This window comes from Vipera ursinii, assembly GCF_947247035.1.
Source record: "Vipera ursinii genome assembly, chromosome: 13".
Lineage (NCBI taxonomy): Eukaryota > Metazoa > Chordata > Lepidosauria > Squamata > Viperidae > Vipera > Vipera ursinii.
This window is the reverse complement of record NC_139526.1, coordinates 1,970,948-2,241,067: the sequence shown is the minus strand read 5'-3', so window position 1 is coordinate 2,241,067 and position 270,120 is coordinate 1,970,948. Positions and strand designations below refer to the sequence as shown.

The 270,120-nt window shown below is 46.4% G+C and overlaps 2 protein-coding genes across 3 annotated transcripts in view; both read right to left on the bottom strand.

Annotated features, from left to right (window-relative positions):
* Positions 1-14,681, bottom strand: part of CACNG3 (calcium voltage-gated channel auxiliary subunit gamma 3) — a gene marked incomplete at its 5' end in the record, with an annotated part of 76,366 nt that extends 61,685 nt beyond the window's left edge. The window contains one exon of the mRNA XM_083372477.1: positions 14,471-14,681. Coding sequence (XP_083228603.1) covers positions 14,471-14,681 — 211 coding nt within the window. The remainder of the gene's footprint in view (positions 1-14,470) is intronic.
* A 29,880-nt stretch (positions 14,682-44,561) lies between these two features.
* Positions 44,562-238,567, bottom strand: PRKCB (protein kinase C beta; the record flags this gene model as incomplete). 2 transcript variants are annotated; one of them, XM_083373128.1, is made up of 17 exons in its annotated part: positions 238,343-238,567; positions 236,828-236,859; positions 179,367-179,449; positions 157,213-157,324; positions 152,948-153,076; positions 127,382-127,538; positions 125,374-125,508; positions 114,046-114,142; positions 103,350-103,496; positions 88,988-89,161; positions 82,938-83,029; positions 82,739-82,801; positions 80,789-80,927; positions 71,962-72,042; positions 71,744-71,851; positions 60,393-60,533; positions 44,562-44,714 (listed from the first exon to the last, which is right to left on the bottom strand). In XM_083373128.1, exons 1-17 carry the CDS (start codon positions 238,549-238,551, stop codon positions 44,562-44,564), a joined length of 2,052 nt encoding a protein of 683 aa, XP_083229254.1. In that variant the 5' UTR covers positions 238,552-238,567. The 2 variants fall into 2 exon arrangements, with proteins under 2 accessions (XP_083229254.1, XP_083229253.1); XM_083373127.1 differs by lacking the exon at positions 44,562-44,714 and adding an exon at positions 48,291-50,388.
* Positions 238,568-270,120: the final 31,553 nt, after the last annotated feature.

Below are 270,120 nucleotides of genomic sequence, written 5' to 3'. Positions count from 1 at the left end.
GAATGACAGGTGATAAAGACCAGAGAAGCTTGGCACTGGAATCCAAGGCCAGGCACCCTGAGAAAGAATACTGATTACCCCAAAACATCTTGGTGAGTTGCAATCGGCTGAAGATGGACTGGTCACAAGGGGAGGGCTGGGATGAAGGGAGACCTTTCTGTATCTTTTGAGCCCGGGAAAACCATAGCTAGCTTGAACTTACTACAGCCAACATCTTTTTAGTAAAAGAACCTTTTGCTTCAACCTAATGGAGTCCAGGGTGTTTCTTTCCTAAGGGATCACATTGGGGCAGGTCTGACATGTATTATCCGTTGACTTCAATATGAGTATGAAATGAGGTGGGTAACAAATCCTGAACATTTTGAAGATTGTAGGATCTCCTACAAGTTTTCAAACAAAATGTTGCAGGGTATTCTTCCCAGGCCTTAAGGCTGGCCTGAATCTGAAGCTTTGCAATGCCCCCTTGATTGTAAATGAATCCACCTCACGCACAAAATGATTAACACTTCAACCTCTGAGTCTGCAATTAACGGGAGTAATGCTGATAGTGATCACAGTTAATGAAATGCGCAATTGTGGCTGTCCTTATTGAAATATCAATCTTGGTGAGTTTCCTGGTCCTTGTTCACAAGAATGCAATCGGTTCAAGGATCTGAACTCAAATGGCCAAGGAGTCCTTTGCTCTTCAGGTAAGAGCAATTCATTTCCCAGTTTGTGGCTTGCCATTATGTCTGAATTTCAGATGGTATAATGAGAGCTTAGATGCTATGTTTGCTTATAATCACAGACCGCTGATTATTGAGCCATTGCTGAGTTCTGCCAATACATACGAAGAGACGAATTAGGAAAGACCCCAGTTAGCAGGCAGGACTTTATGCTTAGCCCAGCATGATGCTGCTTGGTCAGAAGGTTCCGTCCAGCTTCCTGCTGGTCCCTCACATCTCTTCCCCGCCCTGCCCCCCTTCCCCTCCCCTCCCGAAAGCTAAGATCCGTATCAGGCTGTGACTAATTCTAATCAAGCAATGCTTGATAACGGGGATTTTCTAGCATAGTAGAGCCAGAGAGTAGATGGTGCCTGACTCTAAGAGGTAGATGTGACATTTTCCTGTATATTTTATAAAGTTAAAACTCAAATTAATATTTCAGGATCCTTAGCCCCCAGGAGGGGCAACTACGGAACCAGGAGGAAAGAAGAGAAGGCTCAAGTATAAGGTCTCCTTGCAACATCCTTCTCCTGTAGCTGCTGCGTCCTTCCAGAGACTTGATCTTCAGGAGTCCCTTCATGTGTGCAGGCAACAACCAACAGTGCTGGAGAGGCCTATGCACAACAGTCCAAGACAACATTCAGGAACAGTTTCCTGCAGCATAATGATATTGTAATAATAATAATAATAAGTAAGTTGGAAGGGACCTTGGAGGTCATCTAGTCCAACCCCCTGCTCAGGCAGGAAACCCTATACCATTCCAGGCAAATGGCTGTCCAGTCTCTTCTTAAAAACCTCCAGTGTTGGAGCATTCACAGCTTCTGGAGGCAGGTTGTTCCACTGGTTAATTGTCCTAACTGTCAGGAAGTTTCTCCGTAGTTCCAGGTTGCTTCTCTCCTTGACTAGTTTCCATCCGTTGCTTCTTGTCCTGCTTTCAGGTGCTTTGGAGAATAGCTTGACTCCCTCTTCTTTGGGGCAGCCCCTGAGATATTGGAACACTGCTATCATGTCACCCCTCACCCTTCTCTTCATTAAACTACACACACCCAATTCCAGCAACCGTTACTGCTTCTAAATGTTGGCTTGGGGTTTCTACCAACTGCCTTCTCTTTGTGGGCTGTTGCAGCCATGGCAGCATTTTCAATACCTGGGCATGGCTACTGGGGCTCTTGGAGTTTTGTGCCCATACTGTGCACTACCAATGTTGGATGATTCCACCACAGTCTTTTCCCCCCAGAATTGCACCAAATATGGGGTTGGATCTGGGGCAGTTTCTCCCTACTGTTGTCAAGGGTGAGATGCAATGGATGTAGTTTCTTCCTGTGGGCTGCAATCCTGGCACTGAAAGTGAATAGAGCCCCCCCCCCAAATCTGCCTTCCCAGAAAAGAGGAAGGCAGAATCTGAAAAGTTGGGCAAAGAAGATGGTCTTCTAAGAGGACAATTCATTCCACAACCAATGTGGAAGTTCTACTTGACCTGAGGGGAGCTTTATATAGGATTGAATTGGGTCGCTGTTTGGAAAAATCTCCGGTATCCTTCACATTAAGAACAAAAAAGAAACAAAACAGCTTCCTGCACATGACTATCAATTCTAGCGCATCCATTTCCACATGTGCTAGATTTCTACATGCAAGGTAGTTACTTTTTTAGCCTAAAGGGGATTTAACATTCAGTCTCCTGTAAGATTAAGCTAATGGTGATCACAACGTCCCCATCAGGAATCTCTCCACATATTTAGTTAATTGGGGGCAGAGACAGCGAAGAGTCTGTGCTTGGAAAGGAATCTCAGTAAGATGAGCAAAGGCTTGGCCCACCGCGGACAGAATAAATCGGCTTTCTTAGTCAGAGACAGCCTCCCACATCCCTGAGCTTCCTTCCCAGGCGCTTCATTCAAGCAAATTGTCTGATTTAATCTCTAGCAGCGCCTTGCAGCAGAAGCATCCTCCTCAAGGACTCAAAGGGCACGTTGCTTGTAGAATTTTCCCAAACTACTGGACCTCTTGTGCAATCTCACTCGTTGTCATCTGCACTTTCTGACCTGTGATTTGTTATGCACAGGTAATCCTCAACTTACAACAGTTCACTCAGCGACCATTCAAAGTTACAGCGGCACTGGGAAAAGTGACTTATAGCTGTTTTTCACATTTACGACCGCTGCAGCCTCCCCGTGATCACGTGATAAAAATTCCAATGCTTGGTAACTGACTCACACTTATGACGGCTGCAGTGCCCCAGGATCATGTGATCACCTTTTGCGACCTTCTGACAAGCAGACTCGATGGGGAAGCCAGATGCACTGAACAACTGTGTTAATTGCTGAACAACTGCAGTGATTCGCTTAACAAGCAAGGTCACAATTTCACAAAAGGGCAAAATTCACTTAACAAATGTTTCGAACAGCCACAGAAATGTTGGGCTTGATTGTGGTCGTAAGTGGAGGACGACCTGTATATATCCTCATGTCTTAAAACAGGGTCTCCAACCTAGGGACTTCTGGGAGTTGAACTCCACCAGTCTTAAAGTTGCCAAGGTTGGAGATCCCTCTTCTTAAAGTCTACACCAGGAGGATTTTTTTTTTAAAAAAAAAATATTATAGAGAACTGAATTACACCTTCAACTTACAACTGAGGCTAGAATTTCCTTCACCAAGTAAGCTGGTTGTTAAGGGAGTTGTGCCCAATTTCATTGCCTTTTTTGCTACCGTTGTTAAGCAAATCACCACCGTCGTTCAGTGTATCAGTTTGTGGTTAGCCAAATCTGGCTTCACCCATTAGCGTGGCTTGTTGGAAACCTGCTAGTAAGACTGCAGATGGGGAGGACGCGACTCTGGCATGCTGCAACATATCGGTTGCCGAGTGTCTGAATTTTGATCATGTGACTCTGGGGATGCTATAATAGTCGTAAGGGTGAGGACTGATTGCAAGTCAGCTTTTTCAGTGCTGTTTTAACTTTGAATGGTTGTAAGTGCAATGGAGTACCGGCATTGAAGACGAATCCTGAGTCTTTCTGGCTGAGAAAGAAATCCACTGTACATTCATTTAGGTATATTCACATACATATACACAAACATGCACTTTCTTTTTATTTTATTTTAATTTGTTTTGTATTTTTTCACACTATCTGAAGGAACACGTCCCAAACTTCATATCAGTCTATTAGGTCAATAACAGGAATATAAAATGTTGAGTAAAATGTGCCCTGGGGCTAGGAGACTCTCATCTCGGAGGAATGGAATCAGCAATTTGTAGACAATCTACCAAGGGAGGCATGCTGTCTCCAAGGAGCAAAGATCAAAGATGCGACTGAGGCTTACTAAAAAACTTAAGCCCACAGATTATTATCCCTTTCTCCTCATTCATGTGGGGACAAACAGTACAACAAAGAACCTGAAAACAATATCAAGAGACAGCAGCTAGGCATGAAAGCCAAAGAGACTGGGGTACAGATGGTGTTTTCATCTGTACTTCCAATGAAAGGTCAACATCCAATGAAGAGAATGGAGGATTTTAGAAGTAAACCACTGGCTTAAAGGGTGAAACCATCAAGAGATATTTAGACTTCTAGACCACGATCTACATTACCCCCATGAAGGACTTCTGGTAGCAGATGGGCTACACCTCATAAGAACTGGAAAGAATATGTTTGGGAAACAACTGGCTTTAAACTAACATTGGAAGGGGAGGGAGAGAATCTTTAGGACTGAATTCCATGCATAAACTTCAAGACAACCAATCAACTGGTGAGAAGGAAGCGGAACTCAGATACAAAACAGGGATGTGGGGTGCAAACACAGGATCAATCAAAAAGGATTCAGATGCCAATTCACTAATGCTCAAAGTAAGAGGAACAAACAAGGCAAACTTGAGGTCCCAGTATAGGAAGGCAAGTATGATATTGTTGCCATTACTGAAACTTGGTGGGATGGAATCCTTGACTGTAACATACTGATATAAGGATTTAAATTGTTCAAAAGAAACAGACCTAACAAAAGAGGAGGTGGAGTAACACTATATGTAAGAAACAACTATTTCTACAGAAATACATAAAACTAAGGACGAAAACTTTTAAAGAAGAGACTGAACAGTCACTTGTCTGAGATGGTATAGGTTCTCCTGCTTCAGTGGGGGGCTGGACTAGGTGACCTCCAAGGTCCTTTCCAGCTCTATTCTATTCCATGAAAAAAACCTTCTTGAGTGCCTATAGGTCAGGGGTCAGCAACCTGAAACAGTGAAAGAGCCACTCAGAACCGGTTCCCTCACAAAAGGAAAAACTGGGAGCCGCAAAAAAATGTGTGTGCATGCGCGTACATGTGCGCATGTGCAGAACAGGGTTTGACTGAAGAGTGGAGCCAAGGCAAGATATGCACCTACCCTGCATATTTGAATTGATTGGTTGAACTTTTTTAGTCCCACTTTTTTTTTGGACTGCACATGGCAGAAGACTGGGAGCCGCAGGAGACGGCTGAAAGAGCCACATGTGGCTCCGGAGCCGCGGGTTGCAGACCTCTGGTATAGGTTAATATAAAAGGAAACTGGAACGACCTTGCCGTACTACAGGCCACCCAACCAAACAGAGGAAACAGATGAACTGTTTGCTAATCAGTTAGTTAAGGTGTGTAGGAAGGATGCTACAGTAGTCGTGGGGGACTTTATCCTGACATCAACTGGGAGACAAATTCCACACAGAACGGGAGCTTAAACAGGTTCCTGATAAACCTGCCATCCCAAAGATAGAGGAGGGAACCAGAGGATCAGCTATACTGGACTTAAATCAGGGAGAAAGTGGAACTGCTTAATTCATTCTTTGCAAAAAGAAAATATAGTCCAACCTATCAAAAGCAATGCTGCAGAAGACAGAATAGAAATACATGTCAAAATAGGAAAGAAAATGGAAAGAGAACACCTATCCACTCTAGATGAGTTCAAATCACCAGGACAAGAGGGATTGCAGCCCGGGCTTCTGGAGGAACTGGCAAACATGGTCATAGAACCACGGAAAAAAAATCTTTCAAAGATCCTGGAGCATTAGGGAACTACCAGAGGACTGGAAAAAAGTTGATGTGGTTCCAATCTACAAAAAAAGAAAAAAAAGTGTATCCAGGAAACTACAGACCAATCAGCTTGACATCAATGCCTGGGTAGATCCTGGAAAAGATAATCAAGCAAAACATTTGTGAGCACCCAGAAACGAAAAAGGCAAGTAATAGAAGTAGCACGTGCTTGTCAAAAACAGATCATGCCAGACAAACCTTACTGCCATATTTGACAAAGTGACTAAATTAGTGGAGCAGCAAAATGCAGTGGACATAGTATGCTTGGACTTCACTAAGGCATTTGACAAAGTAGATCACAGCCTATTTCTTGGTAAGATAGAACAGTGTGGAATAGATGGCATCACCATCAGATCAATTTGCAGTTGCCTGACCAACTACAGTCATTGTGTGATCCCCGATGGAGTTACATCTACATAGAGGGGACATGCAATGGGGTACTTCAGGTCTTGGGGCATGTACTCTTCAACATCGTCATAAGTGATCTAGATGAGGGCATTGAAGGAGTGCAGACAACACTAAGCAAGGGAGAATTGCCAACACTTTGGAAGATAGATTCAAGATTCAGAAAGATCTTGACAGATTTGAACACTGGGCCTATCCAACAAAATGCAATTTCTACAGTTAGGCAGGAAAAACCAAGTGCATAGGTATATAGGAGGTACCTGGCTCAACAGTAACAATTGTGAGAGGGATCTAGAGTCCTGTTGGACAACCATGTAAGTATGAGCCAGTAGTGTGCTACAGCTGCCAAAAAAGCCAACGTAGTCCTAGGCTGCATGAACAGAGGAATAGCATAAAGATCACAGGAAGTGACAGGGCTGCTTTATACTGCACTGGTGAGACCACACTTGGAATACTGCATCCAGTTCTGGTCACCAGATTCAAAAAGATGCTGAGGCCCTACAAAGAGTTCCGAGAACAACAAAAACGATAAGGGCTCTGGAGGCTAAATCACGAACGCTTAAGGGAACCAGGTACGTTTAGCCTAAGGAAGAGAAGGCTTAGGGGTGACCTGATGGCTGTCTTCCAACACCTGAAGGGCATCGATTTATTCTCCATAGCACCTGAGGGCAGGACAAGAAGTAATGGGTGGAAGCTTGTTAAAGAGAGACCCTACCTGGAGCTAAGGAGAAATTTCCTGACAGTGAGAACAGTTAATGAGTGGAGGTTTTAAAGAAAAGACTGGATAGTCATTTGTCTGGGATGGAATAGGGTCTCCTGCTTGAGCAGGGGGTTTGACTAGTTAGAGACCTCCAAGTTCACTTTCAGTCTTAGGGTTCTATGATTCTGAGACAGAGAGGTAAGATATATGAGAGACAGAGGGAGGCAGGGATGGAACAGCTTGCCTCCAGATGTTGTGAGTGCACCATCACTGGAGGCTTTCAAGAAACATTTGGACAATCAATTGTCTGGAGTGATATAGGGTCTCCTGCTTGTGCAGGGGGTTGGACTAGAAGACCACCATGGTCCCTTCCAACTCTGTTATTCTGCCTCCTGCCCCCTCTCCACAATAACCTAAATGATTGTTAGCTCCACCTGCAGCTATGTGTGTGTGTGTGTGTGTGTGTGTGTGTGTGTGTGTGTGTCTTTTTCCAGGACCTGGGCCCTAATTGCTTCCCCCTGGGAACCAGTTCTCTTTCTGGAATTGCCTGTTTCCTTTTGGCTCCCCGAGGTCTTGTGCAAATCTATACGGCTGCGTGGTCCTTGAGATGTGAGGAGTGGAGTGAAGTGGTACTTTTAATAAAAATGCCATCAGTTTGACAAAGTTATGTTTTATTTCTTTGTTGATCACCTGTAGTAGGCCTACTTTTTCAAGCCCTGTATGGGGTGGAAATACACTGTGACCATATGTTGAGATTCAATTTTTTTAAAAGACAAAAGTCTAAGCCATAGTTTTATTTCCCTATGTAGAGAATATACATAGTTTAAGTGAAGCTTTAGAATCTATTTTTCTGCACAGGCTAATTTATAAAACCTAAATCTGCTTTCAATTTCCCAGTAAACTTTATGGAAAAAGCCCACCTCTTTTTGGTCAAGTCTTCTATCTTTATTTTCTATATTCTTTTGTGTTTTGTTAAATTGCAAATAGATGCTGATACTCTCTCAGTTGAATGTATTATAAAACTGATTTGAATAATAATAGAACCAATGCAACCAGCATGTAGAACCAGCAAATACTACTGAAGTTAATTACAAAGTGCATCTATTTTGGAAGGACCTAAAGACAATGCCACGGAAGGACACAGAACTGAGAAGCAGCCAAATGAAGTCTTCTGAACTCTGATTTTGGCAGAATCTCTTGTCTGCCTAGTCCAAAGTAGTCCCACTTGAGTTCCACACTTTACCTTTTCAAGATCACGCTGGCTCTTTTCTCAGCCAGGCGATTTGCAATGAAACTTCATTGCCTCGCGCTACTCAGGCTACTGACAGCCCTGAGTTTACACAACACGCTTTGCTCGTCCACTGAACCGGTTTGTTTCCTGGATTGCACAATATCATGAATCATAACCTAACAAGCTGTCTGGATTTGCCATTCTCCTAAGCAGAAGAAAAGGCAAGAATTAAAGTGACATCCTCCTATGTGAATGCAGCTGGCAAAACAGGTGGTCTGAACCAGACTGTGCAAGAGGGTTTATTTCAAGGTTGACTCGCAAGGTGCTTCTGTCCACTCGACAAAGAAGCGGAGGGAGGGGGGCGTGGGGGTGTGATTGGAAGGTGTGGGGAGCTGGGAGGGAGAAAAGGAATTTAGGTGAGCCGTTTGCAGGCTGGGAATGTCTTACAACCCCAAGGTCAGACCCTGAAGACTTTTGAAAGGTGCAGACTGTTTTCCCCGAAATAAAATACTCAACCTGGATTGGTGGACCGAGGAGAGCGGGAGGAGAAGGAAAAGGGGTTTTTGCTATGCTGCATTTCACACCAGAAACTTAGAACGATCTTTGCTTCTTCTGTGCCTGTATGGGTTTCTCAGTAAAGTTTTACTCTTGGTAAAGAAAAATGCCCAGGAGTTTCTTTTGCTGTGCATGCCGGTGGGATGGTTGACATGTTCATTGGACAGAACAGATTCGAAGAAATTCAGAAGGAATTCAGCTCAAATACTATTTCTCAAATAATGGTCTTGAGAACAGAACATTACTTTAGAGACAGCTTGTTGTAATAGTGAGCTAGATACTGGGAGATGGTGACTCCAGCCTTAGACATGAAAGCTCTCTGGGTGATTTTGGGCCAGTCCTCTCTCCCCCCCCATCTTCTGTCATGGGGAAAAGTGGAAGAAGGAGTATTAGGTACTGTATGTTAACCACCTTGAGTCATTTATAAAACTAATAAGGAAATTAATAAATAAAACAAATAGGTTGCTTTTCCATCCACAGGGAGCCACAGTCTTCATATGGCTCCATGGAACAGCTAGAGTCTATCCTGGGAACGCCATTCTTTATGGCAGGGGTGGGGAACAATGGCCCTTTCACGATGTGGACTTCAACTCCCAGAATTCCTCAGCTGGAAGGAATTCTGGGAGTTGAAGTCCACAAGTCTTAAAGTTGCCAAGTTTGGAGACCCTGCTCTATAGAGACAGCAGCAACAGGGCGCAAGGCTTAGGGATACCACATAAGCATCTCTACCTGGGCAGAAGGACCGCTGAAAAGGGAAGTGTCCAGCATGTACTGGACCCTGTGACATAATATTCCCAGGTATGCCCATCTTGTTTAAGGAGGCTATTCCTGGCTCTCACAGCCAGCAATTGTTCATAGATCTCTGCAGAACAGCAGTGGTACTTGATGAAACCTCATTGGGGAAACACCTGTGGCAAAGCCCCTTCCTCTGGCCCATCTTAGGAATGAGCAGGGACAAATGCCAGCTGCAGAGAGCTACACCTCCACCTGCCTGCCTGCCTGCCTGCCTGCTGGGGAGGCTCTGGGTCCCAGCACCATCCCGACTTGTTTATGGAAGCTCAGGTGAGCCGTGCAAAATCCTGGCCAGCTCCCAGCTCCCCCTTGCTCTCTCTCCTCCTTCCAGCAGTACCGCTGCCCTGCTTTCTTCATTTTGCTGGAGGCAAACATGGCTTTCCAAGGAATGGCTCAGTGAACAGGCCACAAAACAAGCTGGTTTCTGAGGCAGAGAACAAGGGGAGGGGGTGCTGCATCTTGCGACAGACCACTGCCCTGTTGGCAACTGGCCTTTGCACGTCCTCACCTGCCCTTTCCAGCTGTCTGCTTGGCAAACGTCATTCTTCAGAGCACAGCTGCAGAGGCTACCTCAAAAGTTGGCAGCCCTGTTACAGCCTACAATAGAAGAAGCACCACCCAGCTTGCCCAATGCTGGACCGATATCCTTGTCTGCAGAACAAGCTCCTGAGCCTGGCCGGGCCGCCAGCTGCCTGCAGAGGCTGCAGTGCCCGCCTTGGGTCGGCTGCCCGGTCCCTGGCAGAGACCCCTGGCAGGCCAACCTGGCCGAGAAATCACGTCGTGGGATTGGTGGTGATTACCTGCCCTGCGCTTCTCTTTCAGGCCTTCGGGCCGGTCATTGGGAAGGCTGGGGCAGAGTCCGGTTTAGGGCTCCATTCAGGGAGAGCCGAAGACCTGAGATGGAAGTGTTGGGCACTGCTCTGGGGAACCTCTGAAAGGGGTTCTTAAATGTCAGGACTGAACAGACGAGGTAAATGTGGGAACACAAGAGACGAATCCCCTTTTATTATATTTACTTTTAATTAAGAACCTGTACAAAACATTCTTTTTAGTCTCCACCCAACCTTTGGGCAAGCGGAAGGGAGACAAGTAAGAGAACTGGTTTGGTCTCGTGGTGAAGCTGCTGGCCTTGAATGCAGGAAGTGTTGAGTTCTAATCCTGCCTCAGGCATGCAAGCCAACTTTGGGCCGGTTACTCTCTTTCAGGTGAACCCACTTCACAGGATTGTTTTTGTTGGGGGGGGGAAATAAGAGGAGTGTTAGGTATGTTCACCACCTTCTAAAGCGATAAAGGATAAAAATCTAATCAATCCATCAGAGCCAAAGCTGCCCTGGGTTAAGGCACTGATCGGACTTCCTCTGGATGCTCCTACGTGCTTCCCCTGGACAGCCTCCTACACACCAGGCTGCAAAATGGCAGCCTTTCCCTAGTCAGCAGCACAGTTGGGTTTTCCTGTCTCTCCTGCCCGGTATTTACTAGGGGCTCAGATTTCTGCCCCTCCCTCCAATCTGGTAGCCCTTGTTCCACTGTTCCTTGTTCTCCTCTGAGTAGCTCTAACCCCTGAACCTCCTCTGTTGGCACCTTGCCTTCTCAGGGCTGGGCTCTTTGGAAACAGTCTAGGCATAATTGCACAGAGCGCCATTCACAGCCTGGAAACAGAATTCCCAGCTCAGAGAGCTCTTCAGCGCCCACGATCCCCCCCCCAGCTCCTGCTCCCACCCATTTCACCAGGAAGGCCCTTAGATTCCTCCACAAAGTCGCCCTTTCCAGTCTTCTGACAATCCTTCTGACAGACCAGCCCTGTCTCTAGCACAAGCCCCTTGTGAGAAAAGATTTGTTCCCAGCCATAAGCAAGTACCTACTTTGCCGATCAACAGCTGGCTTCCCAAATGACACGGTCTCTGAGCATATCTGCAGTGCTGTCCATAAAGTTATTCCAGCCACATGCACAAACAAGGCTGCGTTCCCACATTCCCATTCGTAGCTCAATTTGGCTGGCTTTTTTCAGCTCCGTCTCCCCTCCCTTGCAAGCAGACGAGCCTTTCTCTGGAACAGGATTATTCCCCATTACAAAGTGCACAACATGGAGACTAGTGAAACAGCCAGGAGCCCCTCGCAGCCAAGACAGAGGCAGACTGTGCTTGGTGGCCCCAAGAAATAGCCGTTGGAAGCAGACAAAAGTTCCCGTCCAACTGCCTGGCCCGTCTCAGCCGGTGCTCAGCAAGAAGGCCTTTGCCTTGGATTCAGGCAACAGAGATGCCTCCCTCCTCCCTCTGGCCTCTTGCCAAATGAGACCCAGGACTGTGTTATAGCTGGTGCAGCAGGTGTGATGCAAAGCCGCTTAGCTAGACAGAGATGTACTGGTGATCTCACGATGACTGTGGTGCAGGGAGGTTTAGGGCTTGCAGTAATACATGTTGTTTGTAAGCAGGTATGAAAAACGCAGCTGTGCCCAAGGGATCAGTAAAGATCCACTTCAATCCCAAAGCATGAAAAGGAAGCACACTTACCTCCCATTCTAGTAATATAATGCTCAAGATTTTGCAACTCAAACTTCAGCAATGTACAGGATGAAAATTGCCTGATGTTTAAGCCTTGTACAGAAGGGGCAGGGGTACCTGAAGCCCCATGGCTACGATTCCCTTGCCAAGGGGATGGCGAGGGAATCATAGCCCAGGAAGCAACAGTTAGAATGAAATGCAGAATAACTAAACTGCCCGAAGTTGCAAAAAGGATGTGTCTAGGTTGCACATAAAGATAAGCAGAATGAAGCATGAGAAATGCTGGGCTGGAAGCAATTGAAGTTGATTTTGGTTGTGAGAAACCACAATCAGAGATAAGCTGATGACTAGTGGAGAGGAAGAGGTGTTGTTGTTTTTTTTTGCAGATGAAGAGAGTGCAAAAGCCAGACTTTCCTGCTCAACATTAATGGGGCTGCGGGGTGGGGGTGGGGAAAAAGCATCATGCCAATTCAAAAAGGCAGAATGATCACACATTTTATCTTTCCAGGCAGAAAAATGTACTGTGATGCTGACTGTAGCACCGATAAAGAGACATCTGCTATTTGTGAGAAAAACTACGATAGATCTAGATCAAATATGGAACAGTGGAGATATCACACTGTCAATATATCGTCAGGGCTGCAGTTTCCCCTGTTGTAACATATGGATCTGTAGCTGGATCATGAGAAAAGCCAAACAAAGAAAACCGATCCTTTGAACTGTGGTTCTGGAGAAATAGTCGGGAACATGTTGGATCACCAGAAGAACAAGCAAGTCAATACCAGATGGCGAAGTAAAATCTCACTGCTTACCAGAAGAAGGAATAATGACACTAAAGCTGAAATATTTGGACATATCGTCTGAAGGCGAGAATCACAAAAGACTCTGATGCTTAGAAAAATGGAAGAGGCCAAGTGAAGACCAGGTGGCTGATATTATGACCGATGGTGGGAGCTTTCAAGAACTCTAAGAAGTAGTTATGGATGAACAATCTTGAGGAAACGATGCTTTGGGTCACAAAGACTTGGAAGCAATTGAAGGACTGAACTACCCAAATCCTCCCCCCCCCTCAGGTGGGGCAGATGGTGGGGAGAAGCAGCTGAACACAATGTGAGGCCCAGGTGAGTAGACAGATTCTATTTAAAGACTCTGTTAAGAAAGAAAGTGACAAGTGGAATTATCTCTAACTCAATGGGAGCCATTCTCATCTTCACTCACTCTCTGGATGTGCTGAAGGATCTGATGCACCTCTACAGAAGGTTTGATATTCAACTGGTTCTCTACAGCTGCCCATCGACTTCCATGCTTTGGCCAGGCATGAGGGACTGCCAGCCTCCGTGTCTCCCCAGCTAGCCTCCTATTGTGCTCTCCTTGGCTGTCTTTGGGCTGAGTGCCTCCCTCTGCCCAAACATTCCTCTCTTGGAACAAGAGCCGCTTGTAAAAGATGGTTGGAAGGTTCTGTTTCACTGGAAACAGAGCCCAGTGGCCTCTGAGCCATGTGGTGGTGGTCCATGGGGAGGGGGCTGCCTCCATAAGAGCCTGTGGGAAGAAGCAGACCTCTTCTCCCAGCCTGATTCCTACTGAAGTTCCCCAGGTGTGGGTCTGGAAGATGAATCACCTCCTCTGTCTGGAGGGTTTGGAAGACCAGTGGGCAGAGGCAGGACTGCTTCCCAGAGGGGGACGTACACACACAGGAACGCACACACATATTGTACACACACACCTGCACAAGCATGTTTCAAGGCTCAGCTTTGGGGACGTTGAGGCTGTCTAGCTCACAGCAGCCTTCCTTCCAAGGAAGCCTAAAACAAAAGACTGCAACCTGCTTTGCCAGGGGCTTCACAGGGAGGCACCAAACTGCCACGAGGGGCTTGCTTCAGACCTGCAAACCTGCTGCTCCACCTCTTCACGCACTCTGCCTGTTGTCTGGCTGTGTGGTGCCTGTTTGTGTGTAGCTGTTTGCACTGTGAGAATCCAAGCAGGTAACATACAGATAAAGGAATCCCTGCTTTTCCCTCAGATAGGAGACGCCTACGGGGAGGACTGGGGGAAGAAAGGAAGGAAGGAAGGAAGGAAGGAAGGAAGGAAGGAAGGAAGGAAGGAAGGAAGGAAGGAAGGAAGGATCTCTGTCTCACTGCATTAGCCCCTTTGTAACTCCCTCCCGCAGCAGACTGGCACGAAGGGGGAGCTGCCCAGGAGCCAGGAGAGAGGCTAAGCGCGTCCGCTGCCCTCCCTTCCCGCGGCTGCAGAGGCTGAGTGCCCCCCCCCCCACACACCATACAGCAAGCCTTGTCCGCACTCCGACAGGCAGCCTCTGTCTCGGGGCTTCGAGCTGGTTTCGGCCGGACACGCGCGCGGGGGCAACAGGTGCAGCGCGGCCAGGAGCGCCCTCTCCGCTCCTGGCTCCGCGGCGGATGGCGCCCGGGAGCGCCACGCCAGGCGCCCGGAGGAGGCCAGGAGGCGGCGGCCTGTCCCGCCCGGCGCCCGGCGCCCGGCTCCCCTCGCCCGAGCCGCGCCGCCCGCATGCCTACCTTCCAGGCAGCAGGTCCGCCACAAGCCCGAGTGCGTCAGGACTTCCTCGTTCTTCCGGCTGGTGTCGTTGTCGCCGCTGGACTTGGTCCTGCAGACGCCGCGGGAGTAGAGCCAGTAGTCGGTGCCCACCGCGATGGTCATGAGGCTGAAGGCGGCGAAGGCGCCCAGGGTGGTGATCAGCATCTGGACGCCGCGCTCACACATCCTCATCGCCGCGCATGGCCCCGCGGGCGGGCGGGCGGGCAGCGGCCAGCCGGCCGGCCGAGCCAGGCTGCGCTCAGCCCCGAGCAGGCGCCGCGCCGGCCGGCCGCGGCCCCGCTGCGCACTCCCTGCCCGCCCGGCCCCGCTGGGACGGGGCGCGCGGCTGAGGAGCAGCCCGGCGCCGGAGCCCCATCCCCGGGCGGGCTCGGCGGCGGCGGGAGGGAAGGCGAGGAGGGCTCCGGCGAGCGCGGCGCGCGGTCTGCGTGTGCCGGAGCCAGCGCCAGCCCGCCCGAGCAGCAGGCGGCGAGGGGAGGCGGCGGCGGCGGCGGCGCGGCCGGCGGGAGGAGGGAGGCAGGAAGCCCGTCACGGCAGCCCCTCCCGCGCCAGCAGCCGGCCGGCCCCGGGAGTCCTGCGCAGGCGGCGGGCGAGCGGCGCTCCCGGCCGCGGGTGCTGAAACGGACAGCTCCCGCCCGGCCCCGGCCTGGAGACGCCGCCCCTGCCGCCCCTCCCGCCCCTCCGCCTGCCCGGCTCGGCTTTCTGGCTGCCCGGCCTGGCTGCGAGGGAAACGGGCAGGGGAAGAGCCGGCGGCGCAGAAGGAGCGAGGCCGCTAAGCCCGCGGGACTCCCCCGCCAGGAGTCCAGCCCACGGCCCCCCTTCCCCGCAGCGGGTTCCCCGCAGCCGGCTGCCGCCCATTCAGACTGGGGCTGCCGGCTGCCATCTGCCCGAGTCCGAACAGCCCCTGCGCGGCTCCGGTGGTCGGCAGGGGCGGGTCAGGGGCCTCCCGCAAGGCTTAACCAACAGGTAAAGGTCCGGCGGCGCCTCGGGCAGAGACGCCCACGGACCGGAAAAGCGAAGGGCAGCCCTGGGCAGAGAGGACTCAGCCAAGGCTGCTACTGCAGCGAGGAGAAGTCCCCAAGCTGAGACTGGGCAGGATGCAGTGCAGAAGCTGCTCCGGGGGCTCCTTGTCCCGCCTGTGTCCCGAGGAAGATCCTCGAATGGTGGGAAAGCAGCCCGGGGTGTGGCGGCAGAGCCACAGTGTTCCCAGCCGGCCCCTCCTTTCCCTGGGTCAAGATTTGCGTGGCTGCTGATACATGGAGGTGAAGGAAGGGACTGGCACGTGTCTAGCAACAGCACCACAACTGCGTATTGTTTCCCAGTTCCCCCGGTGGCTTCTACCCTGCCAAGCCGTGAGCAAACCAGTTGCCCAACACAGCAAGGGCCAGGGCCAGGTCTGCCTTTAAGAGTCCAGGATTCTGGAGCCAGGAAGAGCCTGGAAGAGCCGGGCGTGCAGAGCAGGAGCTGAGGTCCTGAGGCCGATGGCTTCCCCACTAAAGAGGAATCGAACAACAGGCGCAAATGGTGAGACAAAACGTCTTGTACATCTATAGGAGAAAAAAAGGAGGTTTCAGCTGAGGAAAGGGATCCTTGAGGCCTCACAGGGCTTTTCAGTGAGCGGCAGCAAGAGGAGGACAAAGGGGTCCCAACCCCAGTAGTCAACTTCTGCTATGGAGAATCATTTTAGGCTTGGCTTCATGGAGCACATTTCATCTTTGGATTTTGTCTTAGCGCTAGATGCACCCCAAGACTCTGGCAGTAAAATTCATATCACCAAGGACATACTAGCAGCTGAAATCAGAGGGCTGGAGACTAAAACATACAAAAAACAATTATGGGAATTGGGTATGTCTATAATGAACCTAGCAGTTCAAAAGCACGTAAAAATGCAAGTAGAAAAATAGGGACCACTGCGGTGGGAAGGGAACAGCGTTCTGTGCACCTTTGGCATCTAGTCATGCCGGCCACATGACCACGGAGACGTCCTCGGATGAGCGCTGGCTCTTCGGCTTTGAAACGGAGATGAGCACCGGCCCCTAGAGTCGGAAACGACTAGCACGCATGTGCGGGGGAACCTTTACCTTTACCTTTATAATGAAATGAAGGACCAGGGTTGACATGATAGCAGTGTTCCAGCATTTGAGGGGCTGCCACAAAGAAGAGGGGGGTCAAGCTATTCTCCAAAGCACCTGAAGGGAAGATAAGGAGCAACGGATGGAAACTAACCAAAGAGAGAAGCAACCTAGAACTAAGGAGAAATTTCCTGACAGGGAGAACAATTAGCCAGTGGAACAACTTGCCTCCAGAAGTTGTGGGTGCTCCCACCACAGGAGGCTTTTAAGAAAAGACTTGACAGCCATGTGTCTGAAATGGTATGGGGCAGGGGTGTCAAACTGCGGGCCCACAGGCCGGATGCGTCACACCAAAACCGTGCCCACCCCATTGCCGGCAATGGGGAAAAAGCCACGATACATCACGACATGTCATGTGAGCGAGTTTTTCACCCCTGGCATAGGGTCTCCTGCTTGAGCAGAGGGTCGGACTAGAAGCCCTTCAAGGCCCCTTCCAACTCTGTTATTTTATGTTTCATGAGAGTATCTTGCTGACCTTGGCTGCTCTCAAAAAGCAAATCCAGCAGCAGGCTTAGATAGAATTGGGTGAAGCTCCCCAGAATCCCCTGAACTGTAAGCAAAACTTGGAAGTTGGAGAACAACCAGAAAGAAACCACGTCACATTGTGGCCAAGGAAATCACATGGACGTCTTTAGGAGCTGACTTTGCCTCAAGGCTGCATTTGCCCTTAGCAGATTCCTGCAAGGGAGGAAGCGGTATTTTCATGTTATCACAAGTCACCGAAGCTTATACAGAATGCTCCCAAATCCAGAGTATTCCAGAGTTTTCCGATTCAAGGAACAAACAGCAAATTTCATGTCCCTCTCGTGAGTTCCTCAGAGGCACTTAAAAAGTCTGTTGGGCCCTAAGAAAAAATATCCCCAAGCATGTGCAGATTTATTAATCATAATGTCAGAAAAGAGTGGGGGAGCGTTCAAGTCACCCCAAATCCCTAAATACCTTTCGTCAGTGTTTCTCAACCTCGGCAACTTTAAGTCATGTGGACTTCAATTCCCAGAATTCCCCAGCCAGTTTTAAAATGGGAAATTGCAACCAGTTTTGAAGATGTAAAATTGAAAGTGACCCAGAGTTGTTTGATTGGACTCTGGCCTGTTCCTTTTCTCTAGAAAACAAAGCGAAGCCAGCCTGGGACTCTTGAAAGGGTTCTGCTAGGTTGGACTCTGGGCTCTGCTTTGCTTGAAGAGTGCCGTTTTCAGGGCCAAGCAGGCATTCCAGCTGTCATCTGCTAACCTCCCTGATGCTTCCGGCAATAACTGCCTTTCTAGCTGTGACAGGTGGAGGCTGAACGGGTGAGGAAGGAGAGCTTAGGAAATTAATGCCTCCTCACACTCATAGTTCCCTCAGCTCACACAAATGAAAGGCCTCTAGGCCCCGAAGCACAACCACTCAGCCCGATTCTCCAGAATGCCTGAAGAAACACTACAACTAGCCCTCGACCTACAAGAGTTCATTTAGTGACCATTCAAAGCTACAACGGCATTTGTATTTAATAACGGCAGCAAGACTTTTGGTCGTGCAATATTGGAAGAAGAAGGATTTGCCTACTATAGAAGAACGGACTTTAAAAGTTTTGAACCTGGCAGAAATGGCAAAAATTTCAGCATATTGGAAAGACCATTCGCAACAAAGATATATCTTGGAATGGAGAAGATGGATTGATTTTATTCAGAATAAATATGGGGCCAAAAAGTTTCATTTAGCATTTGAATAAGTAGTAGATTTATAAGATTTATTACTATTTAGTTATTTTTAAGGAGAGTTAAAGTTCGATAGGATTTAAAGTGTTATTATGGTTAGTTAGCATATTATAGTTTAAGATTGTTAGGGTTAATACCCTGTATTGCACTCTGGGAAGTCAGGGGGGGAGGGGGAGGGAGGGGAAATTGGGTGGGGGAGGGGTGGGTCTTATGTTTATAATGTATTTGTAAAACTTTTGTAATTAAAAAAAAAAAGCTACAACGGCATTGAAAAAAGTGACTTAAGACCATTTTTCAACCTACGACCGTTGCGGCATCCCCTCATGGTCACGTGCTTTGGCAACCGACTCATATTTATGATAGTCGCAGCGTTCCAGGGTTACATGCTCCCCTTTCGTGACTTGCTGACAAGCAAAGTCAATGGGGGAAGCCAGGTTCACTTAACAACCGTGTAACTAATTTAACAGCCGCAGAGATTCCATCAACAACTGTGGGAAGGAAGGTCATAAAATGGAGCAAAACTCATTTAACAACCATCTTGTGAACCACAGGACTGTTGGGTTCAATTGTGGTCATAAGCCAAGGACTACCTGCACTGTCTAAAAGAGCCATCCTTCGTTAGGAGATGGTTGATTAACTAGCGAGACTGTTTGGTTTGGTGCCCTCCATCAAAGCCAACGGTGAATAGAATAGAGCTGGAAGGGACCTTGGAGGTCTTCTAGTCCAGCCCCCTGCTCGAGCAGGAGAACCTATACCATCTCAGACAGGTGTCTGTTCAGTCTCTTCTTAAAAACCTCCAGTGATGGAGCACCCACGATTTCTGGTGGCAAGCTGTTCGTTAATTGTCCTCACTGTTAGGACGTTTCTCCTTAATTCCAGGTTGCTTCTCTCCTTGATTAGTTTCCATCTGTTGTTTCTTGTCTTGCCCTTCGGTGCTTTTGAAATTAAGTTGACCCTCTCTTCTTTGTGGCAGCTCCTCAAATACTGGAATATTGCTATTCTGTCTCCCCTATTTCTTCTTTACTTTAGACTAGCCAAACCCAAGTCCTGCAGCCGTTCTTCATATGTTTTCGTCTCCAGGCCTTTGATCATTTTAGTTGCTCTTCTCTGAATTTTTTCCAAACTCTCAACATCTTTTTTCTAGTAGACCAAAATTGGTTGCAGTATTCCAGGAATGAGGAAATGATCTTCTGGTGTCTCTCTGAGCTTGCAGAGAAATTGGACTTTGGTCTCCCTGAACAAACATGGACTATAGAAATCCTACCAATTAATACCCACCGGAGCTTGGGAAGGAGTAGACGTCGCCCTCCAAGAAGAGGCTCTGGCGTGTTTTGGAGTGGAAAGGTACAGTAGGAGCCCTGAGAGATATGATGGTGGCAGGGCATTGCAACTGTTGTAAACAACCTGGCATACCCAGATGTGATTAACTACAACGCACATACTTTTGCTTCAGCTTTGAAAATGTCAGCCTTACTAGGTAGGCCAGATGGGAAACACAACCAATGCTCTGCCCCCCCCCCAAAGTCATTCCCACACACTCTTCCATGTTGGAGAGCATGGAAGATGACTGTGGATGGAGGATGTTGGGAGAGCATTGCCCCAAACATCTGGGGTGGGAGTGAGGGGCACATTCCTGGTATCTGACAGGGTGAACCTGTGGATACGCCACCCTTTCTACTAATATCTACCCTGCTGAACCATGCATGTCATTCTTCTAACAATAAAAGCACTGTCAGAATCATAGCCCAACAGGACCCGGGGAAATCAGCGGGCCGGGGAAATATTAGTATATGTAAAAAATATCTTCCCCATCTCTCACCCTGGAGGGGCAAAACCATCCCGACTGGCTCTTCTGCACAGCCGTGGAACGTTTCCCCCAGAGGACGGCTTCAGCATCCCTTCCCTGCTGATTGGCTTGGATTATGACTCACCTAACCTTTTGAAACGCGCTTCTGCCAAAATCACTTTAGAAGATTTATTTAAAGCCTCTCTCTGTGTGTGCATTATGGAAACAAATTATTTGCTGGGATATGGTCTATGCGCTATGTAAAGGACATGCAGACACCAGCGCGGCACTATTGTTGCTCGGCGTCTGGTGGACTATCTGGCTTGGACCTTTGGGTTCAGAGCTGCCTTTGCCTTTAGTGAGGAGGGTGGGCAGGGAGTCACTCCACCAGAGAGCCTTTCAGAAAGGGTTAGGGTCTCTTCCCCAGCCCCAAATTCCAGCTTTCCAGCCCTTGGTTCCCAGGGCCAGGCAGGGCTGGGTGGGGGCTGCAGCAGATCTAAACTTGGACACCTTTTCAGTGGAAGTCACTCTCCCTTCCCACTCTCCCCACCAAAGGGAGAAAGAGAATAATGGTCAGGACTGTCCGGACTTGGACACTTAGGAAAGAAAGACCCTCAACTCCATTTCTTTGAAGTGAAAGGTTCTCTTACTAAAATCAAGCGGCTACAGCGAACGTAAAGCTGGATCTGAGTATTCTGCACAAACGTTACAATTTTCCCTTCCCCTAACCTCCCCCCCCCCGCTTGACCTGTTCATCAGTGTCCAATAGCATTGGTGTTTGATGTTTTGGGAACGTTTTAGGCTTGGTGCCTCTCTATGTAATTTCGCATTCCACTGGCGACTGGTTTCTTCCGGATAAACACCTCTGGTTCCTGTCAGTTTATCAGCTGGTCTCCCCCCTCCTTTTCTCAACCATTCCCATTCCCTCCCCGATTACCCCCTCCCTCCCTTGCACTTTGTGGCAGGATGCCAGCCAAGGGAAGAAGCTGAAGATGGCAGCCCTGACAATAATAGAGTAACAGAGTTGGAAGGGACCTTGGAGGTCTTCTAGTCCAACCCCTGCTGAAGCAGGAGACCCTATACCCTTCCAGACAATTGATTGTCCAAACGTTTCTTGAAAGCCTCCAGTGGTGAGGCTCCCACAGCTTCTGGAGACAAGCCATTTCAATGGTTAACTGTTCTCACTGTCAGGAAATTTCTCCTTAGCTCCAGGTAGGGGCTCTCTTGAACAAGCTTCCACCCATTGCTTCTTGTCCTGCCCTCAGGTGCTATGGGGAATAAATCGATGCCCTTCAGGTGTTGGAAGACAGCCATCATGCCTCCCCTAAGCCTTCTCTTCCTTAGGCTAAACGTACCTAGTTCCCTTAAGCCAGCGTTTTCCAACCTTAGGAACTTGAAGATGCGTGGACTTCAACTCCCAGAATTCCCCAGCCAGCATAGCTGGTTGGGGAATTCTGGGAGTTGAAGTCCACGCATCTTCAAGTTCCTAAGGTTGGGAAACGCTGCCTTAAGCGTTCATGATTTAGCCTCCAGAGCCCTTATCGTTTTTGTTGTTCTCGGAACTCTTTGTAGGGCCTCAGCATCTTTTTGAATCTGGTGACCAGAACTGGATGCAGTATTCCAAGTGTGGTCTCACCCTGTCACTTCCAGTGATCTTTATGCTACTCCTCTGTTGATGCAGCCTAGGACTTTTGGCAGCTGCACAAGACCATTCTCACTCACCTCTCACTGTCAGGAAACGTCTCCATAATTACATGTTGCTTCTCTCCTTGATTAGATTCCCTACCAGAAGGTCTTGCCTTCTGGTGCTTTGGAAAATAAGTTGACTCCCCTCTTCTTTGTGACGGCCCCTCCAATATTGGAACACTGCTGTCATGTCACCCCCAGTCCTTCTTTTCCCCAGACTAGCCACACCCAGTTCCTACGACCATCCTTCATATGTTTTATCCTCCGCCCCCGCCCTGATCATCTTTGTTACTCTTCTCTGCACTCTTTCCAGAGTCCCAATATCTTTTTTTATATCACGGTGGCCAAAATTGGATGCAGTATTCCAGGTGTGGTCTTACCAAGGCCTTATAAAGTGGCAGTAACAGGGAAGGGAAGAGTCAGCGTTATCAGCAAGAAATACAGAGAAGCATTCTGGGGAGAAGAGAGGAGATTAAATAGAGAGAGAGAGAGAAAGAAGATCTCGGTCAGTGGAAGAAGCTGCCTCACAGGGTGGTGAGTCCTCTGCAAGAGGTCTCAGGAGAGGCTGGGTGATCCTCAGGGAGAGACGTTCTAGTGGATTCTGCTCTGAGCAGCAACTGGAATAATATGATCTCTTTGGTCCTCTCTAACTCCACAATTCACAGATTTGGTTTCACGGATTTGCAAGGAAATTTCTCTTGAAAACTTTCCCAGGTGGAAGAGTGCACAGTTCTGGTGCTCCTGCCTTGGATTATAGGAGGAGCCCCAGGTTGATCGTCTATTTCCCTGGAGGTAGAAAACATCTGCTTTTTTCCTGGGAAAAGATCTCCACTTTACAGCCATCCACGTTCCTTCCCTTCCCTTCGCTTCCCCCTCCTGCTCCTTCCATTGTCTAGCTGTTCTTACTGTGTAAAAGCATGAGGGCAGCACCTCTCTCGGTTAATTGAACGGACCCAATTTGAGAGAAAGTAATCATCTGAGATATGAGATAAAAATACTATAACTAGCAAAAAAAATCAGCTTCTTCAGCAGCTGTGCCATATTGATGACTCACAGAATTTGAGAATGACAGAATCCCACCCAACTCATGTTTATCCCAAGCAATTCTTCCGCTATTAATTTTTGAATGGTATCATTCTAATTTCAGAGCTTCCCATCGATTTCTAGTGAATTTTACCATGTTTACCACATTCCAGCTCCAAAGACCCTTTCAGATTTTGATCCTGTCTTTTATGGAATTGCTGGTTCATGACTTGCTTCTGGGAGGAAGCATAACCGGTGTTGAGTATTTGAGTAGCTGCAGATGTTCTGTTCGTGTGGATTTCTAGGAACAGAGGCAGCTTCACTTTGCTATGGACTTCCTGAAGTCCAGAGAAGGCATGGGAGATATTCCGTGGCTGCAATGGGTGTATGCGGTGTATCCTTTCATTCCCACAATGAAAGGAAATTGGTAGAAAGAAGTGATATTTTTTCCCTTTTAAAACATCCCTTTTTAAAACCACACAGCCAATAGGATTGCTCGGCTGCTTTCCTATCTTCTGATGCCTCAACCTATTTTTCAAAGCAGTTCCAACATGAGATGCAAAGAGTGCATGAAGGGAGAAAGAAATAACATTTGTGAGATCCTGAAAATGTGAGATGGAGAATCATTTCAGATCTTTTCAACATCAATGGCATGGTAGATTATGCTTAGTATCTCTGCCTATCTACTTTCTACCTGTTGTCTAGAGTTGGTTAAATTTGCTCAAGTCAGCCAAAAGCAGCCATAGGGCAGAACAAGCCACTTAGGAAAAGGAATTAAATTAAGCAAAAATGTTAACACCAATCAGATATAATCTTTGTTACAAAGATGTTGTATGTTACAGATGTTACAGGATTTTTTTTATTCAGGGTGGATGAAATATTACAAGGAAGGAAAGAAGGAAGGAATGAGAAGGAGGGAGGCAGGGAAGGAGGGAGGAAGGGAAGCAGGAAGGAAGGAAGGACAGCTTAAATTTTGATTCTCTAAGTACCTCCTAAAGAGATGATGATGATGATGATGATAACCACTTGAACACCATTGGCATTGACAAATTTGCCATTAGTCAATTGCAAAAGGCGGCCTTACTAGGAACTGCTTCCATCCCACGACGATATGTGTAATACCATCAAACATCCTGCCTATCCCAGGTCCTTGGTAAGGACTCGATAGGCAGACAAAAATGCCAAATCCAGTCTGAACATCTGGCTGACTGTGCGATGATGATGATCATCATCATCATCATCATCAACAACAACAACAATAAAAAGTTGGAAGGGACCTTGGAGGTCATCTAGTCCAACCCCCTGCTCAGGCAGACAACCCTTATAAAGTATGCTTATAAAGTATAAAGCAGAGCACCTTATAAAGTACAGAGAGGCGCATAGTGAAGTTCCAGAAACACAAGAAATTTCAAATTTAAAAAGAAAAACTTATTTTTTCTACTAACCCGAGCTCTCTGGTCACTTTGGGTTACCCTGTTTCAGGCTGGGGTTCAATATGGAATCAGCACTGGTTGTGCTTACTAAAGCCTCTTGGGTGGGGACGATGTGTCCATCCTAGTGCTTTTTAATTTCTTAGCAGCTTTTGATACAATTGACCACTTTATTCTTTTAGACATCTCTGGGTCCTCTTGTGGGACCCTACAGCAATGCATCTCTGTTGCAAGGCCTGCCCTCTGGAGTGACATTTCCTGAAAAGCTCTCACCCTAATGACATTTAGGGGATCACAAAAAACCTGGTTGTTTTCCCAGGCTTTGTGAGGGTGGATGTAGAGTCTCCATCATCTAAGCTGGGTGCATTGCTGCATTGTTCTTCTGGTGGGCAATGATTTCCTTATATATAATATTTTCTTCTGATTTTAAGCCACCCACGGTTTTGCTCAGGAGTTAGGCAGCTTCAAAACTGTATAAAGAAACAAACAACTGCATCCTGCTGTGCTTTGAACAGCCCCTGACTTAATCTGAAAGGTCAGGTTAAGTTTATTACTTGGAGTCAGCCAAATCTAATGCAAATCCTTTCGGCCTACCATCTCTGAGTTTACCGTTGTGTTCCTTACCTTAGGATAGGTTCTCCTAGGTTTATCATAATTCCCTTAGTGAAAAAGAACTTCAGGCCAGGGAAAGTTGAGTAGTTGGTTTTGTTGATCTTTTGCTGCAAAAAGAGAGGCATAACTAGTGCTGCGTCCTCTTATTAACTTGCATGAAACATATTTAGTCTTTTATCTTCTAGTGGCTCCTAACAGACCTAAAGAAGCTCTCTTTATTCTTTGAAACATCTCTTTTAGGTGGATTTCCCGGTGGAGAAAAACGGTAGATTGAAGCATCTCCAAACAGTGAAGATGCTGCCAAGATGGAGATTACTGACCGGGTGCTCAGAAACCGTGAGATTCCGCCACTTGTGCTCCAGAAGGCTGATCCTTGTGAAGAGACTTGCAGGATGTAGAGGCACCCTGTAGGTGACCCATGAGTAGAGCGCCAGGAACCACAGAAAGAATATCAAGCTCACAGCCTCTGTGGAGCCTGCCAGAGGCACTGGTTTTGCCCAGATCTTGCTTTCTAATGCACATTTGGTTTCCAAGAATTTTAAAAGTTAAAGAGCTCTAGCATCAGAGCAGTTAAACCCTCTGGTGAGTTAACCTTCAACCCGGGTTACAGTTGAAAGTAAAAAATAAAAACAAAAACGACAAGGCTTAAAAATAATCAAAAGCAAAAAGCATGCCAAGAGTTTGAATTAAGAAGATTTAAAATAAACTAAGAGACAGTTGATAAGGGACGCGGTGGCTCAGTGGGTTAGGATGCTGAGCTTGTCGATCAGAAGATCGGCAGTTTGGTGGGTCAAATCCTGAGTGCCGCGTAACAGAGTGAGCGCCTGTTACTCGTCCCAGCTTCTGCCAACCTAGCAGTTCAAAAGCATGCAAAAATGCAAGTAGAAAAATAGGGACCACTACGGTGGGAAGGTAACGGCGTTCCGTGCGCCTTTGGTGTCTAGTCATGCCGGCCACATGACCACGGAGACGTCTTCGGACAAGCGCTGGCACTTCGGCTTTGAAACGGAGATGAGCACCAGCCCCTAGAGTTGGAAACGACTAGCATGTATGTGCGGGGGAACCTTTACCTTTACCTAAGAGACAGTTGACTTTATTATTATTATTATTATTATATTATTATTTATAATAATATAATAATATTTATTTATATCCCGCCCTTCTCCGAAGACTCAGGGCAGCTTACAATTTAAAGCACAAATCAATGTGCTTCATTCTATGTATATGCCTACTTATTAGGGCTTTCGCCCCCCCCCAGCGGCATTATTACAAAGTCAGCTTAATTGCCCCCAACAATCTGGGTCCTCATTTTACCTACCTGGGAAGGATGGAAGGCTGAGTCAACCTTGAGCCTGGTGGGACGCGAACCTGCACTAATTGCAGGCAGCTGGTGTTACTTAAGGAGGCATTAGCGCACTTGCTCCACCAAGACTTTGGAAAGTATTAACTTTGAAGTACCTTTGAATTAATTAAACAAACAAACAAACAAATAAACAAACAAATTTAATTTAATTTAATTTAATTTATTAATATTTCTATACCGCCCTTCTCCCGAAGGACTCAGGGCAGTGTACAGGGCAAGAATAAAACACAGTTACAAAAATTAAAAGGTAATTAAATACATGCCCATAAAAACAGTTGATACATTAATAAAAACCCCAATAAAATGATAGTAAAAACCCCACCAATCCCCCCTCAGGCCAGGCCGGCTTGTTCGAACAGGTATGTTTTCAGATCGCGGCGAAAGGAGCGAAGATCGGGCGCTGTCCGGAGCTCAACCGGTAACTGGTTCCATAGCTCCGGGGCGCCCACAGAGAAAGATCTCCCCCTGGGGGCCACCAATCGACATTCTCTGACCGGAGGCACCCTGAGGAGGCCCTCTCTGTGGGAACGCACAGGGTGGAGGGAAGTTGACGCCGGCAGCAGGTGTTCCCTAAGGTACTCCGGACCCCTGCCATGTAGGGCTTTAAACACCATTACTAGTATCTTGAATCTCACCCGGAAGACAACTGGCAACCAATGCAGCTCACGGAGCAGAGGTGTGACATGGGAGTATCGGGAAACTCCCAACACAACTCTCGCGGCTGCATTCTGTACCAGTTGGAGCTTCCGGGTGGTCCTCAAGGGCAGCCCCATGTAGAGAGCGTTGCAGTAGTCTAGTCGAGAGGTCACGAGCGTGTGAGTGACCGTGCAAAGATCATCCCGGCTTAGATAGGGCTGCAACTGGCACACCAGGCGAACCTGGGAGAAAGCCCCCCTAGTCACAGCTCCTATGTGGTCTTCCAGGGTGAGCCGTGAATCTAGGAGGACTCCCAAGTTGCGAGCCCTATCTACGGGGGGTAATAATTCGCCCCCCATAGCGAGAGGTGGAATGTCCGAATAAACCTGGGATGAAGGTATGCAAAGCCACTCGGTCTTGTCGGGGTTGAGTTGAAGTCTGTTCCTCCCCATCCAGACCTGAACCGCCTCCAGGCAACGGGACATCACGGTGAGGGCATCACTGGGGTGGTTTGGGGTCGAAAGGAAAAGCTGGGTATCATCAGCATGGGTATCATCAGCATACTGATGATACCCAACTCCAAAACCACGAATGATCTCACCCAGCGGTTTCATATAGATGTTGAACAGGAGAGGCGAGAGGACCGACCCCTGAGGAACTCCACAAATGAGAGACCTCGCGGTCGACCTCTGCCCTCCTGCCAACACCGACTGCGAGCGTCCCTGGAGATAGGAGGAGAACCACTGTAAGACCGTGCCTCCCACTCCCAATCCCCTGAGACGCCGCAGCAGGATACCATGGTCGATGGTATCGAAAGCCGCTGAGAGGTCTAATAGGACCAGAACAGAGGAATGCCCCCTGTCCCGAGCCCTCCAGAGATCATTCACCAGCGCGACCAATGACGTCTCCGTGCTGTACCCGGGCCTGAAACCCGATTGGTACGGGTCTAAATAAATAAATAAAGTACACCTGAGGAATGAGGATAATTTAGATTCATTATAAAGGACAAATACTCAGTTTTGCTAAACAGAGAGTTAAAGGAAAATTGGAAAAGACCATTTGACTATTAAACTATGAAGTGTCAAATGGGACTATTAGAGTTAAGGGTACAGAGAAAGAAGGGAGAAGCCTCCAGAAATGACTGCCACCAGGAAGGCCAGAAAACATGCAGTAGGAAAGAGAAGATTGTTAAAAAGATGACAGAAAAAGGGTTTGTGCCAGAGATTTTGGAAATGATGCTTGAAGAATTTAGAAAGATGTTTCGGTGTCACTAGGAGCATCTGCTAAGAGAGATCCAGCTACACTTGAAAGGAGAATAGAGGAAAGATGTGTGAATATGGAAGAAAAGATAGATGAAAAATTTGAAGAATCAGTAATACAAATGAGTGGAGAGATTAAACAAATTAAAGACAAAAAGGAAATTCTGGAAATGGATATTTAAATCAAAAGATTTAAATAACATTTAGATAATGTGGCACTACTGGACTTAAGAATTTAATATTTTTGGAATGGGATGAAGAAGATATGGGTGGAGAAATGGACAAAATGTACAGATATGCAAAGTGTCAAGAAAAATATGGTATTGTCAGGGAGAAGACAAGAGACCAGGTTCTGCACCAACATTTTAGTACCAAGCTGAGGATCAACAATTCTATCAGAATATCTGTCAGAATATTGTGTAAGAGAAAAGAATATATTTTTGATTGATGAACTAAGACAAAAAAAAGATGTTATTTGTTGGGATAACTGGAAGGGGTGATTTTAACTTTTAAGTGTTAGAGATTCTGACTTCTCTGCTCAAAAGCTACTTTTTGAAAGGTTTAAAGAGGGATGAGATGTGAGTAAATCCTGAAGAAGGAGTAATAGAGCAAGGACAAGAGATGGAAGAAGAAACAACAACTACGTTGAATGCTCCAGGCAGAGATTTTTCTAAGTTTATAGCAATGTCTAATAGGGAATATAAGTGAGGCAAATACTCCCCCTAAAAGAAAAAAGTTATTTCATTATCTGAAAAAAATTGTCTACAAGAAATGCATAAAGAAAGAATGACAAAAATATTTGATTCAGAACTAAAGAAACATCTTGGATGAAAAGCCATTTTTTCCCAGGGAAAAAAATCCAAGGAAGTCCAGTTGCCTTTTAGAAAACATCTTTGGGACAACCATGACCTGGATGATGGAGAATCTCCATAGACATTAGATTCATTTAAAAAGTGGGCTTCCATTTTTTCTTAAGTTGTTCCCCCTGAAGGGAAAATGGAATTGTTTTGTATATAAACCCACAATAACAACCAAAATTGATATAGACTGATGAACATAGCAGATATGTAGGGGCTGAAATTAATTGGAATGACCCCAAGTTCTTGGAATTGGGTACATATGCTCCAAATGAAAATAAAGCTATATTCTACAAAGGATTTATGGAAAAATTAATAGCGTCGTATGAAAATTGATGTTTAGTGGGAGAATCAGTGGATTAATTTGCCCATAAAAAGACAGTACTTCTGCAAAAGGAATTAACCCAAAGTAAGTAATTGAAAATATTTTTGAAGTGATGGACAGCTTTGAACTTTGCATACATAAGACATAAAAATGATTTCCAAAGTATGTATTGTACATATTTTTCTGAAAGTCACAGATCTTTTTCAAGAATAGAGAAAGTTTTGGACTTTTAAAAAGCTTGCTACTTAAATTGGTAAAGTGGAAATATTGCCAAAGACTTTTTCAGATCATAATGTAGTAACTCTAACATACAAGAAGACAATTAGAACATAAAAATGAAATGACTGGGAAAATAAATTGAAAGAAAAATTTGACAATAATTTTGATAAGGACAGCCTGGGTTGGTAGGATAGTCTTTATAAGAGGACAATTTATGCAGCAAAACAATAAACTGAAAAGCCAAAGAGAAGAGAAGATGCAAACAATTTTAATGGAGATAAAGCTGAAAGAGGAAGGATTAAGAAGGAAAAATGTCTGATAGCAAACTGAACTTTTATATTGCCCACTTTCTATGTTAATGATAAGATAAAAAGAAATAAAATTGAACTTTATTAAAAAAAAGGAATTTTGAATTTTCAAACAAACCAGGGAAAGAGTTGGCATATAAATTAAGAAAAGAAACTGAGAAGAAAATATTTAAATTATAAAATGGAAAAACTACAGTAACAGACAATGCAAGTATGCAAAGAATATTCTACCAGCACTATACAAAATTGTATAAAGGAGAAGAGATTTCCTGGCAAAAGTGGGTGAATGTTTAAAGAAACATTCCCCCCCCCAAAGATAATGGATAAACAAAAGTAGATGATGAATGGAGATATAAAAAAAGCCTCCTAGCTCTTGTCTGCTCACTGTGCATCCATTTTGGAGCAAGAAATTCAAGAGGACATCAGACATTCTCAACTGGTTACAGTTATCTGAATTGATTTCAATCATGCCCTCCAGTTATGTTGATGACAATCAGGTTATCTTGATTAGAGAGATGACATAACCAACAGTAGCTCTGAATGGCCTAATGGCCTACTTCTGGTGGTGGCAGTAGCTTCTCCCTCTCTGGAGGGGCTTTTTTTCTCATAGAACGCTCAGAACGGAGTTCCGGCACCTTTTTTGGATGGAACCTTGTAGGGTAGGCAAGGTGGTTTGTATGACATGTGTGAGTTCTGGCACCTTTTTCTTTTACAAAAAAAAGCACTGCCTAGAACCCTTCTGATATATTCTCACACCCCTTACAAAAGTTCAAAATAATGGCAACAAATTATGCATATACACTATAATTTTGAAAATCCAAGTTTTTGCACCCCCTGGAATACGGTCTCGCATCTCCAGGGGGTGCGAGCATCCCCGGTTGGGAACCCCTGAACTAGATGATCTTGGTGGTCCCTTCCAACTCTACAGCTCTATGAGTCTATGACAGTGTCCATCTTTCTTGCCTGTGTGACTACACAACAGTTTAACTAGGGATTATGAGAACTGCAGACCATCATATCTCATTCTCCTTTCTCACTCAGCTTTAGAACAAGAATGTTTTGAGGGAACGAAACGAGAACACGGTCTTAACCATTCTTCTGAATTACTTAGAAGCTTTGAACAGCATCAAGAGTTCTGGACTTACTTTTAGATTTTACACTGTGTTTGGTTGTTGTTTTTCCCTGTCAGGTAAGCCTGTTTGGAAAATCCAGCCCTCCTTGCACAAATTTCTGTAGAACTCCAGGATGATGACTTCTGTCAAAATGGATTGCAATATCTGTCCACCATCACCCACCTGCTTCACAAACTTTTCTTCTGAGGAAATGGCTCTGGATACCTTTTACTTCTCTGGAACTGACCTTCTGCAGTACCTGCTATGGGAGGGGCTATTTAGGAGCCACAGAGCATCAAGCTTCATCAGTCACCGAACTCCCACTGGGGCTCTCCCATTGGCCATTCACTTGATTCCCTAAAGTTTGATTGAAAAACAGTAAATTCACCCAGTGAGACACTTCATGGCTGGGTAGGTCTTGAAGCCAGTCTTGGCTCCAGGACAGCAGCGCTTCTTCCATTGCCTCAAGCATCCCGGTGGATGTTCTCTGAAGGAAGCAGTTTGTCCCGTAGATGAGCTGAAGGAATGGCAGCCGTCTGAGCAGAAAGGCAAGCAGATCCTCCTGGCTCTACCCCACAGCAGCCTAAGCTGGTCTTTCTTCCCCTCCCTGCCTGGTCCTAGCCAAACAGATGCCTCCTGCTTAGAGAAAGTCACTAGGAAAGAGCTTCAGGCTTCATTACTTGTTACCTTTGAAAAAGCTGAATCATATATTTTCAATTGCAATCATTAAAGAGTGTCACAAAAGCCAAATGTATCATTTGTGACTAAAATGGTGACAGCTGTCCTTCTCCTAAGGCCTTTTGGAAGCAAGCCATCCATACTTCAATAGCTGATGGTTCACCCCACCCCTCTCTGCCATTGCTCTTCAGGCCCAGTTCTGGAGCAAGTTAATGCCAGGAGCTTCTGAGTGATGGTGATAAAGGAAAGCTGGTGATTCTGTTTTTACGCTCCATTCCACAAAACGCCAGAGCACTGGAAAAGTTGTCACCATTTTCAAAGGATTTCCCCCTTCCAGAGAGAAACGTTGCAAATTGAATTGCCATGTCCTGCTCTACCTCCTCATCAGCTGACCCCCACCAATCTTCCATTCCCCCCTCCATCCCCCCAGCTAAACTGCAAAATCTTTGGTGCAGACGAGGCAGAGACGAGAAAAAAAGGGCCAGACAGAAAAAACAGCTCCCTTGGAATACTTCGTGTGGTTCCTGTATATCGCTGCATTTCTTTATTATGGCTTTTTTTTTTTTGCAAACTTCTGTGTTTTCTTCTACAAATACAGTAAAGCAGCTAGCAATGGTAAAGGTGACAAGTAAAATAATTCTCAGAACCCAGTTGTTCTGGGAGGGGGGGGGTAATTTCTTTATTCTATGTTCCTGCTGGTTCTGCCATACTCCTGGGGGGGAGGGGGAAGCTATGGGCGCTACAATGTATCCTCTCCGCTTTCCTCTACCTGCTTGCTCTTTGATCAGTTTCCCTTGCGGTCAACCTGGGCTGAGAAAGGAATGCATCTCTGGCCATCGGCCTTGTCTCTAGCTGCAGAAGAAGAGGCGGGAAGACCTAACAGCTAACAACCTTGGGTCTTATCAACCCCTGGAGATTGGCTTGTTTGAACTGACCAGATGGACTGTTGGGGTGGGGTTTGCCAGTTACTCTGTTAACCTATTGATTCGCGGGGAAAACTCTCGGATCCTGCCTTCTATGCCTGCTGTCTACTCTCCTAATAAAAGTTCCTTTTGGAATGAAGCTGTTCCAAGAGTTCTGCTTTCTTGGGAAGAGGGATTGAGGCAGGTCCTTACAATGATTGCAACATTTCGGTAAAACAATGCTCTAAACAGTGTTTCTCAGCCTTGGCAACTTGAAGATGTGTGAACTTCAACTCCCAGAATTCCTCAGCCAGCCAAGCTATATGAGAGGGGTGCTGATATATATGAATAATAGACATAGACGCGCAGTGGAAACTAGAAGGAAAGAATTGGAGAATGAAATAAAGGAAAAAGAAAAGGTTTTGATTTTGAACCCAGAGGATGTGAAGATCAAGGAGGCTATTAGATTGCTAAGAGGACAATTTGATAAACTAATGGCTGATCAAGTGGCGACCAATCTGCGGTTTGCTAGGCATAATACTTTTTGCAACGCTAATAAACCAGGCAGATGGTTAGCTTATAGACTGAGGAAAAAACGAAGGGCCTCTAATATAGATAAGATTGAGTATAAAGGAAGGGTTGTGTTTCAACAGAATCTTATTAAGGATGCTTTTGTGGATTTTTATTCGAAATTATATACTAAAGAGGAAATTAGCGCAAAAGATATTGATATATATTTGGAGAATGCTAGCATCCCGGCTCTTACGCAAACACAAAAAGAGGGGATTAATCAACTGATTACAGAAGAAGAAATTTTTACAGCAATTAAGGAATTGAAGCTGGATAAAGCACCAGGCACGGATGGCTTGACTGCGGCCTATTATAAAAATTTACAATTAGAGATGATAAAACCGTTAAAGGAGTTGTTCCAGACAATCCAGAGGGGGGGAAAGGTGCCACCGTCTTGGAGGACGGCTTTTATTTCTTTGATTCCGAAGGAAGATCAGGATGCTAAGTTAAAAATTATAGACCGATATCGCTTTTAAATACAGATTATAAGATATTTGCTAAGGTTTTGGCTAATAGACTGATGAGGGTTCTGCAACAGGTGATTCATGGGGATCAAACGGGGTTTATTAGTGGTAGGCAAATGAAAAATAATGTGAGACATATAGTTGATGTGTTAGAGTTTTTGGAAAGGAACAACCAGATCTCTGCAGCTCTAATCTTTTTAGATGCTGAAAAGGCTTTTGATCAATTGAATTGGCAATTTTTGTTGAAAGTTTTAGATAAAATGGATTTTGGGGAAATTTTTTTACAACCGATTAGGGCATTATATCAAAAACAAACTGCCCGAATTATAGTTAACAATAGCCTGACAGCAGTATGTAATATTGAGAAGGGCACAAGGCAAGGGTGTCCGTTATCGCCCTTGCTATTTGTGTTAACTTTAGAGATATTATTGGTTAAAATTCGGAATTCGGAAAAAATTAAGGGGATAAAAGTTGGAGATCAGGACTATAGATTGAGAGCATTTGCAGATGATCTGGTTGTTACAGTGACCCAGCCAGAGAACTCTGTTGTGGACCTGATGGAGATAATAACACAATATGGGAAGGTTTCTGGATTTAAAGTAAATATACAGAAAACCAAAATTTTGGCTAGAAATATGACGGTTTCACAGAAGGTTCTTTTAGAAGGATTAACTGGATTTGAGATTGTTAAAAGGGTTAAATATTTTGGGGTGATTTTATCACCCTCTAATACAAAGTTATATAAAAATAATTATGAAAAATTATGGGGGAAAATTCGAAAAGAATTGGAGAGTTGGGAAAAATTGCAATTGTCCTTGTTGGGACGGATTGCAGCAGTGAAAATGAATGTCCTGCCCAAATTTTTATTTTTATTTCAAATGATACCGATCTTTAAGAAAGATTCTAACTTGGAGGAATGGCAGCGTGGTATCAATAAATTTGTGTGGGCAGGGAAAAAGCCACGAGTTAAACTTAAGATTATGCAGGATACTCGTGAGAGAGGTGGCCTTAAATTGCCTAATTTTAAATTATATTATGAAGCTGCTGCATTAGTAGGAATAAGTGATTGGATTAATTTGACGCAACCGAGGTTATTAAATCTTGAGGGCCATGATTTGTTGTTTGGCTGGCATGCTTATTTGTTGTATGACAAGAAGGTAGACAACGTGTTTAGGGTGCATATTTTAAGACAGGCATTGTTGAGAGTTTGGAAGAAGTATAGACATAAGTTAAGTTGTAAGATACCATTGTGGGCAATTCCAAAACACGCAATAGAAAATATACATGCTGGCTTCAAACATGATGTGACTACCTACAAGGAGATTCTTAGTTTGGAAAGAAATGCTTGGTGTTTGAAATCATATAGCCTCTTGCGAGAAGAGAAGGTTGTCCAAAACTGGTTTCAATATACTCAGTTACGGGCCAGGTGGAAAGAGGACCAGAAAAATGGATTTGCAATGACTGATGAAAATTTGATAAAGCAAATTAGAAATCAGGGATCAGCACATATCAAACGGATATATCTTGCATTGATAGAGATTGATTCAGAAACAGAGCTTGTTAAGGATTGTATGATAAAATGGGCCCAAAATATTCAGGAAGTTATTACAATGGATACTTGGGAAAAGATTTGGGTCAGGAACGTAAAATTTACTCAAGCTCAAAATTTAAGAGAGAACTTTTATAAAATGTTTTATAGATGGCATTTGGATCCTAAAAAGCTTGCAAGTATGTATCCGAAGTATCAGCCTAAATGTTGGAGGTGTGGTGATGAAGATGCAACTTATTTTCACATATGGTGGACATGTAAGAAGGTTAAAGCCTTTTGGATAAAAGTGTGGTGGAATATGCAGAAGATTTTTAAACAGAGGATAAAGTTTTGTCCGCAACTTTTCTTGTTGGGAATAATTGCAGATGCTACAGTTGTGGACACTAAGTTGATGTTGAACTTAATTACAGCGGCAAGACTTTTGATAGGCCAATATTGGAAGAAAGAGGAACTGCCGACCATAGAAGAGTGGATTTTGAAGGTTTCCGACCTGGCAGAGATGGCGAAGATTTCGGCCTATTTGAAAGATCACTCGCAAGAACGCTATATTATGGAATGGAGAAAATGGATAGAGTATATCCAGAACAAGTATAGGGTTAAAAAGTTTTATGTAGCATTCGAATAAGTCTTCTTTCGTTTTCTTTTTTTTCTTTTTCTATTTTAGTTTTTTTATATATATTTTATATTGCTAAGGTTTGTCTTATCCTATATAAGTGAGAGAGTGATGGATTTTAGAATTTATAGTTGTTAGTGTATGATTGTTTATGATTGCTTTTTATATATATACCTTGTATTTAGCTCTGGGAAGTCGGGGGGGAGGGGGGGAGGGGGGGAGGTAGGGGGGGAGGAGGGAGGGGGGGAGGAGGAGAGGTAGGGGGGGAGGGGGGAGGGGGAAGGGGGGCTTTTTAAAGGAAAATTGTATTTTAAAACTTTTTAATAAAAAAAAAAAGAAGTTCACACATCTCCAACTGTACGGAGTTGGAAGTCCACACATCTTCGGGTTGCCAAGGTTGAGAAACACTGTTCTAGAAGCAGCACCTCAAATGCCTCCAGGAAAATGGTTTTCAGGCGTAAGGGCATGGAGCCCTCCCTCGGCATAGCTTCTCTTGCCTCTGGTCAGCCACCAAATGTCCATCAGCATGAGGGACACAGATGGGCTTCAGCAGTCCTTAGCAATGGACCTCCTGCTTGGCCCGTCCATTCAGGGCCTCTGGAAGACACGGAGATAGGCAGGGCCAATAGGTCGTTTGGGTGTCTCCTTTTCTTGGGTTGGACAATTATTTGTCCAGGATGGTACAAGGACTCCTGTTTTGGGCAGGGGATTGGACCTGAAGACCTCCAAGGTCCTTTCTAGTCTTAGGACTTGATGATTCTGATTCTTACTGTGTCACATCATACCAAAGTAATTCTCCTCATAGTTATTTGTCCATCTAAGTGGCACAGTAAAAAGTGGGGGAGCCCCAAGTACCAAAACCTGGGACTTTAACTGATAAGCTTTACTGCCCCCGAAGAGGTCCCTGGCCTCTGGGTTATGGGAAAATGACATTTCATTTATTCTCAATTGTACTAATTATAATCACATGTTGTTAACATGTGTGCAAAGTTCACAGAGCCTCCCAAGAAACAATGGGAGATCCTGCTTTGCTGGACCACAAAATCCCAACCGTTCTGGGATGGCTTGATTTGTGGCCGAGGAGAAAAACAGAATAGTCTGATATTCCCCAAAATATTATTATTATTATTATTATTATTATTATTATTATTATTATTATTATTATTATTATTATTATTATTATTATTATTAATATACCGCCCTTCTCCCGTAGGACCCAGGGCGGTTCACAAGGCAATTAAAACAATATAACAATACAAAAGTTAAAAACAAATTAAAATAAATTAAATTATCCTTAATTAAAATCTAAAACCCTTAACTCTATTTAAAAACCCAATTGCAATAGGTTAAAAATTAAAAGTTCTCAGTCCTGGCCGGAAAGCTCAAAGAGCCAGGTCTTCAGGTCCCGGCGGAATGAACAAAAATCAGGGGCAGTCCTGAGCTCTATGGGTAACTGGTTCCAGAGGGCAGGCGCGCCCACAGAGAAGCCCTCCCCCTGGCTGTCGCCCGCCGGCAATCCTTTGCCGGCAGCACCCTGAGAAGGCCCTCCCTGTGGGAGCGCACAGGATGAAGGGAGCTTGATGCCGGCAGCAGGTGTTCCCTCAGATATCCTGGACCCAGGCCATTTAGGGCTTTATAGGTCATCACCAGCACCTTGAATCTCACCCGGAGGGCAACCGGAAGCCAATGCAGCTCGCGGAGAAGAGGTGTTACATGGGAGTATCGGGAAACCCCCATCACAACCCGCGCGGCTGCCTTCTGCACCACTGAAGCCTCCGAGTGGTCCTCAAGGGCAGCCCCATGTAGAGAGCATTACAGTAGTCTAACTGGGAGGTCACGAGCACATGAGTGACTGTGCGGAAGGCATCCCGGTCCAGATAGGGCCGCAACTGGCGCACAAGGCGAACCTGGGCAAAAGCCCCCCTGGTCACGGCTCCTATATGATCTTCCAAACTGAGCCGTGAATCCAGGAGGACACCCAAGTTGCGAGCCCTATCGACGGGGGTAACACCTCACCCCCCCCATCATTAAAGGTGGAATAGGATGATTCACTCGAGATGCCTGTATGCACAGCCACTCAGTCTTGGCAGGATTGAGTCGGAGCCTGTTCCTCCCCATCCAAACCCGAACCGCCTCCAGGCAATGGGACATCACGTCGAGGGCATCACTGAGCTGGTTTGGGGTGGAAAGAAAAAGTTGGGTATCATCGGCGTACTGATGATACCCCACCCCAAAACCACGAATGATCTCACCCAGCGGCTTCATGTAGATGTTGAACAGGAGGGGAGAGAGGACCGACCCCTGAGGAACTCCACAAATGAGAGGCCTCGGGGCGGACCTCTGCCCTCCCGTCAACACCGACTGCGAGCGGCCCAGGAGGTAGGAGGAGAACCACCGCAAAACAGTGCCCCCCACTCCCAACCCCCTGAGACGCCGCAGTAGAATACCATGGTCGATGGTATCAAAAGCCGCTGAGAGATCTAAAAGGACTAGGACAGAGGAGCAACCCCTGTCCCGAGCCCGCCAGAGATCATTCACCAGCGCGACCAATGCCGTCTCCGTGCTGTGCCCGGGCCTGAAACCCGATTGGTACGGGTCAAGATAATCACAGAAGAGTAAACTTTGCACATTCTTAGTGCATGCTTTTGTCATTTTCTCCTTTAATGACTCAATTAGAAAATTACAATTTTGGAGAATTCCAGGGATGATATCCTAGGGTTTGGGGGGTCCTATTCAGGTTGGAGAGGTCCCCATGTTGTGAAATTATATTCCAAGCTGACACCAAATTAGGTGTTTACAAAATGCGCTCAGTGCCCGCTATTGGAGAGTTGATTCAGATATGAGTGAACTACTAGCTTCTCTTTAGGAAATACAGCTTGGCATCCCTCTTTGCAGCCATTTACAAGTTTGCTTTCAGGGTCTCTGATGCTGTCACATCACAGCCTCCTTAAATCTCCTAAATTTTTAGCCCAGCAGGAGAAAACAGTTTTAAATTTGATAGGACCGTGTAATACCTGAAGTTCTGGAAGGTTTGGTAAAATGGAGAGCCTTGGTGGAGCAGTGGGCTAATGCCTCCTTAAGTAACACCAGCTGCCTGCAATTAGTGCAGGTTCGCATCCCACCAGGCTCAAGGTTGACTCAGCCTTCCATCCTTCCGAGGTAGGTAAAATGAGGACCCAGATTGTTGGGGGCAATTAAGCTGACTTTGTAATAATGCCGCTTGTGTGTGTGTGTGTGAAAGCCCTAATAAGCAGGCATATACATAGAATGAAGGCTACTGCTAAGCTTGTAAGCCGCCCTGAGTCTTCGGAGAAGGGCGGGATATAAATGGAATTAAAAAAATAAAAAAATAACCCAATTGGCAGACCGAAAGTGGGCTCCCTCTTGTTTAGTGCAGGGGCAGCTTCTACTGTGTTTCCCCAAAAATAAAACCCAGTCTTACTTTTTTTTTGCCTCCAAAAGAGGCACTAGGTATAACAACAACAATAACAACAACAACAATGTTGGAAGGGACCTTGGAGGTCATCTAGTCCAACCCCCTGCTCAGGCAGGAAACCCTATACAATTTCAGGCAAATGGCTGTCCAGTCTCCTCTTAAAAACTTCCAGTGTTGGAGCATTCACCACCTCTGGAGGCAGGTTGTTCCACTGGTTCATTGTTCTCACTGTCAGGAAGTTTCTCCTTAGTTCTAGGTTGCTGCTCTCTTTTCATTCTTTTTTTTATTCTTTTTCTTTATTTTCGGAGGTTGTCTTACCCGCTTACCTCAGGACTGCCACAGCCAGTTCTCTCATGCCCCGACCCGACACCTGTCTCACCGCCATCCAACTTCTTCTGCAGCCGCTCACAGCAGGAGGCCACCTGGCGCATCACGCTGGTGCCACCACTTGTAGCAGGATGCCATGTGGCAAGCTGTGCCACGGTGCATGTGAGCGGAGGCACCGGTGTGATGTGCCACGTAGCCTCCTGCCACAAGTGGCTGCAGAAGTCAGGCAGTGGCATGACAGGTGTTGGGATGTGGGAGGTGTGGTTGCAACAATCCTAAGGTAAGCAGGTGCAGTGTATGTGGGGCAATTCCACCTCCAGTTTGATTTTTATGGGTGTGCCTCGCCCCACCTCGTACAACCAGACATTGGGATGGGCAGGGTCTTAACTAGGGCTTATTTTGGGGGTAGGGCTTATATTAGGTGCAAATGTATAAATCAAGCTAGGACTTATTTTGGGGGTGGGGCTTATGTTGGGGAAAACAAGGTAGGATATCCAATTAACCTCCCCCAAAATGCTGCTGTCTGGAGAGAGAGAGAGAGGGATGGAAGTAAAGAAACAGTCCAGGAACTCTCACCCCTCCATGCTTGCAGGTCAATGTTCAGTTTGCTTCACATCCCATTAATTCCCTAGGCCAGGGCTAGGCAACCTCGGCTCTTTGATGACTCGTGGACTTCAACTCCCAGAATTCCTGAGCCAGCTATGCTGAGGGGAAAGGGAGAGGTTTCCAAGCTGAGCCATGCTGGCTCAGGAATTCTGGGAGTTGAAGTCCACGAGTCATCAAAGAGCCCAGGTTGCCTACCCCTGCCCTAGGAGGAAGAGGCAACTGGCAGGTGGGTCAAAGCATCCGCATTGCAGTCAGGTGGTGCCCGAGAGTCTTTCAAGATTTCCGAGAGGCGGGTTGTTGTAAGTACTCACAATCTGTGGAGGATGCGATGAGATCAGCCTTTGGCCCCTGAAAGATGCTCTACAAGGATTAATGTACCACCCCACACATCAAAGGCCTCTAGGCCTCTCTCACGCTTGCGTGCCTGGACATGTGTGATCATGATCCTTGCCCAATTCCCCCACCCTTACCTGATCCAAAATGTCCTTTTTTGGCAGAGAATTATGCCTAATGGCGTAACAGTTAGTAACAGCAGCCGTGAAGAGAGAGGTTTGGGCTAACATAAACAGTTCAATTAAGTTACTGAGTGTGCACCTGCCTTAAAAAAAAGCATGATAAGAAATAGCACGGAAAACAGAGATGCTGGTATCCTAATGCCCTTACCTGAATCTCTGGTGAGACTGCAGCTGGGTTATCGTGGGCGCTGCTCCGCCTCAAAAGGAGATAGTGGAGCTGGAGAAGGCTCAGAGGAGGTCAACTCAGAGGGTCAAGGGGCTGCAGCAGTTTCTTTATGAGGAAAGATGCTATCCATTGGGGCTCTTGGGTAAGACAGGAATGATTGCGCCATACAAAATTGTGCACGGTGTGGATACGGTGGACAAGGGAATTTAGTGTCCCCTTCCCAAATGCTCAACCAGAGACCACCCAATGACATTGAAATCCTGGAGTTGAGAGGCAGGGGCCCAATCCAGCACGGCACTCCTTATCCTCTTATGTGTATGAAACCACCTCTTATTTCAGCCCTGTCTCTCTTCATTACCCAGAATCTCTAGATAGTCTTGATAGCAGCCCAAAGCTCAATTCACATTTTTGTGAAGGAGTAGGGATTCCTGGCCTACCTCTGGTCCCCCCCCTGCTTCTGGCAAGGCAGCTCCTTTGGAGCAAAGGCCGGCCTTTGGGAAGAACCACAGGGATCCATTAATGTTATTTCAAGTCGCACGAATGTGTAATTACAGAGTTGTTCACGAGCAGAGAAGCTGCCTGGGCCTGCTGCCCATTCCACAACTGTACCCACTGAAGAAGTGAGGACAGAGACAGCTCCTGGCATGTCCAGCATAACATTGGCACTGAGGAGCTCATGCAGAGAGGCCACAGAGCCCCTGGGTCTTGCGACGTGTGTCTCCCAAATGACAGTTTTCTCTGGGGCATCACCCTGCTTATTCTATCTTGACTTTTGAGATGTAGCAGCTTCTGCAATTCTATCTGACCCTTTAAAGCACGGGTGTCAAACTTGTGATGTCACAACTTTGTTCCCATTGCCGGCAATGGGACGGGTGCGATTTTGGCGGGATGCATCCGGCCTGCAAGCCAGCAGTTTGACACCGCTGGTTTAAAGCATTTCTCAACCTGGGCAACTTGAAGATATGCAGATTTTAGCTCCCAGAATTCTGTGGCCAGCGGGTTGTCTTGATTAAACTGAAGCCTCTCCTTGAGATTGGGAGAGCCGTGGAAGGGCAGCCGAGAGCTGACAAGATGGGCCTGCAGGGGAGCTGAGGGTCTCATTCTGCAAACACACATCTGAGGGGAAAAGTGTGTCACTGGGCTTTTAGCTTCCCAACCTTTTTGTCTGTTCCCTTCCACCCCAAGGCTCTGGTCCAAAGCCGTCTCCTCGGAAGGAAGGCCCACGGAGCACCCAGGAAGGAACCCACTGTCTTTGGTGCTGCCAAACACATTCCCATTTGAAGGCCTTGCCTGAGTTTCAAAACACAGTCTGCTGACGTTTTAAAGTTAGAAAGAATGGAAACAAGATGGAGCCCACATCCACCAAAGTGTTTAACTCCACAGTAATATATTTGAAAATATGATACATGCTCCCCAAATTAAGAATATCTACATAGAAGAATTCAAGGTGGCTTCAGGCAAAATATGGAAGTTGTGAAAAATTAGGTACTCTGACACTGAGGTGGCTGCAGAGCATGGCCAACCCTGACCAGTTTCCTGGAACCCTTGGCTGCTGGTTTCTCTCTTCTCCCAAGAGCAAATCTCAAGGGCCCGTGGAGACAGGAGGCCGGAGCTACTCCCCTCCTCGCCTGGCACGGTCCCCTCTTTTGTTAACAGCAGGAAGCTGGACTCTGCCTGCCAAGGACTGGCATTGCCTCCCTTTGGGCTGTCCTTTTCACTCATCTCTGTGCCCCCAATTCTGAGATCTTCTTACAGGTATTCAAGTGAATTAAGCCATACTCTCTTCAATGGATTATTGCCAAAGGGTGGTGGTGCTGGGGAGATGGGCTCACGGTTTGGTCTCCGAGGGCAACTGGTTGTAAAAGGAGAGTCCCAAGTCCGAAGCTGCCATCCCTGTCCAATTTTCTGCAGCCTCCAGACTTTTGTCCAGGCCAACGTGCCATCCTCCTGTGAGGCAGAAGTCCTCCTCAACTTCCATGGGATCAGGTTGTCTGACTTCAGAAGTTCTCTGTTGCCCTGCCCTTCGCTGAGGTGGCGAAGAACTTTTTGTTTCTCCATAGCTTTAGTAAAAGGAGGCAGAGCAGAATAATCTTCCCAGAATATTTACAAGAAATCTATTTCTGACACACACAGAACATTAAGCCTTTGCATCAGGAGAGAACTCAATATCAGTCAAACAAACAAACAAAACAAGAAGGCACTCCAGGAAAAACAGCCTGCAATTTGTCATTTGGACACAACACGAATAAAGATATATTTTTTTCCAGAGACACCTGCCTTCCTCTTTGGGCACGTTGGCATTTTTCAGCCGTTAAGAATGTTGGTACCAAGTAATACAAATACTGGCAAGATTCTAAAGACAGCACTTGGAGAGAACACATAAGGTTTGGTGGGACCAGTTGTGGAAATAGCAGACCTTGGAAAGAGTTTGTGTAGTTTCAGATGCCTGGAGAAATTAGTCAGCGCCGGAATCCAGGTTATATCAGATAAAATCAGCTCAAATGTGTTGTCCTCTCCTGTGAACACACACTCCACCATATGCTCAAGTCACCAAAGAAGGAGTGGGGGGGGGAATTTTGCTAATTCTTCCAGAATGATTAACAGCCACCATTTCACTCTTGTGGAATGGGATCCTTCCAGTGGTGGGATTCAGCCAGTTTGCACCACTTCAGCAGAAGCGGTAGCTAATTTTTTGTTGACCAAGCCCAGAATGGACTTCCGGAAGTGGCATCCACACAAAGAATCAGGTGTTCACATATTTGAATCCCACCACTGGATCCTTCCCCCCACCCACCCACCCATTCTCTGGAATTGCTGCAAATTGTTAAAGAGCTGGTGGGCTAGAATGGTGGCTGAGCCCTGAGTGGGGCAGCCTCCAAATTGAAACCAATAAATAATAACATAAGCAAGTTTGTTTTTCAAAGCCAGATTTAACCAAAGACTGCAAATTGCCCTAGTGACGTTTAAATGCTGTCTTATTATTTATTTTCTTCTTTTTGGCTTCTTTCCTCAAAGCAGCAGAGCCCTCAGCTACACTACAAGTAAACCCTCCAACTGTATGAATTTGGGGTTGGAAAGGAAATTTGGTTCTAAAGGTGTGTTCACAGCCACTAAAGAAGGAGATGTTCATTTTGGAAACAACTGGAGGACACAAAGTTCCCCACACCGACAGAAGATTTGGTTCTGGCCTGAACAACAGGTTGTTTGGGGTGTGTGTGTGCGTGTGTATCAATAATGGTGCATAATATAAAAGGGGGTGGGGCCACCATGTTGACTTTTTGGATTCTTGGACATCTTGGAACAACAACCCAAAAATAATATGGGGTCACAGCTGCAGCCGTATGTGGGGAGGGTATAAAGCATGCTTAGCATTCCCAGACAGAAAAAGAATCAGTGTTTCAGTTTCAGAGAAATTGCAAAACACAAAAACAGAAGTAAGTCTGGTACTTTGAGACCATAGTCTTGAAATCAGACAGAAACATCCTGGCTGGAGATTCTGAGAATGCCGGCCACTCTTTACCTAGAACAAGCGGGAGTCCCTCCATGGATTGGGGTCTCTCTACCATTTGTGCATACAGAGGGAGACAGAAAACAGCCAGCCACCCCTGCTCCTACCTGGGATCATGGGCACCATCAACCCCGGAAGACTTAAGACTGTGAGAGCATGGGTGGGTTCAGGTGTACACTCCCCCCCACACACACAGACACACACACACACACACGCACAGAGCATCCTGGGGTTCAGCCCTATGAATACAACAGTAGGAATATTTGCCAGGCGGCCTAAACGTGAATAACAAACTCAGGATTAGTGTAGGAGAAGCCTGCAAACTCATTCTGGTCCAAATTCATGATGAAGAGTTTGTCGGTGGGCGTGAGTTCCACGGGCTGCCTCGTGAACTCCTTATCGAAGTTGGAAGTGTCGTGTTTGTCTTTCTGTTGGATGAAAAAGCAAAATAATTAAAAGCGGTGCGGAGGAAGACACAAGGAGGAGCCCCAGCAAAAGGGGCCACATCACCCAAGCGCTGGGAAAGGGTGAGGAGGTCCCACTGCCATCGCCTGGCTAGGGGCACCTCTCCAGATCAGTACTTACACAGAGGCTCTGCCGGTGCCGGACGAAGCCACCGCAAGGCTTCCAGAACAGCCAGGGGCCCAGCATGGATGGAGCGGCGGCAGCAGCGGAATGGAGGAAGGGTCTCCATTTGCTGAGTAGCTCCACCCTGCAGTGGGGCCCTCAGATTGACTCCCCTGCAACCAAACTGAGAACTGCCCCGAGTTTGGGGGCAGCGTGGGGAGCCACAGGGAGCACCGGTGGAGAAAGACAAAACGGGAGCTTGACTGACCATGAGGCTGAGTCTGTATCTGGGCCTGCACTCTGGTGATCAGGAAGTTGACTCCCTTACTGCATTGGCAGCCAGGGACTTTGTTTCGGGGAGAAACTTGAAGTATACCCTGTAGAGCCCTCCATGGCTTGGGCCCTGGTATCCCAACCGGATTCAGCCTGGTTGTTAGGACACGGAGGGAGCGGCTTCTCATTGTCCCACCTTCCTGGGTTGCCCAGGCAGCTAGAAAACACTCCTACGGGATGGGTTTCCCAAGGTGATCGAGCTGCCCTCCCAGGAATTTTAAGAAAATATGAAGAATAGAGATTTTTTTGAACATCACCGGTGCCTCTTCTTGTTCTTAATACTTCTGCTCCTAGGTGGGTTTCACTTTCATGATTTGGATTTTAAGTTGCTTAAATTCTGTCGTTATTTTCATTGTGATGTAAGGTTTTACACAATACAGTGACATTGTAGTTGCCAAGAGTCGAGAGATTGTGATGGGATAAAAAAAAATCAAGCAAACAAAACAATATACAAACACAGGATTAGCAGATACAGACGGCCAATCAAATTCTGCTTTTTTGTTGTCTGGTCAGCGACATCCTGACCTAGAAATGGGAGGTTTTAACACCAATTTTTGATGAATGGATTTCTGTCTCATGGCTGTGTTCAGGCAGCGCTCTTAATCGGCTAGTTATATAGTCGTTCTGTTTTGTGTGCAGCTGAGAATGCTTTTTAGGGTTATCATCAAGTGGTCAAAAAAATAGCAGGCCAATCAGTAACACATTGAAGAGGGTACAAGGAAATCCACTGTATTAATAGAGTAACCACAACGTAATACTGGTAGTTCCAAAGGAAAGAAAAAGAATGCAACTCTGAGGTGGTGTTAATGAAAGGGCCACCTTAGCTGTGAGGTGGCACTTTTCAGATGCATTTCAGAACAACAAATGAATTCATTTGGAATTAATGCCAAAATAACTAGGATTGTTCTCCTTGTCTGGTCCTGATCAAACCATCTTAAATACTACAGTCCTGCTATTTTGAGAGGTGACACAGGGGCTACATGCTGTGCAAGGAATGGGACAACTCATCACAGCCAACTCGCTGTGGCCAACTCACCACGGCCAACTCACCATGGGACAACTGAATAATTTAATTTAATTATTTAAAATGAATTTTAAAATATTTTAATTTTTGTCATTCACATTTTATTTTGTCCCTCCTTCTGCATCTTTTCTTTGATGATTCTATTCTGCCATTTCTTTCATATTAGTGTAACTCTTGTCCCGTGGCGAGTTTGCTGTGCCGAGGTGGCTGCAGTGAGCAACACAGATCCCCCATTTTGCTTTGAACATTTGTGTGGAAACAAGCACAGAGCTGCAGGAAAGGCAAAATTCCCCTTCAGCTCAACTATGCAAGCTCCCCTAGCTTTCTACCTCACCGTTGCTCCACCTAGGAGAATCCCCCACAATCTGGTGCTAATCTGGTGTTGGACAGAATCCCACCATGACAAGGGCCAGGGGAGTTCAGTCCAAGGCCCGAGACTGGGCAAGGCTGCTCTAGGCCAAAGAAAAACCCAGCAGGACAGCAGCCCTCCTTATCCTAGCTGGTTGTGTCTGTTATTACTGAAGGGTAAAGACAATTATTGATCGTGTGGACATGAAGAAGCCGGAGGGAGAATGTTATGTCCTGAAAACTGTGTCTCATCGGTTTCCTTAAGAAGGCTTACGAGGAATGTGTGACTTCCCCTGGGTCACCTTCCCCGTGTTTGTCTCATAGTCACTCAGTGGGAAGTGCGGAGGGGCGCAATTTATTTTTTGGGTCTCTCTCCTGCTTTCTCTCCTTTGTGAACTCTGCTAATTGCCCGAAAGGACAACCGTCTCCGAACAAAGCGGCGGGCCGATGGCGAGTCACGGGATGACCACATGCTGCCTGATGTGACAGAGAAGCTTTTGGGGAGGTGTGGGACCTTAGCCAAAGCATCCCTCAGAAAACATTGCTCTTTGAAAGAGCCAGTAAAGGAAGGGTGGCGTTGTTTGTAAGCATCAGAGAAAACGGAGGCACCTTCATCATTTGGACCAAGAAAAGAACAGCCCTTTCGGTTTCCTTAGGCACCGTCTGAATATTTGGGAAGACGTCAAGCTCATGCCATCTCCAAGCAACAATGCCACGTAACCATCAAGTGTTGCCACTGGCTTTGATGGTGCAATTTTCAATTGCTTAAGCTCCCGAATCCTCAGTTGACTGAGGACTCCGTGTCCTTGGACCGAGCAATGGGAAGGAGAAGAGCATGAGTGCTTCAGAGGCTACCCATTGCTGAGGAGTTGGAGTGTTAAGCAATGGGCTCTTATCCCCACGTTCTCCAGGTAAGTGCCACATGTATTGCTCCAGAGTTGCATTCTCTCTGAAACCATCATCTCAAGGGTGCTGGATTTTAAATTTTGAGTTAGAGGGTATCTTTTAGGGAATGGAGTCCTATTCCTGCTCAATGCAAGAACCCTAAAGAATCATAGAAAGATTCTGGGGTTTTCTATTCAGAATTTTTAACACTCTTGATGCAGACCACCCAATATTTTTTTAGAGTTGAAGCTAAAAACACCCACATCAGAAATTTCAATCTCTTACACAGGGCTTTCTTCTTGACTTTTTTTTAAAATTGAGGTTAACATATATTTCTAAAGAAGTATCCTAAAATCTTGCTAAAAGTTCATTTTGAAGATCATGATTAGATTTCACATGTCAAGTTCAACAGTTTTGGCCCTGATGGTTTCTAAAAAGTAATAAATGTAATGTAACTGTTACTGCTGTCAGATTTGAACATCTGAGCAGAGATTTTGCTTTCAAATTGTTCCCCTCTCATTGAAGACCTGTTTTAGAATAAATTGAGGTTTCCTCAAAATAATATTTACTTTTTATTTTATAACTTTCTGGGGGGGAAAAGTTGGCATAACATAAACAACTCAAAAGCAAACTGCTAGTTGCATACCCCACAAGCATGACATGGGAAAGAACAAAAGAGAAATAATAATCCAAACTGCAAAGGAATCTTTCTTTCTTTCTTTCTTTCTTTCTTTCTTTCTTTCTTTCTTTCTTTCTTTCTTTCTTTCTTTCTTTCTTTCTTTCTTTCTTTCTTTCTTTCTTTCTTTCTTTCCTCTTCCTCTTTCTCAAAAACACAGACAACTTCAAATTCCAGCAGAAAATATTTCTTATTCTCAGAAGAATATTAGCCAAAACAAAAATATTTTACAGCTTCAGTCAAGTTACACACAAACCTTTTGGGTTTTAAATATCAGCTTAATTTTAGTAAAATACTAAATTTTTGACACAGATCAAGCACGGTGGGACATATGGAGTTTGTTAATTTGGCAGCTGGACAAACGGCACCCCCCCCTCGCCCCCTCCCCCCAAACACTTGCAAAGGTGCCACACAGGGTTGATATGAATTAAACGTAAAAACTGTAACATGGAATGGTAGATACGAGGTTGACCATTGACTCCGAGAGGTTCAGAGGGAATTCGGGTGGCCAGGCTGGGGTCTCCTGAGACTAAGTGGTGACATTTTGCTGAAATGTGCCTGCTTATCAGGGCAGGGCAACCTGGGCTAAAAAACAAACAAAACCCAGAAGTGGCTCCATAAACTCAACGCCAGCAGTGTCCAGGCTCAGCGATTCCCAGGGTCAATCACCCCCCTCCCCGTGGGAACCCTTCTCCTTCTCTTCTCTTCTAGTACTGAAAGCAAATCAGGGCTCTCAATACTGACCGCCTCTGGAGGAGCTTCCTGGCGCATTGCCTTTCCCTCCCCTGCAGCCACGTCCCCCCCACAAAGCCTGGGGTTCCCCCTTCTCCACTCTCCAGAAACACTGAACCCCGTCTTCCACTGGGCCAGGTCACAGGGTCCAACACCGGCAGCGGTTTTCCATCCTCCCAACTGCCTGTTCTTCACTGAACTGGGCAAGCCAGGAAGCTTCCTTCTTCCTCAAAATGAGGCTCTTCTCTTCCATCTGAGACCTTTAGGATCCGCTCTCCTTCATGCTAGCACCATCCAGAGATTCCCCCCAGGAAACCTTCCCTGCTATCTGCAACGATGTCCTCAGCATTGCTGGGTGAGAGCAGACAGTGTTTGTCTCTGTGTCCTGCTTATGATTTTCAGTTAGCCTCGGGAAGGCCAGATCCAGTTCCGGGACTTCTCTTATGTGTGAATTTACTAATGCGAATAAATGGAATAGTTAAGGGGAACATGAGAAATGGTGATGGCACAACTGAAGGTGGATGTTATGGAATTCCTATGGGGGGGTGTAAGCAACTTCAAACCCGGTCCACATGGGGACAGAAGCTGCCTCCTTCTGCCTCCCTCACATCATCTAAACTGGCATGACTTCCTTCAAAGGGTCTGGAGACCATCCCAGTCCCTCATCTCAATTCCCTAGGATTCCTGGGAATAAGAATAATAAACATCCTGGAGTATGAACATCTACAGAAAGGCTTCGTGGATTCACTGAGGTTTGGGGACTAAATACAGGCCGTACCCAAAGGCCTCTGGCAGCCAGTTCCGAGTCATTGTGACTTTTGCAGGTGCCATGGAAATAACAAGAGAGTTGTCTCTCTGTACAGATGGGTTTCACATCAACGTCGCCAGAAGGCAAGGAGGCAGTGATGCTGCAAGGGACAAAGAAGCTGAGGCAAGTTCCATCTTGCAGAGCCAGACCAGGTCCACTCCTTTTGCAAACTGCTTCCTCGGGAAGAAGCCCAGTGGGGAGAAGAGGAGAGCACCACTGAACGATGCTCAAGATCCAGAGGCGTTTCCCTAACTTCAAAGGAAACGGGTTTCTCAACTCTTGCCTCCTGCCCAGAGTGGTTCAACCTCCAAGGTAACCTGGTCTTTAGACTCACAGCCATAACGCCTGAGTCGCTCTTTCTCCCGCCTGTGCCACCGATGCAACAACACTCAGTTGCAGCTCAAGTCTTTGAAGGATGGTCATTCCAGTATCACCACAAAAGGAAAAAAAAAAGAATCCAAAGCATGACAGCTAATGGTTGCAACAGAGGGTGCCACCACACAGCAGCCGGGACCAAATGGAAACGGTCATGGGTGTGCAAGGGGTGGGGGGAGGGGGAGGATGGTCTACTTAGCTCTTGACTTCTGGCTTAAAAAACACAGAGTTAAGAAAAGAAAAGCCTTCAAATTCTGATTGGTCAATGTTCCTGATGACTTCCTGGTCAGGTGGAGTTAAGACAGGTGGATGGCGAGTGAAAAACCGGTCGAAGTTTTCAGCATTGCGTCCGCACTATGAAAGGGGAAGAAAAGAACTCATGGCAGGTGGCAAAAAAAGGAAAAAGAAAAGAAAACCTGAATGCAAAAGTTGGATGCAGCTTGTTATGTCCCTCTTGCAGCCTCGCCACCCCCACCCCCACCGCCCTGCAATCCGGGCTGCAGAAGCAAGTCATTCCTCGTGAGCAAAATGAGAGAACCAAACAGAATCGATGCAAAATCCTTATGGCCCCAGTGACAGCAGGCAGCAACCCGGAATCACTTAAGTCATGGATATGCTGGGGAGCTGGAGACTCTCAGCAGGCCTCAGCAAGTAACTGCAGGAGGAGAATGGATGGCGAGGCAATTACTTGCAGGGCTCTGCCGGACACATGCAAGGCTGTACATGCAGGGCTTCTCTGGCTGGTCAAAAAACAAATAAAGGCTGCCTTGTACTTCTATCCCACTCTGGTGCCCAGTTCGCCAGGGCTTGCCATGCACAAGACCCCCAGAGAGTTTCAGCCAGGGCTGCAGCCGCTTCACACAGGATGCCGGGCATTGAGCACCAGGTGTGTTTTTTCTCTTTTACCTGCATGCACGCTGGCCACTCCACGGTGAACAGCGAGGGCCTTTCGACATTGAAAAAGCATAAAGAAACTGAGCGGACAATTTTTCTGAAATGAAAAATTCTCCAGCCGTTTCTTCAGAGAAAGGCAGCATTGCAACTGTATTGAATTGGGTGCCTCGGTGGGAGAAGGGGCCACCCTGATGTGTTTCTTGGGGATTTAACGGAGTTAAGGCATCAGGCTAGAAACTGGGAGAGTGGGAGTTCTAGTTCCACCTTGGGCGCAAAGCCAGTGGAGTGACCTTGGGTCAGTCACTTTCTCTCGGCCATAGGGAGGAGGCTACGGCAAAGCAATTCTGAAAAACCTTGCCAAGAAAACTGCAGGGACTTGTCCAGGCAGCCTCCGAAAACCAGACACAATTGAAGGGAAGAAAAAATATTAGAGGCTAGTCTGTTAGGAAATGATTGCACGTAGACGGTGAGCATGTTTACACCCATCTCTTCTCCCTCTTGTCATTAGTAAGAGCAAGATACCACTCAATCCATCAGAATTTCTCTACCCTCCCCCTTTTGCTTTGAAAGACATTTCAACTCAAATTTGCCTTTATAAATTGAATAGCAACTTGTAGGAAAACGCAGGAGAACTTTTTTGCCTGGCAACTGAAGGCAAGCAGTGGGAATCCCATTTGACCAGACCCATTTGAAATGACCAAGCTGTAAACACTGGTTGTCAGTCACGAAACCCTGGAGAATGCTGCAGATGCACCAAACAAGAGCCCTGGGTCCAGAAAATAAGATGAAAGAAGGAAGGAAATACTTCTCTGGCAAACTGGTGCAGTGTTGTCTGCAGGTAAAGAACTCCCTGATCCAGAAAATCAGACATAATGTGAACTGGATTCCGTCTGAAACTTTTCCAGCTGAACAAGCTGCTAAAAACCTCCCAGTGACTCTGCAAGAGGGCTTTAGATTTTCATGACCAGGCAAGGACTGCATGCTAGTCCATGATTCAAACTCAACATTATACTGCAAGTGTGTTTTTCTTTGAGTGCAGTCCCCTTTTGGGGGTCCTTTACAACCTTCCGGCAAGACAATAAAAGTCAGAGCAGCAGCAGATTCACCTGGCAGCTTTTTAAAAGGATGGAGGAAATTTCCACATAGGGTGATGCCTGCTTTGAACCCAGAACCCTTCTAGAAGGATTCAAGCGCCATCAGCCAAATACAATGAGAAGATCAGCTCAAGCAGCCATGATACCACCTGGCAGCATAAGAAGTGAGCCACCCCCAACTCTTACTTGCTGGAGAAGAATCTGAAGCTTTTGATTTGGTTACCCGCAGCTGGGATTCTTCATCCACAATTCCAGCAGTTGGACTGTCCAGCCTCCAGATCTTACCTTGGAAGCCGAGACGAGAAGCTACCAATGGAAGAGACAGAGCAGCCTTCGAATGGTTGAGCTGATTAAAGGCTTGCCAGTCCCGTTGGCCTCGCAGTGACGGGCTCTTCTTTCACGGCTGCTTTGATCAAAGCAACGGCAGAGCTTCCCTTGCTTGGCGTGAGGCTTCCAAGGTGAAAGTGGAGCTTCAAAGCTTCCCTCTTCCCTGCTCGTGTACACAGCTTGAAAGCTCATTCCGCCCCGTTGGTGGCTCTTCGCTGACACTTTTCAAGCCCCCTTTATGGCTTTTAGCCACCGTTCACTGAGACAAATGGATTTGCATCATCCGTAAACTGAAAGGTAGGAACTGAAATCATTCGAGGCTGATCCAAAGGTGCTTTTTCCAAAAGGCGACTGGACTTTCTTGGTTTTGTCGCTGAAAACATTTTGCTTCTCGTCCAAGGAGCTTCTTCAGTTCTTGAAGAGAGAAGCGAAACGTTTCCAAAGACAAAACCAAGAAAGTCCAGTCGCTTTTTGGAAAAAGCACCCGTGGGACAGCCGTGAGACCTGGATGACGGAGAGTCTCCGTAGACATTCAAGGCTAACCTTTGCACACCTCTTCAGCCTCTCACAGTTGCTGACTGGAGAAAGGTGATGTTGCCCTGAGCTTTTGGGCCATAGCCACTGCACAAAACTTCACCCACACACCAGATTCCAAGAAGAGGCCAATCACATGAGAGCAACACCCTGAAACACGGTCCCTGCCTCCTCACCAGTCAGCCTGCAATCTCCCAGCCAGCCCAGCCAGCCGCCATTCAGAATTTCCTTCCTGGGAAGCAGCTCCAAGCACAGCCAGGGCTCTGGTCAACAAGAAGGCCAACAAGGGGGCATGGAAGTGGGGGGGGGAGCGGTGGAAGCACAACCAAGAAACACAACACACACCCCCCACCAATATTATGGTGATTCCTTACCACCATTTTCTGGACAATCTAATTTCCTTACCTCCTTTCCCTCCTCTTCTCTCTCCAGAAACAGAACATCTTCAGTAGAGAGTAGCAGATAATCTAAGACATCATCCCTCTACGAGGCCCATATGTCCAAATTCAAACACAGCATTTTTAGTGCACATGATGATAAGCAGAGTCGGGTTCCAGAAATGCTTCCTTCTCTTTCTTCAAGACACAGGGTGGCAATTTCAGTACCAACAGAAGGGAATGTTTGTGGTTCAGGAACTGTGGGGTCCAGGGTGTTCTCTGAGCTGGGTGGTTTGCTTCCAGACGTTTCATTATCCATCTAAGTAACACCATCCGTGCTAGACGGGAATGGGTTTCCTCTATGTTTATTCACAACTGACTTGTCCTGTTGGTGTTGGTACTAGAGTGTTCTTGGTGGTTGCTTGATTAGGCTGTTGTTTACTGTTCAATTTTATTTTGTCTGAGTTGGTTGTTATAAAAGAGAGTAAACATCACTCTCCAGTAGCAGTGATGATGTTACCTAGTTGGGTAATGAAATGTCTGCAAGAAAACTGAGAGCACCAAGGACTCAAAGTTCCCTTGGCTTCCTTCTCGCAAGGGGTTTTGGCTTTTCCCTGGCCCTGTTTTTAGCAGAAAAGCCTGGGAGAGGAACATCTGCACGCGCACACACACCCGCCCTTCTGTGCAACAGGAAGGCCTGGCATATTTGGATTGTCTGACCGAGAACACAGAGGCCAGATGGCACTGAGGCAAAGCTGCACGCTAAGGCATCCTTCCAACCACTACATTCTTCCTGTTGGCCTCCTCAGGGTGGGGTGACAAAAGAAGATGGTTGTCAGAATTGCCAACGTAATGCAAGGAAAATATTTTGCACATTCTTTGGTCTTTCATCGTGCTCAGTGTTGCAGTGACCCAAAGGCCGCTGGGAAGCGGCTACATCTGGAAAGGTGGAATCTCTTCACCTCCCCAGGTGCAGGAGCCCAGCATCAAACCTGTCCCACTTTTTGCACCGAAAGGCTCTGTTGAATTGAGCGTACGTGTCTTCTGAAGAAAAATGCATTAAAAAGTCTTTAATTACTGACTGTGTAAAATAATTTACATTATAATATAGCTATATGTATCTCCTTATCTTGTTATTTTTAAATTGTTCTTCTTCTAGCATGGTCTTTTGAAAAAGCTGCTCTTCTATATTAAACAAAAGACAGCCACGCTCAAAATGTCTTTCAACAGGACTTGAGTCCCAGAAAACACGAATCTCTCCTATCCTAGCCAGAGAGAAGGACACGTGGGAATTGGCACCTCGGTCTCTAGGAGGCCGGTAGTCTAACCAGCCCAGATGTGATTTTTAAGCCCATCAGTAAGGCTGATAAGGGGATCACTGCTTGCCCTCCTTTCTGTTGGAGATTTGTCTGACAAAAATTCAACACCCAGCCACCCTCCAAGTCATCCTTAGCTCCTGGATGGCCCTGCCAGTCACCAGAGCCTGAGAAAGATGGGGGTGTATGTCAAAAGCCACCAGCCATGGAAACCAACCAAGTCAGGGAAGAAGCCAGAATGATTCTATTTTAAGTGCACAGGAAGCTGAATTAAACCTCTCCCCTCTCCTGATGTGCATTTTGAGAAATGCAGGGATAATTACATCAAGTTCATTTGCATTAGAGATTGGAGGCAATCAGAAAGCCTGGAATTCAAGGTTCCCTTCTTTCGCAACATGTGAGGGGTGCTCAGATTTCAGCGGTCCAGTCTTGGAATGGATTCAACAGTCTGACCTGCTGCTTTGATCTCCAAGGCAACCAGGAAGCTGTGATGCTACATGAGGGCAACGGTGCACAGATGCAGATATACATCCGTGTCTTTTAAAGAATGTCCCCCCCAGCTTCAGAAGAGGGGCAAAGGACATCCCCCTTTGCCACCCTAATCCTCATCTCCCTCAAACAGGTCAGGAGAGGCCCTTGGAAGAGGGCACGAAGGAAGGACAGGATGGCAGAAGATCTCTCTAAGCTAAGGGCTCGGTCTGCTGTTGGTGGCTCTGCCTGTTTTGATGGGGGAAAAACGTTTCGGAAACCGAGTTCCCACAACCAGTAAAAAAGGTCACGCCTCCCTTGGGTCAAACCTGATGTCACGAATATGGGCTTGCTATTGTTTTGGGGGCAACGCAGATGCGGTTTGCTGCTGTTTCTCCCACTGTGATGCTGTCAGTTTTAGCCTACAGCCCTGAGATCTGTTGGTGCCTTGTCATCTAAGGGCTACCCAAATCCAAAGCAGATTAGCTTTCACAGAGGCGGCCAGTTTAGTTCCAAGTCCAATTCGAGGTGGTGCTGCCCTTGATCTTTGAAGCCCTGCATGGGACGGGAGCGGTTCCCTGAGGAACTGCCTCTTGCTGGTCATGTCTACCCGTCCCATCAGGTCTGGCAGGAAGGGCCCGTGGTGGGTCCCGTCTGTGAGGGAGGTCCATCTGACGGGATTTGGGGGAGGGTCCTTTTCTGCTCTTGGAACATCCTCCCTCGTAAGGTGAGGTTGGCCTCCCTCTGCAGGGGAGGTTGTTACCTTCCGGACAGCTCTTAAAACCTGGGAAAAACAATGTTGGTTTTTTAACCAGAAAAAGCAAGGTGATATTTAGGGAAGATGCACAGTGACTTTAGGCTGCTTCTTTTCCAAACTGACCTCTCTTTAAGGGGCAAAATTACCACCTTTTCAAGCAGAAGCAAAGATTTCTGTCCCCTATAAACATCACAATTAGCAGAAAGGCCTGGAAATGAAACTGCCACGCTCAGTGCCACGTTAATGTCCACGCCAAGCTCCAGAATAATCCCCATAGGAGGAGGAGATTTATTTTATACGGCTCACTAAAGAATCACCTCCAGTATTTATAGCTAGGGGAAAATTGACTTGCATTTATTTACAGCTGCTGATATAGAGCTCAGAAAATCGTCTTTTTTATTTCACCAGGTCAGAATTTGCTTTCAGTGCCAAAGTTGTGCTTAAAAACCTGAAAAACCAAAAAGTCACATACCCCCACTATTTATTTTCACCAGGGGTTGAAAAACATCACCAGGCCAAGAGCAAACTGTCTGGAGCATAACCCAGCTGTCCTTCCTGACAGCTGGCAGTCCTTGCCTCTTCAAAACTAGGATCCACCAGTAGAGCAAACCCCTTCTTTTCATCCTTTTCTCCTTAACACCCAAACTGCAAACTAGCCTAGTCTGGTTGGCATAAACTGTTGGTAGTTAAGCATATTGAGACGGTTAAGGAACACGGAAGGGCAAAGCAAAAGAGTAATGGAATCCAAAGTAGAAATAGACACGGCAGACAGATGTGGAAAAGTCAAAGGGGGGAGTAAAGAATGGAGAAGGTTGCAGAGCAACAGGATGTGAGAACTTTGGAAGAAGATAGCGGTCTTGCAACTTCCCTTTGGTAGAACATATCAGACCATAAAGACCATAAAGAACAGACCTGGCTAGAATTCAGAAAAGCTTCTTGGGCGTTTACGTTTTGCTTGAAAGAATTTTTAATTCTACCAATCAGAGTATCCTTCTAGACCACCTTTCTGGAGTCCTGATGTAGTCTCACCTACCTGGAAGATCCATCTTAGAAAGTGCTGAAGGGACAGTCCTCTTACTTCTCATGGTCACTGATTTATGGGATGTTACAGAGTTCTCTCTTGCTCACAGTACGCTTTATGTGAACTACTGGGCTACTCACTTGCGTAGCTTAGGTGGTCATTTCATCAGTGCATGGACAATACTCTGCTCAACTCTTAATTTCTATCTAGAGTTTCCAGGGAAGCTGAAAGACTTTTAGGTTGATATATGAAGATTGTTTGGACTGAACAAACTAAAAATTAAATTCAAAATGAAGGTAATATAGACATGTTTCAATAGGGTAAAGTTCACAGTTGGATTTAGACAAGGTTGCTTTCCTTGGACAGATGATAGTATTTGGGACTTCTCTTCAAGTTAATCTTAAATGGAGAAGCTTGGAGTGTGTCGATTGGCAGAGGACACAGCTATTTCTAACACCGCAATGAGGCAAAGCCAGGGTACATATCAGAAACATATCTTATCTAGCTCTATTTATCATCGTAAGTTTGATGATTAAAATGAAAATTTGTATTGCAATATTATGATATAAACCCTGGTCATTTATACTTGTGTCTTGAACTGGACCCAAGAAGAACACAGTTTGTGTTGCAACTTCACAACACAACCTTTTCCTCCTCTGGCCTCCCCCATCCTACTGCTAAGCTTGTAAGCCGCCCTGAGTCTTCGGAGAAGGGCGGGATATAAATGGAATTAAAATAAAATAAAAATAAATAAAAATCCCCCAATCCATCCAATAATTTTCACTAGGAGGGACAGACAAGAAACAGAAGGGAGTCACCAGAGAACTTTCTATTCCGAGAGACCGAGAGACCATGTGCTCAGCTCTGTGCAACAAAGAGCTAATGTCCTGAATAGCGGCTGATTTCTCATTGTGTTTGACTGAATTATTGCTTCCTGCTGAGTAAGCAGAGGCTGCTGCAAAGACTGTAGAAGGGATATAAAAACTCCAATTTCTCTAGAAAAAGAAAGGGGAGAGAACTAACAGAATGTCAGAGGCAAATTTAAAAAGTCAGAGCTGAAGAAGGAGCCTTCGGGTTTCTCTTTATAACACTCCTACTAAAAGTACGCATTGGTAGGAATTCCAGACACAAATCAGTAGATTTACTGGGGGGAAAACCAACCTTACGAAGCTCTTTTTTTAAAAAGAAACTTTAATAATTGTATATTTTCTCCCATCTACATAGTGTGATAGGTTTGAAGCCATTCTCTCAATGAGAGGGATGGTTTCCTTCTATGCATTACAGGCTGTTTGCTTCTGACCTAGTCAGAACTGGTTTTTCCACCACCTTCCACCAAGTCATCGCTTTCTCCCCACTTCCTCCATCTTGGGAGATCCTAGTGCTTTCCCATTCCCTTTCTCCTAGCCAGGAGTTTTCTCTCAAATCTTCTCCCTCTCCCCATCTAGTAACTCTAAAGGAAAAGCAATCCCTTCCCACCCTAGGGAAACTGGAGGAGATTGCAGGCAGCCGTCATCTGAAACCTTAATAGTTCATATAATCACAAACGCATTTGTCTTCTCTAGTTTACCATTGGATTAGGGTTGATGTGCCAAGGGGCAATAACATTCAGAAATTGATAAAGAGTTCTCCAAAATCAGAGCTGAATCTCTGTTGGAAATTAGGTTGTTTAGGATGCTTTCAGGTCAGAAAACCTCACAGTGAGACAACTGGGCAATCTCTGCTATGGAAGGGAGGCCCCTATAAGAGATTAGATGACCCATCTTCACGAAAAGGTCAATGAAAATTAGCAGAATATTCAGGATTTTGACATGTGTTAAAATTGGCAATCTAATCCAAGGGTACCAGATCTCAAGGACTCTACAGGAAAATAAGGGGATGCATCAGATGGCTGATTTAGTAGTTAAAATTTTGGCATGACAGCAGATTTGCAAAGAAGAAGTTAGGTAGTCTTAAATAAGGTCCAGCCAGGCAGTTGTGATGATGCAACCATAAAAATTCCTTGCCTGGGAAGGAATATAACTGGCCCCTCTGATACATTTCTCCCTGATGTCAAGAAAAAAATAAAAAATAAAAAGGGAAGGATGAATCTCTAAAGGTCATCTATCTGTTTGCTGTGTCTTCTGGTTCCCACAGTGCAATGTTCATGGTAGATGTGGAAGGAAGGTCATAGAAAGCAAAATATTTGGACCTGCATGAAAGCCCATCAGTTTCCTTGCTCTGTGAACTAGTAATGCAGGTGAGGTGAATATCATCCTCCCAGAGTTCTTGAGAGTCAGGAGGCATATAAGTTTAAATAAGTTTAGAGCCTTGGTGGAGCAGTGGGCTAATGCCTCCTTAAGTAACACCAGCTGCCTGCAATTAGTGCACCAGGCTCAAGGTTGACTCAGCCTTCCATCCTTCCGAGGTAGGTAAAATGAGGACCCAGATTGCTGGGGGCAATTAAGCTGACTTTGTAATAATGCCGCTTGGGGGGGGGCGAAAGCCCTAATAAGCAGGCATATACATAGAATGAAGGCTATTGCTAAGCACATTGTGCTTTCAATTGTAAGCCGCCCTGAGTCTTCAGAGAAGGGCGGGATATAAATGGGATTAAAATAAAACATAAATAAATATTTCTATAAAAGATTGAGGGGAAAGGGGATAAGGTGCTGGTGATGGCCTATAAAGCCGTAAATGGCATGGGTCCGGATTACTTACGGGAGCACCTGCTGCCGGCATCAACTTCCCTTCGTCCAGTGCGCTCCCACAGAGAGGGCCTCCTCAGGGTGCTGTCGGTCAGAGAGTGTCGACTGGCGGATCCCAGGGGCAGGGCCTTCTCTGTGGGCGCGCCAGACCTTTGGAACCGTTTACCGGTTGAGCTCCGGATGGCTCCTGACCTTCGCTCCTTCCGCTGTGACCTAAAAACTTACTTATTTGAACAAGCCGGCATGGTCTGATGGGTTTGGGGTGTTTTAATATTAATTTTATTATTTTTACTGTAATTGGGCTACAATGTTTAATTCTTTTTTAACTTTTGTACATTGTATTTCTATTGTATTTATTGCCCTGTACACCGCCCTGAGTCCTTCGGGAGAAGGGCGGTATAGAAATTAAATAATAATAATAATAATAATAATAATAATAATAATAATAATAATAATAATAATAATTATTATTATTATTATTATTATTATTATTATTATTATTATTATTATTAACTTAACATAAAACCTGGGAATGGCTTACCATTAGAAGATTAAAAAAAGTAACTGAAGGCTTGATTTTGGCTGTTCAAGAGCAAGCTATTCAAACTAATGCAATCAAGGCCAGAATGGTAAAAACATTGAATGAGTCAAATACAGATTGTGGAAAGAGGCAGAAGAAACAGTAGATTACAGCCCATGCAAGAAGATTGCACAAACTGATTATAAAATTACAACTAAAGACAATAACTTTGAATTGCCATGTAGTTCTTTCAAGGAAGCAAGGGAATTGCGTAATAAAATTGTCATGCTATTACGAGTGTCCGGGAAGAGGTATGCTGCTCCGGAGCTATAAAAGAGAATGGAGAAAGAAAAGAAAGCAACTTACAGCTTTGGGCTTGAAAGGAGGCTGGATTTCTTTCTGCTCGAGTTTGTCCCAGTCAATATATCGGAAAAAGGCATGCTCTCTGATATCCCGTTCTCCTTCTGGGCCGCACCCCAACCGCTTAGCTGGATGCTTGGTCATGAGCTTGAAAGAAGGAAGAGAACACGGATCACCTGTCATCTTTCAGAATGAGAGGAGCAGCAGGTTAATAGCTATTGTCTTCAACCCCTAAATCGCTTATCTGGCCATATAACTTCAAACTGAGCAAAGTTTCTAGTCAATAAAGGCCCAGCAAAATATTAAGTGTTTTAAATCCGCAAAGCATTCCAAGGTGGGCAGCTCAACTCCAACGCAAAGCTGCTCCACAGATGGGCCAATCACCAGGAAGACCTAAGTCTTCTCTTTCTCTTCCCCATTTTTTCTTTCTCTCATCTCTCAGACGGAACACAGACAGCTTCTGCTGAACAGACTGCACAGGAGGGGAAATTCAGTTCAAAAGAGATGTTTGATCAGTCAAAACCAACATTTTCAAACGTACACCGAAACCTCTAATACAGGCAGTGCCTGGATAACAACAGTAATTGGGGCCAGAATTTCTGACACTAAACAATGTGACTGTAAAACACGACAGATCATGACCACACTGCTTAGTGACAGAAACCAAGATTGTCCCCACTGCTGTCATTAACTGAATCCCACAGCAGCAGGTCTCCTTTGGGATGCCGTGTGTTGAGTTGCAGAGGACCGGGGTCAGTCTCCTCGCAAGCTTGGTGAAGGCCTCAGAAGCATTGTAAGAAAGCAGTACATGGTTTGGAGATATGCGCACACGGCCTTGGGAAGAAGGCCTGGAGTGACCGGCAGCTGCCTCGCATAGGGCCAGGCCGGGCACATATGGTCAGCAGGGGCAGGAAAAAGATGGTGAATGTCAGCTGGGGGCACAGGGTCTGTGGAGTGCAGGGGCGGTGGCAGCTTTGTGCTGTGGTGTCAGGATAGCTGGCCGTGGGGCGGGGCTCAAGGTGACACTCAACAGGGTGGCAATGTTGGCACCAGAAGCACTAGGGCTAAATAGGACCCTGGCACCTTCAGCAGTCTCAGCTGGCTGCTGCTGCCCCAAGCCTCTATGTCAGCCCCAGGGACACCAGTGCTAACCCCCCCCCCCGTGTATACACAATCACCTGGCCACATTTGAGGCACTTGGCAACTGGCTTGCAGAATTCTGCAGTCACATAACTGCAATTTACAACATGTTTTGTGGGTTTCTGATCCTTTTGGCCAGTTTCTGGCAAAAAACAAAATGCCTATTGGAATTCATCCATTTGCTTAATGACCGTGCCATTCACTTAAAGACTGCCATTAAAAAGTTATCAAGTCTGGTGCAGTCTGATGGGTGCCTTGACTTATGACTGTCATGATGGTTGTGAGTTGAGGGCTATGTGTAATTCTTGCAAGTCTGAAAGGACAAATCTTCCACCGTCACTTTTTACCATCTGAGTAGTTAGGCTGGATCTTTCCTAAGGTTTCTTTCTCTGCTCGTTACTTAGTTGTAGGCTCCTCTCCATTTTACCTGCCCATTCCCTAGGCAATACCACCCTCTTCCAAAGTCATTCTTGTATTCTGTCAGGTCTAGCCCAAGAAGGACATCGCACCATCCAGCCAAAGTCCACTTGTTTGCTGGCTAAAACCATAAAGAGAGAACCTTGCCAGACTCATCTGTCCTACTCTAATCTAATGGATGTGCCTGGTAGATTCCAGGGAGTGGCTATCCTAAATCTCCTCCTCTTCCCACGACTCAACTCCAGAGCGTGCTGCCTATTGTCTCACCCCGTCTTTGGAACGTGCTCCATTCTCCCTGCAGAACCTGTTGTGTTACTGTCACATCACTTCCCCTTCTTAGACACATCCCATTACCTATACCATTGCAAGCACTGCTGCAACTTACTGAATGAATGGTCATTAAGCGAGGACTATCTGTAACTAATGGAAGATCCGGAAGACTGGGGTTATCTGGATAAGGTGGCTCTTTGGGTTTTCGTGTAGCCTTCAACAGCAACGCCAAGAAAAGCCCACTGTAACAATCCAATCTTGAATGGATGGGACTCCAAAGAACATCCTACTCTGAAGTGGACAAAAACTCTTCTGGCCCTGCTGGTTATGGTTTCGCTGATTGCTGAACAATATTCTGCTGATGGTGTTTTGCAGGTCTTATCACCACAATTTAAATCAGAGGATGAGGTCTTAGGGCTCCATCATCTTCACTCTTCATTTTGAAACCACTGGTGTTCTAGGTGTTGCTTCAGCTGCTTCATCTCAGTAAATCAGGGAACCCCTAAGACTGGTACCCAGAAAACCACCTTATACCACACCCTCATCATCTTGGGTTGCAGAGCTCCATCAGGCATGTGGGAGGAACTGCCAGACATCTAACAAACAGCCCCAGTGTTAAGCCAGATGCTGCAAAGTTAAATGAGATGCCCAAGGAAAACAGCCTTGACTGAAATTTCAGGAAACTGCTCTTAATATTAACTGTAAAATCCCAAAACTGTTATTTTACAACACTGGGGAAATTTGTCTTTAGCCATCATCCTCAGCTGGTAACCATCATTCAAAAAGTTAGGATTAGAACTGGAAGGGCTGGTGGCCCATGCCCATTATCCCTTGGCTACTTATTCTTTGAACACATGGAAACATACCGTATATACTTGAGTATAAGCCGAATTTTTCAGCCCACTTTTTGGGCTGAAAAATTCCACTTCGGCTTATACTCCAGTCAACAAAAAAAACTTACCGAGGACTTGTGCGCGGCCGAGGCTTTGGTGCTTCCGGGATTGCGCGCACCTCTCCCAAGCCACCGCTGTCCGGAGACCTGCCGAAGTTTGGGGAGGTTTGGGGAGGTGCACGCGCACCTCCCCAAACGTCGGCAGGTCTCCGGATCTCCGTGCCTTGCCTGCCTGCTTCTTTCCGCTGCGGAAAGAAGCAGGCAGGCAGGTCACGGAGATCCAGAGACCTGCTGACGTTTGGGGAGGTTTGGGCACCTCCCCAAACCTCCCCAAACGTCGGCAGGTCTCCGGATCTCCGTGCCTTGCCTGCCTGCTTCTTTCCGCAGCGGAAAGAAGCAGGCAGGCAAGGCACGGAGATCCGGAGACCTGCTGACGTTTGGGGAGGTTTGGGGAGGAGATCCGGAGACCTGCCGACGTTTGGGGAGGTTTGGGCACCTCCCCAAACCTCCCCAAACGTCGGCAGGTCTCCGGATCTCCGTGACCTGCCTGCCTGCTTCTTTCCGCTGCGGAAAGAAGCAGGCAGGCAGGGCACGGAGATCCGGAGACCTGCTGACTTTTGGGGAGGTTTGGGGAGGTGCGCGCGCACCTCCCCAAATCTCCCCAAACTTCGGCAGGTCTCCGGACGGCGGCGGCTTGGGAGAGGTGCGCGCGATCCTGGAAGCACCGAAGCCTCGGCCGCGCGCAAGTCCTCGGTAAGCTCCGGGCGGTCACTTGCTTCGCGTCTCCTGAGGGAAGGGGGGGCGACTGGAGCGGGCGTGTTTCCTCGCCTGCTGGGCGCCGCGATTTGCCCGGGGAACGCGTGGGCCCCGAATGGCAGTGTGGAGCGAGGAAGCGGACAGCCAGGGCTTCCCCGAGAGCCGCGGCCACACAGGGTATTCCTGTGTATTCAGGCTTGCAAAATGGCGGATCGAGTCTCTGCTGGCGGCGGAGGCTTGCAGAACGGCGGATCGGCTTATACTCGAGTCACGAACTTTTTCCAGTTTTTGGGGGTGAAAATGGGGGTCTCGGCTTATACTCGAGTCGGCTTATACTCAAGTATATACGGGTACACTTCCAGAAGATCTACACAAATCCAAGAGGGGGATTGTTCAAAGGAAACATAAAACACAGAAGAATAGAGTTGGAAGGGACCCTGGAAGTCTTCTAGTCCAACCCTCCGATCAAGCAGGAGACTCTCTACTGTTTCAAACCAATGGCTGTCCAGTCTCTTTCTGGAAGCCTCCCGTGATGGAGCACCCACAACCTCTGAAGACAAGCTATTCCACTGGTTAATTGCTCTAACTGTTAGAAATTTTCTCCTTAGTTCTAGGTTGCTTCTCTACATGGTTAGTTTCCATCATTTCTTGCCTTACCTTTTGGTGCTTTGGAGAGTAGTTTGACCCCCCTGTCTTTGTAAGGGCCCCTCAAATATTGGAACAGTGCTATCATGTCTGCCCTAGTCCTTCTTTTCATTAGACTAGACCAGACATGTCAAACTCGCAACATCATGTGACATCGCGGGACGTATTGGGACTGTTTTGCCATTGCTGGCAGTGGCGTGGGCGCGGCTTCTTCATGACTCATCCAGCCCATGGGCCAGCAGTTTGACACCCCTGGACTAGACAAACCCAATTCTTGCAACCGTTATTCATACGATGTAGCCTCTAGTCCGCCTCATCATTCTTGTTGCTCTTCTTTGCACTCTTTTTTCAAAGTCTTGAAATATTTTTTATATTGTGTTGACCAAAACTGGATGCAGTATTCCAAATGTGGTCTTACTAAGGCTTTGTAAAGTGGTACTAGAACTTCACTTGATCTTGATTCTCTCTTGGCTTTTTTGGCTGCTGCCACACACTTCTGTCCACTAGGACTCTAAGATCCCTCTCACAGCTACTGGCATTAAGCCACGTTTCACCTGTTCTGTACCTATAGAGTTGGTTTTTCTTGCCTTACTTTTATCAAAACCTTACTTTTCAACACTGGAGTTTTTTAAGAAGAGACTGGAGAGCCACTTGTCTGAAATTGTATAGGGTCTTCTGCTTGAGCAGGGGGTTAGACTAGAAGACCTCCAAGTTCCCTTCCAACTCTAGTCTAATTATTAGTAGTATTCATTCATTCTTTCACTCATTCATTCCATTTTGTTAGTGATCGGGAAATCAGTTGTGTACAGGGTTGTTGGTTTCAACTGCATCACACCATCTGAAGATGAACACAGAAATTCTGGGTTTGCCCAACACTCTAGAGAAAACTAGAATAGGTCCAAGCAATTTGCTGTACAATACAGTCCTCAATGTAGCATATAGTGTAGACCAAGGTACACAAGTGGTTGGTTGTTTAGACAAAGCTGGTCAAGTGAAGACAGCAATTCTGTGAACCAAGGTTAGAACCTTCGTATTTTTGATGGGGAGTGGGGTAGGGGGAGAGCCTCTGCCTCCTCAAAGGAGCCCTGTCTGAGCAGAGTCCCATCCTCAGAAGAGGTTCTGCCTTCCCAAGCAAGAGATAAGAAGCAGAGTCTTACGCAGAGGAAATATCTACAAGTCTACAGCATCAAAGCAATTAAGTGCAAATGCTGCCACCCCGTTCAAAGAATAACGATCTGCTCCTGGAATCTCTTTTTCATTAACACCAAGAACACGAAGGAATTGGCAGCCTCTGGCTTAATGAAACAGCCGGTTCTAAGCGAAAGCAGAGAATGCACAATGGCTGTTTATCTTCTCCAGCCAAACCCTCTTTGGCAAGCGGGGAAACGACGCAGCGAACCTGGCGGCAGCAGAAATGTTAATATCCTGGCAATGGTATTTGGCTTCCTTCCTTTCTGAGATGGAAGACAGATGGTGGATCCAAAAGCTTGATAAGCCTCGGGGGAAATAGGAAAGAGGGGCCCAAGAAAAGCAGACCAGCCTTCTTTTCTGTCAGAAGGAGCCACGTGCTTCAGGAGGAGGGAAGGGCTAGGCTAGGGGTTCAGATCTGGCCAGAAAAAGCGCACCATCAGGACCGCTAGTGCGTTGCAGAGGAAGGCCTTGGAAACAAAGAGTCTGCTTGCTACCGCGAGCAACTTGCAATACGCTTCTTGGAAAAGAGGCAGGCTTTAGCAAAGGCTGTGCTGCGGTCAAAGGTCCAAGCTGATGGCCTCAGAGCGAAGGGGAAGCCTCCTGCGCATTTTAAGGGGATGACAGTTGACACCCAGTTCAAGACTCCCCTTTCATTGCCTGTTTATGGGAAGCCTCCTTTGGCTGAGTGGGAGAAGCCTTGCGAAGAAAGAAGCAGTAACACCAACCGGTAAGTAGAGCTTTGCACAACTCCAGCTTCCACCTAGCAGGAGCAGGATGAGGCTCAAAGGAAATTAGGGGGTGCAAATGGCAGCCCTTGGCAGGTTTACACATCCTTCTTATTCAATTATTCCCACAGAGCAGAATGAAGAGGCTGAGTGGATTGTAGCGTCTGATTGTAGAGGAAAAGGCAGGGTTCTACCCTCATCTGAAGAGGGCTGGGCCAGAAGTGCTGGCGTCTTCACGCCGGGGAGGAGGAGGAAATGGCCGTCCCCCTCTGCAGCCTGAAGAGGCTTCTCTGCTACTCCCCACCCCCCCGGCACTCTGTGGCTGTGTCCCTTGTCACAGAATTAGCCATTTCATACCGCACCAGCCAGGCTCCCACTCTTGGTGTCTCTTTATATACCCTGCAGAAGAAGCTCATTGGCAGAAGTGAGCTTCGGTGGAATTAAACTTGTGCCATATGTGATGGAGGCGGAAAGGCAAGTGGTTCCATTCCTGCTCTTTGTTGCCAAGTGCAGGGCTGCCTCCTCCTCCTCCTCCTCCTCCTCCTCCTCCTCCTCCTCCTGCCCCCCCCCCCATCCAGGAGGGAGGGAGGGTTTCAGGAGACAAGACTTTTGCCCAGCCACCCTGCTTTGATGAACTTCTCAGCTGCTCCGAGAGGACCAGAAGGAAGTTGTGTGTGTCTTTTCAGCAAGAGGAATTTCTCTCACAGAAAGCCTGGCTTGGGAGGGGAGGCTTGCCGGGCACAGCACATCCCGGACGGCTTCGGCTGGTCTTGCCACAGTTAAGTCAAGCTATTTCCAGCCAGTTGAGAGTCTGCCCTTGAAGAAACAACCCACAAGCCACTTGGGAACGTGCCAGCCAGATGCGCTGCAACTCAACTGGCCGCAGCAGAGCCTGCCAGAAGAGACGCCTGTTTCCTTTGCCAGGGACCAGCAAATTGGCCCTTGCACTGAGGATGTGAGCACTTCCTTGCCTCTAACATGGGGGCGGGGCGGGGCGGGAGGGGAGGCAAAGTTTCTGTTCACCTGGAAGCAGGATTGTTCCAAGCACCTTTGAAAATCCCCAAGCAGAGGTGAGAGCAAAGCGCTCCTGTTTATGTCTGAGAAGCTGGGGGCTCTGGGGCAGCAGAAAAGAAATTCCAGAGAGCCTTGCCAAAGCTGTTGCCCTACAAAGCATCGCTCTCTCCGTGCAAACATGACGTGGACCTCTTTCACAGCCAACTCCATGCTCTACCAAAAGAGAACATTTGGAACCACTTCCACAAAGCTTGCTACTCAAGCTAAAACAGTCACATCTGTGGGAAAGGAGCTCATAGTTTGAGGGACAGGACTGCTTCTTTCATTGCCAGGTGATTTCAGCGAGAACTCCAAGTCCCGAGCAACGCAGCTTCTGGGGATAAAGACTTAGGGGGCTTTAGGGCTTGCAGAGACCTCGAGGCTCATCTAACATTGTGTCCTGCTCAATCTGCAGCGCAAGAGGTGTCAAGAGCCACGGCACTGGGACCTGAAGTGCCAGGTGAGGGTTGGCCCCATCTCGGTTCTCCGCTGCCTGTCTTCTTGGCCCCTGCCAGCACCTGAGGAGATTCTCTCGGTCCTGCTAGCTCGGGCGGCCACACAAATCTCAGAAAGTGCAGTGGCTGATGGGGGCGAGTGGTTTCCTTTGCTCAGAAGCAACTGAGCAGCAGCCATGCATTCCAGCTTTCCGAAGCCCTCCCTCTGGAGGGGTCCAGAACCAGCTGGGCCTCGGGACGTGCACCCACGTCCCCTTTTTCTCTCCTGCTCTGGCTCCGCGTCCAGCAGCTGGAAGTCACCTCCTCCTGCTGGGGAATTGCTCCTGTCCGAGAGGACGTTCCCTTGCAGCCAAAGGTGAATGCATTGGGCAAACCAGCTTGAATGCTTTTGGGCCAAACTAATCTCTCTCCGAGCAGCAGCTGAAAAATAAGACCTGCTGCTTCTCCCCAGAGGCCAGCCTCCTTCTTTGCCTGGGGCTGGGAGGGCCGTGTGTCTCTCCGGGTCTGGGGGTGGGATAGACACGCCACAGCCGGTATCGAGAAGGTATGCTATAGGAAGGATCCCTCCCCTTTTGATCATCGGAGATCACCTGCTGCAGTTGTAGCCAGGCTGCCATGAGCAAGGAGATGGTGTGGCATCACCAGGTTTTCTGGAGTGTGTGGGGACTATACTCAGGTTCACACCGCATGATTTTGGCGCGCACGCAAATATAGCATTATGTAAGTGTGTGTCACATCTTCCTCAAGCCCGAAATAAAGGCAGCAGTGCGACAGGAAAGGGAGGGCATCCACAGCCTGCTCCCCCCCCCACCGCCCTTGCCTGCTTCTGTTGCTTTCCATTCAGCCTTGGCATTTGCCAGAAGTGTGAGAAGCCATTACTGAAAACCCAGCAGATGTTTTAATCAGTCTTATCTCTTGCCAATTTGCAGGGAAAGGAAATAAAGCTGATAGGAAGTTCATCATGGTTATCTCTAAATCACCCGCCCCCCCCCCCAGGAGAGCCAGGCACAGCTTCCTGGAACGGTTTCAGCTGCAGCCTGGCAGAGGCTGGCTCTGCCCTGGTTCCCCCCTCCCAGACCCGCTGACCCCAGAGTCTGTGTGGGCCCTGCTGGTGCCAGGGGAAGAGGCGGCCTCCAAGTAGAAGGAGGGCCTGGGGGGGTGTTTTCTCCCTTTTGGAAGCCCAGCCCCTTCTGCCCGAGGGATGCACTGAGCAGCAAGTGCCGAGCTGGGGGGCCTGGAGAACAGCAGTTGCTCCCCTCCGCTCCGCCTGGGCCAGGTGCCAAGGCAGAGTCTGAAAACCCCAGAGCCAACTGGGGTGGGTTCAGAAAAGGGCTGGGTGAGATAATTAAAGGATACAGCCTGCCCCACAGAGAGAAAATGATGAAGAGAGGATGGCCATCTTCTGAGGTCTAAAGCAGCGTCTCCAACCTTTCCAGCTTGGCAGACCGGCGGGGGGGGGGGAAGAGAGGATGGTGTTGTGTGAGTGGCAGGTACACACATGAGTGCGCACAGCTCCATTTGCATAAGTGGTGGGCGTGCATGCTGCTTGCACAAATGCAAGTGGATCTGCGTGCGTGCGCTCACCCACCACTTGCGCAGCCTGGTACCGAATGGGCCATGACCCAGTAGTGAGCCACAGCTCCGGGGGTTGAGGACCCCTGGTCTAAAGGGTTGTTCCATGGAGGAGGGCAGGACCAAAGTCAGCGGAACTAGATACAGATCAGCCATTAGGAGGAATTCTTAGGAGAAGAGCAAGGGTCATCAAACGGTGAGCCAGATGATCTCATTTAGTGCTATGAATCCCCTTGCCAGAAGTCTTCAAACAGAGCCAGATCGCCTTCTGTCTGAAATACTTTGGCAAATTCTTCCCCGAGAAAGGGGTTGGGCTAGATGACCTCTGAGATCTCTTTCTACTCCCTGCTTCTGAAAGTAGCTTTGGCCTGAATGTTTGCTTCCCACCATGAAAATCAAAACACACATCTTCGACTATCAAATGGCTGCCAGTTCTGCACAGTCTGGGAACGTCCCCCTGGATCTGAGGTGATTTGGCCACAAAATTCCCATGGGAAACCTCAAGGCATAGAATTCAAGGAAATCCCATCCAGGCTTCTGCTGGAGGGTGAACTGGGCAGAGCTCTCTCCCAAGGCCCAGAAAAGAGGAGGGCGGCTGCAGGGCAGAACCTCTGCAGGCTTTGTCTGAGCAGAGCAGGACTCAAGGCCCTGTGAGGAACCACCGGCCATCAGCCAAGGTCATCCTCACGGCCCCTCTGCACGCAGCTCCAGTCGCTGCAGCCAGGTGGCTCCAGGGAGGGATGGGTTCTGCTTGGCAAATGGATTTCCCCAGGGCCGAGGCGGGAAGATTGACGAGAGGTGGGAGAAAGAGGACCATTTGGAGCAAGAGCCAACCACCCTGGGATTCCCTGGCTTGCTTTTAGGAAAGAGGGCTAGAGTAATTGAGATAGAATGAATGAATGAATGAATGAATGAATGAATGAATGAATGAATGAATGAATGAATGAATGAATGATGGAAAGAGCAATGACTAGCACTAGCATTGATGATGTTACCTAGTTTGGCTAAGGAAACCTCTGCCAGAAAGCAACCAAGCTCAGAGAGCTCCAAGGCCCCTCATTTCAAGCCTGAGCTGCAAATCTTCTCCTGATTTGAATGCAGCTGAGAGGGAGAGAAAGGAGGCCCAAGAATGCCACTTTCTGAGAAGATCAAGTGCCCAACAGCCCTTCCCCAAATCCAGTCCCTGTGGAAGAGCTGTTTCTCACCACATCAGCCAGCCCAGATGCCACGGCACTTTGAAAGGGCCACAAATGGCCCGTGCCTCTTTTGCAAACCTCAGCAAGGCTCAAGGGCTCCACACCACTCAAGGGACACACTTGTTTTCCAAATGCCCCCTCCCCAAAGTTTCTGGGGCTGCACAGGTTGACCTGTGGGGATTGGGGGAGAGCACTGGGAGGGATGGCTAATGGTGAGGAAGCTGAATTGTAGGACTTCCTCTGATCTTCCAGCAAGAGAAGGTCACCTGTGCATGTGAAGGGCAGAAGGGAGAAGCGTGGCTGCATTTCAAAGAAAACCCAAGTCACAGTGTGTTGGACTTCAATTACTGAGGTTATTTCAGGATTACTTAGCTTTTACATTGTCAATTACTCAACGGGTAATTGAAGCAGCAAACCTAGCGAGACCCCTCACTACATTTGTGACAAGAGAGAAAATAAGTTTGGCCTCCACTTCAGCTGTCCCCTTACAGCCTCCATCCCGCCTGTCTCCTTATCATTCTGGTCACCACCATTTTCTGGAAAATCCAAAAGGAGAGGAATGTGTTTCATTCAGCACTGGGATTTCCACTGGAAGAGCCCTGAGCTGTTTTCTGCACTGCTCAGGTTCAACCGAGGAAATGCCATGGAGCTCCTATCCCACCATAAATTCAACCGGAGCTTCATAAAGTACCTCAGAGCCCAATCAGCTCTGACATGTGACGGTTGCGTTTGCAACAGGATGCAGAAGAAGAGGAGAGATAATCGGCAGGTCCAGTGTCCGAACGCTTGGCCTACGAAGCAGCTCCAGTGGCTGTTGCAGCAGCCGCACTCTTCTGGTCTGGGAGCGAGGCAAGGGAATCACGAGGCCCAACTTGTGCCACTCAGCAAAGGGTTCAGTGGGAGATCCAGGGCCGGGGCCCTCCCGTGTCACGCTCCCCCACTGCAGCTGCTGCCGCCTATCCACAACTCAGCCCCTTTCATACTGTGAACGTGGGGAGAAATGTGCTCCCTTCCCTCCCCCAGGGGAGCTGAAGACGTCACTCACCCCCTTGCAGATGGCCACCGCTTCTTTGCTCATGGATTTGGGGTAGGCCACATTGTGCTCCATGATCGACTGGAAGAGCTCGTCTTCATCTTCTCCTTCAAAAGGTGCCTGCAAGCAGAAGAGGAAGGGGCTTCAGAGGCACCCTCTTTTTTCTCTAGGGAAATATGGGGATGCCCCACCCCAAAGGCACCCCACCCCATAGCACAAGGCTCGATTACCTGCCCCGCCAACATCTCATAGAGCAAGACGCCGAAGGCCCACCAGTCCACTGATTTCCCATAGGGTTGATAAGCAATTATCTGAAAGACAACACAAACCACATCACCATTATAGCAGGGGTCCCCAACCCATTCCACAGCCCGGTACTGGTCCACAGCCCATTGGGAACAGGGCCACATGAGTGGCAGGCAAGCACCCAAGGTTTCATTTGCGCATGCACGAGATTAAGTCGAGAGCGTGAACTTGTCTCCTCCCCCCACCATGCGTCACTGCATGCCGCAGCCGGTCCATGTAGCCAAAAAAGGTTGGGGACTACTGCATTACAAGACTAGGTCCATAGCACTCTTGGTCCCATAACCATGTGGTGACAGTGTTTTGACGGGAAATGTGGTAGGAGGGGAACCATGTCCACCTACGGTGGCCAAATATCGTAAGGAGCCTGGCAGCACTTTTTTCTAACACATTTGATTAAAAGGCTGACATTTCTCATGAGCTGCAGTTCCCAGTTACAAGAAAAGCAAAGGAAGGTTGGTTGCTTAGGAGAATTACGCCATGGGAACCGATCCTCCACAAAGAAGGAAAAGCAGGTTTCTGAAATGGCAAATCGTCTTTCCACTGAGCATGACCCTCCAGCACCTGCTCCCTTATCTCACTGTTTGCAGTCCTTATGCTACATATTTGTAGAATATTTATTATCTGACTTTCACAGCAAATACCCACAGAAGGGAGTTTCCATGGAAATGGAATGACACATCCACAAATAAAAGAATTCCACAAGAACAACAGGAGATAACTGTATAAATTTAACAAAATCTATAACTAACTTCCTTAGAGCAGTATTTCTCAACCGTGGGCACTTTAAGACGTGTGGACTTCAGTTCTCAGAATTCCCCAGCCAGCATGCCTTACAGCACCATATCATTTAAAAGGATGAAAACAGCATCCTCCACTGCGCACATAAGAAGGAGGCCAGGTGTCCCCCCCCCAGGAAGAAAGGGGTCCTTTAGATGGAGAAGACATCCCATCCTACAACTCTACAAGGCTTTCCTGAAACTTCAGTGGGCCAAACCAGAGCATCCACAAGTACAAATTGTAAGAGCTGCTGGTTTCTCTCTGTAGTGCATGAAGACTTTTCTTGAATGTTTTAAATTTCACATCCCTGTACGCTTAATTTAAGTGTGAGGTTAAATGTGCCTGTAACGTTCCAATATATCAATACAGGTAGTCCTCGACTCACAATAGTTCGTTTAGTGACTGTTTGAAATTAGAATGGCACTGAAAAAAGTGATTTATAGTAGATGAAGCTGGTAAGAAATAAATTAGTGCTTAAATTAGTAAGAAATAAATTAATACCAATAAATTAGTATTAGCGCCTCTTTATAAAACCTTAGTAAGACCACAACTGGAATATTGCATCCACTTTTGGTCACCACATTATGAAAAAGGTGTTGAGGCTTTGGAAAAAGTGCAAAGAAGAGAAAGTAAGACGATTAAGGGCCTGGAGACTAAAACATATGAAGAACAGTTGCAGGATTTGGGTGTGGCTAGTCTAGAGAAAAGAAGGACTGGGGTAGACACGATAGCAATATTCCAGTATTTGAAAGGCTGCAAGAAAGAAGGGGTGGGGTGGGGGTCAACCTGTTCTTCAAAGCACCCGAAGGCAGGACAAGAAGCAACGGATGGAAACTAATCAAGGGGAGAACCAATCTAGAACTATGGAGAAACTTCCTAACAGTGAGAACAATTAACCAGGTTGCCACCAGAAATTGTGAATGCTCCCTCAGTGGAACTTTTTAAGAAGAGACTGGACAGCCACTTGTCTGAAATGTTATAGGGCTCCTATTTGAGCAGGGGGTTGGACTAGAAGACCTCCAAGGTCCCTTCCAGCTGTATTCGGATTCTGAAACGTTCCTGGCTGAAGGTCACCTGGTCGTCCAATGACTTTGGGACCAACCTACTCTCTGTTCTTTCTAGGGAAGTGCAGTGCACTGAGCATAGGCAAACTTCCTAATTTCTCTAGCCAGGAATCTCCCAGCCATCTTGCCATGATCAAGTTTCGGTTTTCGTATCCTGATACTAGTTCAGAACACGCCCCAATAGCTTCTCTTGTTCAGATAATATAGAGGAGTACAATTGTCATCTTTTCAGCCTACAATAGTCACAAAAGCTCTCTCGGCAGACGTTAAACAACACTGCAGGCTGAAGAGCGTTCTGCGGCATTCACAGTATTACTACCCCCAATCCAAAATTCTTAAAAAAGATTATCCAGCCTGACACCATGGCTGTGGGGGTTAAAAGCCATCAAAAGAATCAAGCAGAATTAATAGAGAAACATCCCATCGCTCTTCTGCAGAAGCTCATCTATCAGGGCAACCACGGCAGATTTTGTCCCCAAACCCTGCCTGAATCCACAGTCAAAATAACGGATGTCTTCCCAAAGTGTCTACAGCTTCAAGGATACCCTATTCTCAACCCCCTTGCCCCCTCCCCAAAGTAATTGTGACGGGGCAGTAATTGGCAAAATTCATTGGATCCAGGGAGGGCTTCTACAGGAACAAAATTATTATTGTTCCTCCCGAGGGCTAGTAGATTTTGGAATGTATCCCTGGCCTTGAGGAAAGCAGAAAAGATTATTCAGTCCTGAGAAACTGGAATGCTCAAGACTCTTCTTCAATATCAGCATGTTAAAAGCATCAACACTCTTTCTGTCTTGCTTCAAAGCCCAACTTTATATTTCATAGTGACAGAAATCTATTGCCTGAACAATTCTGTTCTTTATAGATACAGAACATCATCACTTCTGAATATAACAGAGTAACAGAGTTGGAAGGGACCTTGCAGGTCTTCTAGTTCCAATCCTCTACTCAAGCAAGAGACCCTCTGCCATTCTGGGCAAGTTCCTGTCCAGTCTCTTCTTGAAAGCCTTCAGTGATGGAGCACCCACCACTTTTGAAGACAAGCCATTCCATTGATTAATGGTTCTCAATGACAGGAAATTTCTCCTTAGTTCTAGGTTGCTTTTCTCCTTGATAAGTTTCCACCTGTTATTTCTTATCTGGCTCTCAGGTGCTTTGGAGAATAGGATGATCCCCCTCTTCCCTGTGACAGTAGCTCAAATATTGGAAGACTGCTATCATGTCACCCCTAGTCCTTCTCCTCATTAGACTAGACATACCCATTTTCTGCAACCATCCATCTTATACTTAGCTTCCAGCCTTCTAATCACTGTTGCTCTTCTCTGCACTCTTTCTAAAGTCTCAACATCTTTTTTGTATCTTGGTGACCAAAACGGGAGGCAGTATTCCAAGTGCGGTCTTTCAAAAAAAAAAGAAAGAAAAAGAAAGAAAGAAACGGAACTTTGTTTTCATATATATAAACTGCAGCAAACTATTTATATTCTAAAAGTGGAAAGGTTTGTAACTACCAACAGTGGAGGAATAGTTATTTGAAGATGATAAAAGTGCTGAGATGGCTGAATTTACTCCTTTGATGAGAAAAAACATCTATGTTTATGGTTGACTGAAATTCCTTATAGGTTTTTTGCATGAAAAAGAGAGAAAGGACTTTATGATTTATGACTGTGGTAATTTTAAAAAGGATAATAGAGAAGACTTTAGAAAGAGTGCAGAGAAGAGCAACAAAGACGATAAGGGGTCTGGAGGCTAAACCATTCAATGAATGGTCGAGGGAACTAGGTATGTCCAGGGGCCCATCGAAGAGATGAATTAGGCTGGCATGATAGCATTTTCCAGTACTTGAGGGGCTGTCAGAGAGACGAGGAGGCCAATTTGTTCTCCAAAGCACTTGAAGGCAGGACAAGAAGCAGTGGGTGGAAGTTCATCAGAGAGAAATTCAACCTGAAAATAAGGAAGAATTTTCTGACAACAGGAGTGATTAATCAATGGAACAGTTTGTTGAGTTGTGGGTGCTCCACTGCTGGAAGTTTTTTAAGAAAAGATTTTGCAACCATTTGTCCGGAATGGTATAAGGACTCTTGCCTTGGACAGGGGTTGGATTAGAAGACCTCTGAGGTCCCTTCCAGCCCTAGGATTCTATGTCTAACAGTGAGCTTTCTTTTGTAAACATAGAGCAAGAAGTTAATTTTGTAATTGTACTTATATTTGCTGCAAGGGAAATTGGAAGATTTTTGTTGGTATTTCTTCTTATTTAAGAAGAAATTGGACAACCATTGAAGAAAGGTTGAAGAAATTGGCTATGTCTAGTCTAGTGACAAGAAGGACTGGGGCAACATGATAGCAGTGTTCCACTATTTGAGGGGCTGCCACAAAGAAGAGTGGGGGGGTGTCAAAGCATCAGAAGGCAAGACAAGAAACAATGGATGGAAACTAACCAAGGAAAGAAGCAACCTAGAACTAAGCAACTGGACCTCCCGAAGGCTTTAATCTGGCCACATCATAGCCACCACCACCACTGGTGCTACAAAAGATCCTCAGCTTTTCCTCAGTAGCATACTGACTGTCATTTAACACGAGGAGCCCATCATCTTGGTGGAGCAGTGGGCTAATGCCTCCTTAAGTAACACCAGCTGCCTGCAATTAGTGCAGGTTCGCATCCCACCAGGCTCAAGGTTGACTCAGCCTTCCATCCTTCCGAGGTAGGTAAAATGAGGACCCAGATTCTTGGGGGCAATTAAGCTGACTCTGTAATAATGCCGCTTGGGGGGTGTGTGAAAGCCCTAATAAGCAGGCATATACATAGAATGAAGGCTACTGGTAAGCTTGTAAAGCCGCCCTGAGTCTTCAGAGAAGGGCGGGATATAAATGGAATTAAAATAAATAAATAAATAAATAAATCTGGCACTCTAGCGTCAATCGTTTTTTATGAAGCCAGATCTCATGGCTTGGGGGGGGGTTGCAGCCTGCTACTTAACTCAAACCATTACATAGTTTATTCATCTTAATTACAGATTTCTATTCTGAAAAGATTCATGTATTCAAACATGAATGCAAATCACATGGTAATTGAAGTGAAATATACACAGACTCGATCATGTTTATTGCCAGGAGAGGAGCTTCAGAAGTCTTCCTAACATCTCCAGTGCTCTGAAGTGGGAAGAAGTGATTCACAGGCAGCCTGAAGCAAGCTGGTCCTTCCCCCAAATTGCGATTCTTGGGACTTTGAGGGGAAGGCCAAGGCCAGTCACTTGCCCAGCCACCAACTCTGGGCTACTATTTTAAGCCTTCCTCGTAGCCCTCCTTATCTGCTTTGTAGTTTTTCTAAACCATTTTGCACTAATTGTCTCATAAAACAAAGAGCAGAATTATGTCAAGAAGGCTGCCAATTGATGTATGCAAAGCAGCTAAATCCAGGCAAGTATTTTTTTAAAAAGGCGCCACCTAAGTCCATCAGCCCTCTTTCCCCTGCTCCTTTCACATTTTCCCAGCCATCATCCAACTTTTGACCCTGGGGTGCTTTTCTCCAGAAAGAGGAGGACCGGAGGCAGATCAGAGGGAAGATCAGTGTACAAAAGCAGGGGAGCTTCCTCTGAATCGCCCTCAGGCTTCACACAACACTCTGAGCCAGCTGAGTTGGCTGCGTTCGTGCAACGTGCTACCGCTGCTCTGCTTTCCATTGGGAGAGTTTTCTGCAGCTTTTTGAGTAATCCGGCTGGCTTCTCTTTGGGGATCCCTCTGACACGTGTGAATGTCCAGCCAGGGAAAAGAGTGGGGAGGCCAAGGATACAGTTTGGTCTTCTGCAGAGCTCACTGGCCTTGTGGTCCAGTTGAGGCAAGAGCACTGCGCTTGCCCAGCAGGAAGGTGCGCGTAAAGGAAGGCCACCTGACCTTGGGGTTGTGGAAGGAATGAACAAGCCGTGAAGATGCAAATTCCTCAGTCTCAAGAAACGGGAAAGCTTGAGGGAGAATCTCAAAATCACCCCCTCCGGATTTTCTTTGGTCTTAGATGGGCAGAAGGAACCTCTAAAAGGCTTTCAAGATTTTGTTACAATAGCCTAACCATAAAATGGCATTCCTTGGATCCCGGCAGTGCCGGTTCTGGACTGGCCTACCTGGCAGGGCTGACAGTGCCTTAAAAGCCTGGTGAAAAGCAGCCTAGATCAGAGGCTTTGAGGCCGGATTTCCAGCCCTCATTTTGGCTCTCTGGAGAAATGCTGCTTTTTTTTTTAGTATTCAAAAGTTTTATTAGTTTATAATATACGATACAATCGAAATACAGAAATAAATAGCAGAAAAGCTGGGGAAGGGAAGAGGGAGTAGAGGTGAGGAAAGGGAGAAAAAAAAGAGTAAAGGAGATATTTTTTTCTCTTTTTTCCCTCCCTCACCTCTACTCTCTTTTCCCTTCCCCAGCTTTTCCGCTATTTATTTCTGTATTTCCACTGTATCGTATATTGCAAACTAATAAAACTTTTGAATGCTGAGAAATGCTACCCTAGAGGCAGCACCTCAAAGGCAGGAGAGCTTCTGCCTGGGAAATGCACGCAAATCCTCTCGTCTTCACCAGGCGGGCAAGTGCTCATCTTTCAATCTTTATGCAACGATACGAAAGCGTGTGCCTGGAAAAAAAATTTATTATTTATTATTTATTTATTATTTATTAATTTAATTTATATACCGCCCTTCTCCCTAGGGACTCAGGGCGGTGAACAGGGCAATACATAAAAAACTAGATACAAAAATTAAGATTATTAAAACATAATTAAACAATGCCCATAAAATTAATACAAATTTAAGATTAAAATTCATTAATTAAAAATCCCACCCCGTCCTATCAGGCCAGGCCAGCTTGTTTAAAGAGATGGGTTTTAAGATCGCGCCGGAAGGAGCGGAGATCAGGCGCCATCCGGAGCTCAACCGGAAGATGGTTCCATAAATCCGGTGCACCCACAGAGAACACTCTCCCCCTGGGGGCCACCAGTCGGCATTCCCTGACTGGAGGCACCCTGAGGAGGCCCTCTCTGTGGGAGCGTACTGGGCGGAGGGAAGTTGACGCCGGCTGCAGGTGCTCCCCAAGGTATTCCGGATGAATTATTCCGAAATAATTCATCTTTTGGAGAAAATAGAAAAAAGTTTCTCCCTCCCATGAAATCCCGGGCATTCCCCAACTGCCAGTATTATTTGCACGAGGAAGAAAAAAGGATCGCAAACCGCTCCCAATTCTGGGGTTTTTTAAAGTGCCTGTTTATTGCCCGCTCTGCACTGGTGTGTGTTGCAGCATCTGGCCCAACCTGGGTGCTGTTTAGGTGGGATTGTAGCCCCAATGCAGCTGAAGGCGTGAAGTGGGGGAAGGCTCCGTGGCCACTTCATTAAACCTGAGATTTGCCAGAAAAGAACTTGGAAACCAGACAGCCACATAGGTGTCTCTGCCTGCTGCTACACCTGAAACAAGGTGGAATTTATTTATTGCCTTCTCTGTCTTCTCCAAGTGATGTATCTATGTCCTACCTTTATTTTGCTAAAATTGTGGTGTGCAGGTCTTCAGCTCTTCCTCTTTCGTACATTTTAAAGAAAACAATTAATTAAATGCAAAATGTAAGAAAATGAGCATTTTGGAGATGTAGCCATGTTGCCCAGCAAAGCACACGGCTGGTTGTTCTATTCCAAAAGAGCATTAATCACCCTGGCAGGGCTCCCATATTAATCTTGGCAGAACAAGGGAAAATAATACACATTAGGGGTAGTAATTAAATATCTCCCTGGGAAGGAAGGACACGCAAAATGGCTTAGCATCACTCAGAGAAAGAGCAGAGCTATTTTCCTTGACTCAGATGTTCATACAGCTTTCATAAAGATCATCAGACTGATTTTATATATATATATATATATATATATAATCCATTTCTCTTCCTTGGGAGGACAAGCACCGGTGACAATGGATTTTTAATTAAGGTTCCAACCAATATTTACTCACTTAAGCATCTTCACCCTGGCTAAAAAATTAATCCCAATTAATCATGGCACGGACCATGTATGCCATGGGTGGGTGAGTGTGTCCATGCATGCAGCAAGTGAAGCGACTGAAAGGCCAAGGATTTAGGGTTGCAGATTTAGGGTTGCATATTTAGGGTTGCATATTTAGGGACGCGGTGGCTCAGTGGGTTAGGACGCTGAGCTTGTCGATCAGATGGTCGGCAGTTTGGCGGGTCGAATCGCGAGTGCTGCGTAGCAGAGTGAGCGCCTGTTACTCGTCCCAGCTTCTGCCAACCTAGCAGTTCGAAAGCACATAAAAATGCAAGTAGAAAAATAGGGAACACTACGGTGGGAAGGTAACAGCGTTCCATGCGCCTTTGGCGTCTAGTCATGCCGGCCACATGACCACGGAGACGTCCTCGGACAAGCGCTGGCTCTTCGGCTTTGAAACGGAGATGAGCACCAGCCCCTAGAGGTGGAAACGACTAGCACGCATGTACGGGGGAACCTTTACCTTTTTATCCACCTCCACTATTGGAATAACTAGCAACAACATCTCAGTCTGAGGCACATCCATGCCACACCACGGAAACTCCCTTTGCATCTTATTGGCTTCCCCAAGAGGCTCTTGAAAGGCCTGAACTGACTTCTCATCAGCTTCTATCAGCTTCTCTGTCCAGCAATTGGTTGGCAAGTCTTTGCTCTCTTCCCTCATCCACTTCCTTGCCTCTCGCCTACCCATACCTCTGACACAGACACTTAAGCCAGTTCTTACCCCATGGGCAGAGTCCTAGACTTTTGGTTGCAAGTGTGAAATCTTGAACTAACTAACCTCCATTTAACACAGATTTGGGACTTGGGATGACCTCTCATAAGTTGGAGCCTTTGCTGAGAAGTAAAAATACAAGTTCAAGAGAGAGACAGGATCCCTTTGGCTCACCTCAGGAGCAATGTAGTCGGGCGTTCCACAAAAAGTCTTGGTGGTGACTCCATCCCAGATATTCTCTTTACACATGCCAAAATCAGCAATTTTGATGTGGCCCTCGGAGTCCAGCATCACGTTGTCAAGTTTCAGGTCTCTGTAGCAAGAGAGAGAGAAAAAAAAAGAGAGAAAAAAAAGAGAGAGAGAGAGAGAGAGAGAGAGAGAGAGAGAGAGAGGGAGCAGTTAGCAAGGGAGGAGAAAGGCATCCCTCAGATCAGATCTTGGAGCTGAAATAGGAAGTTCCAGCTCTATTCAGAAATGTATTCCATTGAGTGATATTTTGTTGGAAGCTGAATACAGGTAGTCCTTGGCTTATCATCGCAACTGGGATCAGAATTTCCATGGTTAAGCAAGGCAGTTGTTAAGTGATTGTGGCCAATTTTTACAGCCTTTCTTGCCACAGTTGTTAAGTGAATCAAGCAACCTCATGGTCACATGAACAAAATTCAGGCGCTTGGCAACCGGATTGATCTATGTCAGTCCCAGCATCCTGCGGGCAAAGAGGTCAAGATCTGCAAGCTTCCCAGCTGGCTTCTGACAAGGAAAGTCAACGATGGGAGCCACATTTGCTTAACGACCACCTGGTTCACTTAAGAACTGCAGCGATTCGCTTAACAACTGTGGCAAAACAGTTGGTGAAATTAGGCGTGACTCACTTAACGATTGTCATGTTTAGCAATGGAAGTTCTGGTCCCAACTTTGGTGGTAAGTGAAGGACCAGCTATATGGCTTGAGCCATCCAGAGTCTGGTGACGTGAGTAGCAGGCAAATAGTGGAAATAGGTGAATAAATAGGGAATGGTCATAGCACAGAGACACATTTCTGTAATTTTTTTGTCTTCTCTTGACGTACGGAAGTGTCCAAGCCCCAACCACCTTCTTTTGGATTGGGAGGGCAGCAGAGCCTTCCCTGCCCTGGATGCAGCTCTCATCTAGCGAGCCTTGGAAGCCTCTTTGGGCAAGTCCCGTCAAGGTTTTAGGGAAGGACTGGAAAATGGAAATAAAGTCATGTCGCTGAGTTCTCCATCCCAGAAGGATCAGCAGCAAGAGGCTCTCTTCCACTGGGAAAGCAGGAGCCTCTGCAAGTGTGTGGAAGGTCAGAACAGCCAGGGCCAAACACAAATGCCACGGGGGAGATGTCGCTTGTCTCTGCAGAGGGCCTTGTACGTGCTTCAAGAGGATCTGCAAGACAGGCTTCACCGTGTGCAAGAGAGGGTCTGTGGCACTTCATCCAAGGCGTGCACGGCCGGCCCTAGTTCAAAGCCACCTTGCAGCACACAGCTGCCATCTCTCGCCCTACAGCTGCTGCCGCGTCATTCCCGAACTGCTATCCGAAGAGCCGGTAAAAGCGTACTTGGGGGAAGGCCGGCAGCAGAGGAGGCGATGCAGCATGCAGAGTGAGCGGGGGAGGGGAGGAGCAGGGAATAAAGGCAGCTCCCCTTTCGCCTGGAAGATGAGATGGTTGCTTCTCCAGAAGACACTGGGGAGTCCCCTGCTACCCCCTCCACACCTCTGGGGCCTTAGGGCTCTTGCTGGGATCTGAGGGTCCTGCTCTGCATTTCTGCTGCTGCTGCCTCCCCAGAAGTCCCACTGGGGGACCTCCGGATGCTTCCCAGATGCCAGGCTACAGGGAGCAGAGCAGATGAGCCCCAAGAGGAGGTCTACATCCCAGGCCTGCCAATTCCCCCTCTGTGACTCATCAATCTGCTTGGGTCTCATCAAACCTACAGAAGTAGGAGAAGCCAAGGAAAGGCTGCCTCAAAGCCCTGCCTCTTCTGATCAAGACAATCCCAGTGGGGCTGCCGAGGCGAGGAAGGCTTTGACTGGCAGTGGGCGTGGGGCACAGCAGAGCCCGGGAACTACCAGGGCAAAGGTTGGGAAGCCACAGAGAGGAAAGGAGTCCACCTACCGATAAATGATTCCTTTGCAGTGCAGGAAGAAAAGGCCCACGGCGATCTCGGCTGCATAGAACCTGCCATTCAAGAAGGGAGAGCAATGGAGAGGCCAGGAGTTGCCACCTGGGGCCTTGGCATCGATCCTCAGAGGGAGAGGGAGAAATCCTCACCTCCCCCCCTCCACCCAGGCCCTGCCCCAGACCGGCGACTTACACAGCGTGGGGCTCCTTGAATCGCCCAACCTGTTGGATCTGATACATGAGGTCGCCACCGTTGACGTACTCCATCACAAAATACAAGCGGTCCTGAGAGAAAGGGGGAGAAAAATGGTGGAAGATGCTTAACCAAAGTCAGAAGAAGCAACGGAGCACCACGCTGGGCCTCTTGGGTGCCTTGCAAGCAACTCTCAGTTGGGAAGGCTCTGCCAAGGGGCATCTGTGGGACCTGGACTGGAAAGTCAAGGCGGTGGCCGCAGCTGTGCAATTGAAGCGTGTGCCATGCATGTCAAAAGCAAGCACAGCTTTGATGGTGCCACCGGGGTCATCGCCTTGCCTTTGCTGACCTCCTCCTGTTTCCTGACTTTGTAGCCAGCCGGATTCCGTGAAGCTGAGCTGAAAAAAAATGGGGAAGAGCAGGTCCTCACCAGGACACTGCTTCTCTGTTGCAGCCACTGCAATAGACAATTTAAATCCTGACGAAAGAAAAGATTTGGTTGCCTTTTTGGTATTAAGAAGAAGAAAAAATCTCTTTGACTTCCTCGTGTGGGATTAGACATATTGCAGGAAAGCACAGCTGGTGGGAGAGGAGTGGAGTGGGGAGGGAAGGAATGGGGAAGGAGTGGGGAGGAGGAAGGTGAGGACTTAAAGGAGACATTTCTAGATTAGGGGAGAGACAAGGCAAGTGGGAGGGGTGGATTTGGGGTTTGAATTGTCTTTTAATCGGCTACACTGAGCTCCTTTGTTCAGGAAGCCCATGGAGGGGATCAGGCCAAGCTTCTTTCCTGTAGGAACTTCCTTTGCGCCTAGTGGTGGGCAGCAGGTCGAGGCAGGGGCAACTACCTCCGGGGTGGGGGCAGAAGAGTCCAGATGCCACCACTGAAACCCTGCCCTGACAGCCATTCACCAGTGGAAGGGCTTGCCTTCAGCAGCTGTGGGAGCTCCATCACTGGAGGTTTTCAAGAAAAGATTGGGCAGCCATTTGACTGGGATGGTGTAGAATAAGGGTGTCCAACCTTGGGACCTTTTAAGACTTGTGGACTTCAACTCCCAGAATTCCCCAGCCAGCCCTGCTGCTCCACGAGCCTTAAAGTTGAACACCCCTGATCCAGGGTCTCCTGCTAGGACTCCAAGGCCCCTTCCAACTCTGTTATTTTGTTATTCTGCCCCCCTTTTTACACCAATTGTGCATCCCATACAGTATACGTACAAATGGAGCGGATGCCAATCATGTGGCTGCAGGTACCACCTTGACTTATTTACATACGCCTGTGGGCCCCACAGATGCCTTCAGCTTAGGAGAGCTGCTGGAGCCTCACCTGAAAATCCTAGTGGGCGCAGCACACACACCCCCAGCACCTGGGGATCATCTAGGAGCCTCCCAGGCTCCTGAAATATTGAGCAATTGGTTAAACACCCCCCCTCGCCCCCCCCCCCCGCTGAGATGCAGAGAGATGGTTCCCGTGCTTGGAATGAGCAGCTGGGCTGCAACTGCTCCTTCCTCTCTGCCTCTGGCATCCGGGTGCTGCTAATGCCTTCTGCTACAACCTGCGATTGTGTCCCCGGTCTGATTAATGCTAAGCCCCAGGCAGGTTTGCACCCTCTAATCCTCTGCCAACACACTTCAGATGTCAGAAAAAGGCCAGATGACGCGGATCTCAGCACGGCCGGCCTTTCATCACAAAAAAGAGGCTCGGGGAGTTCTGGCGGCTGCCAGCGGGCTTTGCCAACTCCAATTGCTGGGCTGGCGTCTCAGGGTAATCCTCTAAGCCTCCACTGTTGCCGTCCAAGAGCTGCTGCCGCTGAGGAAGCGCTGCTCTCAGCGCAGCTCCTTGGCTCTTATCAGCCGCCAGCTGGAAGCAGCCAGAGAAAGCGCTTTGCGGGAGCTGGGAAAACTCCTCTTTCATGCCCTTTGCAGCCCCCCCTCCCAATTCCTGCCTCCAACATCCAGGATGTTAAGTCACTGCATTGCAGTAGAAGAGTTCGCCGCTCTGGGGGCAAAAAGGATCCCCCCAAACGTGGGCATTCCGTGCTCTTTGTTCTCAACCGCTCCTCCCGTCCAAATCAGAAAGGTTGCCACCCCCCCCACACACACACAACACACTATCCAGCCCCTCTGCCTCTCCCCTTCCTGTGGGTGCCAATCGTTTTACAAAAACATGGCCCACCTGCTGCAGGGAAGGATTCCTGATTTCTGTTGCTCCACTTTATTTTTGAAAAAGGGGGAGTGAGGCAGGTTGGCAGATGAGTCACTTCCTTGCCCTCATGCCGGGCATATAGAGGGCAGCCTTTCCCAGGCTCAGCAACTGTAAGATGGGTGCACTTCAGTTCCCAGAATTCCCCAGTGATCCATCAAAGTCCACACGTCCTACAGTTGCTGAGCTTGAGAAGGACTGACATAGAGAATCAGAAAGAAAACCAAAAGTAATTGATGCTAATTGAGATGCAGACTAGAATTCCTATCGGCAGGTCACTCCAGGATGTAACGGGCTCCTGCCCCCACTCTTCAACAGTGAGGATGTGATCTGGAATTGGGTAATATCACAATCTCTCGATATGGTCAGATCATTCCATTAACTCTAGAGCAGCGGCCCCCAGCCTTTTGGGCACCAGGGACCGGTTCTGGGGAGAAAGGCTTTTTCGTGGACAGGAGGGGCCGTGGTTTTGCATGCTGCCTGCATACTGTAGATGGGGCTTTGCTTGTTTGTGCGGACCGGTTGCTGGTATGCCGCGGACCGGTGCCATTCCAGGGACTGGGGGTTGGGGACCCCTGCCCTAGAATTTGAAAAAAGCTCAGGGCTATCTCTGGAGCTCTGGTATATGGTTCATGTGAGGTCCTTCTCCCCGCAGGAGGGAATGCCCCTGGCTTTGGATTAAGTTGTACCTGCGTGTTTCTCTTTCTTTGCAGATCTACGTAGTTGGATTCCCTGGAGAAGGTTGAAGAAAGGATGGTTGGCTTACAGCTACAGGGGGTGTTGGATGAAATGGGTTGTCTGGACCTCTCTCCAGACCACTGAGACAGCATTCCTCACTCTTTCAGATGACCTCTGCTGAGACTGGGGAGGAGGTAGTAAATCCATCTTAGCCTTTCTTGATCTCTCAGTGCTTTCAAAACCACCTTTGAGGTTTAGGAGGGGGAGTTTTACTTTTATGTTATTTTTCCTCCTTTCTACATGGCCTAAAACCTCTCTCTCTGGGCTCTGATTTAACACCTACATGAAGGCACTGAGCAGCAGCATCGTCTGGCACAGGATCAGATAACTCCATGCCAACAACACCCACTTATGCATCTTTAGCCTAGGCTGAATAAGTGAGGCCATCAAGATTCTATCCGTGTCTGATTTTGATGTTGCAGCGAAGCAGACACAGGAAGACGGGGCTACATCTTTTGCGTTTGATTTTGCCTTGCTGGGGGACTCTGGAAAGGGCCAAAGGTCACCCCGTAGAGGCGGCAAGGAAGGAGGGGTCTCTTGTTGAGTGTGTGTGTTGTGTGTGTGTGGCAGCCCTCCCATTTGATCTGAGGAAGCTCTCCAAACCGGCGGGGGAAAGACTGGCTACATTCACGTAGCCAGTCAGAAGCTGCTGCCAACAAACAAACACTATCAAACAGTCTTACAGCAACATGGATAAAAGTGGGTGAGACCTAAGCCTCTCTTTATGACTTTAAGACCTCTTCCTGAAAATCTGCCCAAAGCACTCCCTCTGAGGAGGAGGAAGGAAAGGGAATTTTCACCACCTTCCCTCAGGAAAGCAATAAATTAATTACTTGTGGAAAAAGGAGAAACCTACAAGACTAAATTTGGAATTTATATATATAAATTCCAGATAAGCAGCCCCCAAGCCTGTTCCTTTTTTCTCAGCTGCAATTCTCAATAGTAAGAGCATTCAAGGCCAGCCAAAGTCTTATCTAGTTCTGGACTTCAAGCCAGGTTTCTTTTAGGCATAAATAAGTTGTAGTACCATAATTCGCCACCAGATGTCATCAACACCACTTTCTAGTTTTTAGATCCAAAACTTATATTGTAACTTTTCAAGTCTTAAAAACACTTTTAGTCCTCTAATTTTCAAGCTGTATGAATATATTCATTCCAGATAAGTCTTATAGGTTTCACCATTTTCCCCAAGTAATTAATTTGCTGCTTTTCTTTTCTGAGGAAATGGGGTGGAAATTCCCTTTCCCTCTCATCGGGGGCAGTGCTTTGGGCAGATTTTCAGGAAAAGGTCTTAAAATCATAAAGAAAGGATCATGTCTCATCCAGTTTCATCTATGTTGCCGTAAAGTTGCTTGGTAGTGCTTGTTGACTTCCGTTGTCAGCAGCTTCGGACTGGCTACACAAATGCAGCCAGTCTTTCCCCTGCCTGTTTGGAGGGCTTACTCAGATCAAATGGGATGGCTGCCACGTACACCCCCCCAATCAACGAGAGTCCCCTCCTTGCTTGCTGCCTTTACGGAGTGACTTTCAACCCTTTCCAGTGTCCCCCAGCAGGGCAAAACCAAACGTGAAAGACAGAGTCCTGTCTTCCTGCATCTGCTTCGCCACGATGTCAAAATCGGAAGTCCCAAATATAACTTGTTCTGAAATTATAAACGATTGGGATATTTTGAACATGGATGGGAAATTAAAATTGAAAAAAGCAAAAATAGGATATGGTTCTGAATTAATGGATATTGAGTGCAAACGCAATTAAGATATACTTTGGTTAAAAAAGATATTCTAAACTGATATTATTGACACAATTAGAAAAATGTAACAAATGTTGATAGGCAATTGTACATTTACTAACAACAATAAGAATTGTGCTTGCTTAGTGTGGAAAAATGTCTACTACTGGAAGGAGAGGATGTGCTGGAGGGTGTAATATCGGTGTCATGGTCTAGTGCAGACATGTCAAACACAAGGCCCGGGGGCCGGATCCGGCCCGCGAAGTGGTTTCATGCGGCCCACGAAGCCATCCTGGAAACAGTGAGGGAACGGCCCCCACTGCCTTGGCCCTGGCCCAGAGACCCTCCTTCTGCCAGAGACCCTCAGATCTGTCCCACTCCTGCCCAGGCCCCCATAGGCACCCTTGAGGCCAACGATGTAGAGCTGGCCACGCCCACCCAGTAGGCCATATGCACTCTAGCCACGCCCACCCAGTAGGCCACGCCCACCCAGGCCATACCCACCCGGCCCCCTGAGGGCAACCGCAATGCTGATGTGGCCCTCAATGAAATTGAGTTTGACACCCCTGGTCTAGTGTGAAGAAGCTTACGTGTACCACGAAATCATTAATGGACCCAGTCATCACGTTGTCTATTAGGCATTTGATTGTAAAAATAGAAAATTAATAAAATGTTTATTAAAAAAAAGATTCTCTCTGGGTCTGGAAATTCTAGATGGGAAAAAGAAACCTCCATCTCAACCCCACAAGACAGAGTTGCTGTGGGCTTTAGGGTCCTCTGTGGGTGCTCTTCACCTTTGGTCTACACAACTGGTGCGTAACTGGGGCCTTCTTATACTTTACACAAATCCATCCTATGCACAGCTTGTTCTGTTTTCCACACTGGGAGGCCCTACACATCTGAGACTGGTCTACTATGGTGAACCAAGGTTATGTCTGCTGATTTGGCCTTCCTGCCTGCTGTTATCTCAAGCTGTCCACCGTGTCCAGTTATGCAGAGCTAATCCTCTTCCTTCTGGCCAGGAAACACGTGCTTTTTTTCTGCCAGGGGTTTCTCTGTTCTCCAGGACCTCCTACTCTGACTTTTACTGCTCTCTCTTTCCCGTCAGTTGTCCCTCTGTCCTTGCCTTAAGCTTGCTTCTTCTTCCTTGACTTCCTGCTGCTGAACAGCCTTAGCTGTCCAATCTCCAGAGGCCATATACTATTTCCCGCTCATGTGACTCTCTTTTCTGCCAATGCCTTTTTTGGTCCTTATGCCTTACTCAAGGCAACTTTGTGCATCCAGGTTAAATTTCTAGCGCAAGGAATGCACTCAAGGGACAAGATTCTCAACTCAACTGAGGAACTTTTGCAGGATTCAGGACGGAGGGCTGTGGGGGAGCTTACCATGGTTTGGAAGCAAGAATGAAGCTGTGTGAGGAAGGGGGGCTTTCCAGCCAGGGCCAGCACTCGCTTCTCCACCATGGTGCACTCCACATCGTCATCTTGGATGACCACGTCCTTCTTCAGAATCTTTACGGCGTAAAGTTCATCCGTTCCTTTCCTTTCCGAAAGCATCACCTGGAGCAAGGCAGAACAGACGTACGTGAGGATCCTGCCTGTCCATACACATAAGCTCAAGGCCAGGCCTCCCCTCTTAGCCGTTCCCCCAGGAGGAAGCTGAGCAGGTTTGACAGCAGTCATAATCTGAATGTACGTTACTCATGAACAAGCAAGAAGAAGTGCAAGGAGATATGGGTTACCTCTTGGGGAATAAGCCATCCCTTCCCCAGGCCCCATACCTCTGGTTTCAACCGCTTGACCTACACAAGAGCATCTCTGAACTGAACTGACACTGAGAAGAGTCCACAAATGGAATGTAGGTATTCCCACACGACCCTTTTTACACAGTGGCACAACCTGTGAAAATTGATCTAATAGAAGACAACCTGAATCCTGCCTAATGACATTCAAGCAGGAGGCTCAACCTGCCTGTTCTCTGTGATGGACATGTGCTGAGATCCAAGATTATAATGATGACGATGGTGATTTATTAAATTTATTACAGCTGCCCACTCCGAATGATTGGAGATCTTTTTCAAAGTAAAGAGCAATTAATGTAGTATGATGGTGTATTGCTTTTTTTTTGCATTTTGTATGAGTGTTGCTTTCTCTTGTGTGTGTGTGTGTGTGTGTGTGTGTGTGTGTGTGTTCCCCTTCTCTTCAGTATTCTATAATTTGAGTAATAGCTTGGAATACTACAACCTCCCCAAATGATAAATGAAATTATATGACACCCTCTCCCCACAAATAAAACCAATGATTTAGCTGGTGTCAAGTTTGTGTAATAAATAACAGTTGCACTTACTCTTAATAACTGAATATTTATTTCAGAAGGGTAGCCTTGAGCATGCACACACTTGCACACACCACTGTGACCTGATCCACAGCTCAAAAACCCCTGATCTAGAGAACTGGAACTACTGTATTAGTTTAACAAACCTTATTTCTCATTACGTCTTCATTGCCGTCATTGCTAACCACCTAGTTGCTGAGATTTATCAAGTTCTATGTTTCTGGGCTTCCTCCCTATTGCCCTGGTGCTGGGCCACAGGAAGAGAGTTAAGGATCCCTACCTGGTCAGAATGTGGGAGAGGTTCAGCTTAATTATCCTTCACTGGGCAAACTGGAAAGGAGGAATCTGCCAAGAATCAATGCCAGCTCTGCCATCTTTAGCTGCTTTGCTTCGTTGGCATCCTGCCATAAACCGAAAGTGGGGAGGGAAGGGATCGAGGGAAGTTTGGGCTGGAGAGAAGGAGACGAAGAAAGGGGGAGGGACAAGTTGACAGGGACAAGAGGTGTCAAACTGGAATAAACCAGTCACCAAGGACACCTGGCCTGGGAACGGAATGTGAAACTACTTTGAGATGCACCCAGCTTCAAAGCAGTTCCCAAAACATCAAACACAAATGCTATTGCACACTGTTGAACTGGTTAAGGGCGGAGGGCCAGAGAGTGGGGAAAATTGTAACCTTTTGCGCAGGAACACACAGATCCAGCCTTACTTTTGCTGCAACCATTTGTCTTTAGTAAAAGAACCCAAACGAATCCCTTCAACCAAATGGAGTCGTGGGTCTTTCTCTCCTAAGGATCTAAGTTGGAGCAGGTCTGACAATCAGGTGTTGCAGCAACATCCGGAGGCCCCGCCCCTTCTCCTTTGCCTAGAGGCCGTGGCTATCCCCTCACTCATCCTGGCAGCAGAATCCGTGCCCTGGTTTCTAGGCATGTAGTTCATGTAGGCACAGGCTTTCTGAGACGTATGAATGGAGCCTCGCTTTGCTGCCCTGATCTTGTTCCCTTTGGCTTGGGGGATTCACGGATCTGATGTGAATCAAGGATGGCAGTGCTGGGGCATACAGGTTTAGTGGTGATCTGTGTGGTCCTGCAAGCCGCTTGGAAATGATCTGAAGCTCTGTTTATCTGCTGCTCTTCAGAGGCCTTTGCCTCGCAACCACCCCGTGAGCATGCCTTCTCAGAAGGGAGGCTACGCTGAGATCTCCCAAGGAGCCCCCTAGCTGAGGAAGGCCAGGGATTAGATCCCTCACCTATCAACGAATCAATAGGTTCTCCCAAATCAAGTATGAGCAACCATAGCTCAGGTGAGGCCCCCATTTACCTCTGAGGTACCCCTGAAATTAGATGGCAAAATGGCCTATTCTGGCAGGACAATTTTCACTTGTTTTAGAGATTGAGCAAAGGATGGGAAAGCAAACTTGAGACCACCGTGAGCAAAACGTCTCCATTTTGACTCTTAATTTCTCCCCGACAAGTGAAGAAAAGAGGAAGCTTTTCAGCCCTTCCAGCGCTCTTCGCATTGGGAGGGCTGTACAGCAGTCAGTCAGGAGGATGACCTGGGCCCCACAACCAGGGCACAGTTCAGCCTCCCGACCAGTTGCCTGTCTCTCCTGCAGGATATCTACCCACAGTCAGTCTCTGCTCTTTGCTGTTAACTGAAGCACACACAAGAAATGCCCATCATTCTACAGTGTGTGTGTGTGGTGGGGGGGGAGAGACCCCGAGGAGCAAATATCCACATCTTATCGGGAATGCCAACCTGGGTTCCTTCTTGAAGATGCAGCTTCATAAGAAGCTGTTTCTAGGCACTGAGGCTGCATGGAGATCACTATCCATGCTTCATAAATTATTTAGGAGACCTCTAAGGCGAGGGCAAACACGGCACCTTTGTCTTATACATCAAAGTAGCCGTGCCTTTTAGAGCTTTTGTTGCAAAAGCATGTGGCTACTTTAATGATCTCTGCCTGTCCTACAAGATCCAGCAGGGTAAGAACCTAGAATAACAGAATTGGAAGGGACCTTGGAGGTCTTTTAGTCCAACCCCCTGCTCAAGCAGGAGACCCCATGTCAGGGGTTCCCAACCAGGAGTGTGTGCACCCCCTGGGAGTGCAAGATGACATTCCAGGGGGTGCGAAATCTTGGGTTTTCAAAATTATAGTGTATATGCATAATTCGTTGCCGTTATTTCGAACTTTTGTAAGGGGTGTAAGAATATATCAGAAGCGTTCTAGGGGTGCGGAGTATAGAAAAGGTTGGGAACCGCTGCCCTATATCATTTCAGGTAAGTAGCTGTTCAGTCTCTTCTTAAAAGCCTCCAGTGATGGAGCACCCACAACTTCTGAAGGCAAGCCGTACTATTAATTAATTATTCTGTCAGGAAATTTCTCCTTAGTTCTAGGTTGCTTTTCTCCTTGATCAGTTTCCATCCGTTGTTTCTTGTCCTGCCTTCTTCATCCTTTGGAAAACAGGTTCACCTTTCTGGTAGCCCCTCAAATATTGGAAGGCTGCTATCCTGTCACCCCTAGACTTTCTTTTCGCTAGACTGGCCATACCCAATTCCTGCCACCGTTTTTCATATGTTTTACATAGTCTCCAGACCTTTAATCACATTAGTTGCTCTTCTCTGCACTTTTTCTTGACATCTTTTTTATACTGAGGTGACCAAAATTGGATGCAGTATTTCATCTCTGGTCTAACTACTAAGGCATTGTAAAGCGGTACTAATGTTTCACATGATCTTGATTCTATCTGTTTATGCCTTGGCTCTTTTGGCTGCCACCGCACACTATTAGCTCATATTTAATGATTGCCCACTAGGATTCCAAAATCCCTCGCACAGTTACTGTTATTGAACCAGGTTTCATCCAGTCTGTACCTGTACATTTTTTTTCTCCCAAGTGTAAAACCTTAGTTTTCTTTACATTAAATTTCATTTTGTTAGGTAGGGCCCAGTGTTCCCATCTGTCGAGATCCATCTGGATCCTGAACTTGTCTTCTGGGGTGTTGGCTATTCCTACCAGCTTAGTGTCATCTACAAATTTGATGACTTCTGGGTCCCATCCACTAAATACAGTCACCCTATGGAATCCAGAAGGCACAACTTCTCTGACATAGTGCCTGCCTATGGAAAAGCCTCCTCTCAAGATCCAGTGAGCCTGGCCCTGTTGGGTTCAAGGAGGCTGTTGGGTTCAAGAGTTGATTCTTCCCCCAGGATGACAGATACATCTGCCGTAAACAGATGGTGTTTTGTTCCTGACATGCTGTGTGTTTTATCCTTTTATTGTTGCTTTTATGCAGTGACATTTCTAACCCTGTTAGATGCTCAGAGTCACTCATGAGTGGGCAGTTATATAAATTGAGTAAGTAAATAATGAACAGCAGAGAGCTTCTGTGCTGCAAAACTACTGTTGACATGTGTGTAGCCTTGTAGATTAATGTTTTGTTTTTCCCTTTGCCCTAATTTCTTAACTTCAATCCTCCCTGCCTAGCTTCAGATGTAGAAAGAGACAGGGTTATTCTGCCTACCTACATTGCATTGTGTCATGGAATTTTGGGGTGATCTGGACAATCTCTTGGGTTGATCTTGTGCCCAATGTTTGCTCTTGGTCAGTTGCCTGAGCCTACTGGGTCAGAACTCTGGACTGCCTTCACAAACTGACCAAAGACCAACCAGCCACTCCTGAGAGCATATAGTAGTAGGCCTAGGAATGCTCAGAACTGCTGTAACAGATCAGCCTCGTTTTGCTAAATGCCAGCCTGCCGTATGGGAGAGGGAATTGCTGGGAAGCTGGAAACCAAAATTACTCATTGTCCCGAGACATCAGCTCATCGTTCCAAGAGGCTTGGGAGGGAGCCGGCCAGTGCAGGGACCGTTACCAAAACAAATCCTTTGAATGTAACTGGACAATAGGGAGATAACAGGGGTGATGGATGGGAAAGGGAAAGTTAGCTAGGGAACATTCGAGTGCAAACTTTTAGTTCTGGCTTTGCTGAACTGTAACCACCCGGTCTTTATGAAAGTATATCTCTTGCACAAATGGAGTTGAGGGGCTTTGTTTCCCAAGAATCCAACGTGGGGGGGCAGGTGTGGCAGGAATTAGGAGGCAGGCAGGCCTTCTTCCCTTGGGCTGGAAGCAGGGTTTTCTAGACTCAGGGGTGATAAATCAAAGAAGAGAAGAGCTGCCTACCAAGAAAAGCTGGACTCCTGGCCAAGCCCTAGTAGGATGTGAGGACATGGCCTCGACTAAGCTCATCCTGAACACGGGTGAACAATCACGAAGGTTGCAAAGCCTTCAGTGACCAGACCCACGCTAGAACAAGAAACACCCTCCAACGGGTGCTCAAGAAACCAGGCTGATTCCACCCCCTTTTCTCTCCATGCCTAATAATGGGCATTCTGAACTGGGACCGGAGGGGAGGGGAAAGGGCTTGGAAATCTCCCTTTCATCCAAATCAGCTCCTTCGTACCGGCCCAGGACAGTTCTAGAGGAAGAAAACGCCACTGGCCATTCCAAGAAAGGAGCCCACCCTTTGCCCAGCCGACCAGCCGGGGGTCAGGATGAACGGAGCTGCAATCCAGCTGTGGGTGCAGGACAGAGGCCAAGCCACCCACTCGGCAGGGCAAGCCAGCCCAGGGCTCTCCTCTCAGGGCTTCTCCGGCACGTCAAGCCAGTTGCCATAGCTTGTAGATTTGTTATAACAGACCAAAACGGCAGCGTTTCCCGCCAGGATCGTTTTCCATTGTGAATCACATCAAGGCAAAGGAAGCCTTCTGGTAAAAGTGCCACCGTCACCCTGCCAGTTATTAAGACACACGGCTTCAATTTGCTGGGAGGATAGCTTTGGAAGGAAGCACTGCCAGGCCACCCCAGCTCACGTTTCATTCCAATAAAATCGACACCTTCTTTGGAAATGAATTATTCCGGCATGCAGAGAGTCACCACCAGGGAAGCTCTGGACCCGGGGAGGCTCCTCGGATGTCAGGTCCGGAGCAGGGCAGATCGCTCTCGAGGCGCCCTTTAGCTGCCTTCCGCATCCGGAGCGGGCAGAGGGGAAGCAAGAGATCTGTTACCGTGTCAAGGTGGGAGAAAGAGAAACAGAGCCTAAAGCTGGGAGCTGACCCGCAGATAGTCCATTTACTTAGCAGCCAGTTGAAGTTACAACGGCACTGCAAAAAGCGACTTATGACTTGTCCTCGCACTTACGACCCCCCCCCCCAGTCGCATGATCAAAATTCAGGCACTTGGCAACCGGAAGGTATCTATGACAGTTGCCCTGTCCTGGGATCACGTGATCATCATTAGTGACCTATCTCGGTGGCTTCCAAAGTCAGTGGGGGAAGCCAGATTTGCTTAATGACTGCATGATTCACTTAACAACCACAGCAAAAAAGGTCACAGATTCAAGCGTGACTCACTTAACAACTGCCTCACTTAGCAACAGAAGTTCCATTCCCAACAGTGGTCACGTATGCCTAGAGTCCAGCGATGACTGAGCTTCATTATTTAATAGCTACTCAAGCTCTTAAGTTGCAACGAAAAGCAACGCATCTGAGCCTCTTCCTTGAATTCCCTTCTCTTGGGCAGAGAAATGCACAACTGTGTTCCTGCAGAGAACTCTGATTGTGCCCCTTGTGGCGCTCGGATGCCAGAGGGCTGAGCCAGTCTATGGGACTGGCTTTATCGAGGCCAGGACCAGCTTCTCTGGGGCTGTCAGTTCTTAAAAAGGCTCTGAGTTGGGAAGGGCAGCTCCCAGTTAAGAGTACGTGGCTACAGCTACGGCTCCCTTGGTTCCTGGTCCAACAGGGCTTGGCTTTCAAATAAGAGAATTACTGGAGCTTTATTAATGTTAATCGTAACAGCACCGAAGACAAGCAACTGCTCTGACTAATTGAGGAATCCTGCATTTCTACATCTGTGCATTTAATTTTTGTTTCCTGAGTGATCAGCTTCCCATTAGTCTCTGTTAAATTTCATTTTTTTCTGTATATCTCAAGATTGTTTCAAGCTGTTATTTTCTGTCTGAGAGCATTAGCTGTGACACCCAATCTCATATCATCCTATTCTCCACCAGAGTTGAAGAAAGCTTTTAAAAATACTTGTCACAGATCTGCTCCTACATCAAGATAACAAACCAAAGAAAAACAGCTTTGTACATCAATGATGCCTAGTCAATTGGAAATGAGGCAAATAATATAAAACCTTATTCAATTGTGACCTAGCAAATCCTGAAAAATAAACGTGCAGACGAGGTTCACACAGCAGGCTGTGCCACAGCAAACTGGATGCACCAGAAAACAATCCCTGGAGTGTAAAAAAGAAAAATTAAAATTGACTAGACTTCGGAAATGAAAAGCCGTTCCTGCAGACCAGGCACCAGTAACCAAGCCCTCCTCTGCTGCTTCCCCAGTGCTGTTTATCTCCCCCACCCCCAGGTTGCACATCTCTCGAGACCCCCGAAGCCAGCACAGGGTCCGGGCCCTGCCGAGTGCCTCTCTCGTCAGCAGGCAGGGCCATCCCCCGCCACCTGCAGCGTGGAAATGCTGCCACGGAGTGCAAAGCTGTAATTTCCCAGTGTGCAAAATTAAATGGGGAGAGATATGGGAGGGCTTGCCACTGCTGTAAATCTTTTAATAGGCAAGTCTTGTGCAGAGACTTGTGCGGGATCACGCAGGCTGCAAGCCAAAGCCCGAAGCAGCTTGTCTCCCCAAAAGACGTGGCTTGGCATCGGCAGGGAAATGACTCATCTGAGAAGGCAGGACTGGGGCGGAGAGATAGTTGCTTCAAGGCCGTTCCAAGCCTCGCAGCCCCCTCCCCCCCACTCCCTGCCCCCCCCTTCAGAGCAGAAGCAGACTCCTTCCCTTCCCTTTGCATCACCCCTCCCCAGCCCTGAGGCTCCGGCAGAATGGAGCGAAGTTCAGGAAGCAATCAGCCAACCCTCTCTTCTCCAAAGCTTGTGTCCTGTCTTCCTCCCGTAACTCTCTAACTCCAAATCAACTGGCCAGGATGCAAGCTGGCCTGGCTCTGATCTGCAATAGGAAGTATTTGGAAGCCCCTTCCCTCTCCCAGTACCCTAGAGCAGGAGTCCCCAACCTGCGGGCCGCAGCCTGGTACCGGTTCATGGCCTGTTGGCCACCGAGCCGCAGGAATGGCTGCACGCACCCTCCCCACTCGCGCTAGTGCTGCTGCATGGGTGCTAGCGGCCCCATTTATGCATGCACGCAGGCACCAGTGTGGGCACCAGTGCTACCAGCACCACCATGGGTGTGCGTGGCTCGCTTGTGGATGCCCACTTACATTTCCCTGCTCCTCCCTTTCCCTCCAGGCTGCCAACCCAGAAAGGTTGGAGAGCTCTGCCCTAGAGCAAAGAAGGACTGGCATTCCAAGGGGAGTCTCTGGAACCAACAATCCCAGTTCAAACAGCCTTCCTTCCTTCCTTCCTTCCTTCCTTCCTTCCTTCCTTCCTTCCTTCCTTCCTTCCTTCCTTCCGATCTGCTGCCCACCTCCATTTTGGCACCTCACTGGCTCCATGGAGAGACTGGAGTTCCCTGGGGTGGGAGGAGACAGGAGAGGGGGAGTCTGCATGTCCCAAATTTCACAGAGGATCAAAGCATCCCAAACAGTACAGGAAGGACATCCTGAAATCAGCACCTGTGCAAACCAAACACCTCTGCTCCCACCAAACAACAGTCCGCCTATAAAACCAAGTCCCTGGTTTTCTCTGCAGACTATCCTCAAGAACGGAGCCTTTTGTTCTTGAGAATAAAATCTTCTTTGCACAGTATGTCTGGATTTCATTTTTTATTTGTTCTTGCATCACCCTGGTTCGTGAAAATCTCAATTATTCTTCTAACACTTTCCTTCCTTCCTTCCTTCCTTCCTTCCTTCCTTCCTTCCTTCCTTCCTTCCTTCCTCCCTCTTTCTTTTCTTTCTCTCCTTCCTTCCTTCCTCTCTCTATACACACATACATGCACACATAAATTTATTTATTTATTTATTTATTTGATTAGTATACCGCCCTTCTCCCTAAGGACTCAGGGAGAATAAATATAATCTTATTTTAAATATAATCTTATTTTAAAAAATAAATATAAATATAATCTTATTTTAAAAAAATTAAAAAGATAAAAACTAATATGAACTATCATAAAGTGGGAAAAAGAAAAGAAACAGAAAGAAATCAAAGTTACATGTGCAAGAAAGGAAAAAGAAAACAAAAAAGAAAGGAAAAAGATGCAAAGAGCCAACTTCCAGTCTTCATCACAGCAGTTATAAATACAATCATAAATTTGCCTCTTACTCTGTGATTACAACATTACTCTTTTTTCTTATAATCTATTCTGTGTAGAGGCCTGGGGAAAAAAATGGAAAAATTTCCCTTTTTTTCCAAAGTTGTTCAGAAAAATAATGGGGAAAAAACCTATTTTTCCACAATTTTTTCAGTTTTTTTCCAGGCCTTCCCATTTCTAATCCTGTGTAACTATCAAAACCATAAATCATAAGTTTATTTTTTTTTTCTGTTTTGTGCAAAAAGTCCATAAGGGGCTGCCAGTCAGCAAGTAAACACAGATACAATCTTTTCTCTGATCAAAGAATTTAGCCATCTCAGCGAGTTCCATCATCTTCACCAAATCTTCCTCCAGTGAGGATAAGGCCAAATCTTTCCATCTTTGTGCATATCATAATCTCACTGCAATGATCAGGTGCAAAACAAAATTCCATGACTTTTTCCCAACTGTTTTTCCTTTGCTCTCGATTGTACATTAATCTTTAAAATCCTGAAATCAACATAAGTATCTGAATCCAGACTTTTCCAGATATTCCACCACTTTTCCACCAAACATAGTAAAATGTCCCTTTCTCACATTTCCAGCATACATTTGAAGTGTTTTTACATATTCTAGACAATTTCTCTGGTGACATACACTCATCCTTAATTCCAGGTTGCTTCTCTCCTTGGTTATTTTCCATCCATTGTTTCTTGTCTTGCCTTCTGGTGCTTTGGAAAATAAGTTGACCCCTTCCTCTTCTTTGCCCCCCCCCCTCAAATACTGGAATACTGTTATCATCTCCCCACCCCCGAGTCCTTCTTTTCTCTAGACTGGCCAAACCCAAGTCCTGCAGCCGTTCTTCATATGTTTTAGTCTCCAGGCCTTTCATCATCCTAGCTGCTCTTCTTTGCACTTTTTCCAAATCTCTTTTTGTAATGTGGTGACCAAAACTGTGGCAAGTAAGGTCGTGAAATAGGGCAAAACTCACTTAACAAATGTGTCACTTAGCAACAGAAATATGGGGCTCAGTTGTGATCATAAGTTGAGGGCTACCTGTATTTTCCATTCCCCTTGACAAAATTCTAGTATCTCGTGATGTTTGTCATTTGTGTCGGTTTAATATTTCTTGTCTATAAAATGCCTCTTGTGCTGAGAACCACAAAGGTGGTTTTGGATACAACTTGGGTCTGCATCTGTTCCATGTTCTCAGCATGGTATGATGATCTAACAAGATGATTTTTAAAATCCACATTGACCCGAACCGCAGCTCCGAGAGGCCTCTGTGTCTCAGCAACATTTGCCCTTTCCCAGAAGCCAAAAAGCCAGCTGCAAATTACGATTTCAAGTCGGGCAAACCTTGTCCTTCTCTTCCCTTTGCATCTTGTAACCCCTTAGACTTTACTCGTGGTTTTTCCCTCTGCCACACAAATTTAGATATATCCCCCTGCCATTGTCTAAACGGCACGTCAGCTGTCAAAACGGTTATTGTCTGAAACAAACAAATCATTGTATCACAGAATTGCTCCCCAGCAATGACAATTGTGGTTTCTCCCATCCACCTTTATTCATTCTTGTCTTAACATAGTTATTTTGGAATAACATGCAGTTAGTATTTTTTCATAATGATACCCAGATATTTTACCCTCTTCCCAATCTTAAAACCTGTTTTATCCATCCATTCATATTTTTGTTAACATCTTTGTCTTCTTTCATTAATCTTGAAACCTGCTAATGCACCAAACAGGCCCAGCATTTTCTATTGTTTCCTGCCCAGAAAAAAAGCTGCTTCTTTACATCAGCTGGGAAAAGGTGGTACTGCAAACCTCTGTGTTTTAATCTTGCAAAAACCTACAGCTAAATTTGGCATTAAGTGGTACCAGACTGGGCCCCATTGCCTGGGAGAGCTTGGTGCTGACCCCCTCCCTTTGCAGAGAGCAGCGGCACTTGTTGCGCAGCAAATTGAGAAATGTCTGGAAAAACCAGGTTGCTCTCAGCTCAAGAAGCATTTTACAGACAAGAAACGGCAGACAAAGAGAAATATCAAGATTTCTTAGTGTAGGAATATGGAGAACTTAAGGAAGTCAAGAGAACAATTGACTGCAGAGAGATTTAGATTTCAGTGGTTTTCAGACACAGTCAAGAGAAAGATTTAATATAGATAAAAAAGTAATAGGAATTGAACAACGTAAGACGAATTTAAGACTGAACTATGTACAAATGATGAACACGGGATTGCTAAAATGTATATTTTTTTGTTGAGTCTTGAAACAGCAAAAGAACAAGTTAAAGACTGCAAGATGAAATGAGTAAAAATTTCGGTTATAATATATAGATGAATCAATGGGAGAGAATGTGGTTAAAAGGATGGAAATTCGCATTGTATTATAAGAGAATTTTTTAATAAAATGATGCACCTTTGTTATACCACATCAGATAAATTATCTAGGTCTAGGATGTATTAACTAGTACCTCTAGTTAATGCTGGAAATGTGAAAAACACGAAGGGTCATTTTACCATGCATGGTCGACTTATGAAAAAGCAAAAACATACTGTAAACAAATATGACGATAACTGAAAATTTAAAGATCAATATTCAGATGAAACCAGTTTTTTTAATGAAATTTTGTAGGAAACGACCAGGCTGAGCCCGAGAGAGGGGTCAAATGTGTCATCAGTCATGAGTCCCTGCACAAGAGACCTAAATCCAGCCCCCCTTGAATTCCTTTTCATTCTTATCTCCCTCTCATTTCCCTTGACCGTTAGTTGGTCAGATTCTTGTAGAATCTACCGAGCTTGCAATACACATTTGAACTGCCTGAATCACTTGAGTTTCCTGGTGCTTGACTGATTTATGGATAACCAATTGTAAAAGTCTTGTGCAGATTGATATTGTACATGCAGAAAGATAATTATATGCATAACAGTAAAGAAATACTGAAACACCCACGAGGGAGGAGTGGATTGTGAAGATGACAGAATTTGCAGAAATGGCAAAACTGAGCTGCTTGATCAGGGATAAATAAGCACTTTTATAAAAGATTGGAAGCTTTTTATGGTCTTTTTGCCATAAATAGGAAAAAATGAAATATTGATTTCTGATTATGTTGATTAAAAACGGTTGAATACGAGAAGAAGGGAACCCTGTAACACAATTTTAAAGAGGAAGGCAGGATAATAACTTTGTCTGCAACTGCTGTAAAGAAGATTGATTTTTTTAAAAAAAAATCTTTCAAGCGTTTTTTCACTTGTCAAAATCTTTTTCTTAACTTCATTTCCATATGTACTTTTTTTAGTTCTGTAAAAACTTCTAATAAAAATGATATATAGCAGAAAGCTCTGTGAACATGAACCGTCCATTCTGTAGGGCCGCACAGGACTTAACCTCCCTCTTGCCCTGCTGAGTCTCCCTGGATCTTCAGTTATGGTTGAGACAAGGCACAGTCTTCCAGAGAGACCTTTGCTCTGATGAACGGACACAGCGATTGCCCTCTTTTGGCAACCTCTCCCTCTCTGAAGACCGAACCGTGAGCAAGGAGTCATTGCCTGTCATGTTCTTTGTTCACTTTTCAATGAACAGAAGAACCTTCACGTACATGGAATAAATGTTTCTGACTTTAACATTTCTACTGGATGCTTTGCAGATTCTGCAATCATAGAATCTAGGGCTGGAAGAGAACTTAAAGGTCTTCTAATCCAACTCTCTGCCTATACCAAGGGTCCCCAACCCCCGGGCCGTGGACCAGTACCGGGCTGCGGCATGCCAGCAACCGGTCCACACAAACAAGCAAAGCCCCATCCATGAGATGCAGGCAGCACCCTACAGTCCACGGAACTGGTCCCTGGTGCCCAAAAGGTTGGGGACCTCTGGCCTATACCATTCCAGACAAATGGTTGTCCAATCTCTTCTTGAAAACCTCCAATGATGGTTTGAAAGAGGAGTCAAAGAGATTATCTACATTAATGTTGAACAGCCTTCTCTCAATAGAGGGGGAGGGATGTGACACCCCCTATCACCTTTTTACAACACAGTCCTTTCAGCAGTTCCAAGAAGGCTCCACAGCCATTTGCAATATTCAGGTGACCCTGAGGGCACAGATAAACCTCCAAGTGGCCTCAATGACTCTCGGAAAGAGCGCTAATGACCAGATGACTGCAAGGGATATAAATCCTTCCATTCTCCACCATTCAGTCAGAACTGAAGAAACTTCTTAGATGAGAAGTGAAACATCTTCAAGAAAAAACAAACTTGAAAAAGGACCTCAGGACTCCAGTGATGGAGCACCCACAACTTCTGGAGGCAAACTGTTCCACTGGTTAATTGTTCCCACTGTCAGGAAATTTCCTCCATAGTTCCAGGTTGCTTCTCTCCTTGATTAGTTTCCATCCGTTGCTTCTTGTCCTGCCCTCAAGTGCTTTGGAGAATAGCTTGACCCCCTCTTCTCTATGACAGAAGACAGCTATCATGTCTCTTCTGAGCCTTTTCTTCCTTAAGTTAAACATACCTACTTCCCTTAACCGTTCCTCCTAAGATTTATCCTGCAGATTTTGGCCACTGAGATAGAAGAGCCACTGCTGTTCCATACCTATTGGCCTTCTGTGGAAGCCCATTCAACCTTTGTTCATATACCTTCACGGAAGCTCCCACTCAAGCCAGCTTCCATCCAAGTTCCCATTTATGGCATTTCAATCTCAAAATAATAGGTCTGCTGATACCCAACTGGCACCAGTTAGAATATTCTTCCGATGATTGAGAGCCAAACTGGTGCACACAATCTTACAGGGCTGACCACAAATTGTAACCCAAGTAGAAAAACAACTTTCTGAAAACAACTGTGCCACGATATGGTTTCTGTTGTTTTGGCCTAGTGCAGTGTTTCTCAACTTTGGCCCCTTGAAGATGTGTGGACTTTAATTCCATAGCTGGCTGGGGAATTCTGGGAGATGGAGTCTTCAAAGGACCAAGGTTAAAAGGACCAACTTCAAAGGACCAACTTCAAAGGACCAAGGTTAAGAAACACTGGCTTAGTGTGTTAATCTGCCTTGTGTTGTGAGTATTTGGTAAACCATATTCAAGCAAACTATGGCTTAGCAGAAGGTTGGATCCCAGTCAACAATGAAAGAGAACCTGAACGGCGCGCGCACACCTTTCCGAAGCTGCCTTTCCCCAGCACCATCAGGAAGTTGAAGTCAGACAGTTTCATGCGATCACGGTTCCCGTTGTTGTCAAATTTGGAGATGGCGTTGGACATCTTTTCTTCTGCAGCCTTTGAACCTTGACCGATTCTCGCTCTCTAGAAAAGGAAAACATAATGAAATGAAGACCATGAAAGCAGACGAGGCTGAGCAAAGCAAGGCACACCGTCTATTCCCACGTGCACCAGGGACGGTAGGAACACCTGGGTGGGCTATTTATTCGTTTCTTTGTTTGTTCAATTTTTATGGCCACCCATCTCAGTCAATATCTATTTCAGGTAGTCCTTGACTTACGACCACAAGTGAGCCCAAAATCTGTTGTTAAGTGAGACATTTGTTAAGTGAATTTTGCCCCATTTTCACGACCTTTCTTGCCACAGTTGTGAAGTGAATCACTGCCATTGATAAGTTGGCAACATGGTTGTTGGGTGAATCTGGCTTCCCCACTGACTTTGCCTGTCAGAAGGTTGCAAAATGTGATCACCTGACCCTGGGGAACAGCAACGGTCATACGAATGAACCAGTTACCGAGCAGCTGAGTTTCGATCACATGATCCCGGGGATGCTGCAAAGGTCGTAAGTGTGGAAAATGATCATAAGTCACTTTTTTCAGTGATGTAATTTTAAATGAACTGTTGTGAGTCGAGGACTATGTGTAGTTCTAAACAATCTCTAACTCTTCATGAAGACACCATAAATAACTTTCTTTTCTAATCACACTATTTGCTTCACAGTAATGAAGCAGCCTTGGGAAAATCCTTCTTATCATCCGAGTTTCCTTGAGAAGAGAGAAGCTCTGCCATTGCTAATGCTTTCCTGTTACATCAGATCTCTCTCTCTCTCTCTCTCTCTCTCTCTCTCTCTCTCTCTCACACACACACACACACACACACACACACACACACACAGCACACTTTTGCAAAAGTGTGTTTATAGGGTCCCAGATGGGAATAGCAGGCAGCAGGGAGAAGAACCCACGCCAATCCAGGGTTTTCCTTGGCAGCACCACAGCTCTGAGTATCTGCACCCCACCTGGCCCCGTGATGGATCTGGAGATGGAAAAGTTCTGGGGGCCGGAAGACAAAGTGCCCACCCAAATTCCTTCTCCTTACAAGACAGACCCCTCCTTCTCCACCACGGCATCTGAGGCTCTCTCATTCCCTGGACAGAAAGAGAAGCAAAGAGGTCTCCCTAGATGTTGCCAGGGCAGACTTTGTAAGCCTGTGGGGGTAGGGGGAGCAGAAGAGTGATCCTCAGGACCCTGGAGTGGTAATGGGGGGGGGGCTTTATCTCTTGCTGCTGCTCCAGCTCCCCAATCCCAATGGGGAACTTGGGTCAATTCTTAGCAAAGGGAGAAAAATGTTCTTTGCCATTCTTGCAAGCGTCCCCCCCCCTTGGGAACTGATGAACATAGAGCAGCCACAAAGCCTAAGGAAAAGGGAGCAGGCAGGGCTAACACAAATCAGCCCCCCCCCAAAAAAAAACAGGGATGCCAGGAGAATAGATGAAAGTAGAGGGGCCTGCAAAGGAGCGTCCTTCCTGGGCCCTGGACAAGGCTCTCTGGGCGCTGTTTTTCAACACTTGCAGGCTTCAGTTGCCCTGTAAATCCATGGCTTCTTTTCATTCTAGCTGCATCCTGACGATCGTGAAAGCTAGCTTCCCATATTTAGCACCCGAAAACCTTTTAAAAACTGTACTTGAACCTTTCCCATCACAGCCAAAAATGCTGTTTCTCAATCTCTCGTTGAAAACCCAATAGGCTCTGCCTGTCCCAGCAGCAGCCCAAAAAGAGGCAGCAACTCAGCAAACCCCTCTGCAAAGGAGACGGATGGGGCTTCCTTTCCAGAGGGCCCCCCCCCCGTGACTGCTGAGCATCAGGAGCTTTCTCCCGTTGGGCTGGGGGTGGGGAGCATAACATACTGGGACATAATTTGTTAAACACACAGAGACACACAGATAGCAATCTCATAATTTATTCATTTTAATTTCTGAGCAATACGTGGCATCGGAGGAGGCACTCACCGGGGCTCAGCCTAGCATGAAATTCCATTAAGCTGAGTCAATTGGAAGCTCCTCCAGGCTCCAGCAGAGGCCCAGAAGATCTGCTGGTGCCCCCCTTGATGAGGGGTTTGCAGTTCTCTCCCAGAAACCCCCCTACCCCTCCTGACATTTGGGAAGGTGTCTGCTGATGGCATCCCTCCCCAGCCACCCCTCTGTTACCGAGGGACGGCCCTGGACCACGTCACAAGCTCTCTGCTGGCGATTTCCCATCATTCGCACATGGTTCTGGCCTGGATGCGTCCAGATTTGCCAGGCACCTCACAGCCCCGACCCCACCAGCAATGCTGGCAAGGCTAAGCCAGCCTGTAGCCCTAAACCCTGCTGGCCAGTCGTATTGGGATCTTTGGCCGAGTCCGGGGAGGCGGTGGGGGGGGGGAGGAGGGAAACAGAGAAGCCCAGGGAAGCCTTGGCAAAATTAACTTTCCTCCGCAAGTTGGATGAGGGAAAGAAGAAAGAAAGCCTTGGTGGAGCAGTGGGCTAATGCCTCCTTAAGCAACTCCAGCTGCCTGCAATTAGTGAAGGTTCGAGTCCCACCAGGCTCAAGGTTGACTCAGCCTTCCATCCTTCCCAGGTAGGTAAAATGAGGACCCAGATTGTTGGGGGCAATTAAGCTGACTTTGTAATAATGCCGCTTGCGGGGGGTGTGTGTGAAAGCCCTAACAAGCAGGCATATACATAGAATGAAGGCTACTGCTAAGCTTGTAAGCCGCCCTGAGTCTTCGGAGAAGGGCGGGATATAAATGGAATTAAAATAAATAAATAAATAAGCCAAAGCCCCCCCCCCCCCGGACCCTCCCCACCAGCAGCGTCTGCACTGAGTAAGCCGTAAGCCAGCTGCTCTTGTTGCCTGTGGATTTGCTCTCGCTCAAGCCGTTTTCTTCCAAATGTGCAGCCATTATTAAGAGGGTTAATTTCCCTTGAATGGAGCCTCCTGGGCTCTTGTTTCTCCTGTGGTGGTGAAAAACTATACTTTTGCTCCCTGTGTCAAAGCAGCTTAAACAAAGCCATTCCTCCATAATGCGCAGTCAAAGGCTGACAAAACAAGGCTGACATAGTAGGTGGTTTGACGAAAGGTTGGGGTGGAAGGAAACCTGCCAGAGTTGCCCTCATGGTTTCTTCTCAGCCCTTTTATTTCTCCTCCTCACCTCTTAAATTCTTTCTCTGTTTCCTCTTCATTCTCCTCAGAACAATTCTGGCTATCAAGGGCCACCCAGAGGTTTCCATCAGGGCCTCTGTTGTGGCAAGGCTTGAAGGCTTACTGATTTGGCCCTTTGCCCAATTGATGGGAGAAGGTGGCCGCAACCACCCACATAAAGCCTCACCCATGCTTTATAGGCACTAAGGCCATGACCACCCCCATGTTGACATTTGTACCCCCAAGAGAGTGGAGCAACCTCTTCAAACTTGCAGCTGGTGCTTCTAGCAATCCGAGACGGACCCATTTCCCAGCCCAGCCCAATGCAGCCGCCTCTCCCAGGGCCCAACAAATCCACCAAAGCAGGTCCTGTCCCAGAGCCCATTAGGGTGGTCTTTTGTTTTATTTTATATGACAGGGAAAAAAGCTAATTAAATATGGAAGGGATTGTTTATCGTGTCATTTGCATTTAAATAGCTCAATTAAGCTTAATTAAATTTAAATGAAAACAAATTTACTCTTTGTCCTACCTTGCCTAATCTTTTGGAGTGTGGCTCCCATTGTTAATTCCCGTCACACATTTCCTGATACTGCCACATTTTTACACCCAATCTCTCAGCAAAATCCTCAGGGTCGCCCGATTCTGTCAGTTATGAGCCTGTGGCTTCTCTCTCCCTACCTTTTTAGCTGGGCCTAAGCTCTCCTGGACAGCATGGAGACCCACCTGAGCAGGTGTGCCCTGGACTGCTCTCCGCACACCGCTGGTGGTTGCCACATGTGGCCAATGCAGCTTCATTCCCTGGCAAGGAGGAATCATCCCCACTGAATCTCAAACCTGGCCAGGCAGCCAGAGTTCCTGCTTGCTTCCCAGAAGGTGTAAATAGGAAATTATCCCATAATTGGATATTCTGCCTTCCTTCAAGACCCGTACAGAGCATCTTTCCATCATTTTTCCCCAACCCTGTCATCAGTTGGGCTGACAGTAAGTGACTCATAATCACCTAGGGCTTTTCTATGATGGGTGTGTGTGTGTTAAAAATGGTGTCCCCCCCCCAGTTCTGGGCCAACACTTTAACCACTCTTTCACATTTCCCCTTTCGGTGCTTAAGAGACAAAATACACAGCAGGAGGGCTGTTTTCAATTTATATTCTTATAAATTTAGCAAATCATTTGCTGTCACCTCTAGTGGCTTCTTGAGCTCCTGCTGCCTACCTGCAGATTCCCCAAGCCCAGGGTGTGGAACATTTTCTTATTTTATTTATTAAAATCCAGTGACTTACAGCGGCTTGCAGGGTAGAGCCGTGGTTCTCAACCTTTTCTTCACCATGGACCCCCTTTTAAATACCTTTTGTGGCCACAGACCACCAAGGCTTAACTCAAGATTTAAATCATAACATTTCTTCAAGCCTTCGCAAACATCACAACCCCCCAGTGGTCCCGATGACCACAGGTCTAGAACCACTGGGGTAGAGCAATAACAATTAAAAGATATCCACGCTCCAGTCTAAAATCAATCCCTCAGAAAACCCCACAAAGAGGACAACAAAAGAAGGCCCAACTACAAAAAAGCATCCTTTACATCTGTTATCCTTTTAGTGAGCTGCTGATATATGAAGTATTTCCCTTTCCTTTATTTTCAAAAAGTCCTTTGTGCTGCTCTTCGTTTCCCTTAATACCAAGAATTCCAGCTCTTTGCACATTATGCAGTTCCTCCTTAGTTCCTACTACTTTGCCTCCTGAATTTAGTGCTAGGTCTAGTAGCAAGGACTAATTGAGGCCGGCTGATCTGCTTGTGTCTTCCTCCCACCCCAAAGTTGCAGGAGGCTGCGCTGAAGGTGCCCCTGGATCCCATTGGGGTCGGTCACCAGGACCAGAGGCTTAGTCTTCCGAGCTTTCGGACTCTTGCTGGAGCCCAAGCTCAGGAAAGCTCTCTCTAGCAGAGTATGTGCTTTGGGCTGTTCTATGTATAGTATTTATGTGGTCCCTGGTTGTGTGTGGCTATTTAATTGTTGATTGGGGTATTGACAGTCAGCTATTAAGTTGTTGGCTGTTGTTCCCTTGTGCTGCCAAGCCCTCATTTCCTAAGGACTTGATAAGCTGGTGGTAAATCAGCACTCCTATTGACTAACTAAACCTCTGGTCCCAGTGACTGACCCAGATTGTGGATTCTGCAACATTATCCTGGGACACGTAGGTTTGCCTTCATTTGCAAAGGTGTCCCTCTGCAGACATGGAGATAGTCACAAATATGCAGCCACAAAATCAAAGCTCTTCTCTGCGGGTAGTTCAAGCAGCTGCATCTTTCACAAGGCTCAAACAATGGACTTCCTGTCTACAGGTTGTCCTCACTTAATGACAGATCGTTAGTGACCAGTCCAAGTTGCAGCTTACCGCCCCAGCAACCGGATTTCAAAGTTCTGATGGCTGCACTCCCCTGGTCATGTGATCACATTTTGGACACTTGGCAGCTGGCTTGTATTTGTGACCACTTGCAGTGCTGTCTGGTCGTGTGATCGTGGATTTTGGAATTTTTTTTTGCCAATTTACTTCCAGTTTCCAGTTGGGGAAAATGAGTTTGCTTAATGACTGGGGCATTTGTTTAATGACCACCATAAAAAAGGTACTAAAATCAAGCCTGGTCTGCAGTGTTCTGCTTAACTACTGCCATGACCTATGACTGTGTTCTGGACTCAATTGCAGCTGTAAGCTGAGAACTACCTGTCTTTCTGTGTGGACAAGTGTTTTCAAATAGGTTGCACAGCTCCAATAATGAAAGTCCCTTTTTCTCATCTGCTATTGTGACACATCCTTGTTTTTATCTAATACATCTTCTCTTTTGAGAGCTGAGTGCAATGAAATTTCATTTAATGCATGCTGATTAGTGTACATTTAAAGTGACAATAAAGATTCTATTCTATTCTATTCTATTCTATTCTATTCTATTCTATTCTATTCTATTCTATTCTATTCTATTCTATTCTATTCTATTCTATTCCATTCCATTCCATTCCATTCCATTCCATTTTTACAAGCTATACAGGTAAAAATGCTGGGAAAGATTGAGGGCAATAGAAGAAGGGGACGACAGAGAATGAGGTGGCTGGATGGAGTCACTGAAGCAGTAGGCGTGAGCTTAAATGGACTCCAGAAGATGGTAGAGGACAGGAAGGCCTGGAGGAACATTGTCCATAGGGTCGCGATGGGTCGGACACGACTTCGCAGCTAACAACAACAACAAAATACAGGTAAATCTTTATTTACTGAGCAGTGACCATTTAAAGTTATGACAGCACTGAGAAGAGAGAGTTAGAGCCAGTTCTCAAAGTTGTGGCTGTTGCAGTGCACCTGTGGTGACATGATTGAAATTTGACAAAAGGTGCACATTTACGACAGTCGCAGTGTCCTGCTGTCACATGGTCACCATTTGTGACCTTCACAGTTGGCTTCTGACAAGCAGAGGCAATGGGGAAACCAGTGGGAAGTCACAAATTGCAGTCATATGACATCACACATAATGCTTAGCGATCGCAGCCAAAACTGATGAACTATTGTAAGTCAGGTGCAATTATGTGACTTTTCACTTTACAACTGTGTTGTCTAGTAATGAAGCTGCTGGTCCCAATTGCAATAGGTAAGTCAGGACCATCTGTATGTAGTGTTGCCACTCACTGTTTCAGTTTTGTACTTATTGTTCAAGCTGTGCTACAGGCGTAGGCCAAGTTGTTTTCTGGCAGGAACATAAAACTGCCATCAGCACTGCCGGTCACAACTGCAGCGTTGTGTCCACTGATCTATTCTGAAGACATCCCAAATGGAAAAGTTTTGCTTCCTCATCCTCATCCTTTCTCAGACTCTCAAGGTATTCACATACCTATCCTTTACCCCTTTCACCTCCGATGTGCTCTTCCTTCTGACATGTATCGCTGTCCTTCCATTAAGCGTCTTTTACAAGTATCAGCCGATACTGGGTCACAGAGAAGACAGGTCTCCACTCTTCCTACTTTGGCTATTTTGTCACTGGGGTGGTGAGGTCTCAATTTCAAATATTTAAGCAAGAGGGAGGCCAAAACTATACCTGAATTTGGGAAGGGGCAGAGAATAGATCTGGACTTTTCTGCTCTCTTGCAGCTAAAACTGATCCTAAATTGCAAGATGGAAAAAAGGCAGGACATACATCTAAAAGGAATTTAAATTAATCTTCCTTGCAGCTGTTCAGGGTTGGGGAGATGCAGAATGTTAAACGAGTAAGCTGAGATGGAAATTGGCCATAAAAAAAAGAGTTGAGTTTCGTGTGAAATTCTGGGAGAGATTTGTGTTGTGTTGTTGAGGTTTGTGAGTGCTTTTCTGGCTTGGGCCTAGCTACTGGACTTTTCGTTCCCTAGCAACCACGGGGTGGAGTCAGACAGCCCTTAACAAGGAGAAGGAGCTCAAATTCAAAATTAAAAACATTACAGGTGAAAACGGGTAAGGAGGAGGAGAATTAAGGGGGGGCGGATAAAGTGGATAAGGAGAAGATATTTTCCACTTCATGAAAGAATCAGGACAGGATCTATAGCACCATTTGCTCAACACAAAAGGACTAAGAAAATATATTGCCCTGCAAAGTGAGACTGGGAGGAGAAATGGAAGGTGGGTAGAGTACCCAGGAGTGAAAGAGCACAAAAACCACTTGCCCAGGGCTCCCTTGATCATGGCAGAGCAACAGGGTGATGGGAAGGGGCAAGCAGAAGAGACCACCATTTGGTGGCTTCAAAATGCCTATTTCTAAGAAACAAAACCCTTTTGTGCGCCGTGGTGGTGCATTGGTTAGAATGAAGTATTGCAGGCTAATCAGCTCACTGCCAGGAGTTTGATCCTCACCAGCTCAAGCTTGACTCAGCCTCCCATCCTTCTGAGGTCAGTAAAATGAAGACCCAGATTGCTGAGGGCACTACGTAGACAGTTTAGAAAGAGCTGTAAATCTCTATACAGTGGTATAAAGTCTAAGTGCTATTGCTATTGCTATTATTTTTAAGAATGTTGCTGTAAAAGAAGTGGGGACCAGAGGTGTCTTTAGCTGGCACAGCATGTAAGTTGCCCATTTCTAAAAAAATAAAAGAATCTTTAAAAATGAATATTAGGCAGAGCAATCCAAGCAGGCTCTTGTTTGTCTGTTCCTTTGACCCACATTCTCTTCTTCCCAAATAATTCAATATAATTTATCTGGCGAATAGAATAGAATAGAATAGAATAGAATAGAATAGAATAGAATAGAATAGAATAGAATAGAATAGAATAGAATAGAATAGAATAGAATAGAATAGAATGGAATGGAATGGAATGGAATGGAATGGAATGGAATGGAATGGAATGGAATGGAATGGAATGGAATGGAATGGAATGGAATGGAATGGAATCCTGGAGGTCTTCCAGTCCAGCCCCTGCTCAAGCAGGAGAACCTATACCATCTCAGACTATAAGTGACTGTCCAGTCTCTTCTTAAAAACCTCCATTGATGGAGCGAGCGCCCATGATTTCTGGAGGCAAGCTGTTCCACTGGTTAATTGTCCTCACTGTTATGAAGTTTCTCCTTAATTCCAGGTTGCTTTTCTTTAGGTTTGCAACAAGGCGTCCTCTTTTTTGGCAGTATTGTGACATTCATCTGAACAGTTTAAAAATCTTAGCCAGACTCAAGGGTTTCATATTGATCTGTGGTGGAATCTCCAGCTAGACTGAAGGGAGGTGTTAAGAGGGGGGGCAGGTTTGGAATCCTTGCACTGCAGGGAGCAGCACAGCCTGATCTCCCCCAGAGTCCCTGGAGCCTTATCTGACCATTCCCAGGGGAACGCAGTCAGTCTGGCGAGATTCATGCAACAGAGGTGAAAGTCTTTGTGTGAGACCATTCACGGGCGGTTCTGGGTTTCCTTGCTCCTGACATCATTGTATCGAACCAGAGTGAGTGGATTAGCCACTTTATTTGTTTGTATGTTGGATCCTGCATCAATAGGAATGGGGCCACTTCTACATACTGGGCTTCCCAGTCTGGTCTACTCAGTGGTTAAGGTTCCAGGCTAGAAACTATGAGATGGTTAGTTCTTAGGCATGAAAGCTGGCTGGGAGACTTTGGGCCAGTCAATCATTCTCAGCCCAGCCCACTTCACAGAACTGTTGTGGAGAAAAGAGCAGCAGGAGGGCGTATTATGTACGTTTGCCACCTTGAACAATTTCCTGAAATGAACAAGGAATCTCAACCATGAGGAACAAATCCAGAAGCAGAGAACTGCCAGATGAATCCTAAGCGCATGTTGGCTGAATCATGAGTAGGGACAGGGGGGAAAACCTGCTGTATCTTTCTGCAAGATGAGCCAAGATTGATGGAGAAGAATAGAATAGAATAGAATAGAATAGAATAGAATAGAATAGAATAGAATAGAATAGAATAGAATAGAATAGAATAGAATAGAATAATGATAAATGGAATAGAATAGAATAATGATAAATGGAATAGAATAGAATAATGATAAATAGAATAGAATAGAATAGAATAGAATAGAATAGAATAGAATAGAATAGAATAGAATAGAATAGAATAGAATAGAATAGAATAGAATAATGATAAATAGAATAGAATAATGATAAATGGAACAGAATAGAACAGAACAGAACAGAACAGAATAGAATAATGATAAATAGAATAGAATAGAATAGAATAGAATAGAATAGAATAGAATAGAATAGAATAGAATAGAATAGAATAGAATAGAATAGAATAGAATAGAATAGAATAGAATAAAAAATATGGAATGGAATGGAATAGAATGGAGTGGAACAGAACAGAACAATAGGAATAGGAATAAGAATATAACAGAACAGAACAGAACAGAATAGAAATATTTTTTATTGGCCAAGTGTGATTGGACACACAAGGAATTTGTCTCTGGTGCAAAAGCTCTCAGTGTACATACAAAGCAAAAGAATCATCACCGCCTTCATCCCAATAACAGGGGGGAGTAAAGATGATAATAAGAAGGATAAATGATAATGCTACAGCCATCCTGCATGGGCACAAATACTTAGACATAAGGCAGTGCTGTGGGAATTAGGTGTTTACCAGAGTGATGGCAGGAGGGAAAAAGCTGTCTTTGTGTCTGGCTATCTCAGCCTGCAATGCCCTGTAGCGTTGTCCTGAGGGGAGGAGTGGAAACAGTTTGTGTCCAGGTTGTGAGGGGTCCATAGATATTTTCTAGCCCTCCTTCTGACATGCGCAATATACTATCTGAACTATTCAGACATTTGCCCTATTAATCGCAAGGACTCAGCTGGCCAGTTCAACCTTGATCTGCTCCTCGTGGAGTGGCATCTCCCAGAATGCAGGACTAACCGAGTTAACCTCTTGGGGCCCCGTGCTTGGCAAGGGCCACGAGAGGAGGCCTTGAGAGAGAACCGTCCACCTTTTGGAAACACAGCTCACCTCAAACTTCTGCCTGAACTCCTCGTTGCCTTCTTCACCTTCTGGAGGGACAGGAACGTTGAAGTATTCTCCCTCTTCCTGGCTCAGGAGTTTAAACCTGGGGAGAGCAAAAAGGGAGCTGTCAAAACAGTCCTGAGCTGGGGCTGCAGCCCCCAAAGGCCAGTTGGAGAATCTGACCAAGGGCCAGGCCTGGCCACGTCCTGCCCCGGTATGTCCTATTTGTTGTTTTAATTAGCTGTGCTCACTTTTAAAGAAAGGAATGATCCATGCGGAGCATGCATAGGTAACAGAGATCAACATTAAAGTACGCCAAGAACAATCCATCAGAATAGAGCTGGGAGGGACCTTGGAGGTCTTCTAGTCCAACCCCCTGCTCAAGTCGGAGACCCTGTACCATTTCAAACAAGTGACAGTCTAGTCTCTTCTTAAAAACCTCGAGTGATGGAGCACCTACAAATTCTGATGGCAAACTGTTCCACTGGTTAATTGTCCTCACTGTTGGGAAGTTTATCCTTAGTTCTAGGTTGCTTCTCTGCTTCTCTGCTTGATTAGGTTCCATCCATTGTTTCTTGTCCTGCCTACAGATCTTTTGTAAATAAGCTGACCCTCTCTTCTTTGTGGCAACCTCTCAGATACCGGAATTCTGCTATCATGTCACCCCTAATCCTTCTTTTCTCCTAGCCAAACCCAAATCCCAAACAGAAGTGGATGAGAACGGAAACCTGAGTGAGGACAATGTGGGTGATATTTCAAAACCCTTTTCCCATGTCAAAAATGGGAAGCAAACAAAACCCACAGAGAGACAGAGTGTGGCAAATGCCTCGTGCTTGTTTTGATTTGCAGGTTATTTAAAAATCGGCAATAGCATCTCCCACCCGCTGCTCATTCAACTGCTTAAGATTGGGCAGCCATGCCTGCCGGGAAGGCCTGTGTGGCTCCAGACAAAGAGGGGATTTTCAAAATTAAAAGGAGGAAGAAGCATCTCCTGCTTGAGGAGGGAAAATGAACAGACAAGATGGGACTTGCATCGTGCCAAGGTCTCTGCTCTGGGCACATACCACGGCTCTTTAGAGATGAAAAACGAATGGGAGCTTCCCTCCTCGCAGAGTTTATTTAAGCCAATACTGTGACGAGGAAAATCTCCACTTATTGCTTTTTAAAAATGCAGTATGTAGCTGCTTACCATATATTTTACATGCTCTCTAACGTGCTCAGCTGGCAAAGCCAAACTGGAGCCAAGAACGCAAGTGGCGAGGAAGCCAAATGAAATGGGGAAGACTGAAGGAGGACCTGGCTGGCAGCCAATGCACAGAGGGGGCACATTGTCCCCAGCGGTCCTGAGCCTCTGAAGGCCACTCCTGACCCCCTGGCTGCCCGAGCCCTTATGGAACGGCAGCGGGGTAGGGGAGCTGGGTTGCACCCAAGTGGAAGGAGGCTTCCCTTCCAAGTGTCTCTCCCCCAGTGGCGACCATGGCCGTCTCCCCCACGGCTCTGGCTGGGCCCAGGCCTCATGCATAATCTGCTGGTGGCTGGTTATGCCCAATAAACATGCCAGGCTGGATTCAGGCAGGGTGAAGCCCTAAGTTATGGGGAGCTGTAAAGGCTCTTTTCTGGCAAGCTCTTGCGCAGAACAAGGCTACATCATAACTGAACTTGGCAAGAATGCCATCCAGATGAGTAACAAGCCCAGGTTGGCAATGCAGAGAGGTGTGATTGCATGCAGAAACAAAAGGTCACGTGAGCCATACTGAGGACTTAATTTATGGAGACTATCGTAAATGAAATTGGAACTGTAACAAATGAAAATAATTCTAAAATTTCCAGAGGTGCCTTTAAGCTGTAGTTTGCTTAGCTTATGCTTAAATTCTCTCCTTTTTTGTGGCTTGTCATAAGGTATGTGATCACAGACCTTCATTTAGATTTTGGTTTAATGTACCCTAATGTAACCTCAGAAAGTGGCTTAAGCAGGGGTTTTTCCCCCAACTTTGTCCCATTAACTGTCCCAGTTGGAGAGGTTTGGCAAATAAACCGAAAGGGTATTGTGACATCTCTGCCCCTGGATATCAACTACCATTTTCCATTAGCTTCATTAAACCTTCATGCTAGCTAAGTGTTTCAGCAAGGAAAAGAAAGACTAGAATATTCTGCTTCTTCAAATAACAGGATAAGTCATTTACAACACCAAAATAATCTACGTGATTCAATCCTAGCATGACTCAACATCCGAGTTTTACTGGATCAGCCTATTTGGGAAGAAGAGTCTTGGGCAATGTCCTGCCCACTCAGCAAAGTGTCCTCTCTGTGCCAGGCAGCCAAGAAAACAGAGTGGGGAAAAGGCACAGCACCGGAAACAAATTTGGCATTTACCACGCCTTGCTGCTGTGCGAGTACTTGGGTGAGGCAGCCCTACCTCACAGCAAAAAACTGGGTGACAGCAGAAGGCTACAGAAATACCTGCTTTGGTGTGAATTGTCTTTAATATACACATTCTTGCAAGCAGCTGATCTCAATGTCTTTTTGTGCACATTTTTGTAATATACAAAATATTACTAAATATTAATATTAATAAGGGACACGGTGGCTCAGTGGGTTAGGACACTGAGGCTGTTGATCAGAAGGTCGACAGTTTGGCGGGTCAAATCCTGAGTGCCGCATAACAGAGTGAGCGCCTGTTACTCGTCCCAGCTTCTGCCAACCTAGCAGTTCAAAAGCACGTAAAAATGCAAGTAGAAAAATAGGGACCACTCCGGTGGGAAGGTAACAGCCTTCCGTGCGCCTTTGGCGTCTAGTCATGCCGGCCACATGACCACGGAGACGTCCTCAGACAAGCCCTGGCTCTTTGGCTTTGAAACGGAGATGAGCACTGGCCCCTAGAGTCGGAAACGACTAGCACGCATGTGCAGGGGAACCTTTACCTTTACCCATTAATATTAATATACAATATGCCATTTTGTGAATACATACATATACACACACACACATATACACATACACATACACATACATATATACACACACATATATACATATACATATACATATACATATACATTAGATTTCTATACCGCCCTATTCCCGAAGGACTCAGGGCGGTTTACAGGGCAGCATAAAATACAATATAAAAGATAATATAAAATTAAAATAAATTAAATTAAGCCCAACAATTAAAACAATATTTAAAAAGCTAAAACCCCTTCAGTCCAGGCCTGATAGATCGAAAAGCCAGACACACACACACACACACACACACACACACACACACACACACACACACACATATATATATATATATATATATATATATATATATATATATATATACACATACACACACACACACACACACACATACATACACACACACATATATGTAGCGCTGGCTCTTCAGATATATATGATCTTTGGTCATTCGGGTTTTTCCCCACGTAGAATTGAAGGTATAAGAGCAACGTTTCGACGAAATCTCATCTGTCATCACACTTCTCCCAGAAGAACGAAGCTGAAGCCACCAGCCTGAGGATGACGGATGAGATTTCGTCGAAACTAGGCCCCAAACATGGGACAAATCTTTATTTCCTGTTTCGGTCTAACCGAAGGCCATCCACAGGCAGTAGTCACAACAGTGACAGCTCATATTTGTGTAAATTTTTAGATTGCTAACAATTAACTCCCTTAAATTCTTTGTTAGCAATCTAAAAATTTACACACACACATATAAAGTGTTTGTTAAGTATTTTAGAATACCTTGCTAGGCCCCAAACACGGGACAAACACGGGGCCTAGCAAGGTATTCTAAAATACCTAAAAGTTTTTATAAAACACAGTTGAAGGCCTAGGACTGGGGCGATGGCACACATGCCCACAGAGAGGGCTCTGCGTGCCACCTGTGGCACCTGTACCTTAGGTTCGCCACCACGGCTCTATGTAATTCTACATAGGGGAAAGGCTTTCAGGGCCTTTTTAATGGTTCTCACTAAGGTTGTTCAGCTCTTTGGAAACAAGAACTAAAGAAAGAAAAATGAAATGCTTTTTCTAGAGGAGAGAGATGAAGAAAAAGCAGGGAGATTTTATTCGGCTGAGAGTTGCTTGCCTCGTGATAATTCTTGGCTAAGCGCCAGGATCTCTTTGGAAAGCATCTCCCTGGAAAAAAGTCTCCTCGCCAACAAACTAACATGAGAGCATGAGGATGCTGAGAGAGCCAATTTTATTGAGAATCTGCTGTCGGTTCCAAGGCTCCCTGGGACGCTGAGGCCAGGTTGAGCATCTGGTTCCTCTTAGGCAGGAGGGGAGAATTCATGGAGGGCAGCTATGAAACCACAGAAGTGGGGAGATGGGCTTCCTATCACATGTTCTGGTTTTTTCCCAACCCACCTGAAAACTGGAGGCCTTTCAGACAACAATTCTAGGCCATCGTTCTTTAAAATTATATTTTAAGCTGCGTTTAATTTTATTTTCAACACGGTGAAGATAATATAAAATCAGAATATTAATTAAATCATTAATGAACAGGAAGTGTATCATAAACATTTTCTGTTTTCCATGGCTGATTACACCAGCTAAGATGGAAACAAGTCCCCGTATTACAATTTTGGGTTCAATTTTTCCTCTAGTGAGGTTTTCCAATCTATTTGCCACCCTACGAAGATAGTCAGTTCTGTTCTTGCTCCTCAAATTTATTTGTAGCTGTTCTTACACTTTAGGAATATTCCCAACATATAAATATTTTAAATAATGAGATATCCTCATTTTCCCACCCTCAGACTATTAAATTTTATCTTCATCGTTAAAAGAATGATGAAGTATATAGGGGTGAAGATACAGACTTAGGACCTCTTCCAGAGTTGGGAGGCAATGGCATCTGAAGGGCGGCGGGGGGGGGGGGGTGTCAAAACAAGCAAGAGAGGAGTTGCAGCAGTGCAACTGAACATCACCCCCTCCCGCCCCACTGGCCATGTGCAGGATGTTGATGCATAGAAGGGGCTGCACCGATGTGAGAGGCATCCTATAATTTGTCCACATATTTAGGAAGATCCTTTAAATAGTAAAAAAGGTGTTTAAAAATTTTAATCCCACATGATTTGCTTAATATGTCTGTGGAGATGCTAAGTCATCCAGGTCATGGTTTCTCAAAGGTGGTTTTTCCAAAAGGCAACTGGAGTGTTTTTTTCCTTTGATGAAAAAGAAGACGTTTGGCTTTTCATCCAAGAAACTTCACCGGTTTTGGCAGGATGGTGGGATGATGGAAGGATTAGTTCTGACAAGGGGGGGTGGGTAGGTTTGGAAGGATCATATTTCTTTGTAGTCGTCTGCAAATGATCACCAGGTGAATGCAAAGAAACGTGATCTTTTCATTCCCACCCCCATCCCCACCAGAACCAATGAAGTTTCTTGCATGAGAAGTGAAATATCTTCCTCAAGGAAAAAAGAGTCCAGTTGCCTTTTGAAAAAGCACCTTTAAGATTTGCTTCACGTGTTCTGTATGATCGCAGGGATATTTATACAACCAAACCTCATGTAGAGAAATGTATATACTTCTAAAGCTCTTGAGTCTGTCTGTTTGTAACTGTCAACTGAGTGAAATGGTACATCGTAGGACAACAGTTTTTGAATCAACCTACCTCAGATGGGCTAACTTACAGAATGTGTCCAAAATCTGGGATCTCTTATTCCTGTGAGACTGAAATTGGGCAACAGTATGGCCACTTGAGTGCTGTCACTCTGCACAATCAGCCATGGACACATGATCATCAATTTCCCACAAGGAAACTCAATGGGGAAGCCAGCAGGAAGTCGCCTCCACTGCTTTTTTGCCCAGCCATGGTCCTTCTGTTTCTCTGTTTAGGCAAGGAAATAGCTCTGAAACAAAGACCCAATGGGTCACAGGTTGTCTAGTACAAAGGTCCCCAACCTTTTGGGTCCCAGGGACTGGTTCCGTGGAGAAAGGTTTTTCCATGGACCGGAGAGTGTGTGGTTTTGTGTGCTACCTGCATCCCACCGATGGGGCTTTGCTTGTTTGTGTGGACCGGTTGCTGGCATGCCGCGGCCCAGTAACAGTCCACGGACCGGGGGTTGGGGACCCCTGGTCTAGTAAATTAAAAAGTATTGTTAAATAAATAAAAATAACGTCTTCTAAATAATCCTGTAAAAGAGTCCACTTCAGGTGCTTTTCCTGTTTACAGCAAATATTTTAAGTTATTATTAAAATATCAAGAAAAAAACAAAAAGGAACAATATTGGTACAAAGAACGCAGAGAATGTAGTAAGGAAAGAAAAAAATGTAAAAGAATGTGAGTGTTTAGCCAAAAATTGCAAACAGCCAATATATCAAAAATATCATATATTTAATATTATAGGAGCTAATTTGAGCGCAGTTGACCCTTATCTAATTCTAACTGGGTACTGACCTTTAATTGAGAAGTTTCCTGTATATAGGCTTTTAGCAATAAATCAGCTTAATTGAACCTTCACGTGTGGATCTGATCTTTCATGCCTGACAAATATATTCTAATACACCACTAACAACTTAGTGCACTATAAGATATTTCATATTCACTTTCTAGTCAAAAAATATATCTGTTGAATGGTAAAATATGTGGTTAACACTACTGAGATCTGTAAGAGGAAAAAGAAAAACTACAAACAATAAACAATACTTTGAAAGAATATTGTAAATTCTATAATCTGTTGACTTTATATATATGATTGAAATATAAACTCTAGAATCCAAATGTGGGATGTGGCACAATTCTATGTATACCATGGTAGTACAGAAATGGTTTCCAAATAAAATAAGTTTAATTGGAATTTCTGAAAGCTGGTCCTGGGGTTTTATTCATTTTTAACTTTAGATTGTTTCTTTGTTTCAGCTCAAATAAAATCTGCTATTTTTTGGTCAGCAAATTTTATGTAATATTCTAGCCAAATGTTCTTCAACTTTTACTGGACCACATTGCTACCTGCTGTATAATTTCAAACAAAAATAGTTGATCAATTCCTGGGTAATATCACTTGTTGTACAGATATGCTTAGTTCCAGGCCAAATAGAAGCTATCCTTTTATTTTATCCATTCTGCAACTGATAAACTAACAGTTTGGCTGTTGTGTTACCTTTTCAAGGCATTTGCCTTTGTTAATTGACATGGCTGCTTGGACTCCGACGAGAAGACATGCAGCAAGCAGCCAGTTGAAGAGTTGCCAGACAAAGTGCTGCCTGAGTGGCTGCAGGCAACAAAGTCTACGCTGCCCAAAGGGTAACCATCAGATGCAGATGCTGCTGGTCCCTAAAGATGAGCAATCTGAGCTTCCATCCCTTCTGTCTGTGCAGAGAGCACAGCAGACCAAAGATGCTCTGAAGGAGAATATTTGTAGCCCAGCGTACTAGCGCTGATGACGTTACTTTAGATAGTGAAACATCTGCAAGAAAACAACTATGCTCAGACAGCACCTAGGACTCCTCCTCCTCCCCGCAAACCCATTCCCTTCAAAGACTGATGATGATGTTACCTAGTTTGGGTAGTGAAACATTTGCAAGGAAACAACCAAGCGCAGAGAGCACCAAGGATCTCTCAAAGATGGTCCTCAAGGCTCTCACAAGACAAGGGCCTCGCCCTTCCAAATTTCTTCTTCACATTCAAATTAAAAATTAAAGCAGAGAGGAATGTTCAGAGGTAAGTTTTCTCAGGTTTTCTAAGGAATTCATTCAAATATTTCAATTCACTTCTTTTCTGAAGACTTTTCAACAGGCATTTCTTGATGAATTTGGACTTTGCAAATTCATTGTCCTGGCCTTCTGCGCAATGGATTTTTAAAAAACAGGAAGTGAGAACTTAATATTGTATTATTATTATTATTATTATTATTATTATTATTATTATTATTATTATTATTATTATTATTATTATTATTACCCAGGAATTTATGGCACCTGGATGGATATCTGGAACACATTTTCTGCATCTGAAGGATTCTGAGAATAAATCATCAAGTCAATCTACTCCAACAGATTATTTATCCCATTCTTTATGCAATTCTTTAACATTTTAATCCCAATATTGCCACAGCAAAAGTCATCTTCTAAACATATCCCTTTTCCATATTAGCCTTGAAAACCTCTTTCAGCTGCCTGAATTGAATTTGAATTCCTTTCATTACTTTATCATGTTGAAACATTCATATTGCCATTACTGATTGCTCCTCCTCTGACTTCTGTCCAAAAAATCTTTACCTTCTATTTTCTTATTAGAAATGTAGTACTGTAGATTCCCCCCCCCATTAATGATTTTTTTTTCAGACACCCTTGAACATTGAGCTTTATCAGGAGAGGAGTAAAAAGTTTCTTTCTCCAGTGTAATTAAACTGGGGAGATGCAAGGCAGATCAAAGTCACATTTATCCAGCTTAGCACAAAGGCTGCGTAGGCGGAGCTGATCAAGCATAGATCAATTCTGTTCCATGGATATAGCTGGATCCTCAGAATAAGTGAACAAATCATCCAGATGAACTATCACCTATCCTGACCCAAAAGATTTATAAATCTTACACAGATGTACAGATTGAAAGATGAATCAAAAATATTGCCATGCGTTCAAATTTTCCAGAAGAGATATTTATGGTTCTTCTTCATCCAAATTACAACATAGTGTGTTTTCTGACACTGGTAAAAAAAAATGCTTTCTGTAGTTGTCCTAGAAATTCAGAGAACAGTGATTCCTAATGGTTACAGAGTCATAGAGGAGTGTGGAAACGGCCTTGACGAAGGTATTCAGCAGTGTTACATAAACAACAGTTCAGGTATGGAAGGAGTAATGTATTGGGCCTTTTACTTGAACTATTTTCACGTGTCTTTTGAATGCTGCTTAAGATTGCTTAATTAGGGTGTCTGTGTAATGGTCGCTGACTGCCCAGACATGCAGTTTCCAGGACGATCGTTGGTTGGCTCTGGGGCAGAAATAGGTTCCTTTAAACCTATTGGCCGCCGCCTAGTGGCCAATCATATAAGTAGCTGCCCAGAAGCCTCTGGTTCAGTTCTGTTCCTATTACTTCAATAAAGCAATGTTCCTGTTTGAACCACCTCGTCTTGCCTCCTGCTTCCAAAGAACCCACTACACAACAGAAGGGATGAGTGAGTCAGAAAGAATCTTAAGACTGCTCTGCCTTGATTTTCTTTGGTATGAGAGTAGCAGAGAGAATCTCTGTCAGGCTTTCAAGATACCTTGTCTCAAAGGCTTTTTCAAAAGGCAACTGGACTCTTTTTTGCCTGAAGAAGAAGAAAGGATGGGGGGAAGGGGGGGGAGAAGGATCATATTTCTTTGTAGTCATCTAGTCATTAGCATTCTCCCTGAGAACTCTTGAGGCTACTTGGGGGGTTTATCTGTGCCCTCATTAGAGTGGAAATGTGGTGGAATAATTTTGGAACTGCAGAAAGGGCTATGTCGTAGACAGGAGATGGGTGGTGTCTTATTCCTCCCCCTTTGTTAAGGGAGGGTTGCTCAATTTTAACATAGATGGCCTTTGACCCTCTTTCAAACCAATGATCCTCTCTATCCAGAATGTGTTCCAGGAACATTTCATACCCATTTGCACTCCAGATGACCCTGAGGGCACAGATAAACCCCCAAGAGGTCTCAATGCCTCTCAGCGAGAGTGCAAATGTCCAGAAGTTTACAAATACGTTCCTTCCATCCCCCCACAATCCACCCTCAACTGTCACTACTTTTCCTTCCATATTCCCACCATCAGAACTGCTGACATCCAGGTACCAGTCCCAGGACTCCAGCCTCGCCAAAATGCACAGGGGAAATGGTGAGCGTGGGACCGCACCTGGAATACTGCAGCCATTTCTAGTCACCATACTATAAAAAAAATGTTGAGACCTTGGAAAAAGTTCAGAGAAGAGCAACTAAGATGATCCAAGCCCTGGAGACTAAAACAAATGAAGAACGGCTGCAGGACTTGGGTTTGGCTAGTCTAAAGAAAAGAAGAAACAGGGCAGACATGATAGCCGTGTTCCAGTATTTGAGGGGCTGCCACAAAGAGGAGGGGGTCAAACTATCCTCCAAAGCGCCTGAAGGCAGGACAAGAAACAATGGCTGGAAACTGACCAAGGAGAGAAGCAACCTGGAATTAAGGAGAAACCTCCTGAGTGAGGACAATCAACCAGTGGATCAACCTGCCTCCAGAAATCGTGAGCACTCCATCACTGGAGGTTTTTAAGAAGAGACTGGACGGTCACTTGTCTGAGAGGGTATAGGTCCTCCTGCTTGAGCGGGGGGCTGGACTAGAAGACCTCCAAGGTCCCTTCCAGCTCTATTCTATTCTAAGAGGCTCTTTGGAGGCTTCATTTTAAAAGAGGTTGCAGATTTCTCCTGGACAATTTACTCAGCCAGAAAGAATTCCTAATCGGTCCAGTGGCATTTCCCCAGCTGGTCAATGAAGGATTCCTTGGGGATTCTTGGGATTTACTCCCACTCTGCTGCAAGGAGCCAAATGTGGAAAAAACGGGCTGACCGCAGCAGCCTTCGGGGTGAGGACCAGGGCTTTTTCTCTCCCCAGCCCCTCCTCTCCCATCTCTCGGTCTCAGGTTCAAATCTGCCCTTTCCATGCAAGCAAGTCAAGGTTTCTGAGTTGCAAGCTGGCCGGGCCGAGAAGACAGAAGTGAGTTGTCCCATTCCGGCAAAAATGGTGGTAAAAATGATCAGCCCTAGTTTATGATAAACTAGTCTCGCGGAGGGGGAAGGAATCTGGGCAGGACGGTCCTGAACTGACCCAGCTGTTGTTGGGGGCGTTGAGGAAGCTGTTGCTGAACCACATCTACTTGACCTTGACCAGACTGGCCAGGGGGACTTTAAGATGGATTCACTGCCATTGATGGACCACAGTCGCCTATTCTGTCCTTGAGGGTTAGAAATTAGAATTAGAGATTCTTCCGGATTCTTCCAGAAAACACGGGCCAGGGTATATTGGTGGAGAGGGCAGATCTTCGTGACAGGCTTCTGTCAAGAGTTGGTGGCATTTAGAGTTTAGGCTTGCAATCCTAGCCATGTCCAGGAGACGTCACTTGGTGGTACAGAATACGCCAAACTCATCCTTAAGTCAGAAAGGCCCCTGCAAGATGTGCAGCGTAAGGAGACTAGGCTTTTTCCACCCTAATTGCAGCAATTTCTGGCACATTTCATGAATGTACTTTATTTACATTTATTGGCCATCAACTCGAGCGGGGTTCCCCAAAGAGCTCCAAACGCCGCCATGCGGCTTTCCCCGTTTCTTTTCTCATCCCCGTTTTTATTTAACTGGAGAGCCACTGAGGGCCCAAGAGACAAAGGCACCATACCAGCCATCCACTCCGGCTTTCTGCAGCTCTGAAATGCCAAAGGACAGAGATCCCATAAAGTCATTTCTGCTGGTCAGATCCCAGTCCCAGATCTCCACCGACAGTCGCCTGCCCTTGTCGGACTCTTTCAACTGGCTGGAAAAAACGGGGGGAGGGGAGAGAAGAGATATTAAGATGCTATTTTCTGGGGGAGGGGCTGCTTTCTGCAAGCTTCCATGCATTTCACCCGTCATCACCCATCATTGCGAACTGGTGGTCTTCAAGAGTAGCCTGCGCCCCTAATGCTGAAATTCTAAATTAGGGGTCTCCAAACTTGGCAACTCTAAGACTCGTGGACTTCAACTCCTACAATTCCTCAGCCAGCATGGTTGGCTAAAGAATTCTGGGAGTTAAAGTCCACAAGTCTTAAAGTTGCCACGTTTGGAGACCCCTGGTCTAGATGCTGACCCTTTCAAATGAAAAGGTTCAAAGATGTCAGTTTCTGATCCCACAATGTTATAGTATATTTTTCTGAGTTTTCCGACTGGCAGAGGAGAAGGGGCAAAAATACCACTTCCTCATTTTCCTTTCTTAAAATGCAACATTTTTTTTCTTCTTCATTAATTCGAGGGAAGTTGCAGGTAGCTAAAATCCTGCCTTGAGGCATCTGAAGCTGCGAACTATAATAAATTAAGCAGGGGTGGATGTGAGATGGAGAGCCCTGAAAATCCCAGAAAGTTTGGCAACAAAAAACAGGAGATGGAGAATGGAATGATGGAGGGATATGTTAGATCTAGCTTTACTTTCGTGCATGGCAGTAGATTTCTCTCCTCGGGCACCCGGACAGCTTGAAGCTCAGCACGGCTCCCTTCCTTGCCAACACTGTGCCTCTTCACAGAGAGGCAGCATTGGCACAGAGAGGGATTTGGGAATGGGTTCCCCCCTTCCCATGCTATGCTGCAGCAGGCCCCATGGTGAGGAAGAAATCTGAAAAGTTTGCCCAGGAAATTAAGGCAGGGAGCAGAATTTCTTGGAAGCTGCCTCCCTTTGAGGAACGCCATAGTTCCATCTCGGTTACTCTTGTCTAATGCTGTGAATAACAGAATAACAGAACTGGAAGGAACCTTGGAGGTCTTCTAGTCCAACCTCCTTTTCAAGCAGGAAACCCTATACCATTCCAGACAAATGGCTGACTCCAGTGTTTTTGGAGTCAAAGCTGTCCAAGATGTGCCATTGGGGAAGTCTTTTCCTTCACCTGGCATCTGAATATGGGATTTTCTGCCTGAGTTATAGTCCCTTTCTGGTTTCCGAAAACAGGAGGAAGGGATGACATAAAATGTTTGTCCAGCAATAGTATGCCCTTTCTTGACTGCCTGTTTTAAGATATGGATAGCATTAGCAATAGCACATAAACACAGACCGCTTTTCAGCCCTCTCTGAGCAGTTTACAGTGTCAGCCTCTTGCCCCCAACAATCTGTGTCTTCATTTTACGGACCTCGGAAGGATGGAAGGCCGAGTCAAGCTTGAGCCATGAGAATCGAACTCCTGACCGTTGGCAAAGTTAGCCTGCAACACAGGTCGTCCTTGACTTACCACAGTTCATTTTATGACTGTTCAAAGTTACAACAGCACTGAAAAAAGTGACTTATGACTATTTTTCATGCTTATGAATGCTGCAGCATCCCCGTGACCACATGATTTATATTTGGATGCTTGACAGCTGGTTCATATTTATGATGGTCGCAGCGTTTGGGTCATCTGATCATCTTCTGCGGATCAGTGGGGAAGCCAGATTCACTTAACAGCCGTGTGATTAATTTAACAGTTGCAGCGATTCCCTTAACAAATGTGGCAAGAAGGGTGGTAAAATGGGAGTAAAACTCACTGAACAAATTTCTCACTTAGCAACATAAATTCTGGACTCAACTGAGGTCCTAAGTCGAGGATTACCTGTGCTGCATTCTAACCACTGTGGCACCACAGCCCTGGATGCCCCAACACTCAAATGTTTTGTCTAGCAATACTCACAATTTGAAGGTCTCATTCCATTCGGGGTTCAAAGAACATTTGATGGTTTTAGTCTTCTGTTTGCTCTCGCTTTTTGGGTCAGGTATGAGCTTGAGTTTCACATATGGGTCTGACAAGCCATTGGGATCCATCGGAACCAGATTTTTAGCATCTCGTACTGAAACAGAGAGGAAAAAAGACCCTGAATGGTGTAAAGGGCAACAATAACTATTCTTCTCATGTATTCACATGCAGGAAAACTCAGTGGGCTCAATTCGTGGTGACACGTCCTGCCACGGCTGAAGCACATTTGAGTCCTCCAGAATAATTAAATACAGCGTGGCTTATTTGCAGAAGAAATAAATACCCACAGGCTGGAGAGTTACAATTTTCTGTGCTGTGTTTGTGTGTATTCAGTACCATGGTAATCCACTCTCCAATTATCCCTCGTTCCATGTGCTGGCAGTTCTTTATATATTCATTTCTTTTCAGGTTTTTATTTTTAACTCAGAATCTTTTAAAATGGAATTGTCTTTTGCTGCTCTTCTGAGTCACCCAGAGGTCTCTGGTCCAATAAAAAAAAATCAAGTCGCAAAGGACAGAAAAAAGAATCATCCCACTGGTGTTCCTGACTTAAGGCCACATTATATGTGCAGCATCCATTCCATTTAGGATGTCAGGAAACAGTGACAGAGGGAAATTCTAACTTGGCTTGTCATCTTGGTCCAAGCCTGTTCTCAAAAGACACAATGTTCTCATTGAGAAACAGCTGCTGAAGCTGCTCAGCCATCCCTTAAGTGCTACTTATATAATGAAATGCAAATTAATAACACCCCACAATTAATAAATATCTCAGACGTGGGCCAAGGAGACAGTACTGAGTCCAGCCACTTTCTGGGTGAACAGTCCAGGGCAGGCAGACATCTGCAGTAAGGAGTGCCCTGTATGCAGAGATTTCAGGAAGAGAAGAAAAAGGGCTGCCATTTAGATGCCATGAAGATACCCATTACTGGGCTCTCAAAATGAGGACCAACACTACTGTAATTAAAGCATGATGAGGCAAGGGACTAGGACCATCTTAGAATAAAAGAGATGGCCATCCAAAAAACATTCTTATCTAAGAAATCTCTTGCAAAGAGTCTCTGCTCTATTTCAGTTAACAAATGGACAATCATCCAGTCCATGAATATTAAGACAGACGGATCTATTCACGCCCAGCGGTGTAAAATGAAAGATTTTAGAAGGAACTCAGAGGAAAATGGGAAACACGAATACTGTACCCCAGAAAAATAATGCCTGCCCTTGAAACAACAGTCCACAGATGGATGGATGCCACTTTTTCAATATCAGCAGCTGACAGAAAGATGTACGTATTTAAAGCATGCTACATTGCAGTGAAATTGGCATAGCCAAATACGCTAATTGAAAAATTAGCCCTTTAATGACTTTTAGCACATACAGGAAATCGCTGGAGATTAGGGAAAACAAGAATGCCCAGATCAAATCTGTCCAAAACATTTGGGTTTTATTGAAGCCACAAAGCCCAAACAGCTGATGGAGGTCTATCAGCAGAAGCTGGACGCCATCTATTTGGGATGCCTTCATTCGGACCGCTGCCTTGATCAGGAGGCTGGGTAGCTTCCAAGATCCCCTCCAATGCCACGATTAATAGGAGCTCAGCTCAGATTGGGAAAGACACAAGCAAATTCAAGAGGCTACTGGCATCCTTAATGAGAAATGGCAGGGACACTATTACAGCAGAAGAAGCCTTCCTTCAGAAAAGGAGAATGTTGCCCAAATGAGAAGACACATTTGCATAACAGAAGGCAATAACAGTTGCAAAAAGGATTACAGACATATACAACTTATGTAAATAAATTTTAAAAGACATGGGAAAATGCAAATAGCCCATCCCTGGAGAACAAAAGATTAGAAGAAAATCTGAAAGAAGATAATGAGATAGCACATCAACTGAACGCCGTCTGTGCACCAGTTTTCATTGAAGATGAAGGGCAGCCAGTATTCATTTCTCAACTGATTTTCTCAAGAATTGTTTTAGGAACAACAGAAAATCCTTGTAACAACAATGAAGTTTGCATCCTTACTGACAAATGAAAGCCAAACCCCTCATGGCAAAGCTGAGTAGGTTCCATGGGAAGGAAAGTTGATGGGAAAACAAGATCAAAATGACTGGGATGTTCCAAAATCACAACTGCAAGCCATTCTAAAGAAGAGGCCACCAGAAGAAACCTACGGACACATACAGTAAATGGAAACTGGTCAGGACACAAAGGAAGATTCGGTAGTGCTGGTCCAGGAAGCAAAAGCTGAGAAGAAGCCCTGACAGAGTTCTGAAGGAGTTCATGTTTTCCAGAAGTGCTTTTCCAAAAGGCAACTGGGCTTCCCTGAAAACTGAAGCTTCTTTGCTTTTTCACAAGGCAGCTGGACTTTCTTGTTTTTCTTTGAAGACGTTTCGCTTCTCATCCAAGAAACTTCTTCAGCTCTGACTGGATGGTGGGGAATGGAAGGATTTATACTCCTTGAAGATAGCTGGTCATTTGCCTTCTTTTAGAGAATCGTTGAGGCCACTTGGAGGTTTATCTGTGGCCTCAAGCTCACCTGAGTAGTGCAAATGGCTGTGGAGCCTTCTTGGAACTGCTGAAAGGACTGTGTTGTAGACTGGAGATACGTAGATGATGTCATATCCCTCCCCCCACCCTCTGTTGAGAGGGCTGTTCAGTTTTGACCTAGATGGTCTCTTTGACCCCTCTTTCAAACCAGTGGTCCTCTCTGTCCAAAATGTGGACTTTGCTGTCTTTGAAAAAGTGGCCTTTGTCTTTTAAATGCAGATGAACTGCTGAATCATTGATTTCTTACAACAACTGCAGAAGAACAATGCCATTGACAAGCCACAATACTACTACAATACCATGCTGGGGAAGCCATGACATGCATGTATGGTCTCCCCAAAATCCTCAAAGAGGGAACACCACTCAGACCAATTGTTAAGCAGCACAAACCTTGTCACCTACAACATAGCAAAATATCTTACCATCTTATTATCTCCTCTTGTTGGCAACACCACCCATTGCATCAACTATTCATAGCACTTCGCCAACAAGGTTTGGAAACTAAAACTGGCCCCAGAAGAGATCATGGTTTCCTATGATGTGATTTTCCTCTTCTCCTGCATTCCAACAACTGAAGCTGTCATGGCAGTAAAGAAATGACTGCTACAAGGCAGCAGCCCAGGTGACAGAACCAACCTCAGCCCAGACCACCTATGTGCCACGCTGGACCTCTGCCTGACCACTACCTATTTTAAATACAATGAAGATTTCTACAGAAACACGGCTGTGCCATGGGTTCACCTCTGTCCCCCATTGTGGCCAATCTCTACATGGAAGAGGTAGAAACAAACGCCCTAAACTCCTTCGCAGGAATTCCACCCACTCACTCGTTTAGGTATGTGGACAACACTTGGGTCAAGATTAAAACACAAGAATTGGAAGCGTTCACCAAACACATTAACTCTGTGGACAGATACATCAAATTCACCCAGGAAAATGTTAAGGAAAATAGTCTGGCCTTCCTGGACTGTGCAGTATACATTAAGGAAAACAGAAGCCTTAACATTGAAGTTTACAGAAAACCCACACACCCAGATCAATATTTACGTACATGTTGATTCTCACCACCACTGGAGCACAAAATGGGAGTTATCAGAACCCTATACACCATGCAGCTAAAGGTCTGCCTACCAGTAAAGATGGGAAAGAAAAAGAACTAAAACATCTCAAGGAAGCCCTCGGAAGCCCATGTGGCTGTCCCAAGTGAGCCTTCATCAAATTTCCCAAAAGACCCAGCAGGAGCTCCTCCATAACAGACAACGAAGACGACAATAAATGAAGCAATGTTGTAATTCCATACGTTGCAGGAATATCGGAAAAGCTCAGGAGGAATCTTCATCCAACACAATCTACATGTACACTTCAAACCCAAGAATACACTAAGGCAGAACCTTGTCCAGCCCAAGAAAAAACCCCCTTTGGGGCTACCATGACCTGGATGACACTTTGGACATGTTCAAAATAAAAAAGTGACAAACGGTGCAAAATGATGGTTGGCAATAAGAAAAGGCGGAGTCATCCCAACTGTATTTTGATGTAGCCGTTGTGCTGTTTATTAAAACATTTAAAGGAACAGAATAAACAGCTACATGAAAGAAAAAAAAGAGATAAAGTGTATAAGAAAATGCTAGTAAACAGTATTTTCATAAGATTTAAAATTTCATGAATTAATTAATTAAATCCACAGATCTAGGTTCTTTATGTCACCTTGAAAGATAACCAGAAATCTCTATAAATCTCTAAACTTATTAATATTCATATCACCACTATTTATGACTGTTCCAGATAAATGCACCTCAGTACAGAAAAATAAAAATAAAAATCAGTAAATACATTTTTAAATTCTCTCCCATTGTATCTGACAGATGATAACTGCATCAACGTATTTATAAATATTGAAATTGTTTCTAATTACTCTCTTGACATCAAGTATGCTGCTCACGAATTACATCCATTCAATTGTCCATGACAAAGAACTTGCTTGGGAATATAACTTAAAATTCAGAAGAGGAAGAGCACCTCTGTCATTTGAATGTTGTAACATTGTTTTGTTTTATTGCAGAGGCTTTTTTGAACAAAATAGACACATTAACTGTTGTTTGCCAATTTTGAAAGACTTTGGGGATTGAAATTAGCAGCATTGGAATTTTTAAAAAAATACCTGCAGGCACCAGGAGAGACACTAGGAGACCACGAGCTCCAGTCCTATCGTGGGAACGAAGCCGACTTGGTGAGCCTCAACAGTCATTCCCTTTCAGTCCAAAGAAAGAGCCAATGGCAAATAACTTCCGAAATCTTGCCAAGAAAATGAAGGGACTTGTCTAGGCAATCTCCAGGAGTCCACACAGACTGTATATTCTATTTTAATACTCACAGTTGATTCTAATCAGGGGAGTTTTTTAAATTTCCCACCTTTTAAAACCTTTTTGTAAATTTCTCTATATAATTTTGTGCAATTATTTTGAAATATATCTTTGTTACTGCCTGACAAATACAGTCCCAAATACTTCACTGAATCCTTTGTTGTCTGGCAATCTGACTTTTTCTGCACAAAGCTTTCTTCTTCTTGGGATATGTGTCTCATTATTACCTTTGGTTTCTGTGCATAATTTTATACCCTGAGAATTCACCAAAACCTTTGTTTTCGTCAGCTGTCTTATCACCCTTTGCAGCTGCATAATAGTTAGCACCACATCATCTGCGTAGCATTTTAATTTATATTCCTCTCCTTGAAACTTAATGCCTGATATTTGCTTATCTTTTAAAACCTTATTGGCTAATATGTCTAAAGTGATTGCAAATAGTGAAGGAGAAAGTGGACATCCTTGTCCTGTACCTTTGCTTGCTGAAAAAAATCTGTAGAAAGTGTTCCATTATTTATGCCCTTTGCCCTCTGCTGCTTATAAAAGCATTTAACACAAGCTTTAAATTTTTCTTTTGGATTTCGTTTATTCAGTACAAATGGGAATGACCATACCAAACTGTCAAAGGCTTTTTTTCTGATCTAAAAGAAATATTGCTGCTTTTTTCGCTTCTTGTAGATATTTTCTATCCCTTTTATTATAAATTTGCCACTAACCTTGGTATAACCTGTTTAATCTATCTGTATTACCTGGAATATAATTCCACAAATCTTCAGCTATTACTGTAGTAATCATTTTGTAATCAACATTTGATACAGAGATTGATTTTTATATGACGGGTTTTTCCACATTATTGCTGTCTTATAAATCAAAGATCCGTATGCTTCTTTCTATCTCTGTGGTATTTCTTTCATCTCTATGATTTCATTTTGGTTTAATCTTCACCAACACAATTCCACTAGGAAATTGTGAAGAGCGGGATGAAGAAAGAGGCTTGAAGCCCGAGAGAAACAGGAATATGGTTGGGGGAAATCTGTTTACTTAGAATGAGTTTAAACTCCAGGGACTGATGAATAGTATTCTAAGGTAGTGAAATAGCTTATTGAGGTATAGTTGAACGATTATATATTGCATTTAAGAAACCCAGGAGAACAGATGGGTTTAAGTTACCAGAAGACAGATTTTGTTTGAATTTTAAGAACAAAATTCTGACAATGATAGCAGTTTAGCAATGGAACCAATTATTCAGAGAGGTGGTGGGCTTCCTGTCACTAGATGCATTCAAACAGAGGGTGGACAGCAATCTGTTCCTCATGGTTTAATTAGGGTTCCCAGAGGGAGAGATGGGGTGGATTTGTCAGCCTAAAGAATCTACTCCCATTCTGCATTTTATAATTCTACCGCTTGACAAAGAATAATAGAATTAATTCTTAACCGAAGGAATAATTTGGACCTCCATGCTCCACCATTATGTTACTGCAGATACTAGCATGGAAGTAAAATAAGCAAACAGAAGAAAAATAGAATAGAATAAATAGAATAGAATAGAATAGAATAGAATAGAATAGAATAGAATAGAATAGAATAGAATAGAATAGGAGAGGAGAGGAGAGGAGAGGAGAGGAGAGGAGAGGAGAGGAGAGGAGAGGAGAGGAGAGGAGAGGAGAGGAGAGGAGAGGAGAAGAGAAGAGAAGAGAAGAGAAGAGAAGAGAAGAGAAGAGAAGAGAAGAGAAGAGAAGAGAAGCTGGAAGGGACCTTGAAGGCCTCACTAGGGTTTTATAAAGGAGTACTAGTACTTTGTGTGATCTTGATTCTATGCCTCTGTTTATACAACCCAGGACTGTATTAGCTTTTTTGGTCTGGTTTGGCACAGCAACCAAACAGGATAGCTTCAGACTTCAACAGATGGTTAGAACTGCAGAAAAAACAATGGCAACCAGACTGCCTTACACTGAGGATCTGCATACTGGGGCACCGCTAGCCTAAACAATTGGACACAATTTCCCCCCTGTACCATCACTTTGCTGAACACCTAATTCCCACAGCACTGTCATAGGCTTACCCATGTAGTAGGACTGTATTGCCATTATCCTTCTCATCTTCTCATCCTACTCATCTTCACATCTTTCCTATTACCTTTTCCTCTTGGTATCTATGATTTATCACTTGTTGTATATTATGATTAATGATTCTAACTATGATCTATGACCTATCACTTATGCTTATGCACCGGAGACAAATTCCTTGTGTGTCCAATCACACTTGGCCAATAAAGAATCCTATTTATTTATTTATACAAATAGAAGAAGGCAGCAAAGGCAACCCACTTCAGTAGAGTCCACAAGAAGACATGACCAGGTAATCACAAGACACTGGGTGGGACTTGAGGCAGAATTCTAATTTTACTGTTGCATTGTAATCATTTTATTCTGTTGTGTGCTATGGGAGTTCAAGCGGGCTGCACTGGAAGAAGTGAAATAAATATACATTGTAAAAACACAACATTTCTTCTTAATGTAACACATAAGAATTGATCACAATGACAAAAATAGACATGGACCTACAATCTGACCATTGTTCAACAGCTTGACTAATTGTTGGAATTACGCAAATTCTTTGTTCAAACTGCATATCAGCAGAGCTACTTATCTTGGTTAAGGGCCATACGTGATAAATTTTAAAAAGTGGGACAAGGAATATGCTGAAAAATCAAAGTGAATTTCGGAGCAACTCAATTAAAGTGGTTCCAATTGGGTGCCTCTCCATTAATGTCCCTCTGCAAGGGGTCAGGCACTCATATTTGTTGCTCAAAGAGAACATATTTCTGAAGCTAACATAAACACTGAAATGCACCATTTGGGGAGATAAAACATGCTTAACCCTCATTCAGTACTACGAGCAAAGAAGGGAGAGTAAGGGGTCGTAGAGGGGTGGCTTGGTCAACATCTGTCATTTCCGCTGCAGGGCATCTGGCTGAAGCTTCTGAGGCCCTCCTGCTTCTTATATCATCTGCCCCACGGGAGACAGGTCCATGGAGGACCCAAACCAGATTGCCATTACTCTAATGTACTCACAACATTACTTCCTCCCTTCCCTTAACCAATAGCTCCACCTGGCCTGGGGTTGTCTGAAGGTGTGATTTAGAGCTGCACTGGGATCAGGGGAGTTCCCTTTTAGAAAGCTCCGGATCCAAGTTAGGTTTGTGTTTGTGTCTGGATCAGAGCAAAGTGACCTCAAACTTTAGGCTGCTTTTTCCCCACCTTTGATTAAGTCTTCCTAAGATCATGCCCCTGATTTAACCCCAGTAATAAATTTACCTACGTCCTTCTTTCTGGGTTTCAGGAGCAATATCATGGCTTAAATGTTTAAACTTGGTAACCTTGGTTATCGATTTTGGTTGGTTCAGCTGTGAATACTGGGAGTTGCAGTCCAAAGCAAGGGATGGGCATGCGGCTGAGGAAGGAGGAGTGAAACATGGCCGAGGACGAGAGACGTAGTCTCACAAAATGATTCAGGGTGGAGAGGAAGCCTTTAGGGAGGGCTAGAGATTGCCAGCCTTCAGTTGCCCTTTGCTTCAAAGTCCTTTCCCCAAATCTGACTAATGGAAGACGTATTTTCCCACAGACTATTCCCCCATTTATTGCTCTTTCATACCAAATCAAATCTTTATTACAGTCATAGACCAGCATAGTATTTCTATTTCAACTCATTATCAGTTTGTTCTCCCAGGCTGCATTAGGGCATTATCATCATCATCATTAAAATTTATATGCTGCCCAACTCCCAGTGATTCTTCCGTTTGCAATAGCAAGTCCATGCAAGTTTTCTTCACAACATTTTTGGAAGCCTTTGCCTTCTTCCTAGGGCTTCATTTCTATAACAGAGCAACAGAATAACAATTGGAAGGGACTTTGGAGGTCTTCTAGTCCAGCCCTCTGCTTAAGCAGGAGACCCTAGACCGTTCCAGACAAGTGACTATCCAGTCTCTTCTTAAAAGCCTCCAGTGATGGAGCACCACAAGTTCTGAAGGCAAGCTTATTGTTCTCATTGTCATGAAATTCCTCCTTAGTGTTCAAGGTTGCTTCTCTCCTTGATTAGTTTCCATCCGTTGTTTCTTGTCTTCCCTTCAGATGCTTTGGAGAATAAGTTGACCTCCCTCTTCTTTGTGGCAGCCCCTCAAATATTGGAAGACTGCTATCATATCTCCCCTAGACCTTCTTTTCACTACACTAGACAGACCCAATTCCTGCAAACATTCTTCATATGTTTTAGCCCCCAGTTCCCTAATCATCTTTGTTGCTCTTCTCTGCACTCTTTCTAGAGTCTCAACATCTTTTTCATATCGTGGCAACCAAAACTGGATGCAATATTCCAAGTGTGGCCTTACCAAGGCATTATAAAGTGGTATTAACACTTCACATGATCTTGATTCTATCCCTCTGTTAATGCGGCCTAGGAGTTTCTATCTTAAAGCCTTTAATGACTACACCAAACTAGCTCTAACTTTCACTTGTGTCAGACAAGGACAAATTTAAGCTTCTGTAGCACACCATTGCAGCTCACAAACCATGCAGATTCTCCCCCTTTCTGCCAAATCTCTGAGTTATATGAAGGTGACAGAACAGAGTTGCAGGGAGAAATGTCCTTGAAGCCAGCCCATGAACATTACCAGTGCAAAGGGAGAATTTGGGGTCAGTCTATTCTAGAAATATGGGGTGGAAAGATTAGTCCCTATGCTCCTCAAACAAATACTTCAAAATAAATGTGCACAAATATATATCATGGAAAACACATTTTCTTAGGACAACCTCTTCCCAGAGTAGTGTACTTTAATTAATGCATTTCTAACTTGCTTATCTAATTGCTGCATAATTTGTTCAGCTTGGCCCTATGTCTCAGTCCATCAACTCATTCAATTAGCAAGTATCCAGTCTGTGCAATAAAAACAATCCGTGTGGGAAAGGGAGAAATTCACCCGAAGCAACCAGGAGAATTTGCCCTTCAGAATGGGACAGAGTGGTAAAATGATAGGCCAGCAACATTCCAGTCATTCTGAGTAGATCTACATGTTCTACAAAGATCTTCACCTAAGCTAAGGCTCTACAGAGACCACAGCCAAGGTCCATGTTTGGTAGATGCAGAGGGACGCTCTTCTTCATACCATACATACATAGCGGCATGGCTCTATGTACAGTGTACCAAATCATACATACTGGTATGGGTAGTCTAGAGAAAAGAAGGACTAGGGGTGACATGATATCAGTCTTCCAGTATTTGAGGGGCTGCCACAAAGAAGAGGGGTCTACCTATTTTCCAAAGCACCAGAAGACAAGAAACAAAGGCGAGAAGCAACCTAGAACTAAGGAAAAACTTCCTAACAGTGATAACAATTAACCAGTGGAACAGCTTCCCTCTGGAAGTTGTGAGTGCTCCATCACTGGAGGCTTTTAAGAAGAGACTGGACACCCACCTTCTGGAATGGTATAGCAATAGCACTGAGACTTATATACCACTTCACAGTTACTTACATCCCTCTCTAAGCAGTTTACAGAGTCAGCATTTTGCCCCCAACAATCTGGCTCCTCATTTTACTGACCTCGGAAGGATGGAAGGTTGAGTCAACCTTGAGCCAGTCAGGATTGAACTGCTGGCAGTCAGCAGTGTTAGCCTACAATACTGCACTCTAAACACCGTGTCACAGTGCAGGGGGCTGGACTAGAAGACCTCCAAGGTCCCTTCCAGCCCTATTTTGATTGATTGATTGATTGATTGATTGGGTAAACAGGACAGAGCAGATTTCCTCAAACAGGGATTCCTGTTTCAGAGCTTACGATCTTAAGAAAGGAAGGTCAGCAGCCAAAGAGTTCTCTCCACCAACATTTCCTCTAAGCCAGTGTTTCTCAACCTTGGCAACTTTAAGGCAGGTGGACTTCAACTTCATGGATGGCTGGGGAATTCTGGGAGTTGAAGTCCACCAGGCAAGGTTGAGAAACACTGCACTAAACAACATCAGTGCTTCTGGTGTGGGCACCAGAAGGGAGGCTGCTCTCCAAGGTTCTGAAAGCCTTTCTCCTAAAGAAAGGGCAATCCATGCTCTGCTTTCAGCCTTTGAGTGGCTGGAGCTTATTCCCCCCCCCCCCCAAATAAGCATAGGAATGGGAGTCTCACAGGCCATCATTGGAGGTTTGAGGAGGTTAAAGGTAGAAGTGATCCCAGCCACATTCTCGCTTTTAAGTCCCATCTGGGAGCCCCCAAAGGTTCCCCAATTATAGGCAGACTCCTAGTAATTGCCACCAGGTGCCTCCTGGTCAGAAGGCAGAATGGCAGCAGCTTCAGCCACTCAAAGGATGCCCAGCCTTGGTTTAATTCTAAGTAGGCACTAATGGATTGGTGCAAAACAGAACAATCTGCAGTTTCAAAATCTTCTCATAAAGTGCCCCCATCTTTCCAAAGCCATCACAGATGGTTTCTTCAGTATTCCAACTGATGTAACACAGTTCCCCCCACCCCCCAAAAATGGTACTAAATCAACCAGGATACATGGGAAGAGAAAGCAGGGTCTTGTACTGGCCTGGAAGGAAAACACTTTTTCCCCCATTTATTTGATGACAGAAGAGTTTAAAAATATAGTCCTGGTGTCTGACACAGGTTGGACCCTTAAAGAATATTGTTACACACAATACAACCTTTTCTAGCATTACAGGTAGTCCTTGACGTATGCCACAATTTAGCCCCAAATCCCCATTGCTAAGCAAGACAGGTGCTAAGTGAGTTTTGGTCCATTTTACGACCTTTCTTGCCACAATTGTTAAGTGAATCACTGCAGTTGTTAAGTTAGAAACACGGTTGTTAAGTGAATCTGGTTTCCCCATTGACTTTGCTTGTCGGAAGGTCGCAAAAGGGGATCACATGACTGCAGGACACTATGCAACCGTCATAAATGTGAGTCAGTGGCCAAGCGTGCGAATTTTGATCACGTGACCTTGGGGATGCCGCAAACGTTGTAAGTGTGAAAAACAGTCGTAAGTTTAGTTTAGTTTAGTTTCAGTTTTATTTGATTTCTATACCGCCCTTCTCCCTAGGGACTCAGGGCGGTTCACAGGGCATATATAGATAACAATACAAAAGTTAAAAGGAAATTAAACCAGTGCCCAATTAAAAACAACAATAATAAATACTAAAAATCAATTTAAAACCCATAATCCCCCATCAGGCCAGACCAGCTAATTCAAATAAGTGGGTCTTCAACCCGCGGCGGAAGGTTCGGAGGTCTGATGCCATCCGGAGCTCCACCGGCAGTTGGTTCCATAATGCCGGAGCGCCCACAGAGAAGGCCCTCCCCCTGGGGGCCACCAGTCGGCATTCCCTGACCGGAGGCACCCTGAGGAGGCCCTCTCTGTGGGAACGCACAGGGCGGAGGGGAGTTGACGCCGGCAGCAGGTGGTCCCCGAGGTAACCCGGACCCATGCCATGTAGGGACTTAAAGATCATGACTAAGTCACTTTCTTCGGTCCCATTGTAATTTTGAATGGTCACTAGACAAACTGTTGTAAGTCAAGGACTACCTGCATGTGGTAACTATACAGCAAAATCACATTACCTCTTCGCCCTCCAAACTCACAGATTTAACTTGAAATTTGAAGGTAAGCAAGCCAGTTGCTATGAGCAATCTCAAAAGATTTGCTCTTGGCAGCTGCTGGGCTGCAGGAGGAAGGACCCCCCCCACCCAAAAGGCCGGGGGGGGGGCTTTATTTCTGCAGCCTCCAGGCGCTGCCAAGCGGTAGGTCATCTCTCCAGCTGTGCGAATGGAGCCGGAAGGAAGCAGCCTTACACTTTCCCAACCTGTGCTGCCATCTGTAGGCCAAAATAGCCATTGCAGCATGAAGCGAAACATTCTTAATCTCCAATTCAAGGTCACCTCTAATTAAGTGTCACTTGGGACTAATTAAGTGGATAATCAAGATGATATACTCTTTAACACAATTAAGTACTATTTTTAGTTCCTCCCAGATAGCTTAAAAGTAGCCAAAGGAGAAATCTTCCGTCCCTTTCTAAAGGCAGATGGAGAAATTTATTTGATGGGTGGAAATGATGGGTGGAATGAGGGGGGAGGGGAGATTATTTTGTTTCCAGCAAGGCGGGCTGCTTTTGCCCACAGCTCTTCCCATCGCTTACGGACAACCACGAGGGATGATTGCTCAGAGCATTCAGGGTCACGTTTATGGAATAGGTGGCTATAGAAATTGCCTGGCTGGCTAGGTAGGTAGGTGGGTGGGTGAGTAGATAGAGACAGATAGATAGACAGATAGATATAGATAAATGGGGAGAGAGAGAGAGAGAGAGAGAGAGAGAGAGAGAGAGGGAGGGAGGGAGGGAGAGAGAGAGAGAGAGAGAGAGAGAGAGAGAAGGAGGGAGGGAGGGAGGGAGGGAGGGAGGGAGGGAGGGAGGGAGGGAGGGAGGGGAAGCAATGTGAGTACTCAGACATTTTTGGCTGAGGCCCAATTTATGGATGGGCCTCCCCAGGAGGGAAATGTGGTCGCCAAAGGGTCTATAAACCTATAAACCCCCAGAAGGTACCTTTTCCTGTCTGGATGAAGGAAAACAGGATCTTCCGAGATGGGGTTGTGTATAAACAGGAGGCAGAAAAGAAGAGCTGCTGCAGAGAGAGAGGAGCAGCGAGGAGCAGTTTTGCAAACTGAAAAGCCAGTAGAAGATGAAGGACAGCTGAAAACAAGACAGGGAAAAGCTAAGGAGTCTTCCAGAAGGGCGTAAGGAGTAAAAGTGCAGCAATGGAAAAAGCTGAAAGGAGGAGGGCATCGGAGGGGCGAGCAGTGTGCGCACCCAGAGCGAAGACCTCTGGGAAGAGTGTGGAGCACCCAGACCAGCAATAAAGCTTGGGAGGTAGGAGGCACCTGGATAGGGAAATTTAAGGAACTCAGGCAGCTTAAGAAAAGGAAGGAAGGAGAAGAAAGGAAGAAAGGAAGGAAGGAGAAGAAAAGAGACTCCTTCCCTCCCCACAGCAAGAGCAAAGCGAAACCTCTTGGCCCAAAACGGGCACCTGAGAAGACCCACGGAAACAGGGCATCTACAGACTGTCATCAGAAAAGTCAAGATGGCGGCTGCAATGATATATTAGAAGCGCTGCTTGCTGTTTATGCGTGATCACACTGACACAGCTATCATCTTGACTTGAAGTGATGGAGCATCCACAATTTTGGGAGGCAAGCTATTCCAGTGATTAATTGTTCTCACTGTCAGGAAGTTTTCCTTAGTTCCAAATTGGATCTCTCATTAATAATCTTCCACCCAATGCTTCTTGTCGACCCTCTCTTCTTTGAAACACCCCTTCAGGTATTGGAAGGCCGCTATCATGTCACCCCAATCCTTCTCTTTGTTAGATTAGACGTACCTAGTTCCCTTAACCATTCGTCATACGATTTAGCCTTCAAACCCCTTAATACCTTTGTTGTTTTGTATCGTGGTGACCAGAATCGGATGAAGTGTGGCCTCACTAGTACAAAGTGGTGCTATCATGTCCTGTGGTCTTGATGCTCTCCTTCTGTTGATGCAACCCAGGACTACATTTTTGGGCAGCCACAGCACACTGCTGGCTCATACCTATGTGGAGATCCACTAGGACAACTAGAGCCCTCTCATAGTTACTACGGTACTACCGCTGAGCCAGATACCACCTATTCTGTACCTGGGAATTTGATCTTTCCTACCTACATGCAAGATCTTTTGCACACCACTGAACTGCATTTTGTCAGATAGGCCCCAGGGTTAAAGTCTGTCAAGATCCTTCTGAATCTAAAATCTATCTGCTAAAGTCTTGGCAGCTTGGTGTCATCTGCCAATTTGATGGGTTCCCTTCAATCCCCTCATCTAAATCATTTATGAAGATGTGGAAGAGTCCTGGGCCTAAGACGGAGCCTTGAGGATGTGCAGGTGGCTCCAGAGAAACAGCGGCAAACATCGTGCAATGTCAGGCATCTAATAGCCAATGCTGAAGAAGGAAAAAATACTTTGGGGGGAGCTGAATGAGCCGCTTGGCCTGTAGTCTGCCATTAAGGCTGCCAGCCAGCAGCGACGCCCCGAAAAGCTGCTGGCTGAGGAGGTCCCTTGGGGGCCCGTGCAAGGAAGGCAGGAGGCGGAAGGCTGCTACAACAGCTAGCAGCTCCTTCTCTCCTCTCCCCATTACTCTAGCTCAGCGCTGACGAGGCTCCTGTGCTTAAACTACTGGTTGCTCTTAGAAGAAAATTTGGTCCGTCTGTTCATTTTTCATGACTATTTTCTTTGTCTGGATTTCCCAGGGAAGGGGAGGGGAAAGGATCCACTGGAGATCCCTCCGCTGCCGGGCACGGAGCTGCTGAATTGGTGCCAGACATCCCTCATGAGAGAAGCGGAAGGGAACTGGGGCAGTCTAGGGGGATTTGTGGGGAAAACCAGATTTCAAACTCAGGAATGAATGAATGGATGGATGAATGCATATGTGCTGGGAAGGAAGGGGCTTAAACGCACTTTGATGAGCAGAGACTGAGATAATGTGTGGCTACAGGGGTGCCCAGACCTTCTACGGAGCATTTTGGTAATGTCAAGAGTAGAAAACAGAGGTGGAAGTAAATATCAACAGTGAATAAATTCAGAGCGAAGGTAAAATGGCTGCAGGTGTGAATGGGACAGAAGCGGGGTCTTGTCCCAACAGGAGAACAGAGGGGGGGCACGAGGAACAATCGGGAAGCTGCTTGGCACAGAGGGAAAAGAAAGAGATTACGACCAAAATTGAGCCCAAAATTTCTGTTGCTAAGTGAGACAGTTGCTTAGCAGTTCTGCCTCCTTTTATGACCTTTCTTACCACTGTTGTTAAGTGAATCACTGCAGTTGTTAAGTTAGTAACATAGTCATTAAGTGAATCTGGTTTTCCCCTTGACTTTGCTTGTCAGAAGGTTGCCAAAGGGGATCACATGATCCTGGGGATGCTGCAGCCATCGTAACTATGAGTCCGTTGCCAAGCGTCTGAATCTTGATCACGTGACCGTGGGGATGCCACAAAGGTCGTAAGTGTGAAAAACATCCGTAAGTCACTTTTCTCAGTACTGTTGTAACTTTGAAGGGTCACTAGAGAAACTGTTGTAAGTCGAGGACTACCTGTGCAAAGCACCTAAATATGTGGGGTTTTGCCAATGGGCAGCCATGACAACAGGCCGTGTTGGTGGCCTTTTGAACTGCAAGAGGCTGTGCATGAAGAACAAACACACTCAGGGCACAAGGACGAGGAGAAAGAGCTTACATACGTGTGTGTGTGTGTGTGTGTCTGTGAAGCCTTTTGGCTGTTTGTTTCTTCTTTGTGGCAGCCCCTTGAATATTAGAATACTGCTATCATTTTACCCCTAGTCCTTCTTTTCTCTCGAGTAACCATATCCCTGCAACCGTTCTGCATATGTTTTAGTCTCCAAGCCCTTAATCATTTTTGCTGCTTTTCTCTACACTCTTTCCAGGGGAAGCTACCTAGAGTGAAGGCAAAAACTGTTTGTGAGAGGAGCATGTGACGCTGTTTGACAGATTTTGGGTTGAGAATGAGCCAAATCTCAAATAAATTTAATAATAAATAAATAAAAGAAAATAAATAAAAATCTGGGAGGTACAGTTCGGCTTTAGAATGGGCAAGGTGCGAGTGACGCGTGCTGCTTTAAAACGAGCAAAGAAAATAAAAGAACAAGATCAGCAAAAGTCTTCAGTCTCTTCGCAACGTACATACAGTCAAGCTGTGGGAGGAGCACGGCCTAAAGAAGTTAGTCCCATCAAAGCTGTGGTCCAAGGGCTTCTGGAGGATATGCATGGCAACTAAATTTTTAACTTGGAATGTTAATGGATTGAATTCACCGCAGAAGAGGAAGAAAGTTTTTCAATATTTAAAGCAATTTAAGACAGACGTTATATGTTTGCAAGAAACGCATATTAGAGTTTTGGATCAAAAGTATTTACTGAACTCGAGACTGGGTACACATTTTGTTGCCTCTGCAGAGAATAAGAAAAATGGAGTAGTTGTTTATGTTAAAAGTGCCTTAACAGCAGATTTAATTGAAGCAGATAAGCATGGAAGATATGTTATGATTGAGCTGCTGTTAGAAGGTAAAAAGATGCTTCTAGTTGGACTATATGCACCTAACCAACAACAAGCTGATTTTTTTAGCTTACTTCATACAAAGCTTACCCAGTTGGATTATAAATCTTTTATTTTTATGGGAGATTGGAATGGTGTTCTGGATGTACACTTGGATAAAGCGGGAGCCTTTAAGCGTATTCCAAGCCACGCCAGACTGCCTAAAACTTTTTTTGAATTGAAGGATGATCTGGAATTGCGAGATATCTGGCGTGAGAGGCACCTGCAGGAGAAGGATTATACTTTTTACTCTGACAGACACCAATCTTTCTCAAGGATTGATTTTATTTTGTTGACTAATGATTTCTTTTTGAGAACTAAAAAAGTGAAGATATGTGCAAGAACTATTTCAGACCACAGTCCAGTTTGGTTGGAGATTGATAAGGAGAAAAGAGACAGGCGTTCGTGGCGCGTAAATGAGAACTTGTTTAGAGATCAGAGAAATGTGGAAGAATGTAAACAGCGGATGAAGGATTTTTTTGAGATTAACATGAATAAGGGTACCTCTATGGATATGGTTTGGGATGCTAGTAAGGCCTATATGAGAGGTGTGTTGATATATATGAATAATAGACGTAGACGTGTAGTGGAAACTAGAAGGAAAGAACTGGAGAATGAAATAAAGGAAAAAGAAAGGGCTTTGATTTTGAATCCAGGGGACGTGAAGATTAAGGAGGCTATTAGGCTGTTAAGAGGACAATTTGATAAATTAATGGCAGACCAAGTGGCAACCAATCTGCGGTTTGCTAGGCATAATACTTTTTGCAACGCTAATAAACCAGGCAGATGGTTAGCCTATAGACTGAGGAAGAAACAAAGGGCCTCTAATATAGACAAGATTGAATATAAAGGAAGGGTTGTGTTTCAACAGAATCTTATTAAGGATGCTTTTGTGGATTTTTATTTGAAATTATATACCAAAGAGGAAATTGAGGTAAAAGACATTGATAAATATTTGGAGAATGCTAACATTCCGGTCCTTACGCAAGCACAAAGAGAGGGGATTAACCAACTGATCACAGAAGAAGAAATCCTAACAGCGATTAAGGATTTGAAGGTTGATAAGGCGCCCGGTACGGATGGCTTGACTGCGGCCTTTTATAAAAATTTACAACTTGAGATGATAAAACCGTTAAAGGAACTGTTCCAGACAATCCAGAGGGGGGGAAAGGTGCCACCGTCTTGGAGAACAGCTTTTATCTCATTGATTCCGAAGGAAGATCAGGATGCTACTCAAGTTAAAAATTACAGACCGATTTCGCTTTTAAATACAGATTATAAGATATTTGCTAAGGTTTTGGCTAATAGATTGATGAGGGTTCTGCAACAGGTGATTCATGGGGATCAAACGGGGTTTATTAGTGGTAGGCAAATGAAAAATAATGTTAGACATATAGTTGATGTGTTAGAGTTTTTGGAAAGGCACAACCAGATCTCTGCAGCGCTAATCTTTTTAGATGCTGAAAAGGCTTTTGACCAATTGAATTGGCAATTTCTGTTGAGAATGTTAGATAAAATGGATTTTGGGGAAAATTTCTTACAGCCGATTAGGGCATTATATCAAAAGCAAACTGCCCGAATTATAGTTAACAATAGTCTGACGGCAGTATGTAATATTGAGAAGGGTACAAGGCAAGGATGTCCGTTATCGCCCTTGTTATTTGTGTTAACTTTAGAGATATTATTGAACAAGATTCGGAATTCGGAAAAAATTAAGGGGATACAAGTTGGAGATCAGGACTATAGATTGAGAGCATTTGCAGATGATCTGGTTGTTACAGTGACCCAGCCAGAGAATTCTGTTGTGGACCTGATAGAGATAATAACACAATATGGGAAGGTTTCTGGATTTAAAGTAAACATACAGAAAACTAAAATCTTGGCTAGAAACATGACAGTTTCACAGAAGGCCTTCTTGGAAGGATTAACTGGATTTGAGATTGTTAAAAGGGTTAAATATTTGGGGGTAATTTTGTCGCCCTCGAATACAAAGCTATATAAAAATAATTATGAAAAATTGTGGGGGAAAATTCAAAAAGAATTGGAGAGTTGGCAAAAATTGCAATTGACTTTGTTGGGACGGATTGCAGCAGTGAAAATGAATGTCCTGCCCAAATTTTTATTTTTATTTCAAATGATACCGATTCTTAAGAAAGATTCTAATTTGGAGGAATGGCAGCGTGGTATCAATAAATTTGTGTGGGCAGGGAAAAAGCCACGAGTTAAACTTAAGATTATGCAGGATATTCGTGAGAGAGGTGGCCTTAAATTGCCTAATTTTAAATTATATTATGAAGCTGCTGCATTAGTAGGAATAAGTGATTGGATCAATTTGACGCAATCGAGGTTATTAAATCTTGAGGGCCATGATTTGTTGTTTGGCTGGCATGCATATTTGTTGTATGATAAGAAGGTAGGTACTGTGTTTAGGACGCATATTTTAAGACAGGCATTGCTGAGAGTTTGGAAGAAGTATAGACATAAGTTAAGCAGCAAGATACCATTGTGGGCAATCCCAAAACACGCAATAGAAAATATACATGCTGGTTTCAAACACGATGAGACTACTTACAAGGAAATTTTAAGTTTGGAAAGGAATGTTTGGTGCTTGAAATCATATAGCTTCTTGCGAGAGGAGAAGGTTGTTCAAACATGGTTTCAATATACTCAGTTACGGGCCAGGTGGAAAGAAGACCAGAAAATTGGATTTGCAACGATTGATGAAAATTTGATAAAGCAAATTAGAAATCAGGGACCTGCACACATTAAACGGATATATCTTGCATTGATAGAGATTGATTCAGAAACAGAGCTTGTTAAGGACTGTATGATAAAATGGGCCCAAAATATCCAGGAAGTTATTACAATGGACATGTGGGAGAAGATTTGGGTGAGGAATGTGAAATTTACTCAAGCTCAAAATTTAAGAGAGAATTTTTATAAGATGTTTTATAGATGGCATTTAGATCCTAAAAAGCTTGCAAGTATGTACCCGAATTATCAGCCTAAGTGTTGGAGGTGCGGGGTTGAAGATGCAACATATTTTCACATATGGTGGACATGTAAAAAGGTTAAGGCCTTTTGGATTAAAATCTGGTGGAATATACAGAAGATTTTTAAAAGGAGGATAAAGTTTTGTCCGCAATTTTTTTTGTTGGGAATAATTGTTGATGCTACAGTGGTGGACTCTAAGTTGATGCTGAATTTAGTCACGGCAGCAAGACTTTTGATAGGTCAATATTGGAAGAAAGAGGAGCTGCCGACCATAGAAGAATGGACTTTAAAGGTTTCCGACCTGGCAGAGATGGCGAAGATATCGGCTTATTTGAAAGATCATTCGCAAGAACGTTATATTATGGAATGGAGAAAGTGGATTGAGTTTATCCAGAATAAGTATAGGGTTAAGAAGTTTTATCTAGCATTCGAATAAGTCTTCTTTCGTGTTTTTTCTTTTCTTTTCCTATTTTCTTTTTTATATATATTTAATAATGTCAAGTTTTGTTTGTTCTTATATAAGTTAGAGAGTGATGGATTTTAGAATTTATGGTTGTTAGTATATGGTTGCTTATGTTTGCTTTTATATATATATACCTTGTATTTAGCTCTGGGAAGTCCGGGGGGGGAGGGGGGTGGGGGGGAGGTAGGGGAGGGAAGAGGGAGGGGGGGAAGGGGGGAGGTAAGGGGGGAGGGAAGAGGGAGGGGGGAGGTAGGGAGGGGAGGGTGGAGGGGGATCGGGGTTTTTAAAGGAAAATTGTATTGTAAAACTTTTCAATAAAAAAAAAAAAAAGAATGGGCAAGGTGCGTGCACCTCATGTTCTTGTTCTCCAGCTGGTCACTGAGAAACAGCTGGAAAAAAAGTTTACCCTACACAGTATTTGGTTTACAGCAGCATTTCTCAGAGCTTGTCATTTTAGCAGGCGTGGACTTCAGTTCCCAGAATTTCCCAGCCAGCATGAAGTCCACACAGCTTAAAGTTGCCCCATTCTAGGAATGCTGGTTTAGAGAAGGCGTGTAATAAAGCAAACAGGCTCGGATTATGGAATTTTTGTTAGATGTTTTTGTGCCAGCCATGGCAGTTCCCCAAAAAGGTCATCAGATGGGAGCAAAGAGGCATCTTTGCTCCCACTGGTGGGTCAGGGGTCCCCGGCCCCTGCAGCCCCATTGGAGAGAGTTAATTGGTAAGGGAGGGGCTGAGGCCCCCCTATAAAAACCTCTCCTCAGGGGCTGCTCTCTTCTCTGCTCTCTTTGTTCTTTCTTCTGCTTGCTTGCTTGCTGATCCATGAGCTCAACCCAGGCATGGATGCCTCCATGCCAGGGAACTCTTTCTATTTACTTTATCGTTAAATAAAGCTTTGACTGATTGCATCCCTGCGTGCTGCCTTTTACTTGGAAGCACCTTAACGATCCATCGGTCTCGTGAGGCCATCTCACAATTTTGTGTGAACATGGAGTTGAAAGTTGGTGGCTGAAGGAAGGAAGTGTGAGATGGAAGTGAACATGCAAGGGAACAAATAGAAAGCTTCAGCACTGAGCAGGATAAGACTGTGTTGTGTTCCCGGGGTTGTTTGACATATTTTTATAGATAAATGCATACGAAATGCTTGTGCAGATGCCAGAAGTATATTAGATAGAGGTGTAAATGTATGTGGGTCGGGCTTTTGAAGATGTGGGCTGTGAATCCAATTGATTTGTGGCCAATGTCAAATAGATTCTATGAGATAATGATAAGCACAAGTCAAAGCATTAATTGATCAAAGGCCAAGGGAGAATGGATGGAAGTGGTGGAAGAAAGATGCTTTTCCAGGACAGGGAGACAAGTGGAAGGGCTGCAGGAGGACTGCAAGCTAAATGCAAATGGCCCACATGCCAGAGCAAGTAGCCGATCTGCATAAGTCGATGGAATGTTTACTAAATTGATGAAGACATTTTACGATGTGCAAATGTTTACAGAAAAAGTTGAAGGGAGGGTTGGATGTGTCAGGAGAAATATGAAAATATGTTGTATGCAGTGGAAATGGGTTGCTTGGCAAAGGAAGGGAGAGGATCAAGAATTTGTGGGCAGTAAATGAAGGTAGTTTGAAACAGAGATTGAAATGAGCGGCCTTAAAACCGGTTGGGCAACTGCAGCCCCTTTACGACCTGTGAACTTCAACTCCCAGAATTCCTGAGCTGGTTCAGGAATTCTGGGAATTGAAGTCCACAGGGGCCATAGTTGCCCACCTCTCCCTTAAAGGAACGAAGTCCCAACGAAGGGGCTGATAATATGGAGGGAATAAATGGATGCGGCCGGATCCCACTGATGAGGCCTTCCAAAAGGCGGGTGGTGGTGGGGAGATGTTTAAAGAACAAATAGCAATGGATGGAGAATGGATGGAAGTGGTGGAAGAAAGATGCTTTTCCAGGACAGGGAGACAAGTGGAAGGGCTGCAGTGAATGAGAAATCTATCCCCCATCTCATATCTTTAATTTACAGGGAGTCCTCGACTTATGAGCACAATTGAGACCAACATTTCTATTGCTACGTGAGACAGTTGTTAAGTGAATTTTGCCCCATTTTACAACCTTTCTTGCCACAGTTGTTAAGTGAATCACTGCAGCTGTTAAGTTAGTAACAGGGCTGTTAAGTGAATCTGGCTTCCCCCGTAGACTTTGCTTGTCAGAAGGTCACAAAAGGTGATGATACATCCCTAAGACAATGAAACTGTCATAAATAGGAACCAGTTGCCAAAAGTTCAAACTTTAATCACACAGCCATGGGGATGCTATAACAGTCATAAGTATGAAAAACGGTCATAACTCACTTTTTTCAGGGCTGTTGTATCTTTGAATGATAACTAAAAGAACTGTTGTAAGTTGAGGACTCTCTGTATTTTCTTAGCTTTTCTGTGCTTTGTATAATATTGGTTGTTACATACTGACAGTATATGAACGATCTCCAGGCCCGAGAAGAACCAGGGAATCTCCAACGCGGCAGATGACAGCTGTCAAAAGGCTGCCGGAAGAAACTGCGCACGTGCACAGCCGGCAGCAGCCGCTGACAGTGACAGCTGTCAAAAAGCTGCGCAGGCGCAAGAACCGGCCGGATGACAACCGCGAGCTGCCAGAATGCCAGCTCCCGATACATGCCTCCCCTCAGCCGGCAAGCCAGCCAGCTGACGGATTCCCCCGGCTAAGCCACGCAAGCACAATCACCCGGGAGCTGTCAAAGCTACCGGCTGACTATTGGTCGCTGCCCTCGAGGCAGGAGAATACGGTTTCCTGATTCGTTGTTACTGTTGACAGTTCACTATAAAAGGACATGTTTCTCCGCTTGTCAGCTGTCCGGAGCTGAAGCGAATAAATCGTTGAAATCCAGCCTGCCGTCTCTCTGGTCATTGTCTGAGATACTTCATTGGTTACCACAAAAAGGAATAGCATGATGGGTATTTATGTAAAGTGAGTCCACCATCGTGTCCTGCCATTCGGTCGGAGGGCGGGGAGGAAGGTTTGCTGGCATCTATCGCACGCTTTCTCTTTTGCTGTAACCGCTTGGGAATTAGGGAGGGGGGGTTGTCTTCAGAAACCAAGTAGACTCCTTTCCAGCCAGTTCCAGCCTGGTTCCAAGGCCATCATGCCCTGAGTGTGAACTGTTATCTGCCCAGCACCTCAGCATTCTCAAAACATCTCCTCGGCATCACAGTGGCTGCCAGTGGGCTGGTTAAGAAGGGTTGGGATTGGAAAACCAAAATAATTGCTTTGTGCTTTGTGCAGGACTTTCAGATTGTGCCTGACTTTACTGTAACCACTTTCTCTCAGTAAAAGCTCTCTTGAGTCTTACTTTCCTGAGGGACCAGCTGGGGTAGGTCCTTACAGCGATATTGCTAATTTGCACTCAAAAGAGGAAGATGAAGAATGCCTGCTATAGCCTGAGCATCACTTTTCATTCCTGGGGAAGGAGATGGAAGAAGCCACCTGTTGAGCGAGGAGTTTCCCTGGGTTGAATCCTGGGTAGGGGATTGTCTTTCAGCCAGTCTTGGTTATAATGATAATAATAAAATTGGAAGGGACCTTGGAGGTCATCTAGTCCTCAAAAATCAGTATTATCAGTCCGTGGCAATTTGAAAGAAAGTGGCCAAATTGCAAACAAATAAGTCTGGGGATTTTTGCTCTAGACCAGTGCCTCTCAACCTGTGGTCCATGGACCCCTGGGGGCCTGCAATGACTCACAGGGGGTCCCCAAAGGCTTGAAGAAACATTATGATTTAAATCTTGAGTTACGTCTTGGGGATCCGTGGCCATGGTTCGTGGCCACAAAAAGTATTTAAAGGGGGTCCTTGGCAAAGAAAAGCTTGAGAACCACTCGCTCTAGACACCTCCAGTCTGAGGGACACACACACACACACACATACACACACACCCCAGTGAAAAGGAAAACCGTCCCATCTCTCTGGTTTTGTGGGCCAATTGAAGGAAGATGCCTTTCAGGGCAATGGTGCCCAGAGGCAGGCACCAGAAGTGATCAATTCTTGAAAAACCACAGCACGTAAGGTTTTTAACAATTCTATTGAGAAAATATCCACAACACAGTAAAAGAATCTCAGCACAAAGCCTCTCCGAGGCCCAGCTGGCAGGTGCAACTAACCTCCCACGGGGTGTCTGAAAGGCTGGCCCCATGCTGCACTGCCACCACCCATGTTTAGAGGGGATCTTTTGAGTAAAAGAAGTCAGAGACCCCATGTGGCCCCCACCCTGCATCCTGATGCAGAATTGGCCAGAGGAGAAGGGCTCAGCAACGCGCTGGGCACCACAGGTCTCCTAGGCCGGCTCGGCTTCAGCCTCTCGGTGCCTTCATTGCTGGACGCGGCTGGCCTCTCAGAAAGGGACCAACATAGCGGGTGGTTGTGAGTGAGCCAAGAAAAGCAAGGTTCCCCACACAGGCTTTGGCTCAGCCAGCTCAACAGAGGTAGTCCTTGACTTACCAGAGCTCATTTAGTGACTGTTCAAAGTTACAACAGCACTGAAAAAAGTCTCTTATGTCTGTTTTTCACACTTACAACTGTTGCGGCATCTCCCCAAGCTCACGTGATCAAAATTCAGACGCTTGGCAACTGACTCATATTTATGACAGTTGCTGTGTACCGAGGTCACGTGATCCCCTTTTGCGACCTTCTGATAAGCAAAGTCAATGGGGAAGCCAGATTCACTTAACAACCGTTACTAACTTAACTCCAGTGATTCATTTAACAATCATGAAATAGGGCAAAACTCACCTAACCAATGTCTCACTTAGCAACGGAAAGTTTGAGCTCAACTGTGATCGTAAGAGGATCTGTAACCCCTTTTCCACCCCCACACATTACGGACACATGCAGCCATCATGCAAAAGCATGGGATCCCCTGCAACAGGAAGGGATCCATTTTTCTTCAGTCATCCCCAAGAAGTCAGACTTACCAATGACCGTCAAGACCTCATTCTCGATGTCCGCCTTGATGTGAATCCGGCCTCGGCGCTCGGTGTGGTCCGTCCCACAGAGGCTTGGCACGTTCATCACGCAGCGCTTGTGCACGTTCATCATGCAAGCTGAGGCAGGGAGAGAAATGGCGTCAGAAGACAAGGCTGAGTCTTGATGGCAATCCTCCGATTTCTGAAGGCTCTCCCAGGGAAGCAGGTGTGGCCTTAGTCGCCAGAGTGCCCAAGGGCAGGAGAGAAACCAACAGGGAGGAAATTTACAAGAGATATCCAAAGTCAAAATAAGGAAGATTTTCTGACTCTCAGGGCTATTGAGCAGAGTAAAAGCCCGCTGGAGTCACTGCGGCTCCATCCACTCGAGTCAAGATGGGGTAGCCAAACATCTGGGGAGATCTGAGGATTCCTGACCTGGACAGACCAGGGGCTCAGCTAGGTTTTCTATAAGACATACAAGGTATCTAGGATTCTACCATGCTGTTTGGCACGCTGGGAAAATGCTCTTTAAATCTGGAGGCCCCCAAAGGGCTATAGGTACGTCTTTTCACTGCGCTTCCTTCTGTCTGTTTTTCCAAAATGTTTCCTTCCCAGGGAGATCAAAGAAGAAATACTATGGGGGTGGGGGTGGGCAGGAGGCCCTACCCTCCCACATCCAGATTGCACCCTATTGGACTGATATCTAAGAACATCACTACAGAGTAACTCCTCCTTCAAACATTAACTGGGGTTCTTCTCCCTGTGGAGCCCCTAGGACTTCCTAAAAGCCTGGGATATTCCAGGGGTGCAGCCTTCCTCTCCTCCACCCTGTTCTCAGGATGCCTCTCCCCGGGACCTTCAGCTCCAATAAAAACAGGAAGACTACTGGAAAAAATGGGGTGCCTGCATTTTCTGCATTGCATGAGAAAAGCTCATCTTCCTTCTCCTGTCCTGACCATTTTCTACAGGGGGACGATTGAGAGCATCCTGTCGTACAGCATCACAGTCTGGTTTGGAAGCATCCCTGCTTCAGACAGGAAGGCGGTGCAGAGAGTGGTGAGGACGGCCGAAAAGATCATTGGCAGTTCCCTCCCTCCTTTCCAGGACGTAGCACAGAAGCGTTGCTTGAACAGGGTCCGTAAGATTATCTGGGACACTACTCATCCTCTTCACAACCTGTTTTCCTTGTTCCCTTCTGGGAGGAGGCTCCGTGGTAATTGCAGGAGAACATCCAGATTCAGCCATAGTTTCATTCCATACAGCATTAACCTTGTGAACTCTCAGGCTTCCTCCTTCCGTTATTTAACATTTATTTGTTATGTATATGTAGGGGTGTGGGTCTATACATAAGTTGTATATAAAGGTAAAGGTAAAGGTTCCCCCGCACATGTGTGCTAGTCGTTTCCGACTCTAGGGGCCGGTGCTCATCTCCGTTTCAAAGCCGAAGAGCCAGCGCTTGTCCGAGGACGTCTCCGTGGTCATGTGGCCGGCATGACTAGACGCCAAAGGCGCACGGAACGCTGTTCCCTTCCCACCGCAGTGGTCCCTATTTTTCTACTTGCATTTTTACGTGCTTTAGAACTGCTGGGTTGGCAGAAGCTGGGACGAGTAACAGGCGCTCACTCTGTTACGAGGCACTTGGGATTCGACCTGCCAAACTGCCGACCTTCTGATCGACAAACTCAGCGTCAACCCACTGAGCTACCGCGTCCCTTTATGTTTTATATAGTATGTTTTAAATGTGTTATATGTACACTTTGAGACAAAGCAACTAAATTTCATTTTTACTGTATGCCATTGTGCCTACAGGAAAAAAATTACAATAAAGGTTGTCTGTCTGTCTGTCTGTCTGTATATCTATCTATCTATCTATCTATCTATCTATCTATCTATCTATCTATCTATCTATCTATCATCTATCTATCATCTATCTAACAAGCTCTAAGGAAGCAGTGACAGGAATCCTCAGAGATGTATTTTTCTGCATTCCCTCAGCTTCCATGTGAGCCCAGAAAAAGATGGGCCTTATTTAGGAGGCTGCCGGTGCCCCTTCGGAAGCCTCCTTCCTACCTGGGATCGAAATATCTGGAGGGAAACGTTTTGTTCGCTCCTTTGGTCTCTGACACCTCGGCGCATTAGGTAGGTGGCTGCGATTTGTAAGGTGGGCACTAGGGGGCTCCCTAAGCTCATATTTTGTGATTGCTAGCCTACCTCTTCTGCATTGGGAGTTTTCAACTTGGAATCACAGAATTGGGAGGGCTGGAATGGGACCTTGGAAGTCTTCTTGTAGTCAGTCTCTGCCCAAGGCAGGAGTCTTTATATCATTCTGGACCAATGGCTGTCCAATCTTTTCTTGAAGACCTCCAGCGATGGAGCACCCACAATTCAGGAGGCAAGCCATTCCAGTGATAGACTGTTTTCACTGACCTGAAATTTCTCCTTGGTTCCAGGTTGGATCTGTCTTTAATGATCTTCCATGCATTACTTCTTGTCTTGCTCCTAGGACCTATGGAGAACGCTCATCTTCTCTATGACTTCTCTATGAATACCCATCTTCTCTCTGACTGCTCTTCAAACGCTGTCACCCCTGGTACTTCTCTTTTTAGGCTAGACATACCTAGTTCCTGCAACTGTTCATCGTATGATTTAGCCTCCAGACCCCTTATCACCTTTGTTGCTCTTCTCTGTGCTCTTTCTAGAGCCTCAGCATCTTTTTTGTATCATGGTGACCAGAAATGAATGCAGTATTCCAAGTGTGGTCTCACCAGTGCAATATAAAGCGCTACTATCACTTCCCATGATCTTGATGCTATCCCTCTCTTGATACAGTCTAGGACTGCACTGGCTTTTTGGCAGCTGCCACACACTGCTGGCTCGTACTTAAGTCGTTGTCCAATAGGACCCTCTCACAGTCACTACTACTGAGCCAGGTGCCACCTATTCTGTACCTGTCTGTACATTTGATTTTTCTTGCCTTAGTGTAAAACTTTACTTTTCTCAACACTAAACTGCATTTTGTTGGCTAGGGCCCAATATTCAAGCTTGTCAAGATCCTTCTAAATCTTATCTTTTAAAGTCTTGGCTATTCCCCCTAGCTTGGTGTTACCTGCCAATTGGATGAGATCCTCTTCCATCTCCTCATCTAAATAATTTATGAGAAGATCTTTAAGGGTACTGGGCAACATGTAAATATGACTACCTGTCGAGTTGCAGAAGCCAGCCCAGAAGGCTGCTGGACGTGCTGCTCCAGCTTAGTCGGCGATGGGACTCCTGGTAAGACAGCCTGTGGCATTATGGGCAGGGAGAGGCTTTGCCATTCCTCAAAAGCACGGCCGTGCCTCCGGTAGCAATTCCAGAGGCAGGAAACCTGAGTCCCAGGCTCTGTTCACACAGGGACCTTCTGGCTCTGATTTGTGTCAAGGGATGAAGCTGGTCTGCAGGCTTTCTGCACCAAGTCTTAGGAAGAAGCTCTGAGGGTGCCAGGAGACAGCAGCTCTTGCCTTCGACAGCCCAGGTCTGGCCCCTGTGCACGGCTGTGCCCCTGTACAGTGCACCAATCAGGGAGCAGCCGGCCCTCTGCAGCTGGGCTGGTGGCACGGTAGCCAAGCATTTCAAAGGAGTTAGGGCAGGGCGGCTCTGGAGGTTACCCCTCACCCCTGATGTGCCTGGCAGCTTTGCCCCACATGTTCAGTGCAGGAAGGAGAAGGCTGGCACACCACTCATATCTGCATAAAGGAGTAGCAGGGAATTGTGAACCCAAAAACTCTTTTTCCAAAAGGCAGCTGGACTGGCTTGGTTTTTTCCTCTTGACAACATTTCACTTCTCATCCAAGAATCTCTTGGATAGAGAAGTGAAAGATCTTCGGAGGAAAAAAACCAAGAAAGTCCAGGTGCCTTTTGGAAAAAGCGCCTTTGGGGCAACCACGGTCTGGATGATTGAGAATCTACATAGACGTTAGGAAAGGACAGGGATGTTCCCACACAGAGAGACTCCTTGCCTGCAACGGGTGAGAGACCAGACTGGCAGCTGCTTCCTTGCCTTCACACACACCCCAACCTCGTCTGTTTCCTCCGAGGCAGCTCTATTCTCTGCTCATTCGTCATTTTGCCAGGATGCCAGAGCTGCAGCTGCCCAGACCATCAGCTCCCGCATGCAAGGAACCCCTCTTCCCGTTTCTCCCACCTGCTCTGATATGCTCACAAGGGCCCCTGCAAGAACAGGTGAGTGGAGCAGGCTCTTTCCCTGGGACCAGACCTCACTGGCTGGGACTTACTGTCGCATTTCATCCCCTGGTGGATAAGTCCGTACAACAAGGAGCCGCAGTGATCGCAGAACGTTGGGCTGGAATATGTGTGGATTTTGAACTTGTGCTTGCTCCGAGGGTCCTGGGGGAAAAGAGAACGGTCAGGTCAGATAAGGGCCCCCTCAGCAGGGTCTCCCACATCCACAAGTAGCTGCCTGCTGGTATGCAACATTACCATGGCGATTGCTGTTCATGGTGGAAACCTCTGCTGCAGTTTTTCAATCGCTCTCATTCGTTCTGGTGCAAAACAAGTGGTTTTTCATTTATTTTCCCAAAGACAGAGGCATATTCAGTGACCCTTGCATGGGTGCAATCTACTCTTTCTGGGCTTCAGTTCCAGGATGTCTGGAGTCTCCCTGGCTGAATCCCACTTCTCTCTCAGATGGAGCATCCCTTACACCAGGAACTGGGTCCAGCAAAGGAGGCCTGCGGAGGGGGATTGAAAAGGCGCCCCCGTAAAGCAGTTCCAGTGTTATCGGTGACTGAGCTCCAAAACGTGGTTTGACATAAATTGGAAAGCATCTTTAAAATGTGGGGAAAACTCTTTTTGCCGTGGAAAAAATGCTGGGGAAATATGAAAGCCCTGATCAACGATCTCCTGAGCATTTTCATAATTCAAGGCCCTGTCTCTGCAAGCGGCCAGTCTTCCCAGGAGCCGGATGCAATCTCACACTAAGGCCGCTCTCTAAACAAACCCTCCAGGGAGTGAAAACAGGCTCAGCTTTCACTCAGGGTCGCTGTCAGGAAGCAGCCACCAGCCACAGCCTGTGGCCAGTTTGAAGGACTCCACGCCTGTCTTCGCATGAGCTGCATCAACTCAGCTCAAGGTCTGCCCGGGAGGCCCGCTTCTGTGATTGGGAGCCAAGGCCAGAAGCTGCTGCCCACCCGAGCCTGAACTTTCTTCCATTTCAACACTGTCCACCTTTCATTACTTGAAAGGCAAAACACCAGTGAGAAATCATTTAGTGTCTATTACTTAATGTTTAAGTCAAGTCTCTTGATTTCAGTCGTTGACCAGCATTTAACCTTGAAGAACCTAAAATCTTACCAAGCAGAACATTTATAGGGAAGGTGAAAGGCAAAAATCTCGCATCCCTCACTTCACTGAGCCCTTCCCGAACAAGGACAGGGATTTGGGCCGAGGCCCTCTGATCCAACAGGCACCAGGCTATGGCTTACCACTCTTCTCCCAATCTGCTGCCTCCCAAACGCTTTGGTCTACAATTCCCATCTCCCGTGTTTTAGTCCCAATATTTGGCCCGCGTGAGCCCCGAAAGACATCCTGCCTCTTCCTCCTCCTAGTCAGATTTTGTATGACCCGAGGCACAAGGGAGAAGCAACGGAGGGAAGTGATTCAGCCAAGAAGGGGCCACCTCACTGCCTTAGGACAAGGGAATGATCCATGCAGGCGATTGTTAGCAAAAGGACCTTCAGGACAAGGTCCGTCAAGGTTTCTCTCTAGTTCCTCCCGAGGGGATCGTGCCAGCACCCTGCTTAAGCCCAAAGCAGAAACTCCACTGGAAGAGAGTGGACAGCATTTACTCTGGAATAGTCTAGGGTCAAGCAGGGGATTGGATTAGAAGACCTCCAAGGTCCCTTCCTACTCTGTTGTATTGTTATTCTGTTTATTTATGGAAGATGTTACTTCACAGGCACACAACCTCTCTAAGGAGGCTGCCAGGTGGAGCCTGTTTTACGGAAAAGGATGTGCTGACTGAGCAGAGCAGCACAAGAGCAGGCAGAGGCCAAGGCCAGGGGCTTTGCACTTGCGCATCTGTGCCAGCTCTGCTTGGGACCCAGAGGAGAGAGCAGAGAGCAGTCCTGGATCTGCTAGCTAGGATGTAGAGCCGAAGGTCCAGAAACTGCCTGGAAGTGCAGTTCAATGCATGTCTACAAGACTCCCACTCCCCTCCCCCAATGCAAGGCTTCCTTTGTGGGAAGAATTGCCTGTTCTGCTTCTTGCAACACCAGCAGAAGGGAGGGGAGAAACCTACCTGCCACTGTGAGGGAAAGCAGGCCGCAGCTCTGAGGCTTTATGAGAAAATGAGATTTTGAAGTGGGATTAGCTTGAAGGCCAAGAGGCAGTTGGAGTGATGGGACCGAACCCCGGGGCCTTCTTGTCAACGAATCTGGGCCGACCTAATCAAGGTAGCAAACCTTCCAACCTTGGGGAGACGGAGCTCTAATAGAATTTCACTTTCTCAAATTGCTGAACGGCGATTCTTTGGGCAGCAGCTTTAGCAAAGTTAATTGCTTCAAAATCTACAGAATCTTCAGTCTAAAGCAACCTTGCCTCCAATTCATTAATGTTCCAGATGCTCCTTTGAATGGCTGGGCTGACAACTGAGTAACGAGAAGCCAGGGGAAAAAATGGGGGTTAACAACAATTAACCTCTTTTCAGCAACCGTCAGACAGAGCCTAGATCACCAATTAAGCTACAGTATTCAGAGAAACATCTCTGCTTCCAAGGAAGATGACAGTCTTGTAAGAGGGCAAGCAGCATGGGGCACAACAGTGGAAGATCAAGGGTCAAGTTTATGTTGGGCTCCTTCACCCTTCTTGACTTCTGGGCTTCTTCTAAAGAAGGTGAACCAGTTGGATGTGTTCTTGATCTAAGAGGCATTTCAGATGAAGCCTTAGTAAGACCACACTCGGAATACTGCATCCAGTTTTGGTCACCACATTATGAAAAAGATGTTGGGACCCTGGAAAGAGTGCAGAAAAGAGCAACAAAGATCACTAAGAAGAAAAACAGATTGAAGGGAAGATAAACATGTCAGGACAACTACCCTGAGATGGAAAAATAGAGACGATTTGTTAGCCCTTCCAAAAAAATGGCAACCAGATTGCCTTTTCTATTTCAAACAATATATATAATAACAGAGGGAGATCTATAGTATTTAATGTTGAAACAAGAGAAATTTTGGTTACTAAAGACATTTGGAAATTAATAGAAAATAATGTTATACTCTATTATTAATTAGTTGGTGTAAGATGGTGAGAAATAGAATATATTTAAATAGATAAGACATGTATCCTGAATATTAGATTTTATGATGAATTGTGATAAAGGGAACTTTAGTTATTTAAAATTTGGAAATTATAAATATTAAATGTTAAATTTAAATATTAATGGGAAACTAAAAATTAGGAAAAACTAATTAAGACATTGATTGTCTATAACAGACATGTCAAACTCGTGATGTCACATGACGTCACGCAACGTATCGGAGCTTTTTCTCCGTTGCCGGCAATGGGGTGGGCGTGGTTTTGGGATGACACGTCTATCCTGCAGGCTGGCAGTTTGACACCCCTGGTCTATAAAGACTGAATGTTTAAAATAACCAGGATATGTATAAGCTAAAAATTATTGTTAAAAGTAAGAATGTTACTTTTATTTAATTGATATAATAAGAGTTGTATTAGTTAGCATGAGACAGTAGATACTAAGGGGAAAAGAGAGGGAATATTTAATGTAGTAGTTTGATAAAGGTAAAGGTTCCCCCGCACATGCGTGCTAGTCGTTTCCAACTCTAGGGGCTGGTGCTCATCTCCGTTTCAAAGCCGAAGACCCAGCGCTTGTCCGAGGACGTCTCCGTGGTCATGACTAGACGCCAAAGGCGCACGGAGTGCTGTTACCTTCCCACCGGGGTGGTCCCTATTTTTCTACTTGCATTTTTACATGCTTTCGAACTGCTAGGTTGGCAGAAGCTGGGACGAGTAACAGGCGCTCACTCTGCTACGCGGCACTCAGGATTCGACCCGCCAAGTTGCCGACCATCTGATCGACAAGCTCAGCGTCCTAACCCACTGAGCCACCGCATCCCTTTGTACTAAAGATACTTGTATGTTATTAAATTATCAGTTTAACTCAGCTGCCACATTGCTTTTTAAATACCTAAATGTAAAATTAGAAAATTAAACATTTTTTTTTAAAAAGAAGAGACCAGACAGCCACTTTCTAGAATGGCATAGGGTCTCCTGCTTGAGCAGGAGGTTGGGCTAGAAGACCTTCAAGGTCCCTTCCAACTCTGTTGTTCTGTTAAATACACTCCAGCAAATGGATAACAATCAGCAACGCCACCTGATCAAGAGGCCAAGGTCTTTGCTGGCCCAGAGCCTCCATCTCCCAGTAACAAAGTGTGAGGAGATGCCCTAGTCTGGGCTGCATAAAAAAGCCAGTAACTATCCAGGTATCCAATGAGCAACCACTTCCACTGCACCAGAGGAAGGATTCGTTGCATAGTTTGGGACATACATCTCTGTCTTTAAGACTGCCTGCTCCTAAGCCCTGTTGATAACAGAGTCAGAGACTGAGGTTTGGAAGAACAAACTGGGAATATTTTAAAGCATGTTCCAATAAAGTGTATTTGTTCACTACCCTTCAAAGCAAGGATTCCTTGGGGCAGCTTACAACAATAGGTTTGGGAATGACAACTATAGTAATAAAGGTATAATATATAAGTCAGAAAGGCACAAAATACCCAGGGCCCTTTTGAACATCCTGTCCTCAATGCTGGGGAAAGTGCCGAGAGTGGCTGCTTTGCCCGTCCAACCATACGTGGGGATCCAAGGACTGCAGGAACACAGTCTTTCTTGGCTTCCAACAGGCTGTTTCGTTATGGGGTGATGGAAGACCCATCAAGGACAAATAAGTTGCTCTCAGCAGCAGAAATAGCCCCAAGGTGTCCTTGTTCATTTGTCAAAGATAGAGCGACAAGTTGCTGAGTCCCAACAGAAATGAAAGAAGGGTTGGCTTGTATCTTACAAAAAGGAAAGATCAATTACGGACCCAGGAAACTACAGACCAATCAGTTTAACATCAATACATGGGAAGATCCTAGAAAAGATAATCAAAAAACAGATCTGCGAACATCTAGAAGCAAACAAAGTCATAACGGATAGCCAGCACGGGTTTGTTAAAAACAGATCATGCCAAACCAATCTTATTTCATTCTTTGACAAAGTGACTAAATTAGTAGATTAGCAAAATACTGTGGAAGTAGTATACTTAGATTTCAGTAAGGCATTTGATAAAGTAGACCACAACTTACTCCTTGGTAAGTTAGAAAAAGGTGGGATAGACAACATCACCACCAGATGGATCTGTAGCTGGCTGGCAAATTGTACTCAACGAGTAGTCCTCACAGCACTACATCCACATCGAGAGAAGTAAACAGTGGGGTACCACAAGGTTCTGTCTTAGACCCAGTATTCTTCAATATTTTCATAAATGACTTAGTTGAGGGAATTGAAGGGAAACTCATGAAATCTGTAGATGACACCAAACTGACAGGAGTAGCCAACACCCCAGAAGACAAACTCAGGATCCAAAAAGATCTTGACAAACCTGAACAATGGGCCCTATGCAACAAAATGAGACTCAATGTGGAGAAAAGCAAAATGTTACATTTAGGCAGGAAAAATCAAAGGTACAAGTACAGATTAGGTGAGACCTAGCTTAAAAACAGTAACTGTGAGAGGGACCTTGGAGTCCTAGTGGACGATCACTTGACTATGAGCCAGCTGTGTGCAGCAGCAGCCAAAAAAGCCAATACAATCCTGGGTGGTATAAACAGAGGCATAGAATCAAGATCGCATAAAGTATTAGTACTACTTTATAAAACCCTAGCAAGACCACACCAGGAATACTGCAGCCAAGTTTGGTCACCATATCACAAAAAAGATGTTGAGAGTTTGGAAAAAATGCAGAGAAGAGCAACTAAGATGATTAAAGGCCTGGAGTCTAAAACATACGAAGAACGGCTGTGGGACTTGGGTTTGGCTAGTCTAAAGAAAAAAAGAAATAGGGGAGACATGATAGCAGTATTCCAGTATCTGAGGGGCTGCCACCAAGAAGAGGGGGTCATGTTATTCACCAAAGCACCAGAGGGCAGGACAAGAAACAATGGTTGGAACCTGACCAAAGAGAGAAGCAGTTAGGAAAAAGCAAAAAGATAAAAGGTGTGAGAGACAATTCAGATAAAGAAAGGAAAAGTTGCTTAAAGAAGCGAATTCGGATCTTCTTTACGGCAGTTACTTATTATCCCGCCTCCCTCTTTAAGATGACATTACTTGGTTACGGTATATTCTTCCCATATTCAACCCTTTTTAATCAGCAAATTCAGAAATCAAAATTTTGGGTTTTTTTCCATTTTCAGCAAAAAGACCATAAAAGATTTCCAATCTTTTATACAAGTACTTATTGTTTTATCCCTGATCAACAGCTCAGTTATGCCATTTTTGCAAATTCTGACATCATCCTAATCTACTTCTCCACTGTGGTTTTCAATTATTCCTCTATTATGTAGATATATTCACCTTGCTGCAATTACCATATACAAAACCAAACTTTTATGTTTTTTTAATTGTTTATCCATAAGTCCCAATAAAAAAGTTCTGATTTCATCTGAATATTTATCCTATGCATTTGTATCCATTTTTTGTTCACTTTTTCACACGTTCACCATGCATATGCCCCTTCAGGTTTTTCATATTTCCATTACTGACTAGTATAACTTTATACATCCTAGATCAGAGGTCCCCAACCTTTTGGGCACCAGGGACCGGTGCCATGGAGAAAGGTTTTTCCGCGGACCGGAGAGTGCGTGGTTTTGTGTGCTACCTGCATCCCGCAGATGGGGCTTTGCTTGTTTGTGTGGCCTGGTTGCTGGCATGCTGTGGATCGGTGCTGGTCCACAGACTGGGAGTTGAGGACCCCTGGACTAGATAATTTCTTTTACTTTCTAGCTATATTAAATCCTCCTGTTAATTGTACATATGAAAACCATTGAAAACTAAATCCCTCTGCAGTGAATTGTTTTCTTGATTTCTCCATGTTCCTGTACTAACAAATCTTGACAGTTTAAACATTTTCCTTTGTTTTTTCCTATAAAAAGCTTCTTTGCTGAAAACCAATAAAGGTATTTTCGGACACAACTGGAGTTTATTCCCTATTCTTAATATGGTACTTCTAATGTAATGGTTTTTAAAATCTAACATTAACTTTAACTTTATCGAACAATAAAAAGCCATGTGAAAAACTTCATTTGTGTCCTTTTAATTCCAACCTCATCTTGCTTCTCAACAACATCCACTCTGTCATCCAAACTAAGGATGGAAAATATGGAAGTATGAAATAATACAGAATTTATATTAGTAACAATAATGTCAAAGCATTTTACTTTTTTCTATCTGAAACTCAGTTTTAGCAATCAATTCTTTTTAATAATCCATCTCATACTTTTTATTAACATCCTTATTTTCTCATCATTAATTTTAAAACCATCTCATTTTTACTCTACTCTAGGTGGCCTATGGGGTGGCATGGTGGTTAAGATGCTGGGCTCGTCGCCTAGAGAACCAGCAGCCCAGGTTTGAGACCTGTGCCACGTGACAGGGTGAGCTCCCGTCCTCAGCTCAGCTCCTGCCCACCTAGCAGTTTGAAAGTATGCAAATGCGAGTAGATTAATAGGTGGTACCGAGCACTCCATGACATCATGCTGGCCATAAGACTGTGGAAATGTCTTTCAACAGGCTGGCTCAGTGGCCTTGAAACGGAGACGAGCAGCGCCCCCCAGAGTCATAAGTAGTGGAGTAAAATCTGCAGGGGGACTCCTAGGTGGTTTGCAATAAAGCAAATAAAAACAAAAATAATACATCTAGGAACTGGGCACGATCTGATCCATTATCCGTGCAACCAGGAGACAGGTGCTAACCCAGGCCCAGGGCTCCAGACTTGAGCATAAAGCCACATTTTCAAGGCCTCATGAAAGGCCAACAGGGATGGGGCCGGTCTTAATTTCAGTGGGATGATCTTTCAAAGGAGGGGGACCACGGCACAAAAGGCTCTCTTTGTGGGGTTTACCAGCTGACGGAACCCAGAGCTTGCCCTTCCTGCCAGATTGGATAGGACAGGCAGAAGCAACTGGGGAGAGGAAGTGTAAGGTCCTGCCTCAGCTAGTACTCCCAAGAAAGCAGAACTCTTGATAAGTTCCCTCAGCAAGAACTTTTTATTGAGAGATAGTGAAAGCAGAAAGGCAAGGCAAGATCTGAATAATTCCCACGGGAAAAGTTAAATTAAAACTCCCCTTTCAAATCCCTCCCCAGTGCACAACTGTCCAGCTCGATTCTAGCCAATCCACAGGTGTGAAGTTGTTTTGGGAACTGGAGCGAGGTACTCAGCCATTGCAGTCTCTTCCCAGTCTTTTCCCAGCAAAGTAGAGATAAGGCAGATGGCCCCAGGCACATTCCTCGCCCCCCTTTCACACCCAAAGAGATACATCAAAGATGAAGAGAACAAAGTAAATACATCCCAGAGCCCACAAGACTTTGCCCCCTCCCAACAGAGAGAAGCCTCCCCCTCAACAGAATGGCAGAGCCCCAAGAATGAGGTCTGAGAGGACCTGACAGGAAGCAGAATAGAATAGAGCTGGAAGGGACCTTGAAGGTCTTCTAGTCCAGCCCCCTGCTCAAGCAGGAGAACCTATACCATCTCAGACAAGTGACTGTCCAGCCTCTTCTTAAAAATCACCAGTGATGGAGCACCCACGATTTCTGGAGGCAACTTCTGTTCCACCGGTTAATTGTCCTCATCGTTAGGAACTTTATCCTCAATTCTAGGTTGCTTCTCTCTTTCGTCAGTTTCCAACCATTGTTTCTTGTCCTCCCCTCTGGTGCTTTGGAGAATAATTTGACCCCCTCTTCTTTGTGGCAGCCCCTCAAATACTGGAATACTGCTATCATGTCGCCCCTGTTTCTTCTTTTCTTTAGACCAGCCAAACCCAAATCCCGCAGCCATTCAAGTAACCAGGGACTAAGCCATGAAGCCCTTTAAAGGTGACAACCAGCATCTTGAATTATTCCCAGAAGCAATTGACGCTGGATTAAAAAGCCACATTAATTTTCATATATAAAGTCTTGCAAGACACTTTTCATCCTGTCAGTTACAATTGTAAATATTTTATAATCAGTATTCAGAAAAGAAACCGGTCCATAACCGAAGATATATTCACCCCTGTCCGACTACCAACTTTTTCATACTCATCGCATTATATGATCTCTGCGAGGTCTGCCACAAATCGTTTGGATACTCAGCCAACAGCAGGGCATTGTCTGCCTATAAAGCAAACACATGCCGGTTTCCATTGCGAACACAACCGTAACATCCCTGCAAGCATTCATCCATCTCTAGAGACATTAAACAACCAAGGGGGACGTCACACATCTTTATTTTATTCCAGGAGTCTCCAACCTCGGCCACTTTAAGACTTGTGGATTTCAACTCCCAGAATTCCCCAGCCAGCATGGCTGGCTGGGGAATTCTGGGAGTTGAAGTCCGCAAATCTTAAAGTGGCCGAGGTTGGAGACTCCTGTTTTATTCCCTCCTCTGGGCTGAATCATTTGGCCAGTGCTCCAGCTTTGCTCTCATTATAAAAAAAATCCGGTCACATTTAGCAACCGATCTTTCTCTGCGCGTTGCACACACACACAAATCTGTCACTGAAGCCTGGGATTATTTTCCATGATCAGGAATACATTCTGCGGGTGCAGTGCGCCTCCAGGCATCCTCTCCCTATCCCAGGGACCCCCCCTCCTCTTCCTGAGCGCTGACCTCTTTTTTCTAAGCGAAGAGGAGTATCTGATCACAATGCCAACTGATCATGCGTCTCTGCTTTCTGAACAGCCTCAAACCAATTTTCGTTTCGATTCTGTAAGGACAGCCCCTGTTCTCCCTGTACAAATGTCTGGAACGTGGCTCAGCTGAAAGCCTGAAAACCCAGATGGCCTGATTTCTGGGGGGGGGGATTTTCCTTAGCACCCCAACTTCACATAGCGCTACATAGGCATAATTGGAGGTGGGGGGAACCCCCTTTCCCCCAAGTGACAGCAGAAGAGATTCCCCCACCTACACACTCCCCCCGCCTGGCCCCCTCCTTCTTCCTCTGTCCACGAGTCCCTCTCCTCCCTGGGATTCAGACAACCTCCACCGCCAGCCTGGCTGCCACTGCTGCTCCCTGCCTGCATGTCCATGTTTGCTGCAGCACCGAGTTTTCTCTCTCTCTCGCCCTCCAGCAGCAAAAGCCTGGCCGAGGCTGGGAAGGGGACTCCACAACGGCACCCCGAGCTATCACAAATACATTCAGCAACCGAGGAGCCGCCATCTTTAGCAGCTGCTAGGATCAGAGCCCGTGAAGCTCAGAATGGGATCCAAGGATGAGGAGGGAGCAGACCGTTCTAGCACGAATGGGACCACTCTGCCCTCCGAGGATAAGCAGGGTCAGGCCTGGTTAAATGCCTGGAGGGAATTTTAGGGCTGCAGATTAGAATGGGCAGCTGGCAAAACATCCCAGAGGGAGCCACATCCATATCGGTGCTCAGGAAATTAGGTAGATCTGCCCGTGAGGGGGTCCTCCAGAGCGCAGCTCAGCTGGAAGGAGTCTAGTCTGGAGATGAATTCCAGACTGGGGAGGAGGAAACTCTTCTAAATATGCCGCACAGGAAGCTGCTGTGCTAACCAAAAAGGAGCCAAGTTCTCCTAGCCCAGGGATAGGCAACCTTGGCTCTTTTATGATTCATGGACTTCAACTCCCAGAATTCCTGAGCCAGCACAGCTGGCTCAGGAATTCTGGGAGTTGAAGTCCACCAGTCATAAAAGAGCCAAGGTTGCCTATCCCTGTCCTAGCCAATGTGAAAGAGAAATGATTCCCAAAGGTTTCACTCACAGTTGTCCTTGGATTTCACATATGAGGTCCCCTCAAAAGCAGTGGGGAGGGGGCGCCCCAGGTCCTGGTGGGCTGGCAGAGCCGAGGCCCTCAGACAGGCTGTGTTGGGCATCCTCCTGCTTCCCTGCCCTGCATCTGGGTATCGCCCCAGAGAAAGAGAGATTTCGCTCCCTCCAAACGCTTCTCTGGCCTGGCTACCTTCCCAGCCGGCTGTCAATCAAAGGAATAGAAAAGAGCTTTGCCCCCTGCCCCACTTCTCCACCGAGGGGTCCTTGCAGTCCTAGAGTTGGATAACTCAATGTCTCTTTACACCCATAATTCTGATATGAATAAATCACAGAGCTGCTTGGGATCTGCCCCTGGAAAGCTCCTGGTGGGTGCCTAAGTAGCCTATCATGAAGACCACCACGTGACCCTGTTTGCCATGCAGTCTTTAGTCAGGAGGAAGCCTCTTTGGGCTCCCTCCAGACTAGAAAGTGGCCCTGGAACCGCGCTGGGAAGGAAACAGAGCAGATTCTGCTCTTTCAGGGGGGGCCCCTGCTCATTTCTGTCATCGGGCCAGGCTGCAGAACCTCCGCTGGGCCTGCAACCCGAAGGAAATGTCAGCGTGCAACATTCCCTCCCCAGCTCCCCCGGAACGAAGAGCCGGCAGGACCGGCTCCCCCCAAGCGGGGGCAATTTGGCAGTGCTTTCCATCATTTCTCAAATGACATTCAGGATTCCAAGCCGGTAAAAGATGCAATTAATGTGCATTACCTGCCTGGAACTAAAAGGCATCTAATAATAAAATGGGTGCTATTCTCTATATGCATGGAGAGGGGGGGGGGAGGGGGGAGGGAGAGAGAAAGAAAACTGAAGCGCTTTTAATGAAATCACACTTTTAATAAAATCATATCTAAGAGATAATAGTTAAAAGGGGGAGGGAGGGAGGGAGGGAGAAAGGAAGGAATGAGGGAGCGAGGGAGGGAGGGAAGGAAGGAAGGTTGATTTTTCCATAGAACATGGTTAGATATTGTACGTGCTCTATGTTTATATGGATAGGATACAGAAAAGGGCTATAAAGCCCTAGGTGTTTCATGGTTTACAAACCTGTTATGGAAGCCAATCAGCCTCTGTACATACTCTAGAGCAGTGGTGGCGAACCTATGGCACGCGTGCCAGAGGCGGCACTCAGAGCCCTCTCTGTTGGCACGCGCACCACGGCTGGCAGCCGCAGGTCCACCAGGCTGCCACCGCCGCCTGGAGCAGGATTCCCACCCAGCACAAAGCAGGCGAAGCTCAAGTAGAGGTGCTAGAGCAGAGGTCACCAACCATTGTCGATTGGTGGACTGGAAGAAAAGGGAGGGGGAAGCATTTTGCATGCATGTGTGCACGGGGCCGCAAGCATGCGCGTGCTGCAAATGGGGCAGGGACAGTGCCTGCATGATACTCACTAGCCCTGCCCCGTTCTTGCGTGATGCAGCGCCTTGTATCAGCGCCTTGCAGCACGGTGGCCCATTTTTTTTAATTGAAAAGTTTTACAGTACATTTTATCTTTAACAATCCCCCCTCCCCCCACCCCTACCTAACCCTCCCTATCCCTCCCCCCCACTCCCCCTCCCCCCCACTTCCCAGAGCTAAGTACAAGGTATAAAAACAAAGAACAATCATAAACATCCATATGCTAAAAACAATAAACTATTAACTCTATCGCCCTCTAGCTCATATAAAATGGCTACAAGCAATACTAATGTTACATATAAAAAGAAAGAAAAAGAAAAAAGAAAAGGAAACTTATTCAAATGCTAAATGAAACTTTTTAGTCCCATATTTGTTCTGAATATAATCAATCCATTTTCTCCACTCCATAACATAACATTCTTGCGAATGATCTTTCAAGTAAGCCGAAATCTTTGCCATCTCTGCCAGGTCAGAAACCTTTAGAGTCCATTCTTCTATAGTCACGGTGGCCCATTTTTGCGCCCCTGTTTTTTGCGTGCCAGAGGCGGCACTCAGAAGCGCCTCCCTGCCCCCTCCCCGAGGGCACCATAATGCTGATACGCCCCTGGCACTTTGCAATAAATAAGCGGGTTTTGGGTTGTGCTTTGGTCTCTAAAAGGTTCGCCATCGCTGCTCTAGAGCACAGCTTGTTGTGCATTTGAGTTTTTCCTGAATAAGTTTTCAGCGTGGAACTTGTCCCATCACAAAAGCTAAATATAACTGCAAATACATTGAAGGTATTTGTTTTACATGCGGAGAGGAAAACCATGTTGTTGGGGGGGAGGGGTTTCCAAAATAATAGAATCACATGGAATGCCATGTTTAAAATTAAATGTGTCCAGAGCCCCAACCTCTGCCTCTCCCCAGTTCTACTCCCACATGTGCAACAAATGTGTTTCCTGAGCGCAGGAATTTAGCATCAGGCAGAAGAAGAGAGCCAGCAAAGCCAAATCCAAAAGTCAACTACCACACGGCAACGGTTAATGAGATGAAAGCCGGATGCCAGATGGCCCCTTTCAGTCTCCAAGGTAGCCCCCCCCCCAGGCACCGAGAGCAGCCATCAGCTCTCCTTGTTTGGGGGACATATTTTTCAACAACAAATAATATTTCAGAAATGACCGTATTGGTCATTAGTTTCCCTGCATCTTCCACATGCTCTGTTTAATTAAAGGTAAAGGTAAAGGTTCCCCCGCACATGAGTGCTAGGCGTTTCCAACTCTAGGGGCCGGTGCTCATCTCCGTTTCAAAGCCGAAGAGCCAGCGCTTGTCCGAGGACATCTCCGTGGTCATGTGGCCGGCATGACTAGACGCCAAAGGCGCACGGAACGCTGTTCCCTTCCCACCGTAGTGGTCCCTATTTTTCTACTTGCATTTTTTTTACGTGCTTTCGAACTGCTAGGTTGGCAGAAGCTGGGACGAGTAACAGGCGCTCACTCTGCTACGTGGCACTCGGAATTCGACCCGCCAAACTGCCGACCTTCTGATCGACAAGCTCAGCGTTCTAACCCACTGAGCCACCGCGTCCCCTTCTGTTTAAATAGATTGCTCCATTTTAGTAAGAAGCAGATACATGCATGTCTTAAGTCAGCCTCTCTCGGAAATTCAACTTGTCCCAACATTTGGGAGATTTAGGAAAGCAATCAAAATTGGTTTATTTCAGGAGAGGAGGAAGAAACGCAACATTTTCCTTTTCCACTTTATGGTTCCTCAGACTACTGAGGTAGCCTTCTATTTCTTTCCTGTTTGCGTATTTATCCAATCTATCTATTATCTATTCATCACAGTTATATATTACTGAGTCAATCCAGTTTGCCCACACTAAGACTGTAAACTGCTCAGAGGTGATTAGCCACTGAAGCAATATATAACTCTGATAAAACTTATGAAGTGGTTAACACCACTTTATAATGCCTTGGAATATTGCATCCTGTTTTGTTCACCCTGATATAAAAATATGTTGGCAAGAGTGCAGAGAAGAGCAACAAAGATGATTAGGGGACTGGAGGCTAAAACATACGAAGAGCAGTTGCAGGAATTGAGGATGTCTAGTCTAGTGAAAAGAAGGACCAGGGGTGACATGATAGCCGTGTTCCAATATCTCAGGGGCTGCCACAAAGAAGAGGGAGCCAAGCTCTTCTCCAAAGCCCCTGAGAGCAGGAGAAGAAGCAACGGATGGAAACTAGTCAAGGAGAGAAGCAACCTAGAACTAAGGAGAAACTTCCTGACAATGAGGACAATTAACCAGGGAACGGCTGGCCTCCAACCAGTTCAGGACCTGGAATAAAATCCAGTTTCTTTTCTTTTTCCTCTCTGCCTCAGATTACTCAGATGTACTGATGAGGCAACATTTCTGGAGCTCCTGAAGGATTTATGTCTTTCATAACCGTGACAGAATTATGGACGGCTGACTCGAATCAGTTTTTCTCTAGACTGAGGGATCTCTTGGGAAGGTGTCCCATCAAGAGCTCTTATATCCTGCAATCGAACGACATCAGAGGAAATAACCTATTATGATTCTGTCCCAAAGTTCTCTGTTGAGAGTTGGTTAAAATACACATTATTTGGACTTACAACACTTGGGATTAGAAGCTGAGCCACCTTTTGAACCAGCCACTTCTTCTGCCCCTGGACTACTGGAGGGTGGGCCACTTTGGAGGCAGAGCAAGCCAGCCAGCTTCAGAAAAAGCCCCATTCTGCCAACTTCTTGTTATGCTGCAACGTTGCCCAGAGTTCTTTGAAACGAGATGGGCGGCAAATAAATTCAATAAGTAAATAAATGAACAAACTCTTCTGCCTTTTCTACAGTGGTTCCTGGGCTGCTCCCTGTTTCTGCAAGAGGTCAGCAGGAAGGACCCTTCCATCTCCGCAGCAGGCAGAAAAGGGGGGAATCTACTCCCCTCAGAAGGAGCAGAGGCAACGAGGGCCAAGAGGAGCACCTTCCTGCAGATTTGGACTCCACTGGGCAGCCGTGGCCGGAGCAGAGCCTGCTGCTCCCTCCATGGACGCTGCAGTCACGGAAGGAGCAGCAGCTTCAGGTGTTCCAAGAGGGCAGCTCTGTACTGTGGGCGAAGGGGCCTCCAGAGAGCAGATGGAGGACAAACAGAGATGAAGATAAATGCTTCGCCTGTTCCTTGGGTCTTCGGTCTCCCCTCACTGCTGCCTTCAGGAGAGAGAGAGAGAGAGAGAGAGAGATAAAGAGAGAGAGAGATGATTCCAGTGGCTCCCCTCTCTTTAATAGGGGAGGGGGCAACTGCCAAGACTCTTTCCCGGATCTTCTCCTCAGGATGCTCACAGCAAGGAGGAAGGAACATTTGCCATGCAACAAGAGAGAATATAAGGCTAACTGGAGCATTAGCCAGAGCCTTTGGTCCTGCAGGGCTTCCCAGTGGCAGGGCGGCTGTCCTGGAGCTGGCAAAGTCCAGAAGGAATGCAAAAGGAGCAGATTTACTTTGAATCGCAGACCATGTGCCCCCCATCAAGCCCCTCTCAAGGCGAAGGAGGTCCTGGCCACCAGATTTCCAACCCTCTAGCAACTGCTATAATGGACAACAATCATCTCCCTGGAATCAAACCGGAGTCAAACGTGCTGTCTGCGAGAGCTAAAGACAGCGGTCATAGCAAAGGAATTAAATGTGATTCATTCCTGTTCCCAACCAATGAACAGGGGTTGCTGGGGGCTTTGTAGCATTGCAGAGCAGAAACAGAAGCAGGGGGGAGGGTGTCTTCTATATGAGCCTCACTGAAAGAAAAGGCTTTCCTTTCCATGCATCATCATCATCATCAAAGTTGGAAGGGACCTTGGAGGTCTTATAGTGCAACCCCCTGCTCTAGCAGGAGACCCTATATATTTCAGACAGATGGTTGTCAAGTCTCTTCTTAAAAACCTCCAGTGATGGAGCACCCACAACTTCTGAAGGCCAGCTGTTCCACTGGTTAATTGCTCTCACCATTACGAAATTTCTCCTTAGTTCTAGGTTGCTTCTCTCCTTGATTAGTCTCCATCTGTTGCTTCTTGTCCTGCCTTCAGGTGCTCTGCAGAACAGGTTGTTAAACCCCCCCCCCTTCTTTGTGACATTGCTATCATGTCTCTAATCCTTCTTTTCGTTAGACTATCATGCCCAGATGCGAAGCAGCAGGATCTCCCCAGCCTTGGCCACCAGGCTGCAGCGTGCTAGAAGAGGCATTGACAGGGCAGAGCTGCACATCAGTTCCTCCACTGCTTGCTCGCTTGCTTCCCCTCCCTTCACGCTCTCCCTTATTGGTCAGCAAAGTGACACTTGCCAGACCCACAGCAACCCTGCTTAGCCAAGAACATTTTGAAAATGGAATCTCATTTTGCTCTTGGCTCACCCTTTCTTTGGCCTACTTATGCCAGCTTCCTTTTGGAAATGGTGTCTTCTTTCTACAGACTGAGTTCAGGTGACCATCTCATTCATTCATTCATTCGTTCATTCGTTCAGTCAGTCAAGCAGAACATAAGGAATCCCCTCAGAGCAATTCACCTGGACCAAACTGCCATGCTCCAGAGGATCGTGGAAGATATGAGTTGGGAGGGTTTTAGAGGTCATCTAGACCAACCCAAGTGCAGAAATCCATTAAAACAGCATTGTGGCCAACAGCCCTCTATTGGCCTTAATCACATTCTTGTCCTTCTGAGGACATCATTGCAGCAGTATTCCAAAGAGTTTTGCAATTGGCTTGCAAAAGTGTAAATATAGCAGTACTCAAATTGAAATTCCATTTGAAATGCAAACATTCAGAATATACAAATGGGTTTCTAGATTCTTTTCCTTAATTAAAACAAATATTATCCTCCGGTTAGGTCTTGCCTATTCAGCGTACTTAGAAAGTAGTAGAACGATGGGTTAGAAAATATTTTTAAAACATAGACGGCATTTTACGATTTTAATTGTGTTTGTGATTTATTATTGCCATTGTTTGGTTATTTATTTGTGTCTGCTTTTGGAGATTTTTAACTGCGTGAGCCATCCCAAGTAACATAACTGAGATGGGCATTTATACAAATTGAAGAAACAAATAAATAGTGTGGACAGAAAGAGTTTGAACTATCAAAATTAAGGAAAATCTTGGAACAATGGGCAAAAACCAGCAATATGAATTTCAGCAGGGACAATGAAAAACCCCTCGTGGGAAAGGAAAAATCCAAGCAATAAGATGAAGATGAAGGAGACTGTGTTTGAGCAGTGGTGAAGGCAAGAGAAGAAGCGATGGATGGAAACTAACCAAGGAGAGAAGCAACCTGGAATTAAGGAGAAATTTCCTGACAGCCAAGACAATTAACCAGGGGAACCACCTGCCTCCAGAAGCTGTGAATGCTCCAACACTGGAAGTTTTTAAGAAGAGACTGGACAGCCATTTGCCTGAAATGGTATAGGGTTTCCTGCCTGAGCAGGGGGTTGGACTAGATGACCTCCAAGGTCCCTTCCAACTTTATTGTTGTTGTTGTTGTTGTTGTTGTTGTTGTTGTTGTTGTTATTATTATTATTATTATTATTATTATTATTATTATTATTATTATACTCTCCAACCATATCAGCTTTGCAGACCAGCAAGGGGGGAGGAGATGGTTCTGCCTGTATGGCGGGTGGGCACGTGCGCCCGCCACTTGCACAAATGAAGCTGCATGCACGCACTTGCCTACCCGCCGAGCACACGCACTCACCCGCCACTTCCACGGCCCAGTTCTGAATGGCCTGCAGTCTGTAGTGGGTCATGGCCTGGGGGTTGGGAACCCCTGGACTAGAAGACCTCCAAGGCTACCTCCAACTCTGTTATTCTATGTTCTAAGAACAAGTGCTGGTGAAATGATTAAGCTGATCAGTAAATCCATTACTCGAATTGACTAGAGAAATTGAACTCAGATGGCTGCTGGGCTAGGAGAAGACCCCATTTCTCAGGGGTCAACCTCCAGACTGTGCATGGTAGCATTAGAGGAAGCAACAGTGGTGAAAAATATGGTCTCGCATTTCAAAGTCACTCTTCAGGAATGTGCAATTGTTTTGACTTGCACAAAATCTCATCCTTTACACGTCAGAAATTGTACTGCTTTGCACAAATAATTAGGGAGTAACCACGAGCTCCTGAGGTTTGATGACTATCAAAGGGAAACCTTTTTAAATAACTCTTCAAAATGAAAGATGAAGCTGTATTGTTCTTGGAGTGACATCTTCTGTCAGCAAAAGATGTTCTATTTGAAAGTAAAGACAGATTTCTTGAATTTGACTGGTTAACAATGGTGGATTCCTTGACATATTTTGACTTTTAAATCAGCTAAAACTGGATTTACAAGGCAATAAAATTAGTGTTCCTGACAAAAAAGTTGAAGTAACAATTTGAAAACTTTGTTTATGGACAAAGCAAGTTGGCAAGAGAAAAAATAAATATTTTTTTCAAGATTAACTGAATTACAGGAGAAATATGGCGAAATTAATACCTGAAATATGATTTCTGTATGAAAGTACATCAAACTAAAATGAATATTTTCCTCCAAGTCATGCTGGAAAATGTACATTAACAATCCGTTGAATCACTAACCTCCAAGATGAGAAAAATACCACTGACTATATCAGAAGTAAATTCATTAACCAAGTTTGCCTTAAAAGTAATGTTGAAAACATGAGGATTCACATCTGTATTAAACTGCTATTTTTGATGTGCAACATATAAATATGACATCATTTTTCTTCTTTCATTTTCTTCAAATATAAGTATAGAAGATTTGTTTTCTCTTGCTCCAACATAAAGTGACTATTTAATGCAAAACCTCACCTATCCTATATCCTCCTTATTTATTAAAAAAGTAAAGTGCACACATAATTGCCTTGTAAGTTGTAAATTTAAATAATGAGTGGAAATCCACAGCGATGGTCTTCATGGGGTTCTTTATGGATTTTTCTTTGTAAATAGCAAAAGGAAAACAGGAAAAAAAACCAGCTCCCAGCAGCTATATAAACCTGGAGAAACTCTGCTTAGCCCTCTCCAACCATTAGCCCTCCAGCCTCACCTTAAAAAAATTGGGAAAGGCAAATTCACTTTTGCTTCAGGCCAGCACCTCTCAACCTTGGCAGCTTTCAGATGGATGGACCCCAATTCCCAGAATGCCCAGCCAGCGAGCCTGGAGTTGAAGACCAACCACCTGAAAGCTGCCAAGGATGAGAGGTGATGCTGCACTACGAAAACAGTCCCAGGCCTTAGAGAGCTTCTACCAGTAGGAAATTCCTCCTAATCTCTTTGCGTGTTCACCCTTGTGCTTGCTCTGATCTTAGGGTCAAGAAAGAAGCAATCCATCTTCTCTTGCCCTTTTTAAAATCTGATTTGCTCTCATGCACTTGATGGTCTTCTAACTATTGTATCTCCCAATCTTGCAGGATGCCCCTTTTCATCCATCTATCCGGCATTAAAAAAGCACACAACTCCTCTGAAGTAAGGCAGGCAGCTACCAGTAGTGAAGCAATGAGGCCTTCCCACCAAAACCAGCAATAAGCCACCATCTTTGCCCCAAACCAGCATGTGGCTGTTCTGCCCTCTGAACGGTGGGAGAGGCCCTTTGGAGGCCCTTGGGTGTCTGCCCGCATTCAGATTTGGAACCTGTTGTCAGACACCAAAGACCAGGCAAGACACACTGAGATTCTTCAAAGCAGTTTGTTCCATTGTTCCTCGCCTCTAGACAGAGAACTTGCCCAACTGAAGCAGACTGTTTGCACCGCTAAACATACTCTGAGGACACTTGGGGAGGAGCCATCTTAGCTCTCTTTCTCCCACACAGACTATCTAAGCAGCTGTTCTCTCTTGGTCTCCTGGAATGCCTCCTTCCCTGCCTGTTGGGAATGAGGAACCACGTTCTGCCACCATAGCAGCCCCCCCACCCCGGGAATGGAGCAGTTTGAGTCAACAGAAGAGGCCTCTCCAGAGCATCAGAGATGCCACACTCGGATGGAAGGTAGCCTGGGGCGGATGAGTGGAGGACCCGTCATCTGATGACCCAGAAACTTCTTGACATTGGAGAGTGGCAGCATCTGTCTCTGGGCCAGGAGGTGGAGAGAAGGAGGAGGGGTGCAGGGCCAGATTCCACCAGAAATAAAAAATGCTGTGACCTTCATTCACATCCTTCAAGCACCATCCCTATCTCCAGCACAGAGAACCTGAAGCCCTTGCAGGATCCCCTAATCTGCTCAAGATCGAGGATCAAGTAAACAGGAGGGGAAGGGAGAGAACTGCAGGGAAAAAAATCTCTCCTCCTCCCAACTCCCCACTTCCAGGTGGAAAAGCGACACGAGTGGTGGAAAGAGCGGAGGAGGCTTCAGGCTGCACTCAGTTGACCAGACAACCCACCTCGGTCAACATTTGAAAGATCTGCTCCACACCTGCCTGGCAGCTGTCCTGTGAGGACCATCATCTGGCTGTATTTTGGTCTGTTCATCACCAAAGAGACTAAAAATAGAGGCAGTTGGAGAACAGAGGCTCATCAGCACCTCCCCATCAATCACGGTGGCAGCCTCTGAAATTAGCTCTTCCCCACTGACAGCACATCGCTTCAAAGTGTGTGTGTGTGTGTGTGTGTGTGTGTGTGTGCATCTTGCCTTGCTTGGTGCCTAGAATGTGGATTCTCTCCAGATTTTCTAAAGACTGCTGAAAGCAGAATCTGTGTTTTTATTGTTAAATTAATTGCTGGGTTTCTAGCTCAAAGGGCCTCGAGGTGCCATTTATAGATATGTATAAACGTTCGGAGTATGGCAAAAAAAATGGGAGCATTTGGCTCCAGACTTACTTTTCATTTCCTCCTAAACTTTCAGGATTCTGAATGTTTAATTTTCCTTTTTGACAAGTTTTGCAATTGTGCACTTTCCAATTCAGCTTGAGCAGTCCTCTTTCGTTGCTCCCACAAACGGGTTGCCAAGAGCACTCCTGGATCAAACCATCCATTGCACCATCATGGCTCCATCTCAGATTTTCTTGGCCAAATTCTGCAGCCCCCTCCCCAGCATGGCAGGTGGGTTCCACAGGAAATGGAGGAGGGGGCAGGAAAACGGCCCCTGAACAGAGAGGATCCATTTGGCATGAAAAGTGGACTCTGCCTTTCAGCCTGGTGCGTACTAAAAACAGTATTTTAAAAACCAAACCCAGAATACAGAAAGTATATCTGGGGAAGCCAAACTGCGAATGGGCTAAAGGGGATGGGGGCAAAAAAAAACCACTATGGTGCCCATGGCCATACGGTCAAAGCCTCCCCCCACATCTTTTACACGTCAGGGCTACCCTCCCTCTGCAGACACCCCTGTAAATTAAGAAAAATGTTCCGTGGGAGTGCTGAGATTCACTAGATGTCCTGATTCCAGAAAGGCCTTCATTCTGTTCTCCAGGCTTAGTTTTTCCTTCTTTTTTGCAGATGGATTTGGGCTAACCCCCTTCCCCCTCACACACACACACACACACACACAGAGAGAGAGAGAGAGAGAGAGAGAGAGAGAGAGAGAGAGAGAGAGAGAGAGAGAGAGAGAAAGAGGGAGGGAGAGAGAGAGAGAGAGAGAGAATTCGAGGCACTTGAATGGAATTAAGGACACCAGCTGCAAAAGCTGTTCAAGGACTGAACATTCAAGTCTGTAGTGAACTTTCCTCCTGTTCAAATCAAACCACACAAAATGTGCAATTTTGATTATTTTTTTTTAGATCTCCAAATGAAGCCAACTGGCTTTACCCACGTACATTCTGCCTTTAGGTCATGTAAATCACATGCCCACCTTCCCTCCCCCAGGGAGCGTGCCCCCAAAGCACCCCCTGAGCATTCCCAGTGGGGAGTGGACTCAGGGACTCAACCACAACCCCAGGCTGGCTCTTTTGGTGTTGCCCATCAACTGTCCCCTCCCTCCGTCCTTCTGGCCAGCTCTGCTGAGTTTACTCACGTCGGAGGCAGGACCCTTGTCGGCCCCTGGGCAGGAGAAGGTAACAAACTCATGGCACCTCTTGTGGACAACGAAGCAACAAACTGCAACGAGAAAAGTGAGGATGCAGGTTAATCGGGGGCTCGTGGCAAAGGGAGAAGGGGTCTTCAGTCTGGCCAAGGGATAATCCTTGGGGTACCCCATGTGATCCCTGCCAAGTTGCTTACTGCACTTCCTGCACCCCACATCCTGATTTTGCATTTAAGGTGGATTTGTAAGGCAGAAGTAATTTGTTTTCCTGTCTTTTTAAAAAAAATAAGCTGAATTTGTTTAATTTAAGAATGTAACAAGATTACCCCTCAATTTTATGTGGACTCTGTGTGCGTGTATGTGTGTAAAAACAGACCTTGCAAGATTTTTCTCCACAAAATTCATGAAGAATTTTGCAGAGAAAATCATTCATCTATGTGAATTAGCAGCGAGCAAAGCCAGGCTCTGCAGGGTCTTTGCTAACTCTAGTGACTATGGCCCACAGCCAGGATGGATGGGAACTGTAATCCAAAACATTTGGAGATTGAGCAAAGGGGTCCAAAGGATGCAATTAGATCAAGTTGTTTGTTTATCTGCTACTCTAATCCAAACAAGGGTCTTAGCAGATTCATTTTAATCTAGACTCAGCCCTTTGTGCCCCGGACCAATAACAGAACAAGAGGCAGAGGCTGATCTTTATGTTTATCCAGGGGTCCCCAAACTTATCTATTTATCTACTTTATATGACACACACCCCATCCTACAGAAGGTGACTCTTGGTAGCATGTAATAAAATGATATATTATAAAACCACTTTTATAAATGTTATAAAATATCTTGTAAAACCACTAGACGTTTAAGCAATTATACCTAAATGAAAACAAGATCGCAAGAGGGCTAAAACCAGAGTGTTGTATACATGGTGCAGCCAACGGGGGCAGCCGGAACTGTAGATCATTGGCTGAGGAGGAGATGCAGATGAAAATGGATATACCGGAAAGATGGAGTAACAAATGGGCTTGGCTCTCCCAGTTCAAACCCGTAAAAATCCTTCCTGCAAATGCCAAAATTGGCACAGCCAGCCCTACCTGGGGCCAAGGGCTGCCCTCCAGATGTCTGCAAAGGACTAGCAGAGTCACCCGGGGCAGATTGGGTGCATGTGATCATCTCAGCAATCGATGGATGGATCGGTCAGGCCGTTCTTGCCACCAGTCTGACTGTGGTGAAAGGAAGCCATTCCCTTTACAAGGGAGTACCAGCTGCACCCAGCCCTTAGGAGTCCCCGGCTGCAGCCTAAACGGTCCGATTGGCCCGCAAACTTTGCTGGGCAGGCACAAGGAGGCCAAAGTGCGCAACAGAGAGGCCACCTGGCACTGCATCTGCTCCTGCTATCCCTGGACTTGCTGGCAAGCAAGAGGCCAACAGGAAGAGAGGGGAGAGCATGTCAGACGGTAGCAGGTCACCACTGCACAGCATCCACACCAAGAGCAGGCCTGCATGACAGCCTTTACATGTGATGCAAATCAAAAGAACACGTATGGCAGCTTAGAGACTTTGCTGTGTTTCATGTAAGGAAGGAGTGACAGAGGAGGAATACAGATTTGCCCGATTCACACATCTCTGACTGGACAGTGACTGACACTCTACCAATATATGCGCTATATGTAAGAGAACACTGCGTATCTACAGAAATGCACATGATCCAAGATAAAATCTCTCCAGAATGTATATGAGTCCATATAAAAGGGAAAAAAGTCACATTACCATAGGTGTATATTACAGGCCACCCAATCAATCAGAAGAAATAGATGAACTCTTTGCCAACCAGTTAACAAATGTATGTAGAAAGCACACCACAGTAGTATTGGTAGACTTCAACTATCCAGATGTCAACTGGGTGACAAACTCTGCAGTGAGTGGGAGATCAAACAGATTCTTAACCAACCTAGCCGACAACTTTGTCATCCAAAAGGTGGAGGAGGGAACTAGACGTAAAGCCATACTGGACTTAATTCTAACTAATAGAGAAGAAGTGACAGAGGGAGTTGAAGTTGCCCGAACTTTGGGCAAAAGTGACCACGTCATACTGGAATTTAATATAATGCAAACACTAGCAACAGAAAACAATACAATACTCTTTGAACTTCAAAAGAGCTGACTTTAACAAACTCAGAGAGAACCTAGGAAAGATCCTATGGATGAAAATCCTAAAGGGGAAAACAATCCAAGAACTGTGGAAAACTCTGAAAAATGTGAAAGCCCAGACCAGTACAGTACTACTGAAAAAGAAGAACAAGAAATTCAAGAAGAAACCAGCATGGCTGCACAAAGATCTCTCTGACAAACTGAAAGACAAAAAGGACAAATACAAAAAATGGAAAGCTGAAGCTGATTATCAGCAGACAGCCAGAACATGCAAAGATGAAATCAGGAAAGCAAAGGCTCAGAACGAACAAAGACAGAAATCATGGATAATTTAAAAAAAGTTTATTCCAACATGTTAACAACAACAAAAAAAAATTCAAGGAAACTGTAGGTCCACTAAAGAGAGAAGAAGGAAATAGCAGGCCACAGGGAGAAAGCAGAGCTGCTTAACTCATACTTTGCATCAGTCTTCACACAAAAAGAAATTATAGCCCAACATACCAAAAAAAAAAAAAACCCACCGCAAAAGAGAAATTAGAAACAAAAATTAAAATAAGCAAAAGAATGCTAAGAGGACACCTATCCGACCTTGAGGAATATAAATCACCGGGGCCTGACAGATTACATCCCAGAGTTCTGAAGGAGCTGGCAGATGTTATCTCAGAACCACTGCACCACATCTTTCAAAAATCCTGGAGCACCGGGGAAGCACCTGAGGATTGGAAAAGGGCTGATGTGGTTCCCATCTTCAAGAAAGGGGGGAAAAAACAGACCCAGGAAACTACAGACCAATCAGTTTAACATCAATACCGGGGAAGATCCTAGAAAAGATAATCAAAAAACAGATCTGCGAACAACTAGAAGCAAACAAAGTTATAACTAGTAGCCAGCATGGGTTTGTTAAAAACAGATCTTGAGGGAGGGATGATCACTTAAATATGAGGCAGCAGTGTGCGCAGCAGCCAAAAAAGTTAATACAATCCTTGGTTGCATAAACAGAGGCATAGAATCAAAATCACGTAGAATAGAATAGAATAGAATAGAATAGAATAGAATAGAATAGAATAGAATAGAATAGAATAGAATAGAATAGAATAGAATAGAATAGAAGCTGGAAGGGACCTTGAAGGTCTTCTAGTCCAGCCCCCTGCTTAAGCAGGAGAACCTATACCGTCTCAGACAGGTGATTGTCTAGTCTCTTCTTTTAAAAACCTCCAGTGATGGAGCCCTCATGATTTCTGGTGGCAAGCTGTTCCACTGGTTAATTGTCCTCACTGTCAGGAAGTTTCTCCTTAATTCTAGGTTGCTTCTCTTACCAAGGAGTAGGTTGTGGTTTACCTTGTCAAATGCCTTACTGAAATCTAGGTATACTATGTCCACTGCGTTTCGCTAGTCTACTAGTTTGGTCACTTTATCGAAGAATGAGATCAGATTGGTCTGGCATGATCTGTTTTTAACAAACCCGTGCTGGCTACTTTGTTTGTTTCTAGTTGTTTGCAGATCTGTTTTTTAATTATCTTTTCTAGGATCTTCCCAGGTATTGATGTTAAACTGATTGGTCTGTAGTTTCCTGGGTCTGTTTTTCCCCCCCCTTTCTTGAAGATGGGAACCACATCAGCCCTTTTCCAATCCTCAGGTGCTTCCCCGGTGCTCCAGGATTTTTGAAAGATGTGGTGCAGTGGTTCTGAGATAACATCTGCCAGCTCCTTCAGAACTCTGGGATGTAATCTGTCAGGCCCCGGTGATTTATATTCATCAAGGTCGGATAGGTGTCCTCTTACCATTCTCTTGCTTATTTTAATTTTTGTTTCTAATTTCTCTTTTGCAGTGAGGTTTTTTGGTATGTTGGGCTATAGTTTCTCTTCGTGTGAAGACTGATGCAAAGTATGAGAATACAACATCCAGTTTTGGTCACCACATTACAAAAAAGATGTTGAGACTTTGGAAAAAGTGCAAAGAAGAGCAACTAAGATGATTAAAAGCCTGGAGACTAAAACAAATGAAGAACAGTTGCAAATTTGGGTTTGGCTGGTCTACAGAAAAGAAGGACTAGGGGGGGATAGATAGCAGTTTTCCAGTATTTGAGAGGTTGCCACAAAGAGGGGGGGGGTCAAATTATTTTCCAAAGCACCAGAGGGCAGGACAAGAATCAACAGATAGAAACTAACCTAGGAGAGAAGCAGCCTGGAACTAAGGAGAGACTTCCTCATAGTGAGGACAATCAACCAGCCTTCAGAAATTGTAGGTGCTTCATCACTGGAGGTTTTTAAGAAAAGACTGGACAGCCACTTGTCTGAAAACCTGGCTTTTCGATTTATCAGGCCTGGACTGAAGGGGTCTTAGCCTTTTAAATATTGTTTTAATTGTTGGGCTTAATTAATTAATTTTATTTTAATTTTATATTATCTTTTATATTGTATTTTATGCTGCCCTGTAAACCACCCTGAGTCCTTCGGGAATAGGGCGGTATAGAAATCTACCGTAATTAAATAAACAAAAATAAATAAAATAAAAATGGTATGGGGTCTCCTGCTTGAAGAGGTCCTCCAAGGTCCTTCCAGCTCTATTCCGATTGATCTTGGATAAATGACTGTGTTCCTTTCCTTCTCAATTTCTCAAAGAGAAAGGCTGCCTGCTTTACTGACCCCCCTTCCTCCTCGTGAGCTGAGCCTGCCCTTCTCAGCTTGGCCAAACTGCCCTAGCCTGCCTTGGGGTCCCATTTTGGGAGGTTTTCATGGCTTGCTAACATCAATTACCTTTGCTAAAGTATCAGCTGCCTTAGAAGTCTGGGTGCCTTCGGGGGATGAAAAGGATGTTTAAAAAATCATCTTCCTCTAGTGGCTCATCAAGTAAAGATGCCACAAGGAAGCAGCTACTGGGTGGATTGCATCTGCACGCACACACACACACACACACACACACGCAAACACAAATACACATTGTTTTTAAGACCTTCGCTCCCAAATGTTTTTTACTTTGGCAAGTCTTGGAAATATGTCAGTTTTGATTCTACCAGGGTATCTTATCAATTCCATTTACACTGTTCTGTTTTATTTATTGATGGTTTACATCTATGTACCGAACAAGCAGCTTTTCCAAGCAGAATTTGTTCCAAACAGAGAACAGGTGAGTTGAAATGGGGAATGAGTCCCTGTATTCTCTCATCATTGTGCAAAGGGCGCTAAAACTGAGGAAGCAAATTTCCTCTGTGTTAAAATGCAGGATCCCCTCCCTCCTTTGCGCTACTATTTTTAAAAAATGAAAGCAAAGAAAGGGAGGGAGGCCTCTGAGCTGAGTTTCCAGGTTTTCTCCCTTATACAGTCATGAGTGCAGCTTGTCCCCCCCAATCACCCGGGGTATCCAGAGGCAGAAACAAAGGAGGAAGGGAAGCAAGGAGAGGTTCCCGAGAGACGGCCTGTAAACAGGGCACCTCCCCATTCCCAGCTGAGAGCTGCTGACAGAGCTGTCAGACCCTGGGAGAGCCATGTTTCTCGTGGTGGGAGATCCTCTGTTCTCTGCAGAAGAGAGGAAGAGAGGAGACCAGCCCACTGCAGGACACAGCGGAATGTCTTCTGACAAGGAGACCTACCTATGTTGCCCCATTTACCAATTGGGAGAGGTGGGCTGATGCAAGGGGAGACCCCGGAGGGAAGGAAGCTGTTTGGGGGAGGGGCAGCAGCTGGGATGCTTCTGCCTGGGCAAAGCTGTAGAGCCGAGGGTGAACCTCAGATGGAAAGTCCATGAGGAATGAGGGGGCTTGTTGGAGGTGCAACAAGAATGGTGCCCCACTCAGACCCACCTGCTTGCAATGGCCTGGCACTCTAGTCTCGATCTAGTCAGGGTATGTATTACTCTGCCACGGAGGCAGGCCGTGTTTTTCTCAGACAGGTTCATGTTCTTTTGAATTGCACACCTACCATGTGGAACGGAGGGAATGGGCTCTCTGCGGCCCTCTCTTGGCTGAAATCCTAGCCCATCAACACTGTAGGCCAGGGGTTTCCAATCTTGGCAACTTTAAAATCTGTGGGCTTCAACTCCCAGAATTCCCCAGCCTCAATTCTGGGAATTCAGGTCCACACATCTTCAAGATGTGCCAAGATTGGGAACACTCCGCCAGGAATTATCCGAAACCAAAGACAAGATACAGAAGGATGAAAGAAACAATGTAATTGACAAAATCAACTGTAACCATTGCAACCAATTCTATGTGGGACAAACGTCACATCAATTGAAAACCAGAATCCATGAACACCATTTGGCAGCCACAATTCCTATCCCTAATCTCTACCCGCACTGACACCGAACAGCACCAATTTGATTGGAGCAACATGAGAATCATCGGCCACCTGCCACGCTTGCGAGTTCATCGGAGCCTGGCACTCCACAAGCAGTTCCATCAATGGACACATTGACTCACCACCAGCCTACGAACCCCTCAGGATCCAAATCAACTGCACAGCCAAGCAGAGATGGCACCGACCCCCAACCATCCCACGCAAGTGCCCCCAACCAGCAGTTCAGCTCCCAATGACCCTCAGTTGACATGACCTCCCCATCACAGGGTCTGTCGCAAGACCCTCACCTGACGTGACCCTCACTTGACATGGCCTCTCCATCACAAGACCTACTGACCACACAAAGAAGAAAACCAACAACTGACATCCCTTAAACTCTGCTGAATATGTTACCTAGCCTGGTAACGAAACATTCAGAAACCAACCCACAAGCTCGGAGAATGAACTTCCGCTCTCTTTGGGAACTCCTGCTAGAGGCTCCAGTAATCCTGGGATGTCAGGCTGGGTGTAATTGCGACAGATGAACAAGTTCTTTATGGTCAGAGCTATGAACGGGACCGTTAGGATGAAACGCAGTTCACTCATTCGTGCATTTTGATTGCCTGAGATACTCAGGTCAAAAGATCCTCTGGTGGCCTCCAGAGGATCGTGCAGCTTTCACCAGAATGACAAAAATGTCCGCCCATTGCAGGTGTGTCTGCGGTGTTGCTCAAAAAGACAAAAGGGGTGGAGTTTGGGATGTGACACGGCTGCTTTTAGCAGCCTGATCCCCCGGTCCACTGTTGGGAACATCCTGATGAGAAGCCTCTATGTCAGTGGTGGGATTCAAATATGTGAACAACCGGTTCTCTGTGTGGATGCTGCTTCCGGAAGTCTGTTCTGGGTCTGGGCAGCAAAAAATTAGCTACCGGTTCTGCCGAAGTGGTGCGAACCGGCTGAATTCCACCACTGCTCTATATATTCTTTTCCTTCCCTTGTTTTTCTTTCTCCATTGCTTGTTCTGTTTAGTTAAATAAGAGGATTGCTTTAACAAAATGTGTTCTTTCAAAAGGAAAATAGCAGGCAAAGTTGAAAAGGTTTTTTTGCTGCAGGAATCAGATCATCCATCTCCAATTCTGGATCCCCAATGAACATCTAAGCTCTACAGACCTTGGCTTCCGCTTGGGGTTAAAGGCAAAACCAGCCCCTCTCCTGAGGTCTAGTTATGTCCTAAAGTGGTTTCAACTCTCATGGTAATTACAGAAAGAGCCCCAAAAATATATTAGAAATTGTTTGGAAGGGGGTGTAGTCTGCTGCTGTTAAGTATATAAACAGATGGCAGATTTATCTGTTGCACATAAAAAACAGGCAGAGCTTCACTCACTGTCACGGACACCGTCTTGGCTTGTTTGACCATGCCCTGTGGATGCCCCATTGGGGATCCAGGAAAGCTGTGGTTGTTTCCACCCAATGGCAAAGAATTTTATCCCTGGGAGGGACCTTCTCCTTCCCGGAGACGCTGCTTCAGAGAACCTGCGTTATTTGGATATCTATTTCATCTCTTTCAAGGCTGGTGTTTTGCTTTTCGCTTTTTGCAGAACCACTTCCTGTTTTCAACAGACCATCTCAAGTTTGCCTTTGGGAAAAAGCAGCCGCCCACAAGACCAGCAGGTGCTTCCTTTGGCCCACCCAGCCACGACCCGTGCCTAGCGGTGCCCCGAGACCGCTGCAGCCAGGATGGCATCAACGGGGAGGCAGAAAAGGGAGGCAGGCAGGGGATCCACACCCAGCCACAGTCCCCGCCTGGCTCAGCAGCAGTCCACCAGGCAGCCCAGAACAAAGGCCTTGCCAAGTGACACAGCTAACCCTGGAGCAGAGGCCAAGCGCTGCCCACAATCTCTGAATTCATGCCTAAAAAAGAAGGGTGAAATCCAAAATAAACTCAGACAGATTCAGTTGTTGGCCAGTTAGCAGAAGGCAATGTGGTTCACACTGACAAATGCATTTACACTCCTGGAAACGCCTGGGGCACACTCACCCGACCACTGATGGTGTTTTACTGCAGGAGATGCCATGGGGGGGGCAAGAAAACAGCAGGCTGGCAGGGAAAAGGACCAGAAGGAGGGCAAAATAAGGTGGAAAAGATGGGAAATGGGAAGAAGTGGAAGCCTTTCAAAGGGAGGTTTCTGCCAAGGAGAACTTCCCTCTCCGTCTCACTCTGGCAAAGTCCTGCCTACATTTTCTGGGTTAACCATGCGACACAAGAGAGCTTTGCAAACTAAGATTATTATTAATCAAGTTTAATGTGCACTCACCTCTCCGCTGCATCCAGTGGAGCTAATGAGTAGGTTTAAGGCTGTTGCTTAAATGATATTTAGAGGCATATAATAACAATAGACGTATCTCCACTCCTCCCATTGGATACCTCATCCCCTTCCCCCAGATGGGATCTTGAATGGGTAGAAAATGAAGGACCACCCGGTGGCCTCCTTCTCATCCCTGTTTGTATCTGTGTTACGTACATAAGAGTGATAAGGCTAGAAGAACCCAAGGCCCCTCCCTTGGGGACTGTCCACAGGGCTTGTGTCCAGCGGCACTAGAACGCTCTGAGTGATTGATCGATTGGCTGCTAATGCCAATTCTCGCCTGTTGTTCCCTCTGTCCCTGCTTTTAATCCCTTTCTGCCAGTTAACTGCTTGTGCCTGTTTGCAGATGTTTCATAAATAAACATCAGGCTTTATTATTTTTTAGTTGAGCTGAGTGTCGTGGGTGCTTGTTCTGATCTGGATGGAGTACGCTGGGCATAAATTAAGCTGGAAAGTACCCCCAGTAATTTTCCAACCCACCCCCACCCCCTGCTTAGAAGTTTCCACACTAGAACATAGCCACTCTTTTTCTCCACATGCGCACCGCACCCACGTGCTCACAGCTGCAGCTCTGCAGAATGCACTGTGGTCCCAAGGCTAAGATGTGCTTTTGCAGGTAAAGGTTGAACCTCACACCTAAGGGGGGGGGTGTGAGCTACAAGCAGGCTGCCACGCATCAGCACTCCCTCACACCAGACAGAGAGATTTTTCAGAATTTCACAGTTCAACCAAGTGGAGAGCAAATGTTGACAACACAGATAGTCTTTATAGAAAGTGCTAGGGGGAGCACAGCAGGTTGGGGGATTCTGGGAGTTGAAGTCCACCCTCTTCAATTGGCCAAGGATGAGACACTCAGCTCTGGAATGTTGAAGGGAATTTCACAGAGGGCAGCTTTGCCCAGCCCTGTAATCCAAAAACCTTAACCTGAAAATCCTACTAAGGGATGAAAGGGGTGTGTGGTGGGGTCCTGATATTGGGGCCTCAAGAGCAGGGAAGCCCCCCTCCATACAGCCCTGCCACTTTCATCTTGCCTGGTGCCCCCCCCCCCAAGGAAGATCTTCAGTTCCTGGCCCTCCTTTGCCAATATCCCGATGGGGCATGTGGCCTCTGCCACTTAGCTCCTTCTTATACATCTGTGTAGCCCCAAGGACGGGGCAGGATTCTCATTCAGATCAAAACAGTAGAGCAGATCTCCATTTCTAAGTCACCTGGCCCATTTTCTCCAGGCCCAGAGGGAGGACTCGCCCCTCAGAGGCTGTGCAGGAGCCAAAGGGAGCTTTTGGTACGAAGCCAAAGGGCACCGGAGGGCCACAGGTGCAGCCCAGCAGGCTGGAGGGAAGCAGGCGGTTCAGCTGGGCTCTGGGCAGACCTGGAGGGAGCTGCAGAGTTGGTCGTCTGGAGAAGACCCGGCAGCGGAAGCCGTTCTTTACCCCAGCCTACTTGGCCGGACCCTGGGCGCAGAGCTGCCTGCTACCTTGCATGAGGCCAGGGCAGCTGGTCCACCTTGCCACCGGTCCTGCCCAGTTGTAGCTTCCCGAGCAGGAGACCTCAGCCAGCCTTCTCTGCCTGCCAAGAGAAGGACAAGGGCCCTTCGTGGGGAAGCAGGGCACCTTGCCGCATTTTGCAAATTCTTTGCCCCCCCCCTTTAAAAAGTTCAAGGAGGTTGAAAGGCTTGGCGGACAAGTGGAGGGTGAAGAGAACTGGGATGCCTCCAGACAAAGTCCTCACTGTGTAATCCTCCAGCCTGATTCATCAAATGTCACCACCGTCCATCTGGACCCTTCCCGCCTCCCATTTTTCCAGGGCTTCGTCTGTCTTCTTTATTTCTTGTTTCCACAAAAAAGAAAATCTTTCAGGAGAAAAAGATGGCATGCTGCACACTTTGTTTGGACTGCCGAGGGTGATGTCCTCCTTGTGGAAGCTCCCCCAAATGTTATTTTCTGCAAGCTGAACAGACCGGAACAGCTGATGCCACCCACCCACCCACCCACCCCCAGGCCTGCCAAAGGGGTCCCCTCTCCTTCCTTCAACCCCATTTTGCTGCTGTCGATGGGCAGGACCAGGACCCTTGAAAAAGTCGCTTCCACCAGCGAATGACATGCAATCCAAGAAAAGCTTCCGATTCTCCATATTGATCTGATGTCCTATTTAAGAGGAATCTGGACACTGCAGCAGAGGTTGCTCTGCCTCTTTCTGGGCTGTGGGACCAGCTGCTGTGCTGGTGCTGCTGTTTTCCAGCCCTCCTTGCAGATCCTGCAAGCAGCTCCCAGACTCTGGACTAGTTGCCGGTATAAAGCCGAAGGGCAGAGAGGCAGCGGGGGTGGGGGGGATGGGGGGGACAAGTAAGGCTCTCATTCTCCCCCCTGCCAGAGTTTCTGCAGCATCTCAGAGCTGGGGCTGGCAGAGGGTCAGGCAATGGGTCAACCTGATGTCCCCAAAGGACCTGGGAAGCCCACTTCATGGAAAGGAACCCCCACCCCTCTTGCCTTGTTGCTCCCCTGGAGGAGAAGCCACAGGAGACCGGCCAGGTCTGCTCACACTCTCGGGCCCAGGGGTCTCCAGAGAAGCATCCCCCCCAAGAGATCAGCCGAACAGAGGGCACCTGCTCGAGAGAATTGTGGGCTTTGAGTGGGCTGCTGCTTTTGCAGCGTCTTGGGGGGGGCTTTGTTGCAGCCTGAAGAGGGGGAGCTGGAGGGGGGACTGTTGCCATTTCTGAGCAAGGAACGGCAGGCTATGGCTGCAGTCCAAAGAGGCTACTTTCCAGTTCTGACACGCCTGTCTCCTCTGGGGTATTTCTGAATCAGAACAAGAAGACCCCCATGAAACGGTTAGGAATGATTTGGGGATGTGGCAAGCCATTTTTCATTCATTTGGCCTCTTCTAACAGCCGCAAACTTGTTGATTGCTCATCAATCTTGGAGACAGGAGAGTTTCAAAAACGTGTAATCTATTCTGATTTCAGAATGAAAGAAAGATGACCCTTGTCCCCTGCAGTCCTGCTGGACTATAAATCTCGCCGTGTCCAGCTGCCCAGAAGAGGCTGGCTGCCTCCCCCCACTCTTTGCCCATCTCTGCTGTCCAACGAATTGGCAGCAGCCACTCCCCAGCTTCAGCCAAGAGCAGGCAGCACCTCTGAGGACCCCCCCCCTCCGGCCTTCTTGCCCCTGCCCGGCCCGCCTTCTTAAAAACCTCCAGTGATGGTACGTATACCTACCAAGCATTCCACTGGTCTGTCAGGAAATTTTTCCTTAGTTCTAGGTTGCTCTCTCCTTGATTAGTTTCCATTTATATTTATATCCTTTATATTTATTTCCTACCTTTATTATGTTTACAAATTACTCAAGGTGAGAAACATAAGTAATATGTCATGGTTCCCGGTAGATGAGACCAATTAAAAGAACTTCAAAGCAAGGAATTCTTCCTCAAATAACATTTTTATTTGGCTACAAAAGAACGGCGCATACAAAAGGTGAACCCAAGACTAAATTTCCCTCCCCTTGTTTGCAAAGTTACAACTTGCAATTCCCACCCCAATTAGGTGTCATAAATCACATTCACCAATTAGGAGAAAAGGGGGGTGGGACTCCTCCCAGCTCTCCAGCCCGCCCAAATGCTACCAGTGATGACCTTGGTTCCCATACATGAAATTGTTTTGGCTAACTCAGAACTACAGCCCCCACCCTCATTCTTTCTAAATATGTGGCAACCGAAAATGAAGTGAAAATGGCTTCAGTTCAGGTCGTTGCAGTGTTGACATAATACTCTTTCCTCCTTCCATTTTCCCCACAACCACCACCCTTAGGTGGGTTGGGCAGAAGGGGGGGGACTGGCACAAGGTCGCCCAGCTGGCTTTCATGACTAAGGCAGGGACTCACCGTCTCCCACTTTCTAGCTTAGTGTCTTAACAACTACAGCAAACTGGCTTTTATGATTAATTATCCTTGCCTCTATTTTAAATGTTATATTCAATTTATGTTTAATATGTTTTTTATGTTTATAATATTTTATTTGTACATGGCCTAGAGCTCCTCTATGAGGGAGATGGGCAGTTTCTAAGTATGATAAATAAAATAAATAACTTCTCTTGAAGTTTTTAAAAACCTATATTGGCAGCTATTAAAGTACCAGAAAAGAATTTAAACTCTACTCCCATTAAAGACTATAGATATTCTGGACCACTGGCCATTCAGAATCATAAAAGAGCATCTGAATTTGGCCCAGGAACCAACAGGCCACCAATCTAAGCTCCTTTTCATTGTAATTCTGGGGTCCTTTGAGCAAGCCTGGTTGGACCAATTAAAACCCGGGCTGCCAATTTCTCTAACCAGCAGAAGCTTTTCCAGTTATTCCAAATACAAGCCACGTTTAAGGCACCCCAAATCCAGCCTGGCAGGTGGCTGGGCCGGATCCCTTTGAACCTGCGCTACAGATAACTGGTTGGTTGTATAAGAATCACTACTCATCCACAGGAAGATGGAGAATCTATAGACAGCTGTATTTCCAGGCAGCTAGTAATGAAATCTCCGAATTCAAATGTAGTGTTTCTGAAGCTTAGCAACTTTAAGATGTGTAGACTTCAGCTCCAAGAATTCCACAGCTGGCAATTCATCTTAAAGTTGCTAAGGTTCGGAAACACTGCTGTAATATTGGATCTTCTTAAGCACACAGCCAAAGCGTTTGATCAGAGCAATCAACTCCCGTCTTTCCAACATAACAAGACAGTTACTCGACTGAAGAACTGGCGCCTTTGGGCCGTAGGAACTTCTGGAACCGTTCTTATTTTGAAGCGGTCCATAAATTGGTCTCTCCCTCGTGCATAACTCTTTAAAAATGCCTAACTCTTTAAAAATTGTACTGTGGCTGTCCTCTGCTCTTCTGACCCGGCCTCTCCCCCATGCCATCATGTTTCTCCTGGGTTAATTATCCACTTTTGCACATTTAATCCTTAAGTCACCCTCTCCTTTTATGCTACAAAGAATGGAGTGGGAACCAGCAATGGGTATGTGTGTGTGTGTGTGTCTTTATTTACACTTTTGTAGCAACTGGCAACTCAATGGGGAGGTGAGGAAAGGTATGCCTCCGCCCTTTTCAGTCCTTCAGCATGTTGCCTTTGAAAAAGACAATAGGGCTGCAATGGGCAAGGTGCACTTCCTTGGTCTCTCCTGCCAAGGCTGTGTTCATTAGCCACAGAGCAGGTGCCCCAGGTTAAGGTGTGTGGGAGGGCAACCAGTTCCTTAAACAATCAGCCTTGGCATTTGCTCCCCCCATGGCTCCAGCAGTTTCTGCCCTTTGCAGAATTTTGCACCTATGCAATTTCTCCACAAAAGGTGGCCGGCTGGCATGTTTTCTTTATGCCACACTCCTCATCTGCAAACAGCCTTTTGCAAAGCAGCGCCAAGGCACAATGCACCTTCAGTTGTGGGCCCATTTACCCCTGCAGGAGATTTTAAATTGCACAGGAGCTGGGCAACGAACTGTCACTTTTAAGCCTTTGCCAAGGAAAGCGGGTGGAGTCCTCAAAGGGGGGACAGCGGACCTAACGCAGCCAGCCCAGGCTTCCCCCAGCCCAGAACTGAGGAGAGTGGGATGCAGCGATCAGCCCCCCCACCCCCAGATCCCTGAAGGGGAAACCACATCATCAAGGAAGAGGATGGTATTTCAGATTCAGAAATTCTTTCAAGGATTGACTAGAGGCGAGCAAAAAGGGGTGGGGGCACAGAAATAGGGAGGGGGGAGTCAGATTCTGCACAGCGTCTGCATTTCAGGGAAGGCAAAATCCACAAGATTTTGGTCCTCCAGAGACCCCAATTCATTTCTCGCCCCCCTCCTCCAGGTAACTGATGCTGCCAGCCTGCCAGCTGCTTCTACAAAGCGGGGGGAGGAGAAGAATTATCTCCAACAGCAGAGGCAGAGACGGCTGCCGTGTGGGCGAGAACCCTGACCGCCATGGACCCCGCACTGCAGCACCACATTGGCCTCCAGCCCCCACGGCAGGGCCGCTTTCGCCAAGGAGAACCGATTCACCCACTGCGCTCATCCTAACTAGGGGTGCGGAAGGCTCCCCGGGTACAAGCCGTGGGGACCCAGAGATGCTCTTTGTCTGAGGTGTCCGCCACCTGGGAATGGTCTTGCAACAAAGTCTGACTGGCACCAATTCCGGTGTCTTCTCCTAGAGTGGCCAAGTCAGATTTTCCGCAGGCTGGATGGTGGCATCCCTGGATTCTTGATTGGCCCCAGCACATTCGACAATGTCCTTATGCTGTATTGTTGAGTTTAGGGTTTGATTCTTATTTTGTTGTTTTAATTGTTTATTGTTTTATTTGTTTATTGCAAATTGGTGGAGATCAGTATAACAGAATTGGAAGGGACTTTGGAGATCTCCTAGTCCAGGGGTAGACAACCTTGGCTCTTTTATGACTCGTGGACTTCAACTCCCAGAATTCCTGAGCCAGCACAGCTGGCTCAGGAATTCTGGGAGTTGAAGTCCACGAGTCATAAAAGAGCCAAGGTTGCCTACCCCTGTCCTAGTCCAACTCCCTGCTCAAACAGGAGACCCTATACTATTTCAGACCAGAAGATTGTCTAACATTTTAAATCAGAAAATGCAGCCTTTTGGGAAATGGCACTTAGCACTTAGACTTATATACCTCTTCAGAGTGCTTTACAGCCCCCTCTAAGCAGTTTACAGAATCAGCGTATTGTCCTGAACAATCTGGGTCCTTGTTTTACTGACACTGGAAGGACGAAAGGCTGAGTCAGTCTTGAGCTGGTCAGGATCGAACGCCTGACTGTGGGCAGAGTTAACCTGCAATATTGCATTCTAAGCACTGCGCCCATCACCAGTTTTATAACCAGGGAACTGAGGACTCTTGAACTCACTGGGGTCGGCTGCCCTGCTGGTCTTGGGGAGGATTTTGTTGTTGTTGTTTTGTTTTCAGGCGACTCCAGATGGTGCCATCATAGAAGGAAATGGGGCCAGAAAATGACCCCTGGAGCCCACAGCTGATCCTTTAATGTTAGCAGATGTTCTGCAAGTACAGGCTTCCCACTTCTCCCTGACTGCTCTCCACAAGAGAAGTGAACGCCTCCCCCAATTGATCAGCAGGAAAGGAGGAGCCCTTAAACTGGTAGGAGATCCGCCCTGCTGCTCTTCGGAGGCCCCCCCACACACACACCTCCCAGCGCACCACTGGATTTCTCTAACAAAGTTAGAAAGAGGAAACTCAGAAGCCCCTTTGTCACTATCGCCACCAGCGAAAGAGTCGGAGGCCCTTCGAAGGAAGTTCCTCTAACTGTTATCAAGGGCTATTTTAACCCACAAGGTTTCCGATGCTTCTGTGCAGGGCGTTATTTCTTCCTTCAAGGGAGGGGCACATTTCCCCCCCCCAACTAGGAGGCCAGAAAAGCAACCATTTGGGAAGGGGGCTGGCCATGCCCAGCCCCCGATGGACCCCCCGCAAAGGCCCCTGTGGCCTCCTGCACCAAACCCTAGGATCTTTCTCCACCCTTGTGCCACAGAGACCCAGAGGCCCAGGCACCACCCGCTCCCCAGCTGGTCCTTGCAAGTCACTCTGGCTCCCACGTGGCCCAGAGGCAGGCCCAGACAAGCATTCGGACCAGGATGAGAGCCCCTTCTGTATCATCTGAAAAGCCTTTGCCTTCCCTCTCTCCTTTGACGCTCCTTGTTCTGCCCCTGCCACAGCACCCTGCATCCCAAAAGGGGAGGTGGTGGGCTCTGGTCTGCCCTGAAGGACATCATCTTCAGCGAAGACCGAAGACCATCGCAGGGACAACCTGGGCTAGGCCTTCTCAAGAGGTCTGCAAGGAGCCAGAATGGGAGGGGCTCTGCCTCTACGTGGAGGGATACCCCCCCCCGGATCTGGCCCTCCAGCCCTTCTTCTGCCCAGCAGCCTCCCCAACATCTAAACCTCGCAGAGCCCAGCAGGGATAAGGTCTGCTAACAGGCAGGCATAGCCCTGGGAGCTGGGGAGCCTCACCCCCCCCCATGCAGCTGCCAGCCCCTTCCAGGCTTTCTCCACTCCGGCTCCCTTCAAGGAGCTCCCACTCACCTCCCGCTGCTTCATCTCCCCTATTTAAATCCATTTCACCTCCTTTGAAACGGCAGGCAGCCCTTCCATTACATCAGAGGGAGGAAGGAGGGGAGGGGGGGGAGAAAGAACCTGATCCACTTTAGTCACTTTGCAAAATTATCTCCTTCCATATTACTCTCCCTGCCAAGCAGCAGATCCACCTGACACTCTCTGACACTTGGCAAGACTTGCAAATTATCATCCCGGGAGGGAAGAAAGGAGCCATTAATCCTGCTATTAGAATTTCTCTCTGGCTTTGACAAGAGGGAGCACCTGATTTAGAAGCACCCAACCCGAGTCCTGGGGGGGGGGAAGGGGAAGAGAGGCTGTTGCCAGAGCAACCCCTTGCAAGATCCGCTGCCCCTCTGGGAGGTCCAGAAGTTGCCCCAGTTGCCCTAAGGGAAGGGACCTTCCCAGCAGCCAGAAAGGGGTAGGTGGGGGACTGGCCCAGGAGAGTCAACCCACCAGCAGCAGCACCGGCACGTTTGTGTGTGTACTCTCTGTGCATGCGCTATGTCCTGCCAGACTTAATGAGGAAAGGAGAGATTCAGCCAAGATGACGGCCAACAGGTTGCTTGCGGTGTTTACCTTGCCTCCGTCATCACCGGAGGGCAGCCATGCTCGCCTGAGGCAGCCAAAGAGCAAAGGAGACTAGAAGCATCTTTTCTGGCCCACAAGACTTCTGTCTTCTAGCAAAATGAGTTGCTGGAAAGGTGTTAGTAGCCTGGACTTTGGGCTGCTTCAACCCACCATTTGCTCATTTTTTTCTCTACAAGGGGCTCCTGGCGTTCAAGACAAGAAACCAGGAAGAGAGAAGGAATTATGACTCTGTAAGCAAAGCAAGAGAACAGAGGTCCTGCTAAGTAGGATTCCTCCTGGGATCAGGTGACTCTTTCACCTGGCCATGCAGAGCAGAACAGAGTTGGAAGGGACCTTGGAGGTCCAGCCCCCTCCTCAAGCTGGAGATCCCATATCATTCCAAACAATCCAGCTATGAAAACAAAACTACTAGGGGTGGGTGGGAGGAATATCAGCAGCCCAAACTGTTTCTAGTAGTGTTTAAAGATGAATAATTAACAACCCCCATCTAAAAACCATTAGATGGACCTTCTGAGTGGATGCAGGATCACAGAAAGGACAAGTATAACTCTTCACTCCATTTGTCCTTCTGAAGGTTGCTGCCCAGCACCTTCACACAGATGATCAGGGGGCTGGAGGCTAAGACCTATGGAGAACGGTTGCAGGACTTGGGCTTGTCCAGTCTAGTGAAAAGAAGGACCAGGGGAGACATGATAACAAGTCATCCAATATGTGAGGGTCTGCCAAAAAGAAGAAGGGGACAAGAAATAATGGGTGGAAACTAACCAAGGAGAGAAGCAACCTAGAACTATGGAGAAATTTCCTAAGTGTGAGAACAATCAACCAGTGGAACTCCTTGCCTCCAGAAGTTGTGGGTGGTCCATTGCTAGAGGTTTTCAAGAAGAGACTGGAATGGTATAGGCCAGTGATGACGAACCTTTTAGGGACCGAGTGCCCAAACTGCAACCCAAAACCCACTTATGTATCATCGGGTGCCATTGGGTGGGTGTGGCCAATTGGGTGGGCGTGGCTGCGGTGGTAACGGCAGACTGGGTGGAACGAAAAAGTTCAATCACTCAATTCCAACTTTGCAAGGCCTTTTTTTCCCCCGCAAGAAGTTGAAATTGATTGACTGATGGATTGAATTTTTTTTTCATACGGCGGTGGAGGCCTAAAGCGAAAAGGTTTTATAAAACCCAGCTGAAGGCCTAGGACTGGGGCGACAGTGCATGTGCCCACAGAGAGGTCTCTGCGTGCCACCTGTGGCACACGTGCCATAGGTTCGCCACCACGGGTATAGGCTCTCCTGCTTGAGCAGGGGGTTGGACTAGAAGACCTCCAAGGTCCCTTCCAACTCTGTAATTCTGTTGTTATTCTGTTACTCTGTTATTCTGTTAGAGGGCAACTCTCTTTGCAGACCCGCTCCAACACAAAGGCCTTCCCCCCACTCCCCGTTCTCTGCTGCCATCCCTGAAGCCCTGGCCTGCCCTTGTGGTATGCCACCGTGGCTCCCTTGGGCTTTGCCACAAGAGAACCAGCAGCTGCTTTTTGGGGTGGCAGGCAGATTCCTCTCTACTTACAGTCCATGGACAGCCAGCAACCTTCTGCGTGCAAAGCAGGGCTTCTCCCCAGCCAAGCAAGAACACGAAGTAGGAGGAGGTCCATGAAAAATGCAGCTCGGGGACCCTGCCTGCCTCCCTGCTCCACCCAAATTGTTGTGACTGCAGGCTGGCGTGGGTCACGGATCTGACCCAGAGCTTTCATGCTGGAAGGTTGCTGAGGGGGTATCTGTGCAGAGAAGAGAGGGAGCCAAAGAGGAGGAGAAGACCTTGGTGACAGACACAACACCGCCAGTAAATCTGAAGGCCAACCCTCACCCTGACCAAGCCTTTCTCTACAAAGGGCTGACCAGAGAAGCTATCTTTTAGGTACCGTTTAATCCAGGAAAAACCCGGATGGTCCTCCCTCCATCTGCTTGTTGACCTCTGGGCCCCTCGTGTTATGTGAGTCTGGGGGCTGAAATAAGGCTAGTTTTGACTAATCCTTTATTTACCTAATTTGCTTACATTTCATATGTCTAGACCATTCACCTCCCTCAAAGGCGGACACTTGTCTTGCCCTGCACCTTCCGTGCCCCAAAGACAGTCAGATTGCCTTGGTGCCAGAGTCCATCAGCATCTCCAGTTACAGGCTCTTGACCCCGAGACGTGGCCCAATATTTCGTTCTGGGCCTTTAGCCTCTGGATGCAGCACATGGCGGTCTGGGCAAAGGTCCACCCTGGCCATTTAGGCTCTCTAATCTTCTGCCAGGCGCTTTATTTTGGTAGCCTGGTCAGTTATCATTCTAAACACATTCAGCTCTTCCAGCACCCACAAAGCTAGCATTCAGCCTGGCCTAATTTTGTTTCCCACATTGTAAACTCCCATAAGAAGGACCACGGTTTGACCCTGACTCACTTACTGAGAGCTGCATACGGTGATAGAGAGACTGTAATCATCTCAAGCATCTACAATCCATTTCCCTGAGAATCAATGAACATGAAAGCCAGCTGTGAGAAGCTTCATCTAACCTCTCTGTTGTATCCTGGACTTCTTTTATTAATACTCTAAACCAGGGGTAGGCAACCTCGGCTCTTTTATGACTCATGGACTTCAACTCCCAGAATTCCTGAGTCAGCTATGCTGACTCAGGAATTCTGGGAGTTGAAGTCCATGAGTCATAAAAGAGCCGAGGTTGCCTACCCCTGCCCTATACCATTCCAGACAAATGGTTGTCCAATCTCTTCTTAAAAACTTCCAGTGTTGGAGCACCTACAACTTCTGAAGGCAAGGTTTTCCACTGATTAATTGTTCTAACTGTCATGAAAATTCCTCCTTAGTTCTATGTTGCTCCTCTCCTTGATTAGTTTCCATCCGTTGCTTCCTGTCCTGCTTTCAGGTGCTTTGGAGAATAGGTGGACACCCTCTTCTTTGTGGCAACCCCTGAGATATTGGAACATTGCTATCATGTCACTCCACCCACGTCCTTCTTTTCATTAGACTAAACATACCCAATTTCAGCAACTGTTTTTTATATGTTTTAGCCTCCAGTCCCCTAATAATATTTCTTGCTCTTCTCTGCACTCTTTCAAGAGTCTCAACATCTTTTTTATATTGTGGTGACCAAAACTGGAAGCAGTATTCCAAGTGTGGCCTTACCAAGGCACTATAAAGTGGTGTTAACACTTCTATCCCTCTGTTAATGCAGCCTAGCACTGTGTTGGTTTTTTTGGCAGCTGCAGCACACTGCTGTCTCGTATTTAAGTGATTGTCCACTAGGACTCCTCCTTCTCAGAGTTACTACTACTGAGCCAGGTACCACCTATACGCATATTCATTTAAGAAGCTTCTTCGGTTCATCAAGCTTCTTGGATGAGAAGTGAAGCATCTTCAAGAAGAAAAAGTCCAGCTGAGAAAGCACCATGACCTGGTTGATTGAGAATCTCCACAGACAACCATGGTACCCTTCGGGACCTGTTCTGGATGGTTTTTTTAATTCTGTTTTAACTTGGTTCTTATCTATGTTTCTATATTATTGTAAACTGTATTGTAAACTCCCCAGAGTCATTTAAGTGAGATGGGCAGGGTAGAAAATGTGATGAATAAATAAATAAAACAAATATTAGAAACACCAAACAAAGAAGAAAGTTACTGTGTGTTAAAAATATCCACCCATGCTCAAAAACACAATTAAATGAACTTGGCAGTGTCCTAGACAGCATCCAGGTTAAATAAATGGAGGAAGAAATAAAAGCTAGGCTGACACCGGTGCCAACTACTGATCACCGAACTGAGAAGATGTAAATAATGCCTTCCAAAAGCAAATTGTAGCTCTTTCAGAGAGGCATGAAATAGTAGTGATGGGGGACTTTAATTACCCCAACATCTGTCAGGAGACAAGCTCTGCTAAGCGTGCTCCTCCAGGAAATTCTAAACTAACTTGCTGACAACATTCTCCTTTCGCTGGTGAGAGGGGAAAGGCAGAATTTCAACTTTCCAGGGCCCAACAAATTGCATCCCAGGAGACTGGAGGAACAAGATAGTGGTCTGGCTGAATGCCCTGCCTCTACCTCTTGCAGAATGGATGAAGAAGCACTAAGGGCAAACACAAAGAAAGATTCTACCAAATAGGGTTACAATAGAATGGCAGTAATATCTAGGAAGATTCTCCAGCAAACAACTAACTGATAGTAAAAAAAACAAACCCTCCCTTTTTACAACCCTGTAGTTCCTTAATTTGGGGTAGAGTTGGAGCGGCTGAATGGAGCTGAGCATTTACTGGCTGGATGCCCTTCCTGATGCCATGCAGAGTTCACAGCAGATATTTTTCCATTGCATCCTAGGAGAGAGAAACATCTGCCGCTACCTAACATTGAACTCTCAACCTTCCAAGTGGGAGGCTTCACCACTAGGCCACCACACCACTCAACTAATTGATACAATAACCATCTTAAAAGCAATGCAGCTCTTTTTTTTAAATCAGCATGGATTTCTCAAGCAAAAGTCTTGTAAAATTAATCTTATTTCATTTTTAAAAATCTGATAGCTACCTTGGTCTAAAAATTAAAACTATATAAATTAAAATGGAGCTAAGAGCCAGTTAAAAAGTCTGGGAAAATAAAAAGCTCTTTGATGTTAATTGGCTGGCAGCTGAGCCATGCTGGGGATGGGAACTGCATAAAAGGGGTGCCCCCACAGACAGATCTCTCCCCCCAGCTCCCCTCCTTTGTGGTGGGGGGGAAGGAATGTGGAGGGAGTCTCACCAGACAATCTTAAGGTCTGGGTAGGTACATACAGAAGATGCTCCTTTGGGCAACCTGAAGACCCAAGACAATTTAGGGCTTTAAAAGTCGAAAACAAACCTTCAAATTGGATCTCGAAACAGACCAACAGTGGACTTCCGGGTGGCTCTTCAGCGTCGTAGACTTTCATTACCCAATTAGATAACATTATCAATGCTAGTGAGTGTGGGGTTTGTTCCCTGTTTATTTCTAGTAGATTGCCCTGGCAGTGTTGATAGGCTGTGGTTTTCTCCTCCTTCTCCTGCAATAGCAATAGCATTTAGACTTATATAGCACTTTACATTGCTTGATAGCCCTCTCTAAGCGGTTTACAGAGTCAGCCCGTTGCCCCCAACAATCTGGGTCCTCATTTTACCAACCTCAGAAAGATGGAAGGCTGAGTCAACCATGAGCCGGTCAGGATTCTAACCACTGTGCCACCATGGCTCAAGTAGTAGTTCCTTGATTAAGTATTATACACTAATCAGGTTTTTTAAAAAATATATTGAAACACTGGCAGCGCAAGCTACTGCACATAAGCAGGGAGCAAACCACACATTCCTTCACACTGTTGGTGTTACCTGTCCTAGTCAGACGATGAAACTTCTACAGGAAAAGAACCAAGTGCCAAGAGCATCAAGGACTCCAGAGTTCAACTGTAAGCTACGCAGATTGTCTTTTCTTGGAATTGGGAGATCAACTAGTACCTTTTACCCTAACTAATATGCACCACAGGTTTGTTGTGGTGAAAAATAGGAAGGGGACACTGTGTTTGTGGGCTTCTGAAAAAAAGATGGGATATAATAAGCAGATAAATAAATAAAAGGAAGATCCACAGATGACCTTACGGGAAATGTTCGTCAAGGGCTCCTCACCAAATGCTATTTGATACCACAAGATTCAGTGCTGGCATTGTACTTCAACTCTATCATTAATTATTTGGAAGATAGGAGGAGGAGATGCTTCTCCAACTCACAGATGATAATCAGTCCAAATTTATCACATCTTGCCTCATCGTTGAGCATTTATTATCATGAAAGGACAAAGGAATGTGTTCTTTGGAGAGACAACAGACCACACAGACTGCAAGATTTGTTCACTGATATCATTAATTAAAGATACAATCTTTTGAGAATCTCTCTTTGAAATGGTCAGAACCGTCCAGCTGGTTGAAATATTATCGAATAACCAGCAAAACCAGGCAGAAACACTTAAGAGACTGGATGGAATTTGAAAAACTCATAGCACAAACCCCGAAGCGTTTGTCGGACCTTGTTTATAAATTGTTGATGAAGTACGACTTGGAAACTAAAGAAGACTGTGATCGAATGGATGGAGAATTGAGGGTGCTATGAGTTTATATTCTACTGGCTTGCCCTGTCAGTGATCTTGGAGGTTTGGGGGCTGTTTACTGTTAGCTTGATTGGGAGCTGCTTGATTGGGTATTGTTTACTTTTCAATTGTTGTCTGATATTAATCCTGATGTTGATCATCTGGGTGTTGATTGCTGGTGGGGAAGTGTTTTGATCTTTTCGTCCCCTTTTTTGGCTTGTTGATTGTCTCTTTTCCATGGTATGTAGATGTTGTTTATGCCTATGTGTCTGTCGATGGCTGATTTGTCAGGGTGCCAGGCCTCTAGAAATTCCTTCACATTTTTGGACTTGGCTTATTCTCGGATGGTCACGGTTTCCCTGTCAAAACTATGGTTAAGTCTGCCCATACATTGTGAAATTAAAGAGTTTCCATCATGTCTTCCTACTGCTAGTTGGTGTTCAGGGATGCATTCCGCTAGTTTTCTGTCTGTTTGTCATATGCAATGGCTGTTGCATTCTTTACAAGGTACATTGTAAATAATTCCTGTTAGATGTATATTTTAGAAAATCAGATGTAATAATTGAGGCGTAGTAATAGAAAGGTTATTAAATTCACACCAAGTATGATTAAGTTGGGCAGTTCATTTTAATAAAAGTTGTTGGAAATATAAAAATTGCTAGGCTATTTTTCCAATGTTGTAAAACTTAGTGATTCTTGAAAATAATTTGCTTTATAATAGAGTGAAACAAGTGAAAGAAACAATGGATGGAAACTAATCAAGGAGAGAAGCAGCCTAGAAATTTCCTGACAGGGAGAACAATCAGCCAGTGGAACAGCCTGCCTCCAGAAGCTGTGGGTGCTTCATCGCTGGAGGTTTTTAAGAAGAGACTGGACAGCCATTTGTCTGAAATGATATAGGGTCTCTTGCCTGAGCAGGGGGCTGGACTAGAAGACCTCCAAGGTCCCTTTCATTATTCTATGTTCTAGGTTGAAAAGCTTAATTTCCTTTCTAACTTCCTATTTTTCCTTTATACTGTATGTTACTATTCCCACAAAGTATGTTGATTTTGCTGCATATATATACCGTAGTTAAGTGCTACAAGAAAAGCCCTCACGTGTTAGTGGAAAGCATATCCCGTTCTTTCTGTAGCAGACAGGCTACATTTGAGGAATGTATTCGAAAATGCAGTAAATCTGTCACAGAAAATAATTCAATTTGGAAACCATTTTGGATTTTAACTCTATATACAGGCTTGTACAACATCATAAATTTGGGGCTTTTTTAAAGATTTCAGTTGCTCACATAGACATCATTGTTAGTCTCACTTTATGATTTATAGTATTGCTACTGATGTTGGTGGGGTACTTGGATTTTAACAATCTATATCGCTTTTACAATGATATAGCAAACTCAGTTACTTAAAACTGATAAATAAAAATTTGAAAATATTAGCATCTAATTATAGGATGCTTATATGGGGGGGAGGACTTGCCTTTCTTATCCCTTTTGTTTTTTATCCTCTTTTTTCTTTCTCCTTTTAATATATATGCGTGTGTCTGCAGAAGATACAAAGCTGGATTTGACGGAAAACAAAAACAAGGCCAAAGATCATTTTAGTAGGGTAGGCAAGTGGGTTGGAAGATAACAAGATTAAATTTAATAGAAATAAAGGCAAATATTTTCATGAATAAAATGCAGAGGTTTCAGATGGGGGATTTGGGTAAAAGTATGTGCAGTCTTGGAACTGGAGCTGTTTACAAACTGAGTGTGAATCAGCCGTGTGAAATGGCTGCTAAAAAAGCAAGCGTGATTTTAGGTCATATCAACAAATGGATAGATTCCAGATCAAATCCTGAGAAGTAACAGTTCTATCACATTATTTGGTGGTCAGAATTCCCTTTTCGGGTATTGTGTCCAACTTTGGGTACCTCATTTAGCAAAGAGACACAAGGCTTGAGGTGGGCCAGGCAGGGGTTAGCGATCCCCAAGCCAGATAGCCATTATGTAAGCACTCATTAACCTTTCAGGTTCAAGGTTGCCCAAAATTGTGCTAAGCAATGATTGGGAAAGATGACAAAAACAGGGTTTGAGCTAAACCCCTTAATGCAGAGGTCTCCAACCTTGGCAACTTTAAGACTTGTGGACTTCAACTCCCTTGCACGCAGGAGATGGAATAATGTTATTACGGTGAAGGAGAAAGATTTCAGCTGACTTTTACAAAGACAGGCCAACAGTAAGAGCAACTCACTCATGGAACCAACGGCCCAGAAAAATGTGGATGGAGCGTTAGCCACATGCAAGTGGAGACCAGACAGCCATCTGTCAGACAGGCTTTCATTTGAATTTGTCCCTAAATACTTCCTTCCAACTCTGGTTCTGTGAAGACTGGGAACATTGAATGACATTGCAAGAAGGGTTCTTAATCAGGATTGTGCCTCCTCCTCCTCCTCCTCCTCCTCCTCCTCCTCCCTGATATTATCCAGCAAAAAGAGACCTTAGAGATGGCTGGGTAAAAATCCTGATTGAGACCACGGACAGGAGAAGCTGACCAGCCGATGGAATACGAGCCAATGGGGTGGGACTCTGGGTTGGCTTGAGACTGCTTCTCACCGTGATTACTACATGCTTTGCAGCCCAGGTTTATGATTGGAGGCATTCAATACTCAACTACGTAATTTCTCTTCTCATAAGCAAACAATTGACTCATTTACTAGTAAGAAGTCCCAGAATCACTGCAACTTGGAAGGGGCCTGATCCCTTCCTTGCATGCAGCATAAAGCCTGAAAGGCAGCAACCAGCAACTTGCCTTTCTCGTACCTGAATCCAAAATGAGTCAGCCACTGCAACCCACAAGGGGCAACCAAGTTTTCTTTCACATACCTACAGCCACAATGCTTTGTTCCTTCCTCCCCCACTCCAGAGATGGAGGGTGAGTACATTGGTACAACAAGCCCTGATTGTTTCACCCATGTGGCTGGGAAGCTAACTGCATTCCAGTTAGGGGGTGAGTTAGTTTCCAGGTAGCAACTGGTGGCTTCCCAGCCAAGTACAAGTGGGCAGCCCTATCCATAATGAGAGTCCTCTCCACTCCCCAGTGGCCAAGCCTCAGCCAGGGGGGTCTGCTGCTCAGAAAGCCCCTTCTCTTCCTCCAGATGCTGTACCTCTCCTAAGACCTAATCGTTTTTTAAGACAGAGAGTTTTTTAAAAAAAACAAAACAAAATACCATGGTATGTCTTCTAGCATCTGGAAGATGAGAAGGTCTGCTGTGGAAGTAAGCTTTGGTGCAAGGAGGACCCTCCCCCAAGGCCCCACTTCAAATGAGCCTCATCCGTTCACTGAAAGTCACCAGAGGCTTTCTTGCTGGTTGGCCTCCGGCCTCGGGTGAGGCCGGTCAGGAGTCCTGGGGAGATAGAACTAGAGGTACTCCTCAGCTGGAACCAGGATTTCTGTTACTAAACAAGGTGGCTGTTAAGTGAATCATTCCCGGCCTTATGACCTTTTTGCCACAGTTGTTAAGTGACCCATGTCCTCCGACCTGCCCCGGTCCGATCTCTTAGGACAGAGAGACCCTCGACTCCCTTTGGGTGAAGTGATAGCTTCTTTTGCTGGAACTGAATTTCCCCCACTCAAAGGATACAGAAAGGTTCCCCCCACAGCCTTCTCTCCCCGCCTCAACCGGTCCCTCTTCAGCCCATGAAGATTCCCCCAAGTGTTTTGAGGAGGCTGAGGTGTTTTGGGGTAATCCACACTCTTTCTCAGGGTGCCTGGCCTTGGGTGCTACTCTTCAGCAAGCTTTCTTCCCCTCCTCCCAATTTCCCATCACCTGCACGTGCAGTTTGAGTGCCCACTTGTTCCCTCCCCTATGCTCCCCTCCTCCCCGCGCCAGCCTTCGATGGCAGGATGCATGGCGTGTGGTTGTTAAGCAAAACTGGGCTTGTTGGAAGTTGGCTAGGAAGGTCACAAATGCTGACCACAGGAACATACTCCATAAATACGTGAGGTTGCTGAAGGCCTGAATTTCCCTCATGAGACTTTGGGGATGATGCAATGGTTGCAAGTGGGCGGATCAGTTCTAGGTCACTTTTTCCAGTGCCATTGTTACTTTGAACAGTCACTAAATGAATGGTTGTAAGTCAAGAACTGTCTGTATTTTGTGCCTTGGGGGAGACTAAAAGGTGGAAAATTGTGTTTTTGCCACCAAGTCGTCACAATGCAAACCAGAAGTATTCTCCCTCACATCCAAGGTGAGGTAAAGAACCATTTACAGGTGCTCTTCAACTTTACAAACATTTGTTTAGTGACCAAAGTTACAACGGCAGTGAAAAGAGTAACCTATGACTGGTCCTCACACTTTTGACCGTTGCAGCATCCCCACAATCATGTGATCAAAATTCAGACGCTTGGCAGCTGACTCGTATTTATGACGGTTGCAGTGTCCCAGGGTTACATGATTCCCCTTTTGAGACCTTCTGGCAAGCAAAGTCAAGGAGGGAAGCCGGATTCAACTCAACAGCCAACTTAATGACTGCAGCGATTCACTTAACAACTGTGTCAAGAAAGGTCATAACGTGGGGCAAAACTGACTTAACCACAGTTTTACTTAGCAACAGAAATTTTGGGCTCAGTTGTGGTCGTAAGTCAAGGACTATCTGTACCCCAAAGGCCAGCATGGCATAGGGCTGGTTACCTGAAGGACCATTTGTCTCCCATAACATCTGCCCAGCTGCTGTAATCCTGCAGGGCTGGAGCACTCCCCTTCCTCTGATTAAGCCACGCCCTCTCCCAGGACCCCAGAAGCGCACCTTCTCTGTAACGGCACCTGCCCCCTGGAAGGAGGGCCCCCCCCCAAGATCCAGATGACCCCCACTCTGCTGGAAATGCTGTTGAAGCACTGACGCTTCGTCTTCTTCAGCAAAGGAGAACAAGACCCCGTTTCATTGAGCTTGCCACCTTTTATCTTTAATTTTAATTTAATTTAATTTAATTTAATTAGATTTATATACTGCCCTTTCCCGAAGGACTCAGGGCGGTTTATAGGGCATTTTAAAATCACACCAATACAAAATACAAAAGTTAAAAGACAATTAAAAAGATTAAATTATCCCTGAAAATAAAAACCCCAGTTAAAAATTCTCAGCCTGGGCCGGAGAGCTCAAAGAGCCAAGTCTTCAGGTCCCGGTGGAATGAACGCAGGTCAGGGCCAGTCCTGAGCTCCAAGGGCAGCTGGTTCCAGAGGGCAGGTGCCCCCACAGAGAAGGCCCTCCCCCTGGGTGTTATCCGCCGGCAGTCTTTATCTTTTATCCAAGCGCTTTTCAACCTTTTCACCCACTGTACCACTTTTAGGATAGAGCAACATCCCAGTACCACCAGTCGCCTAGCAAGGTGTCAAAAATGTAATGACCCCCCCCCAAAAAAGGAAAAATGTGATGAAGTACAGGTAGTCCTCGACTTACAACAGTTCGCTTAGTGACTGTTCGAAGTTACAATGGCACTGAAAAAAGTGCCCCTGCCCGCCCGGCGGTGCTCTTCCTCCTGTCCAAAGTTTTCATTGTTGTGAGCATTTCTGTTGAGGATTGGCAGGGGGGTGGGGGGGTGTTTGATTTTTATTTTCCCCCGTCTGCTGGGTGGTTGCAGCAGGTTTTGGTCACTTCACATGACCCCGGGATACTGTGACCGTCATAAATATGAATCAATTGCCAAGCATCTGAATGTAAATCACAAGACCCTGGAGATGCTGCAACATTCCAGCTGATCGGCGCTTCTTCAGGGCTCAGCAGAAGCACCAGGATCAGCGCTGAGCTCCAGCTGGAGCCTGGCGCTGATCCTGGCGCTTCTGCTGAGCCCTGACAGCCCTGCAGCTCCAGCCGTCTCTTGCTCAGGCTTGTGCGGTGCTGCCACTGCTTCAGCTCATTCCCCTCCCCCGCTACCACTTTTCTAGGATGGTCGCGTACCACCTGCCAGGTGCCAATGTACCACAGGTGGTACCCGTACCACTGGTTGAAAAGCCCTGTTTTATCCATTTTATTCCAATTTCTTGGGTTTATTGTGAGCCATGCAGAATCCTTGACTTGGGCAGCATACAAATCACTATTATCCTTGAGGTTGTACAACAGTTAAATCCCATCCTGGAAAAAAACAGAATAGAGGTGACCACTCATTTAGCAGCTGTTTTGATCTATGGTGCTGAACGAGAGGCAGTTACAACCAGACCTCCTGCTTACGTGGCTCACAGTGCCCCATCCTGCAGTCACTCGATTGCCATTTGCCACCTTCATTGCCAGCTTCTCACAAGCAGAGTCAATGGGAAAACCAGCAGGAGGTCGCAAATGTTGACCACGTGACATCTTTCCTTAACAGTGATTTGCTTGACAAAGGCAACCAGAATTGCTGAAATTGCTGTTGCTAAGCAATGCAGTCACATAATGTCACGCTTTATGACTGCATCACTTAATGAAGGAAATTCCAGTCCTAATTAACATCGTTAAGTGAGGGCCCTGGAGTCCAATAAGCAAGCCAGCAACCCTGAAAAAACTGGTTTCCTTAAAGTTTCAGTTAGCTGGATGAGCATCCCACTTTTACACTGAACAAAAATGGTAGTTAAAAGAAGAAAGTATATATTAATCGAGCACAAAAGATGAATTAAAAACAAATATGTGGGACGCGGTGGCTCAGTGGGTTAGGATGCTGAGCTTGTTGATCAGATGGTCAGCAATTTGACGGGTCAAATCCCGAGTGCCACGTAACAGAGTGAGTGCCTGTTTCTCGTCCCAGCTTCTGCCAACCTAGCAGTTGAAAAGCACGTAAAAATGCAAGTAGAAAAATAGGGACCACTACGGTGGGAAGGTGACAGCGTTCCGTGCCGGCCACATGACCATTGAGACATCCTCGGACAAGCGCTGGCTCTTCAGCTTTGAAACGGAGATGAGCACTGGCCCCTAGAGTTGGAAACGACTAGCACGCATGTGTGGGGGAACCTTTACCTTTACCTTAAAAACAAATATAGTACTACAAACTCGAGGCAAACTAAAAACATGTATCTAGGTATCCTCTGAAAGCAGGGAGTAAGAACCATAACCAAGAGCAGGTTTTCCTGTCTGAAGAAGACTAATCCTTCAGCAGGACCGCAGAGTTTTCAGGCTGGGAAGCTGCCAACACCTTGGAAAGAGCTGAGGGTCAAGAGCAGGAAATCAGGAGTCCAGGCAGTGCATATCAACATAGGTTTATTATATGCTAATGCTCTCTAAAAGAATCTGAACTACTAACGGTCAAAGCAATTTGGCGGTAGATAAGATTCAACGGAATTCAAGATGGGCTGGACTCCAGACTGATGATCCACTTGACTCCTCCCTCAGGCTCTGCCTGGTCAACTCCTACACTCAGGAAGCAACCAATCCTCACCTTTCCATATGGGTGGGAGATGACTCCAATACCTTTTCTAACAGATTACAACCTCAAGTCCAACAGTAAAGCAGAGAACTAAGGGCTGAAGATCCGAGGAACCAAGAGGTGCATGAGAATGGCTTTCCCCAGGCTGGCGGGGGGCGGGGAATAGAGAGATAACTTCCAGTGCATGGACTTCTCAGCCAGACTACTTGAAAATCAGCAAAGAACCACAGCGGCAGAAAGAGGCAAGGCCTACACAAAAGGGGTTTGGCCTATCGCTCTCTGACCGAAGGAACTACCCATTCTCCTTCGTGAGACTCAGGCAATGAGTCAAAGGGCTTTTTTCAAAGTTTAAAGGATTGTGTCAGAACATAAAATTGGACCAAAGAATGTAAAATTATATTTCCCTGAAGGCAAAGTCTTCCTCAAGTTAAATCCTGAGGGGTTATGTGGTTATGGGTTTGTACAGTATTTGCCATCTTACAGGATGTTTTTCAGTTTCCCACATTTTCTAATGGTCTCTCATCCCAGAATTAACCAGGTTTGTCCCTGTTTAGCTTCGCAAGATGAAGCTGGCCAGATGTTGCCCCATTATGATCCACTGAATAAACTTAAGGTTGACACGGCCTTCTTGGATGCCCCCACCAGGGTGGATTCATGGAGATAATTGAATCCTACAGGCTTGTGATCTTACCTCTGTCTTTAGCTTACTCTGCTTTCTGCTCTATTTTGAGTTTGTGTTTGTCTGAGCTGGAGAACATTTATTTATGGGGCAGCCACATAAATAAGCATAAAGGTTCGAAATTTACTACTTTAGTGACCATGGCAAATTGCTACTTGTTACTAATCCACCTTCCAAGGAATTATGCTTAGGAAAAGTCAGCTGAAAAGGACTGTGGGATCTAGTAACAAGCTCACCCAGTCTAGTAATTGAGCATGAGAACTGAAACGGAAATAAGAGTGTAAGGACCCACTTCAAAACCTCATCCCAAGAAAGCAGGACTCCTGCAACATTTCCATCCCAAAAGGAACTTTTATTAGGAGAAGCTGACAGCAGGCATAGAAGGCAGGATCTGAGGGTTTCCCACTCAGATCAATAGGTTAAAGGAGCATCAAGCAAACCTCACCCCAACAGTTCATCGGGTCGGTTCGAACGAGCCATGTTGGGTCTTGGGTCTTCGCACTTTTCTCTCCCGCAGCGAGAGATAAGCGCATTCCTTTCTCACCCCAGGTTGACATCCAGGGAGAACAGTTCAAAGAGCGAGCAGACAGAAAAAAACGGAGAGGATAGATTGTAGCAGCTATGCCCCAGAGCCTCCCCCCCACCCCCCAGGAGAAATGACAGAACCCAGAAGAAGAAACCAAAAGGAAACAGAACTAACCCGCCCCACCCCCTTTTAAAGAAATAGGTTCTGACAGAGGGACTGTCAAAAGCCCTGGGGCTGGGGGGGGGGGAGAGCAGCCATAGCTCCTATGGGTCATTGAGGAAAGACCTGTGTGACATAGCAGTATTGTGTGGAGTTGGTAGAAAGCCACAGGGAAAAGAATCAGTGAATCAGAATGCCATAGTTTAGCTTCGTTTTAGGCTTCATGTCAAAAGTCCAGACAGACAAGCCAGCCCACAGAAGAAAACAGCTTGCTGGCTTATTTATTTATAGACAGCCCACTTCCACAAAGGACCTGCGGTGGTTTGCAGTCAGAAAGAACAAACCAGTTGGGAAAAAAAATCCAATTATTTTAGAGCAGCTAACCCAAAGCAGCCCTTGTATCAAGACCCTGCAGAATAGAGTTTGCAAGGCCTCTGTGAGGACCAGAACATTGGAGGCTCCTGATCTCAGGAGGCAAAGGGTTCCCAAAAGAAGGGGCTGCCCGAGAAGACACAGTCAAGCCCACCTCCACCTCTGGCAGGATAAAGATCCCAGACATACCCCCCCCCCCCCACACACACACACCCAAAAAGACTGCATGTGCTGGGCCCTATCTGGGTGGAAAGCAGCTCTGCAGCTATAAGGTTTTAAAGGCGGTAGCCATTTTGAGTTGGACCAATGAAGGAACTGGGGCAAAGGCAAAAGATTGTTGAATCTGCTAGCCTCGGATGGACTGCCGCTTTACTCTAGCAGATTCTGATTTGTCTTCAAAGGTAGAGCAGGAACTGCAAGTTCAGGAGCTTTCTCAAATTGTAGACCTGCTCCTTTAGTGGGAATGAAACCCACTTCAGTGGCATTGGAATCAAACGGAGACCAGGTCAACCAGCAACAATTCTTGACTCTGGATGTTTGAGTATGTTTGAACCCTTTGGGCATCAAGAAAAACTTTATAGCACCTGAAGGCAAGACAAGAAACAATGGATGGAAACTAATCAAGGAGATAAGCCATCTGGAATTAAGGAGAAACAGTGAGAACAATTAATCAGTGGAATGGCTTGCCTTCAGAAGTTGTGGGTGCTTCATCGCTGGAAGCTTTTAAGAAGAGACTAGGCAGTCACTTGTCTGAAATGGTATAGGGTCTCCTGCTTGAGCAGGGGGTTGGACTAGAAGACCTCCACGGTCCCTTCCAGTTCCATTCTATTCCAGCATCCTGGTCCAGCCTGTGGTAACCATGTACAATTGAGATTTATCAGCACACTAACGCTCCACTCAGCAGCTTCATGGAACTAGGTTCAAGCCCTATAGAAATCTTAACTGGGGTGGCCTGAGTTTAACCACTCTTCCTCCATGCATGCTGACTGGAACCATTCACTTAGAAGTGAAACCACTGCAACGAATGGAACCACCAAACTCTTCCCCATCTCGGTCAGGGGTAGGCAACCTTGGCTCTTTTATGACTCGTGGACTTCAACTCCCAGAATTCCTGAGCCAGCTTTTATGACACAAATGCGGGCCATCCACAAGGAGAGCTGCTACCTGGCCTAACCATAACAACAAGGCTTTAATGTGGCAGCTCAGATGTTCTTTCGGCCAACGAATTCTCTAAAAGGGCCAGCCATTTATCACAAAAGTTAGACCTGGCAGTGAGCACGTAGCTGAAAAACATTGAGCCCAAAGAGATTTGTGCAAATGGACTCTGCCTTCTGCTAAGGCACTTGGTCAGGATGACTCTCAGGAAAGTATTGGGGAACCTTTGCAGTGAGACGTCAAAGCTACTAGAAAAGCCACTGGAGCCAATGCTAAGATTCAGTGTTATGACTTGCAAGCATCTGGCTTCCTCCAGAGGAGCTTAGCTGCCTCTGAACTGCGGAACAGGGCAGGCGGAACAGAAGCAACAGCTAAAAGATGAGACTTAGATTGGATGAAGGGCAATCTCTGGATCGGTGTTTCTCAACCTCATCGACTTGAGGATGAGTGGACGTCAACTCCCAAATTCCCCAGCCAAAATCAATGAGTGGACTTCAATTCTGGGAGAGAAGTCCACTCATCTTCAAGCTGATGAGGTTGAGAAACACTAGTCGAGATCATCAAGAGAAGGAATGGGGAAGACAAAGGGAGAAGCAAACTGGCTATGCCTGAAGCTTAGTCAAATGAGTGGTTGTGGGTGAACTTTCCTTACCACCTGAGGGCAGGAGAGGAGTTGGAGAGGCCCTTGGATTACAGAAACTACTAAAGGCAATTCTGCCCAAGATGGACCAGTAGTTGGATGCAATATAAAAGAACTTTTTTTGTGTTGCAAACAGCAGAAAGGCACCAATGGGGTAGGAAAGAGCATTGGAAAATGGCTTCTAGGCCACTGGGAATTGATGGCAACCTCTTTATAGCCCATAAAGTAAAACACGACAGAGGCAGAAATTTGATGTGGAGAGCCAGAAAGATCCAAATTCAATTGGAGCACAATGGCCCTCAAGAGGTGATTGCTAAAGAGTTCCACGCAGGAGGAGGAACAAGGGGAAGCGCATGAGGAAAATCTGGAGAGCAGCTTGACAATCAATCCTTCCTGCATCTCTTGGCCTTGTCATTTCATTATTGTTATTTATTGTTACTTGACGAAGCACCCCATGTTGTTTAACATCCCTTTTCCTGATCCTACTGCGGATTGCCGGCATATAAGAAAGCCCTTCCCTTTCCTCTCAAGTTTTGCAGAACGAAAATGAAAGGACACTGCAGAATTCCTCACGGGAGCATCTCATTTGTCCAAATCATCGATGTCTGAGGAAATTGTGAGCCCCCCCCCAAAAAAGGGAGGAGTCTGCAGAGCCCCATGTGGGCCATTTCACTCTGAAGGGTGTTTTGCGTGAAATGCAGGATGAGTGACAGCTGGCTGTTTAAATATCTCCAGTGCAAGGAGCATTTTCTCTGTGGTTTTGTCTCTGATGGCTGATTGGGAGGCATGCATGTTATTGTTTACATGACAAGAACGTGTCCTGAAAATTAAACATTTTTATATAAAACACAGAGAGAGAGAGAGAGAGAGAGAGAGACTCCCGCAGTTTTGCTCAATGTGTTCAACTTGTGTTCAACTATCAGTTTTACTTAAAAATGGAGTTGTCTCTTATTTAGTGGAGCAGTTTGATCCAGCGGTCAAACCTCCAGGCTAGAAAGTGGGAGATGGTGAATTCTAGTCCAGCCTCAGCCACGAAAGCTGGCTGGGTGGCCTTGGGTGAGTCCCTCTCTCTCAGCCCAACCCACCTCACAGGGTTGTTGTTGTGGGGAAAAGAGGAGGAGGAAGGTGGATTGGATAGGTTCAATGCCTTGAGCTATTTGTAAAAAAATAATAAAGGCAGGATATAAATAAACAAGCTAATTAATATGAGTTGGTGTACTATGCAAGTCTAGCTCCTTTGACTACTTTATGGTTCAATATATTGTACAAACCCAGAATACGAGTTAATTCAGTAACCAGGTTCAGTGTGCTGTGTAAATGTGGCCTCTGAACCATTTTTACAAGGCACAAGTGCTGGACGTTCACTTAACTGTCAGCAGGACGAAAACAAATTTGCTTTTTCCTTTTTTTCTTTTTCCCCCGGTTGTACACAACTCACCAAGGCTTTATCTTGGCTTGTTGCATGAAGTGCCGGGCCTTCCCATGAAACCATCCCATTCTAGGCTTGTCCTGGTATAGCGCGCTGCGTGATCGCAGGAGCTGTGTCTTGCCAACCCAGTTTTAGGGATTAGGGTGCCATGTGAATCCAACCGCTCTGTGCCAAAGGAAGGGCCACCCGGGGGGAGGTCTCTCCTGGGGCCAGAGGAACATGCCTGGGCCCCAGCTCTTGAGTCCAGCTCGTTACTGGAGTCCACCAGAGGCCCTCCGAGAGGACTGGCCACGTTCCTGCTGAAGGCCGAGCCAGGATTACACAGAGTGCTGGGCTGAGACCTTCTGAGCAGCCAAGCCAGCCCCACTTTGCCCTTCTCTGCCAGCAGATTCGCGGAGCAGCCCAGCCAGGAAGGGGGAGCCTCACTCTTTTGGGGGGCGCTCTTGGCCAGAGCGCCCCAACCCTGGCTTAGCAGCGGGCGGCCAAGGGGGGAGCCGGCTCTGCAGGCCCCTGTTTTGGAGAGGGAGCAAAGGGTCTGTGTGCATCGGAACTGGTTCGCCATCAGCCAGACTGCCCAGTGTCCAGTCTGATCACCCCTAGTGACCGTGGCTGGAGCCCTGCTGAAGTACAGGTAGTTCTCGACATACAACCATTCATTTAGTGACCATTCAAAGTTACAAGGGCACTGAAAAAAGTGAGTTATGACCATTGATCACGCTTACATCCCTCGCAGCGTCCCCAGGGTCGCGTGCTCAAAATCCAGATGCTTGGCAACTGGCAGGTATTTATGACGGCTGCAGCGTCCCCGGGTCACGTGATCCCCTTCTGACAAGCAAAGTCAATGGAGGAGACAGATCCCCTTACTTACCATGTTACTAACTGAACAACTGCCATGATTCACTTAATAACTGTGGCCAGACAGGTCATAAAATGGGCCAAAACTCACTTAACCACTGTCTCACTTAGCAGCAGAATTTTTGGACTCCATCGTGCTCGTAAGTCAAGGACTACCTGTAAGTAGGAGCTGAGCCCTGAATCCTCCCTACAGAGGAGGGGGGGCACTGTGCTCCCTGGGATCTGGCAGCCGAAAGAATCTCCCTCCCTGCATCCCGAAGACCCTTCCCCACTCTCGCACAGGGGGCCACAGTTTCATCTCCTTGCTTGATGTTTGCTGTACCTTGCTGCTCCTAAGGTCCCTCAGAGGTTAGTCCACTGCAAGAGCCGCCTTGGTCCAGCAGCACGGATGGATGGGATGGGGGGGACTTGCCTTTTCCCCTCTCATAAAAGAACCTACACGCAAGCACATTTGCAAGAGAACACGGCAGGCATCAAACCTTCAGCCAAACTCTGGGCAGTGCTGAGTCAGAAATAAATTTCCATGTTGTGTGTGTGTGTTGTTGTTGTGTTTTTTAAAAAAAGATGCAGTCACAAAAATTTTGATGGGTCGCAGAGGGGGTTTCCCAGAAGTGCTGAGATTCTTAAGTCAGTGGAAATATCAACCACAGCCTGTTGCAAAACCTCCAGCTCTAACTTCCCTTTTTGTTTTGCCAGCCCCATGGAAGGCTGGAAAGAAATTGTCTAAAGGGCCTGCATCCCCAGGATAACTCCCCCAAATCCTGAAGTTAGGCCCTCCCCGCTTTCCCTGACTTGCTCTGGGGTGCTGGAAAGATGCTCCATCCAAAGGACCAAGAATGTCTCTCGGTCCCTCAGCCCCATCACCCTCCGAAGACTGTGAGGAGGGGGCCAAATTTAACGGGGGAGGAGAAGTGGGGGAAGAAAGCTCAAGTGGGGAAATGCGGGGTGGGCTAGGCCAGGACTGGGGAGGAAGAAAATCCTGGGAAAGCCCCCACTGCTTCCCAATTGGGGGAGGGCAGTTAGGCAGGAGTTGGGAATACTGTGGGCTGTTGCCATCTGAGCCCCTCCCTCACAGTCATGTGATCAGAAGCCCACAGAAGGGGAAGGGAGAAGAGAAATACCCACTAACCTCCATAGCCTGAGTCTTCATTGCAGAGAAGACAGTGCAGGCGGCACCCCCTGCCACATCTGCTAAGCCAGGAATGGTGGGCAAATATACGTTACCACCCAGGATCTGCCAATCAGCACGAGAAGAAGCCCGGTGAGCAGTGAGCAGTAAGAGACTTCTCTTGCAAGATCCAACACACAAGCCGGGCAGATCCACGCAGCTCCTCTCCACCGACACCTGCCTAGATGGAAAAGGGCGGGGAGGGACCACTTCCAAGTCACAGAGGCTCCCTACAATCTCTCAGCCAAGAGATGGCTTGCTTCCTCCCCCCATTCAGGTTCACCAGGTCTCCAATGCACAACACGGTTCACCACCACCGGATCAGAGGCTGGGAGGGCCAGGAGTTCAGCTAATTCTCTCCTGCAAATCCCCCCCCGACCTCTGCTTGTCCGGCAGCATCTGACTGGTTTTCTGGGCAGCCACGAACTGATGGGGCACGATGGAAGGTGAAAGCTGGATGCCGGGGATGGAGCAGATGGAAAGGGCCCAAAAAACCAGGCTTTTTTGGCTCAAGAGGTAGCTTCTCTCTCACCACCAGCCTCAAACAGGCGCCTTTTTTTTTTTTTTTACAACCAAAGTGCCCAGTCAGAGGACTTCAAATCTCGGAGGTATCCAAGCAGCATTCCAAAGGATTCTGCAGAATTAGGGGTTAATGGGGTAAAGGGAAATAATTATTTCACCTATAATTGATCACTCAATTTACGTAAATTAATTCCAGTGTGGTCCCAGAACACACACAAACCCCACTTCCTCTCTCCGGCTCCACCGGTTCAGATCCTGGCCCAAAACTGGGCACGGTGTGGTGGCATCCTTGTTTAAGAGAGGAGGAAAGGCTGAGTGAGACTTCTCCTCTTGAAACATAAGATGGGCCCCTCTCCACCTCCTTCTCCACTTCCCACCGGGCGGGAAATGAACCCCGGATTAAGGCTTATTTACTTTTTAAAAGCCACTTCTGTCATTGCTAAATGTGGGAAGAAGGTCTTTCCTGGCTGGGAAATAAAGCTCGGACTAGACTCTCAAAGACACCAAAAGCACGAATCTTCCCGTTGGAGAAAATCAGCCCCGGAAGATGAAATTCAGGGGGGATGATTGGGGGTGGGAGATGCTTCATGCTTTTCTTCTTCCAATCAAAATTGCCCTCCAAGTTTAAATCCACTTTGAGCAGATGAGCCAGCTTCCCCCCCACCCCCGGCCCGGCTTCATCTTCCTTTCTCCGACTATCCAACGCAGCCTCGTGAATCTGCTTTTCGTTTGAAAAAATAATGCAAGGAGAACATTGTGTTTATTGAGGCTTTAAGAAGGCAGAACTTCCTATTTACCGAAGACAGTCACTTCCGCCTCTTCGAGGCTGCCTGGAAAGAGAAAGGCTGAAAGGAAGAGAAAGGAAGGAGAGAGAGATGGAGGAGCTGGCGGAGCTCAGCCTGAGCCGCTCTCAGCCTTTCCGAGGGAGGAAAAGAGGGCACCAAGTTTATTTCTCTTCTTGCATTATTGAAAGCAACCCGGCCCATTCAAACGCAAAAGATCCCTGACGTCAGATGAACTTGTCTGGCTCAGGAAGCAGTGAACTCCCTTGCAGAAATACTCCACGGAAGGGAGACAGTGTGGCTGGCTCTTTGCTTGCCCCTCCGCCACCACTTCTGCCTGAACCAAGCCCTCTTCTCCACAATGGCATGAGTCCGGAGTGCCTTAGGGAGCACCTGCGGCCGGCATCCACTTCCCTCCGCCCAGTGCGCTCCCACAGAGAGGGCCTCCTCAGGGTGCCACCGGTCAGAGAATGACGACTGGTGACCCCCAGGGGGAGGGCGTTCTCTGTGGGTGCACCGGATCTGTGGAACCGTTTACCGGTTGAGCTCCCGACCTTCGCTCCTTCCGACGTGATCTAAAAACCTATTTGTTTGAACAAGCCAGCCTGGCCTGATGGGTTTGGGTTTTATCACTGTTTTTATGTATTTATTGTTGTATTGTATTGGGCATTATGGTTTAATCTCTTCTTAATTTTTGTATCTTTGTATTTTAGTATTTATTGCCCTGTTCACCGCCCTGAGCCCTTCGGGAGAAGGGCGGTATACAAATTAAATTAAATAAATAAAATAAATAAATGAAAGGCATCCCTACCCTAGTTTGTTTAACATTGAATAAACCAGAATGGATTGGATTCACCCAAGTTGCTGAAAAAAAAGAAACAGCAGTACTGTGAAGTGTGACTGCCCCCCCCCCGAACTCCCTCTTTCATGAGATCCTGGTGGCAACATGCAGGGGCTTGGCACAAGTCAATGGTTCGATCCCAGGGGCACCTCGAGGAAAGCAACAAGCTTGGATCTTGGGGACTTCGCAAGCAATGGCTGCAGTTTTCTTGACAATAGGAGAGAAGTCCTTGGCCAATAGCCTGGGGGGCGGGGACAAAGCCAATATGGCTGTCGCTTTGCTTGTAAGAGTTTCCCAATGTATGCTTACATTTAAAAAAACTGCTAACTTTTAGTAGTGCGAGGGGTATCTTGGCACTCCTTCTGAAATTCAAGCCCTACCTGAATTTTGCATCCACCTGTATAGAAAAGCTACAGCCAGTTACGTCTCCTGTTCCCTTTCCCTCTACACACCCAAGGAAAAGCAACTTTGGGGTTTAAGGGACCTGGAGAAGGAAGGATGCGGTCCTCCCTCTCAATGTTCACCTTGACTTCCCCCAGCCCACTTCCCAAAAAAGGCTTTTATGGGAAACCAAGGTGCACAGCTCCATGGACTAATGGAGTTTGGGATGCGCCTCCAAAAATTGCCAATTAATTATTGGCTTAGCACAAGAGCAGGAGGAGCCTAGAGTAACAGCTCCACAGTTAACAACGTTGCTCCCACCTCCTTCCTGGGCCATGAAAAGCCACTATCAACTGAGATGTGGTGAGACAACTACAGGAGACAGTTGCAGGTTAGACATGCAGGAGTTCCATCTTGCCAGCCAGACGGCACGAAGAGCTTGGGGAAAGCAAAATTGCAAATAGATTCCCGAGAAACTCCTATACCCTTAGATCCTTTGAAATGGATATACCTGGAACATGCAAGAGTAGCAAAGTGATGCTGCGCTTGGAGAAGGATTGCATAGAGAATTCTGTCTCTACTCAAAGTCCAGAACTTGGGTTTTCCTTGCTGCTTTGTCCTTCCATCTGCACAGTGTTAAAGCAATGCACAGAAGGGAGACCAGCACCTGAACCCCACTTCCAAACTGCCTCCAACGTCCTTCTCCTCAGCAAGGGGATCTGCAATGGATCACATCTGCTTGACCTCAAGTGGAGCTCTTGATGCAAAATAAACAAAGTAAGAAGACTGGGCCAGGGCTGACCTCAACAGCCCACTCCTTACTTCACCAGATAGAAGGAGGCTTCTCCCTCACGGAGGTGAGCTTAAGGGTTCCCCGCTTCCACCTTTAGTTCTCCGCCATTGCCATCAACTGGGTTGATGGGGATTTCACGACTTACGTTCATCAAGCAGGATTAAGCATTTGCATTCACCAAGCACAACTTTGCTTAGCTTTCCTTTGTTTGGTTGCTTAATAAGTTCTCCCAAGCAAGGAGCACGATTAGTTTACAATTCAATAGATTGTAGAAAGTGACAAAATAGCTCGGCCAGTAACCAATTTCGGTGCCCTCTGTGGAATGCAGTTGCTAAGTCTTAGGTGCAGCCACCTTCACAACTGACTTCCACTTGGAGGAGGAGGCCTGGGGATGGGCCTGCCAGAGGTAGGAGACCCTCTCTGTGGGCTTTTCTCTTGAAATCCCATTCCCACCTGCGAGCTGAGCATATCTTGGGCTTGCGAAACAGCTTCAACCAACCTCTTTGCCCAAACTTTAATCCCGAGGTCCGTCAGCAGAGCCCCCTTGAGCAGCCAAGGAGGTTCTGCCCAAGACCCACATCCCCTCCTTGCCTGAGGAAGGACCCCCCCCCCTCCCTAACACAAAGCAGACCCAGGAGGAGCGAGGAGAGGCATGGTGGCCTATCCCGCCCCCACTCATTCTGGAGTATCCGCCACTTCTTCCTTTGGTCAAAGAGGACTATTCTTGGGCATCTTAAACGGTCGAGGCCTGGGGAGCTCTGCCGGGGGTGGGTGTTTTTTTTAGGAAAGGTGACTGCTAGAAGTTGGCAGAAGGTGTTTCTCCGGACCCTGTTTCGGAACATCTGTCAGCAGCCTCTGCTTGGATCATAGCTCCAAAGATGACTGGAAGGAACTTGGTCCCTCTTGTTGACTCCCTATAACAGTGGTCCCCAACCTTTGGGGCAGCAGGGACCGGAACAGTGGGAAGCTATTTTTCCACAGTCTGGGCGGGGCGTGGTACCAGTCTGTGGCCCAGAGCTTGGGGATCCCTGTCCGATAAAACAGAAGCTGAATTTCACCAGCACCAGTCTCATGCTCCCTTCTTTTCAATGGTGACCCCAAGTCAGGAGTTTTTCTCTAGAACGTCAGTTTTAGGGCAGCAAATTGGTCTTGCTGGGATGCTTCAGAGTCACAGAGGTTGCCTGGAGATAAACCCTGATTCTGCCCCTGCACAGGTTAGGGTGTCAAAGAGGAGAACGAGAAGAAGGGAGCGTCAAGGGGGTATTTTTAAAACGTCCTTTCCAGGAGGACATAGTGATAGAGGAGATGCCTGTGGTCAAAAAATATCACCTTTCTTGAAAGAGCTGCTAGACAGATTCAGTCCCAGGATAAAATATGAGTCAGATGAGTAAGGAGCCTTATAAAGCATAAATCTCTCTCTCTCTCTCTCTAGTTGCCACTGACTTTCAGAAACTTTCTAGATTAGCTCTCTTTATTCTTTCTAATCTTTTCTTCATTTATCTGGTAAATTTATATAGCCCCCTTCTCATATGCATATACATACTGCATATACATGAGCAGTGTACAAAGTTTAAAAACACAAATAATCAACAAAATAATCAAATCTGTAACAAACAAAAAAATTATTAAAAATTAGAAACAATAAAAACCATTAGAAAAACCGTAATCTCAGGGAGAACGCACTCAGCTTCCCCTACTCCCTACAGCTGCTCAGTTTCATATCTTTAGCTTCAAATCAGAATCTTGTCTGACGGTATGTATAGAGAAGTATTATAGGGACCCGGTGGCTCAGGACGCTGAGCCTGTCAGTCAGAAGGTCCGCAGTTTGGCGGGTCGAATCCCGAGTGCCGCGTAACAGAGTGAGCGCCTGTTACTCATCCCAGCTTCTGCCAACCTAGCAGTTCGAAAGCACGTAAAAATGCAAGTAGAAAAATAGGTACCCCTACGGTGGGAAGGTAACAGCGTTCCGTGCGCCTTTGGCGTCTAGTCATGCCGGCCACATGGCCACGGAGACGTCCTCGGACGAGCGCTGGCTCTTCGGCTTTGAAACGGAGATGAGCACCGGCCCCTAGAGTCGGAAACGACTAGCACGCATGTGCGGGGGAACCTTTACCTTTACCTTTTATAGAGAAGTACGTATCGAGAAGCTCAAAACATAAATGCTTTTATCCCTCTTATGCCCAAATGGAGGTTCTTGCCAGAAGGCAACTTCTATCTAACCCAGCAGTGGCTTCCCAGTTGTTCCGAAGGGCGAGATGCAAAGGAATTCCTGCCCTTCCATTTGGCTGTTTCCTGGACCCAAACCCAGTCTGCTTCCCAGCCCTGATCTCAAGGCAGCTGCTGAGGTTGAGCCAGGGCGCGGAGGTGGGGGTGTATGACAAAAACACCCCCCTCCCACAACCCCCTTTGCTCCATCCAAGCTGCTGCCGCAGAAGGTTTGGAATGCAATTCTCTCTTGCAAATGCCACTGACAATATGTATCAGCTATTCTAATCTATCAGTATTTGACATCCAGCGATACATTTTACACTCAGTGAGGTTTTGATCTTGGAGGAATAACAACTAAGAATAAAAACAACACTAGCTTGCCAGTGTCACACATTACGCCCTGTCATGCCTCAATGCCTTGGCCTCTGAAGTTGAAAAGAGCCACATTTCAGAGCTGACTGCAGAATCTCAGTCAGGGTTGGAAAGGAAATATTCACATCAGGATGGGGCTTCAGCTGCAGCAAAGAATCCCCAACTTCTCCCAGCGTTTGCAACGGCCTGGTGAAGCATTTGGAGAAGTGAGCTGTGGGGCTGTCTTTAAGGGGGTGGGAGGGAGAAGCCCGTCCTTTACTGGGGGCCCAGAATGGGGCAGCCAGCAGACCAGCAGAGCATCCCTCGAGGCTGTGGGCACCGTTTGCCAACGCCTGGCAGCAGCAATCTTTTGCTCTTGCTGCTGCTGGCACCTCAAATTCATCTGCTCCTGGTGAATTTGGGGAAGGGAGTAGGTGTGTGAGCAACCACGGGTAGAAAAAGCAACAATCCAGTTTTAAGGTGAACACTTATGTAACTGTTCAGAGCTGGATTAAAACATTTGCTCTTCTCCTTTGCCAGCGCTGCTTTTGACCCAAGAGAGAAGGCTGGATATCATTCATCAGAGCCAAGTTGTTTGAAATCAGTCTATGTGTCTAGAAAGGAAGAGAGACAGCAGTGCACAAAAGTAGATGCCTCCCACTCAAAGCACGGGTGAGAGAGGGCAGAACAGCTGGCAGTTCACAAACTGGTGCCCAAATTAGTCACATCAAATTGCAGGAAACTCTGCAGTCAATCAGATGCGGTTACTACTTTATCTGATGGAACTGAAAGTCAAAGTTATTTCAGAGTGAAGTCTGGGCAGGAGACACATTTCAAGAAGTTGCTAAGATCCCCCAAAGGAATCCAGGAAGGGACTTCAGTTCTTCCCAAACTACAGATTGGTTTGGCTCTCCTTTCTCAGCTAACATTAACAGAATAATACAATAACAAGTGTTGGAAGGGAGCTTCTAGTCCAGCCCTGTGCTCAAGTTAGAGACCTTATACCATTTCAGGCAAATGGCTGTCCAGTCTCTTCTTAAAAGCCACCCACAAATTCTGAAGGCAAGCGGGTCCACTGGTTAATTGTCCTCACTGTTAGGAATTTCTCCTTTTATTTCTAGGTTGCTTCTCTCCTTGATCAGTTTCCATCCATTGTTTCTTGTTTTGCTTTCTGGTCCTTTGGAGAATAGCTTGACCTCCCTCTTCTCTGTGGCAGCCCCGCAGATACTGGAACACTGCTATCGTGCCACCCCTGGTCTTTTTCACTAGACTAGACTTACCCAGTTCCTGCAACCATTCTTCATATGTTTTAGCCTCCAGGCCTTTAATCATCTTCGCTGACCTTCTCTGCACTCTTTCCAGAGTCTCCACATCTTTTTTATATTGTGGGGACCAAAACTGGACGCAGTATTCTGCTGTGTTCTTACAAAGCCTTTGTAAAGTGGTACTAATATTTTGTGTGATCTTGATTCTATCCCTCTGTTAATGCAACCTAGGACTGCATTGGCTTTTTTGGCTGCTGCCGCATACTGTTGGCTCATATTTAAGTGATTGTCCACTGGGACTTCAAGGTCCCTCTCACAGTTACTGGCATTAAGCCAAGTTTCACCTGTTCTGTACCTATAGAGTTGGTTTTTCTTGCCTAAGTGTAAAATCTTACTTTTCTGAATTTGATTTTGTTAGGGCACATTGTTCAAGTCTGTTGAAATCCATCTGGATCTTGAGCCTATCTTCTTGGGAACTGGCTTTTCCTTCCAGATTAGCCTCATCTGCAAATTTGATGACTTCTCCTTCTATTCCCTCGTCTAAATCTAAATCTCAACGTGAATTTCAGTTCATATTTATCTAATGAGTAGCCAGCTATATAAATTCTCTAAAATAAATAAATAAAATAAAATAAAGATAACAGAAAATCAAAATCAATTCAGAGTGAAAGCTGTGCAAAAGACATCTCCAGCAGTCACCAAAACCTCCTTAAAGGGGGGCAATTGAGAGAGGAATTTCAATTCATGTGAAATTGACATTGTTTTGTCATGCAAATCATCCTTTCTCTCTAATGTAATTCTGCAGTGCTGCTTGGTGGAACTCAAGGCCCCTCGCACTTTAATCATCTTCTGGACCAAAGTAGAATCTTGCACACAGCTAAACCCCTAAGTCTAGGCTGCAATGTCTTATATGCCACTGCCCAGGAGGTGAAAAGTGGGCTGCCCCAAAAGGGCACAGTAGCATGCTGGACCACCCTCACTTCACTGATGCCCAAGATGACAAAATGTCTTTCCAGCCTGAGTCTCCATTGGTCAAATCTTCATGACAAAATTCTGCTCAGGGCTTGGTGATGTTCTGAGAAACAAAGTATGTACAAGGGGCAGTTCCCCAAGCAAATTATGAAAATTCTGAAAGCTTTAAAACATTACAAGCTTTAAAAAAGGCTTTAAACGTTTAAAGCAAGGCAACTAGAGCACCATGAAAACCAACAGATTCATTGTGGACACATGGTAGCCTCTGACATAATAGAGCAGTTGGTATATTTTAGCTGCACTCCTTTAAGGGGTCACATTGCTGTTCCGCTAAAGATACAGATGTTTTCAAAAGAGCAGCAGATCCAAAGGATCAGTGCAGGGAAAGAAGGAAGGAAGGAAGGAAGCAACAGGCTATTTGCAACAAGGGCCAAGAATGGAGAACTTATAGACACAGCAGCAAATGAAGGAGCTGCAGGAGAATGTGTCTCCTAAAGTATCCCATCCCATCAAAAGCAATGCTAGCAGGCCATTAGTTGGATATGACCTACTCTCTCAAAAGAATAAACCTTCCTTTTCTGAAGAAAACATATCTCCAAGTTGCTTCTTCAGCTGCTATGGTAGAACATAACAGACCCCGGGAAGGTGCAGGAAGAAACAGGAGCATTGAAAGAGACCCATCAGCCCATAGGAAGAAGACTCAAGGAACTCTGCCTTAATGACATGAGGTATAAATTGATCAGGATAACTGCGTTGCCCTACTAACAAGAAGAGGACGACAGAGAATGAGGTGGCTGGATGGAGTCCCTGGAGCAGGAGGCGTGAGCCTAAATGGACTCCAGAAGATGGTAGAGGACAGGAAGGCCTGGAGGAACGTTGTCCATGGGGTTGCGATGGGTCAGACACGACTTTGCAGCTAACAACAACAACAACTAACAAGAAAGATCTTTCCACAAATCAAATTGGTCTTTATTTTCTGAGCTTCTCCGGATTGCAGGGTTTGACAGCCAGCATGTGCTGAGGCCCATTTGCTCCATCTTTGCTTCTGCCATTCCCAGTCCTAGGCCAGAATTTGCAATTAGCTTACAAATCCTGGTCTGTTGGACACACCACAAAGTAACCGTGTTTGGGCGTATCCAGTCCATGTTGCTCGTTTCTCCAACTATGTTGAGGAGGAAAAAGCAAAATGGAAATGAACGCAGCATGCATAAATGAAACATAGCTTGTGCACAATTTGATTTACTAAGCTAGAATTTCACGTACCATTGGCTACTGTGGCCATCATTTACATATGTAATACTAAATCAGGCTTTTTAAAGAAGCACTTTGTTCAGTAAGACATTAGACAGATTTATACTTCATGCTAAGCCAAAACCATAAAACCACGGTACATCTTATGATGTGTGGATTATATCAATGTTTTTGATACCAGAAAAATATCCTCCCTTTCTTTCAGTTCTTTCAAGGAATCTCACTTAAACTCCAGCTTGAAAGGTTTCCACTGGCAGATCAGAAACCAGTTACGCTAAACCTAAATGTAGATTCCATCCTGTTCAATCTCATTTGAAAAACAAGCTTTATTACTGACAGTCAGTGTATACACCTAGACCAGGGGTCTCCAGACTTGGCAACTTTAAGCCTTGTGGACTTCGACTCCCAGAATTCCTCAGCCAGGGGAATCCTCCAGCTATACTGGCTACGGAATTCTGAGAGGTGAAGTCCACAAGTCTTAAAGTTGCCAAGCCTGGAGACCCCTGATCTAGACCAACCACTCCCTCAGTTTTTTGCTAGTACATCCCACGTGTGGACTGCAGAAGAAAGAGGATTTCACTTCAAATGGGAAAAAATGCCACGGACAGCATTAAATCCTTATGTGGTGCCGGGCACAGAGCAGATCTGCCTTGCAAGCCAGCAGAGACTTCCACAGGAGGCATTAAAAAGTCCAGCCACGTGCCAGAGATCCCACTCGCTTCGGCATTTGTGTGTGGCACCTGCCACACTTGACAAAGGGAACAGGACTTTGGTCACATGCTTGTGGCCACCAACCTCAGGAAGGTGCCAAGCCTTCTACAGGAGCCCCTGGCAGAGTCAGTCGCTGGGGGAAAGGAAGGATCATTGGACCATTTTATAGCCACTTTTGTCCACATATGTCAAATGTGTTCATTTGTCCTCTCCCTATAGAGGACAGGCAGCCCTCAACTTACAATCACTCGTTTAGTGACTGATCAAAATTACAAAAGCACTGAAAAAAGTGATTTATGACTAGCTCTCAAACCTACAACCGTTGCAGCATCCCCAGTCACATGATCAAAATTTGGTTGCTTGGCAACTGTCATGTATTGAGAATGGTTGCAGCATATCGGGGCCACATGATCTACATTTGTGACCTTCCCAGCCGGTTTCTGACAAGTAAAGTCAACCAGGGAAGCTGGATTCACTTAACAACTGCATGATTCACTTAACAACCATGGCAAAAGAGATTGTACAATGGGGTGTGACTCATTTAATAACTGCCTTCTTTAGCAATGGGTTCAAGGAGTACCCGTAATGCACAGTCCATGCTTTAAAAAGGGACGTGGCTTTGGTCAAACAGTTCTGACCACAATCCTTTTTCACACACAAACACACAGGGATTTCCCTGGTGAATCAACAATGACTGACAGTGAGAAGGAAAAACTTTGTAACTCCTATTTTGCATCTCAGAAACAACCACAGGTCTCTAGCTGGTCATTCTTAGGACACGGAGGAAAGGGGAGAAGAGCAGCTGAGCAAAGAGAAGGGGAGGCTCAGAGAGCACTTAAACAAATTCAGGTCTCCCGAAGGCAGATGGATTATATCCTCAGCCACCGAGGGAAGAGCTGACCCACGGACCACTCTCCAGGGTCTCTGAGAAAGCAGGGAGCAACAGCTCCTACTTAGAAGAAAGATGCAAGAAAATCCAGGCAGACTTGAGCAGTGGCTGAAATGCAAGAGAGGGAATGGAGGAGAATGGTTAGCAAAAATATAAGGCACAAGCTTAGGATGGGAACGAGGCAGTTTGGCAGTAGTCCATGTGAAAGGGATCCAGTGCCGCCATCAGTTAAACACGAGCCAACAAAGTGATGGGCTGCTCAAGAGGCAAAGGCTGCACTGGGGGCACTGGGGAGCAGCCCGAAAAGGGAAGCCTGGCCTTGGGAAGGAAGGCTACAAGGCTGGACACCACCCCACCACTATTTTTGCTCCACACTTGAAAGAAGATCAGCAATCTGTAACTGCAATCAGCCCAAACTCAAGGGGGGGACCCCACTGAAGAAGGTCAAGAGTGCGGAGAAGAACAACTAAAATGATTAAGGCCCTGGAGAGTAAAACATATGAAGAATGGTTGCAGGAACTGGATGTGTCTAGTAGTCTAATGAAGAGAAGGGCGAGGGGGGACATGACAGCAGTCTTCCAATATCTCAGGGGCTGCCACAAAGAAGAGGGAGGTCAAGCTATTCTCCAAAGCACCAGAAAGCAAGACAAGAAACAAGGGGTGGAAACTGGTCAAGGAGAGAAGCAACCTAGAACTAAAGGAGAAATTTCCTGACAACGAGAACAACCAGCCAATGGACCAGCTCGTCTTCAGAATTTGTGGGTGTTCCATCACTGGAGGTTTTCAAGAGACTGGACAGCCATTTGTCTGGAATGGTATAAGGTCTTCTGCGAGAGCAGGGGGTTCAATTAGATGACCTCCAAGGTCCCTTTCAACTCTGTTATTCTGTTCTTATTGAGGAAACCAAGATGGCAGGCAAATGGGAAATGCTTGGTAATTGCAAAACAATGAATGGAGCCAAATAACTCAGAGGTAGGGCCCATGAAGAGTTAGAATTCTCACACTGAGAGACCAAATAAGGGCACCGGTGGCTTTTTGGGTCAATTAATTAGGGCTTGCAAAGTGGGTTAGTTTCTAAGAGCAATTGAGCTAAACAGGTACCAGGCTAATTACTAGCTCAGGTGCTTTAGTGAATCCTTGACCACCTCTTCCCTCCTGAGTGAGTTTCCTCTCCCCCGAGATTTAAATGGCCCCCACCCCAGTGGTGGGATTCAAATATGAGAACAACTGGTTCTCTGTGTGGATGCTGCTTCTGGAAGTCCATCCTGGGCGTGGTCAACAAGAAATTAGCTAACTGGCTGAATCCCACCACTGCCCCACCCTACTGGAACCTTGGAGGGCCTTGAAGGCCTGGCTCTCCTAATCAGCCTTCGGAAGCCCCTTTTCTTCTTTGTTAGTCATTTCTGCCATTTTATTCTTTTTTGTTGTTTTTGAATGCTTTTAACAATTTGTAAATTGCCCAGAGTTCCTGGGAGTCAGGTAGCATATGCGTGATGGTGGTGGTGGTGATGAAGATGGTGATGACAACAACGACATGACAGCACCAACCCCAGATAGCCGAAGCCTGAATTTACTGCCTGGGTTCCCACGATTAAGGGCAGCCAGAGGGTTTTCTGGCCAGGGGATCACAGCCAAAGTCTTAACAAACTGGGTGAAGTAAGACAGCACCTTAACCCTGATTCCTTTGTTTGGACAGAACATGTTGTGTGAGCACTGCAATTGCCTTTGATCCTGAGTTTTAGGGGTGCAGGAAGCCTGGCACTGCTGGCCCTCAGCTGAGCACCCTGGGCCTGACTGCGATGTCCCTTCCGTCCCCAGAAACAGCAGAGCAGATGTCCTCTTCCTGCCGCGTGGAGCTGTGCTATGTGAAAAATCCTGCCTCATCCGTGGTGGGTGGGAGAAGACCTTGCCAAGGAGAACTGTTTGGGTGGATTTCCCCCCTTCTCTTGGAAACCAACTGTGACAAAAATCAAAGACGTTGCATATTAGCAAAGATGGGGCTGTCAAACTGCCAAGACCAACAAAATGAGCATTCCCAGAGAACTAACTAGCTGGTAGAAGAGGCTCGTTGAGTATTTCTTTTAGCCTGGCATCAGGATCTGGTGGTTTTTGAGACAATGAATTAAGGCGTTAGAAAAGGAGGTCTGAGGTCTAAGGTCAGCCTCTGTCCGTGTGTGTGTGTGTGTGTGTGTGTGTGTGTGTGTGTGTGTCCCCTTAGTCTATGCCTGGCGCTCTGTAGGAAAGTTCAGCTACAGCACAGAGGAAGGAGGAGTTGCAGTGGTACGATCCTCAGATCCTGTGTCTCCTCCCTTAGGCGGCCCATGGGGTTCTCCTGACTTGCAATGATCAGGAAAAGTATGGTTCTTGCAAAAGTGACAAGACAGACGCTGAGCCTTGGGTGAATGGCTTTCCTATTCTCCACAACATTTCACTGTCCAGATCCAGTTCAAGAACCCACATGCTGTCCTCCAGATAGCCTAATAACCTGTGCCCTCTGGCTGACCCTGACTCTGGAGTGATGACCTGTCAACATTCCACCCAAGGTTGGCCTCTGGGACTATCAGTCGGCTCCTCAGTTGCTCAGTTATCTCCACAAGGACAGAAACTCTTTGGACGTGAACAATAACTTGGATCATCCCTTACTTTGTCTGTAACTTTAGATTATGGTTCTGACACCACAATGCTACACACTTGTAGAGGGTTATACCAAGTAGGTTTTGTGTGACCTCTCAGAACTGGTGCTATGTGTTCTCTACCAGAGAGTCTTAGTTCCCCTTGCGGTTCCAAGAAAGAAAAAATAGCCTAATGGCTGCACACAGCCCCATTCACTTCCTCCTCATCTCTTAGCCAACTGATCACCTTCCTCAATTAAGGAAAATGACCGTGAATGCCTAGATCTCTTGGACTTGGAGAGAGATCAGAGTAGAACTGCAGTAAAGAAGGAAGAAGGCACTGTTCAACTGTGGTTCTTTCTTGGAACTCCAAAAGCTCCCTCTTGACCTACCAACACTGACCAATTGACTAAGTGACAACACAGTGACAATAAGTGACCAACACTCCTCATTTCAGAAGAGAGGTTGATCTCAGGCTGCTAATAGCACTTAGCAACAGCACTTAAGATTTATATACAGTACCACTCCACAGTGCTTTACAGCCCTCTCTAAGCAATTTACAGAGTCAGCCTGTTGCCCCCAGGGGTTCTCATTTTGGGTTCTCATTTTGCCAACCTTGGAAGGATGGAAGGCTGAGTCAACTATGAGCTGGTAAGAATCAAACTGTCGAACTGCTGGCAGTAGGCAGTCAGTGGAAGTAGCCTGCCATTCTGCCTTCTAACCACTGCGCCACCACAGCTCTAAAGACAATACCAGAGGTGTTCTCGCAGCACAAGAAACCAGAGCTCTCTTCTTGGCCGGAACCTTTGCAACCCACAACTTTCTGATATTGAGGATGCCTTGATCTTCACAATGACCAGTTTTATGAATCATAGCAAACCAAATGGAGGAGTATTTTCTTTTGGTTTAGTACATTGTGTGAAGCCAACCATTGTAACTTCTAAACTATGATTAATGTTTTTTTTAATTACACCTGGATGTGATGTATAAAGCCAACCAAAATGGAGGGTCTGTGAATACACGCCCCCTCTTCCAAGAATACACACATGCCCTTCCTGTGCAAGATGTCAGCCTTCCTACCCCACTCTGCAACCAACAGACAGGAGCAACAATTTGGCACCTAGAAAGTCTGCATCTCCTTTGTTAACACCCAATCTTGGCTAGATTCACAAAACATCTCGAGCTAGATCAGGTGAAGCCTAGCAGATGCCTTCACACAACATACCAAGCTTGGCTATTGTTAAGTTCAGTTAGTCTTGTTATGACTTAGCACATTGTGTTATTCCAGCATATTTGGTTAGTTCATAGTTCGATGTATGGTATGAACCCTAAAAATGGAAATGACAGTGCCCAGATTTAGCATATCTAAACAGAGCCATTGTTTCTGCAGAAAGGCATTAAAAGAGGGACCACGCTGCTCCCACGTTGATGTAGGAGCTCTTTTAGTGCTGCCACCAAATGCAGTGATTAACCCTCAAATCAAGCATATATTGGCAAACACCCACCGTCAGCCTTAAGAGCTCTAACATGTGGATCGAAGCACCTTCACTTTTCCTGAAAGGAGACCAAGGAATTGACGGTTGGAAAGACACGTAGGATGTCTTTGCTCATTTCCATCTAGACAGAGGAAAAGGGTCTTAAAGTAAGAAAAAGTTCAGAAGCAGAGAATGAGTCCTGGACCCAGAGGCAAGGATTGGCTGAGGTCATGGAATAGCATGCGAAATTCGGAAGAGGCAGCGAAAGAGCCACCCCAGGGCCCATCTTTCTGCCTCTGCTGGTTTAATGACCAAGGAATAGGCAAGGGGTCTCGGTGGGGGAGGGGGAACGGGAGTTTAGAGAACCGAGCACCGCAGAGGAGCTAAAAAAAGAGGGAACCCAGGAAGGCCATTTATACCTCCAAGAGAGAAGCATTCTGAAGAGCTGTCTACACATGCCAAGAGTTCGCTGCTCTGTCTGCCCTTTACTGCTCTAACCATCTGTAGGTTTTCTCCACTCCTGAGAAGGAAGAGAAGCCTCAGCAAAGAAGCCGCCGGCGGCAGCATGCTTAAAGTCCCAAATCAATGTCTAATTGAATGCCTATCAATTCTGGTTTATGGCTGGCCATGAATGCTGCGTCGAAAGAACGCTAAGAAAGAAGGACAACTAGAAACACAAAAGCCCCGATTTCCCATCTGGAATTCTGCCAGCATTGAAACACCTCCCTCTCACCAACCCACCCCCCAGTTCAGGACTGGGGAATCCCCTCTCCTGTGAGCTTTGAGGACGAGCAGCAGAAAGATGTGCCAGGAGCCATGCCAGGAAGGGTTAGGGTCAACACGGCTTCTGAGTCCTGCTGTCCCGAGGGCATCCAACCTCTGCCAGAGTAAACAAATCAAGAGAAAAGAGGGATTTTCTCCTCAAACAATGCATGGTTTGAAGCCTAAACCCTTTCCTTTCCCCTCACCCCCAATCACGGCAGCTGTTGCTAAGACAGGCCAAGGAGGTCTGGCCCAGATCGGCTTCCCGTCTCTTCCAAGAGTCTGCCAGATAGCCTTGGTTACAAGTGAAGGTGTGGGGAGCCAGACTTCCGGTCCCAAAGGAGCCTCCAGATCTGTCAAGGGGGGGTCTCAAATTACGACCTGGCCAAACCTCCCTATTCTGGAAAACTGACAACCGGAAGACTCAGAGATGCAGAAACCAAACAGGGCGGTTTTGCTTTATTTCATAGCCTTTGATGAGCATCCCAAATGCTGGAAACCAGATCTGATCCCGATCCAGATCTCCATTATTAAAATTTCTAGTTCCAGGGTGCATCAAATCCCGAGAGAGCGCTGCAAGAATTATGTCTTTTGCACTGCAAATCCCAAAGCTTTGTCTAAGAGCTTCACCTGTAATTAATTTTCTGACTGTCCTAATCAATGCCACCATGTGCTCAGAGCCTGCAGCCCTGCTCTTTCGGAGGCGAAGGCACTTTTGAGGTGCAGTTTTGATTAGTTCACCAACTGCTGTCCCTCAGAAGCTGCCTCCTATCAAGCCTGGCCACCGTCTCCCCTCTCAGATGGCTCAGGGTGGACCTTCTGGCCAAACAGGGTTTAAATGGGGGATGCTCTGGGCGCTCTTCTGCTGCGCCGATGCATGCGAGGCCTCCATGTGCTGGGGGGGAGGAGCCTTCTCAAACGAGCGACTCCCCCTGGCCTGTTGGAGACCGTCAATTGCTCCAGGCAAAGGCACATCCCACATGAGCATGGCACGGGCAGAGAGAGAGAGAGAGAGAGAGAGAGAGAGAGAGAGAGAGAGAGAGAGAGAGAGAGAGAGAGAGAGATACCAGCCAGAACCTTATTTCAACCCAGGCAGAAAATGCAGCATTTGGGACTGGGCACCACACAAAATCTCCACTGCTTAGGCTGCTGCATGTGCTGGCTGCCTCCCCCCCCGCCCCCGCCGAATCTGCCTTCTGAAACAGCTGCTCAACCGGCCTCAAGGCAGGACTGGGAAGAAGGGGGCTTAGCTGGGGAAAGCAGGCCAGACAGGAGGGAAGTGCGGAGTGAGAAGCAGATGTGTGACCTCTTAGCATTCTCCGGGCCTTCTAATCCTGCCCCCCCCCCTCCGGTGCCTAGAGATGCCTGTTTTCTCCCACCCTGGGCCTGCCTGCCCAGTAGTAAAGGATGCCCGTTTTTTCTCTCTCCTCCAAAGCCACTCATCACCACCCGTGTCTTCCACTCTCGCTGGTGGGGCTGGATAATCAAAGCCATTCAGAACAAGAAAGTCCTAAAAAAGGGGGGGGGCACTGCAAATCAAGAGGTCCCATCTCTAATGTGAGAATACACATCAGACTTGCAAGATCCGTTCCATTCTGAAGATGACCCTTTTCTTTTCAAGCATCCTCAGAATTAGCTTCTCCATCACAATGACCCTATCAGGTCTTTGAGGATGGCGTGAAATCCAGCAACGAGGCATCTTAAACAAACTCCATTTTGTACACACATCTCCTGGATGCTTTGGCTGCCTTAACTTAGCTGAAGTAACACAATCTGGACTCCTCAGCAGAAAAGCACCCGAGGAGGAGTTCCTGAAGGCAACCCAATGGTTACTATCCAATTGCAACAGCATCCCGGCTTCCTTCCTCCTGCAAGTAAAGTGATCCTGGCAAAGGAAAAAAACTATCAAGAAATGAAAATCTTCTGCAAACGAAAATCCTGCATTTATGATGATCTCAGTGGGCCAGCTTGTCTCCCGGAGTTGTGAGTGCTCCATCACTGGAGGTTTTCAAGAAGAGGCTGGGCAGCCATTTGTCCGGAATGGTGTAAGGTAGTGTATCTCAACCTCGGCCACTTGAAGGGGTGTGGACTTCTGGGAATTGAAGTCCACACCTCTTAAACTTGCCAAGGTTGAGAAACACTGGAGTTAAGCTCTTCTGCTTGAGCCGTGGGCTGGGCTAGAAGACCGCCAAGGTCCCTTCCAGTCCTAGATTCTACATTTCTGCCTTTCCTCCAAAGGAACTCAGCAAAATGGCTACAGCGCCAACTCAGATGCTATCATGCTAACCCCGTTGACCTGTTTTGACCTGTTGCATTCAACCCATCAAGGGGGGGTGGTATTTCCCTGGGTAAATACTGTAGAGAGAAGAAGGTTTACAAGCCCAAGAAGACAACGCCAGAACGCACCATAACATTCCTGGCACCGAGAATCCCCCTCCCGTGAAATTCCACCCCTTTCACCTTCTTTGCACAAGAGAAACTGCAGAAAAGCCCCCCCCCCACCACCACCACCACTTTTCCTTTGAGGTCTATTTTACCTCGCAGCCAAACATCTTTCAGAAATGGCTAACAGAATAAAATATTCACATTACAAACAAACAAATCAGAGCAGCGGCCAAAACAAAAAAGAAAGAACCCCAGCCTCAAAAGAAGTAAACAAGGTTGCAAATCAGTCCAGCATGTTATTAAAGCAAAAGGAGTTTTGTACTTTCATATTTGAAACACAAACACAATTTAAATTATGGCAGGATCCCAGATGGGCCCCTCAGGTTAGATCCTTTTTTGTGTAGAAAACTGCCGAGCATACATTGGAGGGGGGGAACCAATTCACCAGCCCCCAAAGCCTTGCCTACAAGTGCAAAGCATCCCCCCCTCTCTCCCCTCTATCAGGAGTCCCTCTCTCACAAACTAGAGCAAACCATCCATTTCTCCTTGAAGAAGCAAGCCAGGATGAGGAGCAACTCCTTGGAGCAGGCTGCCTCCTCCCCCACCTCTGCCCCCCAGATGACTGACAGAAAGGCAGAGGAAGCGGGGGGGGGGAGGGGGGAGCACCTCAATTAGCCTCACGTTAAGGCGGCTTCTTCCGCTTCCCCTTCAGCCTCACCAGCCACCCCCACATCCTGGATGCTGACAGGGGGGCCGTCCACTGCTGTTCAGAGGGGAAGGGGCTGCCTCTTTGAGCTTCCTCCCAGCTCTCCGGCACCCATTGGGGGGGAAGTGCCCCTTCCCAAGTGGAAGAAGGAGCAGCTCAGCCCGAAGAGGCAGGCCCTTCGCGCTCAGCCTGCCAGAGGCCAAATAAAGAGTCGCTAAGCCCAACCACCAGGAAGACGGAGCAGAAGATGCGGGCCGCTTAGAGGGGAACTCGCTTGGAGTCTCTCTCGTGGGCAGCAATCAGGCTTACAAAATGCCCCCCCCAGAGAACCTCTCCTCCTTGCCACAGGATCCCACTGGACAAGCAACCCGGTTGACCCGGAAAAGCCCAAGTTGGTGGAGACACATTAAGTCAGCCCCAGCCGGACTGAGCGGGGCTCCCGGCATGCGGCAGGATGCAGGCAGGCCTCACCGCTGAAGGCACCTTTGCTTCGATCCAGAGGATGGAGTCCTGCACACCAACAGGTTCTGAGCTTTTCGGGGATTTGCACACAAGACAAAACCACATATCTTGAGCTTGTAACTCACCCTGACACTGGAAGCCTTGCTTTCCAAATCCCCTGCAAAGGGAAAAAAAATAGAGCATGTTAGAATTCATACACGTGCCAATACGCTCCTCTTTGATGTGGTTTCTGCATCTCCAGGTGAGCCTTTAACAAGGCTCAGCACACGTGGGGGGGAAAGCCAAAAGCCACATTTCATTGAACGAGAGGAAGACAACAAGAGAAGCAAAGGAAGAGGTCACAAAGGTGGCCTTGATTACAACGGTTGTGCTGGACAATGACAGCCTTCCCCAACCTGGGGCCCCACTGCTGTGTTGGACCACAACTGTCTAAGTTCCGTCCAGCACGGCTGCTGACCCAGGTGGCCGAAGCACATGGCAGTTGTCGCCCAGTGATTGGGAAGGTCGGAAATGGACCCGAGCGAGCAGGGCAACCACCGCAGAAAAGAGGAACGGAGAGACATCCCTTGGTTCCTCCTGAGCTGGTAGGAGACAGACATAGACAACTCCTGGGGGCTGAGAAGGCCCCACTGGAGGCCCCTCCCGTGATCTGTGCAAAGAAGGGGGAACTCAGCAGACTTCAGTCTGGTCCAGCAAAGAATATCTTTTAAACCAGCCCCTGGCTGTGGGAATCACTGATCCTGCACAAGCCAAGCGATCCTGTGTTGAGTGTGCATATTTAGCACATGCTGGGGAGCCCCCAGTTAAAGGAATGATGTTCGTCTCATCTTTTTTCCCCAAAATTGCAGATGATGGTAAGCTAAGACAGGGTTAGAGAACAGATATTCTCAGAGGTTTACCTCTCGCCTCTGCTAACACAGAAGTCTCTCTTCCTTCCCCCTCCTCCCACCCGCCATGAGTTTTCTCCATCATGTTCACATCCCTGTTGTGTTGGGGAACTGATGTTAGGTCCGGAGGACCAGCGTGGGTGTTTTCCCCTCCTGGAAGCAGCTAGCTTGGCCCGAGAGACTAGGGAAGTTTCAGACGGAGCTGGGTCTCTGGTTGTGGGAATCCAACCCTTGGTGAAGGAGGCCATCACGCTTGGCCACAATACGGTCTGTTTGGCCCCTCCCTGGAGGTTATGGGAATGCAGCCCTTCTGACTTATTCACCCGGCACCGCGACTCCGAGGACCCCCGCCCCAAACCTTGAGAAAAGTTGCAGGGGCAGAGAAGTGGGGAAGGGGCGGCCTCCCCGGAGCAGCTTCCCATCCCGATCAGCCCTCCTTTCAGCCCGGCCATCGGGCGCGAGCTGGCCGCGGACAATGGAACGTGTAGTAGCCCACCCTGCTCGGAGGGCTCCAGGTTGGGGGAAGCCTGGCAGGGCGAAGGCAGCTAGCCGGGCAGACGAGTCAGACCGCGGTGGGGGGCGGGGGGGGGGGGACCGGAGAGCCGGCCTGAGAAGCGGGAGGCGAAAGTTACCCGCTTTGCCACGAGGGCGGAGGGGAAGCGTCGTATCCCGCCCCCCCCCCGGGCCAAGGGCGCCCCGCGCGGGGAGGGAAGGGCCGAAGCCGGGGCACGGAGGGGCGAGCGGGCGCCTCACCAGATGAAGTCGGTGCAGTGGCTGCAGAAGGTGGGCTGCTTGAAGAAGCGGGCGGTGAACTTGTGGTTCTTGACCTCGTGCACGTTCTTCTGGCGAAGGGCGCCTTTGCGGGCGAAGCGGACCAGGCCCTCCTCGCCCTCCGGGCCGGGGGGAGCCGGGGGCGCCGTCGCCTCCGCCGCCGCCGCAGCAGCCTCAGCCGGCTCGGCCATGCTGCCGCTCCTGCCGCCGCCGCCGCCGCTGCACGGATGCCGCCGAGCTGCCTGGCGCGGCCGCCGCTCCGCCCGCTGGTGCTGAAGCTGCGGCGGCGACACCTCTGGCCGCCACTGGGCAGAGGCAGCGCCGAGCCTCTGGCGCCCGCCCCCCCCGCGCGCCCCGCCCCCCCCGCCCCCCCGCGTCTTCCGGCGCCCCCCGCCCGGCATCCCCCCGGCGGCCAGCGGGCCGAAGGGAGGCAACTTGGAGGGCGACCGCGGAGAAATGGGCCGAAGCGGGGCCCGGGGCAGGGGGAGGAAAGTCGGGGCTCCGGCGGCCTCTGCAGGAGCGGCGCCTCTGGGGGCCGGGAGAGCCGTCCCTTCGGGGCCCCTTTGTGTGGCAGAGGAGGCGCCCTAAGCTGCATTCTGGCTAGTTTTGCATTGGAAGCTGCGTGGAAAGGATCTGAACTCAGGACCCAGAGGGTGGGTATTGTGTGAATGCAGCCAGGAGTCCAGAATAAGGCCCGCTCAGAGCCCCACTCTGGAACCCAAGGATAGGATGGACGTGGCTAAAAAATCAAGAGGACGGCACAAGACTGTAACCGAATTACCACCTGGTTTTGATGTGCATCTCACATGATTTGACTTCTTCGACTGCCCACCCCACCCTCCGTGGACCCCAAGAACCTCTGTCAGGGTCCACAGGGCCTGTCTCTTGCAGGTGGGTCCCAGAAGCCCCTGCCGGCCGGACGTAGTTGTTCAAAGGGCTGCTGATGCCCTTCCAGGTTCACGGCAGCCCAGAATCAGCCCTGGAAGAGTTTCTCAAGCAGGGCCGTAAGTCACCGAAATCCCAAGTCTGGCAGCAGAAGGGCTGCATTTCAGCAGCAGGTTTTTTGCTTTGCTTCCCCCCCCCCTTGCTAAGGAAGGGTGGGGGTGGGCGCCAAAGGCCTCCCAAAGGGGGCTGTTGCCACCAGTCAGTGGGCGCCCTCCTGCTCAGGCCCAGAGGCTGAGTTGCTGTCAGAGTTGGGCCCTGAGCTCAGCAGTAAATCTCTCTCTAGGAAGCTCCCGGGATGTAAGTCACTTTACCGCCAGCCACCTCTGGAGTCTCCCCTGTCCTGCCTTCTCGGCTCTGCCCAGAGATGAAGGGTGGTGGCCGAGCACAGGTGGGGCTGTCTTGTCCTTCCAGAAGGAGAGCAGGTGCTGGACCAGCTTCTTAGCCACTGGTGAATTGGACTGCACAACAAAAAGAAACAAACCCAATCCATTGTTCTATAGGTGTCTCTCTCCCTCTCTGTCTGTCTGTCTCTCTTTCTCCCTCTCCCCCCCTCTCTCCATCTCCTTCTACCTCTCTCTGTGTCTCCCTCCCTCTCCCCCTCTCCTCTCCCCCTTTTTCTCCCTAATCTCGCACTCCCTCTCCCCTTCTCTCCGTCTCCCTCACACCTCCCTCCCCACTCTCTCCCTTTCCTCTCTCCCTCCTCTCTCCCTCTCTCTGTTTCCTCTCCCTCTTTCTCCCTCCTCTCCCTCTCCCTCTCCCTTTCTCTGTCTCCTTCTCTCCCTGTCTTCCCCTCCCTCCTTCTCTTCCCGCCCCCCCCTGCTTAGCTTCCAAGTAATATATTGTTGAAAAATAAATTTCTGTAGTGCAGCAGTACATAATACTTTCCAGATTTAAGTTTGGGTATTTGTTTTATTGTTTAGCAGTGAGGGCAAGTGGCAGAACAAAAGTGCTTTGCCACTGAGGAGCACCTGAGGTCCACACCAGGCCACCGGCGGGGGGGGGGGGCAGGTAGGCTGAGAAGGTAACCTTGGTTTTCTTCTAACCTGGAGCGCCAGCTGCCTTCTTCCCCTCTCCCTTCTCTGGCAGAGAGGGTGGCCTTGCCAATGGCTCCCCTTCTGCCTCTTCACTGCTAAATGGGCACCAGTGCGTCTTCCTTACAAATATAGAGCTTGATAATCTTTGTAGATTAAAAATAAATAGAGTGGAAATTAATATAAATGATCATCAGTGCGTGCCAGTTCAATTTGACTAACGAAGGCAGCATCTGGACCGGCATGCGATAACGAGGGAATCATTTCGCCAGCAAATCTCCTCTGTTGCCACTGAAGGATGCGTGAATGAACCATCTAAGTGGGCAATGAATCTCTCCTGGCTTTTCCAATGGACGGCAGCACACACACACACACATCTGGCCAAGAATCAAACATCTGGACTTCACAGAAGGCAGATTTGTTGCTGAGGCTTTGCTGTGGAGTAAACTGAGCCTCCATCTTCAGAGACAAGAAGCCTGAATTTTTAGGGGCTGCATGAAGGAAAGGCTGTGGGGCCCCCAGAGATTTATGGGTTTTCTTGCTAACACTGGAACAAAACATTACAGGCGCAACTAGTGCAGCTCTTTTTAACTGAATGGTAGCAACACGCTGCAAACAGGTGGGGGGGCTCCCGTTTTGCTCCTCCTTGCCAAGCAATCTGGGGCTGGAGAGAGAGAGGGAGGGCAGTGGTGAGAGAGAGAGAGAGATGCCCTTTGAAAAATCCCAAATTCTGCAAAAGCCAAACAGGCTTCCAGAGAGCATTCAGGGCTGATGTTTTACAAGCCAGTGACTCTATCCTTGTGCACATCTATTTTGTCCCAGATTTTACTTGACCAGGTGGAGCAGGCCAGCCTCGTCCCTTTTTGCAGGTGACCCATGGTTGTGACCACCACTGGACTTTTTTTTTGGGGGGGGGACCTCCCTGCAGACAGTCTTGCAGACAGCCAAGTGAATGAGGAAGGGGTAAGAAGAGTCGACTGGCACCCTTTGATCAGGATCCCAAAACTGGGTGCAACACCTGGGGTGGTGATGATAGGTGCTCAGAGCAGCAAAAAGACCTGGCAAAGTCTCTGCTGCCATCCCAAGTCCATCCAGAGTTTTGCAGCTCAGATCTAACCGTCTTCCTTCTTTGCCTGAAGTTTTAAAAGTTTCGGTTAGAACTTTCCTAACTGGGAAGGTGAGTTCCCTCTGGAAATCAAGAGATTTTTTAAATCAAGATTATCAAACCACTCTGCCAGAAGATAGAAGGCTGGGAATTGCAGTCATCCTACAGCATTATCCCAGAAAAGCATACTCATAGACGCAAGAATTTGACAGCTCAACTTTCCGAGTGGGTGTAAGGTACAGTTTGAGCATGCAAGATATTCTTCCCCCCCCCCCCAATGATCCATGAAACAAAGCAAAGCCAGCAGGAGGGGGAAGCAGACCCAGAATGCTTCTTAAAGGAGCAAATGCTGCTGCTTTTGTTGAAAAATTGCTCATTCTAGTAAATGTAAACAATTTAAATAAGTTTTAAATCCATCCTTCTAGCAAATTCACTCTGTGAGCTGAGAACAAAAGCATTTTGAGCAGGAAATTCTGGGTTTTCAGTAAGAAGAGCAAAGACCTGTTTGAATGTTTAATTCTCAGGCTGCGAGCTGTGTCGCTGTGTGCAGGTCCACCCTGTGTGTGGCCGGTGGCTTGTTTTCCTTTCGAAGCCCATTCCCCTGCCCTGCCCCCAGCTGTTTCGTCCGAGCACTTCTGGAGTGATTACAGCTTAGGAATTCCCAGAGAAAATGTGCTTCCACCTTGACTTTCTGGTGGAAGAAGGGCCGAGGGAGAAGCCATCCATCAGGCTGGGAGGAGGTGTCATCCAGAGCAGCGGGAGCTGAGGAGACTCTGAAGCCTTGGCCGCTATTTGCAGTCTGCCAAGGTGAAAAGAGACGCCGATGAACTCTCCACCGTTTGCAGGGGGGGGGTCTCCCTGGTGCCACCTTGCTGCCAAGAGGGTTTGGGGTGGAGGATGGAGACTCTGTGAAGAGCAGACCTGCAGCTTGGGGCACTCTGGGTTCATGGCCACTGCGGGAGCCCAGCTTCTCAGCCCCCCCCCCCCGTCCTGAGAGACAGTTTGGAAACTGAGGTGGCTACAGAATGCAGCAGCTTGAGGCAAACATCTGGGAGGACTCATTGGTCTTGGGGGCTGCACTTGTCGTCCATAAGATTCCGGGCCCAATTGGAAGTGCTGGTTTTCACCTGGAAGGCCTTACAAGGCTTGGCAACTCTGTCTTTTGCAGGAGTCTCTACTGGCCAGAACCAACCTGCTCCGGGGTCAGTTTCTCAGTAGCAGCCCCTTTGTTACGGAACCCCTTTAAGCCCCCCCCAGGAAAGGGAGCCCCCATCTCATTTCATGTTACTCAAGGCCACACCTGGAATACTGTATCCAGTTTTGGTCACCACGATGTAAAAAAGATGTCGAGACTCTAGAAAGGGTACAGAGAAGAGCAACAAAGATGATTGGGGGACTGGAGGCTAAAACATATAGGGAACGGTTGCTGGAATTGGGTATGTGTAGTTTAAAGAAGTGAAGGGTGAGGGGTCACATGATAGCAGTGTTCCAGTATCTCAGGGGCTGCCCCAAAGAAGAGGGAGTCAAGCTATTCTCCAAAGCACCTGAAGGCAGGACAAGAAGCAACGGATGGAGAGAAGCAACCTAGAACTAAGGAGAAACTTCCTGACAGTTAGAACAATTAACCAGTGGAACAACCTACCTCCAGAGGTGGTGAATGCTCCAACACTGGAAGTTTTTAAGAAGAGACTGGACAGCCATTTGCCTGAAATGGTATACGGTTTCCTGCCTGAGCAGGGGGTTGGACTAGATGACCTCCAAGGTCCCTTCCAACTTATTATTATTATTATTATTATTATTATTATTATTATTATTATTATTATTATTATTATTATTATTATATTATGATGATGATGATGATGCTGTGACTTTATAATAATATTTTGCTGTTATTATGAAGCAGCCTTGAGTTGTATGAAGTTAGAGTGGTATAGAAATGTGGCAACAAGGAAAACCAAGGTATTAGAGGCCTGGGGTAAAAAGCAAAAGTAAAGGAGACATAGCCGAAGCTGAGATACAGCTCTCCACGCCTTCCTATCTTGCTTCCGGCATGCCCGGCAGGCAACTTCATCCGTGGCCTTTTGTTCTTTAAACCTCTCGCCTCTCCTTCTGACAGTCTCATCGGCTCCATCCAAGCGCGGCTTTCTTAGGTTCCCTTTGCTCACAACCGTTCGCTTCGTCCTTCAGAGAGTGCTTTTGCCATTGCATCCATGCCTCTTCAAGATGACTAGATCCTCTCATAATGTTCCCTCTTTTATGCTTGACTCTCTTTTTCTCTGTTTTTCCCCCCTTTCTTCCACTGGCATGTCTGCAGTCTCCCACTGCTGTTGTGCTGAACCAGTTGCCTCTCCTGCATGCCCAGTTCTCACCACCAACAAGATGAAAGCTCACATTGCAGCCTTGTTGGCTTTGTTCCTAGCAACAGACCATATGTCAGTCACAATGTTTCTATACTTGCACTTGCAAATCTTAAAACCTCTCCATCCATCTCCCATCCTCAGTCAACGTCCTACCAAGTGCAGACATTCAAAGAAAGGCCGATGAAGAGGGCGGATAGCCAATGGTCAACAGCAACCCCCACCTGAACGTTTCTGGGCAATGTTTCAGAAGGTCAGCTCCTCCAATTGGGTTAATACCTGCTCCAATTGGGTCAGTTAGAAAACTCCCAACAGTTGGGCTAGGCCAGGAATTCAAACAGCAGTCGAAGGAGGCCTCTTTAAACCATTGGCCTGACGAATCAATGAATGTGTCCAGAATATCACCAAGAGTCATCCTTGAATCGAGGGAGACCTTACTGTTCTATCAAACCAAGAGAAGGGTTGTCAGAACCGCCACATCACACCTGCACTTTGCGTTCACTCGATGCCAGTCTGCCCTGAACTGTGGGGGAAGGGAGCTGGATGGGAGGGGGGAACGTACCTTCTGGACACACAACTTCAAGGTCAGAGAGTTGGAAATGGCACTTGCAGCTGCATATCAGCCAGCCCACAGTAGAAGAGACCGTTCCCAAATTCAATCCATTTGCATCTGATTGGACAATGGGAGACTAGCGGTGGGAAGTGACTCAAGGAGGGGAGTTAAACTTGGAGATTTTGGTGCACGAATTTCAGTTCTGGCTTTGCTCTACTGTATTTCGCTTGACCTTTAGTAAACTATACCTTTTTCATCAAGTGCAGTCAAGGATTGCTCGTCCTTAAAGGTTCGAGGCGAGGGAGGACTGGCAAGGATTTTGGTTCAAAACTACACCCAATCAGAAAACTGCATTCACAGACAAACATGGGGGCAACTGGGCCTGCAGCTGCCCTGCACTGGGTGGTTACAAAAGAGGGGGGTTTTCTTGATCTTCCTCCCTTCTGCAGCTGCAAGAAGCAGGGGTGTCTCCTAAGCAGGTCCTTAAGAAGCAGGTTGGCAACAGGCCTACATTTGGGAAACTGCCTCCCTTACAATCCTTCACACAGAGGCCAAAACTATGCAACACAACATAACAATTGCATGAACACACACCTGCTCCGTGTTCTACCAGTCACCAGGATTTCAGTGGAACATTAAAGTTTTACCCACATTTTGCATATTAAGAAAAGTTTTCAAAGAGTAGGAAGAGCTGTAACAGGCAGACAGATGCATTTCTAAGGTGAGACGGACCAGCAATCTCCAAAGAAAAGATGCAGAGAATATTTGAGGAGATTCAGCTTCATTTATGTTGATCCATCCGCCAGAGTGAATCAGGCAACTTGGTCACTTGATGAGGCAACTTCTTTTCCAAATGGAGCACAGCCATTTTTCATGTTTCTCCAACTTCGATTTCTTTCTTTGGCTCTGTGACTCATTTGCTTTTTCCGTTCTTTTCATTCTTGCTCCAACCAGAACACGGCTGTTTTGAGTGAATAGTAAGCTCATATGCACAGGCTGATTAACCTAATTTTCAAATTAAACTATTTTCTGGATTCGTACAAAACACTGAACCCTAAACTAACCAAATGGCTTCAGTTTGGAGGAAATGCTAAGCCTAATCCCAGATCTCAGCTAGCAAGAGGAAGGCTGGCATTTATAGTGGAACAAGAGAGGGCCAGAGACTCTGCCTCTTTGGCGAAGCTGGTCCTTGTCCTTGTGATGGAATACTATGGTGTCACCGTGACATGGATGTTCCTGGCCAGGTTATATGAAAAGAGAACAAAATATTCCCAACTGGCAGATTTCACTGCCTGCTGGCAGAAGACCAGACCAGCCTAATCCAGAGGGTCATTCAAGATTGCAGCCTCAGACCTTCTGCAGCTGCAACCATTGCAGTAGTTTGACTCTAAATGGGTGAATGTTCAGCTCTGGAGCCACAAAAGGGGAGGGAAAGATGAGGGGGGGGGAGATCAGACCACCTGCAGCCTTTCTGTCAAGAGCAAGCAAGGCATGTTAACAGCAAGACAAGAAGGAGAAAGTATTAATCCATCTAGCTAGGCTCTCTGCCTTGCAAAATAGCTTCTCTGTGACTTTTCAAAGAAAATCAGATAAGGGGAAATAATGAGGCACAGAGTAAAGGTCCACCCAGGGAAGAAATGGGAGGAGGGAAGGAGATGGGAATGAGAAAGAGGGAGGAGGGAAGGGGGGATGGAAGGAAGGAAGGAAGGAAGGAAGGAAGGAAGGAAGGAAGGAAGGAAGGAAGGCATTCTTTCCCGCAGAACCATTTGCCAGAATTTTCTGGAGTATGTTTTTCAGAGAGATTGATTCATCAGCAGAAAAAAGTTGGTTTTCCCTTGTCTGCTGCTTCATGACTGAGTGAAAATGGACTCGCAGCTCCTCCTATTAAGACAAACAGCAAGTGAGCAACCAATGGAGGAGGCTCGGACCCCAGGGCAGCACAGCTGTCAGATATGCTATTGTACATGGCCGGCTGAGCAAGAGAAGACGGGGGTGGGTGGGGGGGGGTGGCTGTTGCCATCCCAGCAATGAAGGAATGGATCAGTTCCTGGGCTGAGTCCACAGCAAAAGGCGAAGGCAGGTGGCAGAGTCTCAAGCTGGCATCAAGGCTGCCAAAGGAGTCCACGGCAAGGCTCTCTCTCCCCACCAGAGCCTTGGGGTGGGGGGGTTGTCCCTGTCAAACTGCCAGAGAAAAAGCAAAGCGGCCGTGGATTTGCACATTTGCAGGTGCCAGATACAATTCAATTCAAAATCATCTGAAGAGAAAAACAATCATCAAGAAATGCCTGACCATGTTCTAAGTCTTATTGGGAAGCTTAAAGGAAAACTTGCAAAGGAATTTTTTGGCTGGACATCAGCTTAAATCTATGCAATGTTTCTCAGTCTTGGCTACTTTAAAATGGGTGGACCAACTCCAAGAATTCTGGAAACTGAAGTCCACTCATCTTACAGCAGCCGAAGTTGAGAAACACTGCTCTACAGATATGAAATTCCAGGGCAACGTAAAGCCCATCCAAAAACCGTCCCTGAACGTGACAGGTAATTTGTGGATAGACAGTAAGCACATTAAGACATCCACTGCCTTTGAATAGTTCCACTTAAACTAAATGCAAAATTGAACCAATTTTGTCTAACTCAGCCTTATCTACTTGGTAGAATGCAGCTCCTGCCATCTTCCTCAAAGATCAAACGTGGTCCTCAGCTCCATCAAAATGGTGCTGGTGGCTGAGTTGTGTGCTCCTTGGCAGAATCAGGAGAAGAAAGGATGCATGCAGGATCATGAGGACCTGTGTCTGAAGGCCCTTTGCACATGGCCCAGTGGCCAACTGGGTTCCTCTCTGAAGGGTCTAGGTTAGGACAACTCACCGCAGCCAACTCACCGCAGCCAACTAGCCACGGCAAGTTCACTGTGGCCAGCTCCATCGTGGGACAACTCACCAAGGCCAACATGCCACAGAACAAGAGTTACACTAATATCAAAGAAATGGTGGAAATAATATTGGACAAAAATTCACATTTGGTTAGAAAATATGTTAGACAAACACATAGATTATAAACCTAATTTTTTTTACTAGGTATAATGCCAGAAAAACTTGATAAGCAAAGAACATACATGATTTTACATGTGATAACAGCGGCAAGAATTATATTTGCACAATACTGGAAAAACGAAGAAACACCATCAGAAGAAGAAATAATTTAAAAAAATACTAGACTGTGCGGAAATGGACAGACTTACTTTAAGGTTGAAAGAAAAAGAAGAAACAGAATATTTTCGGAACTTTGATGTTATATATGTTGACGACGGCAAGATTATTTTATATGCAAAAATGGAAGGACGCTTTGATTTCCACAATGGACGAATGGCTGCAAAAGTTGATGGAGTTAGCAGAGATGGCTAAACTGACTCCTTTGATTAAAGAAACAAAATGCAATTACTTTTTGTTTCTACTTGGAAACCACTTCCTGACTTTGTGCTTGAGGTGGGAAAAATGGAACTTTGATTTTGGGTTTTACTGATTAATAGGTTTGTTGTTATGGAAATGACTAGTTTATATTATTATGTGAAAATAAATAGTTGAGGTTTGATGTTACTACCTTATTCTACTGCACCAAAGGGAGTCGGAGGTCAATGCCTTTTCTTTCTTTTTTCCCCACACTTTTCCCTTCCCTTTTCCCTCCCCTACTTTCCTACTATTTTATTTTGTACTTTGGTAAAGGAAGGACAAATGAAATGTGAATGACAAAAATTAAAATATTTTTAAAATTATTTTAAATAATTGAATTGTCAAATTGTCCCACAGTGAGTTGTCTCATGGCGAGTTGTCTCACGGCAAGTTGGCCGCGGAGAGTTGGCTGCGTTGAGTTGTCCCATTGTGTCTCTGAATGCCCATCACACAAGAAGCTGCTTTGAGTTTCTGCCCATCTGCTTGGCAGAGCCGTGCTCTATTTCCTCTCAATTTCTCTGCTTTCTGATAGCTCTTTGTCACATTCACACCTCCTTTTTCCAGGGTACATTACAAAAACAGTTGCTTTTAGTGAGAGAAGACATAAATAAAAGGAAATTAAGTGCTACAAAATGTTGAAGAAGCTTTCAAACACCCATGGAAGCAGCTTGATAGCAGAAATTCTGGAGGAGCTGGTTGGGAACTTGGCTACTGCAGAGATATAGCACGGTTTCCTAACTTATTCAACTTTCAGCCTTTTTGTTTCCATTCCCCAAATGGAGAAAGCTGGGATATTAGCATAATTCTGTAGATTAATGCTACTCTAACCCCCTCCCCAACCCCCAGGCTGAGCTGCAATTCAAACCTGCAGTTCTCATTGTCAAGCCTGCATTTATAGCCACCGGCAGAAATGAGATGTAGGTGTACTTGGAGATAAGAAATTAAAACAGATAAAAATACAACTCAGTTCAAAACGTTCTCCACTCCAAGCATTAATTCCAGTCTTTAAAACACAGATTTTAACATTTAAACTCACGGTTCAGTAAAAGGCCATTCATTTTTAAGAACTTTCAGTGTGTATCAATTTAACTTATATTTTTTTAATGCAGGGTTTTGTCCTGACATTTATACATATTTTTCTCCTACTCCCTTTTTCCCCCTACAAACCAGACTATTAAGAAGAGAACTCTGCACTACACTGCAGTCAAAAACATCCATTGAGGTAGCAGAATGTGAGTCTATTCAAGGTGTGTTCATTGTTTGGGGGGGTGGAAATTACAAAGTGGTAAGGAGACCCCTAGCAATTATGGGGTTAGGGCAGCATTGACCTCCATCACCACCCTCAGTAAGAGCGAGCTGACAAGCCCACCTCCCTGGCCATCCAGCCGGGTGGAACCCACCCACCCCCGCCCCGCAGCTCCATCTTGGTCCCCCTGCTGACTGGCATTCAGGGCGGAGGGTGACTTTGCAGGGAGGCTGAAGAGACAGCGGGGGTGGTGGAGGAGGTGACTGTCCTACTTCTGGGATCCAGGTGACTGCCTACCTGCCTGCCATGATGCTTGTAAAGTGACCGTCAGGCACAAAAAAACATAATGACACTGTGAGCTGATCAGAATTGTTTCCTTGTTGTTGCCTATTTACAAGAATCTAGCTAGACTCTTGGGAATGATCAGATCTGATAAGGGCTTCAGGGATTTTTTATTATTATAATTTTTTTGGAGCTTCCTCTTTCCTTTGGGCTGAGTTGCCCTTTGTGAGATCAGCGGCTATAGACCCATCCTCTCTCTCTTAATATGTCTCCTTCTCTTCTCTTCTCTTCTCTTCTCTTCTCTTCTCTTCTCTTCTCTTCTCTTCTCTTCTCTTCTCTTCTCTTCCCCCTTCCCCCTTCCCCCTTCCCCCTTCCCCCTTCCCCTTCCCAATCCCTTCCCATCTCCCTCCCCACCTCTCCAACAAGAATCTTGGAAAAAGAGTTGTGGGCATCCAGCTGGACATCAAGGTCATGGATGCTTCGCCTACCTCTTTGAGGAGAGGAACCCTGTGGCCAAGCCAGGCAGTACTTTGGTCCTACTAAAATAAGCTTGGTAATTTAAGGGCAGCATCAGATCTTATTTGGGGGGGGGCTCCCTCCTTCACACCTCTCTTGGCATTTAACCTTTTATCAAGTCAGACTTGTTCTTAGAAAACTCAGCCTCAACCCTGTCATTCTCAATGGCCTTTCACTTGTTCACTTGTGCCTTTCAAATATTCTCTTCAAGATGGTGACCACGGTCACACCTGTCTGCCTGCACTGATTTCCTCAGGAGCAGCCTGGTGAACATTTCTCCCTACCATCCCTATAGCCAGTGCTTTTTTTTGTAAAAGAAAAAGGTGCCGGAACTCACACATGTCATACAACCCGTCTTGCCTACCCTACAAGGTTCCATCCAAAAAAGGTGCCGGAACTCCGTTCTGAGCGTTCTATGACGAAAAAAGCCCTGCCTATAGCTGCTCAGGGGCTTCCAGCCCACCCCCTCCTGGCCGCTTTGTTGCTCAGGTGTATTTGTTCTTCCCCATCAGACCGAGGACTGAACCAGTTTTGTGGAAGCAACAAACTCTCCAGAGAGCTTCGCTTGGTTTCTCCTTGTAAAAGGCATCTATCACTCTGCTTCATTCCATGGAAGGTCCGGCTTCTTTTTCTCCCTTCTCTGCTTCACGGATTACTTTCTCCTGCCATTACCAGGCGGGCCCTGTGGATGAAGGCCGCCTCACATTTTCATACGGCAGAACATCTCTTGCTTCTGCAGCAGCCACGTGGGGCCCAAACTATCGCTGAACATGAAGATGACGCTGTTGCTTTGTTTTATAGAATGCCATTTGTTCTATATCTCTATCTAAATCTGTGGATTTAACTATCTCATAGAGATACTTTGGATGAAGTAGGCGGCTATACAAATTTGATTAATAAATAAATAAATAAAATTTCCTTATTTACTTCAATTTTAAAAATTGGGGGGGAAAGTCAATGCAGTCCTAGGCTGCATTAACAGAGGGATAGAATCAAGACAATGTTTGATTCAGTGTTAATACCACCTGATAATGCCTTGGTAAGACTATACTTGGAATACTGCATCCAGTTTTGGTAGCCATGATGCAGAAAGGATCCTGAGATGCTAGAAAGAATAGAAGAGCAACAAAGATCATTAGAAGACTGGAGGGAAACACATATGAAGAACGGTTGAGCAATTGGATATGTCTAATTTAATGAGAATAAGGACTAAGGGTGACATGATAGCCTCTTCCAATATTTGAGGGGCTGCCACAAAGAAGCGGGGGTCAACTTATTCTCCAAAGCACCTGAAGGCAGAAGAAGAAACAATGGCTGGAAACTCATTAAAGAGAGAAGCCACCTAGAGCTAATGAGAAATTTCCTGACAGTTAGAACAATTAACCAGTGGAACCACTTGTCTCCAGAAGTTGTGGGTGCTCCATCACTGGAGGCTTTTAAGAAGAGATTGAATAACTATTTGTCAGTAATGCTATAGGTTTCCTGCCTGAAAAGGGGGTTGGACTAGAAGACCTCCAAGGTCCCTTCCAACTCTTATTCTGTTAAACCTAAGCAAATGAAAGTCAGGGGGAGCAGAACTTCTGGAAGTGCCAAGGGGTTGCCCGTAAGCAGATTGCAAAGCCCCGACTTAGTTCACCCTGCAGAGACCTTCTGAATTCGCTCTCCTTGGGAGAGGGGGATGTTCCCCACGTGCCCTGGATTGCAGGACCACCTGTTCAGCTGCCTCCAAGCCAGTTAACAGCAGGGCTGGAAGTCGCTTTCTCTGTCTGTTCACTGGGTGTATTTTTTTCTTCCTGAAGGTCCCCAGGCCCTGTTGTGGTGGGGCCCTCCGCTGCTGCTCAGCTTAAGCAAAGATAAAAAGGACCCTGTTGCACAGCTGCCTGACAGGCGTAGTAAAGGGGGACCCCCACTCTGGCATAGGAGAGAGGGGCAGGGGGACCCCTCGGACCTAGCAATGACCCTCCCCTCTCCTGGGAGGACTGACTAGCCAAAGGCCTTTCCTTAATGCTCCCTAATGGCCAGAAGAAGCTTGCTCTGCTTAAGAGCCAGGGGGGCTCAATCTCCTCCCCCACCCACTTGGTGAGGTGCAGGGAAAGGTGTGGAGAAGAAAGCGGCTGACTCTCTGCAGAGGGCAGGACCACCCACTCTTCTGCTCTGGGTGAGCTCCCAAGCTGAGCGAAGCTTCTCTGGCTGTGCTGCGGCTGCTTCAGAGGCCGGATTCTGTCTGGGGGAGGCTGCCCAGCTGGGATCTGCAGGGCCTCAAGCCCCCACTTCCCCCTCCTGCCCAAGAGGCGTCCTGTAAAATGCCAGGGCAAGCAGGGTGCGTGTGCGTCTGTGTGCGTGTGTGTCTGAACAGGAAACGTCTGCTGCCTGTCTTCCTTAGAAGGGAAATGCCGGACAGATGGATGGCGCAGCCTAGAACAGCCTTTGAAAGAAGATCAAAGGGGATTCCGTCCAGCGCAAGGCGAGGCAATTCTGCAAATGTTGCCAGCTGGAAAAGCTGATCCCGGATTCCTGCTTAATTGATCCTCCTTAGGTCAAGGAATGTTTTAGGTGACAAAAAGGGCTTTAGGAAATATGAGGGCTGTTGTGAAAGAACGACCAAGGATAGGAGAGGTAGGAGAGATCATCTGAGGTGGGGAGGAGGGGGCACAGGGAGCATTTGGACCACCAGTCCTTGGTGACATCTCTAAAGGAAGAGGAGAAATGACCTTTAGTTTCCAAGATGCCCACCCCAGAAAATTTCTCTTCTCTTCTCTTCTCTTCTCTTCTCTTCTCTTCTCTTCTCTTCTCTTCTCTTCTCTTCTCCTCCCCTCCCCTCCCCTCTCCCCTTCCCTTCCCTCCTCTCCTCTCTTCTCCTCTCTTCTCTCCTCTTCTCTCTTCCCTCCATGCCTCCCCTCTCCTTGCAGGAGTGTTTGTAATACAATCTGCCTGTTGCTCTTTTTTAAAAAAAATGCTGGGAAATCTTATGCCTGACCCAGTTCTGAAGTGGACGCCGCAGCGACACAGACTGCAGCGACACAGACTGCGTGAAGCTCTTAGGAAAAGAAGGCATCTGCCAAGGGAGAAATCAACCTCTTTTGTTTTCTGGAAAAGATCCTTTAGAAAGATCATTGCTGGGTCAGTAATTAAATAAGGGAGTTAATTACCTAATTGCCTCTTCTTTCTAGGAAATGGAGAGGTCAGCATTTAACAATCTGAAGTGGAAAAATTCTTTCTTAGAGGGAGGCAGCCTCTTCACAAAACAGGCACATCGCTTAATTTGCATGGAGTCACCAGGCACGGAGAAAAGTGCATGAGAAGATCCACATGGCAAAAAAAGCAGCCATACCTGAAGTCTGAGGTGGAGCCAGTTTGCATCTTGGACATGAGAATTATTGACAGGTTTGCTTTCCCTGACAAGTGACACAGTCACAATATCTGGGGGGCCATTTCTGACAGCCCTTTGGGTCACCCCATGGCGCTCCTTGGCACCAAGGGAGACGGGGAGGCAGAAGTCTGGCAGCCCCTTCAAAGCAGCAGGAGGACCTCCAGCTGCAGCTCTGCTGGCTTGAAGACCACGATGGGCTCCTCGGACAGGTGGAGACGCCCTTCCATGGAAGGTCACATACCCCAGAATCCATGGTGGAGTCCTTCAGCTGTTGACCACTGAGGTGCAGAGCAGCCCCACTCGCCCAAGCGTCAGGTAGCAGCAAATCTTACTCAAGACCAGGGGTGGGATTCAAATAGGTGAACAACCGGTTCTCTGTGTGGATGCCGCTTCTGCAAGCCCATTCTGGGCCTGGGCAACAAAAAATTAGCTATTGGTTCTGTCGAAATGGTGCGAACCAACTGAATCCCACCACTGCTCAAGACCCACAAGAGGTCACAGCTAAATTCATACCCATTTTATTTGGTGGTGGCGGGAAGGAGGAGGCAGTAGACGTGCCCTGGCTGGGAAAAATAACAGCCTTCCTTCTGTATTTCTTTGGGGCCCGTTTCAATGGTTGTTGTGATGAATGCTGAGTTACTTTGCTCTTAATGGTACCCCAAAACTAGAAGGGCCTTTAAGACACAGGAGACCCTTAACCAGATTAGAGAGCTGGAAGGAAACTTGGAGTTGATGTATCCAGCCCTTGGCCAGTGCAGGGATCTGCTACATCATTCCTGCCAGATGGTCATCCAGCCTCTGTTTAAATACCTCCAGCAAAAATGAGGCCAAGATAGCCTGTGGCTGTGCTGACCTCTCGTAAAAGTTCATAGAAGGGTAGATTTGGAAGTGACCTCAGAAGCCATCTAGTTCATTTTCTTTCTTGATGTGGGATCTTCTAAAGTATTTTGGACAGACGACCATCTCACCTCCATGTGAAAACCTCCAATGAAGGTGAACACATCTCATTTCATGAATCAGCCTGTTCCACTGGTTCAGGGTCTTGACTGTTAGGAAAAATCCTCCTATATCTGATCTCCATCCATAGCCTTTTGGCTTATGGTCCTGAGATGACAAAGAACAAGTCTACTGCCTCTTTTATATGTCTGTATGTATGACTTTGCATTTGTCTCCCCTGAAAAATATCTCACTGGGTTTTTTTTTTGTAACTTCCTGATATACCCCACCTTTGCGTTGCCTACAAATCTGATAATCATATTTTCTAATCCCCTCAGCCAAAATGTATATGTACAGTGTATAAGTTATATATTTACAGTGTCGAGACATTGACGTACATTGTTCAGCCAGCCCTACAGGCAGCTAATGGTAGTAGAGTGAGGCCCACATTCTGCCATTTTTCTGTACCAGGAGACTTTGACAAGTTCTTTGCTAAATTCAAGGGACATTGTGTCCTTGGCCTCTTCCTGGTCAGATAAACTGGTCCCTCGATCAAGGAAGGAGATCAGGTTGCTTGGCCAAGATTTTTTTCTCAAGAACCTCAGTATTGGTTCCTGCATCTTTTCTAAGTGCTTGTGAACTGACCACTTGGTCATCCATTCCAGAGTTTTGCCCAGGATCAGCACAGCACAACGCTGAGAGATACTGAAGTGGGACAGCATCACTGCCCAGAATAGGGCTCCACCTAGATCTTCTAGTGAGATCCCTTAAATGGGCTTATTGGGAAGATATTGTAACTGGGATCAGAGGAATCTGCCTAGAAATTCAGACCATGAATTTGAGAGGCAAAGCAGCCTGTGGGAAAATTCCAATGAAGACGGCATCTATCTGGGGCACTGCCATCCGCCATCCCAAGCCAGGCACCCACTTCAGGAGCCTCTCCCACTTTGCCTGGTGGGCAGGGTTGGGGCACCAAAGGAAGGCCCATGTAGAACCTCTTGACTCCTCCAGGTTTTCTTCAGAAGCTCCTTCCTTTGCGTAATGGGGGTGGCTGCCTATCTGACCTGGGCTTGCACCCTCATTTCTCCCTGTTGCTTTTTTGTGCCCCAAACGTCCCCACCAGGCCAGCTTTTTCAAACAGTACGAAGCCTGACTTTTTCATATTCATGACTCTGGCATTTCCATAGCAACAGAAGCCCTTCATAAAGCAGGAGGCGCAGAAAGAGACTAATAATAGGCCAGAGACCCAAGTGGAGAGTTGGCGGAGAGGAAGCGTTCCAGGCTGGAGCTGCTTGGCAGGAATTGGGGCTTTCCTTTTGGCGGATCAGCCTGTGTCGGTCCCTGAGGGAACCCGCGAAACAACATCTATGGGGAAGCCCCAGAGATTCCCTGAGGGTGGAAAGGAAAACCAAGAAAGCCACGTCCTCTTGGTCCAGCCGTCCTCCAAGAGCTTCTTGGAAAGCCCTCAGAAAGAGGACATCCTCCTACAACGACTTCATCGAGAGCTAGTGCTGGGAGGCAGACAAGTTCCAATTTGAAATCTGGAGCGTACTGCCCAAACAACTCCCTGCTCTCTCCATCTGTCCTTTTCTTCGGACCAAACTCCCCAAGTGATGTGGCCCCTTTTCAGGAGAAGTTGCTTCAACCTCTTGATCGTGTGGACTGCTCTTTTCCGCCTCTACAGTCACCCTTTTTTAAGGGTGGCCACCAGAGGTGGACACAATACCATAGAATCAGAAAGTTGAGAGGACTCTGAGAGGCCTCTAGTCCAATTCGCTGATTGGTTCAAGAACTGCTAAAACATTTCCGGGGAACGGCTGTCCAAATTCCTTTGAAAAACTTCAGTAAATAGAACAGACCACTTCATGGGGTGGCTTTTCATCTGTTCCCCCTTCAGTGGAAGACTTCAGTTCAAAGCTGGAACAAGGTCTATAACGGGCCAATTAATCCCTGGGTCTCCTCGAAACTAGATTATAAGACAAGAATGTTTGCCAGCTCTTGTTGTCAGGAAATTCCTCCTAATATCTAATCTGAATTTACTTCCCTCTAGTTTCAACCACTGAATTGACCCCTCTTTAGGATTCTGAAGTCTATCCTATCTCCCCTCAGTCTTCTTCCTGTCGGCAAAATATTTATTGCTCTTCATAGGACTTCGTTGTTAGTTGTTTTTTTTTAAAATTCCATTCATTCTCCGAAGACTCAGGGCGGCTTACAAGCTTAGCAGTAGCCTTCATTCTATGTATATGCCTGCTTATTAGGGCTTTCACACACACCCCAAGCGGCATTATTACAAAGTCAGCTTATTGCCCCCAACAATCTGGGTCCAGCTTCTCTATGTCCTTTTTAAATGGTGGTGGCCAGAACTGGACACAGAACTCTAAACAGGCCCTGTCCAGGCAGAGCAGGGTGGAACCGTTCCTTCTTATCTGGACTCTCTGTTCCTATTAATGGATCCAAAAATAGCAGTTGCCTTTTTAGCAGCAGCCGCCTCATGCTGCTCGCTCATGTTCAATTTTTTTATATACTAGAACACTGAAATCCTTTCTTTTATCCTCTTGCCAAGCCAGGTCTCCCCTGGCCAATGCTTGTGCCTCTCCTTATTGTCTCTCCTGGTGCAGGATGTTACATTGCTCCCTCTTAAATTTCATTCTGCTTCCTATGGACCACTCGTGAAACTTACCTGCCCTTTCTTGATCTTCTCTTTCTTCTCTAAAGGATCGGCCATTGCTCCTAGTGTTGCGTCATCTTTAATTTTGATAATCTTCTCCTCAACCTTTTCATCCAGGTCTAAAATCATCCCTGGGTGCAGGATGGAGTCCTGCGGTCCTCCACTAGACCAAAGGCACCATTTATGACTACTCTGAGTGCACTTATTCATCCAATCGTGAATCCACCTAACAGTCGTATTATCTAGCCCATATTTTACCATCTTATGAGTGAGGACATCATGAGAGAGTTGTTTAATGCTTCACTGAGGTTAAGGTACATGACTTTCTGCAGCATTTTCCCAGTCCATTATGCAAGTAACAGAATCAGAAAATCAGATAAAATGACATGGTGGCAACAGCCCACGTTAGCTCCTGTTAATTGTTGTATTCCTTTCCAAATGCTGTTTAATGATCTGCTTGAGGACCTTCGTCCGTAAGACATCAAGCCTCCTTTGTCCTTTCATGGAAGAAAGGGACAATTGTTCCCCTCCACACTTCTGAGATGAGATCTGAAGCAATGCTATGATCGCTTCCCCTAATTCAATTCCCTGTAGTATAATTTGACTTGCATTCCCTTAAATGAGCCACGTTGCTTCTCCTACTCTCTCCATAGCCATCTTGAGCTGCAGCTTCCTGTTTCCAGCAGTGGCACAGCCATGGCCAGCAGCTGGGGCTTCATTTGTCTTCTGGGAGAAGACAGGCATAAAATACGAGAGAAGACACCTGGCGCTTTGGGGATTACCAGCTCACCTCTTCCTACTTGCAAGAGACCAACCGCCTCTTGCTTTTTTGTTCCTTTTTGATGTTTCCAGCTTTGTGTTATAGTGCTGGGCATTTCTGACAAGCCTTAGTACATTCTGAGCTTTAGTTTTTCTGACAGAATCCCTGCATTTCTGTCACTATCCCTTTGGTCCCATTTTCTTTATATCTCTTCCCGCCCCCACCCAGCATTTTTGAGTTCAGTCTGGCTCTCCACACTCTCTGTTGAGGTCTCTCAGGGTTTGCTTATTTTATTTACTTATTTATTAAATTTATATGGTGCCTATCTCAGTGTCCAGGGACCCTGCGTGGCTTACAAAAATGTAAAAGCACAATACAGAACAATAAGAGCAAGAGCAGCAAAGCTGGCTGAGGAATTCTGGGAGTTGAAGTCCACAAGTCATAAAAGGGCCAAGTTTGAAGACCCCTGAATAAGAGCATAAAAACATTTAAAACATTTAACCTTCCAGCAGGAATATCGGGTGCTTCCAGGATCACCCTGGACAGGATTTCACACCCTTTCTGGACACAATTCTCCTTTAGGATTTATTTATTTATTTGGGTGCTACCCATCTTCAAAATGACTCATGGGCAGCTCACAATATCCAACAAAAAAGCAGCATTTTAAAATGCACAGAGAGAATTCAAATAAATAAGACAGCACCTGTCCAGCTGATGCAGGTAGCCCTTGATGTAGGACCACAACTGAGCCCAAAATTTCCGTTGCTAAGCGAAACATTTGTTAAGTGAGTTTTGCTCCATTTTACGACCTATCTTACCACCGTTGTTAAGTGAATCGCTGCAGTTGTTAAGTTAGTCACAGTTCTTAGGTGAATCTGGCTTCCCCATGGACTTTGCCTGTCAGAAGGTCACAAAAGGCGATGACCTGGCCCCAAGAGACCGCAACCATCAGTTGCCCAACGTCCAAACTTTGATCACGGGACCACGGGGGTGTTGCAACGGTCATAAGTGACTTTTCCAGTGGTGTCGTAACTTCGAACGGTCACTAAATGAGGATTACCTGTAGAAAGAGATTCATCTAATGCGAGGTAGGGAAGGAGGCCTGGGAGAACAGCCAGGTTTTGCAGCCTCCCTGAAAACCATCTGGGTGGGAGTCCCCATGGCAGGCACCCTGCGACCTGCTTTCTGGGCCCTGTCTAAGCTACGACGTGGTCTAACTGAGGAGACCCAGGGGATGCCAACTCTGCCCGATGTTACAGAATGGGTAGAAACCCTGGAAGGTGGGCAGACCCTCAGATAGCCTGGCCCTATGCCACGCAGGTCTTTACACAGAGGATCACCAGCAGCTAAAATGCACCCAGAAGCAACTTGTGAAGCACAGGTGTCACATAGGCATGCCCCATTGCTGCGCTCTGGACTTCTGAGTGATCCTCAAGGGGAGCACCAGGTACAGCACACTGCAGTCGTCAAGCTGCAAAATGAAGGGCCTCAAGCAAGGCCCACGTGTTGTATTCCAGTAGGAACTGTGAATCCCAGTTTGCACACCACTTTCAAATGGGAACATGCAACTCTATCCAAGATCAAAGTTGTAAAATTTCTGAATTGGGGGAGGGGGTAATATTCACAATTGAAATTGGTTACTCCCTTTCCAGACTTGCCCAGCCTCTCCAGCCTGGGATGAGATCTCAACAGCATCACTTGGCCGATTTGTAATAATAAGTTGGAAGGGACCTTGGAGGTCATCCAGTCCAACCCCCTGCTCAGGCAGGAAACCCTATACCATTTCAGACAAATGGCTGTCCAGTCTCTTCTTAAAAACCTCCAGTGTTGGAGCATTCACCACCTCTGGAGGCAGGTTGTTCCACTGGTTAATTGTTCTAACTGTCAGGAAGTTTCTCCTTAGTTCTAGGTTGCTTCTCTCCTTGACTAGTTTCCATCTGTTGCTTCTTGTCCTCCACTCAGGTGCTTTGGAGAACAGCTTGACCCCCTCTTCTTTGTGGCAGCCCCTGAGATATTGGAACACTGCTATCATGTCACCCTTAGTCCTTCTCTTTATTAAACTAGACATACCCAATTCCAGCAGCCGTTCCTTATATGTTTTAGCCTCCAGTCCCCCAATCATCTTTGTTGTGGTTGAGTATCCTCAGCACACCGATGATACCAAACCCTAACCCTCAGCAGCTTCATGCAGATGTTAAAGAGCAGGGGAGGGAGTGTGGGGAGCTCTCCCTGACCCATAAGCAGTGACGAGAGCCGACGCAAAGGAAGAAACAGAAGCAACATAAAATGGGGCCACTAACACCTGCAGTCATCTAGCGCCCAAGCTTTGAATCTGATCCAGCTTCCATCTGAGTTTCATTCAGTCTATCTGCCTTTCTGACATTCTTTGTCTGAAATGCTATAGGGTTTCCTTACAACTCTATTGTTATTGTTCTTGTTATTTCTGCCACAGGGATAACTTTCTCCCAAGGTTCTAGTCAGCTTCATTCCTTCAACCAAACTTTCACTGCAGGTGAGGGGTTGCTTCAAGGCAGCAGACCCCCCTGGTTCCAACTTCACCCTGGGACAGACAAAGCAATCAGCAAAAGAGGATCAGAATCTGTTGTAACACCCATTCTTAGTGAGTCAGAGAGGTTTCCAGCAGATATCAAGAATGCTCAAATCTCCCCTGATCATTAGAACATAGAATAACAGAGTTGGAAGGGATCTTGGAGGTCATCTAGTCCAACTCCCTGCACAAGCAGGAGAGTCTATACCATTTCAGGCAAGTGGTTGTCCTGTCTCTTCTTGAAAACCTCCAGTGATGGAGCGCCCTCACTTTCTGAAAGCAAGACATTTCACTGGTTCGTTGTTCTCACCATTAGGAAATCCCTCCTTAGTTCTAGGTTGCTTCTCTCCTTGCTTAGTTTTCATCTGTTGCTTCTTGTCCTGCCTTCTGGTGCTTTGGTAAATAGTCTGTCCCTTTCGTTTTTGTGACAGCCCTTCAAATATTGCTATCATATTACCCCTGCTCTTTCTTTTCACTAGACAAGAGATACCCAATTCCTGCAACCTTTCTTCATTCGCCTTAGTCTCCAGCCCTCTAATCATCTCTGCGGCTCTTTTCTGCGCTCTTTCCAGAAATTGTGTGCCTGGTTGAAAATCTGGTCACAGAAAGTCCTCCTGTGTCTCTCCTCCCTGTCCAGGCAATTTATAGCAAACTCCCATGACAATACCATATACATTTCTCTATCCTTTTATTGTTACAGAAACACTATTTTTGTTCCATTTCCCTCCAGATCAGGCTGTTCTGGGGCAGATTTGGCGGTTTCCAGAGATAAAATTCTCCAAACTGGAACCAGTTAGAGGTACCTTGGGAGAGATCTGGCCCCAAACAGGCCTACTTAGAGCAGAACACGGTGTACAGAAGACCTCCGATTCCGCAAGTGGGTGGCATTTCAGTACTTCAGTGGAAAGTTTGCTAAAAATAGGGAAATGGCTGGGGAAATTTTAAGGACGGTAAATGCTGGTTAAAAGAAGTAGTGGGTATTATTTGGGCTGCTGCAAAAAATAAATGTTTCTCAAAAAAACAACAACACAGGAGCATTGGTACCAAGGCCCTGCTTCTGTACACTTTGTTACATGGAAGTTGCAGGGATGTTTCCAGGGAGGTCAAAAAAGTCAAGATGGCAACCACACTACACCTTTTTTAGGTGCATTGCATGTGTAAAACAGAAGGAGCCTTTTTTATCGTGGCAGCATAGAAGTATATTAAATAAAGAGAGAAATGAGATATGCATTCAAAAGGATGAGGCTTTGAGTGTATCCTCACAGCTGCCATCTTAACTTCTGCCACGTTCTCCCTCACCACAGAAGCCGCCATGGAAGGAAGAGCAGGACGTGCCAGGGGAAACCCGAAAGTGAGTTGTGGAGGGTGGAAAAATGGCAGATCAGAAGTGGGTGTGGGAAACAAGAAACTGGAGGCTCGGGAATAAATGGGTGCTGAATTTAGGGAGTCCTTGACTTACAATCATTGATTCAGTGATCATTCAAAGTTACAACAGCACGGAAAAATGTGATTTATGAATGGTCCCTGCATTTACGACTGTCGCAGCATTTCCGTGGCCACATGATCAAAATTCTGGCAATTGGGAACCTGCATGTATTTATGACAGTGGCAGCATCCAGCCTGTCAGCGTTGCAGCATGGGATCACGTGATCACAATTTGCGACCTTCCCAGTTGGCCACCAACAAGCAAAGTCAACGGGGAAACTGGATTCATTTAATGACTGTATGATTCACTTAATAACTGCAGCAATTCGCTTAACAACTGTGGGGAAAAGATCGTACATCTTGCTTAGCAGTGGAAATTCTGGTCCCAGCTGTGGTGATATGTAATGTGAATACAAAAGAGAATAACCAGGATGAAGGAAGCCCGCTGAAGTGATTCTGTCACAGCCATAGAACGTCTGGGAATCCCATTGCATTCTTCTGACTGAAGAACTGAAGAAGCTTCTTGGATGAGAAGTGAAACGTCTTCTAGGAAGAACAAAGAAGGTCCAGTTGACTTTTGAATAGGGCCTTTATGGAGTTTATGGAGAAATTGATTAGTTGATTGATTGATGATGTGCCATCAAGCTGTTTTTGACTCTTAGCAACCACAGGATAGACTTCCTCCATGGTGATCCGCTCCCCAACCTGACTTTTCAGTTCTTCCAAATGTGGTCTCATTAAAAAGAAGCTATTTATGTTAAAACTGAGAAGCGCCCCCCCTCTCAGCAGAAGGGGAGGGATAAGACACTACCTATCCCCAATTTAAAATGCAGTCCTTTTGGCTGTTCCAAGAAGATTCCACACCTTTGATTCAGGTGACCCTGAGGTCACAGATAAAATCCCAAGTAACCACAATGGCTCTCAGAGAGTGTTAAGACCGTGTGACTCCAAAGAAAACACAATCTTTCCATTTCCATTTCCCCCCCACCCCAAACACACCATCCTATCAGAACCTATCATCCACCAACTAAACTCAGCTGTCAGTAACTGTCCTTCCATCTCCACAGCATCCGATACAACTCACGAAGCTTCCAGGATAGGCAGCAAAATGTCTTACTTTTCCTCAAAAATCAGTCCAGTTGCCTTTTCAAATTAAAAACCACTTTTACTACAACTATGACCTGGACAACTGAGAATCTTCATAGACATCTGCTCCCATTACTATTGTTAACTGAATTTATCCACCCTGCTGCTAGTCTTGTCTTTCCCTCCCCCTTTGCCACCATTACAGCTTTCCCCACAGAGCTACGACTTTGCACAATGTGTCCAAAGTTGGATAATTTGAATACATACCTTGAGTGAGAATTCTGGGTTTTAGAGGAATGTGGAAACGTCTGTCAGAATCCATTTATATCACATTTCATAAATGTATAGGTAGAACATTGGGCTTATTCTGGGGATTCTGCCATCTCTCCGAGGGGGGGGAGAGGATGGTTACTTTAGGCGATCTTCAAACAACAGGGAACGTTTGAACTGGGGGAGAGAGGGGGAGAGACAGATCTGGATTGCATCTTCATTTACAACTGAAAAGGAAAGCAATAACCATAAAACCAAGGAGAGTTCCCTTTCCCATGGAAGGGCCTGACACCTAAGCAAATGATGGGAGCCTGACCAAATGGATGAGGGGAGGGGCTGAAATGGGAATGCTTTATATAGGATTGAAATGTAACTTTGTTAGATTCCGTCTTGTATTGCCACAATCGATTCCATCCTAGTAAACATTTTCCTTTTGGACTAAACTTGCATCCAAGAGTTCTTATTTCCTAAGATGTGGATTGAGGTGGGTCCTGACAACGTCATTGGAATACGGGGCATCCGGACACAGCCAAGGGAACTGTCAGATAAAAGGTAGCTTAGCCTGCAGCAGGAATGTGGGTGGGGCAAGAGGGTCAAAAGAGACCTTCCCTAGGTTCTTGGGCTGTAAAGGGGATGGAGGGAGAGAAGCATTGCAAGATTCTGCTGAAGTAACCTTACAATAAAGCAGAATTAGCTCATCTCTCTGGTCTAGCTAGCAGACCCTGTTTCCTGTCTACTTAGTAAGGCTGACGACTTGTTTGACGAACCATTGCACTGTTTTCTTAGTATTCTCTGGAGTCTTCCCCAGCACCAGAGTTCGAAAGCATCAATATCTTCCTTTCTCCTTCTTTGAAATCCAACTTTTGCTTTCCTAGAGTGTCACAGGGAATACCACGGCTTGCACAATTCTGATCTCTGTAAGTATAAAGAATATTTGAATATCTTTTCTAAGGCCTTCATGGTTGTTCCACCAAAATGTAATCCATGGTTTATGGAGAAAAGGCAGGATATATATCAGACAGAGAGAGAGAGAGAGAGAGAGAGAGAGAGAGAGAGAGAGAGAGAGAGAGAGAGAGAGAGAGAGAGAGAGAGAGAGAGAGAGAGAGAGATTATCCAATAACTTTCTTTGCATTTCTTATATTATGGTTTAGTTCACTCTTAAGGATTCAGAGGAACTTTTACCCTCTCCTTTCAAATTCTTTTCTCCCATTCCCCCTAATTTTATATAATTGTTTTCTGTATTTCGAGTTAATTCAATAACCCTAATATCTTGCTCTGGCCCCTGGGAGCTATTGACAAACTGTGCCGGCTTTTCATCTTTCAGTATATCCTCTTGGAGGCCAGAGCATTCATGTGTTGATTCTCAGAGTGTGTGAAGTCACTTATTACCAAATTTGCCCTTCCTGATTTCATTCCTCATTTCAGGATCTGTCATTATGCTTGGGGAGATAATAACATGTTTCCAGAATTAATTATCTCTGAAGCCTAGATTTCTGCCCCAGATAGTTCAATATTCTATCCCTTTGTCTAGCTTAATTGGTGTCACGCCTTCTTGGCATATAGAGGATAAATATGGTCCCTCCTCCATTCTAGCTTAAGTCCTTTTGAGCAAACTGGTTGATGATTATGTACCATAAAGCTGATGTTGACTATAACAATGACATAGATTTTCACCAGGACTTCTGATTAGACATGACCATATTTCATGATAATTTAAAGAAAAGTGGTATTCTACAGGGAAAGCAGTGTGGCCCTTCAGATGTTACTGCATTATAAATATTAGCATCCTTTGCCGTTGAATATTCTTGCCTGGAGCTGCTGGGAATTGTAATTCACAACTGTTGGGAGGACAAAGGTGTGTTCGGCCCTGCAACAGTCTCTTCAGTCCTCCAGATTTTCATAATATCTGTGTTCTCTTTTCCAGTCATTACTCCTGGAGCTCCTAGTAGGTGTAGCTCCAACTGTAGAAACAAGCTTACATTTCCCCAAAAATGGAGGCTAAAACATATAGGGAACGGTTGCTGGAATTGGGTATGTGTAGTTTAATGAAGAGAAGGGTGAGGGGTGACATGATAGCAGTGTTCCAATATCTCAGGGGTTGCCACAAAGAAGAAAGAGTCAAGCTATTCTCCAAAGCACCTGAAAGCAGGACAAGAAGCAACGGATGAAAACTAATCAAGGAGAGAAGCATCCTGGAACTAAGGAGAAATTTCCTGACAGTGAGAACAATTAATCAGTGGAACAATTTATCTCCAGAAGTTGTGAATGCTCCAACACTGGAGGTTTTTAAGAAGAGACTTGACAGCCATTTGCCTGAAATGGTATAAGGTTTCCTGCCTGAGCAGGGGGTTGGACTAGATGACCTCCAAGGTCCCTTCCAACTTTATTATTATTATTATTATTATTATTATTAAAAGGAAGAGAAAAATCAAAAGGGATACAAAACTGCACTGTGTGAGCATCCATTGCAGATGAGACAATCCAAGGGAATGTAATTAGCGATGCTGTAGAGAAGCAACGAGTGAGGAAAGCAATTCCATGATCAGCCAAGGAGAAGATGTGGACCATGCCTTCCAAAATCAACCTGCAGATTTTTCAAAGAGGCATGAAGTCCTACTGAGGAGGATGTGAATGGCTTGCCATGTGCTGGGATTAAATTCTACCAAGGGTAGTCCTTCCAGGAAATTCTAGATTTGTCTTGGTTGCAGTTTTCTTCTTCAGAGAGTGGAGAAATGGAGGCATTTGGCTCAGTGTGCCTAAATATATACCTTGGACAAAAACGACTGAGTTTAAAGAAAACTCAAAGCAATCATAAAGATGGTTCCATGGCACAAAAAGTTAATGAGAAACCTATCTCACAATGGGTGGGAATTCCTAGAGGTAGTTTCACCCTATCCTATTTGAGGAGACCTCACCTCACGTACTGTAGCCAGCTGGACACTACATATTAAGAAGGATTCAGAGAACCTGGGGTGGATTTAATTATCTGTTTTGTAATTTATTTGTTTATCACAAATACTTTTCTTCTTCTCAAGGTTTCACAAAACTGCAGATATGGGATTTTTGAAGGACAAAGTCTTCATCATGGTTCAGTCCAAGCTGGGAATAAGCAACATGGCGACTGCTTTAGAAAGAAGGTCGCAGTTTATTGAAGAGGAGAGCCAGACAGAAAGATGGCGCTGGGAGAAAAGAGAGAGAGCACATGTAGGGAGTGGGTTTTTATACCCTCTGGGGCTCTCGAGGTTGTTTCCTGTTCCTGTTTGAGGCTTTGTATTTCCTGTGCCATGTATTTTGACCTGTGTCCCTTTGGCATCTCTGGGTTAATCCTGTTATGTCCTGTCTTGGAGTTTGGGTGGGGTATGTAGATTTTAGGTGTCTTCTTAATCTTCTAGCTGGGGGCCTCCAGCCTTCCAGGATTATTTACATCTGCATTTCTGCAGAGCTGGTTTCTGCTTGGGGAGGGCGACTTGGGTCTATTAAAAAAAACTGGACATGCTTTTCTGCCTCTTTAAGATCCTTTGAGGAAATATATTTTTCTGCCCTTTTAATATTTCCTTCTTTGGGGGTGCTGACTTCCCACAGGATGTTTTAAAAAGATCAGTACAAACAATATGCTTTAAAAGCAGGTGGTTTGTTCAGTCAATGAACAGTGAACCACTTAGCCCCAAAAGCCACTCAGCCAGCACAGCCTTCCTTGCCAGAAGCTGACCCAGCTCCACCTCTGGACAGGTCCAGAAGATAATAGCCACAGGAGATCCAGCTTGCTTTCCAGCTCACATCCCCTCTGAATAATGGACCTGAAGCAGGTTCACACAAGGACAGGCAGATTCGTCCAAGAAGAGACTGTGTATGTAAGGACCCAAAATCAAACCACCTATGGCTTTATGCCAAAGCAGAACTCTGAATTGGCCTTAGAAGCAATCAGTACAATACCCAAAGGATATTGTACCCAAAGGATGACTTAATAGCTACATAACTGCAACTTGGCTGCTGCATCCGGCATTGATTGCAGTTTTCGGTTGACTCCAAAGACAGCTCCATGTGAAGCTCATCACAGTAAACTGACCTGGTGGTAATAGATAAGCGTCCCTGTGGCTAAGGCTTTCTGGCCCAGTCGGGCTTGCAACTGGCACACTATTATGGTTCGTCACACAGTCAGCCAGAAGTTCAGACTAGATTTGGCATTTTTGTCTACCTATTGAGTCCTTTCCAAGGACCTGGGATGGGCAGATCTGGATGTTGGATGGTGTTACAGATCTCATGGCAGGATGGAAGGCGTCTTTTGCAACTGACCGATGGTGAATTTGTCAGTGCCAACGGTGTTCATGTGGTGCTCCAGTTGTTTTGGGGTTGCAGCCAAGGCGCCTGTGACTGTTGGTACTACCCTTGCTTGCTTTTGCCACATTCGTTCTATTTCTATTTGTAGGTCTTTGTAATTTTTTTTATCTTCTCCAGTTCTTTCTATTCGATTCTGCTGTCTCCAGGCACTGCCATGTTGTTGTTTGTTATCATTGTTGTTGTTGTTGTTGTTGTTATTTATTTGCTGCCCATTTGCTGTCCAGCAACTATCTTTATCGTTATCTTTATTAGACTTATATACCGCCCTTCTCCTGTAGGACTCAGGGCGGTTCAGAAGGTTTTTAAAATAACAATACAACAATTACAAAAATTAAGAACAGTTAAAATAATTACATTTAGACCTTGAATAAATATAAAACCCCAATTAAAATCCAATTAAAACCCCAATTAATACTCTCAGTCCAGGCCAGAAAGCTCAAAGAACTATGGGCAGCTTACAGTATAAAAACCTTAAAGCATTAAAAAACATTTAAAAAAACATTTAAGATCAACTGTCATAGAACACAGTGGGTAAAATCATTAATAAATAAAAACTCTGGCCCCAGTTTGGAGAAGGACCTCTTTTCTCTGCTGCCCCAGAGAAATGAGCTGCCATCCAGGGGAGAGAGGGACCTCATCCAAACCCAACACTGGGACCAGCTCAGAGCCAGGACCTCTCTGGAATGATAGTTACCACCGACTTGCTATGATTCAGCCCGAGCTTCTTTCTACCCACCCAGGCCCTTAGGCCTTCTGACACTGGGTTAGGACTTCCAGCGCATTTTGAGTTGGGCCTGTGATAGACAATTAAATATCATCCCCCAAACCACAACAAAACAGCATCTACAACTCCAGCCCCCATGGATGGTCTAGCACAGACATGTCAAACACAAGGCCCGGGGGGGGGCAGATCCAGCCCGTGAAGTGGTTTCATGTGACCCACGAAGCCATCCTGGAAACAGTGAGGGAACAGCCCCCACTGCCTTGGCCCTGGCCCAGAGACCCTCCTCCTGCCAGAGACCCTCAGATCTGTCCCACTCCTGCCCAGGCCCCCATAGGCACCCTTGATGTGAACGATGTAGAGCTGGCCATGCCCACCCAGCAGGCCATACACACTCTGGCCACGCCCACCCAGTAGGCCACACCCACCCAGGCCACACCCACCCGGCCCCCTGAGGGCAACCGCAATGCTGATGCAGCCCTCAATGAAATTGAGTTTGACACCCCTGCTCAAGCAGGATACCATGGTTGATGGTACCAAAGCCACTGAAGATTTTAATAGGATGAGGGGAGGGGGTTTCCACTCTCTAGGTCCCAATATATCAACCTCTGGAATGGGTAGTGCTGTTTTCATGTCACACCTGGATCTTTGGGAAGGAGTCAAAAAGTCAGTGAGGAAGAGCTCATAAACAGAGCTGTGAAGGTTCTGGTAATGCTTAACCTTAAGACTGAAGGGAGGGAATAGATGAGCACTTTTCAAATAATGCTTTCATTCGTGTGTTTAATCCCTATTTACATTCCTTCTAGCTTAACATCACTTGATGTCACCCAGAAGAAAATCAAGACCTACATCATTATCAATAAGGGACAAGCTCTTTCTAGCATTGATGACGCTATCTAGCTGGGTAACGAAACGTCTGCAGGAAAACAACCAAACTCGGAAAGCACCAAGGACCCCTCATTTCAACACTGAGCTACAAATATTCACTTCTATTGGAATCTTTCTAATTCCAAAGCACAGAAACAGCAACATGGTCTTCAGTCACAGGATTTCAGAGTCCAACTGAATGTTTAGAAAGAAGCTTCCTAAGAAGTAATCGGAGTTTGACTGCTGAAACAAATAACCCAAGACATAGTACCCTGCTCCCCTTTGTTGGATGTGTTCAAGGGGAGAGGGGGATAAAGTGCCATCCAATCCCCTCCTTCAACCTAGGTAACTGTCTTGAGCAGTGAGTTGGACTTGATGTTTACAATATCCTCTTCCAATTCTGAGATTCTAGGATGTGGCCTAGTCTCCCCTACTCTAATTAATATAATTACCACTGCTGGGTGCTCACAGCATGCTTAAAATATTGAGGTAGAGTGTATTTGCTCAACATGGTATGCTTAGTTTATGTTAACCATGATTGGATTTTATGTAACCTGCTTTGTAAATTTATGTATGGTGCAGATTTCCAGAAAATAGGTAATCAGTTTACAGCATGCAGGGGGAAACATATCCCGCATGTTTTTGAGTTCCCCCTGCCCCACTTCTTCCCAAGGGTCCAACTCCGGTAATATCTCTCCCCACATTGATTGATTTTGCCAGTTTTCTTTTAGCTATGCATCCCCCCTCCCCCCCCCCCAACCTTCCATTTCCACTCTCTCCCTGACTGGGTTTGAGTTAACCCTCAGCTTGTTCAACTAGACCGGCTCCTGCTACTGCTCGGAAGTGCCTCCCCACCCCCACCGTTCTTCTAAAAAGAGAAACAAAAGCAAGAGAAGATGGGGGGGTGGGGAGGGAGGGGGAAGCAGCAGGGAGTGACGAGAATGTCACCATGTTGATGACGTCTTATATGACACTCTGTAAAAAATGAGTGACTAACCAGTGGCACTTCCGGAGAAGGACAACAGCTCCAGAGAAAGGATTAGTCAGGAAATGCTCCTGAAGGCAAGGCCGACTGGCTAAGCCCACCTCACTAGTTCCTCTCCCCCGCACAGGTGGGCACATTCAGATGAGCATGGCTGGAAACGTGAGGGCAGCAGGGTGGCTTTGCTGTAGTCCATCTTGACTGGACAAAGCACGCCAGAGGCTGAGAAAGGAGCTCCCTGGTGACCTTTCTGACTGCCAGTCATTGATAAAGTGACCACTGCTCAAGTCAGAAGAATCAAAGTGATG